The sequence below is a fragment of the Anastrepha ludens genome, chromosome 3, assembly GCF_028408465.1.
Source record: "Anastrepha ludens isolate Willacy chromosome 3, idAnaLude1.1, whole genome shotgun sequence".
NCBI lineage: Eukaryota > Metazoa > Arthropoda > Insecta > Diptera > Tephritidae > Anastrepha > Anastrepha ludens.
The window spans coordinates 117273197-117506896 of NC_071499.1; the positions used below are offsets into that span (position 1 = coordinate 117273197).

Genomic DNA, 233700 nt, shown 5'->3' on the forward strand with positions numbered 1-233700 from the left:
CCTTAAGAGGGAGCAATTGTAGGTCCTCCTCCTCTAGTAGGTACGAGCCCAACTGCTTCACAGTTGGAGATTAAGTGTTCCATAGACTCCTCTTCATCACAGCCGAACCTGCATGATCTTGTACTAGATAACCCTATTGTATTAAAGTGGCAAAGAGACCTGTAAGTGCTCCACAGAGTAATCTGAGGCCCTTTTTATATAGGGTTAGAGCAGATTTTGCTCTGTTGGCATTGAAGTTCTAAAACTTTTTGGAGCTCCAGTGTTCACTTATCTCACGGCTGTTATGCTCAGGCATGCCAGCCTTTGTAGTTTACACAGTTTTGATATAGCAGTAGTTTGATTTGTTTTGACGCACCATACCAAAGTATATGGGGTCTCTCAAGTACAATAGGTCTCACCATTTGGGTGTAGATCCAGAAGGTCATTTTAGAGTTCAGACCCCACGATTTACCCAAGAGTTGTTTTGTTGTCCAAAGGTTTATCGTAGCCTTTTTTATTACTGAATTGAGGTGGGACTCCCAAGTAAGTTTTTTATCCAAGATAATTCCTAGATATTTAACCTCTTCCTTTAGAGATACGTATATTTCATTTATTCCCAGGGTGGGTATATTTAGAACCATTTGCCTGGTAAATGAGATAATAGTGGTTTTCGAATGATTGATTGATAATCCCTCCCACTCTCAGATTATATTTAAGGCATCCTGTCCTTTATGGTGCTTTCGTGGTTGCCTTTAATTACAGAAATATCATCTGCATTCCCTATTGTTTTATAGCCTTTATTGTTAAGGGTTTGTACCAAATCTTCAGCCAGAATAGACCAGAGCAATGGCGATAGTACTCCCCCCTTGTGGCCATCCTTCCGCGGCTGTAACACTTAGGGTAACTTGCCGCAGAGAGGCTGTGATTATCCTTTAGTTTAACATGTTACTTGCCCAGTAGATTTTCGATGGTGCTCAACATGAAAGACGTAAGACTGATTGGCCTATAGGATTTGGGAGATTCAGGAAGCTTATTGCCTCAATTTGGTAGAAATAATACCTCGGCCTCCGGACAAATCTTAGGCACATAACCCAAACTAAAACTTGATCTCAATATTTGTACCACAATTTGTATTAATTTCATAGTGCCCTTGGAGAGCAGCGCTGGGGCAGGCCCGTACGCACGGGGGGTTTGCAGAGTTCAAAGAAGTTGGAACCCCCCCTAAATCTGAGGGTCTGAGCACGGGCCTGCGCTGGGGTGATTTGTAGGGTTTGATCTGATACCTAACGAAACCAAATGGGCCGCCAATTTTATGTTTCATATTTAGCTGATTTATAAGCCAAAAATATTTACTTAAAAGACGCGCTTATCTTCACTATAATTCCAGCCACAATAAACAATTTTGTTATGCTTATAATTATGATAATAAACTCACACAAATGTAATTGGATTAGTGAAATAAAAAGTTACCCTCCGCAAAGTCCATCCACCTAAATGTAATGAGAACGAAGAACAAAATATTGGACAAACGAGAAGTAAATTTTTCTATGAATGCTTCCAATCCACAAATGAGATTTACAAAGCCTGTGTATCAAACTCTGTGAAATCATGTATTGAAATATTTCTATCAGCGCAGTGTACTAAACGGCAATAACACCAAACCAAGAGATGCTCCTTCGTGCAACAACTAACGAATTGCCTAACGAGCACAAAATCATTAGCCTACAGTCCATCTCCAGCCACCAACAGAACTACAGGGAGTATGGCAATAATTTACTGCAAATCTATTAAAACAATTGCAACTTTGCATTGCCGTACGAAAAGGGAGCGCTGAAGTAAAGCACGACAAGCCCAGCGCCGAACTATTATTTTTGCCAGAGTGGAATGTCACAGATTAGTGCAGCAACACCTCCAACATAATCACTGATTTCCTATAAAAACACGCAATAGAGAAGGGATAGAGTAGAGCAAATGCAGTGCCATTCAAAATTAAAGGCAATGGGAGGAAGTGACGTTTGAATGAAATTTATTGACAATTCAAGAAATGGCTTGCTTATTTTTGTAGCGTACGCAATGGGAGCAACAACACTTTGTATTGCATTGCAGGCTTCCCTTCGCTGCTCTTGTGCTTTACACGCCAGTACGCATTAATGCTTTGTCAGGGGTGGGAAGCTGCATTGTGATGGCGCGGCAAGTTAAGAATGGTATCGCGTGTGCCGCCACTAAGCTGGCGCTGCAACTAGTAGATGGTGTAACATACGGACTGCCTCATGATGAATCGAATTTCACGCATTGCCTGGAATAAATTTCCCTTCGTATTTATGTATTTGATGTTGCATTTGCTTAAAAATACCACCAATTTTTTTTTTCTGGGCAATGAACTGATTTAGTTGCTATCCTATTTCGTGTCATTTCTGCTCTCAAAGTTATGCAATCTGCGCTCCCTTTGTGCTCCTTTATCCATTATTTTCACACGATTGCTTATTTAGGCAATACTCCTAAAATAGCCATTGTTGTTTTTATTGTTATAATAGCATAAAAAGAGGGGAAGATTTATTGAGAATGCTGCCAGAGTGACCGTCCTTGGCCGCATATAAATCCGGATGAGTTCTGTAATGTGAAACAAGAGCACCTCTTGGAACCAGAGGGGAGAGAGAGCATATATTGGTACAAGAGAGCACCCCGCACACACAAAATGCGCTATATGGATGCTTGATACTGGACGCCAGGTCGCACCGCAGTTTTTTATCAGTATAACTAAAATGAAAGTGAGCAGATTAAAACTTATATATGTAGATAGATACCGTCAACATAGACGGCATGCACGATTCATACTGATCGCTAAAGGTGCACCTCATTCGGGACCACGCACAGTCAGTATAACTACTAAACTGGACTTGCGAAACAGTACACCTACATACTAAACCCTAACTCCGACCTCTGTAGCTTTAGTTTGCGCTGCGGTACCGCCGTTTAAGCATTGCATCGCAGGGCCAAGCTGGCCAGTATGGCTCTTCATATATGTTTCTGTCTCCCACTACCCTTCATTACTTGTTTGTCTTCTTTGTTTACTGCGTTCCCATTCTTTTTCCGCAGTTCCTATAATGCATTTGCGGACCATTCCCTCATCTTTGCCCACACCAACGCCATGTGATTTGCAATGTTGCCTGGGCTTATTCTTTCTTTTGTCATTTCTTCAATCGACGTTCTTTCAGATGTGTATCTCGGGCAGTAGAAGAAGATATGTTTCTCGTTCTCGCAGTCTGCTGCATCCTCATGGCCGAGTCTTTGAAGTTACTCTCTGTAGCATCCATGGCCCGTCAGGAACTGTGTGAGGTGGTAATCCGTGTCACCATGTCTTCTCTCAACCCATGCCTGCACGCTTGTGTTGAGTTTATGTGTTCACCTCCCTTTTGGTGCAAGTTTCCAGCGATTTTGCCACTCATTTACGCTCTCCTGTCTTTCCTCCCTACGCTCTTCCGCCGTTAGTCGCCTGTTTAGGGCTTTGGCTTTGTCGTAGACTCTACCCAGGTTAGGAGTCATTATATCTGGTGGCATGATACCCGATATGACACATACTGTTTCATAGGACACTGTCCTGAAAGCACAGGCACTTAGTCGAAAAAATATTTCCGCCTTCTTCGTGTATGTTTTTTGTATTAGGGCTTTCCCCCTTAAGGGTGCTACATACATGAGTGTAGACTAGGTAACTTTAGCCAGCAGCGCTCTTCTGCTCTGAGTGAGACCACCGATGTTGGCCATAATCCTTGACAGTGCCGCCATCACCATGGCTGCCTTTCCGAATGATTTTTTAATGTACTCCTTGAAGCTTAGTCGAGCATCGATCATAACACCCAAATATCTTAGTGCCTCTGGTGTTGTGATATGTATATGTATGTATGCATGTGTGTGTATGTCTCCTCGAGGGTTGTCATCTTGTCGTCATGGGTCTCAATAAGTGCAATGATCCCGAGATTGATGCCTTCCAAGCTGATGAGGTTACGAGTGAGCATCGAAGCTAAGAACAATCCACATAACCCAATTCTACTGCAAGGCAGAATGTAGCGTCTATCCACAGGCTAGTGGGGGGCCACAGTGAGCGTGTCTGTCTTGTATCAAGCGACTCGCCTTACAAACGTGCATCAATGGTATGTCCATAAGACAAGTAGTAGATGTAGGCTATCAAAGGTAAAACAGCCCAACCATTAGACTAGAAAACTTGGGCTAACCTCCCATCTTTAAACTGATTACTGAAATCGGAAGAGCTGGCCCTCCCGCTGCTAATCAGTAGAAAATGATTCCCAAAAAGAGGCCTTTATAACCACTCTCATGAGAGTTTATGAGTTTGAATGAGCAAGACAGTTCAAGGGCGATCCAATAAAAATAGCCTCATGAGTTCTGTAGAATAGCGGCTGCCACTCGGAGGTGGCGTAAAAATTTAGGCCTCCATTTGTGGAACAACATCAACAACGCCATAAATAGGAGGAGGAGCTCGGCCAAACGCACCCAAAAAGGGTGTAGGCGCCAATTATTTCTCTGGCCTAGTGAACCGAGAATTCTAAGGGAGAACCAGAAACATGCAACTAAGTCGGATTTTTCGCAACGAAGCCTACGATCGGTAGGTACACTTGACATCTGTTATTGCGCGCACTTTATATTTATAGGTGAAAATTAAGATTATTATTTTTTATCTACTTATTTTATCTAAAGAAAAAAGATATTTAAAAAGATTTTTATTCTCAAACAAAACCCTTTGTGTGACACTGGGGTCAAATTACTATACTCTGAATATCCATGGTGAAAAGATTTTTAGAGGTGTACTACCTAGCAGACTGTTATTCTGCTCTGAGCGAATTTGACATGTTTGCCGACATCATTCGTTTTGTGTTTCACAAAATTTAGCTTTACTAAGCTTTACTAAGCTAAAGCCAAATTTTGTGAAACACAAAACGAATGATGTCGGCAAACACAAACGTGAAACACAAAACGAATGACGTAGAATCCAAAGTTCCCCTCAAAATTTTTTTTCACCATACTTAACGAGCAATACTAGGTTTGCTATATCTACATATATACCTGCTAAAAATCGTATGTATAGTCCCGCTTTCTGCACAGGCTAGAAACATAGTCAAGTGACTCCTGTCATTTCTGTAACCAATCCCCGGAAGTTCCAACACACCTACTTGTCGAATGTGTTGCTATAACGAGAAGAAGAATCAGATATCTCGCCCGGATTCAGCTGGAAGAAAGCCACATATGCTCAGCTCATTCCGGCCATTTGGCCAATAGCTGTAATGAACAAGAAAATCGTGAGGGGAACTTCGGCGGAACCACGTAATAAGGGGTATTCGGCAGCCGACTTCCGACGCTCATTTCACATGTATTCACACACTCGTCCAATCAGTCGATGTCCGATGTTGCTAGCAACAATGAACGAAGGCTATGTTGATTTTTTTTGCGTATATCACTAACTCAATCTCCCCTGCTACGTCAGCCAATCACTTTATTCCTTCAAAATCGCTGAGAGCCAGTTAACGGTCTGCCTCCTCTACAACGTGAGTACAACTGCTTTCACGCTTGCTCTTCAAGTTGTGATTATCGCTTCAGTGAAAAAAAACAAGTGTTCGTAGCAGTTAAACAATGGCAAAATATATACCTTTTCATTATGCAAAAATGTAATTTAATTACAGAGATAGAAAAAATAAATTGCTAATAAATATGGAGTATCATCGTCCAGTAACCTTCCAAGCATTATTAAAAATTGTTATCTATACTAATATTATAAAGAGGAAAACTTTGTTTGTTTGTTTGTTTGTAACGAATAGGCTCAAAAACTACTGGACCGATTTTAAAAATTCTTTCACCATTCGAAAACTACATTATCCAAGAGTAACATGGATTACATTTTATTTTGGAAAAAAATAGGGTTCCGTAAGATATTTGGATTTTTCGGACACAAACTGAAAAAAATCTTATATATAAAATAAAATCAACTTTTTGTGTGTGTTCGCTAACCGGCCGTGTCTGCACCGAATTAAACCAAACTTACACACATTGTTAAGAAGGTATTGAAGATGGTTTCCGTATAGTTTGGATACCTATTGGTGGATAGGGCTCGAGATATAGGTCAAAACGTGGACCCGGTTAACCTTCGGATGTGTATGTACGATATGGGTATCAAATGGAAGCTGTTGGTGAATGCTTTAGTTCAGAGTATTTTTCATGCCGCTCCGTGACTGGGGTCTCGAGATATAGGTCAAAACGTGGAGCCGGGTAACCTTCGGATGTGTATGTACAATATGGGTAGCAAATGGAAGCTGTTGGTGAATGCTTTAGTTCAGAGTATTTCCATCCGCTCCGTGACTAGGGTCTCGAGATACAGACCAAAACGTGGACCCTAGAATGTGTTTGTACAATATGGATATCAAATGAAAGCTGTTGATAAGTGCTTTAATACGGGGTAATTTTCATACCTATTGATGACTAGGGTCTCGAAATATATGCCAAAACGTGGACCCGCCGTGTCTTTGCACCGAATTAAACCAAACTTATGCACATTGTTAAGTAAATATTGAAAATGGGTTTCGTAAAGTTTGGTTGTAATTCGGAGCAGTGGCAACGGGTACAGCGTTCTTTTGAGCCAGCCATAATGTCGCTTACTTTTTTAACGCTTGGGGCGGAACTGAACTGTCAAATTGACAGTGTGAGTTACAATGTGTCAATATTTCTTTCTGATTTGGATGCCATAAGGAAAAAACGTAAGTGCAACATGTAAAAATTGTTTGTGAATTTTTTTGGAGTGGATTTTGGAACAGTGAATAATTTCTTACGAAATTTGAGAATTTAATGTGAAATCCGAATGAAATTATGTGTTCGTGGAAAAAACAATTTTTTTCGTTTTTTTTTTTTTTTGAAAAATATAAATGGATAATGGTTAAAAAAGCTCCAATGCTTAATAAAACATATAAATTGAAACGAAAAATTCATGGATGATCAGGAAAAAAGACGATTGTTTATTCATATGCGTTGATTTGAAATTTAAAAACAATCTTCTTTTTTCCTTATTTTCAATTTATATTTTATATTTACTCAAAAACAAATAGAAAAAAACAATTTTGTTTATGCCAAAGCGCTTGAATAAAGAATAAAGAAATAAATAATATGAAAACCATATATTTTCTGTTCTAAACCATATCTATTCTATTTTAGTGTGCCCAGCGAAGGGGGCCGGGTTTGCTAGTATACTATACAAGTAAAATGCAGCAAAGTCATACACCATCGAGATTTTCACAGAAATCGCCCCGCTAGATGCCACTGGGGTAGAGATGTTTAGGGCAGACGTATTTATGATGCAGTTCGACTCGTACTCAGCATATATTTTAACTATAAGCATTAGGAAAAATGTTTGCAACAAAAATAGGGTTTTTTATTTTTATGTTTACGTTCGCTATAAACTTCTAAGAAACTTCAAAACTTGCTGATTTCACGTAATGAAATATTAGGGGAACCAGAATGTAATGTCGTTTTTTACAGTAAATAAATTTCTTAAAAGTCTTTTTTTAGTCAAAGATGTAATCACCCTCGTTGGCAACAACCTTTTAATATTCATCTAATGTGCAAATTTGGCGGATCGATAAAATTCTATTGGGCTTTCAGTAAAATATCTGGAGATGATATTTTTCATATCAAACAAATATTGAATTTTTTTGTTTGTTAGGAAATGTTGCAAGGAACAAAATAAATGGAAACCCGTTGGCGCAATGTCGGGCACGCAGTATCTGAGTGAGGCAGTACCTTTCATCCCAATCCAATATTTTTTCCAGGGGTTTTCTTGCGCAGTGCGCTCTTGCTTTACAGGGTCCGGCACTCAAAGTGTAACCAATTAAAAAGGCCATAAATTTAGTTTGGAAAATTACTTTTTTTCAATTGAAAGTAAAAAATGTGTGAAAATAATACAAAATTAAGAATCAATTTACTTTTGCTCGATATGACCACCTTTTGCCTTGACTATGGCCTTGAGACGGTCCAGAAACGAATCGCAATCTGCCCCAATGTGACTTGCAGGTATTTTTTCCCACTCGCGGATAGTTGTTTTTTGCAACGCCTCGAGACCAAAATGACCCAAAGAGAATAATCCGTCGGATTCGCGTCTGATGAATTTGAAAGTCATTGTGTGGATGTTGTGAAGTTCGGAGCGTTGTTTTTTAGCCATTCTTGGTTCACTCGAGCTTTGTGAGACGGAGCCGAGTACTGTTGAAACCACCATGGTCTGTCACCGAAATGCTTGTCTGCCCACGGCTTCTAAGCAATCTCTAGAAAACTTTCCCGATAATATTTCACATTTACCTTGTCGCAAGGCTGGATGAAAGGATTGGGGAGCGCCCATCTGCGGTTACAGCGGCCCAAGCCATTAGCTGTGGCGGTTGCTGCCTCCTGGTGGCCAATCGATGACTCAAATTCTGGTATGAACGGTCGTTCAAATAAAATCCATCATTTTAGGAGTTCACAAACTGCTCAATTTGGAAAATGTTTTCGTCTGAAAACACAATGTTCGAAAATTGACCGTTTTCGGCCAAGCGAAGCGACTCCATCGCTCTCTAAAGTCTGACTTGTTGCTGCTTTGGTGTGAGATCGTGCGCCTTTTGGATCTTGTAAGGCTCGACTTTTTCAGTTCTTTCGCCATTTGATTGGCACTTCGTCGGAGATTTCGCTTTGTCACTTTTTGAACCATTTCACGTGACGTTGCAGTCTTTTGATGACCACCTCCATAACGTTTCGCGATGCTACCCGTATCATTGTAACGAGTAATGGTGGAGATTGATTCGGAGAGAGCCACTACATTTTGCGTTTTGGATTATTATACAGATCCCATTCCCAACGAATGAACGGTTCTGTATTCTAGCGCTAAAGCAATAAATTGCATGTTGTAGAGCGGTTAGCTCCGTTTTCTTCAGACAGATTATGTGGAACCCAAACAATTTGTTGTAAAAGAGTATTTGACATTTCCTTAAGTAGTTATATAGCGTTAGAAGCCGGAAAATAAACGAATTTTCCAGAATTTTCTCTGAGAAAATTTTTAAATTTATTGTTCTATTGTAAAAATTTGTACACTTATTATGTCACCTTTTAACTGTATTTTAAGGCTTAGTATTAGTAAAAATATTTATTTGGAAAGGAGCTACAGCTGATCTCCGGGAGCTCCTCTCAAAAAACACATTTTGCCGTGACCACTATGTCTCTGAACTGGATCTTCTTAAATTAAAAAACCAAATAGATTTCGTTGAAGTAATGTTAATTTTAGTAATTAATCGAAGCAATAAGCAAACTAAATTTTTTGAGAAAATCGCGGTTTCTCAAAAAAAAACAATCGATTTTTGATCAAAAAATCTGCGATCAATTACTAAAATACATATTTAAGAAGCTCGTTTTAAAATTTTGAGCCTAATCGGATTAGCCGTTTTCGAGTAATGTTGGTCACCGACTTTGAAAACACCGTTTTAAGAAAAACGGGTTCAAAGTTTGAAAACCACTTTCAAGCACTCTGAAATGCCTTTTCAGATTTGCGTGTAACTTCGAAAATATTTACCGGAACGTTGTTAAATTTTCTGTGTGTATTCATAAATATATGCACATTAGGTTAGGTTAGGTTAGGTTGAAGCGGTTGTCTTCTGGGACACACTCAGGCTCATAGCTCATTGTGATGCCGCGTGGGGGAGCTTTCCCTATTTCTCCTAAAACCATTGTGCGCTTTTCAAAAATTTTAGAAGATCTCCTATTTCTGTGGAACTGAGATCTTCCAGTTCGTTAAAAAATTGTTTGCCTAGAATAGCAAATCTCCGTCTGGATAGAGCAGGACAATGGCACAGAAGGTGCAAGATTGTCTCCTCCTCTTCCTCATCAAGACAACTTCTACAGAAGTCGTGTGCTTGCACACCCATCCTTTGGGCGTGCCTACCTATTAGGCAATGTCCCGTTATGACTGAGATCAGTATGCTAAGATTGCGTTTATTTTGGCTTAGCAAAGATTCTGTGCGTTTAGCACTAAGAGTCGGCCACAGTTGATGAGCGATTTTGCAGGTGGCTTCATTACGCCATCTTGCGTTTGCTTTCCTTACGATTTCTTCAAGGATAAGTAGCTTACATGTTTGTAAGGGAATGCCTATGTCATTGTCTATGTACTCATCGGTCAACTTGGTGCCGAGTCTCGCTAGTTCACCGGGTCTACAGTTACCCTCAATGTCGCGATGGCCAGGAACCCATATTATCCTTAGGCGAAAGGACTCAGCCATCTCGTTAAGAGATGTGCGGCATTTCATGGCTACCCTGGAGGTTGTCGACTGTTTTGTGAGGGATTTTATCGCCGCCTGGCTGTCAGTGAAAATGTAAGTGTCATTTCCGGATATCGCATCACACTGTACCAGTGTCGCTTCTTTCGTTATTGCCATCAGTTCGGCCTGAAAGACACTACAGTAGTCGGGGAGCCGAAAACTGAAGAAGATCCCCAGATGCTCGGAGTATACACCTCCACCCACCCTTCCCTCGAGCTTTGAGCCATCTGTGTATACATGGATAGACTCGACCTGTCTTACATCGTCCCGTTCCCACTCTTCCCTTGAGTGTAGGAGAGTCGTGAACGATGTAATGGCAAGTGTGGGCAGGAGTGCATAGTCCACCAATCCGGGAATCTCCGAAGTGCCAGCCAGGATTTTGCCGTGACCGTAGCTCTTATTTGACCACTTGCTTAGAGTGTTCAGCCTTATTGCCGTGCTGCGCGCGATATATTTTGCCTGCAGATCTACTGGCAGGAAGTTTCATGTCGCATATAATGCTTTCGATGGTGCGGTTGACATCGCGCCAGTTATGAGAACAGATGCTAGTCTCTGAACCTTGTCAAGTTGTTTGATGTTCACCCCCTTCTCAAGGGCATTCCACCATATTACAATGCCATAGTAGAGAATAGGCCTAACCACTGCTGTGTACAGCCAGTGTACCATTCTGGGTTCCAATCCCCATCTCTTTCCAATTAGCCTTCCACAGGAGTACAACGCCATCATAGATTTGCGTACTCTATCTGCGACTGTGGGCCCCCAATTCAGCTTCCTATCCAGTATAAGCCCTAGATATTTCGCCTTTTCTGTTACTCTAAGTGGTTTCCCTCCTAGGAATATGTGTTTAAGAGCAGGTGTTTTATGTTTTCTGCTAAATAGTATCAGATCCGTTTTTTCCGGATTTACTTCAAGTCCTCGACTTTTACACCAGAGTGATAGTCTATTGAGAGATCTTTGTTGAAGATCGCATAAAGTTGGAAGGTGCTTCCCCGAGATTGCTATAACAATATCATCGGCATATGAGATTATTTTCCCTCCCATTTTTTTCCAGTTCTTGAAGAAGATTATTGACAGTTAAGTTCCACAGAAGTGGGGAGATTACCCCACCTTGGGGTGTGCCCCTAATCGGGAATTTCTTGGTGGTTGTGTCACCCAAATTTGCGATTATTGTTCGCCCAGTTAGCATTCGTTCTATAAACGAGACTAGTGCCCTGTTTACACCCATTTCCGTTAGCGAAGTTGTAATAGCCTCCGGATAAATATTATTGAAGGCACCCTCGATGTCTAGAAAGGCAGCAAGGGTGTATTCCTTATAGTGAAGTGATTTCTCAACCGTGTCTACTAGCGCGTGGAGCGCTGTTTCCACTGATTTGCCTTTGCTGTATGCGTGTTGGGACAGTGATAGCTTATTGCCAATTTCTCCTTTGATATGCATATCTAGTAAACGCTCTAGGGCTTTTAACAGAAAGGATGATAGGCTAATCGGCCTGAAGTCCTTCGGTTTCGTGTGTGTGGTTTTCCCTCCCTTGGGAATGAATACCACTTTTACTTCCGCCCATTTTTTGGGGATATAATTGAGTTGTATCGCCGCCTTGAAGATTAAGGCGAGTATAGGTGCGATCATATCTCTTGTATGTTGCAGATCAGCGGGGATGATTCCGTCTGGACCTGGCGATTTGTAAGGTCTGAAGCTGCCAATGGCAAAGTTTATGTTATCCTCCGTTATGAAATCTGTTGGGGGATTCCCGTTGTGAACTATAGTTTGAGTTCTACTGTCTTTGTTGCAGAAACAACCTGGAAAGTGTGTCTGCATTAGTAATTCTAGTGTTTCTGCACTGCTAGTTGTCCAGTTGCCGTTCTCTTTTATGAGGTAGCTAGGATTGCTTGGGCTCGTTGATAGGACTTTCCGGAGCCTACTAGTCTCCGAAACACTTTCTACAATATCTTTTGACAGAAATCTCTCCAAGACGCTGTTTTTGCTGCCCTTATGGCATACTTAAATCTACGTTGACATTCTTTGTATCTATCCCACGAGTTAGTTCTCTTCGCTTCGTTATACATAGTTCTACACTCCTTTCTAAGGTCTGCTATGTCAGTGGACCACCAAGGGGGTTTCGGTTTGCCTCTTCTTGTTCTCTGAGGACATGCTGCTTTCGCAGCTTGTTGAAATGCTGAGGTTATCTCGTCAACCGCTGTGTCGAGCTGTAGCTCGGAGTCAATTTGGTATGTCGCGCCAGGGAGTTTGCTGGCCAGTGTGGTTTCAAACACGCCCCAGTTTGTGCGTCTGCGGTTTATGACCGGCTTGCACTTCTTAGTTGGTAATGAAATATTGTATTGTACATTAGGGCCTATGATCTGAGAAGGAGTTGTCTTTAGACGCTCTCCATTCTTGTAAGATTTGCGCCCCTTGTTCATTGACACAAGTGATGTCTAGAACTTCCCTTCTTGTAGTAGTTACAAAGGTAGGGGTGTTGCCTATATTGCTAATATAAATATTGTTGCACATAATGAATTCAAAAATGTACTCACCGCGAGGCCGCCTTACTGTGGTGAAGATTGATTTGTACAACCCTCACCATCGCTTGTATGCGTTATTGAAGGGCAGCCAACCACGGTTTGGTCGGCGTTCTCTTCATCGGATGTAGGGGGGAGAGACTCCTCATCCTCCATAGCGGAGAGATCAGAGTACTCCCCCATATCCTCTAAGGTAGCCCTTTCAAAGATTTCACCAACCATGCCGGAGTTGGATGCCACCTCATCGTTGTCTGTGACAACTTCGTTCGCCTCTGCAGATGTGGTTGTATTTTCTGTGGAGGTGTTCTTATTTGCTACATCCTGTCTGTAGACATGGAGAGTTAGTGATTGGAAACCATAGTTTATGTTCCATTTGCTTTTGGCGAGTGGGTCTAGTGATTCCTCGTTTAGGATTATCACTGCAAGTCTTCTCTTGCCGTCCACTTCGCCAATCTTTGCTACCTTCCAGTCGCTGGTAGGTAGCTCAGGGTTGCCTAGTTTAATCAATTCCAGTACTTCCTCTGTGTCAGTATGGAAGTCTGGTATCCAGGCTCTCGATCTTGGCCGGTTGGGAATGTCTTCTCGAGGGACGACATCAAGGCGTGCCCCCGGCCAAGGTTCCCCTATGCGATTAATCGCCAGGGTGTAAAGGTCCACGGATCGCTGATCAGCGCACCTTATTAGTTTGACGCGGGATTGAAACCATCCCGCATCCGAGCAGCTGGGTGGAGGTCCTGGATTCTCTTTCAGGATGTCCCTGTACACCTTCCAAAGACTCCTGTTTATCAGGTCCCAGTTTTCTTGAGAGATCGCACCATCATGGGAACTGCGATCGATCAACACCCGTATGTAGCTTTCTTTCGCTATATCTGCGAAGGACTTCTTTGCGGTAACATTTATGGTCTGAGTGGCGAGCATCTTTGTTCTTTTGGCTGCAGCCGATGCCCCTTCACTCGATCGTTTGCGTTTACCTTGCGCAGAGTCTATTTTGGCCTTCTCCCGGTGTTCGGTGATGAAAGCTTCAGCCCACGCCTTGGAGTCTGACTGTTCCTCAGTCAGGTCCCCTAGTCTGATGTCCTTCAGTCGCTCCAGGATTCTGAAGGCTGATCGCCTGGTACGATAGTACCTTTCTGAGGCACTTATTTGCTTCCGGGGGTGGGTACTACCCGGGGCAGTGATGGTGTCAGAAGGGCAGGCACCAGGAGCCATTGGCTGAGCCATGTGGTCCGGTGCTGCCGACGTTGCTGTGGGTGTTTCTCCTCCCGGAGCTCCCGTGTCACCTGGAGTGACAGGGACAGCAAGATCTGCTTGTCTTTTGACAGGGCAGATTTTGCTTCCCAAGAGTTGTGTTGCGAGGGGGGGTCTATTACTGGCACCAGACGTGGATGGAGTGTTGTCCCCAACTTGTCTTATGACAGGGTTGGGGTTGTTGGTATGGAGGCCAGCAAGAGACCTCGCTGCCGTGGAGGCAGTGCCTGAAGGGACGGAGCGGGAACTAGGCCCTGGCTTAGCCAAAGGCTTCACTCCGCTTGTGTGAGTGGTCTTTTTTGTGGAAAGACCTGACCTTCCCGAGGGATTAGGTTTTTGTTTTATTGTGCCTTGGTTTTCCGAGGCTAGGTGTTTTTTGTTCATTTTACATATTCATAATCGTCCGCGCTGCTCGACGTGGCAAGCGTGGCGGACTAAGTTTTTTAGGGGGGAAAGGGGAAACGTCGACCATGGCAGTCCCCTCTACCATGGCAAGGTCATTTTACCTCCTGAGGTGACCCAGTTTCAGACCAACATGATGAGGATATGCACATTAAGAAAAAAGAAATTAAAAAAAATCGTTTTTTTGAAAATTAAGAAAAAAATAGAGATAAAAACAGTCTACTTTTTGAAAATTCAAAATCAAGTTTTTGAAAATTAAGATAAAAAAAAAAAAATTAAAAATCGATTTTTTGAACATTAAAAAAACAAAATTAATTTTTTGAAAATTAAGAAAATAAAATTTAAAAAAATCGATTTTTTGAAAATTAAGTAAAAAATAAAGATAAAAACAGTCTACTTTTTGAAAATTAAGAAAAACAAAATCAATTTTTTGAAAATTAAGAAAATAAAATTAAAAAAAATCGATTTTTTGAAAATTCTAACTGCATATAACCCTTTGAAAGAGTATTTGACAGTTCTTCGATTATATGACACCGATTTCCTTCCACTTCCTCCCGTAATTCGGCATTGCTCTTCCTGATCGATGTGAGCCGCAGAGGTCGAAACGACCAGATTTAAACTTAGAAAACAAACCTTGGCATTTGCGAACAGCTAAGGCCCTTAGATAACTATCACAAATGTTTTTGGTAGCAACTCCTGCATTACTTCCCTGGTGAAACTCCAAAAGCATGTAGAGGCGCGTATGAAGCTCTTCTGATTTGGCTAGCCATTTCACTCAAAATGGCGAAAGAAAATTTAGGGTTAAGTGAAGTCACTTTAACTTAGAAATGTCTCTGGTCTGTCACGATTTTCAACTACGCAATGAACTCATAAACGGTGAAGATGCATTGCGACATTACTTTTCGGTCCCCATAAAATAATTCAGTTTAAATATTTTTTTAATTAATCTTCCATTGAGTTCGAAATAAATGTTTTCTTCGAGCAACCTTTTTTTATTTAATTTTAATAGCTAACTATTTTACAATTATTATTTTTTAATTGTTCTCACTCTTTAGTTTAGTTAGTTAATTTACATCAATAAAAACTTCTAGAGCGTGGAATGTTTGTTAAAAGAAATAAAGTAACGAAGCGAATTCAGATTTTTAAAATGCAATAATAACAATCGAGGCGCATTCATTAAAGGTGGTGTTGGTAAATCAGCTGAGTTGTTTTTTTCCTTTCGCCGTGTTCATGTGGCTGTCAGCTCAATACGAAACAAGGCAAATTCATGATTTGTTTTCTAGTTTCTCAATACTTTGCTTTGACAATCAAACGTACAGAACCTTGTTGTTGGTCTAGTGCCACCACCTTCAATGAAGAATGCGCCTTCATAACAATAATTATATATTTTTACCAATATTGCTGAGCCAAACTAACAAACGAAACTTCAAATTTTTTTTTTTCTTATTTTGTACAATTTTTGTATCACTAAATCTGAATAGGTTTATGTATGTGCACGCATGTATGTAAGCACTTAACATTATTTTTATTTCTTTTTCATATTTTAGTATTCGACTTAGCTTTATTTATTATGCACATTTAAAAAAAACATTTTTTTTAAGTTGAAAAACCTAACATGGCGTATGTACCATCAACATAAACTTAATTTTTTTTTTAGTTACAAATTTTGACGATAATACAATACAAAGTTAAGATTTGTTGCTTCACTAAATTTAATTACATTAAAGATTTGTATGATATGAGAAAATAGTGTTTGCCAAAGTTAAAGTTAGGAGCAAAAATAATTGTAGCCTCCAACTGTGTGATGACTTCTGTTGCACCGTGTATAAACCTAAGAGGTTAGGGGTAGTCAGAATTTTATAAAATTTTTTTTGCATTTTTTTTAAGTATAATATCTTAAAAATATTATGTGAAAATTTGAAGTGAGTCCGACAAATGCCTTTTTCTCAAAACTAATATATGTTTTTTTTTAAGTTGTGATCACTGTGACTTTTAAAGCAATTGACTAGCAAAAAAATTATTGAAAATCATCATTTTTTCGGGCATCTGACTACCCCTAACCACTTAACTCACAAAAAATTCAATACAAATTGCGGCAGGCGCAATAGTAATTTTATTGGATTTAAAGAAACATAGCGCATGAGGTTTTTTTTATGTAAAATTTGTGAGTTGATATTTTTTGTACCTTAAATATGGATTTTTCAATTTTTTTTTTTATTTTTATACATACATACACAATATTTTTAAATATTTTTTTTAAATATAATATTTTTTTAAATATTTTTTTATTATTTATTTTATTTTCGTTTTATATTTTTTCTTAAATATATATTTTTTAATATTTTTCTTTTTTTTTTAATAAAATATTTATATGTAACACGCATTAGTTCGTTGTGTCATCGCTGCATTTTATGTAAAAAATGTGAAGCTCATTGCATACTTTTTTATTTATTTTTTAATTTATTCATTTTTACATTTATTTTTCAATTCATTTATTTTTTAATTTTTTTATTTTTACATTTATTTTAATTTATTTATATTTTAGTTCATTCATTTTTTAATTTTTTTTATTTTTACATTTATTTTAATTTATTTATATTTTAGTTCATTTATTTTTATATATTTTTTAAATTTATTTATTTTTATAATTATTTCTAATTAATTTATTTTTATATTTAGTTTTTTAATTTGTTCATTTTCATATGTATTTTTTAATTCATTTATTTTTTAATTTTTTATTTTTATATTCATTTTCTAGTTCATTTATTTATTTTTTAATTTATTTATTGTTTAATTTATTTATTTTTCAATTTATTCATTTTTGTATTTATTTTTTAATATATTTATTTTTATATTTCTTTTTAAATTTATATTATTTTTATTTAATATTTTTAATTTATTTATTTTTATAATTCCACAAACGTCTTTTACTTTTTCGCTTTTTATTGCTTAAATTTAATTTTTTTATATTGAGCCCATTCACATTTTTTGCCAGCATGTTTTTTGCCAGCGTGTTAAGATTGAACCTCAAAAAACCTAAGAGACAAAAACAAAAAATACATTGATGCCTTTTAATAAATTTAATGCAAACTTAAAAAAAATTAAATGTAAAAGCTTGTCTGGCCATCAACTAGTGGCCATTTTGCACATAAAATCAGCTTACATGGAAACGCAACGACTGCAATACTTTTGAAATACCTCTAAATATTTTTCGCTTACATATTCTTTGGACAATCACACACTAATTCACACAATTAGTCAATAATTATTTGATATTATTCGTAAACGGTAGCTTTTGTTGCTAAAAATTATTATTCAATTTTTAAGAAGCCTTAATTTTACGAAAATACCAATTTTATTTATTTATTTATTTTTATGTACAAACTCTGATATGATTTAGAGTGTTGATTTTGATTTGTTAAAGATTTTTTTTTTTTTTTTTTAATTTAGTCACACTAGAAATAAATGCTTCATTTAGACTACAAACATAATAATACCAAATAAAACCCATAAATATAGAAATACTAATATCAATAAGGAGCAAAAATACTTAGTAGGAATTTAAAAATGAGACGAACGTAACCTTAAAAAAAAATCTTAACCAAACCTGCACAACTTAAACTTCTAAACTAAGCGTTGCTTGTTGCTTAGCGCAGCGATGCACATTAACGTTGATTTTATCAATAGATGAAAAAAACAAAATGTTTTTGCGTTTTTACAACAATTTCGCGGTGCATCTCTGGTGGACCTTTTAAATTCCATCGCTCATAATCAGCTTTTCTATTCATTTCCTACGCCCACGCAATCATAGATTATTGAACAAGAAATTTAAAATAAGTTTAGGTAATTTTTTGAGCCAAACTGCTCTACTGCTTAATTTTTTCGATTTCCACTTCAAACAGTTCATAAACTCGATTTTTTTTTTGTTTTGGTACTTTCACACAATAATTTAATTTTAGATTCGAATATATTTATAGCCGCCCAAATATCATCACTTTAGCAGCATCCTCTAAAGAATTTTAGGAAATATTCTATACTGTACAACAACAACAATATTTCTTTCGGAAATTCATTCCGAAAGTCCTTTGAAAAGTCCGTGCGTAATCAGTGAGTTGCCACTACTGACGCATATCGAGGTTGTTTTTAGTAAGTAGCATCTCTTGGCAGAACACACACCAAGTTTCAGCCAAATCGGTCTATTTCTTTGTGTTTGGCATTCGTTTGAATCGAGAAAGTCGAGTGATTTTCAAAAAAAAAAACCCAAAAATGAATGTGAATATGAAACCCAAGAATTTCGTGTGTGGAATTTCATGCCTAACCAGTTGTGGTGGTCGCATAATTAATGGAAATTAGGCTCCAACTCGTTTCACATCCCACCTATTCTCCAGACTCGGCTCGCTCGGACTACTATTTGTTCCCCAATTCGAAGCAATGGCAAGCGGGAAAAAGATTTTATTCAAACGAGGTGGCACAAACGAACGGCTGTTTTTCAGACTTGCACAAATTCTATAATTCGGTAGCGATCAACAAACTAGAAAAGCGTTGGATGGAGTGTAAAAGTCTAAAAGAAGACTAAGTCGAAAAAAAAGGATTACCCCAAAAAAATTAAGCAGTTCTTATGTTTTGCATGTACTTTTCAAACGACACTCGTATTGTCTGCTTTCTTACTCTTTCTTAGTCTGTATCGACTAAACTGCAAAGTAGTTTACCATTTATGTTGTTGTAATGTCCCCAAAACACATTTGATAAATGAGATTTTGATGCACACAAAACTAGGTTGTTGTTTTTGTTCTAACAGCGCAATCAATTCCCCCATAAATGTCTAGGGAGTGCTGCTGAAAAAACAATGCCTGGCCGGATATACATACAGACCTACTTAAATTAATTTGGATTGTTCCGGTAACGTAGACCCCGACTATCGAGGGAACGAAACACGGCATAACTAACAAATGCATTAAACTAAATGGAAATAACTTTTAGAATTACTAAATCTCACTCGCTCAGAAAACTCTCCCACACAAAACTCTCCCCTCAAAACTAACTATTCTCATTTACAAATTAATCTGTAAATCTAATTTCCGTATAATATCTTTAGCCTTATTGAGGCTAGCCGGTCCATGTGTGTTTGTCGTTGCCATCTTGTACAAATCAGCCATATATTTCTCGATATTGTCCATTGTTGCGCCATTCGGCTGCGTAGGTATGGACAAGCTGGACAACGCATGCGCCAACTTCGCCTTGAACTTATCCAAATACAATTCGAGCAAACGATTCTTCTCCGCTAGCTCGTCATTTTCGTTGGTCATTTTCTCCACACCAAATTTCATATTCTCCACATGTTTCTCCAGCACAGCATTCTGTTGCTCCACATCTGTTTTGGATTTGCGTAGCGTACGCAATTCCATATCGAAAACTTTATTGTGTTCCAGAAACTCATTAGTGAAAATTGGAATTTCGCCGGGTGTTGCGGCTGTTGCGGCTAAGAGTGATGCTGCAGAATTAGCGCTTGTTGTTGCAGTTGTTGTTGAGTGGCTATTGTGATTACTGCTGGAGGTGGAATTGTGGTTGTTACTGTTGTTGTTGTTTGTGTTAGCGTAAGCGGTGTTGTTGTTGTTATTGCTACTATGTTTGCCGCCTGTCTTGGGTGGTGTTGGTGTGCGCTTACGTCTCGGCTTATTGTCCACGGTTGTTGCAGCTGGAGTCGGCGAGTTATCCTTTTCCGAGCTGTGGCGTGTTTTATCTTTGCTGACGGCTGTGGTGGCATTTGGCTCCTTATTCGGTGATTTGATGTTTCCAATCGATTGTGATTTCTCCTTCAACACCGGTTTTCCAGCTTCGCCGGGACTTTTGCTTTTTTGTTTATCCTTGGCCAGCTCGCAGGCCAACACATCGGGCCGCTCTTTAAGGAATGTGTCCAATTCGGCGAGATAGCTGGAAGATAGAACAAAGATGATGGGTTAGATAACGATAAATAACTGTATTAGTTATTAAGAAAACAAAACTGTTTGAATTATTAAAAATTTAGTATAATTAAAATTTTATACTTATGAATAAAAAGTTTTATATTTATAAAAAAAAATTTGATTAATTATTACAAATTTATTATATAAAATTTTGTATACATTCCTGCCCATTCAATTATAAAAGTAATGCAAAAAGTGAAAAAAAAGAAAAAAATGAAACAGAAAAACGAATATTCACTTGTCTGTATGTATTTTGTTATTTACATTGCATATACAATTTTTTTTTTTTAATTTTAACAAACAGGCTTTGGTTATTTGATCGTGCTCGCTTCGCTTCAATTTGTGGCGCGCGTCTTGATGTGGTTGCACAATTTGGGATCTACAAATTTATGCCGCCTTCGAAGAGCAAATACCAGCAGTTGTGATGGGAAGTTTACGAAATCCTCTAGGAATTTTGCCTTTGCCTCCCAAGAGGCGTCTGCTATAGATAAAAACTTTTTCTCCTATTTTATGTGCATCTCGCACTACTGAATATTAGTCACGCAGAAACGCAGGCCGCCTTAAAGGGCATAAACATTCACCATGCGCGTAGGGGGAATGCTTCTTAAGGGGTTACATACGCCAGGAATCTTCAAGAAATCGATTTTTTTCGATATTTCGAAAGCATAGAATCTTGAGAATATACTGTGATATTTATTGCGGAAATTCCCAATATTATAGCTTCTACAGCCCATTAACTAGGTAGAGAGCGGTCCGAGTGCTCCAGTACTAACTTTAAACTCGGTTTTCTCGAAACTACTTTTTCCGGCACTATCGGCATGATAACTCGTACAGTTTTTAATATTTTTTGATGCGGTTTTTTTTTTAATATTCGAGAGTGTTTTCTCTATAGTCTGCCGAGCCGAATTTTTGAAATTTTTATTACAAATTTTTATAAACATAATTAAAGTGTGACATTTATGACGTAAAACGCATACTTTTTTTTTAAAATGCCGTAAATTGCAAAATTTTGCGAAATGCAAAAATCCGGCTCCACAGACTATAACTACAACTTTATTTTACAAGATTTTTTTTTTTACAGATCCATCAACATTTCAAGGAGAAAGTATGCAGACCGTGGAGCATTTTTTTTTCATTGTACTTTGGGTCACGTGATTTTTATATAATTATAATACTAAGTTTTGTAAAAAAAAATTTTAATAAATTTTTTTATAAAATTTAAATAAATTTTTTTATAAAATTTAAATACATTTTTTTATAAAATTTAAGTACTAATAAACAATGTATAATATTTTTATATTTATTTCTATTGTTATCCCTTCTAAAAACAGTTTTTCTTTTACCGCATTTTTGCCGCTCCTGGACGTATGTAACCCCTCAATACTACAAAAAATATAATCGCGTCACTGCATTTGTGACTAATTTTACTCAAGTATAGATAAGAAAGCTAACAAGTGGCGTACATGAATATCGAATTTCTCATTGCACCTATTGAATACATTCAATAGCTATGTTAAAGAGTATCATATTATTCTAACATTCAAATTTTCCCCTTCAATAATTACAAGAAACAATGTTGTGCTACTTTACATATGTATCTCCCTACAATGCTACAGCTACAACTACAACAGCGGCGAAACTTGCATAACCTGTTAAAATGTACGTTATTTAAGAATATCCGTGGTACATACTTTCAAATGTACTTACATATGTATGTATGTATGTACGAGCATATATGCAAAATGTAGCATGGACATCTTAGCAATATGTACCTGCATACATTTCAATATATACGTATATGGTTATTGATAGATACATAATTTATGGAAATTCTTTAACTTTGATTGTACACTCGTATATCCTCTCCACTACAGAGGTATGCTAAAAATTCACATGCGATGCTATTATTTGTATTTGTATGTGCGTACAAACTTCGCATAGGTACAACATTTTCACCTCCGCAATTTGTAAACGAAAAGTGTGCCTAGTTAATGCCTAAATAAAGTTGCCTAGCAACATTATTTTGCACAGACCAGAGCAATGTATATACATACATACATATGTAGGTACGCTTTAACTTCTTTAGATCCTCGATGCACATATCCATATACATATATAAGCGCACGGTTCAGATCCTTTTTCTTTTGTGTCTCTAATATTTATAATTGTTTAAATAGAATGCCTGTAGGTAGCAAATAAGTTGTATATTAAATGGTGAGGCATTTAACTACAAGTATTGTACTTCAGTTAGGAAAAATTCTTAGTTATTGAGCATTCTCGAAACTACCATGAACGAACATCTTTGCTTATTGCTTGAACTTGAAGCGATTAGCGTCAACGTACATTTACAAAAGTATTTATATGTGTATGTTTGTATAAAACATATATGTAGATGTCACCTAGGCAAGTTGTTATTCACTTACATACCCTTTTTCGATTATTTATTAATCACTCACCGTTGCTTATCCAGCTCAGCTGCTTTCTTATAGGGCGCTTTTTTGTCCTCTCCCAACTTCTGCCATTCTTCACCGATAATTTTTGTATGCTCAATCGCTGTTTTGGTGGGCAGTTCCTTACGTAGTATCTCACGTCGATCATTCATGTAACGAACATAACCTAGCGCACAAAAAAAAATTTTAAACCAGCATGCTAGTGGATTTACACATATGTAAAGTTATGTTAACGATATGAAATATGTAAATCGCATATTTTGTGCGAGTATGTACATATGTACATATGTATATTTGATATTGTAATGGAAGCAATATTTTCTTGGATGTGTATGTATTAAGTTTTATTACATTAGATATACCATAATCTGTTTCATTTCAGTATTAATAAACTTGTTTATGTACTTACCCGTGAGTGGCATCTTTGGCGCACCGGCCACTTTAATCTTGCGCCTTTTTAAACGAAATTTTTGTTCATCATCAATTGTGGCAGCACCTGCGCTATTTCGTTTGCGGCTAGGTTTTTGTATCGCTGACGGTGTATGCTGACCCACTGCATCTTCTCCATCCGATAGCGATATAATGGGGATATCATCATCGATCTGTATAACTGTTGTTGCAGCAGTATTAGCAGATGTTAATTTGGCAGACTGTTGTTGGCATTTCAGCTCATCAGCTTTGGCGAATTCCGTAGTGGCTGTGCTTTTCGTTGGCTTTTCTTGCATCTTGATATCCATATCCTCGATAGCAATTGAATCAGTTGAGTTAGTATTTGCGACTGTTACAGCTGTTGTTGTTGTATTATCCTTTGTTCTTGTTTCCGCTGTTGAAGCCACAGCAGCAGCAACACATTTAACAGAATTACTACTACTAGTCACGTTACTATTGCCGCTGTTCTCTACGGACAGCGTCGGCGCTGTTAACGATTCGTTCATCTGTTTTTTGTTGGACTCTACCTTTGACTCAACAATTTCCATTCTGGTTTATATACGAAATTAGTTATAAAAAAATACCACTTGATAACAGGCTTTTTAGTTTATCTATACTGTTATTCTTGCCGTTTTATTATTCATCTGCTATTCACAACACAAAATATTATTTGATTGCGGAACTCACAACTAACGTACATTATCACACGAATTTTGCTCAACATATGAAAAGGCCGCTGTGCTGGGTATGTTTAACAAGGCCTTCACAGAAAGTAGCATGCTACACACAGGGTTGCAATGACAGGCAGGTAGTGGGTCAAGCATGTAATGAAACAAAAACGTTGTGTATAAATTACAGCATAGAATATATTGTGTTAATTTATTACAACAACAAAACAACAAAATTGTAAAATGCAGTTCTTACCTGAGCTGGTTTGCTACAACGCACGTTTTATATGTAGCGCAAATCCCAAATAGGGATAACTACTGCTCAATACAACCCTGTAATTTTCTCGGTCCACCTGAAATTTCCGCTTTTATTTAATAATGACATCCTATTGCTTGGATTTTAAATTAACAACAATTTTGTTACAACAAAACCGAGCAAAATAGACACCAAGCAATTTTTCTACTTAAGGTCCTGTTCCTATAACTGAAAATTTCGACTCATTTTTTCAAGGGTTTGTTTGGTCATTTAAAATAAACTATTTAAAAAAGTTGCCGCTGCTGCACCAGCGTCTAATAATTTTATTTCCCTTACACCTCTAGAACTCAAACAAAATTTAAAAAAGAAAAACGTTTTAAAATATCTTCTCATACTTATACAGAGTTGCTTGAAACACATACATTTATGCATGCATATACGCCTATATACATATATTCATGAACGAATAATTACTTGTTAATGTTATATTACAATCAATTTCAACTATGATATATATTCCGGAAAATGTTTGGAAACGCTTTGTTCTCTTTTATGCCGCATATTCGCCCAGCTGTTGAGCGGGGAACGTTAATGATATAGAGAAATCTCACCAGATGTTGAGCGGTCATGTCCATCATCAGCTGTACGGTGTGTTCAATAGTTATGAAGCAGGATGTAGAGAACAAAGCAAGGCGAATTCATGGAAGGCAATGGCAGTAGAGCAACTGAGTTTTCAATTTTATGCCATGAGTGTTAAAGCGGCCGATTTTCTTGTTGTTGCTTTGTTGTAAATTGTAACAAAAAAATGCATGTACACAAGATTGCACCTTCCGAATTCGCTGCGACGTCAAGCCTTGGGAATTAACAAACAAAAGGAACGGAAATTACAAAAATAAGCCAACTTGCTGTCAAACATGAAAAATGACAGACCAGATATTGGCAAAACAGTCAAGGCGAATTTATTATTATTATAATAAATCCACCTTGCAATACAGTCTTCAAATATTGCATGACATGAATTGCCAACTTCATTTAATTTGGTGTCTCGATTGGCAATTTATCAAAAATTTAACGTTAAGATGTCTAGTTCTGGGATATGGATTATATAAGAGCACTCCACACACTGCAGAATTTGTCAGCCGGATATTTAGTCGGTCTCTCTTAAATCAGATTTAAAAGATATGAAGGTGCGCACAGTACGAAAACTTAATCGCCGCCGGGTGAATAATTGGATGTGAAGACCAATTTCAATCAAACTAAAAAGTCTGCCAACTATCGACCGACAGCCTGATTAACAAGGCATACATACCCATGCAAAAATTGAAATTTTCGAAAGAACAGGGTTGCCATAAGAAATGTAAAATAAGTTTTGAAAAAATTTATGTAAATTACTTTTGAAATGTTTGTAAATCTGCTGAGCGGTATTCTTCGTATGCTTTAAAATCAATGTTCATAAAAAATGTGTTTTTTTTCTATTGTAGTTTTGTAACAGTTTTGAAAACTACTTGTGGCATTACTGTAAAGGCGTACTAACAAATCTGAAAATGTAGCTCTTACTTGAAAGTTGAATTAAAAAAATTAATAGCACCAAAAGCATATGCTCATATAAACTTAAAGAGAAAGCTATGGACAGAGGCCTGTGTAGCAGTTGCTCTCAATTAGAATAATTATAATATAGGTATTTATGTATATGTTTATATACGTTTAAATGAATCCGCTCCATAACACAATGAAACTTTATCATATTGAAATTCATCGGGGCCTTGAGGAGAAATGAAATAGGATGACATACAGGGTGTGCCATGTTGTTGTTGTTGTTGTTGTAGCAGTATCTTCGCCCTGTCAGTGTAGTGTAATTACCGGTCGCCTTCGTCTAGCTCATCTAACGGTAGGCCCAGGAAACTAGCTGTTTTGACGGGTTGGGTCCAAAGGGAGAGAGGTGTTAGATGAGTGGGTTTGATGGGGCATGTGAAAAGGTGGTTAGTTTTTGTGCGGGGTGCCTTCACATGCTGGACATATGTTTAGTATGTCGGGGTCGATTCTGGATAGGTAGGAGTTTAACCATTCCCACGGCAGCCGGCTCTACGTTACCGGAATGAATCGGGTTTTTCCCGACCAAGGGCTGCCGCCCCAGTAATTTAGCCCTGTCTAGAGTACCGTATCCTACCGGCACATCACAGGGTGCTCCATCGTTTATGTCGGTATGTGAACGCTGAATAACTTTGTTATTTACCAACCGATCGACGTCAAAATACATGTTGTCGATACGTCAATTCAGTACAATTTCAACCAGGGATCGCTTTACACCGAAACAACCGAAATCGACGCTATAAAACCCGAAATGCCTGACAAGGTGACGACAAACGCAGAAAAAATATCGCAGTTAGTGATTGCTAATAAAGGTGGCCACTTGATTAATATTGTATTCAAAAAATAGTTTTAATAAATTGTAAATAATCAAACTAAATAAAAATACCTCACCTATACAAATCAGTTGTTTTTGTTTTCAAAGTTATTCAATGTTTTCATACCGACATAAAAGATGGCGCCCCCTGTATACTGTTAAACGTTTTTCCTACCGTTTTTGCAACAGCTATTAGCTGTAGATAAAGTATTCATAATCCTTTACCACCAGAAAATTCTAACACAATTCTATCTGCATTTAGTACTTTCTCAGATAAATCTCCCATTTATGATTTGGACTCAAATGACTTTCCAACATGCATAGAAATAATTTGATACTGTTCTAAGAACGAAATACATATAATAAAAAATCTAAAGTCCGATTTGACTTACCTTACTGTAACGCTTAAACTCTCCTCCAAAGATACAGAAACCCTTAATGCGTATTCACTTTCACTTCACCTGGTCCAACTAGCTGAACAAGTTCATTGAAGCCAGTTGCACTTATTTTGTAAAATTGGAAACAGTTTTCTGAAAAATCTATTATACCAATTTAGAATGACGCGTATGGAATTTTTCCGATTAATAACCGACGCGGTGGAAAGGGTAGACTTAATAATTTCTTCATTCCTTTTTAATTATTTTTCGTCTGTCAATAATTGCAATAATAACAGCATTTTATCGATCAAAATTTCCATTTCGGCACAAATCTAGGGACGCTAGATATGAATGAAACCCTTAGTTACATAGTTGGTAGGAATGCAACCCTACGAAGGTAGTTTCCCGACGATTTATTCTGCAGCGTGGGCACACACCACAGCAGCCCGGATATGTCGTGGGAATAGTCTGCGCACTTATAGCCCAACCCGAACAAATATGATAGTTAACTAAAAAGTCTGTAGAGTGTGCCGGTTGTAAATATCCGTCTACGTACAACTTTTGCGTAGGTGTCGCTTCAAAAGCTGAAGACGTTCATATAGCCAAAGGACAATGTCGCATTGCTAATCATCAGATATATAAATAATACTTAAATGTAATTATTTAAAATATGTTGAAATAAGGATAAATTTCGTAAAATCACCTATTAATGCAAATTATAAATTTTATTAGCTTTATTATGCATAATTTACCTATTTTTCGGCATAAAACTTTGTCTACCAAAACTTTGCCAAGCGTTCATCGTAACAAGCACTCGAATTTCTTAAAGCGAAGGCCAATAGGACGCGAAAGTTGTATGTAGAAAGGGCCTTATAGTGCCAGCACTCACCGATGCTATCGTAGTCCCTTTCCTTTTTCCGCAGGATACACAAAATTGAGCAAAACTTATCCTGTAGAAAACAACTGCGTTCTTTAAGTTACATATTTACACAATACATCGGTTGCCATTGATATTTTTCTATACATACTTTTACACACATACATATGTGCAAGGCAAATCTATTAAAGGTGGTGTCGGTAAGTCAGCTGATTTGTTTTTCTTTTTTTCTTTCGCCGTGTGCATGTGGCTGTCAGTTCAGAATGAAGCAAGGCGAATTTATTATTTGTTTTCTAGCTTCCCAATACTTTGTTTTGACAATCAAACGTACATAACATTGTTGTTGGTCTAGTGCCACCACCTTTAATGATTGCGTCTTGCATCCGCGTTATCAGTTACAATTTTTCATTGAATAATATGCCAAAGCCAAAAACCACCAAAGGCAAATAGTTCATTTATCTATAATTAACAATATTCAACATTGTTTTTAAGTTATTTCAATAGAAATTAAATTTTTTCTTAGTTTATTTTGTAAATGATTTCGAGATGTACTGTTTGGCAACACTGTGTGGTGAGAGAGTAGTCAGCTGTCGCGATTCTATGGAAACAATCCAAAATCCCACGTGTGTCATCTACGATACTACGGAACGGAACGGTGATGACAATTCATTTACATAGGGCTCTCATTAGTTTCATCGTGCCAGCTGACACGTGCGTACGATTAGGTTGGTGAGAGTGAGCACCATTATTTTTAAGTTTCGAAGCAGTGATGCATTTTTTCTATTTTGTGTTCTCTTAATAGTCAAAAATTTGCTTACTTTTTATTTCGTCGCTGTCTATAGCACTCAAGCACAACAAAGTACAGACCATTTTTATTTTTGCTGCACTTTTGCCAGCTTTAAATGAGCCTTAACTTATACTATACATTATGCTTAAATTGTATCACTATAAAATAACAAAAACAATTCGCTTTAAAGGGTTTTCTATTTATACTCCGAACCGCATAAATATGCAAATACCGGTTGCAGATATATATACCCAAGGCGAATTTATTACAGGTGACAGCAAACACATATAAGTAAAACCCTATATGTATTTGTTGTTGCGTTTGGTGCAAGCATCATGTCAAAATCAGCAAGCAAATGTAAACATACGAATGTAAACATACCAATACATACAAACAAAGCATATCATTTTGACGTAAGCCATACCTACGGCGATAAATTCAGCTGGGTGAATGCTGTCACCTTATTAAATCCACCTTGTATATACCTAACTTCTTTGCCGGCTGTCTGACATTTGTCTCGCGTATTTGACATTTTCTTTATTTCTTGACGATTTCCTTTTTGCAACAATCTTCACAACTGTTGGCAACGCGTTTGTATTCAATTCCATCGGCGAAGATTTTAGTTGGTTGGAAATGGTTGTGTTGTTAGTATAACGTGTCGGTGTATTTAGCGCATTTGATTTTGAAAATTTCCAAATAGTTATAAAAAGAATTAAATTTTTTGTGGTCACAAAGCAAATGTCGAAATCGTATAAATGAAAAGCAAAGTGGCTAAAAATAAAAGTGAAGTGTGGTGCTTAATCAAGCGAAACGAATTTAAAATGAAATAAATTACACGACGACGTGCAGTGCAAAGGAAGCTGTGAGATCAAAAGAAAAAAATACAAAAAAAATTTAATAAAAGGAATATTTTATAGTAATTGATTGAGACGGCGAAAGCATAAACTAAGTTTGACATATAAAGCTTCTACATTTTTCACGCTTTAACAATAATATCAAAGACTCAAGTGCTCAAGTACTTAAAAGCTGCCAACGCCAAACAGGAGTGAGGAGGCGTCGTTTTATCAAATACAAGAAAATAAATAAATAAAGAACGCTTGCGGCAGTTAAGTAAAGGAAAGAAGACCTACAGAAACGCTGCAAGTCGACACAGCGAAGACTATACATTTCCATCGCATCATCTTTACTTACCTTTCTCCAAAGCGACCTCAATCGGCGCTAACGACGCCCAAGCGGCATTCGCTATAAATAAGGAAAATTGCAGTACGTGCTTTTGTGTTTTTGTTAATAGAGAACAAGCAGTTTTTATATTAAATAATTTGCCTTTTGCGCTTTTGAGTGTGAGTGTTGTTGATTACACAATTGCTATATTTACAACAAAAAAAGTGCTTGTGCACATCATTGGAATATGGCGTTCAAAGCAATCTTCTGTTTCTACGGTCGGTCCGTGTTCTATTGAAGCTGCCTGTCTCTAGTGGCGAGCTTTTCTCAATTTTTCTATCTCTGGCGTTCTTTTAAGAGTGTGTTTTCATTGTTCTAAACAGGTATTTCATGTTCCCAACGCTGCTTACTTTGCTAAACGACCGTCCGACCATTTGGTTATATTTTCATGCAACTGGGTTAAGATTTGCGTCTGCAACAGAATGAATAGAGTGTCAAAGAAGCCATATACGAGTACATAATTTTGTTAAATAATCACGTACAGTGTGCCGCCTACACAAGTGCATACATAGGTATGAACATACATACATACATAAATCTGCTGTTTTGGCATCTTGGGTGTTAGGGCGCGAAATGAAGTTCAAGTTAATCGGTAGCTGTAGCTTTGTGAAGAACTAAGCAAATTTTAGTTGTAATTTAAAGAGACAGTTTTTTTCAGTGCAAACTTAACTATGCTGAATTCTTAAACTCAGTTTAAACCCCCGAAATTGAGAGTTTCAAAAAATAGTAAATAATTTTGCCCTGGTAAACTGGCCCTAAATAGGTTTTTGTGTATAAATTATTCTTATAAACTATTGAAATTTGAATTGGTCGCGCCAAAGAGCTCCAAGAGATTTGGTAGTTTCTAAAACACTCAGGCTAAAAGCCTATTGTATTTAGAGCTCTGGAAAGAGGGTAGATAGTCAAGGGGGAAAGGAGAAAAGTATCAGAGAAAGAAATAGGAATGAATAGAGACATCATAAACTATTCACTTCACCTATTATTTTATTAAAAATAAATGTTTGGGGAATGCTGCTGGAGTGACAGTCCTGATAAGGTTATAGTTATAATTTCGGTTAGTCCTTTCCTTCCGGTAAAGTAGAACCCACTGTTAAAGCGCTTGCTAGATACAAGTCGCAAGGGGCTAAGGCCGATGACTATAATGTGTAAGATAAGAGTATGGCTTTGCATGGCCAAAAAATAAAAATTCTTCGACAATTTTTTATGATAACAGGTAAAAACGCAAAATAGCTAATAATGTCAACATATGGTGGAGGTATGTTTTTGTATATTAAAATAACCAAAGAAAGAAATCGGGAATCAAAAACGAAATGCGCGTTGGCCGGGAAGGTAAACAATTTTATGAACAAACGTCGTATACATACATACATGCATACATATGTATGTATATATACGTACCTATTTACATACATATAAACTCATTAAATATTCTGCTCGTCCTTGTGACGAAGCGCGTTTGAATTTCATAAATTGTTGAAGGTAGCTTCGATTTGCAAAAGTTTTACCGATGTAGTTTTAGAAGTTCATATAAGATTACAAAATTAGAAAACTAACGCGATTCAAATATCTTTTTTTTTTTAAGAAACACAAAACTTGACCTAATTAACAAAGTAAAAAAATGCGGTTGTTAGTATTTAGGTAAGCCGGTTGTTAGTATGTAGAAGAACTTCAAATTCATGCAGCTGGATGCAGTACAAAAATTCATACGTTTGTATATATCCCGTAGTTGTATAGAGTAACTGCGGGTATTGTGGTATACCCATTTTATTTTCGTCTATAAAATCGTTAAATTTTATTTGATTTGAATGAAAATTTATCAACAATATGCTACCGTTATTAAGTTCAAATAAACTTAGCTTCAAAAGCCGTAGAGCCGCGAGTTTCAGAAATATTTAAGAAAGTACTGCAAAAGACGGAAACAAGCCCTTGAAGAAATTGGCGGGTAATGTGGTATACCTTATTCTGGTAATGTGGTATAGTATACCACATTACCCGCATATGATGCCTTTAATAATAAGTCAGTTACTTTTGACTTTACAAAAATATTTTAAACTTCCATTGACAAAAAGTGCAAAAATAAAATTCATAACATTTGTAAGAGTATTGCTTACAAGAATCGCAAAGAAAGATAGCACTTCGATTGGGAATAAACTTTTCGTGGGCCCAAATTTGTTCGCATTGCAGACAAGAGGTCCAAGGCTTCATTACTATAACCTCCCCATAAATTTTGCCACAGTAGTTGCAAGAGGATTCTTTTGTTGGTGGAACATCTGGAAACTCCTCTTCACTGTCACTTGAATGCGAGTCAACAAACGATTTGGTAGAAATATTTTTTTTTATTAGAGGGTTTTGGGGATGGATTAACCGGAGCACTGCGTTTTCTGTTAATGCTTTCAATGCTCTGTAACAAATTACACTTATAAGGCGAAGTTGTTAAAACAGTTGCCTTTGTTTTCCGGCCTTTCCGATTAGGTGGAGGAACTCTTAGCTTTGGTGGTGGAGATATTTCCCAAGGAGTAACGAGTCCTCGGCTTGTGATTGCTTCTATAAACAAATTAAATAGCGTTCCTAAAATTTCCATGGATTTTATTGCGAAACTTACGAATTTCAGGCTAAATTTCCATGGTTGATGCGCCTGGGGTTTCTTTTGTCGTTGAATTTATAGTTTCAACTGGATCCTCTGAGACGACAATATATCTAGCAAGATTTTTTATATTTAAAACTGAATTGTACCTGATGATGATGAGTTCCCAGCTATAAAATCTGCATCTGTGAAAATATGTTTGTCAAACGGATAAATCTCCGTGCAATTTGTCCAGTTTGAACCCTCAAATAAGCCTTAGTGTAAATAGTCCTGCGATATCAAAATGTGTAACTTTTCTGCCCTGTTCACGCATAAATCGTCTTATTTCGTCATTATAGTACTTCTTAAAAGGTCCCATAAAAGCCTTATCCAACGGTTGAAGTTTGTGTGTTGAATGGGGTGGCAAAGAAAGTATAGTCACATTGTGCTCGCGAGCTAGATCAATAACTTCTATATTGCGTGTGTGGCTATAATGCCCATCTAATATAAGAAGCAGAGGTTCAGACGGAGATGGTTTCGTTACTCTTAAAAAATCCCTGAATCATTTCGTGAAGATGGGAATCTGAACCCATCCAGCGTCTTTCGTTAGAAGAGGATTATGGTTTTTTCGTGGAAAGATTAAAAATGGTGGAACGAAACCATCTCCTGCGCTCATGCAAGTGATGACTGTAACAAGCGATCCTCGCTCAGCTGAAGTCATTGTTCCAATCTGTTTTTTTTTCCTTTCCGAGCGATTATTTGTGCCTGCTGGGAAGGAACTACTGATATTCCGGTTTTGTCAACGTTCCAGATACGAGTTCGCGGAAAATTATGTTTTGCGTTTTCTTGTTCCAGCAATTTGAAAAATATATCAACATTTTCTCGAGAGAAAACCACGTGCACGGTCGACGTTTGTTCCAGTTGGCTTTCGAAAACTCAGAACATTTCAGTGTCGGTTACAGAAGCCTTTTAGCCAATCCTTGCCAGCGCACTCTTTAATAACGGAGAACTTATTGGGAATGTTGTTTCTTGTGGCAATTTGATAACACAATTACCGCACGTCTGCGCGTGTTAGTCCCCAGTACCTTGACTCCATTTCTAGTAAATATTTAACTAAGTCATTTTCAATTTCCGTTGTTAAAATCGGAGCCCGGCCAAGTTTAGTTGTCAACAGCTCCTCAATGGATTTCTCGCTTCTTGACATGCTCTGCAGAGTGGTAGGGGGGTCACTAAATGTCTTGGAAGCCAAGAGAATACCCATTTCACTATTTCTAACCGCTTGGATAGCTTTTTTCATATCCTCTGCTTTCCATTTTCGTATTTCACCTTTCTTCGGCATTTTTTTGATCGTGAGGGTAATATGGTACACTATACCACTTTAGCCGCCTTTACCTATACCACAATAGCCGCATTAGAGTTTGAACAAATTAATTTTGAATAATTAAATATCGACCAAATATACAAAAATATTGCTTATATGCTTCACTAGTATTAAACTCACTTATTACTTCCCGATGAATAAATGCAGTTTAAAGCACAGGATTTTAATTTGCCAGAAATTTTCCACTGAGCACAAAAAATGCCAACCACACGACCACGCGATTTTTTTACAACTGACTCACTGTATGCCTTGCAAAACACAAATCAAATCACGCTTTCTTAAGATTCTGAGAATGCCGAAATACCTAACTTGGTCCCGTTATTTCCACGTCTTTAGTTTTCGAATAAAGCTGGTATACCACATTACCCGCCTATACCACAATACCTGCATTTACTCTAACCTATTTCACCAAAAACTTGACTACTGTTAGGAGCTCTGTGAAGTTTCCGAAATATCAAGCGTTTTCAACGCAGCGGATTTAACAGAAACAAGAAGAAAGATTTTTGTTTATATATAAGGTGTGCTTACAACAGATCTATGACCCAGCTAGGTAAAGAAAAGTTTACATTTTTTCGTTTGCTCGTAAGTTAATTTCAAATACTTTGTTTATTACAGAAAATATGAAGGGGAAATGCACTATTCCAGCACCTAACAACTTGGCTGCGCCTAAGAATAACATGAATTTAAGTTTCTTACATCAATCGCTGTTAACATAACATTTTGTGTTAGGCAGCACACACACACATAACTTGTTGTATAGCCCCTTAAACAGTTGCATACCGGAGCATGCGAATAATAAATACTTTTCACCTACCTATCAATAAGCCCCATCAAACCCCCTATCCAGACATTAGCATCACTGAACACTGCACGTAAACTCATTAGCGACAGATTGAATAAGCAAGAGATACAGGTGGTAATTTAAAACGAATCCCCTTATGGTGTAAAAATGTTATTGGTGCAAATTAGTGCACTAAAATACCTATGAACTATAGTAGTAATCTATACGTATACAATCATGTACATACGAGTATGGATTAGCTTCAACGACATATAATATGTGTATAAAGCGCCACTATTTCCCTCTCAATTTCTAATTTTCCCCACTTTCATTTTGTGTTTCGATTCTCCGCATATTTCTTTTGCCGCGATGTGCAACACAGCAAGCTTATCAAAAACAATTCAAAAGGTGTGTGTGTGTGTGAGTGTGTGAGAGTGTGTGACCACACCAATGTAAAGTTTATATACACAATTGACCTAAATCAAGTAGAAAATTATTGTATTGTTGCTCTTAATACTTGAACAGTTGGGTGTGATTTTTGTATACTCTTTTGAAGGAGATTCTTAAAATCAAAAGGTTTCTTTTCGAGGGCTTCGATTTATGTGGAGTTGTATTGGATGCATAATAAAGAGTAAATGTTTTTAATAAATGTACACTTTTGATTGACCTCATGAATGCTTATTAAAATTCCAAATGAAATAAAAGTAATATTACGATAGCTGAGGGGTCAAGCAACAGGCAGCTTAAAATATTGGTATTATCCTAACTTTTTTAAGGAACTATCGCTGGCTTTCACAATTTTAGATATTTAGTCAATAAAAACAGAGTTAATAGAATTGAAAATCATCTTAGTCAGAGTTAACAGAATTGAAGATCATCTTACTAATCCTATACTCGCCCCTTGTAAGGTGAAACGTAACAAAACGGGCGTTGATTTATTTATTTATTATTTTTTCTTTCCTTTTTTATTATGTGAATAAGTTGTTTTCCGATTGCGTAGATTGCCCGAATGTTGAATTTTTAATTTATTTATTTATTCTTCTTTCTTCATTTACCTTTTTTGCATTTCCAGTTTTCACTCCTCTTACTCTCTCGGCTTTTATTGACAAATAAAGAAAGTTTCTTATTGCGCACATACACTAGCGGTCACATACATTTAACTTAGTACTACAATTTAATAGATTTTTTAATTTTTATAAATTTTATTTTTAAGCTTTAAAATGTGTGAAAAAAGTCAAAATTAGAATTCTCGGAATTGAATAAAAAAATGAAGTTCTATTAAATTAACATCGCAGACTTTGTTTAACAATCTGATTTTTTCATAGCCGTCTTAGGAAAGTTTGCAATACGGCTTAGGAACGTTTGGGATATTACAAGAGGTGCGTTTCATAATCATAAGACACCTCTGGTATACAATTTTTGAACTACCATAAGCTCGCTTTTACTTCACGGAGAAGATTTATTTCGCGTCATTTTAACAGTTGTTTCTGGTGCGAAAGCTCACTCTATTTTGTAGACCTGTTATCTTTTTCCAAGAAGCTGCACTTTTGCTAGTTTTTTCGGCGTTTCATAATGATAAGACACTCGTCGAAAATGAGCTTCTGAAGAGATAGAAGGTGTTGACTTTTTGTTTTGGATGACTTTACTTATGATTTTATTCAATTTAACCTAAAATGCCGAGGGGTTCAACATCATCACAAGAGGAGCGTGGAAAATTAATTGCAAATTAATTGAGAATTACATCATTTTGAAGCCCGTTGGAAGAAAATTATCACTATCAAGTCGAGAACAGCGAGCAATCATAAGAAAAGCTTCTAATTCGACTAAGCATTGCGCCAACTAACTTGGCCGCTGTTGTTCAAAATAAGGTTTCAAAAAAAACAGTTTGGCGCACATTATAGAAGTGCAATCATTTAAAATTTTCAAAAATAAGAAAAGAACCCCATCTTTTGCCACGATACAAGCGAGTCTTCAGTTTGCAGAAAAACACCTAGACACCAACTGGGCCACAATAAGATATTTGCGATATTTTTATTGTTGCCCAATTTCATATTACTTTTTAAAAAGGTTATATTTTCGGATGAAAAAAAGTGGAACTTTGATGGGCCCGATGGTTTTTTAAACTATTGGAAAGATTTTCGCAAGAGCCCCCTCTTATTTACCAAGCGCAACTTCGGTGCAGGTTCTGTAATGGTTCGGGGTGGATTTACATCTAAAGCAACTCTTGATATACAGATTACATCATCGCGAATGAATAGTGGTTACTACAAAAACGTTTTGGAAAATAGACTCCTTCCTTTTATTCAAGATAATTGGGAAGTGCCCTTCGTTTTTCAGCAAGACAACGCCTGAATCAACGTAAGCAGGGAAACAAGGCAGCATTTGACCGATTGTTCCATAGAAACTATGGACTGCCCGGCGTGTCCTCCGGATCTAAACCCAATAGAAAACATTTGGGTAATATTAGTCAGAAGTACTTACGCCAACAATCGCTAATTTGACAACACCAACGAGCTTAAAGCGGCAATTAAGGCAGAAAAAATCGATTTTTTTGAATTTTCACAGTGGCGTTCCCCTTTAATTAAATAGTGTCTTATCATTTTGAAACGCCTGGAAATACGTTTTTGCTAAAAATTTTCTTAATGTATTAAGAAAGTTTTAAATTCTGTAATGAAGCAGATAACTTTTGTTACTTTAATCGATGTGTAAAATTTATATTTTCCTCTGAAATCTATAAATTAAAATACTTTGAAAAATTAGGGGTGTCTTATGATTGTGAAACACAGCTTACAATAGAGGAAACGGAGCACTTGAAGAGTTCTTGTCTGTCTATTAAAATCATGTAATCATCTCGATATTCTGCTTTTGAAATCACGAGACGCACAATTTCGATACAACTCGTCCTTGTTTGTGAGAAAGAAAGGTTTTTCGTGAGCGAAGAAAGGTATTTCATTGGATGTCTACTCTAGAGAAATACCATCTCAAAGCTTTCTCTGTATTGCTCAACGCAATAAGTAAGTGGATCACAGTGCATTAAGGCGTTCGTTCATTACTCAGTACTCTAATTTAGGTACTAACTTCAGTTGTTTAGATCTTTTTTTTTGCGAGGGGAGAAAGATTTTTCACTACACGTTCCATATACTTTTAAGAATGGCTTATCGAAAAAATTGCGATTTTTTTCCGAAAAGTACTCAAAATGGCGCAGACGCCTGAATATCTGGCAGCAACTGATGGGCAGTGCTAACAGTAACAAAAAAAAAAAACCGTTCATGAGCCAATTTTTTCAAGGCTCACCCTCTTGTATTGTTAAAAAAGGTTAAAAAATAAAGTATTGTACAAAAATCATGAGAAAATTAATTTGCTTTTAAAAAGTTTAATGGTAAATTACGCCTGCCCGCCTGTGTACATACATTTTAAGCATGTGCTTGCAAAATATGAATTCATGTCAGCATAGCAGCACCATAGACCATCACAGCTCTGGTGATGCGCGCGTCCACTAGAGGTCATTGCAGCAATTGACTCAAAATGCTAACTCTTCATAAAATGCGTGCGTTTCTACGAGTGCTACACCATGGCAATAGCAGCGGCGGCAACACAGCACAACTTTGAACAGCGTCAGTCAGGCATACAAACAGTCGACCAACCGACAATGCACGCAGTCGTCAAGTTAGCTGCCCCTGCCAACATTTGCACTTTGCTCTATTATTGATGCAAACAAACACAAAAACAAATACAAAGAAAAATGCCAACAAAGCAAAAAAAAAAAAACGTCAACCTCTCACGCCCAGCGAGTGACGCGTGCAGCACATCCCCATTAATGTGCCCGCCGCTACGAACTAGTTGCTGTCTGCTGCGTCTATGACTGCTGACTCTCGCTAACTCTGACACGTCCTCCGGCTCGTGTGCAATTTTGTATTCCATTTAGCTTTGTGTGCTGCTTTGGTAAACTTTGAACTTTTTTTTGTTCCGCGCCACTCAATCAGATGTAAATTTGTTTGTATGTTTGTAGCTTTAAACTCTCTTCGTAGTAGCAGACAGCAGTCAGCAGCTCAATCAGTCGTTGGCAGCAGCCACGCGACGTCCAGCACACCAGCACATTGCCCTTATCAACCCAGCCACTTATCCGAGCTTATTCGTCTTTCGACATGTCCCTTTCCCTAATTTCACTGCATTTCATTCCCTTTGTTCGTTTCTTATTTACTTATAAACTCGTCTCGCCATCACTCCACCCTCTCAGGCCGAACTTGTTTCGAGTTTTGTTTGTCTCTTTGTTGTGCCAGTGATTTGCCATAATTTCCGTTTGGTTTTTCCCATTGGCTCAGCGATTTTCTTGTTTGTCTTTGCTGCAGACAACAAAGTGTAGTTTTTGCACTGCTTGTTTGCGTTCGTTAAGCTGCGATTTGAGTTTCATAAGTGCGAAAAACTTTAGGTATTTTTTGTGGTGATTTTTGGAATAAGTTGAGTAGAAAGAACTGTGGAACAGTTTGAATTTTTATTTAGTAACTTGCAGTACGACGTTGAATGTTTGTTAACGGGCCCTTCGTTTATGAACTTCTGTAGAAAAGTGCAGAAAATTCTGGATATGATTAACACTTGGTGCTGTGCTAATGGGCTATCGGCAAACCCCAAACTGGTATTGTCCCCTTTACCAGAAGGAAGAAGCTTGATAGTCTAGTTCGGCCTAGGCGAATAGGAGGCACAATCCAGCTATCCACAGAAACAAAATATCTTGGAGTAATCCTCGATAGTAAATTTCTTTGGAAGTTACAAATTGAAACAAAGGCACCCAAAGCACTGACAGCTTTCTGGCAGTGCAAAGGTGTCTTTGGGAAAAGGTGGGGTCTTTCTCCTAGCAAGATTCTATGGATCTACACAGTTATAATAAGACTATAACCTATACATCAGTGGTCTGGATGAGCAGATTCTCTCACGTGGGGGTCAGGAGGACCTTATCAGGACTACAACACACTGACTCGTGGGTAACGAGACCTCTGACTCCTTAGCTAGGAGGGGCTCTGCCACTCCCTTCTGCAGCCATCAAAGCAGTTAGCAAATGGGTTACTACAACCCACAAGCGAGCTTGGCAGACTGAGATTGTCGCAAATCCTTCTGTCATTAAGCAGAACTAATGACGGACCACTATCTAACACTAGACGATGAAGCACCTGGAAAAGGTAGGCATCTCAGACAGTATACTTTGCCGAGTTTGCGAAGAGGAGGATGAGACGCCGGACCACTTCCTATGCGTCTGCCCCGCCTTCGCTCGAATCGGGCTTGAGGTCTTTGGCACTGATGTGTTAAGAAGCGACCACCTTGGCTCCTTGACACCACAAGATCAACTCAGATTTAAAGAAAATTAAAAGAGAATTCGAGTGCAGTACAATGGACTTAATTGTGTCTGAGTATTGTTTTTGCTAGTTGTCTCGACTACAAAAAAAACTACAGTCTAAAGTAAGTACAGAAATTTAACGAACAAGCCAAATTGTGCAGTTAAAATATTTTCATATTACGGAATTAAATTTAAACTTTTCTCAAAATTTCATCTAACTAAAATAAAGTCCAGCAGGGTCGAATTAGAAGCATAGGTAAAGGTGAGCTCCAAGAGTTAAGCCCATTCAGTTCGAATGATCAAAGCTTGCAGGTTATACAACTCTTAAAGCTTTAGTGGCATAGCTGAAAGAGATAAGATTACTACTAATTTGGTGAATGAAAAAAGAAACGAACAGCTAATTACTTTGACGAAATTCGTATCAAATCATTTTAAATAGGATTCACAAATCGATTGAACCAAATAAACTTATTAAGCTTGTCTTTCAAGGTTTTACATTTCAATTTATTTAAATTATTTCGCTTATTCACGTTGTTTTCAGTTGCAATTCGTTGAAGACTCTCATCATTCCGGATTGGATTTTGATGAACCATTTACTGTGACGTGATTTGCCCATGAAAAGTCTTCCTTCTCACATGCAACTTTCTCCCTAATCTTGGGAATCTGAGAGTGGAGCTGTAAGTGCAGATGTGAGCTTATTTACCCATGAAAATTCCTCCTTTTCTCATGCATTTTCCTCTCTGATGTTGGAAATCTGAGAGTGCAGATGTGGGGTGATTTACCCATGAAAATTCCTCCTCTCATGCATTTTCCTGCCTGATGTTAGGAATCTGCAAGTGCAGATGTGGGGTGATTTATCCATGAAAATTCCTCCTTCTCTCATGCATCTTCCTCTCTTATGTTGGACATCAAAATTATACCCAGATGATTCCACATATCATTTGTGTAACGGCACCTTTGTTTCTGATAGTTTTATTTAAACCTCCTCCTTCAAAACAAAAAAAAAGGCTACCACAATTGGCTTAAGGGGCGAACTGAGTTCAAAAATTATTTGTCTTATTCCATGGATTGTTAGTAAAACAGTCCGCAAAATATTTTTCCCAAAGCTTCAAATAAAAATTTAATTTCGTTATGATGTTATGAGCGGTTAAGATGTTCGACCACTGTAGAAATATCAAAAAATATATTTTCTTCTCCCTTATCCCATCTTTATGCGGTCTATAATTATATACTCTGACAACCAAGCTGCAATAAAATCTCCACGGCTCCTCGTAGCTTGCCATGACTGAACTCAAGAGAGAAGCTTTCAAAAGTTGTGTGTAATGCTTGCAAATTCCAAGTAGATAATTGGAAGGCGCCAAACACATTCAGATCTGAAGCATTCGGAGCTCATATGACCGCAGGGTTGCCAATATTCGACGGACCCATCTGGCAACCCTGTATCTTTTGACAGAGACGTCAGATCGCTTAATGACATACCGCGCTGGAAGCGTCAGCCCAAGCAAATTTTTACCATGAACCAGTACACGCCACGCGAGCGCTCCCAAATTGTTGAAATTTACATTCAAAAAAAGAAGTCAATTGTGAAAACTCAACGTGCGTATAAAAAATTAAATAATGTGAAAAGTGTGCTTTCTAAGAACACAATTAAACGTTTGTACGAAAGGTTTTCGACTGGTGATGCTCTTTCTAATCCAAAGAGGCCAAATCAAAACCGACCAAGGCGTCGCCAAGGACATCCCAAAATCACCGTTCTCAGCAGTTGGGCATTGCTCGGACCAGTTTACAACGATTTATCCGCATTGATTTGCATTTATTCCCGTATAAGATTCAATTGGCGCAAATATTGTTGCCTGCTGACAAGCCTCGTCGATTGGAATAGGCCCAAAGAGTCATCGAAATCCGTCGGGTCCGTCGAATATGGGCAACCCTGTATATACAAACCCAACTACTTCTTCTGCGTTCGTGGCAGTTACACAACATTAGAAACGCAAGCGGGAGATTTAATAATCTGCTTGAGTGGAACTTATATCACGACTAAAAGTGAGTGTGCTTCATTGGCGCCCACTTCTCTGTATTGTAGGTACATAGGTAGTTGAAATGGTTGAAGTACCAGTCTGGCACTACCCAAGTAGCACTAAAGCGCCATTATGAGACATTCAACAGGTAGATATCTGCAGCCAGTCGGAGCTGTTGATGTAATAGAGAAGATTGATGGAATTTAGGTTGGCGCACTGCCCCAAGCTGTCGGAAAAAAGGAGCAGCCAGTGATCTTAATCGTCTAGCTGCTAAACCCGGACATTTACAGAGAAAATGCTCAACAGTCTACTTATCTGAAAGGTCCCCACAATTTCTGCAATGGGTATTAAATGGTAAACCTAGCTTTCCCGAGTGTGTGCCGATCGGTGAGCACAGTTACGAATTTGGAAATTAAATGGCGTGGAGTCCCCAGAACTTTCAGAGTCCTACGTCTATCGTACTGGGGCGAAAGGGTTTTCGAAATGGAACACACAAATAAATGGAACTCCATCTCTTTTGTACTTTCCTGAGAAATAAGTCATGCAATTCACCTTTAGCAGCAGTCTGAAGGGTGCCGATGACCGGGTAGGAGATCTCCGAGAGCAATTCAATCGACGCCTTCCTGTATTCGCCTCGCGCCAAAGAGCTGTGACGATTACAAGTAGCTGCATATTTTCATTTAAAAAGAAAAGGTTCTTTGTTTGTTAAATAATACTAATTTTTATTATTTCTTCGTTGTTCACATTGAATTGGGGCTTTCTCTGCGCCGCTTCGACCTATTTCTAGGTACTTTCTCAAAAGCTCAGGCGTCGAGTGGCTTTGGTTTTTTCTTACGGCTGTAATTTTTTTACTGCTTTGCTTCTTCAATTAACATCGATCGGTACTCTCGCAAAAGGAAAAAGAAAAATTAAAAATCAAAAATCATCATTTTAGCACCCATATCCGTACAACCAACATATCCGCATGCACTTAAGTCTTTAAATATTCGACTTGATTGCCTCTCCTGTTTTCGATGAGATTCTATCGAAAACTTTCTGTAAACAAATATGAAGCAAAGCTGCCGCCAAACCAAAAAAAAGAGGTAAAAACCCGCACAACCGTAAAAATCAAATTACGTGTAAATTTAAGTTGATGAGTATCGACTAATAAAGCGTTCGCGCCACTCGCAGCCACTTGACGTTGAAATGCGGCGCGGCGTCAGCTGCGGAATTGCATAAGTGTAGGTACGCCCAGGTATGGCACACGAATACTTGTGCGAGTATAGATGCCGCGCGTGTTTTTAGCGCTGCGTTTTTTTCGGTGGTTTTCAAATGCTGGCATTTCGAGTGTCATTTTCTCTTCTTTTTCGCGCGGAAATGTGTGTGTGTATGTCTGTCAACAAACGTTTTGATAACGCTTTTTATTGTCATCTGATTTTATTTTGTATAATTTTGATGATTCACTGCATTATAATTATTTGAATTAAAATTTTTATGGCCTTTTGACATTGACATATGAGCCAGCCTAGCGACGTCAGGTATCAGCCGTCATTGTTGTTTTAGTACCAAGAGACAACCTGCTGACTCTTATTTTATATTCTATTTTTAATTTTTGTTATCTCAGCATTTTTTTATTTTTAATTATTTTGATTTATTTATTTTTTATTAAGATATGAAGTTTATTGTTTTAAAACAGTTTGTGTTTTTTTCTATTAATTTCTCGCTTAAAGACTGCTCCGCATTCAATATTTTTTTAATAAAGCAAACAAACATCATTTTTTGGGCACATTATAGCTGTTTGTATTGTAGTAGTTTGCATTGGTTGCTTTCGTAGATATAGAAAGAGCCTTCAACAACATAAATGCAAACGCTATAGTAGATTATTTAGAAGATTGTGGAGTTGATCTACACGATTTTGCCCTGATAGAAGCTATACTCGTCAAAAGAAGGATAACGGCTAAATTTGGCAGCACTACTCTAAGCAGACAGGTTTGCAGAGGCACTCCGCAAGGTGAAGACCTCTCTCCTCTTCTTTGGATTTTGGCGATAAACTCCCTATTGCTGACCCTGGAAAGAGGGGGTTGCCACGTCACTGCTTAAGCAGATGCCCTACCAATTGCCGTTAAAGGCAAATAACCTAACACCCTTATGGATATTCTGCACTCTAACATGGCCACACTTAAAAGCTGGACTGAGAGCAGGGGACTCAGTATAAACCCCGCAAAAACTGGAATAATTTTCTTGACAAAGAAACATAAGCTCCTTATAATCTCCCCGCTAATTTTTAATGGTGTAGAGATTCCTTTGAAAGAGAATGTCAAGTACCCAGGACTCATATTAGACAAGAAACTCACGTGGAAACCTAATATTGTAATAAACCTCGTATTACGCATGGGCTCTATACTTCTGTAGTTAGGCCAATCTTAATGAGTGGAATACTTGTATGGTGGCCCTCTGCTTAAAAAGCGAGTTACGCTAAAGTCATGAGTAAGGTCCAGAAAACAACTTTTTTATGCATCTCTGGCGCTTTAAGGATTACCCCGAACAAAGCGCTGGAAGTGCTAATCAATTTACCTGCACTAAATTTGATAGGGAAACACGTGGCCGCCGCCCCGGCGCTCTGACTCAAAAGTATGGCGCTATGGAAAGGCCGGTGGTTTGGCCACGCTTCTATTTTGCAGTCTCTAAATGGTCACAAAAAAGAAATAGATTACTCTATTCCTAGACTCACCTTCGACAGGCTCTTCAAGACGAGTATACCGTCAATAAGGGAGTGGCAGCCAGCAAGGCCATGGAGAAAGAGGGAATTAAATGTTTATACAGATAGTTCCAAGCTAGACGATAAGTACGACGAGTATTTTCGAAGGAATGAGAACTGGAACTATCCGTTCGACTACCAGACTACTGCAGTGTTTATCAGGCAGAGGTTCTAGCTATAAAAGAAGTGGCTACATATCTAAATACGCATGCCGTAACAAAAACAACTATAAATATATTCTTTGATAGCCAGGCGGCCATTAAATCAATGAATGCGGCTATACTAAGATCGAAGATTGCACAGCAATACCAGGCAGCCCTAAATGATATTAGCGTCGTATTCACGGTCAGCCTTATTTGGGTTCCGGCGCACAGAGATATTGAGGAAAATTGTAAAGCCGATGAGCTAGCCAGGAAAGGTACAGCTCCTCAACTGCTCAGTGACAAAAGTATCATTGGGATACCTATGGCGACGAGTAAACTAAATGAAAAACAAAATTATCCAAGAGGCCAATATGTCATTGAGAGATGAAGATACATGTGTAACAGCAATTCTACTATGACCGCAAATAAACAAGAAAAGGACAAGGGAAATGCTTAGTCTCTCAAGAGACAATATCTCGAAATTCGTGGTTTGTTTAACCGGTCATTGGCTATTTGGCAGGCATTCCTTGAGACTATGAGTTTGCTCTCATGAATATTGCAGAAGTTGCAGAGATGAGGAAGAAACAGTTGAGCACTTCCTTTGCAATTGTCCAGCCTTAGCTAAAATCAGAGCAGGTTGGCTAAGTAAACACTTTTTCAATTCTCTTACAGAACTGTTTGGCGTGGGGATTACACCAAATCTGCGCTTCATAAGAGCCTCAAAATGTTTTCATGAAGATAACTAAACAAGGTTCCCGTGTCGCATAGTGGTATCACAAAGGACCTGTAAGGTCTAAGTGAGTTGGTCATACGGACCGACTAGCACCATAACCTAACCTAACCTAAAACATTTATCTTTAGATATGCTTAATATAAATTTTATTAAATAGGCAACCAGTAGACACGTCGTTAACAATTTTCTAAGGTAAATATTAAGTCAAACCACTGAGCGCATTTTTGTCATGAAAGGCTCCACTAAAAAGTAATATGTCGTTTGAAGGCGCCATAGAACTGTTGGTATCTCATTTGTAGGCGAATATCAACAAGTAATGATTCGAAGGAGAAGCTCGACCTAAACCCCATAGTCAAGAATGTAACGCACAACACTATTATTAACTTGCTGTCCTATTCATCAAACATTTTTTAGTAACTTTATACTCAAGCTGTGCAAAAAGTGTTTAATTAACATATTTATCTTTTTCTTCTTGTACTTTTAGCATTAAAAATTCCATGTTTTAACGCGCCAGAGAACACAGACGAAGGCGAAGCACCGAACAAAATAAAAAAAAAACACAGTGGCAACGCGAAATCGGCATTAAAAGCGTATTGAATAAAAATAGTAAAAATAAAGAATTAAAAAAAAAAAACAAAGTGCAAAGAAATAAAATATTCCAGTCATATAGCCAGTCAAACGTTTTGTGGTGAAAGTCAATGGGTCTAGCAACGATTACGCTAAAACAACAAAAGCATTGAATCAACTAACTGCTAAAAAAAGTTACATCCACAAACAACTATTTGAGCAGGAGCGACAATACTTCTACGTCTTCTAAGCCAACGCACTAGCGCACCACCTGTTGCAACGTCTCTACAACAGCTGCAGTAATAGCAACAACAATATGAATAAAGCCAGCAAACATATACAGAGCGGCATGGCGGTGACCACATCACCCACTGCCATCAACTCGGTCGGCGGACTGTCCACACAGAAGAATGTCATCAATTCCATAATGAGTTTTTTGCCCGACAATCGTCCCATCACATCGCTGCAAATTGTGGAGGATTATGAGAAGTACGTAGCCACTTTTATATATAAAAAAGCAACAAAAAAATCAAAAACCTTCCCCACTCAATGTTTTATCTAGTAAAAACGCGTTGATCAGGGCATATACGCGTCCAAACACAGGGTGCTTGCCGCTGTATTCTTAAAGCGAAAAATGCACTTGCAGAAGTGCCGCCATTAGCCAATTGCATTGCCTAAGAAAGTGGCTGCTGCTGTTGCTGCTGCTACTTGAGGGCTCCTAGTTCTTAGCTAAATAGCGGTTAATGCTATTATTGTTGCTGCATTGGGTGCTCTTATTGGTTGTGGCGGTGTTGCTGGTACTCGTACTTGCGGTCGCATAATTAGCCCACAACGCTTCCGCATGCATGAATTTTTCTTGAAATTCCCTATCTAAGTATTATTTGTAGCAGTTGCCCCTCTTACTTTGGCGTAACACGCACACAATATATACATACATACACGCATAGGTTTCGTTGAGGAACGCAATGCACTTATACAGTGGGTCGATAGTGCAGTGCAAATGAAGAAAATAATTTATTTGACATAGCGCGAAATGTCCAGCAAATGCAAATAAAGATAAGTAAATGAATTAAAAAAAAAAAACCTTTTTAGCTTTAAAAACATTTATATGAGCTCCGTCTTTGAATCAATCACATTTTGCAGTGTTGGGTCTCCTCTTTATTACTTGCTGCGCTAAGGGTTCTTTATGGGGTTTAGCCATGTCCAGGGCACACCATTGTCGAGGTCAGTATTTTTGACAAGCAATTTTTTGCCTGTCCAACGAAGAATATCTTTTACCAACAATGCTAAACAAAACTAACACTCTATAAAGCTCTCATCATGCCCGTCTTAACGTATGGCGCAGACGCTTAGATGATGACGATATCCGATGGAGCGTCCCTTGGAGTGCTTAAGATAAGGATTCTGCGGAAGATTTTTGAACCTTTGCACGTTGGCGAAGGCGAGTATCGTAGGCGATGGAACAATGAGCGGTGTGAGCTTTACGACGCCATAGATATAGTGCAGCGAATAAAGATACAGAGGCTATGTTAGCTGGATCAGGCTTTTTTCTCGGCTGGTGAATATAAAAAACCCAAAAAAGCGTGAAATTTCTTTTGGCATGGGCCATTAGTTTTTCCCTCGTTACAGTTTCCTTTGGATTTTTTTACTTTCTTTCTTTGACAATTTTTAAGGATGTTCTCTGATCGAGTAAGAATTCACTTGGCTACAGTACGAAATTATCATAACTGACCTTAGAGATATAGCCGCGATCGAGGTGTCGAAAACGGAGGTTAGTTTAGAAGTAGGTAATTGCGTCGTGCTCACCAGCTTAGATGCCATGCCAAATGCATAGATCGCGGGCGAAAAACCACTACAGCGATCTGGAAGTCTCTAAGATTTCTTCAAGGAATAAAATGATTTTTTGGGAGATGTATAGTTATCTTTAGGAAATACTAAACTCTTCAGTTGTAGCAAGTTCCCTTAATAATCTTCTGAAATTAACCAGTTAGCACAGCAATTACAGCTTTCTTGTCATCCTGCACCAGCTCCATCGAAGTATGACTTCATCTTGTAGGATGGGTAAACTAAAGCAACAGCTGATATCAGTAGTATAGGGTGGGTGGGTGCGCAAATTTTGGAAAACTTTTTTTTTGTTAAGAACTTTTACACAACGAACAAGAAACGTTCCGGGGCATTGTCGGTAAGCACACGGAAAAGGCATGCCCGCAGCTGCTACAGTGCGCTAACATACTTGTAGAACTGTGCCGTCACTGTTTTTTGCAGGAACATATTTACGATGAATGATGCCGCAGATATATGGTAGACTAAAAACTATCAACAATCTTTCAGCCGCGACGTGCTCGTCACCCTTTGCCCCCACTGTTCACTTTACGGGTATGGGCTTAGTGTAATACTCAAATATTCTCTTAGAAGGTTTTTCTACCAATTCTAAGCGTTCTATCGCTTACAAACTTTGGCTAAAACTAAAAGAAGTTCTCCTCTTTCCAGAATAGTACCTATAGGTACGTATATATTTACTATCGACGCAGTGTTGCCAGTTCCGACTTGTAACTAAATTTCTGCATTGTACACCATTAATTGGTGTACCTACTCGACACTATCCTAGAACATCTTAAGCGTTTAAATTATCATTAGAGCTAGTTACTGATCTATGTTAGATCAATACTGATCGGCCAATCTAATGTAACCTAACCTCAACTCCCAGGGAATGTAGCTGGTGAAATACTTCTCGTTCTATTCCAAAATCAATTTTTGATCTATTCATGAACTCTTGACATAGCCTAGAGCTAATATTGCATAGTCTTTGCTGGTGGACAACTGAAGATTGAAGTGGTTGCTATAAGATTAGATTAGGTCATGTTGAACCGGTCGTCTGCTACGAACGCACTCAGGCTCGCACCTACTATGGTGCCGCATGGAGAATTTAGACTGGTTTCTTGTTAAATCAATGTTAACTAATCAAAAATTTCAGGTGCTGAGATTTTCCAACTCATTAAAAATTACATATCTAAATCGGGGAATTTTCGTCTGTGGATAGAGCAGAACAGTGGCACAGCAGGTGCAAAATCGTATCTGCTTCTGCTTGCTCAATTCATTTGCGCGTTAATTGATTAGGGCGATTTCCTTTCAAGACCACCGTTCCTGCGCCACCGACTTCACTCAACTTGCTTGCCTTGCATTTTTGTTCTTTCCAAGAACTAATTCCCAGCGCTTCAACTCAAGCAGCTCGTGTTTGCGTGCCGCGTGTTTGCTGATAGTTTTTTCCCCATGCTTCAATTACAACGCTGCTGAATTATTTTTTTATTTTATTTTTCTTTACAATAATTTATTAATATTTTTTTTCGTGCTATGCTTTTTTACCACACCCCATTTATGTGCAACTCATTTACAATTTTCTTTTTCTAGATGCCCAAAGAATTTCACACCCATCCATCGTACTTATGATCAAGATGCCGATGCGAATTTATTTCGTGAAAATAATATACTCTTCGGACGTCAGAGCACACGCTACTTGTGCCTATCGAAGACTGAGGGCTTGCCCGAGTATGTAGTGGAAACGCTCAAGTGAGTAATGGAGAAAAAATTTTATATTCTTGTGTTTTATATCTGCCTATCTATGAGTAGATAACTTGTGTATACAAATTCGTAGGCATTTGTTCATCGAAATTTAATTAAGCGATTGTTTGTTTTTCAACATGAAAATGACCGGATATGCTCTCTAAGTGAGGGTAGAGTTTATGAGGTGTGCGAATACGCAAAGTTTTTCAATTGAAGTGCTTTCTACAAAACTATTACATACAATTTTTTTCTAGTTTATATTCTTATTTTCACATTTTCGCTGCACTTACCGCGCTGTTGCTTCTTGTTTTGTTTGCTCCGTTCGCTTTACTTGCCCCGTTCGAATTCCTCGGAGTGCAAGTGCAGCCTTTTTGTTTTGCATATCTAAAATTAGACTCTTTTACCATGCAATATAGCTGTTTCATTCTACGACCTCGAGCAAAAAGTTCCCGGGAAGATTGGACAAGTCCAAGCACTCAGTCAAGAAGAACCTTGCACACCGGATAGTTTACAGCAGAAAAAATAGAAAGTCAGGTTAGATGCAGTATGAAAGGTAAGACGGAAAATTGGTTTCAGGTCGCTCGTTCGCTAAGTTTTGGATTCATTCATGAATCTTAAGAGATGCGGAAGAGGAAGCGTATGAACTTTATCCATAAGCAGTACATCGCAAATGAAAAAACAGATGAACTGGCAAGAAGGGGATCTGTCATGAATAACGATCTGGCAGAATTGGTATTCACACCATTAGGTGTAGTCAAGAATACAATTTCCCTAAAATACCTCCGAATCGCGGATTGTAGATCGAGGGACCAAACGAAATGCAATATTAGTAGAACGTTATGGTCCACCTACAACCTTAAGCAATCGTCAACACTGATAAACATGAAACGACGGGACTCCTGAGGAACGGCAGTCATAACTGGCTTTTACTCTGTGGGAGAACAAGCAGCCAAAATGGGCATCCCTCACAATACATACAGCCACAGTTGCAAACAACCAGAGAAAAAGGAATCAACCTTTCAGAATGTTAAACCTGGGCAAACTTGCGTTCGAGAGTCTGGCTTAGATGCCAACAACCTGATAAGGTTCCAGCACCGCCCAGACTGGATATAGTCATTCTGTAAATAATTGGTAAACAAGTTGGTAACGAGGATGTGGCAACAAAATGGTGCGGAAGCGCTAGTTGGATTCTGAACGAATCACTACTTAAACCAACAAACCAGCCAATATCGCAACCAACAGCTTAAGTCTGATTCTAGAAGACGACAGCCCAAGTCAGATTCTCTAGAAAGTTCCCGGAACAACCGTCAGTTGACGATCTAAGTAAACTGATTTGAGTCCCGGTTCTTTCTTTGTTAGGTTGCCACATCTGTGACCAACATTCCTACCAAAATTTTAACCCCATTGCTTGACATTGGAAAAGTTACGCCGTCTTGAGTAGATTTATGTACCTCTGCACGTGTTTTCGACTTCTTACAGTTTTAAAAATGGATTTGAATTTGAGTTTGTATTAAATTTTCCGTTATAAATGGTTTGAATGTTACGAAAGCCTTAGAAATGTAGGGAAAATGTCCATCGAGAATGACGAACGTAGAGGCAGGCCTTCGCCAGCGAAAACTGATGCGTCAAATAACATGGATCCGTTTAGGACATTGTAGTTAATGGGTTGGGTTTACGCTGTGTTGCTGCTAAGTTGGTACCCAAGCACCTAAATTTCATGCAAAAAAGGGACCGCGTTGATATCGCCAAACACATGATTTCCAAAGCTGAATCCGACCCAACATTCATTTATGAGTACGACTCGGAATCCAGACATCAGGCGGCTTAGTGGAGAGCTCCGAATGAACCAAGACCAAAAAAACCATCTCGTTTTCAGTCAAAAAAAGGAGGCGATGCTTTTTATGGATGACAACGTTATTCTACCCCAGAAATTTTTGCCAGAAGATAAGACAGTTAATAAGGAGTACTATTTGGGAGTTGTGCGACGTTTACATGAAGCAATTCGCTAAAAAAGAAAGAATTTGTAGGAAAACAATTCGTGGATTTTACATTCTGATAACGCACCGTCGCACAGTGCCATCATTATCCGTAAATTTTTGACCAAGAATGAAATGAATGTCATCCAACAGCCATTGAATTCACCTGATGTGGATCCCTGCGATTTTTACCTGTTCGATCGAGTCAAAAAACCACTGCAGGGAAAGCATTTTAACAGCCGAAAAGAAGTAATGGAAAAATAAAATACGGCTCCGATGGCTATACGGAAAATAGAGCTTCAGAAATTTTGCAAGAGCTGGATCAAACGCTGGCATAAGTGCATTGCGGTTGAAGGGGAGTACTTTGAAGGCGATAATCTAACTTTAAAGGCATAAACGTGTATTTTTAATACATACAGGGTGGGCCATATAGCGTTTGCTTTTTGAACCACCTATTTTTTTGAGAATGGTAACACAAATGACATGTCAAATGTGTCCATAATTTACTTAAAGGTTTGACATTTACGAAATGGGACGCTATACGCTTGAACAAAATTGGGGAATATTGAAAACCTATTTCCAATTTCTTCTTCTTCTTTTCGGATTTTCACATCGGTGGCTACGTCAATAAGCAAAATTGTGGGATTTGGGGCTCAGAAAATCCACACGTTACTGTAGAGAAGCAAATGCATCCACAACGAGTCACTGTTTGGTGCGGTTTTTGGTCTGGCGGCATCATCGGGCCATTTTTTTTTTCGAAAATGAGCGAGGAGCCGCGGTTACGAGCGGTTACGGTAAATGGCGAGCGTTACCGTGACATGCTCAACGAGTTTTTGTTTCCAAAAATTGAAGAGGATGACATGGACGACATTTGGTTTCAACAGGACGGTGCAACTCGTCACACTGCCAAAATTACACTCGAACTTTTGGCTACCGTTTTTGAAAACCGAATAATCAGCCGAAATTCCGATATCAATTGGCAGCCTCGGAGCAGTGATTTAAGCCCGTTGGACTATTTTTTGTGGGGAGCCGTTAAGGACAAATGCTATGCGAACCATCCAGACACGATTGATGCTTTAAAACGAAATCGAAGTTGCCATTCATGAAATTGGAGCCCAAACAATCGAAAATATGCTTAAAAATTGGGTTGATCGAGTGGCCTACTGTAAAGCCAGTCGTGGCAGTCATTTGAACAATATTATTTTTCATTCATAAATGACAATGTTCAATCTTCAAAATAAAAAAAAAAGTTTGAAAAAATATTGATTAGTTTTTTTTATAGCCGATTCAAAAGCAAATTTTACATGACCCACCCTATAAATATATATTCCGGGAACTTTTTGATCAAAGTTGGTTGGTGTTGGAAATGTGCTAGTAGCTCGCATAGCAGTGGAACTGTGTATTTAATTGATAATCGTTTGTCCAGTTCAATATGTAAATGACTCATTAAGACCTTGACTAATTGATTCGCTAAACAAGTACTCGTATATACAGACATACACATGGTAGAAAAAGTCTGCGTTCACCCACTGTTATAAAGTATTAAAATAATTTAACGTGTTTATCTTAAAACTCTCAGTTATTTCTTTTCACTTATTTCAAAGAAAACTATTCGTAGAGGGTATGAACAAAATTTTTTGGAGTTTGAGCTGCGTCGTGTTCAGATAACGGGATTGTAGTACAGTAACTTAAATAGGCTGAGCAGAAAAAGTGTGCGTTCATTTCGTATAGTGACTATTATTTGCATGGCAATTACGTTAAATTTAATTTTAAATCATTCATGTAGTTGACGCGGTTAAGAACAAATCTAAAGAGGGAAAAATTTATATTAGAAATACATTTTTTGTTACTATGGACCAAAGGCGAAAAGAAATAGATATTGGTGAAAGGGAAATCATTGTATGTTTGTGGCAAAATAGTAAGAGCTATCGGGAAATCGCGAAAATTGTTGGGAGGCAATACTCCTCGGTCCAAAGAGTGATAAACAACTTCAAGCAAACGAATTGTTTGGAGTCTAAGCCTCGTTTTGGGCGTCCAAAAAAACTGACGGAAAGAGAAGAACGCAACATAACTATTCTTGTGAAGTCTAATCCACGACTAACAGCAAGCGAAATTTCAAAAGACATAGAAGTAAAATACCAAAAGAAAGTACATCCAGATACAGTAAGAAAAATTCTAAAAAGAATCGGATTTCACGGCAGAGTGGCCCGAAAAAAAACCTTCATATCGCGAGTAAATCGACTTAAGCGGATGGTTTCGTCAAGGAATACGTAAACAAGCCACCTGAGTTTTGGAATAGTGTGATTTTTTCAGATGAGGGCAAGTTTTGCATTTTCGGGATAAAAGGTCGTAAAATTATTTGGAGGAAAAACGGAACGGCACTTGGAAAGCAAAATCTGGTACTTACGGTAATGCATGGGGGAGGAGGTGCCATGATATGGGGGTGTATGGCTAGTTCGGGCGTTGGAAATATGCAGTTTTTTGAGTCGATAATGAACAGACATGATTATCTCGATATTTTAAAAACGAATTTGTGAGAAAGTGCAATCAAACTGGGACTCGGTGAAAGATTTGTTTTCCAACAGGACAACGACCCGAAACACACAGCAGAGATTGTTAGGTTGTGGTTGTTGTATAATGTTCCAAAACAACTTCGCACACCCACACAATCACCTGACCTTAACCCCATTGAGCACTTATGGGACGTTCTAAAAAAAAAAAATACGAGAGCGTACAATAACTAGCAAGGAAATGCTTAAGAACGCGCTTAAAGAGGAATGGGTACCCATAAGTCCAGAAATAACAGCCAACCTAGTTGGATCAATGAAAGGCGCCTCCTAGAAGTCATAAAAAGCCGGGGATATCCAACTAGCTATTAATTTTAAAACATTTCTATGATCTTAAGCCTTTTATTTTATTATTATTGAAGTGAACGCAAACTTTTTCCGTTTAGTTTGAATGGCCTTTTTAATTTTATGTGATCTCATTTTAAATTTGATTTTGTTATTGGTAGCGAAATATGTGTGATAGTTACGTTTAAGTGAACTTAATAAAACTCATTAAAAAAAATTTCTGAAATATTTATTGTTTTGAACTTTTTCTAATGCAAAGAACATTTGCATAGGTGAACGCAGACTTTTTCTACTATGTGTACATATTTATAGGTGCCTATACTCGTGTAATAAAAACTCTGTGCACATGAGTCGCTAATTATGTATGTATGTTAAATTACAAGCGTTTCCCTTTCCAATTGTTTTGCTTTTTGATCAACATTTTAATTAAAATGACTATACAAATCGATAAATAATCAACGTCCACACACCACTTCAAAAGTAAGAAAAATAAAAAGTTATTAAAAAAACGCGGTCTAGTTTATTCAAAATGGGCAGTCATTTATCTTACAGTTATTTGCCAGGTTATGGTTGTTGTAACAGCATAAAACATCCCATTCGGATTATAGGGAATGCTGCTGAAATGATAGTCTTTCACTGTTCAGGGGTCCAGGTGGTTCCAGCAGCATAGAACAGACTTTTGTGCAAACTAATTTTCGAGGTTTTGGGCAAATGGTTGCAGAGCCTCACAAGATTTTCCACTTCTCGCGTGCATATGAAATAAGTGCTCAAAAAATCAACGGAAATGATCCTTTAAGAACGCAGTAAAAACGCTTTCAATGGCCACGACGTACGTCTATAGGTTAGGTTAGGTTTTACAAGTAGTAACTGCCACCTAAAACACTTGGAAAAGCGACACCTTCAGGATATATGAGCCCATTGTGACATCAGCGGGGAGATACTCGCCGACCCCATGGTCCGGTAACGAATGGATGCGTGGAACTCTAAGAATAAACACGTAATCTCGCGGAACGGAGATGCCAAACCACACTAAACCGAGTGACAGATGGACGGCGAAACTTATTCCATCAATTGAAAAATGGGTCTAAAGGAATTTCGCGGAAATTAACAACTTCTTAACTCAGTTCCTCTCGGGCCACGGATACTTCCGGATATACATATACCGCATGGGCAAGGTAAGCTATTCCAAGTGCATATACTGCGAACACACGTTTTTTAACTGTGACAGATGGCTCGCGGAAAGAAATGCTCTGACGGAGCAAAATAATCAGCAAAATGCTCGAACGCGGGGACAGCTGGAACATCGAGAACGTCCTACGAAAAAAAGATAGACCTCGACACAGTGCACCAAAGCGAAGCCACCCAGATAGAGACACAAGAAGACGAGCCTTTAGAAAGAAAGCTGGTGGACCCAGACATGGGTGAATAGAATTAATCCTTTATGGATGTACCAGAGGGAGAGGAGGGATTATTTTCGTGGCCACAACAGTCGACGTAGTAGACGACGGTCGCTGTAACTGCGGAGGTATTTTGAACTCTACCTCACCCACAAAAAAAAAATCCAAGAAGATATTTACTTATTATTATTTACTGTAGTTATTATTTACTTTTCCTACTTACCTCTGCCCCGCAAGGCAAATTTAGCCGGCCGTCTACTGCATTGGACGACAGTAGGCGCACACTTTCACTGCCAAGAGCTTGAATTTATCTTGCAGTAAATCGAGTAAAGACTTTTATAATATACAGGCAAAGTAGTTTGACGTGGGGCAGTGTATACAACTACTAGGAAATCAATCAATAAATATTTAACGCAATTAAAGGGTCGCATTACATTATTAATACTATTTTTATTTCTTTTGGAATGCCTTCTGCAGTAATAAAAAAAGAAAAAAAATCCCAGTAACACCTGTGTGTGCCTTTCCACATAATTACAATTTACAATTTACTTTCAAACATACCTATATTGGTTTCGTATAGCGTTGCTTACGTTGAAACAAAAAAAAAAAAAAATCAAAAACAAATCAATGTTGATTACTCAGATAAATATTAATAACGGATTTTCAATCGAATGAGTAATTGGTTTCTGCTCTATGAACAAAGGTTGAAGTTATACGAGGGTTAATCGATAAGTACCAGCGCCTGAAAACAAATGACGCTGCTGTGGAAAGTGGAAATTGCTCACGTTGACTACCATCCTAACCATCCCAGCACCACCTCTCCCCGCTCTCTCCCTCCATCCCATCGGTCTTTCCCTTTCACCTCACCTCCTTCATAATGGTATCACAAAGGACGCATCTTTCTTCGTGCAAGTGTGCTCATTCCCTGGGCAACCATAGCAACCTAACCTAACCTGACTATCATATCTTTCAAGTCCAAATTTACTTCGTAGTCCGCTTGACTTACAATCATTCCGTGGTGTTTGGCTCCCACGAGGTACACTTCCTTTTTCCGAGTTAGCAAAAGCACTTGAGCCCAAATTAATATATTTTTGAAACTCAGAGCTCTCAAAAAATGAAACCAAACCCTTGGGTTAGGATAAATGGCTGCTCAGACGAGGGCCCACTTGGACAAATAATCAAATTCATCCATTGTGATGTCATACAGAGAAAAAACAAAAACCAAACAAAAACTGAAAAGGGGGGAAGAAGGAGGACGATGCCCAAACAACAACTAATTACGTTAATCACTTCAAGATGCTGATGAAATTCACACGTGGTGAATTTACTGATATTTAAATTTGCTATATCCGCAGGTGTAGCAAAAAAGTGAGAGCCAAGATATCTGAATCTTAGCCCGACTAGAGCAGGGCAGCTGAGGAGAGGTGCGCTAAGATGATTCCACTTCATGCTCCAAATAACCTTCTGCAGAAAAGACTTAATGCTCTCCCAAGTCTCTCCGCATGGATACTTAACGGACAATGCCCGGTAAGCACACCCACCAAATTTCAGAGCTGCAGCTTTGTTAGCCTCAGAAGTTCCCTCGAATGCCTCCAATCTATCCCGATCTTTTACATGAGCAATGACTAAGTGGGCATATTCAGAGCCTAGTGATTACTGCTGCACAGTAGAGGACATCAGACCGACGAAGCTGTTTAAATATTCGTGGACATACCTTACGTAGACAGATTTTCCGCTTTATCGTCAAAACGATGGGACATCCAAACATATTTGGTGTAAGGGTACGGCTTTGGCCAGACAGAGATTAGGTTACATTAACCCGACTGGCATTAAGCCACCCATAGACCTTTTGGTCCCAGATGGCGATACCAGATGGAGGCTGACTTTTATTAAGATTTAAAGTAGACTTCACGTAGGATCTCAATGCTTTTGGTAAACTTAGCAGCGCAGGAGGATCTACTTTTGAGATATCCTCCAGATCCTCACACTGTGGAGCTCGCAGACATTTAGAGCGCGTTTTTGATAATGACGTACACAAACACAAAGATGCTCTAAAGTTTCCAGACAGAGATTGAAACTTCAATTCTTTTAAAGTCGAGCCCATAAACGGTGGGAATTCGTGTAACTCTTAGCATTCGTTAGACAGGTCGAAGGTCTCTTCGTTAACAAAGGTTAGAGACATATTACAGGTTAGAGACGTATCCTCCGTCTGAAGGCCACACATTTCTTCAATTTTCACTTCAGCTGCTCCCGCCAAAAATTTAGGGGGGACCCTTTATATTACATATTATGATAAAAATTACCTTTTTCGGTCATCGCGTATCTTATTTTTTGTTGCACTCAATTTTCCTATCTACCTACCCACAGATAAATAAGAAAAATACAAAGAAACTGCTTAGCCTTCCAAGAGAGGATATCTCGAAAGTTGGGACTTATATAACCGGTCATTGGCTATTTGGCAGACATTCCTTCAGACTAGGAGTTTTCTTCCATGAATATTGTAGAAGTTGTAGAGATGAGGTAGAGGTAGAAACAGTTGAGCACTTCCTTTGCAATTGTCCAGCTTTAAATCAGAGCAGGTTTTCTAGGAAACTATGTTTCCAATTCTATTACTGCTTTTCGTAGGAGCGACAAAATGGTTCCAGGAAGAATAATAAATTGCCACCTGTCGCACAGTAGTATCACAACGGACCCGTAAGGTGTAAGTGAGTTAGTTGTACAGACCGACAACCACCATTACCTAACCTAACTTATCTACCCACAACTGATTGACATCAGTCAAATTAAAAAACTGTACATGAAGCAGCAGCTTGATAAAAAGGCATTATTATGCTGTAGAGTTCACCAATAATCAAAACATGGTTTTTCTCAGATTGACTATGATTTAAAGACATCAAAACTGGTTCCTCCGGCCGGAAAGGCCATGATTAGGACTTCTTTTTCTGGCACGAAGAGAATAATCATAGACTTTTTAGAAAGGAAAATCCGTCACTAGCCAACACATTAGGGAATTGTTGGACCAATTTGACGAGAATTTGAAAGCTGCAAGGAGTGGCCCATTTGACTAAGTAAATAGTGACGTTTCAACTCGATTTCACAACAAAATATTCAACCGGAATTGTCGCAACCAAATAATTTAATTCGCTCGTCCGAAACCGAGCGAACCATAATCACTTTCTATCTCCAACATGGAAACATGAAGCAGCATAAATTCAGCTCAAATAAGAGCGAACGTTTAACGCCGAGACCGAAACGTAGCTTGAAGAGTTTCATAAACTGAATTTGTTTGAAAAATCGAGAAAAGTGTGTTGGACCTTAAAGCAGATCATGTGGGAAAAAGTAGTTGTAAAAACCCAGCATGGGCTACTTATGGATTGACCCTCGTGCTGCTGAAATTTCATTGTTTGACTTCTACTTTGTTATCTCTGCCACTTCTTTAATAAACAAACATTGAGTGGCGATAAAAAATATACACTTCCACTTCTACATTCTAGTAGTTCAAACAATCAATCATAAGTAAACAATGTAATATACCAAAGTAATGGAGTTCAAGCAGACGTTCACTGCAAACATAACGAGCAGAGCTTTTGAATCAGAGCAAATATCTGCTACTTTTGTCGCTTTTAAACAGATTTCGCTTTATTGCCCCGAACACCGGTTACACAATTTACATATTGCTGACCGACCTGTGCAAGAGAAATATGATCTTAAAAAGTTTTAGAAACAAGTCATACTCGCAGATTATATGGCAATATGTGGTAAGACACTTTTTCCCGTTTCCATGCAAGAGTATCCGAAATGCCTCACTTGAAAGCCGCCAAGTACCGTAGAAATTCGAAGGCATTCATGCTATGTGGAATTTGTTTTCAATCGGCAATAATGGGGACGTCTGGACTAGAGTCAATTTTAGAGGGAAGGCGGCCGCCGTAGCCGAAACTGTTGGTGCATGACTACAATTCGGAATTCGGAGTAATGGGGACGTCTGGACCAGAGCCAATTTTAGGGAAAGTATAGAGGGAAGGCGGCCGTCGTAGCCAAAAGGGTTGGTGCATGACTACAATTCGGAATTCGGAGTACGTTGAAACACCAAAATGCAGAAAAACATTTTTTTTAATAGTGGTCGCCCCATGGCAGTCAATAGCAAACCTCCGAGTGTATTTCCTTCATGAAAAAGCTCTTCATAATAAATATCTGCGGTTCGGAATCGGTTTCAAATTGTAAGGCCCTCCATTTGTGGGAGAACATCAACGCTCACTCAAAACAGTCAAGTGTTTCCTGGCACGGTTCCTTCTCAAACAGAAGAGGTGTGAGCTACGAGCCCTAGCAATACTAATTACGAGCATAAACAACCTAGTGTTTCCTTCTCAAACAGAGAAGGAGTGAATCAGTGAGCAACGAGCCCTGATAGAGCTACAGATGAATCTGGTGAGAAAATGAATTCTCGAAGTTAACTCAGTTAATTCTTAAAAACTACTTAACAAAAACTGACTCAAAATGGCATAAATAGGTATCTGAGCACAATATGAAACCTACTGAAGGTGTTTCAGATCTAATTTCTAGCTATAGCGATAAGAGCTTTCCTAACCGTGGACATGTTGATGCTGGCTAGAGTCAACTGGTGCTCATTTGCATGCCGAACTCCAATCAAACATATTTAACCCGATAAAGGCAATAACTAAGGGGGCGTCCATAAATTACGTGAGGTGTTTTTCTCAATTTTCTGTACCATTATTATTATCATTATTCAACCCCCTCCCCATCCCCCAATCTCAAGTGAGATTTTTCAAAATGTGGGTTTCTTATGTAAACGCGTTAGATTGTTATTGTAAAAAGAAAAAAAAATGCTTCGTGCTTTTTTTACGACTAGTTAAGACTAGTAATCAATATTGCTGAGAGTTATAAGTGTAATAAAAATTTAACAATACTCGTAGAGGACTTAAATCGTAACTACTGCGATTAAAAAAATAATATCTACTCTAATTCAGTCCATGGAGAATCATGCGCGGTTTCAAGGGAGACTATTGGGACCAACATGTCCATATGATTTTCAGTAAAATCATCTGCTCCTTCAACTTCGTTCTGATCTATCCACTCTAAGCCGTTGACGCTTGCGCACAGTAACTCATTAGCTCGTCTTGTGACAATCCGTGAGGGTCGCACTTTGCGGTACATACGCGCTTGCTTAGCTGGTGCAATGTGAGCTGCTCGCCTGTGCTCTGCAGCTCTTGTGATAGATGCGAAGTAAATACCGCATGTACTGCAGCATATTTTCTCTAAATCCTCACGTATACTTGGGCAATAGAGATCATAAGGCGTGCTGATAAAGGCATTCAGCGGTTGAATCGGTAGGCGTATTAGAAATGGAGCAAATGACTTTCCGTCATGTTCTTTAAAGTCCGGAATTATCAAACGTCAAACAACCTAAGTGATGGGGTATGGAGGTGGCAGAAAACGATCGTGAAGAATCATATGCAGATCATTCCAGCGTGGGCTGCAGCAGTTCTGATCATCGCATTTCACAACCTAAAAAAAAATTAAAAACAATTTCCCTTTGTAACTCTTAATAAAAATTTGTTGACATTCGCGCTCGTTAAAAAACTAAAAAAAAAAAAAAAAAAAAATAATAGGCACGCATAAAAATTTGATATGAATTAACTGCAATGTACCTGGAGTAAATATTGGCTCTCTCTAAACAAAGAAGGTTGGAACCTGTCCGTATGTCGCTGCCACTCAGCTCGTACGCTCTTGTTCATCGAGTCGCACGTTCGGCTGATAGTGGCGCGAAAACAAACGACGGGAATTCCGTAAATTCAGACTAAATTGAGCTATTTGGTATAAAACAAATATGGCGGTTTGACAGCAGTAATGTATAACGTCGAAGTGTGAATGAAATTATTTTCTTTCGAATGAATTAGTGAATGATCTTAATCATACTACGATTACGCTTAAGATTAAATCTTAAGCATGTACAATCTGGATAATGGACCAAAATAGTATAATTTTTTTTTGTTTCAATCAGAAAAAAAATTGCGTGATATTTGCCGAGACCGCCCCCTCTCTCCAACGTAAGATTAGATGAGATTTGACTCGACCCCCTCCCCCCTTAAATATCTCACGTAATTTATGGACGCTCCCTAACTGGCTTCAGCGATCAGTGAAAGATCGGCGAAAAATGTATGTTCGGATACGACCTACTAATGAAAGATTCGAATACTCTCTGGAGTTGCTCACCAACAATTATCAGGACAACTTCGTCATATAACAAATATAGTGCAATTGGCCCTTATTTGGGTTCCCGGTCACAGCGGCATAAAGCAAGACTAGTGGGCTGATGAGCTGGCTAGACAGGGGGCCCAGGAAACTGTTTCATCGAAAATTGCGAGGATTGGAGTTTCCTTGAGAACCTGTGGTCTGCTACTGGAAAGATGGGCCTCGCGGCAACTTAGCTAGCGCTGAGCTAGTGCGCAAACGTGCAAAGTCGCGAGTTCCTTCAGGCCACAGGCAAATCGGGTTCGCTCGAGGGAAGTTCTACAGCTAACAATGTTGCAGCTTTCCAATTTGGCAGGTGTCCTTACCGGACATTGTCCATTAGGTGTTCATACGCTGAGACTTGGGATTGCTTCAAGTCCTTTCTGCAGAAGCTATTTGGTTGACGAGGTGGAATCATTTCAGCACCTTCTCAGTTGCTCCGTTCTCGTCGGGCAAAGGTTTACACATCTGGGTTTTTACTTTTTCACTGCACCTGCGGATATTGCGGGTTTAAATTCACACATCCGCTTAAATTCATCAGTAGCTAGAAGCGGCTAATACGGACGTAAATAGCCAGTGTTGGTCGTCATTCTTAAATTCCAAAGAAGGGAGAAGATTCTTTTCACCTGTCTGGTTCCCTTCCTTCTCCTTTCCTCCTGCATGGTATCACAACGGACGAATTTTGATACCATGCAGGGCCCCTCCAAGCGGCCCCTCGGAAAGGCAGTCATTTATCCTAATTTAACCTAACCTACGGGTCGTTTTCTCAACTAAGCTCTAACATTGCAGCTCACTTTATCAAGCTATCACACCAATAAACACATTTTCAACAGGCTGTGAGCGCTGTAGCGTACAAATTTGAGACAAAATATTCGCTATGGATCGTCGCCGGTTGAAGTATCAAAAATATCGCAGCTCAAAGCGCTTCAGTTCAAATTACAGTCGATTACACCCCAATTAAAGGAATTTGGGGCCTCTCTGCTAATATTGTCGCGTCAAATCCTTAGATACTAGATTAAATTAACTCATCAAATGAAGTTTCCTATTGATTTGAAGCACCGAAGCGACTCTGATTGTGCGCTGCAAAAGTTATGTTATGTCCTTATTGAAACATCACAGTCAAGGATGATAGATTACCAGGTTTGCTATTGAGCTGTGGTGAAAAAGAAAATTGTGAAGGGAACTTCGGCTGCCATGTCACTTGGGGATTCAGCAGCCGAATTCTGCACAATCATTTCATACTTACATATTTTCGTATATCACTAACACAATCTCAGTTTTTTGTAAACACACCGCAAGTGACATCAGCCCATCAGCTGATTCTGTCAAATTTGCTCAGAGCCGAATAACGGTCGCTTAAAAAGCTCACCTTGTAAAACTTTTCGCCATGCATCCCAGTCATATTACGGAACGTGCATTGTAAAGCTATCAACATGACATTTTTTATGAAAAGGGCGTAATTGTTATAATATTTAAAACAAAATTTAAATATTTAATGCTTAACAACTTTTTTTTTTTTTTTTCAATTCAATTTTTAAGCTCCAAAAAATCGACACAAAAATCTTTCGGCTTAAAAATTCCCACACGACGCATGTGAATAGCGCTTATAATGAGTATGTCTACATATACATACATACATACTATACATTTTCTTCAATTACCAAACGCTTCATTTCTAACACGAATAATCATTAGGCATTTCACAAATTGACACCGGCAGCCATTCAGCGTATTGAGTCATTTAAGATTTCTGAGTAACTGCATTTAATTCGCAAGTGACTGAGGCTGGGAATTTACCTATGTTCCATACACTCACTCTCATATATTTAACGGGAAGGCCAAAATAACAAATCAAAGCACGCACCTTGAGCGAATGTAGTTGAGTTCGAAGAACCCACCACACAATTACAAATACAGTTACATAAATTATGCAATCAAAGCAAAATAATGAGAGATGACATAATAGAGAAATAGCAAGCTGAAAAGAGTACATCAGCACATTTTAATGGGTGCGTTCACTTGTAAAAACAGAGATTAAAATTAACAAAAACAAAACATCTTTGTGCCACTTAGCTTTTCATGTTTTTGTAAAAGAATATTTGAAATGTATGTATGCGTGTATGAACATACATAATTGCACTATGTATTTTAATACTTCAGCTAGAAATATTGATTTTAATTATAAAAGAGGGGTTTCTCTAAGCTTTGCACAGTTGCAGCGGTGGGGAGCAATGCAAAATCCTATGCAAGAGTACGAGAGCATCTCTGTTGCCGAATTGTAGCAATAATAAAAGAAACAACAATAAACAGCTAGCACAGAATGGCATTTGCTTGCCCGCATTTCCTTGCAAGGAAATATCGAAATTATAGACACGCGATATTTTGGACAGTTTTGACTATACTTTTCTTTTGTTTTTTGCTTTTTATTTGCATTTTTTATAAAAATATAGTTCATTCTACAACAAATATCACATAAATCTAAATATTAAACATTATTCAAGATTTATAAAAATTTTATAAATTTTCATAAAAATTAAAAGAATTTTTAATTCAAATTTAAAAAAATTAAGTACGCAGTTCTATAAAAAAAAAAAATTAATAATTGACGGGTATACTTCTGTGAGGTGTCTGGCGAGGAACTCCTATTTGTGGTGTGCGTTTGCTGTTTTCCACAAATGGAGGGCCTACAGTTTCAAGCCGAGTCCGGCAAATGATTTGTTTTTATTAGAAGCTTTTTTATGGCCGAAATACAGTCAAAGCTTTATAGCATATTAAAATTTAGTACAATATAAAAGCAAGTTTGAAGTAGCTACAAATTCTTGTTAGTTTTTGATAATTTTTCCCCTAACAGCAAATTTTCTTTACAAAAAAAAAAAACAAAAAAAAAATTTAGTACATTCGTTGTATGATTTATAAAACAACAAATAATATAGAAAAATTATGAAAATTAAAAAAGGGACTTTTCATTCCGTGCGTTTCTGTTCATTCATTTAAAAGAAAAGTCTGGTGCATTCGTTATTTGATTTATAAAAAACCAATAATATAGAAAAAATTATGAAAATTAAAAAGATACTTTTCATTCCGTGCGTTTCTGTTGATTCACTGCACACATTTGAGGCTTCTTGCGTAGCACTCTTGAATAGGATCGTTTTTGTGGAGTACTCTCCAATTGTTTTGGCACTCGCTGGCAAGGATAATAGATAACCACGCTTGGCGTTGGTTTGCAGCCATCCGGAGCATAGTTGAGCGAGCACCTTCGGCTGCCACGTGACTGGGACTCGGCAGCCGAATTTTGCCTGCTCATTTCAAACGTATTCACACTGTCGACAACGAAGTAACATAGGCCAAGACTGCATTATTTTTTTTTCACACATCACCAACACAATATCAGTTTTTTCGTAAGCAAATCGCTGTCAAAACTCCGTTAAGTCAACAAATCAGCTGATACCTTCAAAATCGCTGAGAGCCCGTTTACAGTCTGATGTTAGCCACACCTCTTTATTCTGTACATCATGGTTTTAGCTCTAAATTCTCGACAATATGATGCTTCACATTTATATCTATAATTGTTAAAGGTGAGGTGATTTCTACAAGATAACGTCCTTAACTTCAGGCAAAAAAAAATTGTTGTAATTTTTTTTTTGATATCTACAAGTAAAATAATTTTACGCATTTAATTTGTTCTCCGCTTTACCCAATATTTAAAATTTGCTATTTTTGCCCTTTCTTTTATAAGAATAATAAAAAATTGTGAAGTATAATTTTTACTACATTCATTTACTTTGCTAATAACCATTTTAAAATTTGTTTTTAGCCTTTTCCCCGAAATTCTTAAATAAGAATTGAGCCGTGCTGTTACAATTTCCTTTTTAGACGCTTTAAAAGCTCAGTATTTGAAGATAAAGTGATTTATTTTTAACTGTGTTTTGTGTTTATTTACTGCTTTTAGTGGTCTGCGATAAAAAAAATTAAATGTAAATGTTTCATAAATCCATTCAAAGCTTTAATACTGATAGAATATCTGTTTACTTTTTTTTGCCGCTTACTGTTCACATCTTGTGTAGTTTCTTTTTCTCACTGGTAATGACTCACTCTACACAACAACTCTCCCAGTCCTACTCCTAACGACAGCTAAAATATTTAAATTTCCCTATAGTCGCATCCACTTGAATTTCAAATTATTAACTAATCTAACTGTTATCAATAAAAAAAAGGAACAAAGCATTTAAAGCATACCAAAATAAATTTGCAATAGATAATTTAGTAGGAAATATTACGTGGGTTGCTATTCATATTACTGGATTTGGTCACTTTTGGTGTTGTTCCGCGCAATCTGACGTTTCCACTGTAAGGTTTGAAATATTTCACCATAAACGCACTCAGAACATACTGGTGTGTGAGCCATATTAGTGTTTTTTTTACTTTAATTACTTTTTTTCTCTTTCTTTCCTTTTTTTTCCTTTTTTCTATTTTTACTTTTTTATTTTTTTTTACCTTTTTCATTTTTTTCCTTTTCTTCTGTTTCTTTGTTTTTTCCTTTTTTTTCTTCGTTTCTTTTTTTTCTTTTTTTCTTTCTTTTTCGTTTCTTCTTTCTTTTTTTCTTTTTTTTTTTTTTAATTGACGCTAACACCCGTTTTGAGTGTTTGACCGAGCTCCTCCTCCTATTTGTGGCGTGCACCTTGATGTCGTTCCACAAATGGAGGCACCTACGGTCTTAAGTCGACTTGGAACGACAGATGGATTTTTTACGAGGAGCTTTTTCATATCAGAAATACACGCGGAAGCTTACCATTGTCTGCCGAGTGGCGTGCGCTATTAGAAAAAACTTTTTCTATCTTTTGGTGTTTCATGCACGGTGTTGTTGTTTTTACAATGGCTTTAAAAATTCAATTCGGCAAAAAAAAATAGTTTTTGAATGGTACAACTAGTACAATTAATTTTCGCGTGGTCGTTATTCGCTCACTGACGAATTCCGCAAAGGTCGCTCAAAATCAGTTGTTGCGCTAGAAAATGTCGTTGAAAGATAATTGATCAAGATCTTCGTGTCACAAACCGTGAGATTGAAGCATCCTTGGGCATTAGTAAGACGAGCTTTAATAATATTTTGCATCACCTTCTTGTAGAAAGGGATTGGTCGCCTTGGATTGAACACAATTTAAAAAATGTCCGGCAAGCGTTTTTAGAAAGCGCTTCGAAAGTTGGCTCAAACGAAAGCAAAAGTGTATTGATCATCATGGAGAATATTTGGAAAAACAATAAAACCAAGTCCTTCTCCAACTCGATCTTTCCAACGCAGTGGAGGCCTTCCTCTGCTACCACCAGCTGGTACCGCATCGAGCACTTTCAGAGCCGGCGCGTTTGTATGCCACTGAGTCTTTTTTCACTGCGCTATGTCTATGTCGTAGTAAACCTCACACAATTCATTGTTCCATCGCCTGCTATATACGTCGTCGCCAACGTGCAAAGGTCCAAAAATCTTCCGCAAAATCTTTCTCTCAAGCACTCCAAGTGACGTCTCATCGGATATTGTCATTATCCACGCTTCTACGCCATACGTTAGGACAGGCATGATGAGAGCCTTATAATGTGTTAGTTTTGTTCGTCGAGAGAGGACTTTACGAGCAACCCTCGTAATACATGACAACAATTCGACTTTGGACATTTCAACAACAAACTCACAGAAGCTTATTGCGAGCACGTAAATACGTACGTAGATCTGGTCGGTGATTCATAATCGTTTAGCGGTTTGTTCGCAGTGGGAAAAAACGAAAACTATATTTGTACGTACTCGCATGATAAGCATGAATATTTTATTTTGATCGAACAGTTGTTGACATATCCGATTGTTGTTTCTTTTGCTTTCGATTTTTTTTCCTTATGTAGGTTTGTTTGTATTTAATTGAGTGTTTTTAAATGGGTTTAGGATTCTAAATTGAAATAAAGAATTGACGGGTTGACTAGCATTTATCGGTGGATACTTTCATGATAATGAAAAATTATCTTGGCCATGCGGCCATCAGGGAAAGTCTGAAGAACGTCATTTTGAAGCACCAGCACATTTCCCGTACTCTTTCAACTATTTCAAAGCTCATATCATGAATAGTGGGCTCTATTACGCCGCTTCCAAGGTTTATATTTATGTACTTGTAAATCAGTGATCTCAAATAGCGCCACGAAAAGTGGGCCAGAAGCCTCAAATCATATGATCTTAAAGGATCCGCATATTTCTGAAGCTAATCTCAAGCCCTTCGCAGCTCATTCGTCAAATCGAAGGTAAGTGGCGCGGTCCTACTGTAGCCAAAAGTTGTCTAAATCATTTTAGGCGCATACTCGATTCTCCGAGATCTTCGCGCCAAAAACTCCAATGAATTGTGGTGCACCAATAGTGTTAAATGCGTCACATTTCTTGAGTGTGTTGATTTTTACGGACGGGTCAGTGGTCCCACGCAACTACTGTTCGACAGTAAGATATGTGTCGGAATTTAAGGTGCCCATACTCCTTGGCGGCCGCCATAGCCGAATGGGTTGGTGCGTGGTTACCATTCGGAATTCACAGAGAGGTCGTTGGTTCGAATCTCGGTGAAAGCAAAATTAATAAAAACATTTTTCTAATAGCGGTCGCCCCTCGGCAGGCAATGGCAAACCTCCGAGTGTATTTCTGCCATGAAAAAGCTCCTCATGAAAATATCTGCCGTTCGGAGTCGGCTTGAAACTGTAGGTCCCTCCATTTGTGGAACAACATCAAGACGCACACCACAAATAGGAGGAAGAGCTCGGCCAAACACCTAACAGAAGTGTACGCGCCAATTATTTATTTTATTATACTCCTCTGGCAACTACTGTACTAGCAGCGTAACTGATGTTTTTCACGGCAGGTTTCTTCTTCTTCTTAGCATCACAGTCCTTGGTGATGCATTGCTTCATCCTCAACCTTGCGCCATCTGTCCATATCTAAGGCTATCTCCTTCCACCGCCGCAAGTTTAGCTTCCCAAGGTTAACTTCCACGTCTTTGAGCCATTTCTTTTTGGGGCGTCCTCTGCTTCGGCCTCCAACAAGGCGTAATTCAACTGCGATTCGAGTTGTTCTCTCTTTGGGCATTCTAAACACGCATCCGAGCTATCTTATTCTCTTGGCAGGATTACTACTCAATATTCATGAGTAAAGCTCGAGTTAGATGCGTGAAGAAATCAACTGATTATGAATGGTTGTTGCAATCAAAGATGATAGACTACAGTCATGTCATCGGGGATTCAACGAGAGAACTCTTTTGGCACGTATTCAAAGGCTTTAAGATTCAAGTTGAAAGATGTTTAATGTATTTTTAGTAAAACAAAGTATTGGGTCTCGTTTTTACTGCTCGAAAGCTATCGATATCGATAACTATCGTTTGACAGCTGAGAATGGCGAACTGTTGTTACATAGCTATTCGGTAAGGTTTGGCACGCCATCATGAATCGTTTAACGCGAAAACGAGGTTTTCAAATTGTATAAATTTACATTGAAAAAAAGACCTGTTCGCGAAGCTCAGTTCATAGAGCACTCGCGGCATCATCGGTCCTTATTTCTATCGAAATGTGGAAGGAGCAGTCGTTACGGTGAATGGCCATGTTTCCAAAAATTAATCAGCTAAACATCGACGATATTGAGTTGCAACAAGACGGCGCGCAACTTTCCACACGGCGCGCTTGAGAATCGATTTATTGCAATATTTAAGCCACCATTCACCTCTTGCCTCATGAATTGAGCGACGTTTGTGTGTGCCACTTTCGATGAAAGCTTTTCTCGTGTCTAAAAACAATCTCGTATATGATACGAGGTTCACACTTTTGGCCAGAAAAAGTGCCTGATATGAGGTTCTCATTTTAGGCACGGAAATAGGATACCTTCCGCCACTCGTTGTTTTAAGTCAAAGGGTTAACTTCATACGGTCCGAACTATTGGAAAAAATAGTCAAAGATTGGACTCATCGAATGGCCCATGGAACTCGTAGCCGCGGCGGACATATGCCGGATATTATATTCCAAAAATACATGGCATGAAATTATCTACCAGATTATAATAAAAAAAAAATTCATTCCAACAATATTTCTGTTTCGTATTATGATTTTATGTTCTCAAGCTCTTGAAAAAACACCCGATACATAATTTTTCACATAAAGTTAGAAATACATAAGTCGCATTCATTAAAGATTGTGGCACTAGACCAGCAACAATGTTTTGTAGGTTTGATTGCCACGGCAAAGTATTGTCAAAGTAGAAAACAAAGAATGAATTCGCCTTGTTTCATTCTGTGCTGACAGCCACATGGACACGGCGAAAAAAAAAACAAATCAGCTGATTTACCGATACTACCCAAGGTGAATTGAGTATCTAAGGTGGCGCCATTAAAAAACAGTTACTTTATTTTTCACGATTTTGACAAGTCTGAGGCCAACTCCCTTCGCAATACAAAACAAACAAAATAGGTGAAATTATATTTTTGTGAAAATTCTGACTGGCTTGGTAGTTTTTATGTGATTTCTGAGATTTAAACTAATCAAACTAATGAAAATGAAGTGCCGTGTGTTAAATAGTAAAAGCACAAATTAATATAAGCCTCCAAATGCAGTTTTTTTTCGTTTTTATGCGGAAGACGCCGTGGCAAGGAAGTATGTGAGTGTGTGTATAATTTATGGTGTTTGGTTGTTTCCATTGTTTTCGGCTACTCTTCTTCTTCATAAACAAGTAATTTCCCTACCTTTCGCTTGTATGGGCTCTTATGACAGAGTGAATTCGGAAGGCGCAATGTTGTATTCCCTCATTCTTGAACATCAGCTTTAATAAATTCGCAAAAAAGTCAATACGCAAAACTAATATTTCAATTTGAAAACAAAAAAAAAACACCCAAACGCAAGATTGACAAATCTAAAGCGCATTCATTAAAGGTGGTGGCATTAAGCCAACAACACTGTTCTGTACGTTTGATTGTCAAAGTAAAGTATTGGGAAACTAGAAAACAAATAATGAATTCGCCTTGCTTCATTCTGAGTTGACAGCCACATGAACACGTCGAAAGAAAAAAACAAATCAGCTGATTTACCAACTCCACCCTTTAATAGATTCGCCTTGGACAAATCTAAATTCTCTTCCTTTTATTTCGAAACACATTTATTTGAGTGATTTGTAGTCATTTTACCTAAGAATATCTAAAAATAGATTGTCTATTCAGTTTTTTGTACAATATTTTTTTCTTGAACTCTTTACTTCCATTCTCTATTTAAGTTAAATCCAGTTATTATTATTTTGAGTTTAAAAAGTCAGTATTTTAATAAATTTTAATTAACCCTTGCAGAGTGATTCCCGAGAAAACACAACCTCCCAAAGAATTTTCACTGCTTTCGCGCACTGCCGACACAGAACAGAAGGCGTGGCGTAAACGACAAATCGCCTACAAACTTACCAAACGCGGCAATGTCACACAAGCCGTCACCGACATAATACTCTGTTCGAAATTGAAAGTGGCACCGGAGGGATTCAAATTAGCTGGGTAAACTACTTTTTTTTCAAAATCACATATTTTCCACTAAACGTTTTTGTTTTGCTCTCCTTCCTATAGCGACATAAATGGCGTATTGATTTGCTACAAAACTGGTGCCATACCCACACGTTCACCGCCACCCGTACCGGGTATAGCGCCACAGCTGCTGAATGGTGGCAGTGCGAGTAACATCAGCAATGGTAGCAGTGAGGTGGAAAAGGCGTTGAATCGTTTGAATTTGAGCGGCGGTGCCGCTAATTGGAATGGGCCACCCAAACATCCGGTGGGTATTGTATATAGTGTAGACTTGCATACATACAAACATATAAGAAATTGAAACTATTATCATATTATATTTTGACTTTTGTTGTTTATTCCATTCTAGCTACCGCCTGTGCCCAGTGACCATGACTACGAAGAAATACAGGCTTCATATCAAATCAAGTCACCACAACGGCCTGCACCGCGTCCTCCCTTCACAGCCCATATGGCCACAAATACTTCACTACATAGTGTAGGCACTTTGGGTGCCTACTCGGAGGTAGAGGGTGTGCCATTCATCATAAATCCAACACTAAAACGTGCTACGGAAAATGATGTGAGTGAAAGTATTGTTGGTGTTATTACAAAATTTGAATAACAATATTGAAAAATTCTTCGTGGACCTGTATGTACGTAGTCTCTGACTACTAACCGCAGGGACTCCAGAGCACTCTGACAAAAACTGAATCGTAAAAGGATAAAATGTCTGCTGGGATTCAACAGATCAACTACCAACGTCCTCACAGGTGTTATAACAGGTCACTGCACTATTGGCACCCTAGCCAGTAGAATGGGGGCATCGCACAATGACTTCTGCAGGAGCTGTGGAGATGAAGAAGAAATTGATTCGGTACACCACCTCCTCTGTGAATGTCCGTGCCAAATATCTTGGCGATTATTTCTTTGAGGACCTGGGAAATTTGCCAAATGTCTCACTGGAGGCACTATAGTTACCTTCTTAAAAATATCTAAGTGGTTAAAGCAACTTAGTTAGGGGAAGGAAAACAGATGCAGGTATCACAATGGGCCTTAGGGCCACCGAGTGTCTTGTGTTAAACAAGCAATCAACCTAAATTGTACACAGGGCTTCTTTATCCATAAAACAGTGTAGGCAACCGCGTACGGACGGCGCACGCAGAAATTGACAGAATGGACTTCTTTTCTTAGAATTTCTCGTAGAAGCCAAATCTGTTAGAAACGATGTCGAGAAAAATCTTTTCTTACAAAGTCACCAGCCCTAATGTACTTAAATTAATATAATATATGCATCAAAAACTAAAGCTCAATTAAAAAGGCAAAGGTCGCAAAAGACCATGAGATCGGTGTGCAAACCTCTTATATCATAGAATGGAATCTAAAACTCAACTCGCTCTGTTAAAAATCCGTTGAAGCAGCATATTTCCTAGGCCTAAATGTAGAAAATCTTGATGATAAAACAGTTTCATTGTGCTTAACGATCCGAAAGAAAGTAATAATAGAGACTTAACTCCTGAAACAGTTTATTTCTTTGGCCAAACATTTGATGACTTCGACGATGATAACTTTCGGGCTAGCCAACATTGGCAGGGCGTTGATAATCTGCTTACTTACATACTTACGGCTACAACCGTGTGTCGGTTTTGGCCAAATCCAGTTAGGAGTTTTGAGTGCTGACAGGTCCTGCAGCACTTGGTCTTTCGAACGAAGATGTGGCCTTCCTCTTCCTCGTCTTCATTTTTGTCGTGCCGTGTCGTAGATTCGCCTTGCTGGAGGGTCTACTTTCATACAGGTGACATGGCCAAGCCAGCGTATCCGCTGTATTTTTACATGCTTAACTATGTCCATGCCCAATTGGAGAAAGAAAATGGGACGCCCGAGGAAAAGGTGGCTAGGAGATGTGGAAGATTATCTTAGGAAAATGCGCATGCAATGTTGAAGGGAAATGGCTGTAAATCGAGAACGATGGCAAGAAGCTGTGAAGGAAGCAATGGTTCACCAAGGACTGTGACGCTAAGAAGAAGAAGAAGAATAACTATGTCCATGCCCGTATATAGCTAATACAGCTCACTGTTCCACCGTACGCAGTACTCCTCACTAACGCGGCCAAAGATCTTACGTAGAGTTTTTCTCTCGAAGACTCCCAAACTTTCTCGTCTGCTGTTAACATCGTCCATGCTTCTGCGCCATATAGCCGGACGGGAATGGTGAGTGGTTCGTAAAGTGTCAGTTTGGTCCGTCGAGAGAGAGCTCTACTTCTGAATTGTCTACGGAGCCCAAAATAACACCTGTTGGCAAGAGTTATTTTCCATTTGAGCCTCAAGCTGACGTCATTTCTGTTGGTAATGCTGGTCCCAGTGTAGACAAAGTCCATCCTGCTACATTAGCAATATCGAGTTGCGCCGGTAACGTAGACTAGCCAAGGACTGTCTGCCACTTCAGCTGCATTTCCAAAAAATGTATGACAAATGATTTATGATGTTACAACAACAACATGTCTGTCGATGTGCAAGTGGCCAAATACTCACTTGCCGTTTTGTCCCTTTCGAGTATCACTTTTTCCTATCGCCGCTTCCTGGTCAGGCTTAGGCAGCACTGCCATTTGAATAAAAATGACAAAAAATCACTTGTTCCGTACATATCCTCAAAATATGAGTCAGAATTTCTGAATGATATTCTTATACTACCAGAAAGATGGCTGAAATATGTAATATATTTTTTAAATATTTAAAATTTTAAAAATAGTTTTTATTTTTTTTATTATTATTTTCGTTTTTTTTTAATTTTTTATTTTTTTTTTTTATAAATATATATATCTTGTTAAAAAATATCTTAAATTTTATACACAATTCTATGCCAAAATTTTTAACAAAAGTCAATTTTTTTTTTTTTTGTTTATTGAGAAACCGCCATTTTATTAAAAAACCATATTTTCCTCTATGATTCTATTAAATACAGATAATAAATAAAGATTCTTCTTATTTTTTTGATTTTCAATGAAGCAACTCAGAGATTTTGTGCCCAACGTAAATCGACTTTAAGATTAATTTAACGTTCGCAAGTCAATCGGTTCTAAGCTACTGGCACAAGCCGGATTTATATACAGCAAAGGACTGATTCTTCAGCCGCATTCGTTAAAATTTATGGGAATTTTTTGTTAGCTGTTACAACAACAATAACAGAGAAGCGTTATTAAAAAAAGTTCGAGGGTACAACAATAAGTACATAAATGAGAAAATAATTTTAAATGTCTTTCCAGAAAAAAAAATCTTTAAAGATCGTTTTTTTCACGTCCTTACTGTGTTGAACCCTTTAGATGCAATTTTGTTTGACTATTTTTTTTTTTGTTTTTTAATTTTTTTACTATATCTGTTTCTGGTTTTTAATTTTTTTCTTATATATATTTTTATTATTTTTTATATATATTTTAATTGTTTTTATATATTTTTTTTAATAATTTTTAATAATTTAATAATAACCAAATATTAAGGTTTTTTTTAATATTTTTTATACAAATTTTTTAAAAAGTATTTGTCTTACGTCAAAAAATTTCAATAGCCTGTATAAGTTCCCATTTACTACAATCAACGTAGAAAGAAAGTATAATTTAGACGTAATTTTTTTTTACTATTTCTTTTTTTTAATTTTTTTATATTTTTTTTTTATATTCTTTTTTATATCAGTCAGTCACTAGTCAACGTCAAAAGAAAGTGTACACTATACATATATTGACAAGTTTTGCCTATACTTTTACATTTTTTAAGGCAATATTTTTTTTTTATAAAAATATAGTTCAGACTACAACCAAACCATATAAACTTTGTGAAATTTATTTTTAAATTCTGCAAATTGTCATCAAAATTTCAAACGATTTGCTCCGAATTTTTCGAAAAATGCAGCTCAATTAATTTTGGTATAATAAAGTGCAAGTCTAAAGTCGATAAAGAATCACATGGATTTTGAGAATTTTTTCCGTTGGCGGTCATGCAATTTTTTTCTACCCCACATCCGTCAGCGGACAAAATCAATGCGTTTTTTGAACCACTTTGGGTACGCAGTTTTATAGGCACTGAATTATATTAATTAAAAAAAAAAAAAAATCATGAAAAGTAAACAAAAATCAAGAAAAGTAAAAAAAAAAATAATAAAAAGTAAAAAAAAATTAATAAAAAGTAAAAAAAAATTCATGAAAATTAAAAAAAATCATGAAAAGTAAAAAAACCAAATTCATGAAAAGTAAAAAAAAACTTTCATGAAAAGTAAAACAAAGTTAATTAAAACTATCGCTAAGCTAATCAGTTGCACGCCACGTATTTATACAAAATGAAAAAAAAAAATGTTTCAAACCTTCTCTTCTCTTTCCAGTTACCCACACTGCCACAAATTGCGGACGTGCTTAAAGGACTCGATTATGATTTTCAATTAGAGCGACAAATACTCTGCACTATGAAATCATCAGCATCGAAGAATCCATTTTTCAAATAAGCAAAAAAACCCTACACCACTTGTGCGAATAAGCAGGAACTATTCAAATTTAATTGAAAAATACACAAAAATCAGCTGTTATGAAAAAACCCGTTAAGAATTAACTAAAGAATTTCGAAAACGTTTTGTCAGAAATTACAAAAATAAAAAACAAAAATCAATTGTTGAATGCTTTTCCAAAAAAGTATCTGAAATAAAACAAAAATAAAATTTAATAACAATAAACAATTAAGAATTCGTAAAAAAAATTGAGTGCACACACACGCGCGTTTACTTGACTGTAGTGAGTTTATCTAAAAAATAAAAAATACATAAAACCAAAATAAAAATAAAAAGCAACTGCATCTATCCAATGCATTCTACACATTTGTACTGTACGTACATACATACGCACTTTTTTTCTAACTAAAATTTACGCTAACCTCTGCCACTGTCTGCTCGACAATTTCGTTTTGATTCTAAAATACATAATTTCTTTTATTTTTATTTATAATAATACTTTAGTGAACTTTTAGAGATCGCAATCAAAGACTTTTTCATCATTCATCATTTCCGCATCCTTGTGCCTTTCACCCGCATCAAATAACACTATTTTCTGCGTTTAAATGCATAATTATTTCTCTTCATCTTTTTATATTATTTACTCTAATGATAGATTTATTTATATAACTCTCACCCCTCAGCCTTCTTCAGTCTCACACAACTTTAATGTACACCAATTATTGTGATCAATTTTTGTCATAACAGAATAAAAAGTATATAAAAATATTTATATTAAATTCGAAAGTAAATAAATATGTTAAAAATCGGTAACAGCAAATAAAAATTGGTTTTATATATTTATAAAAAAAACAACAAAAACTATTTACGACCACATTATATATACAAATATACATATGTTAATTTAATATAGTTTATTGTATAAAAAAGCAAAACTAAGTATCCTTAAAATCGGGCATACCAACAAATACGAGTATATACATACATACAAACATGCATACATGCGTACACTCAGTTTAGTTGTTAATTGATTGTAATAGTATTAAGTACTTGTGTATGCATTAGGAGTTAAAATTAATAAACCTGTACACAAATTAAAACATAAATAAAAAATAATAACAACAGTTAACAATGTAATATATAAAAATTATAGGAACGAAGCGTACTGCTCTTCACCACATTTCACATAAACTGTGCTGTAATTACACTGCTTTTCAAACTATGCTGCCTGAAAAATTATAATGTACAATTGGCGTTTAGTTTTGCACGTTTCTCGTGGGCGGAATAAAATATAGGCTGACTGCTTTGGCCAAATGAGTAGAAGAATGAAATTCTTAAGAACTGGAATGCATTTTTCGATGTACGCTGCATATAGACGTATAAAAACATATAGACATAGGAGCTGAAGAACAAGATCGTACGGTCACAGCAAGATCCGCCTACAGGGGCCCTCACTGCTCAAAAACAAATCAGACTACACAGTCCCCGACCTTAACTTCAAGAAAGACTTTACGGTACGTTTTCCACCGAGAGCCGAATGGAGGGAAGGAAAAGTGATTGGAACGTTCGACATTGAAATCTACACTGATGTTTTTTTAGATGAACTGTTGTATTGAAGCTGGCCTCTGTTTGGAGCCGCTCAACATATCCAAATCAATCCGACTTCCTGATTATGCCTCCTAATTGCAGACAGAATTATTAGCAATCAGTGAAGCTTGCGAATCACTGAAACACTACAAAGAAATTTGTGCAAGATCAGGTATCTTTTCAGACATTCAAACAGCTATTAAGGCCTTAGATTCCAATTCCATTTCATCCAAGTTAGTTTTACAGTGCAGAAAGGAACTAGAGCTGCTTAGTCATTGGCTTCAAATTATTCTGATTTGGGTTCCCGGTCAAAGGAACATAGAGAGAACATAATGAGTTGGCAGATGAGCTAGCAAGAAAAGGTTCGGCACTAGACATAACAGAGGCGGTTGCGGTTGCTACCACATTCACTACAATAAAAACATCCACTGCTTCGCACTACTACGCTTTAGCCGAAAGGAGGTGGGAACAAATAAATACGTGTAGTACTATTACGTGTTAGGATGTTCTCGGCCAAAGGCATTATCACACGAGAACAGTGGTAGTAAAACCTAATTACGAATATTCCAGCAGGAATACTCAACCACAACAACAACAACGGTGCAGCATAAAGATTTCGATTGTGTTTATTCAGCACTTGCGTACAACTAACTGTAATTAAGGGCTTAGGGATAGTTAAAATTTTCAAAAAATTGATTTTTTTTTGCATTTTCTTAAAGTAGAGTAGAATGGGGTAAGATAGGTCATTTTTTTTTTGGAGAGCTCTTGCTACGGTGTTTTTGCATTGATTTTGAAAAATAAGCAAGATTTTGAAAGGTTATTTATCTGCTAACATTTTGGTTATACTGACTTATGTTTGGCTAAATATTTTTTGGAAGCTGCATTCAATAAGACAAAGGTACTTTTTTTCGATATTTTCAAAATCGGGGGGCACGTAGGTCACTATGTGTGAGAGGAAAAGAACAATGTACATGGCTTGGAAATTAACGTTTTAACTTTTATTTATAGAGTATGAACACTGCACATGTTATAAAAGTTAGGAATTTTTCTTTAATTCATCACGCGAGCACGTAATGTTTCGAACGGAATTTTAAATTGTTTAGAGGCTGATCGAACACTAGCGCCATCTCGGACTGCCGCGATTGCGTTTTTTACATCCTCTTCATTTCGTTTCGGCGTTTTTCGCACATAATTACGCACCATTTTGCTGCAAAAACAATTAAAATTTATTTTATTCAATTAAAAGTAGTGACCTATAATGCCCCCAGACGGCTGACCTATAGTGCCCCCAAGCACATGTTTTATGTTAGTGTCGATATTTTAAACAAAAATATCAAAAAACTAACACATTATTCGTGTTCAGCATTATTTTCTACGTAAAATAAAACTCACCTGACAAATATTTACATACATTAAATGCACTGCACCGTAGAATAAAAAAAATGCTATGTCGGAGAAAAGCTCACAAAAAACTAAACGACGCCAGAACTAGGATAACTAATGAATGGTGACGGCCGAAATGACAGTCGCAAACGTTGTTCCCCACCACGTATTCAATTCACATAAGACGAGTGACCTCTGCAAAAACAGTGCGACGAAAACCGCACCTACCTATTGTGCCCCCGTACCTATCTTACCCCATTCTACTCTATATTATATTAAAAACATTGTGTGAAAATTTGAAGTGAATCTTTGTGAAGTGAATACTTTTCGAGTTATTTAACAATTACCAAAGGGCGCTCGTGCGCTACATAAATCGATAGCAAAACTTTAAATGCGTTCTTCTCAAAACTATGTTTTTTGCACTGGTGATCGCTGTAACTTAAAAACCGCTTGGTAGATTTCAATAAAATGTATACTGTTTTTGAAAAACATAAAAAGCTCATTCCTGATCGAAGAATTTTTTTTTTTCAAAACTTTCTATTTTTTAAACAATTATGTCGGTTTTTTTTTCTCGAAAATCTGAAAAATGTTTCCGGAGGCCGTCATATTGTTAATTTTGAAAACAAAAAAGTTTCGATCAGGCACAAGATTATCTATTAATAAAATTAATTTCTCTTGTCCGGTTGAAGGGTGAGATTTAAACTAATAAAACTAATGAAAACAAAGTGCCACTTGCGAAGCAAATCAATGTGGCGAGGTGAACGGTTTGGCGAGCCCACCTAAAATTCGCATTGTGAGTGGCGAATGAACTTATTTGCCGAGATTATGTCGTTGGAAATTTAAGGAAAATAAATTATTTCATCCTCTTTTGACGTTTGTGTGATTTATACTTTCAAATTTGTGTACTTATGCGAACTGAAATTTGACCAGTGTGTGCAAAAGTGTTTAATAGCGAGGATCTTTATTTCGAGGATAGTTACAATGTGACCGCCTTATTCGTCAGAGGCGTTTCATAAGAAATTGCTTTAATCCTATGGAGCTGCCGTCCGCAACATAAGTATTTAGTGCAGATAATCGATTCGAAGAAATGTGGATGTTTTTAAGCAAACATTTTTTTTTTAATATCTTGATCCATTTTTGCATTTGTAGATTCATAACGAAATTTCGGCCAAGTAAGGACGCATTTATATTTGTGCTGGACAAAATTAAGGATAAATTTCATTGACGCCAGTCATCATTCAAAATGCTAATGCTAAAATTGTGTTGTGTGCTAAGAATATTTGTGCTCATGGCAGTTACTAACAACTGTGGGGAATGAATTTGATTTCAATTCAGAGTTTCGCTTATTTTAAGGCCGAAATTTTGGTCAAAACTCGGTTTTTTTTTTGAGAAACCGCCATTTTGTCGAAAAATGCGTTTTACTTATTCCTTTGATTAGCTACTAGATTTAACATTACTTTAACGAAATCTGTTTGTTTTTTTTTTTAATTTCAGAGGATTCAGTTCAGAGATATAGTGGTCACCGCAAAACATCTCTTTTGAGAGGAGCTCCCGGATATCAGCTGTAGTTCCTTCCGAAATAAATATTTTTACTAATACTAAGTTTTAAAATACAGTTAAAAGGTAAAATAATATTTGTACAAACTTTCAGATCAATAAACTTAAAAGTTTTCTCAGAATAAATTCTGGAAAATTCGCTTTTTTCGGCCTTCTAACAGTGTATAGCCCCTTAAGGGGTAACACCACTGTAGGAATTTCAAAAAATTGATTTTTTTTTTATAAGCTTAAAAAATTCCTTGAACCTTTTAAAATACAGAACAAAAAGTTTTATACGTTACCGAAGTTCATTTCATAAATATTTTAAGCTTTTAACCAAGCGTTATTGACTGCTACCTAACGACTTCTCCAAATTTCCAAACTTTAAACGCGTTTTTCTCAAAACACGTTTTCTGAAATTGGCACGCAGCATAACTCAAACAATTTTAAATATTTTTAATCAGGTTTTTCACTACGTCTGTATAATAACCTTCTTAAGAGAAGAGCGTAGGGGATTTTCGATAGATTAACTTAAACGATTGTTATAATTATTTAAGTCCCGTTTTTTTAGTCCAAAATAGAGTTTTTTCCTTCAAATGCTAGCTAATTTCACAAAAATAAATATTTTTTAAATCCCCTACGTGTTTCTCTAGCTATTCTTATCTAGATTAAGAAAAAAAAATGCTTCTTTGTCCCTGATTAAAATTTGCACCCTCTGTGCTGCGTGCCGCGGAGCTCCTTCAAGAGAAACCACATTACAAAAATGTCTCCAAGGCGGCCATTTTGTAAAATTTTTCGATCAAACTTTGTAGTTTTGTATTTTAGTATATAAGTAATAACTTCCCAAATCAGAGTGATTGTTTTCCCTTTCCTTCTATACAAAAAAATTCTTTAAAAATCGTGTTTATTTTACGCGTGTACAGTGGTGTTACCCCTTAAAGGAGATACTACCCATTTTAGAAAGTGAATTTACAGTGCCCCGATAAGTACAGAAATGACCTAACACGAGAAGCAACAAGCAAGAAACAAATATTTCTGTAGATCAGGAATACCAAATCTGATTGGCTGCGTTGATGGAACGCATATTACGATTTATTTAAAAAGTATTGGGCAAACTAGAAAACAAATAGTGAATTCGCCTTGTTTCATTCTGAGCTGACAGCCACATGGACATGGCGAAAGAAAAAAAAAAACAACTCAGCTGATTTACCAACATCACCTTTAATAGAATCCTTGGGTAAAATAAAAAGTTTTCTAGGTTCATAAAAAATTAAAAAAACAAATTAAAAATTACTTCACATATTCAGCTACTTTTGATTTCAATTCCATTAGCTGTGGTTCTTAATTCTAAACCTTTGTTTTTTATTTGAATCTCAGCTTCTTTAGCTTCATTTACCTCTTTTCTTTGTGTCATCTTTTTTTCTAAATTTTCTTGCTTTTTCCTTTTCTCTTTTATTTCCAATAATTTTAGTTCGTACTTTTTTCTAGTATATCTAGCCATTTTTGCAATTTCTTTTTCTATAGCTTTTGAAATTATTTAATAGATTATATACATAATCCTTTCAATTTTTTTAATGCGAACAGAATAAGCAGTAGCCCAATTTTGACAATAATGGTGAAGCGAATGTAGTTTTTTCGCCAATGGCAATGTAGGAAATATATTTTCGACACTAGTTCGCCATTTTGTTGCGAATTTGCTGGCGATTCGCATCTCACAATTCGAGACTATTAATTACACCTATATTTTCATTCGCTTCGCAAGTGACAATACTACATAGGCTTATACCAGTCACCACTTCCTAACGCTTGGCGAAAATAAGAGGCCTATAGACGCGCTTCCGTTAATAGGTTCGCTTTGATCTTTACTGTAGGCACAATAATCAGTGCATGAAAGCAGCGCTTATTTCAAATATCCGGAAACTAAAATTTTCGAACTTTTCAAATTCAATTCAAAGCGAATACACACAAGGTGTCTTTGGTACAGGAGCTGATTTGTTTTTTTCTTTTTCTTGCGATTTGGTTGCTTGAATGTCAAAATGCATTGCTTCTTTGCTGTTGCTTTGTTTGTTGGTTTACATTCTCGTTGAATGTTTTAACCTTCAGGTCACTAAATTGCAAAAACAGAACACATGTAAAAGTGGATGTCGTTTTACCGAAATCACCTTGTGTGAATTCGCATTGATTAAATTCAATCAAATAGTTTACGTGTATATCGATCATGAATAATCGATTAATGCGTTTGTTGTAAAGGAATAAATTTTAGCTCGGTAGATAGCATGTTTTTGTTTTTTAATCAAACTTATATAGTTTTTAAATATAGCGAATATCACCAAAGCAGTATTCTTCTATTAACAGAATTGCCCTCAACATTCACTTTAATCCAAGTACGACGTTGCCTTCTATTACTATATGTAATTTGAATTTGAATTTTATCTGAGCTCACATATTTACCTTTTAAACTAATTTTATCGTTTCCATACCAGACAAAAGGTTCAATCTAATCACTGAACATACCAAACGCCGTTGAACTCATCGACATCGTATTTTAACATGAAAGAGTAGAGCAGAGTGCGAACAGACCACACGCCATTTTAAGTAATTGTGACAAACCGCAATAAAGTGTTCTATCTTGTTTGTGACGGTAGACGGTAAAACGCTGTTAAATAATTAAAAAGAAAACGCAAAAACGTGTACAAGTCACATTAACGTACAGGCTACGTCGGTAATTAGTTTTTGTGTACGTGCGAAGTGAGTGTAAGGCATAAAGAGTTGCTAGAAATTTTCTATCAAGTCGAAAAGAAAAAGATTTCTCAGATTCTGCTTCCTCTTCGGTCCAGTTTAGCCCCCTCGGCGTTTCATATTTGTAATAAGTTTTGAAAAGAAGAAAAAAGAGGAAGAATTGGAGCAGGCAGCTAAAAGAAAAAAGTAAAAATCGAAAGAGTAGGCGAGCTCACTGCTAAACGCAGCGAACAAAGCGTACACGGAATCGAAGTGTGCGTAAAGGAGACAACGACAACGCGAATTTTTCTGATACTTTGGAGAATTTTTGCACTGAAAAAGCATTTGTCAGCACGCACGCTTGCATAGACAACACACATCACACATCCTTAGGGTATACTTTTGAAAGTGCGTGCGTGTGTGTGTGTTTGTGTGAGTGCGAAAGGTGCATCAAGAGCGGGTGTGAATAGTGTATGAGAGCAACGAACTCGCGTGCAAACCACGAGAGAAAGGGTAAGCAATATGTGTTGGAATACAGGAGGAATTTTTTTGTTTTCATTTGAAATTGGTACATAATTTGTTTGTTTGTGTGAGAGCATTGCCGGTATTAGAATTACACACCATTGAAATAATTTGACAGAAGTGTATTTTGTTAAATAATTTTTTACGCAATATTTGCAATATAGGCACTGGTGTGCGAACCATTTCTAATTTAAACGTCTGTGTTTAGTCGTGCCGTGAGTTACATATTAATGGTAGATCATTAAACTTGTGGGCTTTGAGGGTGTTGCCAGCGTTGCCAGACGCAGGTGTCTTAAAAGTAACTCGGTACAAATGCACGTTGCAGTTCACGTACACTACCTGTCTTGCATATCAAGATTAAATTCCTGTTTTTTTGTTTGTTTTGGTAGTGCCAATTGTTAACTGCAATTCCGTTTGTGGCATTTCTGACTTATTTTGTTTTGTAAATATAAAAGGTTACGTAAATTTTCCATTTGGCAATGCTACGCTAAAAATTTCGCGTTGACACATCACGTATACTAAGGAACTTACCCTAGTTGATTCTTTCCCACGCATGTGTTATCTATTTGGCAAAAAGAGTCAACCGTCTTATCTTTAGGTTTGGTAATCATCTCGTTTCGTTACAAAAATGTTATCTGTCATGCAAAGCGAACGTTGAACAAAGGCGACTATAGAAAAATCTTGATCTATTCACGATTTATCCCGTCGTCGGGAACGCTAAATGCAGCGGCGGCAGTAAAATCATTCAACGAACAAGCGAATCTGAAAAGTAGCTGCAGAAAGACGACGAGTGTAAAACGGAAAAAATTTTCATGTCGGAATCATAAAATTTCTACTGCAAGCAAGAGAAAAATTCGATTTAATTACGTTGAAAATTGTGTGAAAAATTGCGTTAGAAAGCAATTAATTTGTTTTTGATTGAGTGTTTTTTGTGACGCGAAGATTTATGCGATAAAAGTTTATTCACTAAGAAAAAGTCACCGAAAAGAAGAAGCAGAAGAAGAAAATTTCAATTCTGGTATAGTGTGGTGGAGCTCCACCAACAAAAGAAAAAAAAAAAAGAAGAAGCAGAAAAGAAACCAACGACCAAACGGTTGCGGCGACTACATCGATAAAGTGGAAGTATTGAATAAGTGTCGATAGGAAACGCGAAGTCTGAAGGTGTCTCGGAAAAAGGTAGAATCATTTGAATGGAATGCTATAGATTCTCGATAAGTGATACCAAACCTCTTAACGAAGCAATTGGCCGTGAATAAGAATAAAAAAATAGTAACATGAGCGCTCTTTCATAGTAGAAGTACGTTCGGGAAGCAAATGATGTGAATGAGGTGTGTACAGCGGGGGTGCCATCATTCGACCTGCATTTGAATGGCAAAACTTCGTTGGGGACAAAATATAGAAAAAAGGCGAAGCAGATAAATTTGTTGTTTCAAATAAGTGGGGGCGAAACGGAAGAATCTGTAGTAACAAAACTCCGTAAAGTGAGAAATCTCCGTGTTAACTGCGACTTTCATAGAAAACGTGCGCTCAGAAATAATTTGCGCTTGCTTTAGAATCTTGATTACTATATTATTTTTATTAACAAATTGTATTTTGCTTACCTTTTAAATCAAAGTGAAAGCGTATAAAATTCGTTAATCGCTTTCGTTCTCTCATTTGGAGCACTTATTCATAAAATGTCTTTAGGTTAGTAAGTACTTAATATTATTTGTATCTGACATTTACATTTACATTCAATGCTGCTACGTCTTCCACCCCATTTAATTCCGGTGCGCCCAACATCGCACCTATTTCGTGTATCGATATAGCCGTCTTGTGCCATTAATGCAAGACGCCACCACATTCTTTCGTTAGGTTTTTTTCCACCTTAATACACCTTTTGGTTGTATGCGCTTCTAGCTCTTTGTTTGACTGCATTTTTATATAGTTGGATGCTTTTCATGTTTCCTTTTACACATTTACAACGTTTTGCATAGTCCCCTTTTTATGTCTTCATGGATATTCTTGGTCATTGCCTTATTGAAATTAGTGTTGCCAGAAATTCACTTACAAAATTGTATAATTTATTAAAAACAAATTAAATCGAACTTATTTTGTTTTCACGCCTATTTTACTGTGTTATATTTCATCAAGTACATTTTTTTATGAATTTTAAATAAAAATAATTTTATATGAAGATAACCTAGCTGTGTCAAGCGACTGCGTTATTCTCGGACATTCCTCTTTACACTATTCGCTCGTTAGTTTAGCTGTCAAAATAAATCAAACACTAGTTGTCTCGCTTACACCTGCAGGTAAAGGTGCGGTGTTGTTTTTTCGGTTTCGAGAGAGTGCCAATTATTGCCACTTTGTAGAATTTATGCTGTCAGCTTTTTATTAATTTTTTAGTACCTTTTAATTATTTAATCTTGTTATAAATATGCACTTCCATACTAATTAAAATATTTAATATTAAAAGCTGCAAAATTGCTTATGATAAAAAAATATGGGCTGAGCTTTCCTTTTCTACCACGATATATTTGCTTATAATGTCTAAATGCGTGGACCGAATTTAAAAATTATAACACGCAAATGTAGTCACTATATCAGCCTTTTGATTTATATTACTTTTTATAAATTAAAATTAAGAATTAATAGCAATATTTAACGTTAAAAATGCACCTTTTTTGCATAAGCTTGAAAAAATGCCCTATTACAGACGCTTATTTCACTTAAATACAAACACAGAAAAGTAACGAATTCACTTATAAACACTCTTTATTAATTGAAGATTTGATTTAAAGCTATTTTCACTAAATAATACTACAAATTCTATTAGAATTTTATTATTACAAATGTTCTTCTAAACGTTTGTAATGCCGTGCAGAATAAATGTGAGGAGCGAACTGTCAAACGAACGATGAGAGAGAGAAGAACAAAGCGAAATAAGAAAAACCCAGCCAACCAAAAGGGAACACTTCTTTTATTGTTATTTCTATTATTTATAGGAGCGCTTTTTTGCTTTCAAATATACATATATATTACAAAAACAAATATTTTTACAAATACTGAAAATTTGGAATAAAAATCGCGCGATAAATATACATATATATTACAAAAACAAATATTTTTACAAATACTGAAAATTTGGAATAAAAATCGCGCGATTTTTAGTCCAAATTTTCGCCTGCGGCGCTTTTTTGCTTTCAAATATACATACATATTACAAAAACAAATATTTTTACAAATACTGAAAATTTGGAATAAAAATCGCGCGATTTTTAGTCCAAATTTTCGCCTGCGGCGCTTTTTTGCTTTCAAATATACATACATATTACAAAAACAAATATTTTTACAAATACTGAAAATTTGGAATAAAAATCGCGCGATTTTTAGTCCAAATTTTCGCCTGCGGCGCTTTTTTGCTTTCAAATATACATATATATTACAAAAACAAATATTTTTACAAATACTGAAAATTTGAAATAAAAATCGCCTAAATTTTCGCCATCGGCACTCATAAGTTTTACGATAAAACAACATTTTCATAAGTGCTATGAATTATAAAACCTAAGTTAAATGCTTGCTGGCCTGTCGACTGCTGTATTCTCTTCTCTTCAACTGTATTTCAGTACAAACTGCAAATGTGGTCGGAAAAAACCTAATTTTTAAACTTCTCCTGGGGGTTCTATAGGGACCCTAGGAGGTTGGGACTTTCACAGTTATAATGGTGTGACCTTGCTCTTTCTAATGGGCGTGGTGGGTGGTGCCACGCCCCCTCCCCCTCCGCCCCCCATTCAAATATATCGTGGTAGTAAAGGAAAGTTTTTCCAAAATATGTATAGCGTTTTGCCAGTTGCCACATTTTCTACTTGGTTATCGAGTTTTTTTTTTTCATTTTTACAATTCATAACTTACATATGTACATAAATACAGGTTGCTCAATACAGCGGTTAATTAAAAATTCCAAAAGTATAAAAATTTGATATACATTTTTTTTCGGTATATAGGTATGTAACTACTAATTCTAGGAACGATTCTCACTGTTTTTGGCACATGATTTTATTATGTGGTCGTCTTGGTTGACTTCGCAGTAGCGTATCTTGTTAACCTAGATTTTCCAGGGCTTAACCCAATTGTGGATTTTTCTCAGAAATGGCGTGCCAGTTATTCGTTTAATGTGCCAACAGAGCAAAATCTGTTGTTAACCTAGATTTTCAAGTGCTTAACCCGTTTTTCGATTTTTCTCAGAAATGGCGTGCCAGTTATTCGTCTAATATGCCAACAGAGCAAAATATGCTCCAACCCTCGATAAAAAGGGCTTCAGATTACTCTGTGGAGCACTTACAGGTCACTTTGCCTGTAATAAACACTTTAACACAAAAGGGTTATCTAGTACAAGATCATGCTGGTTCTGCTTTAATGGAGAGGAGTTTATGGAACTCTTAATCTCCAACTGTGAGGCATTAAGCCACAGGAGACTCCTGAGCTCGTACTTACAATTAATTGCGCCCTCCTAAGGAGCTGGGTCGATTCCTCGGTATACTTAATAATTACAATCAAGTAATAAAGGCGCACAATAGATCAAGGCCATAGCCTAACCGAGTATACCTAATATGCGTGTATCGCTCACCTAACATTGGCTCTTAACGGCACCCCACAGAATGAAAGTCTAACGGTTTCAAATAGCAGTTCAACGGTTGCCAATTGAAATCGCCAACACGACGAGTACAGAACTTTGGTACGCAGAAAATGTATTGTGGTATGGCACGCATTCCTGCTGAAATCATAGCTGTTTCTGGCTCATGTCTTCAATTTCCGACCACAAAAATTTGTTTCTCACGCTGCTGCAGCGCTCACCGTAGGCTGAAATAGCGTTTCCTCTGGGCAAAGATGCCATTACTCCAAAATCCGCTCCATATCTCTGAGGATGCACGTGCTTTTCGACGTAAACGTGCCGGTTTTCCACTCCCCAAATGCTTTTTAACATAGCCACCAAGATGAAAATACGCTTTGCGAGAAAAATCCATTTTGTTTTTTTTTTTCAAATAAAATCCTTATTTGAGTTACTCAACAGTGAATCTGGAAATTAGTTTGCCATATTATATACTTGAAGTTTGTTCAGTATATACTTTATATCTTTTAGTAGTTTTAATGTAATTTTGCCAATATTATCTAGGTCTATAAGACCGTAATAAATAAATAAATAAATAAATAAATATTTCCCAACTCTCAAGCGTAATGTAAAGCGATTCATTTCATTCCGCGGAGATATGATACCGATTTTCTGTCAATATTTCCTGCGTGAAGGAGCTTTCAATGTCCAACAAAAAAAAAAAATTATAAAAAACCCATTATATGCGGACGACCCTGTGTATAATTTACGTTTTTGAGTTTTCATTTCGCTTTGCTCAAGTGTATTTTAGCTGTAAAAAGTGTTATTAACCTCATTTGTACACATTGTTATTACTTTTGCCCTCTCTTCTCGCCCTGATTAGATGTCATTTATTGTTATATTACAACAAATTTCCATTTTCGATCTTCTAACACTCGTCACATTACTTGCCACTCGCAACACGCATCTTTCCTTGTTGGTTCTAATGTATGTAACATGTATACGTATAATGTACATTTATCATATACCCCTCTTTAACAGCGAAATTGTATGCTTTTTGGGAACGCATTTGCGTTGGGGAATGTGTATTCACGGCCAATGCCATGTGAATCTGCATTTGTTGTATTAAAGCTGCCGCTGTCGGCTTTGCTTGTGCGATCAGTTGGTTAAGTTGACGTACTGTCTACCTCACTAGTTTTTCTGCTGAGTGGGTAGTGGTGGTGTTCATGTTGGGTATGTGTGAGCAGTGCATCCCATAGTTACACCGTTTTTTCCCTATCCTATCCTATACGTTCTTTATACATAGCAATACATTCACCGTGTTGTGCATATCTGCATTTTTTTCTCTATACTCACATTGTAGCAGTAAAATAATTTCAAATTAATTTCTTACCTTTTGAACTTTCGGATTTTAACTAATTTTGACAAAACCAAAAGCGTACGTATGAGGATAATCCATATGTGTGTGTGCTCTTAATTAATTAATGATAATTGTGTTCGCAACTCTAGAAAACATTGTAGGTGTTAGACATGTGTTGTATATCTTCGCTTTATTTGGGTCATTGACCGGCACCACTGTGAAGCTGTGAACATCTCAATGATGTAGTTGTGGTTTTTGCTGATGACAATCAAACTGCATCATCATACTTTTGCTTTCTTCATTTAAATTTTTAAATAAAATACTCGTATAAATATAATTACATTGACCTACAGTGGTGAACAGACGATTGTAAACACCAGCTATTTTTTGTTACGTTTCGCTTATTGTATGCGTTTTTTTTGGACAGGCGGTGCAACTTGTCGAAACCCTCCCTTACCACCACTGCATACAAACAACATTTAGCGTATGGTGTTTCCAGCAAGGCAGAGACTGGAAACACACGATTTTTGATGCGTTTGACCATTTGCAATTAGTTATTTGCAACACCTACTTGTCTAGGTGATATCAATAGAAGAATCAACTACATATAATATCTGCTGCGCGGTCGTCTGGCGTAAATAACCCAATATTCAGTAAGCTGCCAATATGCACTGGGTGAATCTAAAGTAGGGATTATTGGAGTAGGATTGCAATCTCACGCGCAACTGCGGAAGGTTTTTTAATAGGGGTACACCAAAAGCTTGGCAAATGTTTAAAGAAAAAACTCCAACGATTCAAATGCACTTTGCGAGGCCATACGTAATCGGTGTAAGAATGATAGATTACTAGGTTTGCCCTCTAGCTATGGGGAAAAACGAAATTGCGCGAGTAACTTCCTGTGTGAAAATAATTCAGAATGAGTGGCACATATTAGACCGTTATTTGGCTTTTAGCGAAATTGAAAGCATCAGCTGATTGGCTGACGTAGCCGGGGTCATGACAGCGGTTGCTTTATGGAAGTGTGTGTTGTTGAAACTGAGATTGCGTTGGTGATATACGAAAAGAGTTAACACAGCCAATATTCATCTTATTTCATTACCGTCTGAAAAAAGACTGATTGGACGAGTGAGTGAATACGTGTGAAATTAGGGGATAGATTTTTTACTCGTTTTCCTCCATAGCTGATTTGCCCATCAGTGCTCTATCATCCTTGAGTAACTTCAGCTGCCATGTGTGTTGATTTTTGAGTGTACTGATTTTTTTTTTGTATCTCGCCAATCAATCTGTTTATTTCATGAACAAACCGCTGTCAATTACGCCAGCCAATCAGCGTATGCTTTCAAATTCGCAGAGAGCCCGTTAACCGTCTTTTATTGGCCCACCCTACCCTCTGCATATTTTCACGATGTAATAAGTGCTTGCCTGATTATAAGATTTATGCTAAAAAATATTAATAAAAGATGTCAAATTGTTACTGATTATATGCCCACTTATGCATATATTTTTATGAGCGCAATAGTTTTGGGGTATGTACCCTATGATCAAAAAGTACCGGGAATGTTTAATTTAAACGAACCGCACACGTGGGAACCGATCCATAATTTTTTCTTATGTTGGGAGGACTAAGACACTCATCTGTCACTATTTATCCGTTTTGAAGCGTTTGAGAAATGCTGTACGTCGCAAACGGCCGGAAATGTGGGCAAACAATTCTTGGATTTTGCATGATGAAAACGCGCCATCGCACCGAGCCCAAATTGTGCTGGATTATTTGATCAAACACCAAGTAAATAGCTTCGTGCAAGCACCGTATTCACCTGATATGACCCCGTGCGACTTCTTTTTGTTTCTCAAGTAGAATTTACCACTTCGTGGAAGGAGATTTCAGTCGATAGAGGAGATCAAAGAGAATGCGACGAAGGAGCTGAAGGCCATCCCTTCGTTGGCCTACAAGGGGTGCATGGTGCACATGTGTGTTGCTTTAGACGGGTCATATTTAGAAGGAGATAAAATAAATTTGCCTGAAATTAAGCTCTATTTTGTTTTATTAAAATATTCTCGGTACTTTCTGATCATAGGGTATGTCGATTTGTGGTTTTAATTCGTTAAACGCAAAGAATAAGCTATTGAATTTATGTATTTACGCAACTCATTAACTTGTTAAATAATATTTCTTTCTTTTCGTTTTTACAGAATTCATAGAAGACTGAGGATTTAGATTTAAAGTAGTAAGAGGATTCCCTTTTTACGAGGAAAGATTTTCAATAAGTGTCTGAGGCTAGAAGTAGCCAGTTTCAATATAACGTCGATTTTCTCCAAAACATCAAAATAGTCCTTCATAGTGTGGTAAATCAAGGCGGAACGCAGCAGCAGCAGCTTTTCTGCCGGCAATTCTGCGCGCATTAGTGGATCAGCACTCGTCGTCGCTGTGCGGAGTTGTGGATTACACAAAAAGTAAATAAAAAACAAAAACTTGGAATTACAACTCATTCGATACAAACACAAAGTGTGCCGAGGAAACACACATTTCGATCAATCGTAATTTCGATATTTCCATTTCCGGTGCGTATCCAAGCGATGCACTTCTAATTCATTGCACTGAGGATTTGGCAATTTAAGTTAAAGTAGTTGCTACCTACCAAGTTTTATTATCAAACGGAGTAACAAGATAGCGCACTAAAAATAGTAGCCATAGAACGGCTATTGGAAAATAGAGACACGAGAGATTTCTAGCATTGTGAATACTGATCGATAAACCACACTTGAAAAAGGCGAAAATAGCTTAGAGAAAAAGAAACATCCTGTGTTTAACAAATATCATTGAAAATTAAAACTACTATTGTCTCATAGCAAAGCAGGCAAGCGAAAATAATTATAAGTGTAACAAAGCATAAAAAAGCTGGAAACGTAAAAGTTTTGTGAAACAGAAAGCGGCGTTTGCGCTACTAATAAGCGAAGCCGGCCTGTAAAACGAGCTATAAAATATATATAGATATATAGTATATAACAGCTGCCAAAACCAAATCCTTAGCTTCACGTTAAAAATCAACGCTTTTGACTACCGATAGAGTTCGGAATAAAGAACGAAATTCACATACACAAATTTACTAAAAAGAAAAACCAAAACCCAAACCAAAACTGCGCAGCGAGCTGCAGCACTTGCAGAGTAGTAGTGGTGAAGTGAGTGCGGCGCAAGGGGGAGGTAACGCTAATGAGGATCTACTGGCAGCATGAGTACACTGGGGGGAAGTAGGGGAGAGCGAAATGCCAAGCCCAAGTTCTCAGCACTCGATATAAATCGAATGTACAAAAATAGTCGCGTAAGTTATAGACATAAGAAATATTTCAAATAACCTTTATTATGGCTTAAGTTAGTTTGCTAAATCACAACTATTTCAAAAAAGTCGATTCCATATAGTATTTGCTATTTTTCCATAGTGTACAGTTTTATATTTTATGCTCATTGCGCTTTTTAATTGTCGTAGGGTGAACCAGCTGAACCATCTGCACAAAAGAATCAATTGCCACGTAAACATGGAATGCAAAGTTTGGGCAAAGTGCCGTCCGCAAGGCGACCACCAGCTAATTTACCATCCTTGAAAGCTGAAATAAATTCGCCTAATACGAATAACAATCTAACACCATCAACCGGGCAAGAAGGTACGTGTCTGTCTGTGCTTTAAGTTGAGAAAAAAAAATTAAAAAATTTTAAAAACAAAAATTGAAAAAAAAGTCATTAAAATTTTTAAGAACATAAAAATTGAAAAAAAAAATCATTAAAAAATTTTATAAACTAAAATTAAAAAAAAAAAAAATCACTAAAATTTTTAAGAGCATAAAAAGTTAATTAAAAAAAACATTAACATTTTTAAGAACATAAAAATTGAAAAAAAAGCATTAACATTTTTAGTAGTACAAAATTCTATGCTATTAGAAGAGGGTCCGAAATTTATGAAACAAAAGAAGATTACTTATTAATTATCACCTTTGAAAGTACATAAGTCAAAATCATGCTTGTTCATTCGCTGCCTTGAATATTGTAAACCGCTATGAGGATCATAGGTTAGGTTAGGTTAGGTTTGGTAGCCGCATCGCATATAGAGACAGCGATGCCACTTAGACCACGAAATGGGTCCGTTGTAAGCCGCAGGGGCTGGGCTACATTTCCCTTTCCATATGAACCATCCTGAGCTTTTGACAAAGCGTAAAAGGTTGTTGATACCTAAAGTGTATAGATTATCTATATTCATTAAGAAGTTGAATCTTAAATAACGGTTCCTGCTTCTGGCTAGAGCTGGGCATGTGCAAAAAATGTGTTGAATTGTTTCCAACTCCACCTCATTCCTGCAGCTACGACTGAAGTCATGCATGTAAACGCCTAATCTCCTTGCATAATGTCCTATGAGACAATGTCCTGTGAGGGATCATGCAAATTACTAGGTTATTCAATAAGTTTTGCGGTTTGATAAGAAAAACACAATTTTTTGGTTTGAAATACACTTAACTATTCAGTTTTAGTTTCCCTGAACATCAATACACTTGGACCAACGAGATTCTAATTTATGAATTCCATGCCTGAAGTGAGAATCTGGAAGGGTTGCAAAACACGCTTCCACAGGAGCTATGACTTTATGAATATTTGATGGAATACGCTTTTCACGTATGCATTTTTTGGGTCTGAAAACAGAGGAAAGTCGGTAGGGGCCAAATCTGATGAATTCGGTGGATGTTACAACATTTCGAATTTTAATTCATGGATTTTAGTCATTGTCAAAATGCTCTTGTGACACGGCGCATTGCCCTGAAAAATAATTGTTTTCTTTTGCAAACTGTGTATTTGTTCACGCCTTTTTTCTTTTGTGTTTTTTTTCACGCCTTTTTTCAACTTCAGCTGGTTTAAAAGGTTACAAAAATATTCTGAATTTATATTGTTTTACCAGATTGCAACTAGTCCACGAACAAAATTCCTTTCGCATCCCGAAAAACTGATGCAAACACCTTCTCTGCCGATTTCTGGGCACGAATTCATTTCGGAGCCAAAGAACCGGGCTCACTACACCACTCTTTAGCCTCTTGTTTTGATTTCGAATCATGGTGATAGACGCAAGTGCCGTCCATAGTGTTGAATTGATGCACAAAATCCAAAATCTTTTCGAAATCGCTCTAAATGTTGCTGAGAAAGTCGCATTCGAATGTGTTTTTGTTCCATTGTTAGCGAATGCGACACCCTTTGTTTATACAGCTTTCTGAAGGCCAATACTTTAGTCAAAAATTATTGCTTACACTGCCCAATGAGATACTCTCTTTCTTTTCTACGCTTTCTGGTGTTATTGCTGCTTTTGGATGTCCTTAATGGATGGATGGATCGCCTTAAAAGCTTCTACGATCACGCTTGAATTCAGCAACCCATCATTCTACTGTACTAATTGATGGGGAATTGTTCTTATTCACTTTCAACATTCGTTCATAAATTTCCTTTACTTTGAAACCTTCCAAAAATAAAAATTCATTCACTGCACGACATTTGATGTTTTCCATTGTAGAAAATACTGTGAGACGTCGATAATAAATGGCTTGACAGATTGAAATGGAACTTCACGTACTAGGTTGTTCAATAAGTTTTGCTGTTCGATAAGAGAGGACTCTTCATATGAAGAGTGTACCAATCTAACAAAAAAAAAATGCTAGTAGCAAAGCCTATTGAACAACCTAGTACATTGCCATAATGAATTGGGCTTTGTGAAGCATTTTTTGTGATAAATAGCACATAACCTTAAGTTTTCTATGAAGCCTCTATGTGTGGAACTCAACATACCATGGATTCGGTTGTTTACTCTTTTTATCAGGAGCAAAACTCGAGAAATGGGTTTCCTTGTTTTTGTTGCTTTGGTTTTTTTTGAGATCAGCTGATTTCGCGCCCTTAATTCCTCTGTAACCTTTTCTAAAATAATTCTCTATTTTTCTTTTATAATTCATTTACCTGGATTGACGTCCTGTAATCTATAACTCTTTTATTCTCTTCATTTGAATGACACGGTGAAAGTTCCGATGCTAGAAAGATATTTGGCTCACGTTCCATACTTTTAAGCAAGCACCATTTAATTTTTTATATCTCGATTTTGCCATTGGTTCAAATTTACCGTAAAGCATATTTTTTTAATTGTTCTACAAAAGTATAAAGGTTTTATTGGCATTTAGGATAATGTCAAGATACTTTAGGCAAAGAACATACAAAGACAAGAAGACGCAATTCTCGTCTCGTTTCGCTAATTCGAGAAATTTCGACCTGTGAAAACCAGTAGGATCTAATTAGTTCTAGTCTTTTCTTTGCTTTAGATGCCAAAATCTTTTCGTAGAACGAATTTGCATTACAAATGTGTGGAGCGCGTTTTGTTCGGTGTCCGTTACATTTTGTTTTTATTTTCTTTATTTTAATTTATATTTTTTTATTTTATTAAATTTTTTAATAAACATTTTTTTTTTTTAATTTTATTTATTTGTTTTAATTTTTTTTATTATTTTAATTTTTCTATTTTTATATTTTTGTGTTTTATTTTCTTTATTTCTTTTTATTTTCTTTATTTATTTTTATTTTCTTTATTTTATTAAATTTTTTTTTATTTTTTTATGTGTTTAATGTTTTTATTTAATTTAACTTTTTTTAATTTTATTTATTTTTTATTTCATTTATATTATTTTATATTTTTATTTTACTAATACATATATTTTTTTTTTATTTTTATATTTTTGTTTTTTATATTTACATTATTTTTATTTATTTATTCTTTTTATTTAATTGTTTTTATTTGGTTGGTTGGTTGGTTTAAGGGTGACCCCGCATCGGAGTGCTACATAGACCGCAAGTTGGGTCCGTTGTGTTGCCCTCTTTGTGTTTTTGTTTTTATTTAATTTAATTTAATTAATTTTTTTTTTTTTTAATTTTATTTTATTTTTTTTTTTTTAATTTTATTTTCTTATTTTTATATTTTGGTATTTTTTTTTATTTTTTTTTTTATATATATTTTTTTTTGTATAATATTTTCTATGGTTATTATAAAATATTTAATAAATCCAATTTGTCTCAAGACATTCATTTTATCACACTTCACACTAAATATGTCCATTAATTATGTAAATATTTATGCATCCATATATTTCGCACAACCACCTTAAAATTTTCCAGTCAACTCAACGAGCGGCGGTCAAGTAACAACACACACACCAACAGGAGGAGCACCAAGCAATCAACAACAGCAGCAATTGAAGAACATCAGCAACAACAAGTCCGCACTTGGTAACAATATAAGTAGTAATAACATCAACAACAATAGCAGCAACAACAGCGTCGGCGGTGTAAAGCTTGTTAACAATTCAACAACTGGAAGCGCTGGCGGCAGTGGTGGTCAACAGTTGCGCAATTCTTCAGTAGCGAATCACGCTAATCAACAGCAACAGCAACAACAACGACACTCGCCAATAACATGGTCATCTGTGACAACTGGCAACGACTTGACCGGGGGCGGAAAGGGCAGCACTGGTGGTGGGGGCAAATCGTCAATACCGCCACTCTATCAGAGTCCCCAATTTCAATACGAATTTCCAACATTAGATGGCACAGTTGGCGGCGGCGGCGGTGGTGGTGGTGGTGGCAGCGGCGGCAACGCATCGAACCGAAGCAAACAACACCAGCAACAGCAGGATCATTTTCATCACCATCAGCAACATCAGCACCAGCACCAACAGCAACAACAACACCACCACCATCACCATTCGAGCCAACAGCATCAGCATCAGCATTCGCAACAAAATCATCATCACCATCAACAACAGAATCACCATCCGCATCAACGAGACTACAACAGCCAACAACATGGCGGCGGCCGTCACGCGTACGATCAGCGTTACGATGCACACAACTACAAAGATGGCAGCGACGGCGACGGTGGCGGCGATTACGCGTACCAGCAGCATCATCATCATCACCAGCAACAACAACAACGCGAACTGAACGAAGTGAGTCTGCGTCCACAAACCGATGCTGCCGCCTGGTTGCAGCAGCAAGAGAAATCAGCCAAGGGCGCAGTAGAAGGCCAGTTGAACCAACAGGGCCAGGGCCACCAAGGGCAGAATGCCAATGCTGCGGGCGCAGCAGTCCCGTTGCCGATCCTGCAGCTAATGCCATCGTTCATGCAGCGAGGGGCACCATTGCCTCCAGCTGGCAGCAGTGGTGGTGGCGTTGGCGGTGTTGGCAGCAATGGACCGCGCTCTCAAACGCCACCAAACTATCAGAACGGCATTGGCGGCAAGGAATCGGGTGGTGGCGGTGGATCGGGTGTTGCACTGCGTCAACAACGCTCGGCTGGCGGAAATGGTGGTGGTGGAGCGCAGGACTATCGCTCAGGCTCACCGGCTGTTAGTAGTTTCCGGGCAGCGACCATAATACCCAAAAGACCACCACAAATGGTCACACCTCCATTAAGTGGCGGCGGTGGTAGTGGTGGTGGTGGCGGCACACAAACGCCTAACGGTGGAGGCGCAGGCGGACGTAAGGAGAAAGAATTCGTTATTGAACCAGAAGTGGTCCAAATGCAACGACCCATCATACGCGAAGAAGATTTGGAACGTTTAAATGCTATAGCCAACGATGACAGCTGGACAAAACAAGATGATATAGACTACACGAAAAAGTTGACATTCTCAGATGATGAATCGCCTGAAGAACATACTCCAACGCTGGAGCGCGATCGACCAGTATTTAACAAGTCGGGCGGCAGCGGTGGTGCTCTGGATCAGCGTAAGAGCTCCAATGCGAGCAGCGTAAACAACAGTTGGCAACGTGGCGGCAGTGTTAAGGAACAGCGCGAAAGTGTCGAGCGTGAAAAATCGACTGAGCGCGAAGATACACGTCAGCAGAATGGGCATCGCAACAGTGCCGCGGGCAGTATCGCTCTGGACGCGGCCGTTTATGAGCGTGTGAAACAACGTAAAGAAGAGGAGGAGCGTAGAGAGAAAGAGCGCCGTGAAGCAGCAGCTCGCAAATTACAGGAACTCGAAATGAAGATTTACAACAAGAAGGCAGCGAGCGCAGCAGCAGCTGGTAGCGGTGCAACAATAACTGCCGGTGGGGGCGACACAGTGGAACAGCCGACACCTCCGCCCTCTGTAGGAGGCGGCAGTGAGGAGGAATTCAATATGCGGCGCGGTGGTGGCGCTGGCAGAGACTACGAACGCGGCAACATGCGCGGTGGCTTTGATAATCGTGATGTGCGCGGCGGTGGCGATTATGTACGCAGCGAACGTGGTGGTCCTGGCAGCGGCGTTGGCGTACCGACTATAGGTGCTGGTGGCAAGCCAATATTTTCTGCGCAGTTTCAATCGAATTTGCCGCCTCGATTCCAGAAGCAGCAGCAGATGCAAGCGCAGCTAGGCGCACCATTAACAAGTGGCGGCAGCGCTTTAGGTAGTAACGGAAAAGCTCCCGGTTCATTGGGAGTTGGTTTAGAAAAATCAGCCTCTTCTAGTTCCGCCTATGAGTCTAGTGGGCGTTACATGCAAAAAGGGGGAGGCATTGGTGGTGCCGGTCAAATGCAACGCGGCGGTCGTGGTGATTATCGTGACAACTATACGCGCGGCGGATATGGCCGCATTCGCAATGACAGTGAACGCGACGATGAACCACGTTATCATGGTGGACGCAGTGGACGGGGTGGAGATGATTACATGCGCGGGAACGGTATGACCCAGAATCAATTATCGCGCAGCATTTCGGATACTTCGCAACGCAAAACTAGCGTTTCATCCAACGATGAATCCTGCAAATATGCTGGCGCCAACAACTTGAATGATTCTAAAGAGTTTGGTAGTGGTTTACTTGTGTCGTCTTGGGCCGAGGAGACGGATGCTGAGCTTAAGCGGCAGCGCGAAGAAAGCTTCTCTTCATCTCATAGCCACGAATCCCTACCCATTAAGATACTGCAACGTCCGCATACCCAGAAGAGTGTATCGGAGGAGGAATCCTCCTCACCGCAGCAGCAGCAGCCACAGCCGCAACAGCAACAAAACTTACATTCGCAACAGCAACAACAACTGCAATCTCAGCATCAACAGCAGCAACAGTCTCAACAACAACTGCCCCTTCGTCGCAGTGAAAGCGAACAAACATCGCATTTTGCACCAACCCAGATTCTACGCCGCTCTGAGTCTTCGAGTGATGAGAAGTCGAAGCCGCAGCAGCAGACAGGAAGTAGTGCGGAAACTGTCTCAGCTGGGAAGATAGTTGAAGAGAAGAGCGTATCGACTATAAAGCAAACAATAGACGCCGAATCTCTGCAGAAAAAGCGTAAGGAAAGCGAAAGCAGTAACGCCGCTGCTCCTGTCATTTCAGGGGCTCGTAAAGAATCTATTTCTACTGAGGATACCAAGCAACAGGTTGACGAAAATCGTACGGCTGCAACAACAACGGCAAGTCAACCACAGCGGGAGCCGAAAAGACCTAATCCGCGCGTCGGTAACGGTGGCGGACGTGACCGCGACCGCGACAGAGACCGTGATCGTGACCGAGGCTCCCATTCACGCCCTTTCGGTGGTGGTCGTGGCATGCGCGACTGGTATCCTCGTGTGATGCGTGGTGGACGTTATTATAGCTCGAATGAAGCACGTCTCCCCAGTGAGTCTGAGCATTCAGAGGACGTCGATGACGAATCGTATGGACGTCGTGGCGATCGTCAAAGCTCTAAAGTGCCGCGAAAGGAGCATGGCGGTGGTGGTCATCGTAGCAGCGGGGAAGAACGTAGCTCAAAGGAAGGTTTCGCACCGCGTGGTGAACCATCTCGTCGTGGTCGTGGCGGTGGCGCAAATATTGGCGATCGGAGCGAGCGTGGCGAACGTGGTAGTTCTTCATCATATCGACGTAACGATGGTGGACGCGGTCAGGGTCGCCATTACGGCAGGCAGCCCTATGATGAACACCATAAGGAACATAAGCGCAGCTCAGAGTCGGAACAGGCAAGCGGTAGCAATGATGTGGATAAAACGAAACAAAACCAATTGGCGCTAAGCGCTGGACTTTCTAAAGTTAAGGATGGTAACAATGCCACTGCAGCATCCTCTGCGGAGGACAAGACGCGCACACAATCGAGCGGTAAGCAGCAGGCTCCCCAGCAGAATTTGTCAAACGCGCAGCAAACAAAGAAGACAACAACTGGTGTTGCCGATACAGAAAAGAAGAACGCGTCAACAATACCGGCAAAACAGTTCGGCAGCAGCAATGTGGGCCCACAGGCGCGCAAGGAGAGCACATCGAGCACTAAAACTGACGATGTATTAGAGCGGGAACGTAAGTCTTCTTCTAAAGAAAAGGACACGCCTGGTGGCACAGTGCAACAACGCAGCAATAGCTCGGGGCAATTGGCGGCCGCGCAACGCAGCAACTCTACTGTCAGTGTTAAGAAACAAGATTTGCCGATGGCCTCGTTGCCCACCTCGCAATCGACATCCGCTATTGGCGCCAATAAACCCAACCAGCAGCAGCAACAACAGACGGTTACGAAACCACCACCAGGCCTGGGTGGCAATAATAACGGCGGCAACTTCAAGCCTGCCAACAGTACAGCCCTAACAAATCAGAGCGCTACTACGCAACAGCAACAAAAACAGAGTGTCGACTTGCAAAAGAGTAAATCGGATACAAATGCCGTTACATCGAATGTGGGGCGTCAACAGCCGACCTCACAGCACCGTGCTTCTATCAATGAAGTAGACAAATTAAAACTGGGAACCGGCAGTGAAAAACCAAATGCGGTTGTGAGTGGTAGTAACCCGTTATTGCTAGATGGCGCTCCAGTGAATACGATCATCTTTGAAAATACCAACTACAAACAGCAAGCACAGGCAGCGCAGATGAAACGCTCCTCTGAGTCACTGGCTTCAGCCGTAAGCAGCGGCGTAAGTGTTTCGGCAGTGGAAACACTCAGCACGGCGCTATCTCAGATGTCTTTCGCCAAGGCGAATGATTCGCCAGTGCCTGGTGGCAGCGTGGTTGTGTCCGCCGCGGGCGACTACGACAAGGATATTAAATTGGGCTTCACTTTTGGCGATGCCACGGAGACGTACGCTACTTCAGCGTCCAACAAGCAAACAAATGATAACGAACCGAAAGTTGTAAGTGTGGCTGCGCAACAAGTTGGTGTGGCCGCTGTTGCCCAACAACAACATCAGCATCAACAGCAACAACAGCAGCAGCAACAGGCGCAAAATATAATTTCGACCGCCGACTTGAATATGAAGATTGCCAGCGTAAAGAAGGTGTGGGAAAGTGTGGCGCCCATGACGTCTGAGGCGAATACATCTGTGCTACAACACCAGCAGGTGGCACACCAGCAGCAGCAGCAGGCGCAGCAGCAGGCACAGCAGCAGTTGCAACATCAACAGCAACAGCAGCAGCAACAACAGCAACAGCAGGCCCAGCAGCAAATGGAGGTAGTGGATCCCAGTGGACATATGTCCGCGGCCGCCTCTTTCGTAGCAGCTGCTGTAGCCGCATCACAACAACAACACCAACAGCAACATATGCCACACTATGCAGTCGCGGCAGTGCCACTACACCAGCATCAACACCACTCACTCTCTTCGCCCGGTCCCGTGCCAAGCGGCTACGGCGGCCATGGCTCACCGTTCGACGTCGCCACACCACTCGAGCAGCAATTCGCGCAAAGCGGCAGCATTGTGGTGGGTGGTGCCGATGATGCCGCCAGTGTAGGCGGCTATCCCAGTCCCCAGCAGACACAACAGCAGCAAGCGCAATCTGCTGCCGCTGCTCAGCAACAACAACAAGTGTTGAAACATCCAGATGTTGTGAAACAGCAGCAGCAGGCGTCTGCCGCGGCCAAACAGCTGCAACAACATCATGGTTCCTCAATGGGAATGTCACCACCGCCTATTCTACAACAGCAGCAGCAGCAACAGCAGGCGCAACATCAGCAATCAGCGGCACAACAGCAACAGCTGCATGCCGCACCACCCTCGTTTTACCAAGCATCACCGCAATTCACCGGCATCCCCAGTCCGCCTACGGTCGTGTTCAACTCATCGCAAATGGCACCGCCACCACCCTCGCAAGCAGGCCTCTATGCACCATTCCATTCACTTGATCATTCGAGCCGTTCGCAATTTTCAGCCGCAGCAGCGGCGCACAGTTTTCCTGGTCATTACAGCGCAGCAGCGGCAGCCACCGGTGGTCCCTTCAATGCGTACACCATGCAGACGCCACCCAATATGGCTGCTGCTCCTACACCTGAAATGTATTCCAGTTTAACGTCACAGTTCCGTATGGGCGGTGGGCCATCGCCTTTTGGCAATCCAAACTCGCAACAGTTAAATAATCCGAATGCACCAGCGGTGACGATAATCTCCTCTAATTCCAATTCGATGATGTCATCGGTAGGTTCCGTTAAGCCGCCGCCTTCATCACAACAACTAGGTACGATCGGTTCCAAAGGTGCCGGTGGTGGTGGACCATATGCAGCACAACAATATATGAATCTGTATCCCGGTCCACCGCCACAACATCCACAAGGTGGCCCACCCGGTCCACCGGGAGCGCATCAATTGCAATCTAACAGCTACTACTCAAATTCGGCTAGTGGACCCAACGGACCGGCATTCTATGGTGGTCCACCACCACAAGGCGCAGGCGCCGGTGCGCAAAATTTTGGTCTGGCAGCTGCAGCTGCTGCAGCGGCAGGCCTCTATGGGGGACATCAGGGCGGTCCGCCCGGATCCAATGGTCCTCCCGGACCGCAGGGACCCCCCGGCCCACAGTCGCAGCACACAATGGGTAACTTTAATACGCAGTTTATGAATTCGCAGCTGTTGACAGCAGCGAGCATCAATCAATTTCGGGCTGGACCAACGCCTCAACAGCAAGCAGCTGCCGCGGCAGCATACATGAAGTCTGGGCAAGGGCAAAGCCACTTGCAGGACTCGGTAAGTGAGAATCAAATAGTTGTAGAAGAAATGAGAGGGAATATGAATTTGTTATTGTAGAAAGCGGAGAGAATGACCGGGGGCTGCGAGGTTAGGATTATAGGGGAATTTGTACTCGCGTTACATCAAGAATCTTTTTCTAATAAAAAAAAAAGAATTTGAAAATGGGATATATTCGAAAAAGTGAAGTGAGGTTAGGATTATAGGAATTTGAAAATGGGATATACGCCAAAAATTGAAGTGAGGTTAGGATTAGAGGCTAAATTGTACTCGTCTACCGAAAACGAAATTATTTCTTGGACAAAAAAAAGCCCTACATCAAGAATCTCTTTCTAATAAGAGCGACTCTCGCTACAAAAATAAGTTTTAAAAGACGAGGAAACTACTCGTGAAAGGTAATTGAGAGTTAAGGTGCTCGCTTTTTTGGGTGCTTCCTTAAAAGCGTGTAAAACGGAAATGAAAAAAGATTTTTCATTTTTATTAGTTTATTTTTTAAACCATTGTTAAAAAATAAAATAAAATTTTTTGGCCATACGAGGTTCGTTCAAAAAGTTGTCAGCCTTCAAAAAATGGCTCTCCAAGAAAAGGTATGTCGCTGCCGTCATTTATTCCAGGACTCACATGTGTCTGAAATCAAAAAGACAAAAACGTTCTTGTACAGTATGAATGTGGCTATCGTGTGAACTACGATTTTAGAAAAAAAAGTCAAAATGGCGGACGTTCAAGATGAGCCTTTTTTTAACTAAAGGTCCGAACAAATTACTAAAATTTTTTTTTCCGAATGATCGTAGTTCACACGATAACGACCTCAATTCTACGTAATTTAAATTTTATTTCATAAAAATCGGTCCATTGCCTATGTGAAGACCAATTTTTGAAGACTGACAACCTTTTTAACGAACTTTGTATGGCCAAAAATTTTTTTTATTTTTTGACAATGGATCAAAAAATTAATTACTGAAATAAAAATAAAAAATCTTTTTTTTCGTTTTACACGCTTAAAAAAAAACACCCAAAAAAACACCATTTCAAGTGAGTCGAATGCCTTAATTAAGTTTTGTGAAGGTTGCAATAAGAGATATGAAAAATTTAGCAAAATTCACACACAAATATATTCTAAAATAAAGATTTTTTTTAGATGGGACGTCAACTAAAAAGTCCGCTCGGCGCTGACGTCAGCTTAAGTTTAGCTAAACAGGTGCAATCTCAACCCAGTCCACCACACCATAAAAACTATGGAAGCGTAAGTGTTATTACTTAGTTTTATGCACTTATTTCGCTATTTAAAGCCCTTGAAATAATGCTGACTTTCTTTACTTTACAGTGGGACTTACAGAATCAAGTCATGCAACAACAAGCACAACAACAATCACAATCGCAACAGCAACAAGCTGTACAACAGCGCTCTGGCGGAGTTGGTGGTGTAGGTGGTGGTAATGTGCAGAATATGCCGCCCGGCAGTCGAGGTGGCGGTGGTGGTGGTGGTCCGCCTGGTGTACAAGGAGGACCCTCGGGGGGCGGTGGTGGCGGCCAAGGCGGACAAGGACGCTATCCTACGCCCATTCAGCGTCCCACCAATTATCCACAACATCCACAAGGCGGTCCACAGTCACAACAGCAGCAACAACAACAATCGCAAGCTGGCCAACGGCCAAATAATATGCGACAAGGTCCTGGCGGTGGGCCACCCGGCTCCGGTGGCGGTAACGGGCCTCAGGGCGGAGTGGGTGGCCCTGGCGGCCACAATAATGGCAATGTTGGCGGTGGCGGTCCTAATGGGGGCGGCGGCGGCGGCCAAGGTGGAGGCCCTGGTGGTCCGAATAATGGTGGCGGCGGTAGCGTTGGCCCCAACGGCGGTGGACAAATGAACAAACCCTACTACAATGCAGGTGGCGGTGGAAGTCGAGGTAATTGAATGAGGCCAAGCAACAACACATACACATGCCAACAAATAACAAACACAACACATTGAGAACAAAAAAGCAAATAAAAAATGAAAGGAAAACCCACAATAATACGCACGTGAAATGATGGCTAACTCAAACGGAAGGGTATGAAAATACCGCGATCCAACTAAAGAAAGAAAATTTTAGAATTCTTATAAGTTAGCACAAACGCGTGAAACTTTGTGTAGCGAAATGAAGGAGAAATGCAAATAAATTCAAATACGACAATTACGTAAACAATGGCAAATTGCAATTGCAATTGCAGAATGCAATTAGTTGAGTGAAGAGAGGAGAAGAAAAATTACTTGTATTATGTTTGAGTAGCAGAAATTGCGCGCATGCGCAACAATAAGTAGTAAGAAATATGAAAAATATAAAACAAAAACATGCGCACACACATTGACGCATTTGGCATAAGCGAAAAATCTCGTTTTAGTGGCGGCGGATATTTGGATGAAACAAAGGGCAAAAAGTAAATGAAAGCCAGACTTGAACTCTTTTTTTTTTTTTGTATGTATTTGGTGGTAAATTTTTACATTTGCTGCAACCGAATTTTCACTTATGGCAAAGTATGAAATCTCAACTGGCGCAAGCAGAAGAAAACACAGCTATTTTTCGTTTATGGGAATGCGTGCAATTGATTTGTGTGCCGAGAAAAGTTGTAACATGTAACGATGTAACACAACAACAATTATGTATCCTTAATAATCCCCTAAAATGGTATACAAAAACACGGCTTCAATGTTTGGTGAAAGAGGAAAAAACAAAAACAAAAAACAAATTAAATACAAAAATAATATAAAAAATTTAATTATTAAATAAATATAAATGGAAATGAGCAAGTTTTTAAGAGGCGCAGACGGCGAAGGAAACAAGTCGAAACATGTGGGAAAAGAATTAAAAGAAAAAAATAAATAAATGAGAAAGCAAACTTGAAAGAAGATACTTGAAGAATAGTATGAAGAGTGAAAATTATGCAAAGAAGAAGAAAAGGAGAACATGAAACTCGTATGGGTGGTAGCAGTCAGACAGCAGCCTGCCTTACTATGGCTATTAGCCAATTTACTGTACTACTTAAGTGCGTTGAAATAAATATGCTGGGGCCAGTGTAGTTATGGAGTTGTGAAATATGACACTGAGGAAGCGCTGAGGCGCAGCAAAGCGGCGCTGCTGCTCTAAAAACGCCGAGCAGGTGTTACGTTACATATATTTGTTACAATTTTAACTGATATTGGTTTTCAAATGCCAAAAATAAAGAAAAAGAAGAATTTGTCACACAAACAAATTTAGTTAACTTTCGTTAAAGTCGAAACGACGAAAAGTGGAAAAGTTGTTTTTAGGAATTTTGGTGTGTACATTTATGAAAAACTCAATTTCTTTTTTTTTTTGTATAACTTCAATTCGATTTACAACTCAATACAGCTGCATAACAACGCTCCATGCTACAACGTACGCTATTATATGTAACAATTTATATATACATTCATATAGAAAATACTAAAAAGCAACTTTGGCAAAAATTAAAAGTAAAAAAAAAAAAAAAAAATTGCGACCTATGCAATTTTCGTAAATTGTAGGCGGCGTCCTTTGTGCGCATACAATTCGTTTGCACTGTAGCAAATAATAGTGCATTTATACCAGTTTTACGTCTACCGTCACAACAACTGTTTGGACACACATACACACACACACACTTACCTAAATGAACGCATAATTAAATAAATATTTATATTTATAAATAAATGAAAAGAGAAGAAAAAGAAGAAACAAAAAAAAAACACAAATGTACAACACTTGACTAACTAATACGCATTGGTGCGTAATGGAGGGGCATCAAAAACTGATATTCTAGAGGAAATGATCGACGGTAGTTGTACGCATAAGAACAAGGAATCAATTTTTAAAAAATTGTACAGCTAGTTGGCATTTTCTCTTAATTAACTTTCGGGAAATGTTGAGCAACAACTTTTTGCAGACCATAAATTTACCTTTATTTTTGTTGAGCATTAATAATTGTGTTAAGTAGATTTTTCGTTTGCCATTTTCGGTATTTCGAAACTATTTGCCTTCACAACAGCAGCAAATAGTTTTTGAATTGACTGATAAGCAAGCGGATGGGCAAAACCTAGAAAAAAAATTGTATTTTCTAACCTCAAATTGTTGGAAAATTACAAAAAAGTACTATAAAATTAAATTCAAAATCGTTTTTGTAGTAATTAAAGCTTTACGCTGAATTTAAATCCAAATCATTTTTGAAGTATTTGAAGCTTTCTGCTGAAGAGCTACTACAAGCACGTAAAAACTATGCGTAGCGCACTTTATTTTTCTAACTTCAAATTGTTGAAAAATTACAAAAAAGTACTATAAAATTTAATGCAAAATCAAATTTGAAGTATTTGCGTTGCTGTTTTGGGAAATAGCTATTTTTCTTACTTAATGATAGAAAATTTATAAATCTTTTTTCAAATCATTATAATTTTTTTTGCAAAATTTTTGAAGTTTTGAATCGTGTTTTGAGTTTTGCAAAATTGTGGAACTTTTGCGCTTAATTTCAATGTTAAGTCATTTGAATTTTTTATGATAAAATTTAGTTTTTCGTACTCTGAAAATTATGCAATTTAAAAATTTGAGACATTTCTGCTCGGCTCAGAAAAATCTTTGGCGAGCCTTCAAAAATATTCAATAAGTCCGTCAAAAATATTTGCAAACCTTTTCAAAAATATTTGAAAAGTCTTTCAAAAATATTTAAGAAGCCTTTCAAAATAATTTGAGAAGGCCTTCAAAAATGTTCGATAAGCCTGTCAAAAATATTTGACAAGCCTTTCAAAAATATTTTTCAAGCCTTTCAAAAAAATTTGAGAAGGCCTTCAAAATAATTTGAGAAGGCCTTCAAAATAATTTGCGAAGCTTTTCAAAAATATTCGATAAGCCTTGCAAAAATATTTTTCAAGCCTTTCAAAAATATTTGCCCAGCCTTTCAAAAATATTTGTCAGGCTTCACCAAGCCTACTCTTTGCGTGCGAATAACAAAAATAAAGTAAATTTTACACTGCGCCGCTGCATTTCAATACCCTCCACACTCTGCTCGGATGACCCGCAACTGCACGACATGTCTGCCTCCACGCTAACATCCTCAATTGTTAGATTGCCGTCTGCAGCCATTTGAAAATGTCGCGCTACATACATACATACATATATATTGCTATTATTTACACTTTATTATCTACTATTAAACACAAAAGTTTCATTTAAAAATATTTTTTTTTATATATACATATATTATTAAAATCATAATATATCGAAAATAATATATACACATATATTTCTCTTAAAAACAAAAAAACAATATAATGCATACATACATTTTTTTATTTATTTTATAAAACAAAAAAAAAAGAAACATTATTTAAATATTAATTTGTAGTTTAACGCGCCAAGCAAAATTTAGCGTTTAAAAGCGTAAGAAAGTTAACCTAAACACTGCTTAAAGAAATGGAAAAAAGTAAATAAAAAATATTAAAAGTAAATTAAAAAAAAATACACAAAAATTGCAAAATAAAGAAATACATTATCTTCTACTTTAGCTGAAAAGTCTTTAAATTAACAAACACACACACACACAGACGGGCAAACAGGTGTACCAGGCCAGGTCAGGCGTTTTCAGGAAAAAATTTAGAAGAAGTAAATTTGAAAAAGTATTTAGTGCGCTGGGAGTGAGCGAGAGAACCGACCCCACAACATATGGCAGCAGAAAAAAGCAGCAAATTGGTGTTGGCGTTTGTTCAAAGTAGAAATACTTAAAATTTTAGTTTTCTCAAAAAAAAAAAAAACAAGAAAAAAATCAACTAATCAAATCTAGAAATCTAAGTTAAGTTTTCTTCAATTCCAATGATATTATTTACACACCATTTAAATATTAGCAAAAATAACCCATTTGAACTAAGTGTAACAACAACTCAAGTCTAGACTCGCGCAATTATTGGTTTTTGTTTTTTTAATACTTAGTTTTAAACACAAACCGTTTATTGCCAGCCGTAGAAACTACGTTAAGCACCAGAAATTCCGTTTTAAATTACACTTTCTTTAATTCTCAAAATTATGTGTGACGAAACGTGACTCAACGTATGCGTATTGCCGCGCTGACGAAATATTCATGTAAATGGCAAATTGTAAATTTAGTCCCAAGTTCTTTGACGTTGCGTCGTAAGTATTGTACTCGTATGTGTGGCACCAAGCTTTTCTATTTTTTGTTTTTTTTTTTGTTAATTTATATTTGGGTATGTGTTTTAAATGGTAACTAGGAATGTAAAAAAAGTTTATGCGAATATTTTAAAAACTGTAATTTTATCAATGATTTTTTACACTCTGAAAAAAAAGAAACAGAAAAAAAGAAACAAACGAAAAAAAGTTAAATGTTTCCTAAGTTAATTGTAAAAAAAAAATGCAAATGACCGTAAATTTAAACGACTAACGAAAAACAAAGTAAATATAAATATTAAATATCTTAAAGTGTGATGATGTTTATAAGTAATACACAAAAATGAAAACAAAACTACATTCACAAAAAAACAAAAAATTATAATTTTCCACATTAAAAAGGAAGACCCAAAAACAACAACAATATTGGTTTTATTATTTCGTAAATAAGTAGCAAATTTTAAATTTATATTATTTATACATACAATCAGCGCCAAAAGTAAGTGTACGCCACATATTGATACGTTTTGAAATTGAAATTTGAAAGAGGCGAGCGCAGAAGCAACGCGAGAATGGTAACTCCTAAAACACTTGGGCTAAGAAGCCTATTGTTTTCGGAGCTAGGGAAAGTAAAAGGGTTCATAGTTAAGGAGAAGAGGAGAGAAGTGTCAGAAAGAAGAGATAGGATAGAATAGAGACAGAGACAGAGTTTGGGTTGATAGTCAAGGAGGAAAGGAAGGCAGTGACAGAGAAAAAGGGACAGGATAGAATAGAGACAGAGATAGCAAGTCCTGTGAGAAGTTTTGTTTGATACGTTTTGAAATTGAAATTTGAAAGAGGCGAGCGCAGAAGCAACGAGAGAATGGCAACTCCTAAAACACTTGGGCTAAGAAGCCTATTGTTTTCGGAGCTCGGGAAAGTAAAAGGGTTGATAGTCAAGGAGAAGAGAAGAGAAGTGTCGGAAAGAACAGATAGGATAGAATAGAGACAGAGACAGAGTTTTACTCTATCTCATGACAATGGGAACCCAAATTTGGTAAAAAGGGTTGATAGTCAAGGAGGAAAGGAAGGCAGTGACAGAGAAAAATGGACAGGATAGAATAGAGACAGAGATAGCAAGTTCTGTGAGAAGTTTTGTTTGATAAGTTTTGAAATTGAAATTTAAGACAAGCGAGCGAAGAAACAACGAGGGGATGGATGTTAACTCCTAAAACTCTTAGGCTAAAAAGCTCATTGTATACGAAGCTCTAGAAAGTAAAAGTGTTGACTGGAAAAAAGGAGAGAAGTGTCAGAAAGAAAGAGATAGGATAGAATAGAGACAAAGTTAGTTAGTTATTTTTAAATTTTCCAGATTATTTAGCAAATCTGAAAATATCCCCCTGTTCGAGAGAACGAATTTTACTCAGTCTCATGACAACAAGTACCCAAAAATTCGTAACCTTGCTCTAGCATAGGCAGGACGCTCACAGAGAAAATGCTCAGTGCTATCCGGCTCCTCTAAGCAAGATAGGCAACTCGCGTCCGCAATGATTCCAATGGCGGACATATGCTGATCTCGCGGCTTATGTCTTTTCTACCAAGTTTTACCAAGAAAGTTCGAGAGTTTTCTGTTCGGGGTTGTCACGAAACACTTTTTAGTTCTGCAGCGTTCCAGACTGGACCATATCGCTCTTTATGTAAATTGCATACATAATCGCTGATCCAATTCATGATTCCGGTAGAACTGATTCCGATTATTTGCTCTGGTGCCTTTGGGCTAACCGCTGGACCGCAGTTGGCCAATTCATCGGCAATAAGTTTTGACTATTTATTTTTTTTTTTTGTAATGTACAACAGAAACCATATAAAGAAAAGTTTCCTATATTAAAATTTGTAAACGTTCGGCGAAATTTTTTAAATGCAATTCGGCGAAATTTCATCAAAATTTCACACTCTTTACTTAGAATTTTGGAAAAAATTCCAAGTATGCACTTTTGTAGCTCATTAATTTTTGGTCTAGTAAAGTGCAGTTTCAAGTGGCTCAAAAATCGCATTGGTTTTTGAGAATTTTTTTTGCTGACGGTATTGGGTGTTTTCTTCTATATAAAAAGAAAAATGTGGAGTAGATGTTGAATACGGTATACGGGAAAATGTACAAAACCGTTACCGATACAAACTATCAAAAACTATTGTCAAAACTTGTCAATATGTGGTGTACACTTACTTTTGTCGCTGACGGTAGATATTTTTTCATTTAAAAATTTTATGGAGCATCGCTGAATTACTTGTGATAGCTGCAAAATAATTTAATTTTTTATCGCTAAATGGATAGACAAAGATTTGGTAGACAATGAAAATACCTATATGCACGTCTGTGGACATTCGAGCCCAAAACGAGAAAAAAAAAATACTTGGGTTCACTTAGAATCTTATCAGCTATACCAGTAAATTTCAGCAATATTTGAATTATGAAAACATTTACAGTCGTAATTTAAGAGTTTTGCTTATAGAAGCGCAATCAAAATTGGGAATTTTCCAATGAACTGTGTATCGGAACTTTTTGATCTTAAGCGAAATGGCTGAAATGAAATACGATTTTATTTCTCAAATTTCATAGAAATACGTTTATTTCACATTTAACTGAAAATGTTGAACTATTTTGGCAAAATTATAATTTTTTACAAAAATGTTTTTAATAAAATTATTTTTCCGAAATTATTAGTAACAAAATTATTTTGAACATAATATTATTTTTAAAAAAAATTATTATTGATAAAATTATTTCTAAATAAGTTATTATTTTTAATAAAATTATTATTTCAACAAAATTATTATTAGGAAAATTATTATTTTTAGCAAAATTAATATTCTTAATTTCCTTAATTTTTATTTTATAATTTTTAACAGAATTATTTTTAAGAAAATAATTATTTTTCCAAAAACATTATTATTTCTAATAAAATTATTATTTTGAACACCATTATTATTTTTAGCAAAATTTATATTTTTGAAAAAGTATTATTTTTCACAGAATTAATATTTTTAGCAAAATCAATATTTTTAACAAAATTATTATTTTTAACAAAATGATTTTTCAGATATTAGTTTTAAAGTTTAAAAGATTTTTATTATACCAAAGTTAATATTTTTAACAAAGTTATTGTTTTAGCAAAATTATTATTTGTAATATAACAAAAATATTAGTTTTAACAGAATTAATATTTTTAGCAAAATTATTATTTTTAACAAAATTATTGTTTTTAACAAAATTATTATATTTAACAAAATTATTATATTTAACAAAATTATTATTTCTAACAAAATTATTATTTTTAAAAAATTATTATTTCTAACAAAATTATTATTTTTAACAAAATTTTTATTTTAACAAAATTATTATTTTTCCAATTGGTTTTGTATATACATATATATATATATAAATATAAAAATGTTATGCAATGTTAATGTAATGTTGGGTTGTCCGGAAAGTAATTGCTGATTTTACATATAGACGGCGTTGATAATTGTTCTGAACTGCTAGTGACTATTTATTTTAATTTTTTCTTTTGACAGTTATTAGCTGTCACTTTTAGCTTGCTTCAAAAAAAAGTGGGCGTAATTTTGTTTATATTTGTTTGTTTGGCGTCAATTTTTACATGGAGCCCACAGAAGAGCATTTTCGTCATATTTTACTTTATTATTTCCATAAAGAAAAAAGCGCAGAGAATGTTGCTAAAAAGTTGGCTGATTTGTATGGTGATAAAGCCTTAAAAGAAAGACCGTGTCGTAATTGGTTTATCAAATTCCGTTCTGGAGATTTTTCACTTAAATAAGAGCCGCGTTCAGGTCGGTCAAGTGATGTCGATGAAGAAGTTATCAAGGCTTTAATCGAATTGGATCGTCCTGTAACTTTGCGTGAGACTGGAGAGAAGTTAAATATACCGAAATCAACTGTTAATGAGCATATAAAGAGTCTTGGAGTGGTAAAAAAGCTTCATGTTTGGGTACCACATGAATTGAAAGAAATTCATTTAACAAACCGAATCAACGCTTGCGATATGCATCTTAAACGCAATGGAGTCGACCCCTTTTTGAAGCGGATTATCACTGGTGCGGAAAAATGGGTTGTTTACAAGAACGTCAAACGAAAACGATCATGGTCCAAGCATGATGAAGCGGTTTGCTTCAAAGGCTGATATTCAGCAAGAGAAGATTATGTTGTCAGTTTGTTGGGACTGGAACTGGACTGGTGTAGTATATTTTGAGCTGCTTCAGAGGAACCAAACGATTAGTTCGGATGCCTACTGCCAACGATTGGACAAATTGAATACCGCCACCAACTAAAAGCGATCAATCGTAAAGGTGTCATATTTCATCAGGACAGCGCTAGACCGCATACATCTTTGGTCACTCCCCAAAAACTGAGATTGTCTGCGAACTTTTGATGCATCCACCATATAGCACTGACCTTGCACCGTCAGACTACCATTTGCTTGGGTCTTTGCAGAACTCCTTAAATGGTAAAACTTTCGGCAATGACGAGGCTATAAAATCTCACTTGGTTCAGCTTTTTGCAAATAAAGACCAGAAGTTCTATGAGCGCGGAATAATGAATTTGCCGGAAAGATGGCAAAAGGTTATCGAACAAAATGGAAAATATATAATTGATTAAAGTTCATTCAAAGTTTTAATAAAAATGTATTTACTTTCTTTTAAAAAATCGGCAATTTCTTTCCGGACAACATAATGCATATTTTACTACAATTCATGCTTTTTTCCAGAGGTTTCAACAATTGGTATAATCCAAATTTGTTTTTTTTTTTTTTTTTTTTTTTTTGTTTTTTAATTGTTATACTTTACTAGCTTTAACCCGCGGCCCCGCTCGCGTAGGAGTAGTTTTGAGGGATTTAGGATATGTATATAAAAGAATTACAAACAATAACTTCATAGAAAATATTTTTTTATTATCAACCATAATATTACAATACCCGGCATCCGTTGCCATGCCTCGTTGAATAAAATCAAAACAACCAATCAGAAAAATATCAAGCAAAATTATTTTTATTAATTTTGTATCTCAAACCGAATGAGAATGGTGGCGCGGCCTGGGGGCTGTGGGAAGGGAATTCCATCATAAAAACATGCCTATAACCTTCCTGGGTGAAAATATTTATGTATAAAAATTTTTACGTCATTTGGTGTTGTCGTTTCGTAGTGATGCGCGGACAACGTACAGACATTCACCTTTATTTATTTAAAACAAAAATTTTAATTCTTCTATTTTTATACATAGTTTTTTTTTTAATTTATAATTTTTTTTTTAATTTATAATTTTTTTTTTAATTTTTATATATTTATATTGTATATTTTTTTTCACATATGTTCTTTTATACATATGTACATAAATTAGTTTTTAATTCTTCTATTTTTTATACGTTTTTTTTCACCTAGTTTAAGGGGTTACATGGGTTTCGTCGGATAAAAAAAGGCCTATTTTCAATATTTTTTTTTCTATGTAAAAAATTATTTATTTAATTCAAACTCTTTTCTGCCTTATAAATACATATGTACATATTTAAAGAATAATTTCTGAAAAAAAAAAATTAAAACTCCTCCATTGTGACGTCGTTTTCGGTGACCCTTAGAAAAAAAGGTGCGTCCGCGTTGCCAGCATAACTCCTGACAGGCTCATCAAAAATGAAAAAACAAAAATAAGTGTTTTAGTTAAGACCATAAACTCGTGCTTGAACGAAGGAAAAAAAGTAAAAATTGGAGTTTTGGCAGACATTTTTGCAAAAAAATGAAAATTTCGGTCAAATTTGTTTGACATTTTTTTTTTTAACAGTTGTAATTGAAAAAAACAAAATCCTTCGTTCAAGTACGAGTAAATTGTATTTCGAACACCTGTGTAAAATGTCATCAAAATCGGTTGAGTAGTTTTCGAGAACATTTGACAACCGACTTTGAAAACACGGTTCCGAGAAAAACGCGTTTAAAGTTTTGAGTAACAATAAAACTGGCTTGGAAGCACACACTACAAAGGCTGTATCTCCGAATTTTTTATTCGGATCGACTTGAAAATGTTGGATAATATTCCAGAGAAGTTGTAGAAATTAATAAGAAAAAAAAAAAAAATCGATTTTTTTTAACGAACGAAACCCATGTAACCCCTTAAATAAAAGGATACTAAGAAGCAACTTTTATTTGATAATTAACTTGTTTTAGGAAGCATTTTACAATATAGTCGCTATTCACTCCAGAAGGTCTGATACCGTTGTGCGTTTTAAACGTCTTCGAGAGAACAGTTCTACCTTACTATTTATTTTATCATGAAATTTCCAGTCGTACGATAACAAAAATGCTGCCATTAATATTTTTAGTTCATATTTAAACCAAAATACAAGGGGATGCAAAATTAACCATCAAATTTGGTTTTTGAATAACTTTTACAAAAAAAAAAAAAATTTTTGAGTGATGAAAATCTTTATTTTGACCTTTACGCACTCCATTGCTTGTCTCTTTGTATACTGCAGCTGCCTAGTTCACAAGTGCCATATACATATGATTGACGTACGAGAAGTTATAAATCTTCCGATGGAGTGATTAATTTTGTGCCACCTTGTATATACCGCAGTTTTAACGCAAGTTTTTGTTTGCAATTTGGGTATAGTAGGATATAAGTGTTTGTTTTTTTCGGAGAGCGTGAAATGGATTTATGGCTCCACAAAACGTGGAATAACCCGACATTTTGTACGACAAAGTTTATCGGCGAATGATTTATGCTATTAGAAAAACCAACAAAATGATCAGGTTTCATTTGGTCTTACTTCCGGGAATAATTTGAAACGAATTTAGTTAATTCTGCAAAGAAAATCCGCTTATATACATTTGCAGCGTCGCAAAAACAAAATCAGCTTATCAAAAAATAAAAAATAAAAAAAATCGTGGAAAAATATATTAGTACTGAAATTTTCGATTTAACATATCGAGTTTAGAGGTGATTTTTATTTCAAATGTACGTTCATAACCTCTTAAAGGGCTAAGAACGTGTAATTATGTCGATTCAGTGCCTGTATAGGTTCAGAAATGGCTCAACTTAACTTGAGCTAAATAAAATTATTTATTTTTTGACCCAAACGAAATGTTTTTTGTATGCATCCTTTCGTTTAATTATTTTTTTTTTGTTTCGTTAAAAATCAGTTATGTCAATTACTTCCATGTAAACACCTTTAATGATATTTTACGTACGCGAGTATCTCAAATTTACACTAAACTTGCAGTTTTTCATTTTTGCTCGTCATTACTTCATAATAACTAACCTAAATCTGTTTTTTTTTGTTTTTGCCTATCTCTCTTTTGCCCTTAAACACGAACGCAGCCAACCATGCCCAGATGAATAATTAAAAAATCGGCTGCAAGTGTACGCAGGCGGTAGGACCAGCTATGAGAAAACATGCAGTGAAGATGCATCAGCCACTTAACAAAAATATTTCTCATTTTAGTTGAGTGAAAATTCAAAAAACAAAAACAAAAACCAAAAAACAATACTTACTGAAATATGAAAATAAAATGAAGTTTAACTAATTAGCAGATCTAAAATAACTTAAATAAATAGGAAAAATTCAACTAAACAATAGAGTGTTCATACATAAGCAATCAGTAAAGCGGGAGGCGGATGGCAGTCGGCATGCAGAATAGTAACGAATTTTTCAACATTTCATAATAACGATTTATAGAGAAAACTAAACACGCAGAACAGCAGAAGTGGTAGCAGTAGCAAGTAACCTAGCAACTACATAGTAATGTAAACACAAAAAGTATTTGCGAACGAGTAGCGCAGAAAAAGGATGCAAATACTTGGCAAGCGGAAAACCGAGATCTAACATGATTGGGAAATACAACGCGAATAACTAAGCGGAATCACAAACAAATCCACACACACATTTTATTATACGCAAATTTATGCATATAATTCTAATTATTTATAAAAAAAAAATATTACCATTATTATAATACATATGTGTGTACGTATGAAGATATATTTTTAATTAGCATACATAATAATGTTTTATAAATAATAACAAGAAAATGCATGTGTAATTTGTAATTGTAATTTAACAGAAGCTGAGAAAGGAAAAGTAGGAACAGAGAGAAGGTTTATGAAACATTTGCATTGCTATCATCTCAGAATGTTAATGGAATTTCAGAAGTAAAGTAAAGCAGAAGTAGCAACAGAGAATGTTAATGTAATCATTATTGGCAGAGAATGTTAATGGTGCCTAAATAATTAACATAATGCCGGCTGTAATCATCATTAACATTCTCTGTTGTAACATTTGTGCGAGTAAAGATGAAATAGCAAGAGATAATGTTAATGTTAGCATTATTGGTAGCAATGCATAAATAATTAACATACTGCCGGCTGTAACCAGGGAAGTAATTCACTAGAGAATGATCATTAGCATTTACATTCTCTGCTTAACATTTGTGCGAGTAAAGAAGTAGCATGAGGGAAATGCGCATTCAAACTACACTGCTAGCAAAACTGTGCAATTGAAAATTTGCAGGCTTTAATACGTTTTTTTTTAATAGTCTGGCAGTTCTCAATTTAAAGCGAGTAAGCGGAAGCAAGTCCCTGGCACGTAGTTGGTAGTTGAATTTTCAAGCGTCACTTCCCATCAAACCAATAGTAAATTTGTCGCGTAAATATAAAAATTACAAGAAGTTTGTGAATAGTTTGCTTGGCATAACGTAATGTATTTGTATTTTTACAATAGTGTGATAGTTTTCAAAGTATTAGTTCAATGTGGAGTTAAGTACAGGCAAAAGTGAAATAACGCAGTTAAACGAGTTAAACTAGTGTTGTGAGTTCAATTTAAAATGGCTGCTTTGTAGCTCCGTAGCTGGATGAGGGAAACGTGAAACTAGGTGCTTGAATATAACGGAAAAAATATGCAAAAGAAAGCAAGCCTACGTAAAATTTACGTTCAAAGTAACTGCTTAAGAAAAGCGAAACTAAAGTGAGATTTTAATTAATTTTTACTGAAATAAAGGTTTATCTGTTCAATTGAAATAAAAAATATATGTATGTATATGGGCACCTACAATCGAATGTATACACATAGAAATGTATCAGAAACAAGCTAACCAGAAAGCTACCATTAATATTTGTATTGAAAATTATATCTATCTACATTAATACCAGTCAAATAAAATTACACACATACTCGTATGTACATATATACGGATAAGGCGGCAAGTAATATTCATATGTCTTTCGCAAATTTTTTTATCATGGGCAAGCAAAACAAAAAAAAAAAAAACGGAAAAATAGAAAAAGCGAATGAAATATGTTTATAAGTTCTTACGTGGTGTTTACCTAACCTAATCTAACAAACTTTGCTGTACTCACAACTTTTGAACCTTCCTATTGCGAACTTGCTAAACTTTAAATTTAAGCGTCTGTGTCCACGCTATTTTTGCAAAATCATTACTACAAATGAAAACCTCTCGAACTTCGAACCAACCGCAAACATAGGCAAACTGCTTATGGAATTTATTGATAATTGAAGAAATACTCGTATAATTGCTGAAACCACAATACGGAAAGCTGACATCCCGAAGCGCTGCGAAATGCGGGCTTTTAAGATATTTGACATTTAAAGAAATAATAAATAAAATAATAGTGAATTCAACGCTTACAGTATGCAAATTTATAAGCAAACGGCTTGATGAGCACAGTTCACAGGCGAAGAAAGAAGAAGAGGAAAAGTAGAAAACAAAATATCGCACACTCATAGGCGCTCGAACGCGGAGCTAAGTGCAGATGTATAGCGAAACTGCTCAAAAAGTGTGAAAACTTAGAAAAGCGAGTACTAAAGAATTTTCGCATGTTAAAAACTTAGAAAGTATGAATACCATTATTTAAATTGGCATCATACTTTATTAACTTCAAGCAAAATACAAAAACAAAAATACTATTAAGCATAGTTCTTTTATAAAAATATTAAATTGAGTTAAATCAGTAAACTAAATATAAATGTACTTAATAGACGCTCAGCTTAAATTGATGCTGTTTCATATTTAGATACATACATATGTATATGAAAAAAAAAAACAAAAAAAATATATAATATATAATATTTTATGAAAACAATGATTGCTGACAGTGAATGATGGCAGTGACAGTGAACGTAAGATTAACACAAAAGTATGGACATTTGATCGAGATTGAAGTAAAAGGAATTAATGAAATACATACTTACAAATATGAACACATTCATTTATAAAATGCATACATAGATACATACATACATACATACTACGTATTATATGTGAAATCACAAAATGGATATAAAGAAAAAAAAAACAAAAAATCATAGAAACGAAGAAAAAGCACAAAAAATTCATCTTAAAAATGAAACAGAGGAAAAAACGAAATAATAAAGCAAAGGTCTTACATTCTATCCCAGAAAAAAGCGAAAATATGAATTTTATTGGAAAGTTCCATCAAGAAGAAGCTATAGACTTGTCAAAACACTGCCATTAGGACTGCGTTGGGATGTCTTTTGATGTCGCCACATTAACATCTACACGACGAGGTCCACATACTCCCTGCAAGGTTAGGTTAGGTGGAAGCGGTTGTCCACTGTAGGACACACTCAGGTTCATGGCCCACTGTGTTGCCGCCCTTATCCCTCCTAAAACCAATGTGTACTTTTCAAAAATTTTGTAAGATCCTTAGATTCGACAGAGCCGAGATCTTCTAATTCATTAAAGGATTCTCCATTCAAAATGGAGAGTCTACGTTCTCGATAGAGCTCCAACTTCGCCGAGAGTCTCGCGTAACCTTGGCATAATTACGTTCTGAATACTATAGCAGGTTAAACTCTTACCTATCCAGAATTGACACCCGGAACCCACTCATCTAACACCTCTCTCCCGCTGGATCCAACCTGTCGAAACAGCAAGCTTCTTGGGCCTACCGTCAGATGAGTTAGACGAAGAAGACTGGTGATTTACACTACACTGACAGGGCAAAGTTATGTAAGTGCTTTGACACCAATAACAGCAGCGTACATCTCGTATATAAAGGGTGGTCAGATTGGAGGTACTTTTTCCCAATAGGATTTTTGACAGATCACGCGTGACTACTGTCAAAGTAAATACATAATTTTTTTCAGTATTCACTGATATTTCGTCATTACGTCTCAGCAGCGTTTACAAATCGTACAACTATATTACGAAAATCGACGCCCTGTGAAGTGGTCAGCAGGTCAACTTATGGCGATCAACGATGACCCTCATTTTTGGCTTAATGGCTAAGTCAATAAGCAAAATTGCCGTATTTCAGCTAAAGAACAACCTGAAATCATTCAAGAACAGCCTTTACAACCATTGAAAACAACCGTTTGGGCTGGAGGATACATCGGCCCATATTTCTTCCAAGACGAGGCTGGCGCTAATGTAACAGTGAATGGCGAACGCTGTCGCGCCATGACAAACGACTTTTTGATACCGAATATTGAAGCTCATAATCTACACAACATTTCTGTCCAACAAGACGGCGCTACTTGCCATACAGTCCGCGAATCAATAGATTTACTGCGTCGTCGTTTCGTTGAGCAATTTATCTCTCGTCTCAGACTAATGGATTGGCCATTAAAATCACGTGATATAACATTTTTGGACATTTATTTCTGGGGGTGTGTAAAGTCTAAATGCTTTGTAGATAAACCAGCTTCGATTGCGCCATTGGAAGCTAATATTACTAAAGTTATTCATGAGGTAGTGACCGAAGTTCAAATTGGTGTTTGCGGATGGCCAAATTACGGCGCAATTGCGGCCAACATTTGGGGTTACTTTTAAAAATAAATGTCATGAATGGTTCTACACAAAAATAATGAATTTCAATTTAAAATCCGATGCCTCTAAAAATCAATTTTTTTATTTTATTTTCTTAATGTACATATATTTACGAATACACACAGAAAATTTAATATACATCCGGTGAATATTTTCGAAGTTACACGCAAGTCTCAAAAAGGCCTATCAGAGTGCTTGAAAGTACAAAGCAAACTTTAAACGCGTTTTTCTCAAAATGGTGTTCTCAAAGTCTTTGGCCAACGTTACTCGAAAACGGCTAAACCGATTAGTCTCAAATTTTAACACGAGCTTCTCCAATATACTTCTTAGTAATTAATCGAAGATGTTTTTTCACCCATAAATATATACCTATATATTTTTTTATAAACAATTTAAGTCCGAAGTTTTGGTCAAAAATCGATTTTTTGTTTTGAGAAACCGCCATTTTGATAAAAAATTTATTAATTCCTTCGATTAATTGCTAGATTTAACAATACTTTAACTGAATCTGTTTGGTTTTTTAATTTCAGAGAATCCAGTTCAGAGATATAGTGGTCACCGCAAAACGACTTTTTTTGAGAGGAGCTGCCGGAGATCAGTTGTAGCTCCTTTCCAAAAAAATATTTTTACTAATACTAAGTCATAAAATACAGTTCAATGATAACATAAGATGTGCAAAAATTTTTAGATCAATAAGTCTCTTGCCTATTTTGTCGAAGCTATTTGAACAACGGATTTATGACCGCCTTGATCCCCTAATACAATCTAACGACATCATTCCCTCTCATCAATTTGGCTTTTGGCGAAAACATTCAACGATACAACGTGGCTAAGGCCTTTGATAGTATATGGCATCCCGGACTATCGCACAAACTACAAAAAATACTTCCAACTGACTAGTATCTACTTTAGCGGAGTTCCCTTAACGAAAGATATTTTTATGTTAAATATCACTACGAATGATGTACTGATGTATAACGTATGGAAACAGGTGTTCCACAAGGAAGCGTTTTGGGACCGCTCTTATATATTATCTATACACATAATATACCCCGCCCAAGTGACGATAGCATGATTGCAACCTTTGCTGACGACACCGTTTTAATGAGCTCTAACAAAAACCTAAATGTTGCCACAAATAAACTACAACAACTACTTAACACAACGCTGGCCTGGTTCAATACATGGGGGATCGAAATTAACACAGATAAAATATCCAAGTAATATACACAAACAGAAAATGTGATCCACAAATATTGACTATAAATAATAAAGTCATAAAATTTGATACAAAAGCCAAATATTTAGTCTTAATAATTGATATAAAACTGGCCTTGAAGGAGCATACACTTCAGAAATGAAGTTAAAAACAGATTCGGACAACTATACTGGCCACTTCGAAGCGACTCGCGACTTTCAATTGGTAATAAATTGTTAATCTACAAAACTCTTATAACTTCAAACTGGAAATATGTCATCGAACTATGGGGAGTAACCTTAAAATATTGCGTCGTTACAATCAAAAATCCTAAGGACTATCACAAACGCATAGCCAATGACGATCTACACAGGGACCTTAAAATTAAATTTATGGAAGACGTCATTCGAGAATGCAGCACAAATCATATTCACAGACTACTAACACACACAAACGAAGATATGCTGAAAACTCCACATTCAGAACTGCAAAAACGAAGACTAAAACGAATAACTCCGACAGCCCTAGCAGATACTTCATCACTAAAATAAATATACATATACATATTAATCATATTATGTCATATAATTCTTATATGCATTATACCTCTTACGCTGTAAAAAGAAATGTTCTTAAAATAAAAATTTAATGTTACGCTTATATTTCCATAATTGTTATAAAAATTACTAAGTGTTGAAGGTTGACAGATGTAATAAATTGGAAAAAAGAAACAAGGAAAAAAATAAATTATGAAGTTTTCTCAGAAAAAATTCTGGAAAAATCGGTTTTTTCGGCCTTCCCACTTTATATAACCCCTTATGAGACGATTTTTCATGGCGGAAATACACTCAGAAGTTCGCCAATTTAATTTAAAGCCTCCCTTGTTATCAAGTGGGTAATAGATAAAGCGGGCACTTGATTGCGTCCTTAACGTGCCTGGACATATTTTGGTTCAACCTATTCTAGCCGCTCATTGTAAAAATTGTGTTTCACAACATAAAACATTTCCCATAAATTTCTGTTGAATGCTGCTGAATCCTTGAAAATTTAATCTTGACTGGAATTAAATCCGCATTGTTCCGGTAACCGGTAGAACCAACTGTATGCAGGAACGGTTGTGTGCTGCGTGCAATTTAATACTTTCCGTGTGCTTTTTCCAATGTTATTCAACCCCATTTGATTCCTAAACGTAGAAAAAGAGCAGCAATGGCATTTTAAAAGCGCTTCCTGAAATATTTAACATATACCAAATCTTAAATGTATCAACAAATGCCTCTGCATTATCTGCAGAATATTCTGGCCAAACACCATTAGTAACGACGCTCTGTGGAGATTAACGAACGCGGAACCCATCCTTAGGCTAATCAAACGCAGAAACTGGCGATGGATAAGTCACACATTGAGAAAACCACCACATAGCATCATGAGAATGGCTCTGCACTGGAACCCGCTGGGAGTAGAGGTCGTGGTCGACCAAAAAAACACTTGGAGAAGGTCGATACTGTGCGAACTAGCCGATGCCGACATTTCACGAGACGGTGCAAAAACAACAGCACAGAACCGTGCACGATAGAAGAGTCTTGTTAAGGCCCTATACTCCCGAGATGAGTGAACAAGGAAAAAAAACTCATTACAACTTTTACCTTTTACCAATCGACTCACAATTCATGGAGTAAAACACTTAAAATGAATGGTACAATTTAAAGCTTTACTCCCTAAGCAAAAACCAAGCATTCAATTCATTGCATTTTGCCAAAAGTTATGCTGCCTCCAAACTTTAAATTTTTAAACAAGGCCAATTACACTTTACTGGCGTCATTTCATTTTTATTTCACTCTCTTTTTAACAAAATGCACAATTCCACCCGCAAAATAAGCAAAATTTCCCCCACAACAAGCTAAAGCTAACCAAAGCCTCAACAGCACCACAAAAAGCGAATGCGTTCTGGCCACTTTTCAATACATTTTTTGTCTAGCTGTGTTTTCGAGTATTGGCATATTAAACTGCTTTACTTCTTCTTGGGCTTAAGAATGTTGTAGGCAATGATGAGACCGACCACAGCATATGTGGCTTTGGCCACCTGAAAGATTAGGAAAAGAGTAAAAAATGTTTACATAATTACTTTGCATGAGGGATTCTATGCAGGCACTTACGTTAGCACGGCCACGCATTGTGGAGCCATTGAAATGTTTCGAGAGTCCACTTAATTTAGCGTCCTCGGCATGTGAATCACCCGCCATTTTGCTGTGGATGGAAAGATTTTTTATAATTTATTATTTTAGTAAAATACTAGCACTTTTACTTCTCCACTCACTTGGTTTTTAGTTACGCCTGTTAAGCGGATAGGAAAAATATTCGCTAATGCTGTGGGCAACTGTCAAAATTTCGAGGTTAGGTTATGTAAGTGAGACTGAATTCGAAGTTGGTTTGTCAAAATTGTGACAGCTGTTGGTGCCCTGCATTGCCGACTTGGTAGTTGAAAAGGAAGTGTAGAGATTGTAATCGTGCGGCAGGCCAATTATTTTACGTCGCATGAGTTTCTGCAACTAAATTTACGCGCACTAATTTGCGTGTGAGCGGAAGGGTTGCTGGAAATACGTAAAAATATGTTAATATTTTAAGTTTTTTAGCTATTTAAAAATATTTTTTTTATATTAATATTTAATTTGGTAAGCACAGGCGAGATTAAGGAAATAAAAAATTAAAAAGAGAACATCCGGCTCATTTCTTAGACCTTTTTTTGCAATAACAACAAATGTAAAAAAATACGGTTCCGTGTGGTTGAATATAGTAAAAAACCATAACAATCATAAAACAGTCTATTGGATTAAGTTTTTGTATTCATCTTTATTGACATTTTAGAAAAAAAAAATTGTCTTCTAAAAAGTATCTTTTTTTCTTTGTTCATTCCTCTCTGGAGCATAGGGCCTAGACAAGACTCAGTCTTGCGTTGGATTCGTTTTAATCTATTTTGCTTTTTGACAGGGTACGTGATTAGCCTGTCGCTACCAGTCCTGGTCCTAGGAAAGCCCAGCTGTCGTTGCTTAGGAACAACGCCTTCTTACTGTTTGGAGCGCCATCTGTGTTTCACATTTTTCTGCCAGAAGAATCGCACAGATGGTTGAGGTCTTCGCTAAATTTGATGTGTCTGCGCTATTACCGCGGTTGCCCGCTTCCTCTTGCTGGCGCCCCTGCTGCAATGTGTAACTGTGTGCTGTTCTTTGTTTTTGCTTGTTTTAGCAGCCACAATGCAAATAATGCGCTGACTATTGTGCGGGAGTAAGGATGGAAAGGATAAGGTTTGGGGTTGAGGAATGAGAATTGTGTTTTAATTTTTTTTTAAATTTTTTTATTTATTTTAGCAACAGGGAAAGTAGGTGAATTTGGAAAAGTGCGAGGACCGTGCTTTACGTGGGATTCAAACCCACAACCTCTGGGATGGCAGGCTAGTGCACTTACGCTAGACTACCGAGGCCAGTTAAGTATACGCAATGTGAGTTGCTCATTTTCATGCTACCCAGAAATAATATGATTCCCTCTTCCTTAACTAAATTTTTCCATTTAATTTATCTCGGGAATGAAATTGATTCAAGAGAGGGTTAGGACACCTTTTTTAAAATCTTCAGTTGGGCACCTGGGTCTGGCCTTTTTTCTTTCTGTTCGAGGATGCTTTTTAAAAGGTTATATTCATAAATCGGGGAAAAAATAAATTTTGGGAAGCTACCTGTAAGCTCAAGTCGTTAGGTGTAATAGAAAAATGTTAAATTCACGACCAAAGTCGAAAAAGTCTGGTAAGTCCCGGATGTTGAACGGCGGGTTAAGCTATCCAAGAACGGTCTCATTCTGAAGACTGCTGGTACGAGGGTATTAAGGAATCTATAGTTTTATACTACCTCTCAACAGCAAAAGGTTTTTACGTGAAGTTTTTCATAGCAGAATTGCACTCTGAGGTTTGCCATGGCTATCCTCCGAGGGGCGAACGCTATTAGAAAAAAACTTGCATATCCACAGCGGACATCAAACCAACCAAATGCTCTGGAGTATCTAGTTAGGGATGTTTGAAGCAAAGGAAACTTTAAACGAGTTTTATGGACTTTATTTCAAAACATCGAATTTGGGTTTTTTATTTCCTTCTAAAACTTAACACTTCTTAAATGCCGTGCCAAATTTTCAAGGCAATCAGAGCAAAACTGACGGAGATATATGACTTTAACCGAAGTAGCCTTTAACCAAAGTTAGCGAAACTGTTGAATTGCCATCTGAACTCTCTCAAAGAGAGCACAATTTATAAAAGTAAACGAAAACCAGAAAACCCGTAAGAGTTTTTCATTGAAATTAAAAGTGAAATAAGAAAAATGGGAGATTCAAATTGAAAAAAGCTAAGAATAGTGCGTTCTCCACGTATGTAAGTTCCATAGGGTCAAATTTAGATTAACTTACCTCTTCTTTGCCTAAATTCTTTATATTTGCTTTTTCCGACGCTAAATTACAATTCTAGGATTTGCTTAAATTATAACCAGCTGTAACGCTCCTAGCCTTTGGATTCTCTTGCAACTTTTTTGCGTTCTTTAGCGTGAATAGTCGATTTGCAGTTTCCATTCCATATCCTACCTTGGACCGCAGTGGGCTAAAGTCTGTTTTGTGCATTGCAAGTTTTAGCGCCCCTTTTAGAAATTGAATGCCACTAAAGAAGAAGAAGAAGTCACTCTCTAAAGTTAAACATTTTACTGAACATATATTTTATTGCCGAAGGGATACCTCGTTTAAGCCTAGGCTTGAATGGCCGCCATCTCAGAACAATCTGCCTACGAGAGACGGCTCGAAGCCAACGATCCGATCCGATTTATATCAGACCAATAATTATCAGCTTAAAAAATGTATGGGAAATGTTTTATGCTATTACAAAAACAACAGCAACAACTACCTTCTTACAAAGATGATAGATTACTAGATTGGTCGAACATCTGCTATGGTGAGCAACAAAATTGTTGGAGCAACTTCGGCTGCCACGTCACCGAGTACTCGCCCGCTCATTTCACACGGCTTCACACACTCGTCCAATCAGCCGTTGTTTAGACGGCAACGGAGCACAATGAGCGCTGACTGCGTTGACTTTTTTGTATATCACCAACACAATCTCAGGTTTTTAGTAAAGCTGCTGTTACGACTTCGGCTATGTCCGCGTCGGAGAGGCTAATAAGGTGACACCGATCGTGGTACCGCTACTTTGCTCTCAGCGAATTTTACAGAATCGTTGTATGTGTGAATTCTCAGTCGTGCATTTTATTCATGTGTTGTTTGTTTCTATCATTCTTGGGTTATGCCAGCCAATCAGCTGATTCCTTCAAAATCGCTGACGGTCTGATCTTGGCCACGTCTCTAAAAATCTTTTCACCATGGGCTATTAAAAGAAATTACTATTAAATTTATTTGCATATATAGATCTTTTATTTCACATTTTGTTTATTCATTTTCTAGGTGTACTATGTTTTAGACATAATTAACTTCTGTATTTCAAAGATTCATTGTTTATTTGATTTCGTGCGCTTTTTTGTTATTCATTCATTTTAATAATATTTTTCCTTTGATTTTGCATTATTTAATATCTAATGTTTAAAGCTACAAGATTATGGAGCAGATTATGTGTAGAATAGCTGAGTGTGTTTATACTTAACTATATTTTATATATGTATATATATTTACAAAGCTTGAGTCGTAACTAAATTGGAAAATATGAAAAATAATTAGTTTTACAATGCCATACATTTTTTAACTTTTAATTTTATTGTATATTTCTACCAAGAACTTTACTGCGGTTGAGAGCTCGCCTAGGTTTAGAAATATCAAGCGTTTCTATCACATAGAGTTAACTCAAGTAGCTGATTTTTGAAGTTTACAGCTGATAGATAGCTAACAGAGTTTTCTGTATTTTTATGTAAAGAGTTTCATGTTTTTATGGATATGAATTTGGGTATTTGAATGAGATGTTTAACTGTAGATAAGTGTAAACTGCAGTTAAGGCTCGGTAGAAATACACTATTATCAAAATAACTATATTTTATTTAATTTTTTTATTAATTGCCTTTCAATTTCTCTTTTATTTAACACTTTTTTTTAATCTTAGTTCGTTTTACTTTATTGAGTTTTTTCATTTAACTTTAATTTATTTTATTTTAATTTATTTTATTTTAATTTATTTTATTTTGTTTTACTTTTTATGTTTTTTATTTTTTTTTTTTACTTTATTGCCTTTCAGTTTTTCTTTTATTTAATACATTTTTTTAGTTTATTTCGCTTTATTGAATTTAATTTTTTTAATTAACTTTAATTTATGCTATTTTATTTTTTTGTATTGTATTATTTTTTTAAATTTTTTACTTTATTGCATTTCACTTTTTCTTTTATTTAAGAAATTTTAATTTAGTTTACATTTTTTATTTAACTTGAATTTATTTTATTTTTGCTTATTATATTTTTTATTTTTTTACTATTGATTTAATTTTTTACTTTAATGCATTTCACTTTTTCTTTTACTTAAAATTTTTTAAAAATTTAATTCGCTTTATTTTATTTAACTTTTTATCAAACTTTACTTGTTTCATTTTATTTTTTATTTATTAATTTTTTACTTTATAGCCATCCACTTTTTCTTTTATTTAATAATATTTTTTTATGTCGCTTTATTTGTTTTAATTTTTTTACTTAATTTAATTTTGCTTTATTTTTTTATTATATATATTTTTTTTTAATTTTTTTTTTATTGTTTTGCTTTATTGCCTTTAACTTTTTCTTTTATTTAATATATTATTTTATTTTATTTCGTTTTACTTTATTTAATTTTTTTATTTAACTTTAATTTATTTTGTTTTTTGTTCGATCGATTTATTTAATTTTTTTAATTTTTATTTCTTGAATTTATTTAATTTTGGAACTTTAATTTATTTTATTAAATTTTTTATTATTTCTTTAATGTTTTACTTTATTACTTTTCACTTTTTCTTTTATTTAATAATTTTTTTATTTTTATTTCGTCTTATTTATTTTATTTTTAATTTATTTTATTCTTTAAGTTTTTAATTAATTATTTATTTAATTCAATTTTGTAACTTTAATTTATTTTATATTTTTATTATTAATTTTTAATTCTTTACTTTATTGCCTCTATTTTTTCTTTTATTTAATAAATTGTTTTTAATTTTCGATCGATTTATTTTATTTTTTAATTTGAATTAATTTTTGTTTATTTAATTTCGTTTGATTTAATTTAATTTATTATTTTTATTTTATTTTGTATCATTTTATTTCCTTTCCCTTTATTTTATATACTCTTTTCTTCCAACAAATTAATAAACAAAGAACACTTTTGGACTTATAAGTTTTTCTTAAAATTTTTAATTTAAAATCAGATATTTTACAATTTTTCAAACACTGCGTAAGCAAAAATAATTAAATAAAAATCTACTAAATTAAATCACAATGAACACTGCTTATGACTAAAAATCTATATAGTTTTTATACAGTTTTATTTTAGGTTACTTAAAATTATCGTCCAAATCTAGTGCGTCCAAGAAGAAATCGTGCGCTTTTGCGGTCTGATTGAAACAAATTTAAAAAAAATTCTATGCGGTTTTGAAACAAAATGTAGTTTAGCAGCTTTGCTTTCAAATCAAATAATTTTGATTTTAAGTCCAATTTATGTTTCAAATGCTTTTTATCGCTGCTTGCTTGATAATCTCTTGCCAATATTTACAGTTACAGCAATCGCTTAAGAGTACACTTGTATATTCGTATTTTTGTATTGATCATGTCGTTGCAATTAGTGTTGATTTTTTCTAATAAATTTAATTACTTAATTGTGAGATTTCTTTTATGTGAAAAAAGCTTCGTTGTGAGCGGTGTACAATTGTCTACACTTCCATGTATTACAAGAAAAAATAATTGTGATTTTTTTGTGAGAGAATGCAATTAAATTTTGTGTTTAAATTTTTAATTTCAAAACTTCTGTCTCGTAGAGCTCATAGAATGCATCTCAAAGTGATCTGCATCATTGGATATTTTTCTAAACGATATTCGTATAGTCGACTACTGTGAGATTACACGTTCAACTTTTGCTTTTTAATTTGCTCACACTCACTTAAACTGACGGGTGTGACTAGACTGCAAGATGCCTACGCATGCTCGAGATGCCGTCGTCAAGGAAATAATTGAAAATTCGCTCTTCCCTCAAAGTGTTGCTTGTCAGAGCATTTAAAGTTGAACGAAAATGATCCTATTTGCTTGAAAGGAAAAGTTGTACTTATCAAGGGTGATAGATCACCAGATTTGGCCTTCAGTCATGGTGAAAAGCTTAATCGAGTGAGTAACTTCGTCATAGGGGACTCAGCAGCGGAATTCTGCACGCTCATTTCACACGTATTCACACACTCGTCCAATCAGTCGTTGTTTAGACGGCAACGGAGCAACAGGAGAGTTGACTGTGTTAACTTTTTCGTATATCACCAACACAATCTCAGTTTTTTCGTGAACTAACCGCTGTTATGACTCCGGTTACGTCAGCCAATCAGGTGAATCTTTCAAATTTGCTGAGAGCCGGTTAACGGTCTGAATTTTTTTCACCATGTAACAGAGCTATTATCTCATCTATATATCGTTCATTTATTTCAATAGTGTCATAATCCAAAAAAAAACAAATTTTGGGTTGAGAGAAACAGTTTAAAAGTTCTCAATTTACTATGTCTCCCTAAGTAAAAGAAAACACATATTTTTATTTAACAAAATACTCGTAATAGATATTGCCACGAATTTTTTACGCAGGATACATTTTTGGGTTAAACCCCTATTGAAGTAAATGACCGATATGGGCGTTAATTTTTAAGTATTTGATCGTTATAAATTTCTTTAAATTGTTTTCTTTGTTTCTGAGCTCTTATTATTTGAAATTTTATATACAAATTTCCCTGAAGCTTAGTGATATCTTCGCTAGTTGAAGTAACTGGATTTGAATCAAGTATTTTTCTAATATGGTGAAAATATTTTAATCAATTTTTTTTACTAAATATTTGCTGCATTTTAGTTTAAAATTTTTTGAAAATTGTTAAAGTATTGTAAAAAATAATAAAAATATAAAGCCATAGTAATAATCCACATTTAGTCGACTTATTATCTTCGGCCAATTATTTGCATGGTGCGTATATAAAAAAAACCTTGGAAGTGCTTTTAAAGTCGGCTTTGTGTTTTTTGTTGTTGTATATTTATGGGCTATAAAGTGAGTGTGATTCTTTCATAAAGCCATTTCTATGTATAACGGTTTTGCAGAAGTTCTCAAAAAGCCATTGAAAAGCGAAAGTATTTCTTTCGTTTAATGGTCTTCAACATTTCATACATACATACACACATACATAAGTACATACGCAAGTATGCGTGAGTGTGCATTAGTGTGTTTCCCTTTAGCTTCTCTTCACTACTCCTATTCAACTACGAGTTAATTTCTTTACACCCCTCTCCTATTCCTCATTTACAACAACACATCTATACACAAATTTCATCTACTCTCCAACGCCATCGATGCACTATTCTCTTGCTTAATCCGTTTCGCCGCACTCTCAGCGCTCAGCAACATTTTCATATCTTTATCGTCATCTACATCGTCACAGATATCGATCTCTTCTCTATCACAATCATCTTCGTCATCATCGCACATCGGCTCTTCATCAGCTTCGACTTCACGTTCTCGCTCGCGCTGGTCGTGTGCTTCCTGCCGTCTGCGTTGCATTTCCGCCTCCGCCGCGAGCAATTGTTGTTGATGTTGATGCGCTTGTTGACGACGTTGCGCCTCCGCATGCTGTTCGGCTAATTGTTGCTGATGTAACTGTTGTAGATGTTGTACGTGTTGCAAATGTTGTTGCTGATTGTAGGGGTGATGTTGCATGACGTGCGCATGTGCTTGTGCATGCGCCTGTTCTGCCAAACCACTCATAGCGCCATTGGCTAGATCAATACCGCCACCGCCAACAACACTGCTCCCCACCACATCGTGATGCCGTTTGTGTTTGGAGGGGGCATCGAAGAGCAAACGCGATATGGAGAATGAAGAGATCGGTGAATTGTGTGTGCTGCCGGCCGAGTAGGAGGTGTTGGTGTCGTCTGAGGTGGGCGTTTCACGATCACTCTCATCCGATTTCAGTATATCGGCGGCTTCGAGTGATTTCTTATGCATGCCCAGCAGCCATGGCGCTACCGATTCGTCATCTTTGGCCGATTTGAGTATGGTTTCGGGTAGTGGCAGTGAGTGTCGTACCATGGCGCCGTAGAGGCCATATTCAGCCATTTTGGTGCTGTGGCCCCAACATTTTTCCGTTTTTCGCCATTTAGCGCGACGGTTCTGGAACCAAACCTGGAGGAATAGAAAAACAAAACACTTTTAGTTGTAGTCATTCCACTTCTCTAAACTTACACGTAGAATTTATATGGAAACAATAATATTTTATACAACTAATTGGAGATATAAGTTGAGGAGAAAAACGCCATTATTTTGAACGAATTTGGAGGAGCCGAAGCATGAAATGAAAAATAAATCGTCCCATAAAAAAATAATCGCCCAGGCCGAGTTTGTTATATGTAGTTAAACTTCGTAAAGTTTACATCATAAAGAGAACTGACATGCCCACACAAATTTTAATGAACGTAAATCTTCAGATTTCCTCAGACTTCGAGATTTATGTATATCGAAAAGAAGCCTTCGCAGCTCGAATCATAGCTCAATCTAGAGTCTTTTTGGCGACCTCAAACTATTTCTAAAAGGAAATACCTCTAATACGTACTTTAGAAAAATTCATAACGTTACCGAAAATTTGAATACCAAATATTATTTAAATTCGCGAAAGCGCACTTTTTTAACGATTTGGTGTGCTATGTCTGTTTTAGCTCCATTGTCAGTTATTATTTGGCTGCCTAGTGCGAAGTTTGCCGTGCTTAACGGGTTGATGTTCATCGCTTTTGCGTTGTTCACGTTAATACGCAGAGCCACACTTTCAGCGTGTAGGAAAATATCAACAAGCTTTGATTCTAGAATACTACAATTTCATTTCTCCTTTACCTCGGTGTTAAATTTCCCCACAGTATCACTAAACATTCAATAGCTACAGCGCGTGGTGCATACTTGAGAACTTCAAAGGTATTTTAAGCGTGCGCGTAAATTTAAGTTTGCAGTAAATAAAAGGCTTTTGTTGTAGATTAAAATAAAAGAAAAATAAAATCAATTCCTTTCACCTCACTTTTAACTCATTTCTTTCACTTTCAAGACTACCATTTTATTTTCCCCAACCTGTACTCCCCATTCCACATATTTTACTAAAATGCAAGCAAAGCGAAAAAAATATGATTGGCAGTTCGTGTACGCAAAGGGAAATTATATTACCAACTTTTCTACCTAACTTGGTACTCAGCATTTGCTGTCGTAATTATGTAATTAGTAATGAGTACGACCGCCTGCAGCCACTCAGCCACTAACAAAATCCATTTCAACGAAGCAGAAGTGAGCGCGTTGAAATTAATGCTTCTCAATGAGTACGTACGCGTATATGGATGTGTGTATGCGTGTAAATCTATAGCAACTCGTATTTTTTGGGGGTAAGTTTTGCGCACAAAATGGTGGCGCAGCAAAGGAAATTGAAATAAAATTATTTCCTTTATATATAACAAATCCCCCCACACACAAATACCACATCCAATACACTAACTGTGAGTAGTCACTGAGACGGCACAGCGCATAGAACGCATGCACTGACAGCGGGTGGTTTGGCGGGTGCAGTGGGTATGTATGGATGTATGCCTGAGCTTTAACGATGCAAAGCAAGTGTGTGTGTGTGTGTGTAGATGTTGTTGTTTGTTTGTTAGCGGAGAAAAATATCCGCATTGCAAATTTATGACAGTTTTCATGCATATATATACCTTCTCCTACAGAGTACTCGTATACTCTATGTTATTTTCCATATCACTTGCGCGCATGTTGTTGTTAGTTTTACACAGTTGTGCGAACACTCTACAGGGTAATAATTAGTTGCTCATTAATCAACACAGCAAAGCATCGGTATAATAATAATTATGCTGCTGCCTCTAAGCTGGCGAGCAGCACTGTCTCACGCCAATAATGAGTTGCGTGTGCGGGGACGTGTGCGCGGGTATTAAAATCGCATATCAGACAATGCAAACAACAAATACAACAACTGCAAAACAAAGAAATAGAAGTGTTAACGGTCAGCCGAATTTTCGCGCATCTCCAACAAAACCACAACCAATTCGCACCAAAACAAACCAAAGAACAATTCCATTTGTTTCTACCCCGCGCGCGCAAAGGCTGCTCTACTCATCGTTGACTACTGCCGTCGTCGTGCATTGTGAATTCTTTTTGCAGCAAAAGAAATTGAAATTTGATATTCAATTAAAAGAACTGAACAAATGAATGAGTAAAATTTTTATAATACCGCATTCGCATTACAAATACAAATGCGAGAGTGTGTGTGTGCGTGCGTGGCGTATTCTGTTTGGGATTTTGTTGGATTTTCAGCCTTTGGTATGTGTTTTAATTAAATAAAATTTTATTTATTTGCCTAAAAGCGTAAAGATGATTTTTGCAAGTTTGTGTGTGTTTAAAAATGTAAAAATATTTGGTCATTTGAAAGGTGGAATGAGTAAATATTTATATATTAAATTTGTGTGTTTTTCTTGTTGATGTGTGCAGAAAAGGTTGCGAGGGTTTCATAGGGACTATCACAGTTGTTGAGAAATGAATGAAAAATGTATGCACATATGTATGGACATACATACATACATACAAACGTGATTCGCGAGGAAATGAAATAAATATTTCATTAATAAATCAAAATTATGAGAATTTTACGGAAATTTAAGTATAAATCAAAATTATGAGAAATTGATGGGTATTTAAGTATGTTGTGTCTAATTGAAAATTCTTCAAAAATATTTCTTTCTAATATATTGACTCATATATTTGAAACAAATTGAATTTTTTTCTCAGTGCTAGGCGGCGAAAGAGCGTCCTCTACCCTCACTAGCAAGCATTAGTGCTGGGTTGGCGACTTTATGCCTCTACACACAACATAAGACATCTTAAGTTGGCGGAATGTATAGTGAAGGTTGTGAAATGAAGCGGGTTTCCATTTTATTTGTGTCATCACCGATCCAAATTTCACTTCTTCATTCGATCCTAATACATACATATCGCTTACCGCACAAGATCATGCAGGTTCTGCTGTTATGGAGAGGAGTCTATGGAACACTTAATCACCAACTGTGAGGCATTAGGTCACAGGAGATACAGAATCTTTGGCTCGTACCTATTAGAGGAAGAAGACCTACAATTCATTACTCCTTCCTAAGGAGCTCTTTCGATTGCTCGGTATACTAAATAATTATAATGAAGTAATTAGGGGCGCACAATATATCAATCTGGTCGCAGTGCATAAAGGCCCGTACCATAAACATTACTATTACCCGTCCATTACCATTACCATTATCATTACCATTACCATTACTATTACCATTACCCTTACCATTACCATTACCATGACCATTACCATTACCATTACCATCTCTTACCGCCGAACTTCATATTTCGGCTTTGATTCACTACTAGAAATGCTCTGTCTCGACTATCCATTAGTGGGTTGTAATTAATGGATGTTTCATCCATGGTAACGAAACGACGCAAAACTCATGCGGCGTGCGATTCAACATCGCCAAAAGCTCTTCTTTGGAGTTGTAAAGTGATATGATAAGTCTGTAGCCTATTCAAGTTCCTGAACGCTCGCTCACTCAATATTGAATCGCTGATTTTATTGATAAATTTTTATATGGTGACTTCAAGAAGGCAGCCAGAGCGTTCGGCGTCCCATTATGTTGGTACAATTGTACCATCGAAAGTGAGCAATGCGTGGTTCCAATCGACGATGGAAAGTCCTCATAATACATTTCAAGCTGTTTTTTGGATTGCGGGATGCCTTTTTCCTCCCATAAGTTGGGTTTAATGATCAAGCAAAAACTTGCATCCTTTGCTTAAAAAAAAATTATTTGTCTAATATTTCACTGATTAGGTTAGGTTGGAATGGTTACCCAAGGAATGGGCACACTTGGACGAAGATAAACGCATTCGTCCTTTGTGATACCATTGTGAAGGAGGTAAGGTGAAAGGGAAAGCCGATGGGATGAAACGAGAGGGCGGGGAGAGGTGGTGGTAGGATAGTTAGGAGGATGGGTTTAGAGTGCGTGGATTATGAACTATGACTGCGCTGGGTTTGCGTCAACCGCTTTGTGCTGCTGATGATCAGATTTTTAATGCCCACGCCAGCTACATATATCAGCAGGCGTAGCAAAGAAGTAAGAGCCAAGATGTCTAGATCTTAACTCCGCCAGAGCAGGGCAGCTAAGGAGAAGGTGCTGAGATGATTCCATCTCATCTTCCATACATCCGACGCAAAAAGGACTCGAGGTAATTCCAAGTCTCACAGCATGCATTCCTCGCGCATAGTGTCCTGTGAGAAAACCCACGAGATTCGAGAGCTGAGATTTTGTCAACCTAAGAAGCTCACCCGAGCGCCCCCCATCCACACATGGCCAGAAGGATTTCGTGACCTTACAAGTTTGTGTACTTGCCCAGCGCTCGCTGAGTTGGCGTGAGGCAACCTTCCCGAAAGCAGACCGCAGATAGTCAGGGGGATCCCAATTCACAGATTATTTTGTAAAAAAATTAGAAAGCATTCTGTTGTGTGTTTCTTCTAAATATAATGTTGAGTTTGAGAGAAGAACGTTCTTTTTTTTTAATTTTTTAGGTTTTATTGACCTACTCTTCTATTATTTCAAGTTCATCTGATTGCCATTCACTTAGGAGTCGCCAGGACGATTTTTCTGCATACGGTGCAAGCATTATGAGCTACCTCCGGGCCTCGCCAAGTATCCTTTGGGCAGCTTCCGAACATCCGTTTGCGGTGGAGCTTATGTCATGTAGCCGATATCTGGTTGTGCGTTGGCTTTGGGATTCGCCACGTGGAAATGGAATTGTTAAACACTAGAGCTTCTTTCAATTTGTTGGCAATTGTGGCAGTGACTATCTAATTTTTTTCCTAAAATGCTAATGAATTAATTAATTAAGAAGTAAGCCAAACATCTGTCCAAGAGTATTATATAATTAAGTAGACTTCAAATTAGGACCTTAATAGGGGCCCTCACAGGACATTGTCTCATAGGGCATTATGCAAGGAGATTAGGCGTTTACATGCATGATATCTGTAGTAGCTGCGGGAATGAGGAGGAGTTCGAAATTCAAATTCAACACCTTTTTGCACAAGCCCGGCTCTAGCCAGAAGCAGGAGCCGATATTTAAGATCCAACTTTTTAATGAATATAGGTAATCTATACACTTTAGGTATCAACAACCTTTTACGCTTTGTCAAAAGCTCAGAATGGTTCAATATGCAAAGGGAAATGTGGCTCAGCCCTCGCGGCTCACAACGGACCCATTTCGTGGTCTAAGTGGCATCGCTGTCTCGTGCGATGCGGCTGCTAAACCTAACCTAACTTCAGCCACACGAAAAAAAATGCATTTGTAGGCTTTATTATCATTCATGATTTCAGAATTTAAAATGCAGCACTTCATTTCCATTATTTTCTTAAGACATAAAAATTAACTGACAAAAAATGCCAATTTGACTCAGCATCAAAAAATCATATTTAACAATTAAAAGAGGAAAAGTAAGAAAGAATTTGTATGTTTATAGAAAAATCTCAGAATATGTACATTGCAATACAAATTCAAAATAAAAAATGTTTAATAAAAAAATATGTAAGAGAAAGTTTGTAAATTTATAGAAAAAAAATAGTAAAATACATTTCTTTTTTTTAACCTTATTTGGTATTCTGCCTATTCTCATAATTCATAGAAGACCTTTTACAAATATTTGAATTCATTTAAAAAGTTTCGTTGATTTAAGTATTAAAGGTATTCTTCCTGTGGAATATCCTTTCCAATAAACAAATTTAGCATTTCATAGGTAGCTCTTAGATGAGCTCGATCGGTGTTATCCATTTCCTTTTTCTTCTTTCTCATGCAGTGGTGGCGTGGGAGTAGAGACAACTTCATTTGGGTGTGAGTGAAAACGATCTCGGTATTTGCTTAAATTTTTATTGTAAAATAAAGGAAAAATATTCATTGTGCTTCAAATTTTTCATATAATATAAAGCAATGTTCTGGTCAAATCGTCACAACGAACTGATGAGTGATTATTTAAAAGTCAGAAATTTTAAAATCACAAATTTATTCATCAAGACATTAAGTGAATTTTCGCAAAAAAATATCTAGTAAACAAAAGTTTTTTTTTCTGGCCTGGCCTCACAGAAATATCAAATGCGGGACAGGTCTTCAGGTGGCGTCTTTGCATACTCTCCATTAATTATTTTTATTCAATTTACAATTTATTTGGTAATTATTTGGTACTTTTTGGTAATTATTTCAATTTAAATTAAAAAAAAAGTTTTAAAAATAAAAAAAATAAAATTTAAATTTTAAAATTCTGCTTCTTAGCTTTATTTTTAAAATGCTTACATTGAAATAATTAGCAAAAAAAGCCTTCCTAATATGGTTGCTTACGCATTACTTGTTGTACTCTTTTCCCACACTCATAAATTAACGACAAACCGGTATTTCTCTTGCTATCATCACTCATTTCGTTCCATCTCATATCAGTGCCAATCTAACCTAATTCGCCGCACAACTTGTAGTTGGTACTTAAGCGATAGTAAATCCCAAAACTAATTAAATAAATGTCGGTACAAAGTCAGTTGACTACATCATTGTTGTTGTGCAACGCATTGCTTGATATTCCATATTAACGGTAATTGTATAACAGTGCTAACAACAAACAAGTGCAAGCCGAAAATAATAACAATAATAATGCGCGCAACATTTATGTAAACGGCACGGTCAATTTGCAATTACCGAATGAAGTGGAAAAAAGAGTATGAATTTGTAAAGAACGTGAAATGTTTTAGGCGCTGGAGTGGCAAATTCCCGCGGGACAACTTGAAAGGCTGTGTGGAAAAGTTTAATTTTATTGCAGATAAAGTGTTTCTATGAGGGTGCATTAGTAAGTAGTAGTTGCGTGGCTTGGGTGCTTAGCTCATAACGAGCGAACTACGAGCGTCGTGCACACGACACGCGCTCATTTGCCACAATTTCAAGTGTATGCGTGAGAAAAACGACGACTGCAATAAACTGTTTCTTTTTTGCCAGCTGTGAGCGCCGAGATGCGCACACAGATAGTTTGAGTAGCGGTTAATGTGCAATGCAAACGAACAGGCGCGAACGTGTGCTGCAATTCTCCAAGGTATGTGCGACTAAGAGGGTGGAGAAAGGATATTCATACATACATACATACATATTTTATACATATATGAAAAAAATTTAAAAGCACCAGAGAATATTAAAATTAGACAAGTTCAAGCGGCAAATAGAAATTTTTATCACGTGACCGAATCACAGCAAACTATTCGCGTGAAATGTGTGCAAGCGTGTGCTTAAAAAAAAGAAACACAAAGAGGGGGAAGAGTATCAACTGCAACCCCTTGTTTATTTGTTCTATTTATGCATGTTTTTGCTGTTGTTGTTTGGTGTGTTGCCTGCTTTGTTGATTTTGCACTTGTTGTAACGCTTGTTTGTTTGCCAGTTAGTGTTTTGCTACAAGCATTCTAGATGAGTATTTGTTTAATACACTTGTTGTTATTGTTTGTGCTTTTTGTTTGTTTTTGTAACACTTGTCACAGAAATAGCAAATTAGATCTGCTCGAGTTAACAACAATAACATAAATGCGTACTTCGCGGGCGCACCCTAATGCCGAATAGTGGCATATACTTGACGATTGGGGATCTTGACAAGAAAAACAACACTACCAACAACAAAAATAATATAACAAAACAACAAACCATTAATAATGCATAACTGATGACAAAAGCTAGCTGCATTGTCGTCAAGGCAACACTACAGGCACATGTTGCTTTGCTCATATAAGCGACAATGTTGCTGCAACATTGTTGTATGCATTATAGTGCTCTATTTAGTGGGTAATTTGTGTTGCTTTAAATCAAAGTGTGGAAACCGACAGGTTTCAAAGTTGCTATTGTATTGTGTGTTATTATTGTTGTTATTCTAATCGTACATCGATTAGCAGCCTACAAAGAGTAAATGCGCGCTCATCAATGTTTCATGCCAATTCTTTTTTTTGTGTTTGTATGCAATTATTATTCATGTGTTTGTGAAGTATTTCTCATGCAATTTTTAGGTAATTTTTATACACTACCTTGCGTTTAAAAACATGTTCCGCGTAAAATAACATGATCCTGCACAATATCTTTGTAAAAGAAACAATCCGCGATTCCATCTGATGAATTGCAGTATTCGTGTACAATAAAGCATGAACTCAATAGAAAAACCATTTGCTTACTCTATTTGGTACGTACTTTAGTTTTGCCCGCCACTGTGTATTGGTTTCCACGACACACTTTTTATGCGCTACACCAACAGACAATGTTAACAAGTGCAATGATATCTTTATTTAAATTTTTTCGCAATTGTCATGTAGATTTCTATATGAAACACTGCTGGTTGTGCACAAGCACATATTCATGTTAATTCGTATTACGCGGCTATTAAAGTAATGTCGGAACAACTGAAAAAAATTTACAGCTCATTACACTTTCGCATTTTTTAACATATTTCATTTAAACGCTTCGCTATTTTAACCCCCAAACTGCACGCCATTTGGCCTTCCTCTGTTTGCCTTTTTTAAATTGTATTCCAACTGCTGGATGAATGCGTTTAAACTGCTTTGTGTAGGTGTTAATTACATAATTATGCAAAATATGTACTTAGCTCTGGTATGTGACAAAGAGGAGAGAAAATAAATATATTGAGTGAATGAAAAAAACCGAGAAAGCCGTTTCACTGTGGCCCCAGTAAACTGTAAGTAAAAAATTTTGTTGCTCTGAACAAAATAAAGGTTGGTCGGAACACAAGTTATTGAGCCATATTTTGTTTTCGAGATTTTTTTTGACACTAACAGCTCAAAATCTCGTTTGCTAGGCTTTATGAAGAATGCACAATACGTTTATTACAAAAAAAAAAAAATGCAGACTGGCTTCTTAGTCGATTACACTTATAATCCTCACAAAACATCTTAGAAAAATTAATAAAAATAAAAGGCTCCAACGAAATCAAAAACAAAACATATTAAATATTATTTGCAGAAAAACCTGTTCCAACTTTGCCAAGTACTTCTTGGGAAGGAGAAATTGAGGAGAACGAAAAAGCCCGTAACAACTACGATGTACAGAATACTGAGGTGTGCCGAACTTCAGACCGTTAACCGGCTCTCAGTGCTTACAGAAAACTGGGATTGTGTTGGTGATATACCGAAGTAATCAACACAGCTTACGTTCAGGTCTCTTCGCTGCGATCTGAACAACGACTGATTGGACGAGTGTGTAAATACGTGTGAAATAAGCATAGAATTCTGTTGCCGATTTCCCGATGATGCGGCAGCCGAAGTTACTCTCACAGTTTTGCTTCGGATGGCCAAACCTGTAATCTAACATCCTTGTGTAACCTCCGAAGGTATATAAATAAGATGTACATATACATATATTCAAAAGTTAATAACAGAGAGAGAAAGAGATCATCTGAGAGCTTTAAATCACCTCTTAGCTGGCAATGGGAAAGAAGTCGCGTACCTATAAAGCTTTCATAAAGTTAATTGTTTATTAATTAAACATTTAATTTATTTCATTATTTATTGATTAACATTTCATAAATAAATTTCTGGAAAATCGATAGCTCTGGAACACTTCGTCTGGTATCGCTTGGAATGAATGCAAACCAGGAAGGATAAATGGAGGAGGACGAAGAGGCCTGTAAACACCAAAGGTGATTTGGGGGAGCCATACTATAAATATTCAAAAGTTAAAGAGAGAGAGAGAGTAAGAGAGAGTTCATCTGAGATCTTCAGATATTTAAGATCTTAGTTGGCAATCGAAAAGAAGACGCATCCTGAAGATTTCATAAAGCTATTATTTTATTTTTTGATACAAATTAGAAAAAAATTAAATTTCAGAAAATAAATTTCTGGAAATTCATTAATTCTGGAACATTTGGCCTGGTATCGTTTGGGATGAGCGCAAACCACAATGAGGAAATTGAGGAGAACGAAGAAGCCTCTAACCACCAAAAGTATTTGGGTGAGAAATAAGTATTCAAAAGTTAATTTGGGTGAGAGAGTGAGAAAGAGAGAGACCATCTGAGATCTTCAGATTGCTTGGAATGAGCGCAAACCACAATGAAGAAATTGAGGAGATCGAAGTAGTCTGTCAGCAGCAAAGTTTTATTGGTGAGACATAAATATTCAAAAGTTAATTAGGGGGAAAGAGCGAGAGAGCGAGAGATACCATTTGAGATCTTCAGATCGTTTGGGATGAGCGCAAACCACAATGAGGAAATTGAGGATAACGAAGAAGCCTCTAACCACCAAAAGGGTTTGGGTGAGAAATAAGTTAATTTGGGTGAGAGAGTGAGAAAGAGAGAGATAGAGAGAGACCATCTGAGATCTTCAGACCGTATTGGATGAGCGCAAACCACAATGAAGAAATTGAGGAGAACGAAGTAGATTGTAAGCAGGAAAGGTATTTTGGTGAGACATAAATATTCAAAGGTTAATTAGGGTGAAAGAGAGAAAGAGAGAGAGAGAGAAAGAAAGAGAGAGAGATAGATAGAGAGAGAGAGAGAGAGAGAGAGAGATCTTCAGATCGTTTGGGATACGAAGGCGGTTCTTACACTAATATGTTTTTTTGTTATCCAGTTTAAAGGTTTTAAGCATTTTTTTTCCTAGAATAATTTATATATATCCTTCCATCGCATAAATTTTCATTTCTCCTTGCATTGCATAATGCATAATTACATGATTAACAATAGCATTTTTCACAATTACTGCAAATGACAAACGGAATCAAATAGCGGTACCCAGTACCTAGTACAGCAGCGGTGTAGAGGGTTGCCGTTTGTAGTGGGTAATTGTATAATTACTGCATAAAAAGGTAGTAGAAACCAGCTAAGCTTAAAACATAAACCGTTTGGCGGAAATGAAATTAAAAATGCAACAAACATAATTAAAAAATTATGTTATTATCCTGTTAGAAGGAAGCAGCGATGCAAATTTTTATTTGTGTACTCGTAGTAGCGGATTTTTTTTCTCTGCCTACAATTTTTTTCCATTTTTTTAAGCTGCATACAAATTAATGAATTTTAAATACCACATTTTCCGCTATTACAGCTGGAAAAAGTAATTTCGTGCGCGACATTTAGACTTGATGAGCTGAGGGAAGTTACAAAAATAAAAAAAAAAAAACAGAAGAACTTGGTAAAATTGTTAGTGACTCAAATAAAGTAATTTTTGCCGCTACTTTGCACAAGCATTTGCATGAAAATTATGCAAAGCGTATTGCACTCAAAAAAGCAAAGCGAAAAAAAGAAGCAAAAAAGCGGAAGGAAATGTGCAAGCTAAAATTGCTTAGTTATTTTGTAATTGCAAATGAAACGAAAAAGTATGTCTCAAAAAGTTAATTTCTTCGCATTTCCAAGCCTCGATCCCTTCATGCACTTTTGTAAGGAAAATAATCTTTTGTGCATTTTCCCGTTTAATACATTTTTTTTTTTGTTTTTGGTTTTTTGTGTGTACTTCAAAGTGAATTTCGCGCAGGAAATCTTGAAAATATGCATGTTATACTCTCAAGTATTGCAATAATTGCGCTTTTTGTGTTTTTTATTTTTATTTTTATTTTGTGTGACCATAAATGCATTAAATACTCGAAATTGCAAGGCGGCATTTTGGCAAAGGATAACAGTTGCTTATTGTCAATTGCTGCGGTTCACGGCATTGAGCGCTTCAAATTGCCTGCAGATTTCGCGTTTTTAAAAGTAAATGGAATCTGAAATTCGCACATGCGGTTGAGTGCATTGCGCGTTTTTTGCCTGTAATCTGTATGAAATACTTGAAAATCGCCAAAAAAAAAAAAACAAAACAAAAAAAACCAAAAAAAAAAAACACCCTACTCCACTGCGTGTGATGGATAGCAAGAAAAATACTGCAAGTAGCAAGTTGTGTTCAAGCAAATTGCTCTGTGCCGTTTTCATTGTTACTCACTAGTCTCATACTTCCTGCCTGGCTTATGCACTAGTTGCCAACTAAAATTCCATTCTTATTAAAAACTCTTTTTAAAAACGAAAATATTCTTATTACCGAGTAAAATCACTCTAGTAATCGCACCTAGAAAAAATCATCCAAACTAACAGAAGTCAAGTCAGGCTAGTAAACCAGCGTTGCATGGCTTGAAATTTGCATTCACCAGCATTTACCGTTAGTAAAGCAGCGTTGCTATGCTTGAAATTTGCATTCACCCTCTATAATTTATAAATTATCATCTTTTTATAAATTATTCAACCTAACCTAAAATATGAAAAAATTTAAAACCAAGTTGTGCGCCCTTTGTAGGCCTATTACGAACAGTCTGATATACATAAAGCTGCAATTAGTGGTGCCGCATTTGCATTTGTCATAGAAATAGGGATATTTTCTTTTAAATTAATTAATTTTTCACCGTTCATTTCTAATCATCAAATTTTTATTGCAAATATCAAAACAAATGTAAAGTATAATATTTCACAGCTGCTTACGATTACGGGGAAAAAACCAAAATTCAATACGTACATACAGCTACGGTTATGGTGTTACCGTGGTTACGGCGTTATTGCGCGGCATCTATACTCGTTAACAGTGATGCTCAGATGTTTGACAAGAACAGCTGATTGCCATGGTTATGTCGGTTTTGGCCGAATCTAAAATATTGCGCCATCTAGCGTGGTTCGCTGCTTGCTGGCGCTCGTTGGTGCCACCGAGTGCTGCTCGGTTATGCCTCACTTGTTCTCCGTAGAACGGAGATTGGGTCTGCCACTTCCTCTTCGTCCACCAGTGGGTACCCTCTCCAAGGACTGTCGTGCCGGAGCACTTTCGTTCATCCTCAAGACATGGCCAAGCCAGCATATCTGCTGTATTTTAATAGTTTTCACTATGTCCTCATCGCGGTACAGCTCATACAGCTCGCTGTTCCATCGGACACGGAACTTATTCTCGCCTACATGAGAAGATGATTTTTCGGAGAATTTTTCTCTCGAACGTTCCCAGTGCGCTCTCATCGATTGTCGTCATCGTCCAAGCTTTTGCGTCCATATAAAGGGACGGGTATAATTAGGTTTTTGTACAGAGAGCCCTCTGCTTCTCGATTGCCTACTGAGCCTAAAGTAGCGCCTGTTGGCAAGAGTTATGCTTCGTTTAATCTCTAGGCTGACGTCGTTCTGGCTGTTTAAACAGGTCCCTAAATAAACAAAGTCCTTCACCACTTCAAATTCGCGTTTGCCAACAGTGACGTGCTGTCCAAGATGTGAGGGCTCTTTGTATGTTGACAGCAGACACTTTGTTTTACTCTCGCTCACCGTAAGACCCACTTTTTCTGCTTCCATCTCCAGACTGACATATTATTTTTCATATTATTTCAAAATCTTATGCTAAATTAGCGTTTGTAAGGCGCAGTTGAATAGAATTTACGAGCCCTTATAATACTCTTAAATTCCTATCCCTATCATTTGTTCATTCTAGAATCGAAAAATCGTCTTTCATCTGGAGATCTTATCATGGCAGTCACATAACTCGAATTGGAATTGAATGTATCCAAACATTTGCATTGGCTAGAGCAAATAAGTTCCTTTCGTTTTCAAGACCCCATACCCTAATAATATTCAAGATGTCTGTTCATCCATTTGAAATCACTATCAATTTGCAGTCTCCGCGATCTATTTTCACTTTATCTTTCGTCTTTGATATTATTCAAGATGTTGTGGATTGCCCTCCATTTTGGAGCGAATCTATTTTTTAGATTCTTACCATATTGGCTTTATATAATCTTTGCATGCAAGAAATACGCCCTTCATGACACCTCTGATTCAAGAGCTTCTAATTTTTTTTTTTCAGATTAACTTTGCTTCCCCTAAACACTATTTCAATAAATTTCTCAATTGTGCTTATTAATAATTTATTTATAAATTTTCACTATATTTTCTTCTTACTCATTAAGATTATTATCAAAGCAGTAGCAGCTGCAAAGAGAAACTCACACTGCGTACGACAATTGCCGGAATGGGATGGATGAGTGAGAAACTGAGATACAAGCCACCAACTACTCGGTGCTAGGTCGGAAGGGAATTAAAGCAAACGAGAAAGTGGATATACCAGCCAAAGCAGGCGCAAATCTTCCTGTAGCTAGCACGGCCGGCATACAACCAACTTTCTGCAAACAGCGACTGGTTATAGATCCATCAAATGATTCTAGAAGCAAACTCGAGATGGGAAAGACCCAGCTCATGCAGGATCGCAAAAATCATGCTACAATGGCGCAATGTGAGGTCTACAAACTATATTTGATCTCTTCTCAGGAAAAAGTGTAAACTTGTGTGGGGATACTGATGGCACATTGTCTCATGCCCTCGTAAGTGACCAAACTAAAGCTAGTGTAGAACGATACATGCTCAATATGTGATGAAGTCAACGCCAGGGGCACTCTGGAACACCTACTCTGCCACTGTCCTGCATTTGGCACAACACGAATGAACTGCATAGGTTGGACGTCGCAGATCAAAAACTTGTTAGCCTATTTAAATTATCTAAACTAAAGATGAAATATAAAGTTCTTAAACTCTACACTTTGTAGCTCTATGGTACTCAATTTCTGGTCTATGTGCGATCTACAGGATCAGCCAAGTTCAACCTAGCCTAAGATTATTGTTAAATTTTTTGTTAAAACATCTGTATTAGTCTGTAACGTAATTTTTTTATTACCTAATTTTTATTTGAATAAATAAATATTTAAATTTTTTGATTTCCTAATGCAGGGTGGGCCATATAGCGTTTGCTTTTTGAACCACCTATTTTATTGAGAATGGTAACACAAATGACATGCCAATTGTGTTCATAATTTACTTAAAGGTTTGACATTTACGAAATGGGACGCTATACGCTTGAACAAAATTGGGAAATATTGAAAACCTATTTCCAAAGTGGTGAGTCTTTTTCTTCTTTTCTGATTTTGACATCGGTGGCTACGTCAATAAGCAAAATTGTCGGATTTGGGGCTCAGAAAATCCACACGTTACTGTAGAGAAGCAAATGCATCCACAACGAGTCACTGTTTGGTGCGGTTTTTGGTCTGGCGGCATCATCGGGCCATTTTTTTTCGAAAATGAGCGAGGAGCCGCGGTTACAGTAAATGGCGAGCGTTACTGTCACATACTCAACGAGTTGTTTCCAAAAATTGAAGAGGATGACATGGACGACATTTGGTTTCAACAGGACGGTGCAACTTGTCACACTGCCAAAGTTACACTCGAACTTTTGGCTACCGTTTTTGAAAACCGAATAATCAGCCGAAATTCCGATATCAATTGGCCGCCTCGGAGCTGTGATTTAAGCCCGTTGGACTATTTTTTGTGGGGAGCCGTTAAGGACAAATGCTATGCGAACCATCCAGAGACGATTGATGCTTTAAAACACGAAATCGAAGTTGCCATTCATGAAATTGGAGCTCAAACAATCGAAAATGTGCTTAAAAATTTGGTTGATCGAATGGCCTACTGTAAAGCCAGTCGTGGAAGTCATTTGAACGATATTATTTTTCATTCATTAATGACAATGTTCAATCTTCAAAATAAAAAAAAAGCTTGAAAAAATATTGATTAGTTTTTTTTTATATAGCCGATTCAAAAAAAATTTTACATGGCCCACCCTATAGTTCTTCACTACCATTTCAGACGAATCTGGAGAGTCGCGCTATTCGCTACACCAAGGAATTGGCCCTCACTCAAATGCAATTACACAAGAAAAACTTAAAAACAAGTTGAATAAAGCAATACTTACTTTTTACTAAATACTAATACAAGGCGGCGCAAAATTAATCAATCAATTTTGTCTTTGAATAACTTTTCATTCATGCAAAAAAGAAATATTTTTGAGTGATGGAAATTATTTAGGATTAATTTGATCTCCACGCGCTTCAATGCCCTAATATTTGTATACTGTAGTTGTCTAGTGCAAAAGTGTCAAATATAATCGACGTACGACGCTATTTGCAAAAATTATAAACCTTCTGAAAGGGTAATTAATTTTGCGCCACCTTGTGTAACATTTAAATTTCTTGAATACCTGTATTTTTTTTTGTATCGCTTAAATATAAAATCACCTTACTTTTCATAATTTGTATTCGTTCATCTTACATTTGCATTTTTTTACTTAAATCTTTCTTACTACTTTACTACTTTTTCGCTTTCAGTTCCACCGCAACGTAACGCAACTCTACACTACACCTCACTCTACTGCATCCACACGCACACGCACACTTTTACGCTGCCATTACTACTACGCTTGAGTTTCACTTCAACTTTCGTCAAATGCATTTGATCGTTCGAGTGTGAAGGCTAGACGCGCGGCAGACATCAGTGCAAGCAATTGACGCAAAGTCGCTTGCGGTTTAGTGAAGAAAGTTTCAAAAGAAAGGAATCAGCAAATTAAAAAAAAAAAAGCAGTTAAGGTACAAAACACTAAAATAAGATGTAATAAAAAGAAATAACAACTCACACACGCATGTCAGCAAAGCTGAAAAGCTCAAAATAAAGCGTACTATCGCACAAGAAAACGAAAAACTGCGAAGTCAATGTAATTTAGTAAGCTACTCCTCTGCACATACACACACACTTACTTACCCAACCGGCTTCTCGTCTGCATTTGTGTCTCATTCACGCAACAACTTTGTCTGCATTGCTTTTGAAAGTTGTGCGCTTCTACATGCATACATTCTCACACAACAAACCAAAACCGCAAAAACCCGCTTTAAGAGCAACAACACAATGCATGCACTTCTACTCATTTGAGAGTAGAAGAAAACGAAGTGTTGCTGCTCTGCTGCAGCCAGCCATATTTGTTGGCTGCTTATGAGTTTTCAAGTGTTGTTGCATGGCATTGCAATAACAAAAAGTATGTAAACTTGAAAAGCCATAAAAGATATGCAACGCGGAAAAGGGAAGAAAAAGCAGCAGAACAAAAAAAAATTAAAAATTAAAAAAAATAAAAATCAGCAAAAGTAAAACGTAAATGCTATGCGTGGTGCAAATGTGTCACGCAACAGTGTGAGTGCGCAAATTTAATGGCTGTGCTTCGATTCTGTGCTGATGAATAGGCTTTCAGAGCTACATAAGTTTGCCATGCTCGTTTTTTGTTTTCCATTTTTGTTTTTTTTTTTGCATATTGTCGGTTGCTTTTTTGCTTTATTTTTTAAGGGTAAGAGTTGTTGCAATTGCATTGTGTAAATATTAAAATATAACGGCGGCGGCGGCGGCAAACTGAAAGTGAAGTCGAAAAAACGAAATACATATGGCTGTGTGTAGTTTGGCATTTTGCATTTAATTGAAGTGCCTGCCACATTGCAATCGCGCCCGCCCGCTTGCTCATCAGACAGACATTATTGCCAATTGTACTTGTATGTTAATTTGCAATTCGTGCGCGTGTTGCGTATGGTGCTGCCTCCACAGTAGGGCACTTTCATATACATAAATACATATCTATGTGCATTTTTAAGGCGTTACTTTGGCACTCAACGCACTTGAAACTGCAGAGAACAGTTTTTGCTTTTCCTTTCATTTTGGCGAGAACTTTGTAAGCAAGGGCGCCGAAGTATCTGACGCCATGTCGCATATTTGTCATAATTGAATTTGAATACGAACACTTGTGGCACATTAATGGCTACAGCGCGGGAGGTAATTTACAGTGTGAGGCGCTCGCAAATGGAAGGTAAAGACAAATGCTTGTGAGTGGAAAAAGAAACATTAAAAAGTGCTATCGAAGGGGCAGGAAATGTAGGCTGTAAAAATTCTTATAAAAAAAGAAACAGGACGCTATTAGTTTGCCGCAGGTGGGTTTATAAAGTTATTGAATGCAGCTTCGGCGCTGTGAGCCAAAGTGTGAGGGTAAGCAAGCTTTAATTAGCAACCAGGATAGTTAAATTTACATGCATTTATGCTAATTTAAATTTTCTTTCTAGTAGACAGAAATTATTTATCACGTAAAGGTAAGGTAATTGCGATATTCTTGAAATTTTTTTTTTTTTAATTTGTGAATTTTCACACAAAAATTAAGAAATAATTATAAACAAAATTGCCAATAATTTCGTTGCTGCCGTTGGTGTTCTCGTCAAGTGATTTTCGGTAAGTAATTTTTTCTTGGACAACTACTAAATTTTCAGCTGCAAATACGTGGGTAAGTAAAAAAATTATGGTAAGCGAAAAATTAACATTTGTTTTCAGATATTCATACAAAAATTTTACCAACAAAATTTTATTGTAGATTGACTGCGACTGCGTCTTTATAAGAAATTGACGAAATAAAAAGAAAAAAATGCATTGCTTATTTCTTAATGGAGACAATGTCTATATGGACTATAAAGTTTCCTGGTAAACGAATCCTATATACCGCAGTCAGTAACTAGTTTTAATTAGACTGCTCATAAAAGACTTTATTTAAATTTAAATTATATATACAGGGTCCGGCACTCGAAGTGTAAATAACTTCAGACTGCTTCCACAGCTGACGCACGGACTAGTTAGTTGACTAAATGACAGTCCAGAGTATTGTATCGAAAAAAGAAAATTAGTAATGGATTTCAAACGTGTGATTGCATTATATTTGGCTGGAAAATCACAATCAGCGATTGTTCGTGAGCTCGAGCACCTTAAAGTAAACAAAGTTTTTATTTATCGCACCACTACTCGTTACGAAGGTACTTTTAGCATCGCGAAACGTAATGGAGGTGGTCATCAAAAGACTGCAACGTCACGTGAAATGGTTCAAAAAGTGGCGAGGCGACTTGAGCGAAATCGCCGACGAAGAGCCAATCAAATTGTGAAAAACTGAAAATATCTGACCGTCGCATCCACCGCATACTGAAAAATTATCTCAAAGTCAAGGCTTACAAGATTCAAAAGGCGCATGATCTCACACCAAAGCAGCAACAAATCAGACTTGAGAGAGCAAAGGAGTTGGTTTGCTTGGCCGAAAGTGGTCAATTTTCGCACCTTGTGTTTTCTGACGAAGAAATTTTCCAAATTGAGCAATTCGTTAACTCCAAAAACGATAGTGTTCATTTGACCGACCGTTCATACGAGAATTTGAGTAATCGATTGGCCACCCGGAGGCAGCACGCGCCACAGGTAATGGCTTGGGCCGCTGTAACCGCAGATGGGCTCACTCCCATCGTTTTTATTGAGCCTGGCGTCAAGGTAAATGCGAAATATTATCGGGAAAGTGTTCTGGAGGTTGCTTTGAAACCGTGGGCAGACCAACATTTTGGGGGCAGACCATGGTCGTTTCAAGAGGTCTCGGCACCGTCTCACAAAGCTCGAGTGAACCAAGAATGGCTAAAAAAACAACGAGCTTCATAACGACCACGCAATGGCTCTCAAATTCACCAGACGCGAATCTGATGGATTATTCTCTTTGGGCCATTTTGGAGAGCTAAAATATTCACCAGTCTCGAGGCGTTGAAAAACGCCATTGCCCGCGAGTGGGCCGAAATACCTGCAAGTCACGTTCGTGCAGCTTGCGATTCGTTTCAGGACCGTCTCAAGGCCATAGTCGAGGCAAAAGGTGGGCATATCGAGCAAAAGTAAATTGATTCTTAATTTTGAATTATTTTCACACATTTTTTACTTTGAATTGAATAAAAGTAATTTTCCAAACCAAACCTTTTTAATTGGTTACACTTCGAGTGCCGGAGCCTGTAGAGAATACCTTTTCTTGGAAACTTTAACCTCAAAAGAGGTTTAGGAAATTCATAACCCTCCTTGAGGGTAAATTAACAATCCTCACGGGCATTCTCACAGGCTTTTGCAGATTGCGCAGTCATCAGCACAGAATTGGGTTATAGTCCACTGACTCTTTTCGTTTCCAAATCGCAGTCTCCAATGCACCTTCTCCTTGAATGTAGCGCTGTAACGTGAAGAAGGTTGAGACATCTTGGCCAAATGCAGCCAGAAGAGAGGCATATAAGCTCAACCCAAGCCAGCGCAATCTTAAGTTTAATAAAGGAACTGGGTTTAGATGAGGTGTTGTGATGAATAGAAGACACAAAAGACCGTAAAGACGAAGTGCAAACCTCAAATTTTATTCTATTCTATTCTATCTTCCCTTATTGCTATCAAATGCATTTGTTCACTTGCCAATGCACTTAGACAGAAGAATTGTTTTGAACAAAACCCAATTCGAGAAAAATAAAGTAGGTTTCAAACATACTTTCAAATATACAAATGGCAAGTAATGCACAATTTTAATTATCCTTCAAGTGACACTCAAATCAGAACAATCGGGTGCGCAAAGGTATTGAAAACCTCGGTACCTGAAAAGTTTGCTAGAATGTGTCGAAACTCCTTTCGAGTTTTGCATTGCGTTTGACACATGCCAATTGTATTGGAGCGCTGTCATGTAATACTAATGACGCCGGCGCTGTGGATGCCCCAGCATTTTGATATAATTAAATTTATAAGAGGTAATTGTGCTGGCGTGCATTCTTTTGAATGGAAAAAAAGATTACATAAGTTGAAGTACATAACAAAGTGAAGAGGTAAATGGCTGCGTAAGAGCTCGCTGATGGCAGATTTTGAATTAAATACAAATTTAATTGCATGCGTATGCGTGCGCACAAGAAAATTGTTTTGAAGTTAGGTGAAGAGATGGTAGCATTTTCGGGCAGTTAACACCATATTTCTCCGAAATTCGAAGAGATCTCTCTATCCGCAAACTAGAGTTTGAGCGTCGTGCTTGGGCAATCTTTGCAAATAGGCAGAATTGGATTGAGTGGAAAATCTGCACCGAAGCCAGGACCTCCATCTTCACTGACGATTCCAAGATGATGGCATCGGGAGTCGGAGCAGGGGTTTTCTCTAAATCAGCCAATTTATCTATCTCCTTTAAACTGCCGAATACTGCTAGTGCTTTTCAAGCAGAAGTCTTTCCGATCCTGCAGTCATGCAAAATGCTTAGGGAACGCGGGAGTGAGGGAGATGCTAACATTTTCCCCTATAGTCAAGCCGCGATTAAGACTCTGACGATGCCATGGTGCAGAACGAAATTAGTAAACTCCTGTAAGGAGGGGATCAAATCTCTTGGGTGTGCAGGTAACATTTCTCTGATCTGGGTTCCAGGACTTAGGAACATAAAGGGAAATGAAATTGCTGATGAGCTTGCCACGAAGGGGTCTGAATTGGCCTCAGAGACCTCCTATCCGATCATCGGCATCCCCCTGACAGTTGGGGAACCGGGGAACTGCACAAATTATTTCTCAGGAAAGCGCAGAAAAGATGGAGCCCCTTCCTTTATGTGATATTTCGAAAACCCTTTGGCTCCAATACGATATACGAAGGACTCAGAAAGTTCTTTGGACTCCTCGCCATTCAATTTCCAAACTCGTAGCTGTGTTTACCGGTCACTGGACGATGGGCATAGACGCGGAAAAGCTAGGATTACCATTTAACCCCCATTGCAGAAGCTGTGGGGACCTTTTCTGAGGAGGAGACTGTTGCACACTTTCTCGGTAAATGTCCGGGTTTGGCAGCAAGACGTTTAAGCTCACTGGGTGTCCCTTTCTTCGACAGTCTGGGGCATTGCGCCAACCTAAATCCCATTAATCTTCTCCATTATATCAACAGCTCTGGCTGGCTGTAGATATGTGCCTGTTGGAGGTCTCATAATGGTATCAAAACGGCGCTTTAGTGCTACTTGAGGAGTACCAGACTGGCACTTCAACCATTCCACCTACCTACCTAGGTGAAGAGTCTAATTTTATTAAAAAAAAATATTTTTTTTAATATTTCTAAATCCTTTTTAGAACTTTTTTTATTTGCGTATGCTCACCTTTTCACTGCGGTGGCCATAAAATTCCTGCTAGTTTCTTTTTTATAGCCGCAGTAAACGTAATCCTCCGCACACAGCCAACGAATCACACTTTCCGAAATCTATGACTATCTAATGCAACACTGCAATCAGTTCGTACGAACGTGAGCTAACAAAAATCCCATAAAGCACTTTAGTATGTAATAAAATTTCCTCTACAATTCACTATTGATTGCTGCGCTGCTGGCTACACAAAACATCACACAACAGCTTAGCTGGCTGGCAGGTAAATTAAATATCTCCACTAACCCCGAAGAGGTGCAACCATATCAATCACAATAAATAAAATAGTAATAAAGTGAAATGAAAGGAGAATACAAAAAAAAAACAGGAAAACTAGTGCAACCACTGCTGGGAAGCTCACACACAACACACTCACCTGTATGCGATCCTCAGCCAAGCCGGTCTTCATCGAAAGCAATTCACGTGCGCTCACATCTGGATAGTGCGCCTCCTTGAAGGCCTTCTCCAACTCCTCCAATTGATTGCTCGTAAATATAGTGCGCCCGTGCCGCCGTTTATTCTTCTTTTTACTGCTCAAACCGCCAGCGCCACCAGCACCGCCCAGCAGCGCACTAGGATCGCCACCGTGTCCGAGCAGGCCATTAGGTGCGCCCACAACACTTCCGGCACCGGCCATGCCACTTCCGATGGCAGCAGCCGCCGCCGCCGCCGCAGCAGCACCGTTCAGGAATGCCTCATGGGTAGCGCCCGCATGCGGATGATGGGCGTGCGGGTGATGCGCATGTGGATGGTGGTGTGCATGATGCGGATGATGATGGCCATGATGGGCGTGTGCATGTGCATGCGGATGGTGGCCATGTTGGTGATGATGTGAGTGCGCATGGTGTGCTGCCGCAGCTGCAGCAGCATGATGAGCTAAAGCGGCGGCGGCATGTTCAGCGGGTGAAAGTGTAGGCCGTACCGAAGGTGAGGTGTTGTTATTGCTGGTGCTGCTGTTGCCATTACTCGTAACGCCACCATTTGAGGATGCGGTGCTGTTGTTGTTGTTGCTAGTTAGGCTGCCATTCGTTGTGGACATGTGTGAGGTGCTGCTGCTGCCGTTCGAGCCATTACTCGAATTCGCTTTGCTGGGCGAATGTATATCATCGTTGTTGTTGTTGTTTAGGCTATTACTGTAGTCTTGGGCGCCACGTGCGGCTTGTTCTATGCGGCGTGAATGGCGTTAGGAAAAGAGAAAGATATTTTAAATAAAATTTGTGATTGAAAATAAATGTTTGTTATTGCGAAGCAAAGGTGGAATGGAAATTTAAACAAAAGTGGGTGCGGGTGAGTAGTGGATAAAGGCATAAGGAAGGCGTAGAGATAATTGTATACACACAAGTTTCTGAGTACTTTTTCTGTAATCATTTAACCGTTAAGTGAACGCTATACCAACCCACACGCGCTGCTCATTAAAACTAAACCTTTAAACCAATTATTTTATTTACTTCCCATCAACGCTTTTAATGATACTGAAGTGTCAAATTTGACACATTTAATTCATGGTAACCCTTTCCCTACACTAAACGCCAAACAATTGTCAAATCACTTTCCCGATACTCGAAGGTTTCCACTTAATTTGACAAATAAATCCTAGTGGAACAGGCAAGAAATGCACACAAATCGCCCACTTCAAGCGAAATCGTACACGCATAATCCCTAAATAATCCCTAATACAATAACAACAAGCGTGCATAAAAAAGTACGTATGTAGATATATTATATACAAAAATACATCCCTGTTCGTATATCGAATTTCACATGCCATAATTGGCATTAAATACCACAGCAGACACACACGACACAGTCCCTTTGTGAGGCGAAAGGTAAAGTTATAATTTACTTAAACTATTTCCGATGCAGATTTCAAATAATCGCTGGCTGACTGGCTGGCTGGCATACCAACACGCTCGCCCATTTTCTCGCTTTCATGCACTCGAAACAAGAAAGGACTGAGCGTTTGGAAAGTTGAGCCTTATTTCCCGAAAAAAAAATACAAAAACGATTCTATTCAACTCAGAGTTTTTCTGCTGAGTGTCTGAAAAAAATGGCATAAACAACTTTATCTGCAAACGCCTTTATGCCGGCTGACTGTCACAATAGAATGCGCCCATATTTCTTAGGTTTCGGGTGGGGTACACACATGCATGCACACACACATATGTGTTGATCCTTGGAGTTTTTTTTTCTGAGCAGCACAAGGTGTTCTTGGCTAATGCGGTTTCTTACGGCAAATTGTATGTGGATTTTTGAATGTCTGTATTGCCATTGTAGTCTTAAGCTGCCAACAAAGTGGCCTTTTGGCGGAATTTCTTAGATTTTTGCATACAGCATAAAACTCTAAAGGTACCCTGTTGGAAAAAGCGACTACAGAGATTACTCTCGTTTAAATAAAATGAAAGGCGCGTGCAATTTCAGACATAATTAAGTACTCGTATATCACCTTGATCAAAAAGTTCCCGGAATATATTTAGGAATTTCAAAATACTCCTAAAATTTAAAATGAAACCGAAATGAATGCTCATATTTGTGTACATAAACAGTAGCTGAGTGGTGACAATGTTTCGACATATTTATTCGAAATTCATTGACTACAACTTTCCTACCGGGCTGTTCGAATTGTTGTATGTGTATGCATGTGTGTAAATGTCAAGCCTAGCTATACAAAGAGAAGATTTCGCAAATCGCATTTCCTCAAGAAGCCAACTCAAGCCAATGAACACTCACACACCAACGCCTTAACACTCTCATACAAACCACATATACAAGCGCCTTGATTTGAAGGAAGTTGTGTGATTTCTCGCATGCGATAAATACTCGTATGCATAACGGCAAGCCAATTGGTGAAAAAGCGCATGCGAGCGGTAGTGAGTAACTGAATATTGAGAGTGCGAGTGTGAACGAGTGTCAGCGAATTTTTGCACGTTTGACAAATGTTTTTCCAAACTCTATTCAACCAAAAGTAGATTGACAAGCAGCGATTGCGTGTGCCTGTATGAATGGGTAGGTGCGCGACAATTCGCAAATGTCAAATGTTTGTTGGATATGTTTATGTGGATGTACGTTGAAGGGTTAAGTTACCGTTTCGTTCGCATTTGTGTATGCCCCAAAAAGAAAAAGAACACAGAACAGAATTCCGCGAAGTAATTTACAACGGCTTTTATTGTATGCGGCTGGTAAATTGTTGTTGTGTGCGGTACAGCTATGCTTTAGGCTGTATTTTTATTGTATTCATTGTGTTGTGACAATTAGGGTGTTAAGTGGTTTAGCCACATTGCAAGCCACATACATACATATATACGTACGCACATATTTGTGGAAATACAAAATGATCGCATCAAATTATGTTGAAATGGATTGAGAGAGCAGAAGGCACCTTTTCTATGGTCCATTGTTTTGCTGATAAGACATCAAGGCGTATGGAGAGTTTGTGTATTTTGTGCTTACTGAGCCTAATTTGATTTTCTGTTACCCGCAATGTGTTTTTCCAATTTTTGTTAAATTTGAGTGGATAAGAAATACAAGACTTTTGTAATTCAATTTGAGCCAATCATTTGTATCAGATGGAAAATTATTCATGTATTTCAGATTGTGAATGATGATTTGTAAGGTTTAAAAATATGTTGGTAAGCAAGTGAGGATCAAATGGGGAAGGAAATAAACTAAAGAGAAAGTATTAATTAAAAAAATATGATAAAATAAAACAAAACCAAATAATTTAAAATAAAAGGAGTATAATTAGAAAGGGGTATATAAGAAATATATAAAAAAGATAAATAAAACTAAATAAAAATTAAAAAAATAAGGGATTTTAATTAAAATAAAATGAAAAAAAAAAATTTAAATAAAGTAATAAACAATTAAATTAAAGCAATTACAATCAAATCAAATAAAAAAATTAATTAAATTGATTTAAAATAAAGACAAAATATAAAAATATATGCAAAAGAATTACAAAAACATTGAATGAAACCTAATTAAATATTTTCAAATAAAATAAAATGAAAAAGAAAACCAAAATAAAATAAAGTAATACAAACTAAAATTTAAATAACTAAAATCAACTAAATTAAACTAAACTGATTTGAAATAAATAATAAAATTAAATAATGAGAAAAAGGAAATAAAAAATTAAATTAGTAAAATAAAAAATGAAATAAAAATTGCAATATATGTGTAAAAAAAAATGAAAAAAGTAAAATAAGTTAAATCAAAATAAAGTCAAATAGTCAAAAACAGTAAAACAATATAAAGTAACATGAATAGAAATACAAAAATAAAAATAAAAAGGAGTCTATTAAAACAAAATTAAATAATAGGTTAAATAAAATAAATGAAAAAACCTAAGAAAATAAATAAAATAAAAAAAATGAAATGAAATACAAATAAAGAAGGAAGAAAAATAAAATCAATTGAAATAAAATACAAGCAAATGAAATAAAAAATTGGATTCAATTAAATAATAAACAAAATAAAATTATAAACAAAGTGAAATGAAAAATTAAATAAAACAAAAAACTGAAAAATAAAATTATTTACGAAGAAAAAAAAATAGAATAGTATGTTATTAAATTTCAAGGGCCGATGTTGCATGTGAACCACACCTAAACGTCAAGTTTTTTTCTGCATTTCATTTGACATTTTTCAATTTCATCTTAACTCAATTAGAACCCATGGAAAGATACACAATTGAGTAACGCATTAAAGTTATTCAGGCTTATTATGAAAATGGGCGTTCAAATCAAAATGCATATCGCGCACTTCGTGATTTTTTCGGTCAATTTAATCGTCCAAATGTGCGTACAATCGGAAAAATTGTGCAAATGTTTGAGTAAACCGGGTCTGTAGGAGATGTGAAAACACCAGTGCATGCTCGTACAGCTCGTACTGCAGAAAATATTGCTGCTGTTCGCGATAGTGTGGTTGAAGAGCCGTCCACCTCAACTCGTCGTCGTGCCCAACAATTGCACCTCTCACGCTCGTCGTTGATGAACATTATGCATAAAGACTTGCATTTACACGCTTACAAGGTGCAATTGACTCAATAACTAAAGCTTCTTAACCATTTCAAGAGTCGTCAATGGTCAGAATGGTGGCAGGAAATGGCAACAGTTAATGACCAATTTTCGAAGAAAATCATCTTCAATAAGCCGAATTGCCACATTTGGGCGAATGATAATCCAAGAGTGATTGCCGAAAAACCAATGCATCCACAAGGAGTGACTGTTTGGTGCGGTTTATGGGCCGGCGGCATAATTGGGCCGTATTTTTTCCAAAATGAGGCCGGTCAGGCAGTTACTGTGAATAGTGTTCGCTATCGTGACATGATAACGAGCTTTTTATGACCCGAATTGGAAGATATGGATGTGCACTTGTCACACAGCTAACGAAACAATAGCTCTTTTGCGCGAAAAATTTGATGGCCGAATAATCTCAAAAAGTATAAAAATAAAATATAAAAAAAAAAAATCAAATGTAAAATAAAATAAAAAGTAAAATTACATACACCAAATGAAGTAAAATATAAGAATGTTAACTACAATAAAAATTAACTTAAAATAAAAACATAAAAAATAAAATAATTTACGTAGAATAAAATAAAAGAAATAAAATTAAAAAATTAAGAATGAAAAAATTAAAAATAAATAAATCAAAATACAATAAAAAAAAGTAAATATAGCATAAATTGAAATACAAATAAAAAATAAATAAAATCAGCCAAAATAAAAATAATACAAATTAGATAAAGTAAAAAAATAAAATGAAATATCTTAAAACGAAGAAAAATATTGTAGATTAATGTAAACTATCTTAGAAAAGAAAACTATCTAGAGGATATCCGCTTTTTCACTGACAGTCAAGCGGCCGTTCGAGCATTCAGCTCCTCTTATACCCACTCAGATGTGGTTCGATCCTGTCTCTTATCTCTTAACGAGATAAGTGTTCAGAATTCTGTCCAAGTTATCTGGATACCGGGTCACAGTGGATTCGAAGGTAACTGCTAAGCTGATGAGCTCGCAAGAGCTGGAGCTGCGCAATCAAATGTTAGTAACTTACCCACAATCCACATTCCGCTCTCAACGTGTAAAATGCTCATTGATCGAGAATTTCACAGCATTGCTGATCGGAGGTGGCGAGTGGAAACTACTTGCGTTACGACCAGACAAATCTGGCCATCCTACAATCTGAAACAGACAAAAACCCTTATAAGCCTTTCGAAACACGAACTAAGGCATATAATATCTCTTATCACCGGCCACTGCCTGTTGGGCACTCACGCACGCCGGCTCGGGGTTCCTCAAAACGACCTGTGCAGATACTGCGAGGACGAAGATGAGGAAGTATCGAGCAGGCATTTGCTGTGCACTTGTCCCGGCAGCCAGAAGTCGACTCGCTCTTCTAGGCTCTCCAACAATTGACAATCTTTCAGTACTCTCGGACCTGAAAATCGAATCTCTCATTAAATTCTCGAAACGAATTAATATCTTTGACCAAAATCTATAGTCAAAATCTCGGTTAGGTGGGGAAATCATATAATATAATGAGCTCTAGGGCAACACAATGGACCCAACTTGCGGTCTATGTGGCACTCCGATGCGGGGTCACCCTTAAACCAACCAACCAATGTAAACTACGATAAAATAAAACAACTTAAAATAAAATACAAAAAAAAGAAGTAATAAAAAAATAATGACATTTATTTAAGGGGTTATATACAGCTAGAATTTTCGAAAAATGGATTTTTTTTCTTAATGTAAAAATATTTAAGAATACACACCGAAAATTTAATATCGTTCCGGTGAATATTTTCGATGTTGCACGCAAATTTGAAAAGGCTTTTCAGAGTGCTTGAAAGTGCTTTTCAAAGTTTAAACGCGTTTTTCTCAAAATGGAGTTTTGAAAGTCGGTGACCAACGTTACTCGAAAACGGCTAAATCGATTAGTCTCAAATTTTAACACGAGCTTCATCAATATATTTTTTAGTAATTAATTGAAGATGTTTTTTCACCTATGAATATTTTTTTTTATATAAACAATTTAAAGCCGAAATTTTTGAGAAAAATCGATTTTTTGTTTTGAGAAACCGCCATTTTGTCAAAAAATTTATTTTGCTTATTCCTTCGATTAATTGCTAGATTTAACAATACTTTAACTGAATCTGTTTGGTTTTTTAATTTCAGAAAATCCAGTTCAGAGATATAGTGGTCACCGCAAAACGACTTTTTTTGAGAGGAGCTGCCGCAGATCAGCTGAAGCTCCTTTCCAAATAAATATTTTTACTAATACTACTTTTACTAAGTCGTAAAATACAGTTAAAAGGTAACATAATATGTGTACAAATTTTTAGATCAATAAGTCTCTTGCCTATTTTGTCGAAGCTATTTGAACAACTGATTTATGACCGCCTTTATCCCCTAATACAATCTAACGACATCATTCCCTCTCATCAATTTGGCTTTTGGGGAAAACATTCAACGATACAATAGGTACACAGAGTAACAAACAAAATACAAAAGGAAATTGACAACAAAAATTAATGCGTCGCAGTCTATCTTGACTTGGTTGAGGCTTTTGACAGTATATGGCATCCCGGACTATTGCACAAATTAAAAAAAAAAATACTTCCGTCATTATCTACTTTTGCGGAGTTACCTTAATGAAATATATTTTTATGTTAAGTATCAGGATGAATGCTCTGATGTACTACGATGGAAGCAGGTGTTACACTAGGAAGCGGTTTGGGACCGCTCTTATACATTACTGTATCTATACACATGATATACCCTGCCCAAGTGGCGATAGCATGATTGCAACCTTTGCTGATGACACCGTTTTAATGAGCTCTAACAAAAACATTAATGTTGCCACAAATAAACGACAACAACTACTTAAGACTACGCTGGCCTGGTTCAATACATGGGGGATCGAAATTAACACAGATAAAATATCCAAGTAATATACACAAACGGAAAGTGTGATCCACAAATATTGACTATAAATAATAAAGTCATAAAATTTGATACAAAAGCCAAATATTTAGGCTTAATAATTGATATAAAAGTGGCCTGGAAGGAGCAAACACTTCAAAAGAGAAATGAAGTTAAAACAGATTCGGACAACTCTACTGGCCACTTCGAAGCGACTCGCGACTTTCACTTGGTAATAAATTGTTAATCTACAAAACTCTTATAACTCCAATCTGGAAATATGTCATCGAACTATGGGGAGCAACCTTAAAATATTGTAACGACTACAATCAAAAATCCTAAGGACTATCTCAAACGCATAGCCAATGACGATATACATAGGGACCTTAAAATTAAATTTATGGAAGACGTCATTTGAGAATGCAGCACAAATCATATTCACAGACTACTAACACACACAAACGAAGATATGCTGAAAACTCCACATTCAGAACTGCAAAAATGAAGACTAAAACGAATAACTCCAACAGCTCTAGCAGATACTTCATCACTAAAATAAATATCAACCTGTTCTACATTTTATGTCATATTATATAGTTCTTATATGCATTATCCGTCTTATGATGTAAAAAGAAATATACTTTAAATAATAATTTAATGCTACGCTTATATTTCCATAATTGTTACAAAAATTACTAAGTGTCGAAGGTTGACATAATAAATTGGAAAAAAGAAAAACGCAAAAAAATAAATTTAAAAGTTTTCTCGGAAAAAATTCTGGAAAAATCGCTCTTTTGTATATAAACCATTAAAATAAAATACAAGAAACTTAAATTAAAATTTCATTAAAATAATTTAAATAATTAATATATAATATAATTGCAAATATGTAAATAGGAAGGGCAAATAAAACTAATTAAAACCAAAAGTAAAGATAAGTAAAATAACCTTTGGTTGTGTGTTTGATTAATGAATAAATAACTAAGACAAGCAAAGGCAACTTAAAGAAAGGTAGAGGAATGTGAGGAAATGAAATTATAAAAAGGAAATTCGCTCAGAGAAAGTTTTTCCAGTTAATGTTCAAATGGCATCAGTTTCCAGGAAATAAAAGTAAGAAATACCATATTTTCATTGTTATTATTCAAAGATTTAATGCAAGAAAACTGCAATTCAATATTTTTTGCATTTACTCAAACATAAACTTCGCTTTCTAAATTCCTGCTCGCCACCGTATCACATTTCCAAATATCTATACTTGAAAAATCTCAACCATTCCATGCTCAACACAATAACAAAGCAAATTGCTTAATTGAACAATTAATTGTATGAAAAGAACACGCTTATAGGCAGGATTAATAGCCAACAGCGAAAGTAAGTAATCAAATGAAATGAAAACAAAACTAGAACTATAGAAAATGTACAAAAAAAAAAAAAAGAAGAAAAACGGGAAGTTTCGATGATTGGTGTGATTTAATTGCTTGGGCGAGAACAAAAGAAAATTTTCTAGGTAAATACACGTAACTAGTTTCTTAAATGAACCCAAAAAAAAAAGTATCGCATGTCAACGGAGAGGCCAACCAAAATGGTGATGGCAGCAACTTCACAAATATTCAAGCGAACAAAAAGTAAAATATTGCAAGTTATGTGATACGACAATATTCACTACTGCTAATTGAATTATTATTTCTCTATATAAAATACTCCTGCATCGAATGTGCGCTCACAAAGCATGTATGTATGTATGTATGAGAGGAAAGCAATCGATAAGGCAACAACGCAGAGACGAAGTGTGGTGGTCAGTTTTTGCTGTTAATTGATGCGTCTCTAATGACATTTGCGTGTGGATTGCATTGTGGTCAAATAGGACACACTCTTTTTCATACACTCGTATTACAGACTCGAGCACATACTTGCGCACTCGCTTGCTCACCGACCGATACGCATTAGCCCCTTCCATTGCACAGTGTGACGGCTACGTGTGCTAGAATATTCAATCAGTAGGGGAAAGTGGCGTGCGATTGTGGAGCTTTTTGTGTTGTAGTCACCTACTAATTGGTTTCGTTAAGAAGTGCTTTTGATTGTGAACACAAATTGATTGATTAGCAATGAAGGAGTGAAAGTGGGTGATTTAGGTATAAATAAACTGTTGCAACACAGAAATTGGCATTATTGGTGACGGTGCTATGAATAGCGAAAATTTTAAAAAGGCAAAGTTGCTGGCATTAATGTTGCTTATTGGATGCTGGTTGGTAAGAAACTAGTTTTATAGAGAAAAATGTAGCAAAGTTAGGTTAGGTTGTGGTGGCTGGCTCACAGCTTACTTCATGCAGTTTCAGTTTATGAATTTAAATTATTGCAGAATGAAAAATTGTCGCAATTAAAAAAAAATGCAAGCGTTTGTTTATGTTGTGGCGGCGAATCATCGCTTGGTTAACGGTATTTTGGATTTCTAGTTTATGTAACTAGCGCACAGTTATTGTTTTATGCAATTTTTAGTATGTTTGTGATCGCCATGTGGACAATATAAAAATACATAAAAAATGGGCCGACGTACTACGATTGAACGGCGAGAACTGGTCATCAAGCATTTTCAAAGCAGAAAGTCGCAGCGAAAAATTGCGGAAATAGTTTGTTTGAGTAGTGCTATAGTACAAAGTATCATTGAACGCTTCGTTCATGAGAATAAATAAAGGCCGATGTGCCCCAAATAAAATTTTTGACGAACGTGATGAGCGTTTAATTGTTCGAAAAATAAAAGAAAACCCAATGCTATCGGCTCCAAAACTGCTAAACGAAATTCAGCAGGAAGTTGGCAAATTATGCTGCGTCGAAACAGTGCGACGGGTACTACGTGAAAAGGACTTTAGTGCTCGAGTAGCACGAAAGAAGCCATTCATAAATAAAAAATACTGAATTGAGCCCAGTTGACTTCGCCAGAGAGCTTGAAATTAAAAATTTTGACTTCTGGAAAACGGTAATATTTTCAGACGAGTCCAAATTCAACCTATTCGGCTTAGATGGAACGTCTTACGTTTGGCGGAAACCTAATATAGAGCTCCACAAAAGCAACATAAAACCGACTGTGAAACATAGTGGTGGCAGTGTAATGGTATGGGCATGTACGTATGTCAGCACCCGGAGTAGGAAATTTAGTGTTTGTCGAGGGTATTATGGACAAAACAATGTACCTCAATATTCTAAAAGATAATCTACTCCAAAGTGCTGCGAACCTCGGTATACCACAAGATTTCCGTTTCTACCAGGACAATGACCCTAAACATAAGGCGGCAAACGTGCAGATATGGCTCATATGGAACCGTCCACATTTAATGCAACCACCGGCTCAATCACCTGAAATGAACGTCATCGAGAATTTATGGTCATTACTGGAAACAAAAATCCGCACACATCACTTAAGCAATAGAGGCAAGATAAAAGCCGTAATTTTGGAGGAGTGGAACAAAATCGGACCGGAAGTAACAAAAAAGCTGGCGGATTCAATGCCAGAAAGGTTAAAAGCTGTTAATAAAGCCAAAGGATACCACACAAAGTACTGAAACATTTTTAAATCATTAGTTTAACCTAAATTTAAGAAAAAATTAATACTGCATGCTGTTCTGCGTTTTTGTTTTTTTATATTTTTTATTTAAAGCTTAAAAAAATATGTGAATAACCTTTTTTATACTGCAATTGCGTATATATTATTTGATATTTAAATTTTTTCAAAAAAAGTTTTAGCTTTCAAAATACAGTATTCGAAGTTTTAGTACCTCGCCTGCATGAAATAAGCTGTGTGCCACTGTACATATGTACATACTTCGACCGATCAACGCAATAAATTTTCGACCGAAAAAGTGGACTCTCTTCTCTTATGGTGCCAATTTAGCTTAAAAGATGCCACTGTGAATAGGTGGGTTGAGTTAATCCCAATTCCTGCTTTATCGCTTAACTCTTACCTCACAATTAAATTATAAAATGAAATTATAAATAAAAAATTATACATTTCTTTATCCTATTTTATTTTCTTTAATTCGCATCAGGCTTATGAAACAAATAGCAGACTTGCAAGCACTCATGCGTATCAGAAGAATTCATCTCTGGGCTCTGCTGGGTGGTGAATGAGTTTTACTGCTACGTGGAGGGGTAATTCTCTCTCTAAAAAGGCTCTTGCTCCTCCTAATCAAAACAGAGGAGATGTAAATACCTAAGCGGAATAATACTTCAATAAATTTATGGGTGCAGAATAGTGGATAAAGAATAGATAAGAGAATAAATGAAAAAAAAAACGAATAGTTTTCAGGTGATGGAACGATGTATGAGCTCTTGGACGCAACATCGTTGGCAGGTTTATTTGGACAGGCCACCCTATTGAAACTGGATTGCCTTAAACAGTAGGATGTTTAACACGGAATTTTGCTTTATAAGGAAAAGAGGCGATCTATTCCGCAAGTGACAAGAAATTTGGTTTCATTTGAGGTTTGCGAAGGATCTCAGTTAGTTGGCAACTACCGTTTGCCATCCAGTGCATACTTGGTTGGGCTCTCAAAACCATAAGACAGTATAAACTACACTCCGGAGCAATAAATTTTGAATAAATTTACAATTTATTCGTGAAAGTAATAGTTTGGCCGCCATAGCCGAATGGATTGGTGCGTGACGACTATTCGAGTCTCCGTGCATGAAACCTCAAAATGAAATGAAAAAGTTTTGTCTAATGGCGCCCGCCCCACGGCCGTGAAAAAACTTCTCATAAAAAACAATTTGCCGTTCGCAGTCGCCTTAAAACTGTAGGTCTGGTCCCTCCATTTGTGGAATAACATCAAGTTGCATACCACAAAGAGGAGAAAGAGCTCTGCCAAGCACACAGAAAGAGAGTAAGCGCCAATTGTATATCTAATTTTAGAAAATATAAATTTTTTTAATATTGAAAAAGAAGAGAGTACCTACTGCTAAACGCTACAACTCTATCTTTGACCCTTTCAAGTAGTGAACTTCGGTTAGCCATTCCACATTGTAGAAAAATGAATGCAAGTGCAAATGGTTCCACAAAATTTCTCCACTCTCCACACCTCCACTCTCCACTTTTTGAGAGTGAGTAATTAAATAACCAATTTGCAAATTAGACAACATCTCTCACTACAAATGCATGCGTGCCACCCCCCTTTTGGCCTTTAGGAAATCACTGAAAAGCAATGCACAAAATTATATGAAAAAGTAACCCTCGCAACTAAACGCAAAATAAGCGAAAATTTAATAAGGATAATTGAGTATTAGCACAAGTGAGGCAAAAGTGAACGAAATTCATTGGACCAAGTACATATTTTATAGGCATTTTCGTTTTAATTTTTTTCTTTGCTATTGAAAAATTGAAATATTATCAATAACAGAATTTAAATTGCCAGACATACTAATAAGCGAATGTGGGCCGCAAAATGTGGGTGCGGGCGGTCTTAGAATATTCCACAAGTACTCTATACGAATAGACATGTATGTATGTGTGTGAGTGTGTTGATGAGCAACGCACCAATTACCTCGTCAAGAAGTCATTACCATGCGCAGAAAATGCTAAAAGCAGCATGAAGTAACGCAGCATAATTTTCTTAAAGCTTAAGTGGAGCGCGGCCCCTCTACACGCTCCTATTTCTCTTACTCCTCCTTACTCTACCCAATTTCCCCTCCATCTTCATTTGCGATTTACTTAGGTATTTCAAATACATACATACATTTATTCAGAAATGCTGCTGGCAGCGGAAAAGTAATGCCGTAGCGGAAAAGGGAAATACGCTGTTGACAGGAAATACACTCGAAATTGGCAATTTTGCATTTACGTTAATAATACTCCAGCGTATTTACTACTACTTTACGCGTCTAGGAAAAAGGGAGCAAAGCTGCAAATAGACGAGCAAGAAATGTGAAATAAAAAATGTAGAGTAAAATAGCGTACGAATGGAAATAGCACATCAAGCAAGCCAAGTTGGAAAGGTACGCAATTTTGAAAGCCACCCAGCGGTGGTGCGAAGCTGCAGTCGATTGAGTAGACGAAGCACGGTTTATTTGTAGAGCAGTGGCGCATTGAAGTGGGGTGAGAGAAAAATGTGAGCTGAGATAAAAAACCGAATAAAAAAGCTGAAGATAGAATGCAGACGTGGCAGCTCTGCAACAACACTGCCATGCCGCATAGACATTAACAATATCATCATGGCTGTCTTCCGCGCGCCACCACACCGTTGCTGCTGCTGTTGTTGCCGTGGACGTTGTCACTGTCGTCGTAAGCCAATATGACGCGCAATTATTTGTAATGGAGACGTCATAAAAAACGCCGTATGAAGCAAAATAAAAGTGAAGTACTACAAAATAAAAAAATACAAATGAAAGCTACGAAACGGGGCGTCTGCTAGCTAACTGCCGGCTACAAAAGTTTTCTTCACAATTTTGTGCATCTTTTTTTTGCGTTTTTTTGTGTGTCTTATTGGCAGTCAGCTTGTGCAAGTGAAATCGTATTTCAAAGATGGCGCCAAGTATGGCGGCGTTATTGGCACATAAATAGTAGTAAACACACACACACACACACACATTTACGGCAGCGCCAGCAGACAGTTCGCTAGTGGTGCGAGCTGGCTCAAAAGTTTAAAGTTTTTTTGTGGATTTTATTTTTTTTTTGCAAGCAGATAAAAATGGCACGCATAGTTTACTTTTCTACTTCACGCTGATTGCCATAGTTCGTGTAGTTAGACGTCGGTCTTACATTATTTGTTTGTTGTAGTTGGTTTTTGTTGTCTAGTAGCTGCAAATTGGCATTGCATTGCATGCACAAAGTTGAACAGTGCAAAGCGCTTGGAGGCTTGGTTGGCGAAAAGCAAAGCAACACTTAGGCTAAGTGGCAAAGAGCAAAGGAACTGTGTGAGCAAATCGTGAGAGAGTGAGGGATTTTATAGTTCGTTCGCTGTTTGTTAGTTTTAAAGTGTAAAGTGTGGATATTTTTCGTGAAGGAAATTAAGAAATAATTTTAAAAGCGAAGTGACGATGAAGTATATTGGCGAAATGTGCTAGTGTTAATTCTCCAATTCTCAAGAAAAACAGAGTGCAAAAAAAAATGTTTTTGTTTTCTGAGTAAAATTCCTTGCCAATGTGCATTTGGTTACAAAAAGTCGACAAATAAGAACTTTTTAAAATTTTGTTAAACTTAAGTGTCTTTTTAATTTTTGTTATACGAGGTGTGTTCAAAAAGTATCGCGAATTTTGAATATCCGCATGTTACGTATAGTCGAATTTTGATTTTTTTGTTGCGTTATGCTGGTTCTCATGTCTCTCACTCATGCCGACAAGTCCGGCCATTTTGAATGTTCAGTTAATTGTTGACAGCTGCTTTGCGTGCACGTGTTTCGGCTCGTCTTCGATTTTTACCTATTCAAAAAGATGGATCAAAGAACCTTGTGTGAAAAGCGAAATTAAGTGCGCGGATGCATTTGTGTCATACGGAGAAGCTACTTTGGACCAAAGCAACGTTTATCGGTGGTACAAAATGTTCTCAGAAGGCCGAGAAGATGTGAACGACGAAAAGCGTTCCGGACGCCCGAGCACTTCAACTACAGACGAAAAAATTGATGCAGTCGAATCACCGTTAGAGAAGTTGCTGAGGTCCTAGACATATCGATTGGCTCGTGCCATTCGATTTTTTTCAATGATTTGGGCATGAGACTGATCGCCGCAAAATTCGTACCAAAACTGCTCAGTTTCGACCAAACGCAGCATCGCATGAACGAACATTGCTAATGAGATGTTGGACTCTGTCCGCGATGTTCTAAATTTGCTCCAGAGGGTCATAACTGGTGGCGAATCGTGGGTTTATGGTTATGACGTGGAAACCAAAGCTCAATCATCTCAATGGAAGCTGCCGCACGAATGAAGACCGAAAAAAGCGCCCCAAGTTCGGTCGAATGTAAAAGTTTGGCTTACCGTTTTCTTCGCTTGCAAGGGCGTTGTGCATCATGAGTTTTTTCCACAGGGTAAAACGGTCAATAAGGAATATTACCTGCAAGTTATGCGCAATTTGTGTGAAGCAATCCGCCACTAACGCCCGGGTTTGTAGAAGAACAAAAATTGGCTCTTGCATCACGCCAACGCCCCTGCTCACACACCGTTGCTTGTGCGCGACTTTTTGGCCAAAAACAACACACTAATGATGCCACAGCCACCGTATTCCCCAGATCTGGCCCGCTGTGACTTTTTCTTGTTGCCGAAACTGAAAAGGAGACGCTACGCTACGATTGACGAAATAAAGACGGCATCGAAGGAGGAGCTGAACAAGATAAAAAAAATGATTTTTTGAAGTGCTTCGAAGATTGGAAAGAACGTTGGCACAAGTGCATAATAAATCATGGGGATTACTTTGAAGGGGGCAAAATAGCTATTAATGAATAAATAAATAATTTTGAAAAAACACAAAATTCGCGATACTTTTTGAACACACCTCGTATTGTGTTTGCATTATATTTAGCTGGAGAATCACAACCAGCGATTGTTCGGCACTCGAGCAGCTTAAAGTAAGTAAAGCTCTTTTTATCTCACCATTACTCGCTACCAGAATAGCATCGCGAAACGTCATGGAGGTGGTCACCAAAAGACTGCAACGTCACGTGAAAGGGTGCAAAAAGTGAATAAGCGACTTGAGTAAAATCCCCGACGAAGTGCCAATCAAATGGTGAAAGAACTGAAATATCTGACCGTAGCATCCACCGCATACTGAAAAATTATCTCAAAGTCAAGGCTTACAAGATCCAAAAGGCGCATGATCACACACCAAAGCAGCAACAAGTCAGACTTGAGAGAGCGAAGCAGTTGGCTGAAAGTGGTCAATTTCCGAACCTTGTGTTTTCTGACGAAGAAATTTTCCAAATTGAGCAATTCGTTAACTCCAAAAACGATAGGGTTTATCATAGGTTGGTCAACCGTTCATACGAGAATTTGAGTCATCGATTGGCCACCAGGAGGCAGCACCCGCCACAGGTAATGGCTTGGGGCGCTGTAACTGCAGATGGGCTCACTCCCATCGTTTTTATTGAGCCTGGCGTCAAGGTAAATGCGAAATATTATCGGGAAAGTATTCTGGAGGTTACTTTGAAGCCGTGGGCAGACAAACATTTCGGTGGCAGACCATTTACGTTTCAACAGGGCTCGGCACCGTCTCACGAAGCGTGTACCAAGAATGGCTAAAAAACAACGTTCCGAACTTCATAACGTCCACACAATGGCTCTCAAATTTAACAGACGTGAATCCGATGGATTATTCTCTGTGGAACATTTTGGAGAGCAAGGTCCGAACTAAAATATTCACCAGTCTCGAGACGCGGAAACAAGCCATTGTCCGCGAGTGGGACAAAATTCCTGCAAGACACATTCGGGTAGCTTGCAATTCGCTTGTCGACCGTCTCAAGGCCACAGCCAAGGCAAAAGGTGGTCATATCGAGCAAAATTAAATTGATTCTTAATTTTGTATTATTTTCACACAGTTTTTACTTTGAATTGAATAAAAGTAATTTTCCAAACTAAATTTATGGCCTTTTTAATTGGTTACACTTCGAGTGCATACATATTTTTTTCAGTATTCATTGACATTTCCTTATAGAAAGACTTACGCCTCAACAACGTTTACAAATCCTGCAAGTGTATTACGAAAATCCAGCGTTGATCTCGCGCTCTGGCCATTAATTTTGCTCAGCGATGAGGCTCATTTGTGGTTTAATAGCTCCTTCAAAAAGCAAAGTTGCCGTATTTGGTCTGAAGAGCAACCCGAAGCCATTCAAGAACAGCCATTACAACCATTGAAAACAACCGTTTGGTGCAGCCTATGAGCTGGAGGAAACATCGGGCCAAATTTCTTCAAAGACGAGGCTGGCGCCAATGTCACAGTGAATGGCGAACGCTATCGCGCTATGATAATCGACTTTTTGATACCAGAAATTAAAGCCCGTGATCTCCACAACACGGCACTACTTTCCATACAGCCCTTGAAACTATGGATTTACTGCGTCGTCGATTCGGTGAACAAAAATATCTCTTGTCTCCGACCAGTGGATTGACCACCAAGATTGTTTGATATGACACCTTTGAACTTCTATTTGTGGGGGTATGTAAAGTCTGAATGCTTTGTGGATAAACCAGCTTCGATTACGGTATTGGAAGCCAACATTACTAAAGTTATTCACGAGATACCGGCGGAAGTCCTCCAGCGAGTCATTCAAAATTGGTGTTTACAGATGGCCGAATTACGGCCCAATTGCGGCCAACATTTGAAAGGGATTATTTAAAAAAAATAAATGGTATGAATGGTTCTACACAAAAATAATAAAGGTTACCAATTTAATTTGAATTTTCTTTGTTTTATTTCAATTTAAAATCCGATACCCCTAAATTGATCACCCTTTGTATCTATATTAATAATTAACTTGTTTTGGTTTTTAAGCAAAATTATAAACCGCATTAAGTGCGATAAAATATAATAATTTTAGCTCCAGGCATTGCATTAATGCCATTAATTTACAATTTATTTTATTTCCCATTGCCAATGTGAAAAAATTTCTTCGCTTCCACAACAAGCCGGAGTCTGCATTCACACGAACATTTGCCATGCGCGCTCTCTGACAGGAAATGAAAGTATTGTAGAGTCAGCAACAAAAGCGGCAGTCGGCAGTCGTTTTTAACAAGGTAATCTAAGATTTTTCTTTAGCATTGCGTGGTTTTTCCATGGCGGCACATTTCCGGTGCTTATGCGGCAGCTGCTGGCTGCTTGTCTGACTTTTCGCCAACTAACTTTGCCGCATGCTACATATTTTACTTCCTATTATTTATTTTCTTATTTGTTTTTTTGTTTTTTCTCTGTGTTACTACTAACGGTTATGCGTCACTCAAAAAAACTCCAGCCGCGCAAAACTGTTCGTTTGCATTTGTGCCACTTGTCGTTCAGATTTTCATTTCACATTTGCATTCATTTTCGATTCATGGCTCGATTCTTATTTGGCTGGCAATTTGGTTGACTAAATTGCCAACTAACGGCTCAAGCACACGAATGAGCGCATGAATGGCGGCTGAATGAAGGCAACCGCGTTGTCGGATTGAGCGCTGTGCGCACGTCACCAACATTGCCACCGCTGCTGGTCCCTAAGTGGCATTGGATTGCCAAAGAATTTTTTGTTGCTACGCCTAGATTTTCGCCACCTGATTACTGCTCTTATTTTCCATTATACTCGTATAAATGACAAATATAGCAGCAATTTTGTGTGTGTGTGTGTGTGTTGCCAATTTCTGTAGATCTGCTTTATTTTACTTTCATTCATTTGTATTCGACTTGCTTTATTTTGCATTTTAATGATTGCCGTATTGTATTTCGAGCACAAGCCTGGAGGGCAGAGAACGAGAATGTGGCTGGTTGGCTGGATGGCTGGCTGAATGCTTGCCTAGCCGACTTGTTGGCTGATTGGATAACTGGCAGCCAGCGATCTGCTGCTGGTATTGGGTGGCTGCCTACCAGTCTGCGCTTTCTTGCCTGGCTGCCTGGCGGCCGCCTGCCTTGTCAGTTCCCTGCTAACTGGCGGCTTGTGTAGGAATTGAAGCTTAAATTAAATAATTGGGTGATTTTTTTCTCTTATTCTCTCTATATTTATTTGTTTGTGGGTCGTGAGTTCGTTGGCAGGTGGCGGCAACTGGCGGTTGTTGTCTGTATTGTTAGCTTGATTCCTATTGCTTTGTTTGATTGTATGCCAGTATTTTTGTAAGTAATAAGAATAATTGGAAAATTTCAATTAGGAAATAAGCCATAGAATGCGCGAATATTGTGGCTGTGTTTTTGAGTTTTTTATTTGATTTTATTAGTGATTCGCGATTTTTTCCTATTTAATTTGCATTATTAATTATTTGCTCTACGCTTAAGTGCATTCAGCGCAGATAAAAATAGGAAAGGTATACTAAAAAAATGTGTTTGTATGTGAGAGTAATTGCCGGACGGTGTAAGGTGATTTTTCTAATCATTAGTGCAAATAAAAGTATTTGTTATACAAGGTGGCGCAAAATTAACCACTCTATATGAAGATTTATAATCATGACAAATGGATTTGTAGGTCAATCATATTTGACACTCATGAATTAGATAGAAAAGTAATGGAGCGCGGAAAGGTCAATAATTTATGTTTAGTTAGTAAAAAAGTTATTAAAAAAAGATGATTAATTTTCGCCACCTTGTATGTATAACTACGCGCAGTTATGATTAATTACTTGATTCATAGGAGTTTATTTAAAAAAAAAATGCATGAGCTCTTGGAATTTTAACAATAATAAAATTTACAGCAAATCTTCTAACGAGTCATCAGATCAGCATTCATTGCTATCAAAACTAAAATTTTGTTAGTTCCGGGTTTGAAAGACACTGGAGGCATTCAACATCTATTGATAGACATTTTTTTGGATGGCCTAGAGTTAATGCTGCTATTTTCTTATTTTTCATGTATTTTTTTTTCTCGAATGTATTTCTGGCTCGCAAAAACTTTTTATATAAAACCGTCAGGCCAAGGCGAAGTCATAGTCTCTGATATTAATGAAGAAAATTAAAAATGATCTGAGAGGGTTTTTTCTAGAGCTGACAAAAACAAATTATTTTCAAAAACTTCTGAACAAAAAAAAAATTTTCAAATTCAAAAATAAACTTCGCAAAAATTTTGAAGAAAAATTAATTTTTGAAAAAATTTTTCTTAAACATTTTGAACGAAATCCGAATAATTGTTTTTTTTTTACGAAAAATTTTGAACAAAACAGAATTTTTTTTACAAAAGTTTTGAAAAAAAAAAATTATTTTGCCCAAGAATTTTGAATGCAAACTGTAAAACTATTTTTTTTAAAGAAATATTTTCAACAAAACAAAAAAATTTTTTCGCCAAAATTTTCTTAAAAATTTTCAAATTCAAAAATAAACTTCGCAAAAATTTTGGAAACAAATTAATTTTTGAATAATTTTTTTTTATTTTAAGAAATATTTTCAACAAAAAAAAGTTTTTTTTCTCAAAAATTTTGAAAAGAAAATTAATTTTACCCAATAATTTTACCTTCTGAACAAACAAAAAAATGTTCTTAAAAATTTTCAAATTCAAAAATGAACTTCGCAAAAATTAAAAAACAAAAAAATTTGTTGAAAAATTTTTTCCTAACAATTTTGAACGAAAACCTTAACATTGTTTTATTTTAAGAAAAATTTTCAACAAAACTGAATGCTTTTTCGCAAATATTGTGAAAAAACCTTACAAAAATTAAAAAAAAAAATTAATTAATTTTTCTCAAAAATTTTGAACGAAAACCATAAAAATGTTTTTTTTTTTAATATTTAATAAGGACTATGAATAAGTTCGTGCGGTTTTTTTTCGAAATTTGAAACTTTATTGACGTAAAATGGTTACAAATTTAATATTCAAAATATTGTCCATCGCTTACTACTATATTACTTTTTCCCATCTTTCTGGCAATTCACGGATTCCCTTTGTGAAAAATTCGGTCGGTTTTGCCGCAATCCACGAATCGATCCATTTTTTGACTTCATCGTAATTACGGAAGTGCTGGTCAGCCAGGCCATGTTGCATCGATCGGAAGAGATAGTAATCGGATGGCGCAAGGTCTGGACTATACGGCGGGTGGGGTAGGACATCCCATTTGAGCGTTTCTAAGTATGTTTTGACCACTTGTGCAACATGTGGCCGAGCATTGTCATGTTGCAAAATAACTTTGTCGTGTCTATCGGCGTATTGCGGCCGTTTTTCTCGCAGTGCTCGGCTCAAACGCATCAATTGTCGTCGGTAGACATCCCCCGTAATCGTTTCATTCGGTTTCAGTAGCTCATAATACACAACACCCAGCTGGTCCCACCAGATACACAGCATAACCTTCAGGCCATGAATATTCTGCGCCGACGTCGATGTTGAAGCATGGCCAGGGTATCCATACGTTGCCCGACGTTTTGGATTGTCGTAATGGACCCACTTTTCATCGCCAGTCACAATTCGATGCAAAAAACCCTTTCTTTTGTGCCGTTGAAGCAGTTGTTCGCATGCCATAAAACGGCGTTCAACGTCTCTTGGCTTCAATTCATACGGCACCCAATGGCCTACCTTTCGGATCATTCCCATGGCTTTTAAACGTTTGGAAATGGTTGATTGATCAACTCCCAAAGTTTTTGCAACCTCTTCTTGCGTTTGAGCCGGATCTTGATCGAGCAATTCCTCCAATTCGGTATCCATGAACTTTGGCGGCGCACCCTCGCGTTCTTCGTCTTCCAAGCCAAAATCACCACTTTTAAAGCGTGCAAACCACTTCTGGCACGTTCGCTCAGATAGAGCATGCTCACCATAAACTTCCACCAAGATACGATGACTTTCGGCTGCTTTTTTCTTCATATTAAAATAATGAAGAAGAATTCCCCGCAAAAACACATTATTTGGCACGAAATTCGACATTTTCAAGTGTGGTAAAAATATTGTTGTTTACGCTTCAAATAAAAAACGTATACTGACGTTTGTGCCTTACGACAGTAGCTCTCCAATGAATGTTTGGAAATGTGGATCGATGGAATAATAATCAAGTTACGCCATCTGTTGTAAAACCGCACGAACTTATAAATAGACCTATTATAATAATAATAATTTTAATATTTAAAAAAAAAAAAGTTTTTTCGCAAAAATTTTGAATTAAAAATTAATTTCACCCAACAATTTTGAACGAAAACCGTAAAATTGAACTTAATATTTTTCGCAAAAATTTGAAAAAAAAATTCTTCCCAAGAATTTTGAACGAAACATTTTCAACAAAACTTAATTTTTTTCGGAAATATTTGAGAAAAAACATTAATTTTTTCCAAAAATTTTGAACGAAAACCTTAAAATTGTTTTTTTGTCAAGGAAAATTTTCAGCAAAACTTAATTTTTTTTTCGAAAAAATTAAAAAAAAAAAAATTAGTTTTTTCCAAAAATTCTAAACAAAAACCGTAAAATTTTTTTCTAAAAAAGATTTTCTAAAAAATTTATTTTGCCCTATTTGACATTATTAAAAACTCCATATTAAATATTTTCGATATGGAATAAATCTGAAAATTACATTTTTTCGAGGGGTTGCTTTTTTGCTTGGGGGTAGGGGGGTTATGTTTTCCAGAGTTGACAAAAAAGTTTCCCAAAAAATTTTAAACAAAAACAATTATTTTACAAAACTTGGATTTTTGGATGACGACCCAACGATGACTAAACAACGGTTGTGTTAACCGTTTCATGTTGCTGATGAAGTCCATCAGTTGGTTAATATCAAGGCCTTACCAGAATAATTTCGCGACCTTAGAAGTTTGTGTACTTGCACAACACTCGCTGAGTTGACACGAAGCCCACTCTTCCAGCTGAAGACCGCAGTTAGTCAAGGAGATCCCAGTCCTCTCATTTCACGGGGAAACTACCTTACAGGTTCGCTGTCTAGCCAGCTAATCCCCCTCGCAGTTTCCTGCAATGTCGCTATGACCAGGTACCCAGTTGAATCTTATAGCAAAAAATTCGGATGCGATCGAAAGTGAAATCAGGCATTCCTCGACCAGTTTAAAGCGCATCAGCATCAAAAAAGATCTATTCTGTGGTAAGAAAGGTTGTACATTGATCAGTCCCTAGGAGATGAAATCAAAGTTTCTGTGGATACTTGAGTATACGTAGTTGAGGTCAAGCCCGGTGCAGCCCGAGCCTCTCTTCGTGATCTATCCGCACCGGCCCAAGGATGTGGCGCAGAATTTTTCGCTCAAATATAATAAGTTGGGCTTCCATTCCATAATTCCATAATTTTTAGCCTTCTAAGCTACTTAATTGCCTAATCACCATGCCAGCTGGTCGGGTAAAAGAATACATCCGCGGTAAGGCATGCCTGTCGTAAGAAGCGAAAAAAAAACCGGCAGAAGAGGAAGGAACGCGGCTCGAAAGGCCTCACACCCCACCAGGATCGAGACTAGTAAGATCCTAAATACGGTATACTGGAAAATGTTTCAGATCAGACTATCTATGGGCGGGAGAAATTAGTATTCTATCCCCTCAGTATAGGAGGCTGACACTTCGCCGAAATGGCTAATGGCGAAACGGTAAAGAGATACATCGATGTCGTACTACGGAAAAAAAGATAGACTTCTACATAAAGCGAAGCCCCACAGACAGAGACACAAGCAGACGAGCCTGTAGCATGAAAGGTGACTAAAAACACGCTGGACCCAGACATGGGTGAATAGAATTGGTCCTTCATGAATGCCATTCTAGGCCCTCCCGAAGTAATGCAGAAAGTACTCCCGCAAATAGTGTCTCCTAGGAAGTAGAGGGGAGATTGTTTTAGTGGCCACACACCACTCAATGCAGTAGACGACGGTTGCTGTAAGTGCGAAGGCATTGAAACCATTTGCGTGCACTGAGCCCAACCTCACCCACCAAAAAAAAAAAAAAAAATTGGCTAATCTCCATCATTCTCTTGAGGGATTAGTGTTATTATCTACTTTGTGAGGTAAGGTAAGGTCAAAGTAGTCTAGCGTCAGCCCATAAGATTTTCCTGCTGTGATACTCGAAAGTCGAAAGATTAGTGCCAGTTCATCAGATGTGCAAAAATTTTTTAATGAAAAAGTCGCCTTTCTGTTACACTGAAGAGCCTAGAACTCTGGTATTTGCATATGCAATACCCCTTTCTATTGTACGTGAAAAAATAGATGAAATTTTTGTTCAAATGAAATGCTATTGGGAGGTTGAATTAGTTTTAAAGGTTTTTTTCGAAGATTTGGGGCTTTATTGTGAAAAAACGGTACAAAATATTTTATTCGAAGTATTGGCCATCGCTAGCTACAACTTTCGCCCATCTTTCGGGCAATTTCCGGTTGCCGTTTCTCCAAAATTCTGGCCGCTGCTTGGCTATCCATGACTCAACCCATATTTTGGTAGCCTCGTACGAGGAGAACCGCTGGTCCGCCAAATCGAGACTCATATGCCGGAACAAATGATAATCGGAGGGAGCTATGTCTGGACTATACGGCGGGTGGGGTAACACTTCCCAGCCAAGCGTTCCAAGGTATTTTTTGACAGGTTGAGCAACATGCGGCCGAGCGTTGTCATGTTGCAAAATAACCTTGTCGTGCCTTTTTACCGTTTCCGGCCGTTTTTCTTTCAATGCCCGGCTTAAACGCATCAATTGCAGTCGGTAACGATCCCCCGTGATTGTTTCGCCCGGTTGGAGCAGCTCAAAATATACGACGCCGACCTGATCCCACCAAATGCAGAGCATGATTTTCTTGCCGTGAATATTCTGCTTGGCCGTCGACGTTGATGCGTGGCCGGGCAAACCCCATGATTTTTTGCGTTTTGGGTTATCGTAGTGGATCCATTTTTAGTTAGTTTTTTTTTCTTAATTCTTGCCTACCACACCAAATAAGTACTCGCAATCGTAGCTTGTAAACATAAAAGCGTGAAAAAGGCAATAATTTTTAACACGCGTAAATTGAATATTAACCGTGTAAACACAAGTATAAAAATACATACACACATGCAAATAGAGTGGCGCATGCATTGATATTTCACACCTACGTGCAAACAGGGTTGCAATGTTTGGGAGTACCAGTTTGTCCGAGGCCTATATATAAGCCAGCAAACGACATCGGGAGTGGCTCGGCGCGCAATAATAATTTCCCTGTTGACAGAAATTTGCTATGCTGGCGATGTAATTTCGCCAAATGTCTGTACGTGTATATAAGCACATTTTCATGGCCTTCTCGCAAAGGCAAAAAAAAAGGCGGTGTAAACTAAGTATTAAATATATCTGCAATAATGCTTTGCGCGTAGTAAAAGTTTACGAAAGTAACAAATTTTATGCGTATGTGTTGAGTTAATAAATATTTAAACAAACACCCGCATTTGAGTGGAGCATTCAAGCGAGCGAAAGCAAGAAAGTAGGCAAGTGGGCAACGCCAAACACCCAGCCAAGTGTGTGGATATGGATTATCGCTGTGTGTTTGTGTGAAAGTGTAAAGCGGAAGTGGAAATGGCAATGGTGGAAGTACATACGTACTCGTATGTGCAAATGTTTTTGTGTATTTGTGAGTTTGTGCTCACTTCAGTGCTGCCTTTGAACTGTTTATGGGGCGCAGAAGCTGTTCGACTTCGTTTGGTTTTTTATTGTAAAGCATGGCAAGGGTAAAGCAATATAAATGAATACAAAAACAATGTTTGCTATATACCTTGACGTAAAATGTACTGTCTCCAGACTAACCGTGACTAGACCATTTTGAGGTGTTGCTTATTCGCGAGGTAAAATGAACTGTCTCCAGACTAACCGTGACTAGACCATTTTGAGTTGGTGCACAGATACGAGGTGTGCTAAAAAAATAAGATGAATTTTCAAACTTCGCGGGCTATGTACATTCGATTATAATTTTTTTTATTGGTACACTCGTCTCGAAGATATGTTCACGGTTTTAGTGATTTAGCCTGTTTAGTTTGTTTGCGAAAGCATAAAAAAGACCAAGTGTTTTGCGTGTTCGGCGATTTTCTGCTATCGAAAAAAATGAATCGAAGAAGTTGCGTCAAATTTTGTGTAAAAAATGGAATTAATTGTTCAAAAGCACTTCAAATGTTGACAGTGGCGTACGGTGAAAGTACTCTGAGTCACGAAAATGTTTACAAGTGGTTCAAGCTTTTCACAGAAGGTCGAAAAGATATGAATGACGACGCTCGCTCTGTCGGCAAATCAGTTGGTTCATGCCACGCAATTTTTTCAGAAATCTTGGGCATGAAGCGTGTGGCAGCGAAGATCGCTTCAAATTGCTGAATTTTGACCAAAAACAACGCCGCTGGAGCATCGATCAGGAATTGTTGAATGGCATCAAAGATGATCCAGATTTGCTTAAAAGGGTAACTGCTGGCAAATCATGGGTATATGGTTATGACACGGAAACCAAAGCACAATCGTACCAATAGAAGAATACAGGAGAGCACGGAGACCAAAAAAAAGCATGCAAAGTTCGTTCAAATGTCAAGGTTTTGCTCACTGTTTTCTTCGATTACCATGACGTATTGCATTAGGTGTTCTTACCACAGCGGCGTACGGTAAATGAGGTGCATTACCTTGAAATTATGCGCCATTTCCGTGAAGCAACACAAAAAAAAAAGAAAACGCCAGGAACTGTAGAAAAAAATGCATGGCTTTTGCATCTGCTCACTGATCTCAGCTTGTGAGAGATTATTTGGCCAAAAATAACACCGCTATCATGCTTCAGTCACCGTATTCACCAGATTTGTCCACCTGCGACTTTTTCCTGTTTCCAAGATTGAAGAGACCCATGAAAGGACGGCGTGTTGCGACTATTGAGGAGATAAAAACCATATTGCTGAGAGAGCTCAAGCACATACTAAAAAGTGCTAGAACTGCTTCGAGGATTGGAATAAACGCTGACGCAAGCGTATTATACCTGAGGGGGACTACTTGAAAGGAGATAAAGTAGAAATTGATGAATAAATAACAAATTTTTTGAAAAAAAAAAATGGAAATTCACCTTATTTTTTGAACAGACCTCATATATCTCATGATGTTATATAACCTCAAATATAGCCAAAAATCGTGTTTTTGCAGTTTTAAGCCGCAATATCTCATTGAGGTTATTCGGAGTTCAGATTCGGACTCAACACGTCAAGAAGCTTCAAGCAATTTTAGTTTAGTTCTTGGTTCTGAATGATAGTCAAATATTGCCGGCCTGTGCAATCTTTAGATTTGATAAACTTCCTGCCATAAATTGAGCCGATGACAGCGATATGCCAACTTCGCTTGCCGTTGAAAATGGCGCTGCGGCTGCCAGGTACCAGCTTTTTCTGCTGCTGGGTAGGTGTGGGAAAAGTTAACTAATGGATTTTAAAACAATTTCCCAACGTAATAACATTCTACATATGTAATTTGGTATGTATGTATGTATAGGTATTACTGCTGGATATGCTTAAGGGTTGAAATGCGCCATGCTCTAACTCCCATATGAGGAAAGGTAATAAAAGAATTTTCATTTCAATTCCAAAGCCTATCAAGAAAGCTATTTATGTAAATACTCGTAGTTTGTAGTGGAAAGGGCAAAGGGTAACATAGCAAATATTTAGAAAGTGAAAAAGTAAATTTGCTCTCATACCTACACATACATATACTCGTATGTATGTACATGGATGCAAAGTAAACCGTTATGTTCTAACAAATTTTCACTAATTTGACAATGAGCTTTCAGGGCGTCAACTTTGCATGTCTATGCTCGCACATATGATTCAATATACTACGCACAGGTATATTATGTATGTATGTACATATATATGAAACGTTTATAAGTAAATCCCTTTTTTACCGTTATGTGCTATCCCAAAATACGCTGAATACATGACTTTTTTGTACGTGTTCGTTGTGTTAAATTTTGATGCACCGTTGCTTTTGTTTTTACATTTGTATACACCTACACACCTACTTATACACACTGAACTTATCCATTTTGTATACCAACAATGTTATTACCCCTTGGTGAGGCAATGAATGCTAAAGTAGTAGTAGTTTAAGTTAAGGGGTAGCATACGGCGAGGTGCAAATGAAATTACCCAATTTATTACTGTTTTTCTAATTGAAAGAGTGAATTTTGTGTGGTGGTGGGTGAATAAAGTTCGACTCAAAAAATGTTGGCTCTTGAAATAGGTATATTTTCTGTTTATGTGGGTTGTGGTGCATGGATTCAGCAGTCCATCTATTGATTGAGCGTTCGAGAGAAAGAGAGAGCTTATGCTAATTAAACTGTCGCCATCAAGTCAACTGGAACACAAATTACGGGATTTTATCTAAGTCTCTATACCTGTACCACGCTTGCAGGTAGCTTCTTTAAACTTTTATTATATATAATTTGCGCTTGTACCCCTGATTGCGTGTTTGGCTGAGCTCCTCCTCCTATTTGTTGCGCGCGCCTTGATGTTGTTCCACCAATGGAGAGACCTACAGTTTTAAGCAGATGGCTCTTTATGAGTAACATTTTCATGTCAGAAACACATTCACAGGTTTGCCATTACCTGCTAATTTTGAACACGTTTCTTGACCACGGTTCAGCTCTACTTTCTCTCTTTTTTGCACATTTCTTTAAGCGAGCACCCACGAATAAATAATTTCATATGATAGTTTCAGTACTCCAAGTGTTGACTAAGTAGCCCGAAATATTCCATAATAAATATGCTGACTCGTTGGGAATGTTGGGCGTACAGGTAACATTTCTCTCATCTGGATTCCAGGGTATAGGTGCAAAGAGGGAAATGGAACTGCCGATGCGTGGTGTAAAGATTTTCAGAGGTGGGCTACGTAGCAGACCGTTATTCGGTTCTGAGCGAATTTTAACAGAATCAGCTGATGGGCTGACGTCACTTGGGTCACGAAGCGGTTTGTTTGCAAAAAAACTGAGCTAGGAATATAACTGAAAAAATGGTTTTTTTATTAGTAATATACGAAAAAAAACAACAAATGACCAGACTTCTTTGCCATCTGAAGAACGACTGATTGGACGAATGTCTGAATATGTGTGAAATTATTTAATCCTCATTGCAGAAGCTGTGGGGACTTTTCAGAGAAGTAGACTGTAGAGCACTTTCGCTGTAAATGTCCGGGTTTGGCAGCCAGACGATCAAGGTTACTCAGTCCTCGTTTCTCCGGCAGCCTAAGGCAGTGGTCCAACCTAAATCCCATCAATCTTCTCCATTATATCAACAACTCTGGCTGGCTGTAGATATCTGCCCGTTGGAGGTCTCATAATGGTATTAAAACGGCGCTTTAGTGCTACTTGAGGAGTGTCAGACTGGTACTTCAGCTATTTCACCTACCTAACTGCCTTTGTTGACCCGAATTTATTCAAAATAGCAAACACAGTCTTTTTAGAAGAATTTCGGTAATATTTTCAAATTTAAAAATTCAAACATATTTTCAAAATTTTTCAATTGAAAAACAAAATTGTTCTTTTACTCTAAGTATGTATTTAAGAATACGATGCAAACCCCTTTTAATCACTTTTAACATTCATGATATTTAATAGCTTATTTACGGTAATTTTTCCAGCTTAAATCTCCCTCTCTCTCTCTCTCTCTCTCTCTCTCTTAGCTTCACAGTTTGTGGTGGGCCATAGCTTCATCAACAATCGTCCTCCAATTCAGTCTCTCTCTTGCCTCATTTCTCCAATTACGAACTTTCATCTCTTTTAAGTCTGAGTCCATGTAAGCTTCCAACTTAATAATCCACCGAATTGAGCTACATATACGCCTTTCCACGTTTTGCTGCTCATTTATTTTTGAGAAATTGGATACTTTTCGCATATTTCAAATTACTCTCAGAACTGTCACAATTAGCACATGGGTAACATTTTAGGGGACAATTATTGGACATTGAGCTGCTGTAATTGCTATGGGCAGAGCAAATAAAATTTTGATAGCGACTTAAATGTGCTACCATAATTTTTACGCTATTAACTTAATTGTAGTATATTTTTCCACTATTTTCTTCAATTCTAAAAGTATAGTAAGTGTTTGAGTGAAGCAAAAAAACAAAAAAAAAAAAAAACAGCAATTCCTTCAGCAAAGAATGTAAGCAGCTAAATGACTAATGGAAAACTTGTAAAAGAAATTCGATGTAAGAGGTAAAAAAAAATAAAAATTTGTGGTGAAAACTTTGTGAAAGGTTGGACGTTACACACATATGTATGTGTGTATATATGTATGTTTGTATCTCGAATTGTCGACATTTAAGTAGGCAGTTGATAGCTGTTACTTGTACACCGTCGAGTGTGAGTGGCGGTGCACTTGGCCACATTTCTGTTGCTTGACTACTTTTTAATTAGAAAATTAGAAGTTCAACAATAAAGTGTTTAAATAAATAGTTTTGTATTTTAGTAGCAGAAAATTATTTGTTGGAAAAGAAATATGCCTTTCTTTTCTATGTATTTATTTATTTATTTTTATTATTAGTGCAGTCAAAAGATAGAAAAAATGCTTGAGTGGTTAAGTAGAAAATTATAAGTGTGTATGTACATAAGTAGAAGTGCAGTGCAGTTGGCTGTAAAACCACTAGTGAGAGCGGCAATTGGTCTAGTCCATTCTGCATGTGAACGCATGCATGTATGTGTGTGTCCATTTCCGCATGTACAGTGAGTTCTATGTTGACAAGTGGTCATTTTCGTACCTACGAACAACACTTGCTGGTATTACCAGCCACTAGACAACAAAGGTATCAGCAAAACCATCAACACCAACAGCAACAGCGCTGTGTACTGTTACTTTTTTTGAGTTTGTTTCTCATTTCGACGATTTCGACTTTTTCAGCACTATCAGCCAGCCGAGGAAAGTACGAGTACGAGCGAATAGCGGTGCCTGATCATGATTAGGACAGCTCTCATTGGCTGATCGAAACGAAACAAAACGGAAATGCAATAAAGCACTGTGCGCATGCAAGCTGCAGAGAAAGCGTACAAGCACGAGAAGGCTACATTCTTAATGAGTAGGTACATATGAATGTATGTGTGTATGTATGCATACTTAAATTTTTTCTTTCTCCAACTTAAAGCAGTGCACTCCCCAATTCTTTTCTAGGAAGTGCGCACGCTCTCAAGTGCATAGCAAATAAAGAAGCGCCAAGCAGAAGTTGAAATAAAAAAAATAATAATAATAAAAATGTATGTATGAACGAAGTGGTGATGAGCTGCTGACAGCTAACTATTTACAGGCGCTGTCGAAGTGGCTTATAACCTCAAAGCAAAAAAATAAAAACAAAGAAAGGAGAAAACGACAATGTTGCATTTCCAACTTCTTGGCTGCCAAAGGTGCCATATGTTAATTTTCATAATTCCTCATAATTCGACTATCAACTTACAGGCCTGTTCACAGTACTTCTCATGACTGCATATGCATGTAGATACTACACACAAGCACACATATGTACATATGTGCATATATACTTACATATATTATCCATCAAATGTCTGTGAATAGTTTGTACACATCAGCCAACTAGGCACATTTTTATTGTTGCTCTCCCTAGCATTGCTCCTGCACCATACGCCATTCGTCGCGCTTGTAACTCCCGCCTGCCTATGCACTTCAACACTTCAAAAACTCATCATCACTCGTTTGTTTTTATATTGCTTTTATATTTATTTAGTGAGTATTAAATTTTCACTTAGTTTAGAATTTTTCAATTTTACAAAGATGCTATTTCCAGGAAGTGTGCCTCTTGGATTGACATCCTATAATATCGGCACAATGTACTTGTAATTGTATTGTAGTTTGAGTTTCAATTAACTGACCCAAGCAAGAAAAAAATTAAAAACATGAAAAAAAAAAAATGAAAAGTGAAGTGTTATCAAAACAGGAGCTACAAATTATGGGAATGTTGGGATTCTGGTGTTTGATGCTTCGTAGTTCCAAGAAGCAGCTGTTATCGTTGCAGCGACATTGAGTTTGTTTTTAATGAGCCGTTGGCTGAAGATTAGCTCCAAAGTGCTAAGTTTATACAACGCTTGGACGTCTAAACGATTTTAAACTTTTTAACAACAAGCTAATCTAAAAGATTATTTGGGGGAATGGTTCCCCATATAGAAGTCTACAAAGTAGGGAAAGTTTTTGTTCACGATTCACTGGGAGTGCCCAAGAAGGTTCTGCTGCTTACGGTTGAAGCAGCTCACAACGTCCGGGTTTCACCCAAGTATTCTCTAGGTAGCTTCCGAACACCTGTTTGGGAACGAGTTGATGTGAGATAACGAAATTGCCTAGGAGCAATGTGAGATTGATGAGTTGATGTGAGATGACGAAATTGCCTAGGAGCACTGGTTGTACGCTGAGTTGAGGATCCGTTTAATGAGCAGAAAAACAGTGCCGCAGGTAAAGCTATTCAAGAGGAAGAAACTAAAAAATTGACTGATCGAAATTAGTTTAAGACTCGCCATAAATCAGTAATTATTATAACGCTCCCCAAGTGCCTTACACTCTCATCGGAAGTGAAGTATCTTGGTGTAATACTTGACCCCAAGCTCCACTGGAAGCTGCAAATAGCAAATCGAGTTAAGAAGGCCAGCATAGCCTTCTACGCCTGTAAATCTATGTTCGGCAAAAAATGGGGTCTCAAGCCACGTGTCGTACTTTGGATGTACAACTTAGTGGCTCTGCCAATTTTGACATATGGTTGCCTAGTTTGGTGGGTAGCTCTTCAGAAGGGCTACAACCCCACTAAACTAAAGAGTGTGCAGAGAACTGCATGTGTGGGCATCACTGGTGCTTGTAGAACATGTCCCACTGCTGTGCTCAACGTTATTCTGCACCTACTTCCTGTGGACTTGCAGGTTAAATCCATTGCTGGTCAGAGCGCTATTAGGTTGAAGGAGATTGGCCTCTGGAGACAACTTCCTGTAAAACATTGTAGCATCTTGAAGCAGATCTCCCCTTCCTTCTCTGATATTCGCACCGACCGATCCATCCGCAAACTGTGCTTTGAGGGTTGTGCTAGGGCTATCTTTCCGAGCAGCCGAGATTGGAAAGAGGGGAGAGTCGGTGCGGATATAGATGCCATGTTTTCACTGACGGATCCAAAATGGAGTCTGGAGTGGGAGCGGGGGTCTACTCTAAAACAGCCAGCATTTCGGTCTCCTTTAAACTGCCGGACACAAGCAGCGTCTTTCAAGCAGAGGTCTTCGCGATCCTGCAAGCATGCAAAATGCTTCGGGATCGCTGTTGGGAGAGAGACATTAATATTGTTTCCGATAATCTATCTGCGATCAAGGCTTTGTCGTCGTCGTATTGCAGCTCTCTTCTGGTAAACTCCTGTAAGGAAGAACTCAAACGTCTCGAACGTGCAGGAAACATTTCCCTTATCTGGATTTCTAGGCACAGGAATATAGAGGGAAATGAAATTGCTGATGAGCTCGCCAGGAAGGGGTCGACATAACTGGTTTCAGTTGTCTCTTTTTCAGACATCGGTGTCCCCTTGACCGTTGTTAAAGGGAAACTACACAGTTTTTTTCTAAACAAACTGCAAGACAGATCTCCATCTTTCTCATCACTATGGCCTCAATTCGATATAAACACAACGCGTAAGGTGATGGGAATCCACCGCAATTCAATTTCCAAGCTCATTGCGGTGTTCACTGGTTACTGGGTGATCGGTACTCATGCGGAGAAGCTTGGAATTCCGCACTTTCTCTGCAAATGCCTGGCTCTGGCGGCTATGTGCTTGAGATTCTATGTAGTGTCCTTTGGGGTTGGCTTGATCCCTTTTCTATTCTCTACTACACCAACATTGGGTGGCTGTAGACGGTTTTCTCCTCCTTAATTTTTTTCGCAGGTAGTGGTCCACATTATGGTATCAAAACGGCACGTAAGTGCTACTTGTAGTGTACCTGAGGTACTCTAACGTACCTACCTACCTATAACGCTCCACAAACGAAATATCTGACAGAAGAACCAAATGCAAAAAACTGTACTCAGTTATAATGAAAATGGAGAGCAAAAAAGGAAAGATTACATAGACTATCTCCAACGGTTCACCAGTCCAGAGCCGTATGGAAGCTCAACTGTTAGTAACATCAGATGAGAAGTCTGACCGGAGACCTAAATCTGGAGTCACGGGAAGAGGAGCTCTCGCATGCGGTATGACAACAATCTACATACAGTTCAATTAGCTTAAAGAATTTTTAATTCATATCAAAATAATCAATCACTGGTTGACGGCGTCGTGGCATTGATCCAACTAGTTGGGTAAGCTCTTCTCACGTCTTTGGTTCCATGCCTCCATCAACTCTTTCTCTATCGATTTTGCGTCAGTTACTGCGCTTCGTCGAATTTTTCTCTCTGAAAGCATCCAAACACGATCTACCGGTCTTAAATCCAGATTCTGCAGCGATGTAATAAGGTGACTGGGTGCGTACTACAAGAGCCATTCTTTGACACTAAGTGCAGTATGCCCAGGGTCATTGTCTTGTTGGACTTGTTGGAAAATACGGCAGGAGGGGAAGGGGCTCGTCTCGAAACGCCTCATATGCCCCGAGTACCTCCGGCGGCAGGGCTGTAAAGCTCATCAGGATCGAGACTAGTAAGATCCTGATTACGGTATACTGGAAAATATTCTTAGATTAGGAAGTCTACGGGCTGGTGAAAGTAGTATTCTATCACCTCAGTACAGGAGGGTGACACTTCACCGAAATGGCAGAAGGCTAATGCTGCAATCACCTCCGTGCCGTTAAGTTGGTGGTGCAGGCCCAGTTGAGCAATACTGCCTAATTCCTGTCCTGACTCTGAACTCTATTGCCCATGAAGCGTAGAGTTAACCCTCACATGGCCTCCCTGCTCGCATAGATAACCATGGGGACACTTAGGGAGACTGCACTTTCGTGTAAGGATAGCGGTCTGAAGTCGGGACTCACAACAATTGAAATAAACACTCAAAACAGAAAACAAACCACCGAGCAAATAACAGTTGAAGGAATCAGAGATGGTCGCAATGACAATGTGGATCCAGAAGCAGCCTTCAGAAAAATTAGTAGCAGTACTAAGATCCCCACCGGCAAAGAACGCACCAATCCTCAATGCAGCGTTCAAAAATGTAAAAGCTGATAGCCCCGCAAACGGCAACGGGCACAGTAACATCAGTCTTCAGATGAAGGATGCCTCTGCCTTCTAAATATATTGAACTTTGATTCGTCATTAAATAAAACTTTAGCCCAGAAATTCATTCCCTTGCCAATATGTGCCCATGCAAACTTAAGCCGGAGTTGACGGTTTTTTTTTAATCAACGGCTTTTTACATGGTGTCCTGCTGGAATATACGCATTTATTAAGATATCTCTTAATAGTTCTTGGATAAACACTTTTTCTGGATGTAAAGACGATATGTTTGACCAATTTGGGAGCACTTAAAAATGGGGCTTACATCTATTTGGATTGAGCTTTATCTTCTTATTTTTCTTTTCTGGTGTGCATTTTGCTAGTTTTCTTAATTTTTATGTTGGCCCGAGGCAGTTGTTTTCTTTTTATGAGAATCATTTTAATGGACTTTGAAAATTGATAATATTTACAAGGTGCCTACCCCTGACAGTTGTTAAAGGGGAATTGCATGAATTATTTCTCAGGAAAGCGCAGAAAAGATGGAGCTCCATTTCTTCATGTTCTGTTTCGAAAACCCTTTGGCTCCAGTGCAATATATAATACGAAGGACTCACCATTCAATATCCAAACTCGTAGCTGTGTTTGCCGGTCACTGGACGATCGGCACACACGCGGAAAAGCTAGGATTACCATTTAACCCCCAATGCAGAAGCTGTGGGGACATTTCAGAGAAGGAGACTATAGATCACTTTCTCTGTAATTGTCCGGGTTTGGCAGCAAGACGTTTAAGGTCACTGGGTGTTCCTTTCTTCGACAGTCTGGGGCATTGCGCCAACTTAAATCCCATCAATCTTCTCCATTATATCAACAGCTCTGGCTGGCTGTAGATATCTGCCTATTGGAGGATCTCATAATGGTATCAAAACGGCGCTTTAGTGATACTTGAGGAAATCCTGACTGGCCCTTCAACCATTGCACCTACCTACCTACCTACAACGTACCTCTTCATATCATTTTCACATTACATTTCTTGCTAATTCTCTCATGCAAATATATACAAAGTAACTCTTTAAAAAAGTGGTCTCCCATTTCGCAATGAAGTGCTTTAAATCATTTAATTATTTCAAACTGAATAAGGCATTCACTTTTAATTCCCTTTTTCTTCACACAATCTCCTTCACCTTTTGCCTTCGCATTCTCACTTTCACTGTAACTTCATTTTCGTCCTGACTCTGCAACACTGTCTCTAGGGACAATGTATGACACAAAACAATTTCAACTTCTTAAATTGCAGCAGTTTTATCAGCCGTCACAGCGCAAACTCCTCCAACAAAAGGATATAATCAAATTAAGTAAGGCGAACAATGTAGCAAGGAAGGCATTGGAAGAAGGATATCCGGACTCTAGAGCAAGTATGCATACACTCTGACGAATATGAGTGTACATACAAACTGAATTGCGGTCTATGATTGCGGAGCACTCCTACGAGCACGGTGCGGAGGCGCAAGAAATCCGCAAGCAAATGCTGCAAAACGAAAAGGAAAACTGTGCAGAACTGCTTGCGCTCAAAAATGAAGGCGAACCACAAGAAGAAGGTAAACAATATAAGGTGGTGTATATGTATACACATACCAACACACATACACATAGCAAATTTATATACTTACAAACTTATAATGCACGTGAATTTTCAGGTGCCTTTTCTACGTACCATGCAATTGTTATTGTTTTCATTATTAGGAAAAGAAAATTGCACTTGAAAAGGGCGTTTTCCTACTTGAGTGTCGCCCATGTGTTCGTGCACACACATACATACATACATACAATATAGAGGATGGCCCATGGTTCAATGAGGTGTGAAAAAAGGTGGCAAACAGTAGGCGTTTTCTGTCGATGATTGTAATGTAAATATACGCCACTTAATTTTTGTAATTTTACACATTTATTTCTCTAATTGCAGCAATAATCGCATAAACATTTGCTCGGGTCGTAGGAGGTACCCAAATGGATGAAGACTTTCTAAATGTGTGGATTGAAGGTAAAAATCAGCTGCTGGGCGTGCAAACAAATGGGAATCGGAGAAGAATAATGGGAAGAGTGAAGAGGAAGCCGAAGAATGTACGCATGTAAATGAAGAAAAATGAAATAAAGAGAAAAAAACTTGGGAGAGGGAAAAACAGTAGGAAGAACAATCAATCTATGGGCGAAGTAACTGCGGTGAGTGGGCAAAAGAAGCATTGTTTAGAACGAGCGAATATTCAAATAGAGGTTGTTGTTGTTGTGGCAGTATAATAGAGCCTGAAAGTGCGGTGTAGTCACCGATCGTCTTCGCCTAACTCATCTAACGGTAGACCGAAAAAACGTGCTGTTTCGAAAAGTTGGAGAGTTGGGTCTAGTGGGAAAGGGGCGTTAGGTGAGTTGGTTTGCTGAAGCAGGCTTCTTAAGGCTTCTAAGACATTAGTTATACGAAAAAATAGCCGGTCCAGATATAGTCTTATTGGATGGGTTGATTCAAGAATAATAAAAAACATCTGTATATCGTCTGCTCATTGGTTGGGTTTGCCGATAGATCAAAATTGCTTACAGATTTGAATTTTTGGAGCGCTAGTTGGAGAATATTCTTCTTTCTGCTCAAGCCAATGAATCTTTAAGGCCTGCGTACAGTCTCTTTTATAAGCAAAAAAATTCGACAAAGTATAGGCACCGACGCAAAATCGATAAAAAAGAAAGAGTTGATGGAGGTGCGCCTTTCCATGCTGGACATGCTGGATATGTCGGGGTTGATTCTAGATAAGTAGGAGTTTAATCTACAAACAATATTGGGCCAAAGTTACGCGGGTCTCGCGAGGCCACTGAATATCTGCGTTTGCAATAGGTGGGGGTTGAACTCCGATAACGGCGTTTGGGGGTCGGGAGTTTAGGAAGGTGGTAAGGGTCTTCCGATGAATGTCGTTCAATGTATGTCTATATACCGTCCAGTCCAGTAATTGTAGATATGTTTTGTTCTGTATCTCGTCAGTGTAGTTAAAAAGACGGCTGGGAGGTGACTCAGGCTCTAGCAAATGTCTTTGTTAAATGGATTTGTCTTTACCCCAAGTGCTAGGTTGTGGATTTAGTGAGGGAAAGTTGGAGATTCATTACAGTGAAAAAAACAAGAAAGACTGGCGAGAAAACGTTCTTCTCGGAACACAAGCCATCTACACCATTGCCCGGCACCATTATCGAACAATCGTCAGCATAGGAGATCAGTCAGACTCCCTCTGGTGATGGGCGGAGCTTCGAGACGTAGTAGTACAAAAGCAAGGTTGCGGTACACCCTGCTTTATCCTCCTCTGTTTTGAGTTTTGATCTCGAAAGTTTGAAGCTTTAACGTCAATCCCTTGGCAGCCGATTCTGCGTACCAGTATGGCTCCGTTTTTTCCCGACCAAGAGCTATCGACCCATAAATTAGTCCTGCCTAGTGCACCGTACAGACGCTTGGTATCTGGGTATGTTTTTATAGCCTATCTGGATATGATGGTATAGCCATATCCAAGTGTATGACAGGAGTTCCGCTTTCCACGCTCACAAAGGCTGCTGCACTTCTAATAAACCTTCTTTCAATAGAGGGAACCTGAACCACCTTAGACTTGTTACAGTGAAACTAGAAAAAAATACAATTTACCGCTCTAGGAACCTTCGATTTGGTTACATGAAAAATTCCAGACAATAATTCTGAAAATTGCCTGAGTTAGTGCTTTAAAGTAGTGTAGATACAGGAGAGTAGCTACTTGGGTGCTATAAGGAGTTTTAGTCAGACAATACCATAGATTATCACTTTAGTAAAAAACATATTAAATTGTAAGGCAGTGCTGACTTGCTCACCAGTAGCTGAAACTTCTACAACCGACTGCGCCTTTACTGATAAAAATCACCCGAGCAGACTTACTCACTGGCTACTTAAAGGGCTACAATCGACTACGTTTTTACGGAAAGAAGCTTTTGAGCCAGAGATGTACTGTCATACGAAGGTAGTATGGATTTCTGGTAACAGGGAAACTTCTGAAAATAGTAGGTGAGCTTACCCCAAGTATTGGCAGACATGCCAGCAGATTGGGAACGCCCTATAACGACTATTGCAGAAGCTGTAACGACATCGAAGAAGAAGAGACTGTAGCACGCTTGCTATGCGGGTGCTTGGCTCTGGATAGAAGAAGGTTCAATATATATTTTAGGAAAAAGTTCCCTGAATAACTTGTCAGAAATAGCCAATATAAAAATAACAAGTCTTGTTAGATATATTAAAGCCACAGGTTGGTTCAATGAGGACAATGTAGAGTGAGGAGAGCGGACAGCCCCGGTGGTATCACAGGGCAGGCCTAGGTTTGTCAACCGACAACCACGATATCTACCTACCTACCCCAAGTATTACTACAGATCTGCTTGTATTGTATAAGGGACAGTAGGGTAATTAATTTGTGGGTAACTATCTGGCCAGCAAAACTGTAAAATCTCCTCGGTAAAAGTGCTGTAACTTAGTTTTGCTCTGATTGGCCTGGAATTTTGACACGTAATTGCATAAGCATCAGCCTTTCTAAGTAAGCAAATCATGAAAATCGGGCACTGAAAAAAGGGTATAAGTAACCAATCGTTGAAATCGTGCCCCTCACACTCAGTGGCCGCCATTAGTTCTACATAGTCTGTTCGAAACCTTGTATTTCTAGATTTACTATATGAATAAAGAAATGAAAGGGCTACAGAGACCAGAGACGAGGAAGCAGTGGACCATGTTGTACTCTACTTCAACTATACCGCTTAGGCTTAGCGAACCTCGATTCGGTATACCGTCACTACATATAAGAAGAAGAGTTGCTAGAGTTATATTCTGTTATATGGTCCGCTCTAATAAGAGTTCACTCGGTAGCCGCAGGAGATAGTTGCGGTGTTCGGAAAATATTCCCTTGCCTTACTTTTAGTTGTGCTTAAAATACTTCTTTGAAAACCTGGCGTAACTAGACTTTCTAGGGTTAGGTTAGACGACAATAGATTGTTCTTAAAATAAGATCACAAAGATCAATTTGGGATGACTAACAAAGATTTCTCTCGCGCTTCGTTAGAATACCTCCTTGAAGATCTGGGATAAACAAAAACTCGGTAAAGTTAGATAAGACTAAAGTAGGCGCTCAGCTTTTAAAACAAGTTCACAGAGAACCCTTTGCGATAGCCAAGAAAGGTTTCTCGCACGATTTGTTAAAATAATTTTCTTGAATATTTGAAATAAATAAACTTGGCAAATGTATACTCGGGTAAGTTAGGCGAGCTGCACTGAGAAAGAGCACTTAAAGCCCCATTACGGTGCACAGTAAATGTTTCACCAGTCCTTTCTCTGCATATCTTTAGAGCAGCTCGAAATTGTGGGGAATCCAACCAGTTCTGCGGAATCGTGCCTAAACTGTAAGGGCTCCCGAATTACCCTTCATGACATTTAAGAAGAAACATAGCAGGGGCTCATTTCAGTGGCATCACAATGAGTTAAAAGCGCTTGTTAGAGTCCCATATACTGCGTTCAAGCGGCAACTACCATAACCAGCGAACAGTGGATTCGGGGATACCCACGACAGTCGGTTCTACGTTACCGAAGCGACGTGGATTTATATACGGCCAAGGACTGTCACTCCAGCAGCATTCCACGTGCTAGTATGGGGAATGTTTATGATGCTACAACAACAACAGTGGACTCGAGCTTTATATCAATATAAAAAATCTTATAAAAGTCTTCGATGCCGGCAGCAACACATCTCAGAGAGCATTTCTGTAAAAGCTTCTTGTAAACTTTATCTGTGTTCCTGAAGCATCATAAGGCAACTCCACTTCTAGCATAACTTTAAAACACACAATAAAAATTGAAGCAGAAACTCGGTCAAAGCATTTGCCGGGAAGCTACTAAATATTTTAATATTAGAATTTATGCAGCCACAGTTGGAATCGAACGAATACTTTAGTGCTGCCAGAAAAGTCAGCTAGCGAATTATCAAACTTTAAGAACAGCAGTGGCACTATACCTATAATGAAGAAGTTCCGTTACACAACTAACGGACTGCACTCGATGCGGCTAACTCAATAAAATCAAGACAACTGATATATTTTGCAAATCAAATACTTTTGGAGCTTCAAAAAAACAAAAAAAATGAAAATGAAAAGAAAAAAATTAAATATAAATAAAAGTGAAAAACTAAATGAAATAAAAAGAAAACCGAAGTTCCTCTTCGCAGCAATGAGAAATACTTTCATTTGAGTGGTCATTGAAGTTAGCACCAACACAGACAGACAGCAGCCACAGGAGCAATGTTGGCAAACAACAAATAAATGCCACAAGCTATGTACAAAACACCAGTAGCAACAACAACCACTGTAGTACAACATTGTGTTTCTGTGTCAGCATTAACCACTACTTCTACTATTATTATCCTTTATTTCGCCAGCACAGGCGAAGTCGCTTCTTAAGTGCGAGTGAGTTCCACTTTTCACACCTTTTTTGCGTTTTGTGCAGGGAAAAGGTACCTAAACCAAGCGCCCAAGCGTTTACTTTTTCTTAAGAATTGTACGGCGATATTGTTGTTGGCATGCGGTTGCATTATCCTTGCTGTCTGTTGTTGTCTGTTTATTCTACAATTTCCTTGTACGTCGTCAAGTGTATCTGCCGCTGCCACAGCCGCTACCGGATGAAGGGCCCACCAGCAAACTCTTGCAATGGTCACGCTTAAGTGTTGGGAAAGTTGTGCTCGCATTTATTGTATATTTTTTACCTTTTTATAGAGAATTGCTATCTACTTTTCCCTTGCTTTCTTTTATGATGTGGAAAAGTCAATATTATTATAGCACAATTTTGTGGCTAACATATGTTGCAAATACTTAAGCCCAACTAACCCCTATTAGTGGCACATTATACTGCCTGGTTCACACTTAAGTGTGGCCAGCGTAAATAGAAAGGTGTGCATGAATGTATGTGTGGGTGCAGGAAGATAGATAGGTAGGCAGTAGCTGTCTTTTTCACAGCTCACCTTTTTCGTGGCTATTGCTTTGGCTTGATTGTGAAGTGTTTTATTTTCACACAGCCGTTTTTTCCGACTGCTGCTGAATTTTGTAAATTGACCAATTGACTCTTTGAATGCTGGTGTCAAATCGTAAATGTTGGCTATGCAGAGCGTCATCGTCAACGTCATCGCTGTCATCACTGCCTTCATCGTATGAGCGGCATTAGCGCGGGTGGTTGACACATCATTAGTTGAAGTTTATGGTCTGTCGACAATCATGCCCAAAATGGTTTACCATTTTATGTGTATCGCTTACTTTTGAGAGATAAAGTGTGATCAGATTAAAGGTATTTTTTCCAATAGGGTTTTTTAACAAATCACGCGTGACTACTGTCAAACTAATATAAATACATACATATTTTTTTCAGAATTCATTGACATTTCATCATGGAAAGACTTACGCCTTAAAAACCTGTATAAATCGCACAATTGTATTACGAGAATCGACGACGCTCTGTGAAAATTGTTCATCGCGTGTACAGGCCAACAATTTTGCTCAGCGATGAGACTCATTTTCGGCTTAATGGCTGCGTCAATAAGCAAAATTGCCGTATTTGAGCTAAAGAACAACCCGAAGCCCTTCGAGAACAGCCATTAAAACCATTGAAAACACCCGTTTGGTGCGGCCTATGGGCTGGAGCAATCATCGGGCCATATTTCTTCCAAGACGAGGTTGGCGCCAATGTAACAGTGAATGGCGAACGCTATCGCGCTTTGATAAGCGACTTTTTGATACCAGAAATTGAAGCCCGTGATCTCCACAACACGGCACTACTTTCCATACAGCCCATGAAACAATGGATTTACTGCAGTTCGTTTCGATGAGCAAAAAGGGACTTCTATTTGTGGGGTATGTAAAGTCTGAACGCTTTGTGGATAAACCAGCTGCGATTGAGGCATTGGAAGCCAAAATTACTAAAGTTAATCACGAGATACCGACCGAAGTCCTACAGTGAATCATTCAAAATTGGTGTCCCGGCCAACATTTAAAACGGATTGTCTTTAAAAAAATGTCATGAATGCTTCTGCGCAAGAATAATAAATTTCAATACAAAATCCGATGCATCTAAATTGATCACCCTTGGACACATGCACGTGGACACTTGTGCTCACATAATTAAGCCACTTTAGCTTTTTGCCATAAAAAATAAAAAACTATATGACAAATTTTTCAAGCCCAAGTTTCAGTGAAACTTCTATAACTTCCTCAATTTTGCTCTGATTTGCTTGAAATTTTTACACAAAATTACGGAAGCCTTAAGTTTTTGAAATATGTAAAAATCCAAAAAGCGGTTAAAGCGGTACCAAGCGATTGTTGCTCAATTTCCTCTCATTTGCTTGAAATTTTGTCGAAAGATTTTGAAAGCATTAGACTTTTAAAATATTAAAATAAATAAATAATATTAAAAACATTTTTTCGTTAATTTTTCATAAAAATATAGTCAACTTAAATCTAACAAACCTCAGTTCCAAACTTTGCACAAAATCCACAAAAATTCAGTGAAATTCATTGAAATTTTCTGACAATCAAATTGAATTTTACTGGGCAGCTTACTATAGAACCCGCCCCTATACCTCATGCATTAAGAAGGTCGACCGAAGAAGGCCAAAGGCAGACCGAGGAACCGTTGGATAGACGCAGTGGGACACGATCTTAAGAAGTTGGGAATACATAACTAAGAAGCAACAGCTCAAGATAGACCGCTTTGGAGTAGCATTTTGAAGGAAGCTTTGACGAACCCCGCGTTGTAACGATATGAAAGAAGAAGAACTGCAATGAGAGGCTGGACAATGCACGTCGGGGATCAACCGCTGTTAGAAGCAACATTTTCTATAATTTTGATCATTTTTATTCGCCGTGAGGATCGAATTTGGGTCTGTCTGGGAACAACATGGACATCCTTCACAGCACACACTGCCACAAATGTAAACAACCGGAGAAAAAGAAAACGATTTTCCCTTTCCTCTGAGAATGCCCTACCTTATGGAGTGAGAGAATATCAACCCTGGACAAACCACTGTTCGAGAGTCTGGAACAAGACGTCTACAACCTTAGACGTCAATAATCGTTAAACAAGTTGGTAGCGAGGATGTGGCAACAAAATAGTGCGGAAGCCATAGTTGGATTCTGGATGAATCACTACTTTAACCAATCAACCATCGATTTATGGACCTTAGCAGTTAAACAGGATTTAGTGGGCAACTAATGTTTAAGTATTCGAGTAGATGTCTCAGATTCCTGCGATGAAAGAAGTTGTAAGTCATGTGGGATCTATTGGAGCCATTAAAACAGATATTTCTTTGCCTTTGAGGTTTCAGCCCTTTTTCTTGATTGGCGCGTAACCGTTTGCGCGACTTTGGCCGAGGTTAACAAAGCGCGCCTGTTGTTTCTAACCGGCTCCAGTTGGCCACACCAAGTGAAGCCAAATCCTTTTCCACCTAACCTTCCAACGTAAAGGAGGCCTTCCTCTTCCTCTGCTACCACCAGCTGCTACCGCATCGAATACTTTCAAAGCCCGACGTTTGTACCAATTCGAACGTCATGACCCAGCCAACGAAGGCACTGGATCTTTATTCGCTGCGCTTTGTCTATGTCGCCGTAAAGCTCATACAGCTCATTATTCCATCGCCTACGATACTCGTCGTCGCGAACGTGCAAAGCTCTAAAAATCTTCTGCAGAACCTTTCTCTCAAATACCCCAAGGGACACCTCATCGGATATTATCGTCGTCCAAGCTTCTGCGCCATTGTCTCAGCTTCTGAGGTTTCAGCTAAGTTACTTGTAAATGAGGGTCTAGAACAGTGGTATGTACCACAGAGAGGTGTTGTCTTGAAAATGGTTATCTAAAAGCATTTGCCACCTTGCGAGAGTTTCTAAAGTCACTGGTGAGCTGTGCTTCTACCGAGTGCACAGCTTTATCAATTTTATTAGCTCAAAGGTATTTCAGAAAACTTTAAAATGTTAAGCTATGGCTGAAATTTACCGCATGTGCCATTCCCCAAGCTACTTCACTTAAAACATTTGCCACTTAATTTCGTATTTTACCCAACCAAATTCCCTACAGAGGTCGTTGTACCCACTGCATTTGCTCATTAGCTGGAAGCACTACACATGAACCGCCATATTTTCTTCCAACTGGTTTGATATTTTGAGACTATTTTTTTCACGCTTCTTATTCACGCTAAGTTTAGGCGCCTCCCTTCTGCCAACTCAGCGCCTCCACTTTAGCGGCAGCCGTAACCTAACAAATTACCTAGCATGCATGCGTGTGTGTGTGTGTGAACTCGTATGCTTATTTCACATATGAGTTCACACATTACCATTTCACACTTTTCTGAGCAGCTGAGCAGCTGAGCGCTGAAGGGTGAAGACATTGTATTGTTGTACTACTTACATACATAGTGGCTGCTTCGAGAAGCTTTGGCTCATAGCTAAAGCTAGTGAAAAAAGGCAGGCAATTTGGGAAACAGTGAGAAATTGGAATATTAGTTGACGCAGCGAGGTAGTTAATTTTAGCGCGATTGGTAGCGCAACAGAGATAATAATTTTCATAAATCCCAGGTGTTAGGCAGCTGAAAAAAATCTCGCATGTATTTTTAATAAACTCTGCAGAAATAGCTGATTAACTACACCATAGGGGCTGGCGGAGGAGACAAGTTAGCTGCGACTTGCCACCTGTCCCACAGTCCCAATAGCCTGCCGTCTACCTATCAAACTACCTGGTGGAAATTTAGGTGCTTTGGCTTCCGTGCGTGTGTGTACTCGTATGTGTGTGTGTATGTGCACCGTATGTCTCCGCGTTATAGGTCGACATATTAATTTGCTTAATTAGCGGCAAGCTGACGCATGTCAGCGAAATGGAATGGATTAATAAGCAGTGTAGCAGTGAAAATGACAGTCAGTCAACAGGCAGCAGATGCAGTAGGCGGATGATGTTAGTTGCTGCTGTGGTAGGAAGTGAATGAGAGTCGTCACTACACGCATTAGTCACACTTTGGTGGCAAAATTTTTTGTTTATCCACACGAAGCTTATTTTTAAAATACTTGGCTGTATTTTTAATTAGCAAAATATTGGGTTACGGTAAAAAATGAAACATTTTATTTAGATGAATACTCAGTGTGTTCGTACATAATTAGAACTGGTAATAATAGGTTCTCAAAGCACTCTGCGCGCGAAAGGTGTATGACAGTAGTAGCAGTGATAGCGGGGGAGCTTTATTAACTGACCTCCCAAAGTAACTACATGTGAATAAAAGCTGCTGAGATCCATCAGATCCAGTGAGCCATAATGGTGAATAAGGCGTAGATAAAGTTGATCAGTACCAGTCGATGCGGTACCAACTGGTGGGAGCAGAGGAAGAGGAAGGCCTCCTCTGCCGTGGACAGATCACGTGGAGAAGGACTTGGCTTCACTTGGAGTGTCCAACTGGCGCCGGTTAGCGCGAGAAAGAAACGGCTGGCGCGCTTTCTTGAACTCAGACAAAATCGCGTAACCGGTTATCGTGCCAATCATGAAGAAGAAGAAAATTGATCAGTTCAGTGTATTCGGAATATTAGAGAGAATTGAATGGAAAAAAAATCACGAAGAAATTTTTAAAAAGTGAACAGAATTTTTAGCAATTTTGACTTTACATATAACGTGTGGCGCAAAATTAATCACCCGATCGGAAGATTTATAATTTTTGCAAATGGTACGACGCCTTTTGTGTGTCACTCATATTTGACACTTGTAAACTAGACAGCTGCAGTATACAAACATACAAGCAATGGATCAAAATAAAGATTTTCATCACTCAAAATAATTTTTATACTAAATAAAAATATTTTTACTTATGTTAGTAAAAAAATTATTAAAAAAAAGTAAAAAAAAATAGATGATTAATTTTGAGCCACCTTGTATATATAATTGGTGCTAACACCCTTTTTTGGGTATACGCACAATAACAACTATTTTTTGTATTAAAGCAGAAACTTTCACAAATCTTAAATTTCATTCGCCTCAAAAAAATTTTTTTAGCGAAAATTATTTTGTTGAAAAACATAGTTAATATATTATAGCTCATTAGTAGTTATTAATATGCTTATTTTAACGAATTTATTTTTTAACAGGTGGCAACATTATTCATAAATATGTATGTTCAAAATAAATATTTTCCATACTTCTTTCGTTTGTCACGCACAGTAGTTATTTACAGCAGTTCATTTAAGTTGTTCACTAAATTTAATTAACTACCCCAACAAACAGGCGGCAATCTTTGCCGAAAATAGTTCGAAAATAAACTCTTCCTATTCCTTTTTTCGATTTTTTATTTCATTTGACACTCACAGGGAATACTTTTTATGACGTATTATTAATTATTTAATTTATTGTATTTAATTTTTAAACAGGTGGCAACCATATTAAAAAAAAATATATATGAAATTTCTGTTCTTTGACACCCATATGGTTATATTTAATTTATTTTAATATTTTATCCTAAACAAAATTCTTCAAATAGGTGGCAACCCCGTTCAAAAATATTTTCGAAATTAATATATTTTAAACCTGGCTTTATTTGGCAACCTTATTCAAAACTATATTCGAAATAAGATTTTTCAAATTTCTACCGCTTGACACCCTCTGACAACCCCCTTCAAAAATATTTTCAAAACTAAGCTCTCATAAACCTGTTCTCTTTAGATACCTGCATTGGCATGTTTAATGTAATTCATTTAATATAACTTAACTTTTTAACAGGTGGCAACTCTCTTCAAACGCATTGTCGAAATAAAGCTCTCTTAAACCGTTATTAATTTGACACCTGTATTGTAATATTTAATTAAATTTAATAATTTAATTCTAGTTTTTTAACGGGTGGCAACTCTTTTCAACCATATTTTTGAAATTAAGCTCTCTTAAACATTTTTTCATTCGTCTTCTGTATTGTAAAATTTAGTTTAACTTATTCATTTAATTTAACTTTTTAACAGGTGGCAACTCTGTTCAAACATGGTTTCGAAATTAAGTCGTCTTAAACCTTTTTTTATTTGCCACCTTTATTTTAAAATTAAAAGTAATTAATTTAACTTAACTTTATAATGGGTGCCAACTCTCATAAACAATATTTTCGAAATTAAGCGCTCATAAGCCATTTTTATTTTGATACCTTTATTGCAATGTTCAAGTGAACTTATTAATTTAACTTTTTAACAGGTGGCAACTTTCTTCAAAAATAGTTTCCAATTTAAGCTCTCTTAAACCTCTTTTTAACGGGTGGCACCTCTCTTCAAAACTATCTAAGTGCAGAAGGTTCATGTAAACCCATTCTGTCGTTGTCGCGTGATTGAGCCACAATCATACAAACTTTCACATTTATAAATTTAGCAGGATTGCACTGCAAGTGTTCAAAATTTTGGGAACAACACTCTTTTGCGGCCTACCATAGTTCTGGCGCTGTTGCACTGAAATACTTGTTTTAATCTGAAAAAAATCCGCTTGTGAAAACGTGCATTTATCCTATTTTCTGGGCATTTGATTATTGATACAAAGGCTTTTAGATTCTCGAATCTTCAAGTCGAAGCGCGATTATCTCATTTCAATGCCCATAAAGCCTTCGAACCATATCTTTCTACAACATTTCGCTTAACCTAACCCATTTGCGTCGCTTCTATATTAGTTTGTTTTATTTTTATTTACGCTCTATTTTCTTGGCTTCTGAATAAAAAATATATTACATTTATTCATAAATTTTGTACAAGCACTCTTCCAACCAATTTCACGCCTACCAAATGCGGCATATGAGGCTTATTAGAAGCACCACTACTCAAGCCATGCCAGCGCCATTACCACTTGGCTGCGTTCGTCACAGCGCCCACATGTAGGCGGTATAGAAAAAAACAAACGAAAAAGTATGCATATTTTTTCCAGCCACCTACTATGCGCCTTTTCTGCCTCAGCTCATATTCATAAGCTTTCATAAGAGTATTCATAAGCTGCTTTTGTGCTTTGTATCTCAAATTCTATGCCAACTTCTGACGCCGTTGCCGCTGCGGCTGCTGCTGTTGCTTCTTCTTTTGCAGCTGCAACCGTCTTTTTAGTTGTTTTTGTTGTACGCCATCTGCCTACACACATGGCTTTTGCTCTGTGTTTTCTGCGTTGCACTTTCGCTATTGTTTTTATTGTTGTGGTTTTCTCTAAGTTAGCCCACTTCAGTGTCTTCAAAAAACAACAACAATGCCAACAACCTCAAAGGCGAACTTACCATGCACATACATACGAGCACACACATACATACACACATATATGCGTTATCTAGGCATGCATGGGCTTTCAAGACATAGACATTGAGGTTCCGTTCAAGTGCACCCAATGGATCTTATGTGGCTGTTATAAAAACAATAACAATGTTATGAAAAATGAGAGGGTAAAACAAAAAAAAGATAGCAGAAATATGCTAAAACAACAAAAGTATCGCAATGCTCATATATTGTGCCAAAGATTTTGCTGCATGCCTGCTGGGTGTGAGTAGTAATCTCAGTGTCTTCTTCTCTACCTCCTCCCTCAATTTCTCTTAAGATTTCTAATTAGCTGCGTTTGCACTTATGGTCATGCTGCCCCTACCCGGCGCCACACTGCCTGCCGTGCAATTTTCCAAACTTGGCATTGTTGCGACTTTCACAAGATAGGCATTCGCGCGAGTATGTAAGAGGCAAAGAGGTCGAGAGTGAGAGAGAGAGAGTAGTGGGGTTGGCTCGGGGAAATTAGGATGCTTGAGCAATGTCAGTGTAGAGCTAATATAGAGCACAGTGTGTAAGCTGAGAACATTTTTCATCAGAAAACTTAAATTAACTCTTAAGCTCAAGTGGTAAGTAAGTAGACATGGAAAGAGTGGCTGCCAATCAAAACCAGTTAGTCAACAACCTTCTTGCCCATTAATTCTAGCGTGGTGATCGCTTGGGACCATGATCTTTTTCTGTTGTTTTTCTCGTAAACAATTCATTTGCTTTGCCATTTATGGTGGAAGGAATACGGAGGTGATGACTTCTAGGAAATTCTATCCCCGTCTTAGGGAATTTGGAAAAATCAACTGATTTGCTGACGTAATAATATCATCTTTGTATTCAATTTATCGTTTATAGTTTTTCATATTTTTTGCTGTTCACAAGTTAGTTTCCCCTCAACGCCATTCCCTTACTTGTTTATTTATTGTTGCGTCACATCAAAAACTACTCCCATCGTTGTCGTAATTTTGTGATCTATCATTCATGATCGCCAGTTACCATCCCCTTCAAAATACTGATAACTTCGTTATGTATTCGGTTCACACGGTTCTTCTGTGTAAATTCATGCGACATCCACACACCGAGCTTCTTCTTGAGATCTGTCTGAAGCTAATACTTTTAATCGATGAATACTCTTCTGTTTCTGGTGGAAAAATAAGTACATATCCACATGCCGGCCCCGATTTTATCGATGATTGGCCTACAGAGCAAACCTCATTTTCCACGATCAGAGCTAGGAAACTTCACTTTGCTATTATTCGATGCTGCATTGGATCTTTAAACAGCACAAATTTTATTTAAGCCGTAGTCTTGTTGAATAATCTAGTGAATCTTCCAATTTTTTCTTATTTTCTGGAACGTGGGAACACAAAGTGCACTATACCCAAAAGCGTTTGAGATTTGCTTTTAAATGAATGCCGGCTTAGGTTGACCGGATGCAATTTATATATCACGAGAGAACCTTCTCTGGAGAGATTTAGCGGGAAATGGCTAGAACTTTTTACTTCACCAATATTCTGTTTGCTCTGTCATTATTAATACTTAATTTAATACTCATTTAACTTTATATATTTTTTTTCATTAAAAAGAGAAAATTCAGATTTAGTGAAGTTTACTTCCCAACCTCGATTGCTGAACAACGCCAAAACCGTTGAGTAGTCTCTGTAAGAATTTAGTTGGAGTCGGAAGATGTTTGAATGCCAATACCATCGGTGTAGCTTTTGTTAGCTACCACGCTTATTTTCAATTTCCTTGAGCAAACAATCAATCCTGTGATTTCGTAGTAGAACTCGCGGTGAAAAGAGTACAGAAGGTGACGACATCCACGAGCTCTCAATAAATTTGACAGAAACAGCTACTCTCAGAATCAATACTTTCACGGATGTAATTTTCTAATCCATCATTTTTGAGTAGAACCGACCCAACGCTGCGAAATTCTTTTGCAGAAGAGCTGACTATCTTTACTTGTATTGGCGGTACTGCGAGCTTATTCCTTATGAATTAAGTCAGGATATGCAAATACTCCGTTCATCGAGTAATATGATTAACTCTCCAGGAGTAACTTTAACCTGAAGATACATATGTTGAAAAGTATCGCGGTACTCTTGACGAACTCGAGCAGTTTGTTTAGTACTTTATGAATGACCAACTACAAACTCGTAGCTGTTCTTCGGAGTGCAACCTAAGAGTTGCCATTTCAGTAGTAACTTCGCATGGAAATTAAAACACACTTTTTCCTGATTGCGAATTGCCTTCATTTATAGACGTTAAATTGTAATTTAAGCTGGTGAAAAACATTTTTTTTTATAACACTGCTCAGAGGCTCCAGAAAAGGGAATGGTAAACTTAGTGTTAGATTTAAGGTCTAGTGCCTATTGGGAACGCATGGGAGGCGAATGGGGGTTACCACTAATAATGTCTGCCGCATCTAAGGGAATGAGGAGGTGATGGCAAGGCTTGAATACTTCCTCTGCCACTGTTCCGCTCTTGTCAGAACACGACATCGCTAAATTTATACTTCTTTGGATGGTTGGTAGACTTGGAAACCGCAACCGCCCTTAATATTTTGTCGCTTATTAGAGAGACGAAGTGGTTTCAGCAAATTGGAACATAGAGTAGCAACTTGAACAGAAGGGTGGATCCCTCTACACCCTTATGGAGGTAGCAAACACGGTAACCTAACCCAACCTAATCGAGTATTATACGGTTTTGTATGAAAGCACATCATACGAATTTAGAATTCTTAGACACCGCGGTGTTCAAGGAACTGAAATTGCCGATGAATTGGCCAACTGCGGATCAGCGGTTTTCCCATAAGGGCCAGAGGCAATAACCGGAATCAGTTACGCAGGAATCATGAATGGGATCAGCGATTATGTATGCAAGTTACATAAAGAGCGATGGTCCGGTCAGAAACGCTACAGTACTGCAAAGTGTTTTGTGGCAAGCCCGAACAGAAAACTGTCGAACTTTCTTCTAAAACTTGGTAGAAAAGGCGTTCGATCGGTATTATTGTAGGACACAACCCATGGGGTCAGCATATGACCTTCATTGGAATCATTGAGGACGCGATTTGTCGGTCTTGCTTAGAGAAGCCGGATAGCACTGAGCATTTTCTCTGTAAGTGTCCTTCCTTTGTTAGAGCAAGGCTACGAGTTTTGGATTCCGATTTCATGAGAAGGAGTAAAATTCGTTCTCTCAAACAGGAGAATATTTTCAGATTTGCCAAAAAATCTCACAGGACTAGCTATCTCTGTCTCTCTATACTATCTCTTTCTTTCTGTCACTTCTCTCCTTTCCGCCTTGACTATCAACTCTTTTACTTTTTAGAACTTCGAATAGCCTGAGAGTTTTAGGAGTTACAATTCTCTGGGTGCTTCTTTGCTCGCCTTTTTCAAATTTCAATTTCAGACATCTTATCGTTGGAGCAGACCTTTTACTATAGCCTAACTTAACCTCACCCAACCAAGGAGCAAACTTGTTAAGGGCAACAAAATCCGAAATGTGAGAAAAAACACTTTTACGTAAATACTTTGGAACTTTTAATTCGCCAAAAAATTGATTGTTGACTATCATCATCTCAGCAAAGCCATGCCAGATATAAGACAACTGCCTCCAGAAAAATGAAGAGGCATTAAAAGTCGATCAATCACGTAAGGGAGAGACTCAGTTTTCGAGCTGAAACATTTGAAAGTGAATACTATTCTTGAAAACCCTGACTATGAATTGTGAAAAAGCTACTTAGTGTATGAAAAACTCAATTAAATATTTTTAATTATACTGAATTCGGCAATTTCCATCTCAGAGAAATCGAAATCGAGAAGGATCGAAAGATTTATAATCATACAAAAAAATGTACATCTTATTTTGATCCCTAGAAAACGATTTTCACAGAGAAATCAGCGATTTTTAAATCGACCCACCCTAATGTACATATAATGGGCGAGTACTTCCTTTATTAGATTTTCTCGAACTCCACCTTCAATTTGTTGTGTGCGCCTCGATTTTGTTTCTCAATTTTAGGGTTCTAGAGTTTTACACACCTTTCAGGTAGCAGATAGATTTTATGAGGAGCTTTTTTAAGGGATAAGACAAACTTATTTCCCAAGGTCTCATAACTTCCTTGTGCTTATTGCACCGAACAAATGGTGGAACGGAAAAGGTGTAATGAAATTGAGTACCAACGATCTTTTTACTATGAATAGGGCATTTTTTTAATTTCAATTTTAGATATTGACTACTTTGAAGCACATTATGTAGTCTTTGGTAGTAGCAGGCTTTTGACGCTCCAATAGGATTTAAAGCAAAAAAAAAAAAAATAATAATAATAGCACAGGCTTTGGGTAATGAGGCGGCATTAAAATTGTTTACAAAGCCTTTCCTAGGACAACATGAGGTTTGTAGTTGCTTTTGCTTTGACTTTGAGTTTGGAGTAATACACAACGTAAAACTATCCAGAGCGAGCACTAAATCAAACATACTAGGCTTTGATCAAAAGAGAAATCATGGAAACGAAGAAAGTAGCCAAGGGTGCTAAAAATTATCAGGCAAATTTGTTTTCAGCACGGCAAAGTTGATGATTAAGCTTCTGAAAATACCACAATACCACTAAATATCTACTTAATGTAAGATGCACCGAAGAAAATCAACACAACAGTCCCCATAACTGCACCGATTTGTACAGAAGCCACATATAAATACCATTTAACCATTTCCTATTTCAAACCTTCAAATTTATTCAAATTTTTTTAGCTTTCAATAAAAAAAAACACACACACACATATAGACACCATATACACAAATACACACCTTAAAAAAATTTCCACTCACCCGCAAATTGGCTGCCAAAATGCTGTTGAAAGTGTCCGCGAAATTCGTGTGGCGTGCTGAAGCCCGGCGGCAAAAAGCCACGCAAGTACGCCGCCGCTGCCAGCGTCGTCATATGATGATGATGTGCCGCATTCAATTGCCCCGCATGATCCGCATAGCCGGCTGCAGCGTAAAAGTTTGCCGGATTGAAGATAGGCAACTGGCAATGTGCTGTGGCGGCCGCAGCTGCCGCTGCCGCCGAGAGACGCGTCACATCGGGCGAAATGGAACGCGAATCGCGTGTTGGACGTCCGTGCGAGGAGGCGGGTGAGAGCGGTGCGTTATTGCAATCGGTTGCGGTTGGTGTAGCGGCGGGGGGAGGCGTTGAACAAGTTGAGGTGGTGCTGTTATGGCGCTGCTGCTGCTGCGATTGTGAAGTAGGCGATTGTTGTTGCAATTGAAGCGGTTGCTGTTGCTGTTGGTTTTGTTGTAAAGGCAGCGGCGTTAGCTGTTGCTGTTGTAGTTGTTGTTGTTGCTGCTGCTGACTGAGTTGTTGCGCCTGCTGGTAATTGGCTGCAGCGGCCGCAGCTGCCGAGCCGACACCCAAGCCGAGTATCTCCTGAATGGCGAAGGGGGTGCGCATTTTCGTTGCTTGCATTTTGCCGACGGCAAATTTGTTGCGCGCGTGATTTTTGTTTCTTTTTTTTTTGCACTGGTTGTTGTTTTTTGTTTTTGCTTTATTTGTATTTATTTGTTAGTTTGAGTGTTCTTAGGTGAGTTTTGGAATCAAAGTTTTTATGCAAAATGGTTTGACATAGTTTTTAGGAGTACTTTTAAATTATGCTGCGAAAATTGAAAAGTTGTATGTATAGATTTTGAGAAGAAATTTGTTTGCTTTATTAAAAAACTTGCAAATTTTTGGTTGCTTTCCAATACAGTTTTAAAGCAATTGAGTTGTTAAAAATATTTTATTAAAAATATATAATTTTTTTTTATATAACGTTTTTATTTTAGTGTTCAAAGCAGTTGCACTTTTTTTAGTTCATTCGGCTGCGCAGTGGCCGAAATTTGTAGAGGTTTCTTCTGTTCTTACTTCTGCACTAAACCATCTCTAGTTTAAAAATTTTAGTTGTAACTATATGCAGGAATTTTTCGAGAATGTTGAAAATATCTTAATTTAGCATTTTCGAAAAATTTTCATAAATATTTATTAAAAATATTTTTTTACAAATTTCAATTACAGGTTGCTCATAAATTTTTTAAAAGAGAACGGCAATAAACTGGAAGCCCCACATCCTTTTCTGGAGCTTCTTTGCATAAATTATAATTTATACCTGTAATTTAAATTTACTTGTACTCAACCAGCTGCCATTCTTAAATAGGAATTTAGCTTCAAAATTCATTCAATTCAATTTCTTGCTTCAGTTATTCAAATTCTTGAATGAAGTTTGGTTCAAATGAAAATTAAATTGTAGGTATTTGTGTGTTGAGTTTTAATAAGTAAAATTTGTTTTTTTTATTTGCTCATTAATTTTTTATTTTCTTCACCAAGGGAGTTTGAAAATTTTTGTAAAAAAATTTCCCCAACCGAATATTTTTCATTAAAATTTTGTAATAAAAATTTTCACATTATCTTAAATTTTTTGAATTTTTTTTTGTTATCTTAGGTGACCCTAAATTTTTTTAAATATTATTTCTGGAAAAAGGCAAACTTTTTTAAGGAAGGACAGAATGTAAACCCTTGGCAAATCGCTGTTCAAGAGTCTCGAAGGTTCTTAAACCGCGCAGACTGGATATATTAGTGGTGAAGTTAAATAAGTTGATAACGAGAATGTGGCACCAGAATTGTGTGGAAGCGCTAGCTGGATTCTGAATGAATCACCACTTCAACCAACCAACCAACCAAGTTTTAAGAAATAGTATTTTTTCAAATCGTTATTTATTTTAAACGCACACCACAAACAGGATGGTGAGCTCGGCCATACACCCAGAAAAGGGTATCAGCGCCAATTTTATATGTGGATAATTTAATTTTTTTATGTTGTGAAACAAAGATTTTACAAAGTTTGGAAAATTAATTTCCAGTAGATATTTGAAAATTTAATGTTTTAATAGAAGTTTTGAGAAAAAATTAATTTGGTTTTAAATGTAGTGATAGTTTTATTAACAAAGTGTTTTCCAACACTTATGGGAAATTTTATTCCAATGAAATGTGTTTTAATAGTATTTTTTTATAAAATTAAAAAAAAAATTAATTAAATTGAATTAAGTAAAGTATGTACATATGTATGTATGCACAAGGTGACGCAAAATTAATTATCTAATTAGTCTTTGAATAACTTTTTTACTAAATGAAAAAATATATATTTTGAGTGATACGACTCAAGGTGGGGCAAAATTAATCATCCAATTTCTTCTTGAATAACTTTCATTATTAATGAAAACGAAAAAAAAGAATTCTTATTTTAAGTGATGCACATCAAGGTGGCGCAAAGTCAGTAATCCAATTTGTTTTTGATTAACTTTTTTACTAAATGAAAAAAAAAAAATTTGCGGGATACGTAAAGGGGGCACAAAATTAATCATCCAACAAGTTTTTGATTAACGCCTGATAATGCGCCTGAAGTTGGCGCAAAATTAATCATCCAATTTGCTTTTCGAAAACTTTCTATTGAATAAAAAACAAAAATATTTGACTGATGCACCTCAGGTGGCGCAAAATTAATCATCTACTTAGTCTTTGATTAAGTTTCTAACTAAATGAAAAAAAAAAAATATTTTAAGTGATGCGTATCGAGGTGGTGCAAAATCAGTCATCCAATTTGTGTTTGGATAACTTTTTTATTAAATGAAAAAAAAATAGTTTGCAGGATGCGCCTCAAGGTGGCGCAAAATTAATCTCCAATTAGTTTCTAATTAAGTTTCGTATTAAATAAAAAAAAATATTTTGACCTTTGCGCGCTCCCTTTCGTGTCTCTTTGTATACTGCAGCTGTATAAATATATATATAATTGGCGCTTACACCCTTTTTGGGTGTTTGGCCGAGCTCCTCCTCCTATTCGTGGTGTGCTTCTTGGTGTTGTTCCACAAATTGAGGGACCTACAGTTTCAAGCCGACTCCGAACGGCAGATATTTTTATGAGGACCTTTTTCATGGCAGAAATACACTCGGAGGTTTGCCATTGCCTGCCGAGGGGCGACCGCTATTAGAAAAATGTTTTTCATAATTGTGCTATTTCACCGAGATTCGAACCAACGTTCTCTCTGTGAAATCCGAATGGTAGTGCCGTACCAACCCACTCGGCTACGGCGGCCGCCGATAGGGTGATTAAATTTGCGCCACCTTGTATATGTATGTATGGAGTCAATTTTTTTTTTTCCAACGCTGGTAAATATTTAAGACGTTTCTTGTTATGTTATACTGCTCTAGATTTTTTTCAAATAAAACCTATGAGAAAAGAAAAATAAAAATAAAGCTTCCTTTGATGAAATTTTTGTTGCCCAATTCCTGAAGTTTTTTTTTTAATTTTTGTTTTTTTACGTATTTTAGTCTTTGGATCGGATGTTCTTGTATTTTTTTATTTTATTTTTAAAAGTTCAAACTGTTTATTAAAACTCGCCAAGAGAAGTATCACGAACTGCAATGTATTTAACACGACCTCAACAACATTGGCAACACTGACCTATGTGAGCTCTATTCCGATCAGCCATATAAACCTAACCTAATCTATTTTATTTTTTTATTTTTTTATGGAGCTTTATTTTTCGCATTTTTTTAGGTATTTTTTTGCGTATTTTTTACCAATTACAGTAAATTTTGTGAAGAACGATGGGACTGTGAAATTTTATAGAAATTAAATATTTTCAATTATATTTTGGCTGAATGAATATTTGAATGTAGGATTTCTCTTAAAAAACTTCTTACGTTTTATATTATTTGCTAAGCAAATTTTTTCGAACCAATGTCTCAAAATGCTCCTTGAAAGATGCGTAATTTGGAAATGGAATTATGGAAATGTAATTTTTTTAATCTTCTAATTTCTTCTTCTAGTTTTTTTATGAATTAGGCAGCATTTTTTGGACGTTTCTTGTTATTTTACGCTGCTGTGGATATTTTTCTAATAAAACTTATGAGAAAAGAAAAATAATGGTTTCTTTGAAAAAATGTTTGTGTCCAATTTAAGACTTTTTGAAAGAAATTTCGTGAAGGACGTAAAAAAATAAATATTGTAAATAAGTTAAATTGTTTTTAATATTATTTATTTAAATTATTTATTGTTAAAAAACAATTATAGTTAACATCATTTTCTTTAATGAATTTTCCCACTAGATTTTTTATTTTTAAATAACGAAAATTTTCAGTTATTTGTTATTATTATTATGAAAGTCGTTGAATTATAGCTAAAAGTTCTTATTAGCCAAATAAATAACATGCTTTTTTTTAATAATAAATAATTTATATAAATACTAACAAATAATGCAACGGCTTTCATAATAATAATAACAAATACTTAAATTTTTTTATTTTGAAAAAAAAAATTCTAGTGTGAATATTCACTTAAGAAAATGAAGTTGGGCTTATTTCTTCTTTTTATATGAAAAATATTTATTAGCTTTTCTTAATATCTGCTGCACGTTTATTGATGCATAAAAGGCTGATAAATAAAAAAATTATAAAATAAATTAAAAATTAGCAAAAACAAAAAAAAAAAATATGGCATAGCTCAAAGCAATTCAAATTTTTTCTTGCGTGTATTTCATATTTTTACCCCATTTCTGCTTTCTAATGCATGAAAGTTTCCATGCTAATATTTTTAAAATTTTTTCAAGGGTTACCAACCAGCTTCGTAAACTGTAAAAAGTATGCTCGAAATTCCTGTAACATTCATTGACGTTAAGAAAAAAATGCAGTTGGAAAAAAATGTTGTACAAATACTTTTGAATGCTGTTTTACTCTAACATTTCTTGATGCGGAAAAATTTCATTTTTTTATAATTATTTTTTAATAATATACAATTTTTCAGAGATAATTTCTAATTAGTTTTAATTCTTTCAAATTTTGGAAATTTTTTTAAGAAGAATTTCTAATTCGTTTTACATCCTTCAAATTGTATGGGTTTTTTTAGAAAGAATTTTTAATTAGCTTTAATTTCTTCAAAATTTATAAATTTTATTTAAGAAAGAATTTCTAATTAGTTTTAATTCCCTCAAATGTTATACATTTTTTTAGAAATTTTATAATTTTTTTTCAAAAATAATTCCTAATTAGTTTTAATTTCTTAAAATTTTTTAAATCTTTTTAGAAAGAATTTCCAATTCGTTTTAATTCCCTCAAATTTACAATTTTTTTAGAAAGAATTTCTAATTAGTTTTAATTTTGTAAAATTTATAATTTTTTTTTAGAAAGAATTACTATTTAGTTTTAATTCTGTAAAATTTATAATTTTTTTTCAGAAAGAATTTCTAATTCGTTTTAATTCTCTCAAATTTTATACATTTCTTTTAGAAAAAACTTCTAATTAGTTTTAATTCCTTCAAATTTTATGAGTTTTTTAGAAAGAATTTTTAATTAGCTTTGATTTCTTCAAAATATATACATTTTTTTTCAGAAAGAATTTCTAATTAGTTTTAATGACTTCAAAATTTATAAATTTTTTTCAGAAAGAGTTTCTAATTAGTTATAATTCCCTCAAATTTTATAAATTTTTTTTTTAAATTTTTTAAATTTTTTCAAAAATAAATTTTAATTAGTTTTAATTTCTTAAAATTTTTTTTCAAAAAGAATTTCTAATTAATTTCAATTCCTTCAACTTTCATAAATTGTGTCAGAAAAAATTTCTCCTTCGTTTTAATTCCCCGAAATTTTATCAATTTTTTCAGAAATAATTTCTACTTCGTTTTAATTCGTATTAAATTTTGTAGTTTTGTAATTTTTTTATTTTCAGTTTTCGGCCTAGAAGTTTCCAAGCTCTTTTCCTCTGCTTGCACAAATTTTTACTTAAATTTGTTGTTGTTGATCACATTTTTGTGTTAAATTTGTTTTAAGGCGTTTCTCTCCTAACTATTTTCGCTCATTTTGTCTTTTTGGTTTATTTGCTTTAATTAGCACCTGTTCGGCCACTCAAGTCATTAACGGGTTAATGACCTTTACACTGACACTTGTGCAATTGTCTGTTATTTTGTGGTTTTCGAAGTGAAAGTCGTTGAATTATAGCTAAAAGTCTTTGAGTGCCCGTTGGTGCGTAGGCGTAGGCGGAGCAAAACAGTTATTTATTTTGTGTATTTTGAATTTTATGTGCATGCGAATTTTTATACATTTTTTCTTTTAGTTCAAGAAAGTTTTTTCTTTACGTATTCATGTTTGATAACAATTTAAACTATTACACCATGCAACCTATTTTTTTTTATTTTTTTTGGTATCAAGTGATTAGCCGCGTTTGACTGCTTGCGGGGCGCTGAAACCGAATTTGGCAACAAAAACTTTGCACCACCTCAGAATTTGCTTATGGGAAGAATGACTTCTAGTTTAGAAATGAGATTAAATAGGTCCATGAAAAAAGAAGAACTGCAATCAACACACAGCTGCTGGTATTTCTCCAAAGGAAATCCAAAGGAGTTGCAGGAAATCTATAAACGCTTTCGCGTACGCTGCATGAAGTTTTAGCCACCGTGACAGGCTCATTTTATCCTCAAATAAAAATAAATAATTGGCGCGCGCACTTCTGTTAGGCGTTTGGCCGAGCTCCTCCTCCTCCTCCTGCACCTCATTTCATTTTATCGTAATAAAATTAAGCAGCTTTATAACGGAGCTATTACTCAGGGTTAACATTTTTGTAGCTTGCAATGCTTCCAGTCTCGCTTGCTTTACTTGCCTTTTTTTCACTAATAATTCTGAAAAATGCTGATAGTGCGTTTTTAGTCTGACAATTTTCAATGAATTGTGTGGCGATATAACATTTTTAAAATCAGATGCAAATGCAGCCTGCCACAATCCATCACTAGTCGCTTTCTGGTATAAAAAATTATGTTGCATAGTGTAATTCATATTTTTTAATTTTTAATTTTTTATATTTTTTACAGTTCCACTTAAATGCGTCCAGGCTTTTCAATTTATTAATTGTAATTAAGTTTTAATACTTTTTGTTGGCTTTTTGTTTTTCTTACAATCCAATTTTTAGTTTCTCTTAATTTTCACCACTGAATTTTGTGTGTTTTTTCTTAGATCATTTAATCTGCTATGCATTTTTTCACTTCACTTTTAATTCTAAACATATTTTACCTCGCCGTGGTATTTTCATCAACAGTCACTTATTCCAAAAAACTCTCTACTACTTGCAACACGTCTTTTACTACATCTTCTTCTTCTTCTTCTACAATTACTAATCCACTTGTGTTTAGAGGTAGCAGCCACACAAAACAACAAAAAATTGAATTGGCACTGTTTTTGTTGCTGCCTTTGATAATTTGTACGGTATCGTCTCACTTGGTGCGCGTCACACGTGCGTTGTGGTTGGTGTCTTTTTCCAACTGCGACAGCGACGGCTGTTGGTTGCCTCAACGCCACACAGCATAACACGATTTCGATTCAACGTACACAGCCAAGTACCAAACGGAACTGAGCGGAGGCTGACACAGTGCCGTGGCCCATGGAGCAGCAGCAGCAGCTGCTGCAGCCACACCACGAAACACAACAGCAATATGTGCTCAAAGTAACAACAACAACAAGCACACATTGTATGTCAGAGCGAATACGTCGCTTCAGCGCTAAATTGCCGGATGCGCCATCTTTGCTAGGCCAAAGCGCTAAGGTGTGAGTGAAACAGCTTATTCACCTTGCGCTATTTCACTTTTACCAGTGTGCAAAGACATTTTTCCAATTTGAGGGGCAACAATTCCAATAAGTATTTTTCCCAACTGTTTAATTGGAATTTTCCATTTATATCCGTTGTTTCGGTTGCACGCACACACAACCTATGCGGCGTATGCGCTCACTCTCTGGAAGGTCACACGGATGTGGCTACACTATGCGTGTGAGTACGCCTTGTGCGGAGGCGTGTGTATGTGTGTGTGCGTTTGTGCGCTTTCAGGCTGATTTGGTTTTGCCTTTTGTTTGCGTTTAATTACTGACCGAAAAGTTGCTGCCAGGACATGGCAGGCCAACGCCACAGCCGCCGTCGCCGCCACAGTCTCGCCTGTGACGTGCAGCAATTTCTTATAAACAGCAACAACTACAATTAGAAGAAATGATTTTTCGTAGAGTGGAAAATTAACTCATCGTAAGCAGTCGCAGGTTTTAGTGGCATTGCAGTTGTGGTTCGTCGCATTAACTTGAATGTTTAGCAAAGTTGGGTGTTGTGCGCATTTGTTGTTGCAGCCGAATTTCTCGTGTTCCCTATGAAATCAATAAAATGGCTTGGGATGTGTTAAAGTGTATTTCGTTTGAATTCGCTCACAGAAATTTCATTTAGAATTAGCTGGCAATTATTTTCCTTTTAAATAGAAATTTTTAATAGCAAATGGCAAAATAACAAATACATACAAAGCGTACAATTTTGCACATGGAACTCGAGAGGGACGGGATTTTGAAACATAAGCATTGTTGCGCATATTTTTCTATAGCCATTTTCAGTTTCTTGAAATTTTTTCATCAACTTTTGAATTGGCGACTCATTCGGTCGATTATTTCCACCAAAAAAATATAACGAATTTTGCTTTATGTTGTTCTTAAAGATCGACAATTTTCGTAATAAGTCATAAAATTGTACATCTCCTCATCTGGAAAATGTCAAAGATGACATAAAAATGGTGCCATTTAGGAGTTTTTCACAACTTACATCTGGGCAACACTTTTGAAAGGCCCTTTACAATTAAAGTTCTACGCTTACTCCTTTTTATTTCAGCTCCACTCTTAAAGAAATTTAAAGAAATAGGTTTCCCCAGTTCTGGCCAGCTCTATCATCTCTAAAGTGGTTCTCCTACCATTATCTTCTATATTTTTCATGCCTTATTCCACATTTGAGCGAGATCCGCTTTCCCCTTCGTAGTTGCATAGGATTTGTGGATTAAACCGTATGAAAATTCGGAAATGTTTCCCCTTAGATGTGATTAAGCGTTGATTTCTACATGTCGCAATTACTAGCAGCTTTGCGATTATTGGAAGAGTTGTTTCGAACATCGAATATTGGCAATTTTGCACAACTGTTTAAGTAAGAAAAAAGACTTGAAATTTAGACTTAAAAAGATCCTCCTGACCACGGACAGATGGAGAGCGCTCGAGGGAACTTCCAAGGCTAACAAAACCGCAGCTTTCCAATTTGGTGGCTATCCTTACCGGGTATTGTCCGTTAGTTATCCATGCGTTGAGACTGGGAAGGTAATACTGCAGAAGCTGTCTGGAGCATGAGGTGGAATCATCTAAGCACCTTTTTCTCAGCTGCCCTGCTCTCGTCGAGCTAAGATACAAACATCTCGGTTCTCACTTCATTGCTACACCTGCGGATATATGTATCTGGTTTAAACGTCACGAACCTAATGAATTTCATGAGTAGCTTGAAGCATTTAATATAAACGTACAATCAGCCACCGTTAGTCGTCATCTTGCAATCCAATGCCCCTTCTTAATTTTTAACCCCAGCTTAGATCTTTCCTATTTGCTTCCCCCCTTCTTTGATGGGTTTCCTCCAAGGATGACAGATACCAGATTTACTCGTTAGACATGGTGAAAAAAAAAATTTTTTTGAGGGGAACTTTGGATTCTACGTCATTCGTTTTGTGTTTCACAAAATTTTGTTGTAGCTTAGTGAAACACAAAACGAATGACGTAGAATCCAAAGTTCTCCTCAAAGTTTGTTTTCACCATACGTCGGCATATCTATCATATTCGCTCAGAGCCGAATAACGGTCTGCTCTAGAAATCTTTTCACCATGGTTTTCCCCTGTATGGCTTCACATTGACCGATTGATTCTTTGCCCAAGGGGGCCCCTCGCGTAAGCAGCCATTTATTCTAATCTACACTTAAACCAGAAAATTGTTGCTACAATAATAAAATTGCCGCACGGTGGGCAAAAAGTTGAAAAAATTACAAAAAATTAATATAGTAATTGGGAGATTTTCTCGTTGTTTCTATTTTAGCATTTATTTCTATACTCATCATCAGCATCATTTAGCATTGCAACCCGGCCTTCTCTACGATATTCAACGAGGCCCCTCTGTCTCTTGCTAGATATTTGAAGTTGGTTTGTATATTAGTTAGGATTATATATATATAATTAGCGCGCACACCCTTTTTTGGGTGTTTGGTCGAGCTGCTCCTCCTATTTGTGGTGTGCGTCTTGATGTTGTTCCACAAATGGAGGGACCTACAGTTTCAAGCCGACTCCGAATAGCAGATATTTTTATGAGAAGCTTTTTCGTGGCAGAAATACACTCGGAGGTTTGCCATTGCCTGCCGAGGGGCGACCGCTATTAGAAAAATGTTTTTTCTTAATTTTGGTGCTTTCACCGAGATTCCAACCGACGTTCTCTCTGAGAATTCCGAATGGTAGTCACGCACCAACCCATTCGGCTACGGCGGCCGGATTAGCTAAGCTAATAAAACTGCAATTATCTGCATGCATTTTTGTAAAGATTCATTTTTAGATTTTTAAATTTTACTAACAAACTTATTTTTCTTCGGAAATAGTGGAAGCATTAGAAATCATAAATAATTAGGGTAATTAACTTCCAAATGACTTGGCAAAGTATAGAAAGGTAAATTATTAAATTGTACTTCATATTTTATCAACTGTTTCAGAAGGTGTTCTAATTCAGATAAGCTTAAATTCCTGCGGAATGGGTTTTCGGGAAAATTTATATTGGAGTGAGTAAATTTTTGTTTCCTACTTTTACTAGGCATGCTGCTTCGAGAATAAAAGAAACATCCTTACCACGAACATGAACATCAAAAGAATCTCGAAGAAAAAATTAAAGAAACTAAGCGACTAACGATCCTACACTTTATAGCGAATGAAAGTAATTTTTTTACTGATATTTTGTTTCAAACTTAAAAAATCCAGTTTCACAATTTCTTCAGATTTGCCCTAGTTTACAGAGAAGTAAATGTGTGAAATTTAAAGTTTTCCTGGAATATTTAAAATTTTTTTTTGCGATGTCTTTTTAAGCAAAGAATTATGGTCTCCGTCTAGCTCATCGTATTCACATTAGATTTGAGAGGTCCCATGGAAATTAATTACAAGTGAAGTATATTTTAAAATTTTAGCACAAATTTAATTAATATCTATGATAATATCATAAATCTTAAGAAAACTAAGTTATTTTTTTCCTTAAAAAAATCCTTAAAAGTGCTATTTTTAGGCCTCTTAAGGCAGGCTCCCCCTCAAGTGTAAAAACAAAGAGATCCGATACCTTCTCATATCAAACAAATACCAAGTGTCTCAATATCGAATTGTTCCCCTCAAAACGTGACCAATTTTTTTTTTTTGGCGGTGAGTTTGGGTTAAAATGCCTTCGCACCATATAGTAATCACCGCTACTGCGTGTGTTGTGATTCCACTGAAAATATCCCTCCTCCTCTTGACCGATGGAGGCCAATTACCCCGCGAAGTCATCACAGGGTACCAAAACTTGCTTGCTGAAAATGAAATCTTAAATATTGAAATTCTGTATTAACGGGCGGTGTATACTACGCGATGTGCAATTAAATATGTTTTACGATTTTTTTGATTTTGCAAAGAGTGCGCTTTTAGTAAGTACGAGTAGTAGTGTTTTTATAATTCATACATTATTGCACTCACACACATCCGAGTTTTGTTTTAAAACTTAAGTGTATGTATGCGCACTTCAGCTTACTCTAAATAATCCATTTTAACATTTTTTCCGTTTCTTTGATAAATGAATTATAAAAACAAAGCAGCACAACAACAACACCAAACAAGCACTGCCTAAGTGGTAAACATTATCATGAGTTATTAAAATAAATGCATACATACACGCATATACATAGGTTGGCATGTGTGGCGATGTTTGCATGCAAAGGTAAGCGCTATAAAATGAAGTGCAGTTGAGTTGTAGGAGTGCGAGAGCGAAAAAGAGGGGATTGCTTTTTGTTATCTACCTAAATGTGAATGTGAAGATGAGAACTTAAGTAAGTGCCTTTGGATGCTGATGCGAGTATAAAAGCAATTCGACACGCATTTGTGTGTGATTATAGCGCATATACGAGTATATGGAATGTATGTATATGAATTTCTGCACTAATTCATATACATATGAATACAATAATAAAATCATAAGAACTTGTTTTAATACTAAGAAAATATTTTACGTCAAAGTGATCACTTACTTTGAAGTTCAGATGGATGAGATAATGGATATCAAAAAGCCTATGGATAGGAAACAAAATCACTCAAAGGATATCGCAATGAAATAAAAAAAAAAAAAAAATTGCGGAGCAAAAATGAAATAACATAAAAATAAAAAATAAAAACAATTAAATAAAAATAATTAAAAAAATAATAAAAAAAACTAATATTAAGTAAAATAAAAAAGCAAAAATAAGAAAAAAACGAATACCGTAAAATATTTTTTTATTTTGGAATGAAATTTCAAAAATTAACAAATTAAAAATGAAATAAGATAAACTAAAATAAAAAATAAAAACAAAATAAAAATGAATAGAGCAAACTATTTTTTCGTTTTCTTGAATGAAATAAAATAAGTTAATACGGTAAAATAAATTAAAAAATAAATAAAAATTAATATAAACTCAAATAAACTACAATAAAACAAGACAAAAGAAAATAAAATAAGACATAAAATAAAGTAAAATATATGAGAACTTTAATAAACTAAAATAAAATCAGTTCAAATAAAAAAAGTTAAGCAAACTATTTTTGGAATTAAATAAAAACAATTGACAAATGAAATTAGATAAAATAAAGTAAAAAATACATAAAAATTTAAGTAAGCTAAAATAAAATAAAACAAAATAAAATAAGCTATAAAATAAGAAAAAATGAAAAAATAGAATAAAATATTTTTTTGGGATAAAATCAAAAAACTTAACAAACTGAAGCTTAAATAAGGTGGAATAAATTAAAAAATAAATAAACATTTAAATAAACTACAATAAAATAAGACAAAAGAAAATGAAATACAAAATAAAATAAGGTAAAAATTTAAAAATTAATGAAAATTTAAATAAACTAAAACAAATCAGTTAAAATGAAAAAATAGAGTGGAAATGAAATGAAAAAAAAGTTGGAATGAAATAAAAAAAAATCATAATTGAAATAAGATAAAGTAAAAAATAATTAAAAATCCTAATAGACTACAATAAAATAAGACAAAAGAAAATAAAATAAAAAATAGAATAAGGTAAAATAAATTAAAAATAAATGAAATTTTAAATAAACTAAAAGAAAATAAGACAAAGTAAAATAAGCTAAAATAAGAAAAAAATAAAGAATAAATGGTTTTTTATGGAATTAAATAAAAAAAAATTAACTAATTAATTAAAAGTGGAACATGGTAAAATAAATTAAAAAATAAATTAATTAAAATAAAATGAGCTAATATAACATAAGAAAAAAAGGTTTAATAAATATAATAGTAATATAAAAATATAGAGTAATTTAAAAAATGGAAAAATATTTTTTTTGGAATGAAAATGAAATAAAAATAAAATAAAGTAAGCTAAAATAAAAAATAGTAAAAAAAATATTTTTGAAACGAAACCGTTTGAAGAATGTGAAGGAACCCATTGTTCCAAAAGTCAAGATATCCATCAAGAAAGTGAAGAAGATCAATGTCCGCAAGAACGGCGGTGAACGTACTGTGTTTTTGAAGAAACCCAAAGCCAACTAGCCAACCAAACGTTTTGTCAAGAAGCGTCCTGCTAAATCTTATTTCAGCAACCACAAGCCCAACATTCGTCGCAATCTCGTCGTGTGATAATTTTGTTGGCTGGTCGTCACCAAGGCAAACGCGTTGTACTACTGGAGGTATTGAACTCTGGCCTGTTGCTTGTTACCGGTCCATTTGCATTGCGTCGCATTTCGCAACGTTTCGCCATTGGTACATCCTCAAAGGTGGATTTGGGCGATCTTAAAGTGCCCGAGCATTGACGATGCCTACTTCCGTCGTTTTAAAATCAAGAAGGATAAGAAATCCGGTGAGGGTGATATTTTCGCTGCCAAGAAGAAACTTTTCGTCCCCAATGAACAGCGCAGGAACGACTAGAAGGAAATTGATGCTGCAGTGCTTAAGGCCATCAAAGTGCACCCAGAAGGAAAAATCTTTAAGAAATATCTGCGAAATATGTTTGCTTTGCATTCATCGCAGACCCCCCATCGTTTGCGACTCTAAACTTTGCATTGGCGTCAAAAATGTGAATGTAAACGTACATTCAGGTTGTCTATGATTTTTTATTTTTAATTTTTATGTCAACACAAAGTAAAACAAAAAAATATACAATTAAAAAAAATTGGAAATTAAAAAAATAAAGTAAAACATAATAAGAGAAAATATAATGAAATAAGTCAAAATAAGAAAAATAATATAAAAATACAATATTTTTTTTACTTTTGATTTTAAAATATCTCATGTCCATTATGATGCTGCCATTGCAGTAGTGGTGTGTGTGCATGGATTAAAAAAAAAAATAAATAAATGAAAGTGAAATAAAATGAAATATTATAAAATAGCCGAAAGCCTCAGCCACTGGTGCTTATCTTCAAATAATGTAAAATAATAACTGTGCCGTTATTTTTTTCTTAATGATGATACTAGGTAGGTAGATATAGTGGTTGTCGATTGACACACCTAGGCCTGCTGCATTGTGATACCACCGGGGCTATCCCCTCTCCTCACTCTACATTGTCGTCATTGAACCAACCTGTGGCTTTAATATATCTAACAAGACTTGTTATTTTTATATTGGCTATTTCTGCCAAGTTATTCAGGGAACTTTTTGCTAAAATATTGAACCTTCTTCTATCGAGAGCCAAGCACACGGATAGCAAGTGTTCTATAGTCTCTTCTTCTTCGATGTCGTTACAGCTTCTGCAATAGTCGTTATAGGGCTCTCCCAGTCGGCTGGCATGTCAATGCCCTGTTAGGACCCCGATAAGATTTCTCATGTTTTTCCTGTTTAGTTTCAATAGTCGGTTTGTACGGTCGATGTTCCATTCCGGATACGTCATTCTACTAGTTGCACAGGTCAGGGACTGAGACCATAAACCTGTTGGCAGCACTGATAGTTTGTTTATCTATAAGCATCTTGCAAGTTGCTAAAGCTATAGGTATGTTCGCTTTGTCTGGTTGGGTCGGTAATGTGGTACCCAATCTTGCTAGTTCATCTGCTCTGCAGTTACCTTCTATGTCTCTATGACCCGGCACCCAGCAGGTTTATTACAAAGTACTGTGATAGTTCTGTCAAAACGTCGATACATTCTTTTACTGTCTTCGAGTTAATATTAGGCGATTTTAAAGCTTTCAGGGCCGATTGGCTATCTGAATATATGTTTATATCTCTTGTTGCGAGGGCACTTTTATTTAGGGCTAGCAGGCCTTACCTGTCCAGCTGAAGTGTAGCTTCTGAAGATACCCTATGGTTTGAGCAGACTTGGTTAGGATTTTTCTCAGTCGAGATGCCTCTACCGTAGTCTCGATCTCCCCACAAAAAGTTCCCCATGATGACCTTTTTGCTTTCCTTATTTCTTTCTTATATTTTTTTGGTTTGTCATAATAAAGGTCCCATTCGTTTTCGCTTTGGGAGATTTTGGCTCTGTTGAATTGTTTCCTGCGATTCTTTTGTAGCTTTTTCAGTGCGGTAGACCACCAGGGTGGCTAATTCTTCCCTCTATGCTTAGCTGCTGGACAAGCCTTATGCAGGGCTTGGTTGCATCAATTAGTCAGCCTATTGACCATGTTATCTAATGTCTCTAGGCTAGAAGGGTTGAAAGGGAGATCCGTGGGCAAACGTTTTGCTAGTTCTTGAGAATATCTTACCCAGTTTGTTTGCCTAGGGTTCGTGAATTTTAGTACCTTGGGATGAATGACCTCTTCCTGGAGCGTGCGTTCTATATATCTGTGATCAGAGAATGAATAAATCATTTATAATAAAAAATATAAAAATATAGAGTAATTTAAAAAATCGAGCAAATAATTTTTTTTTAATAAAAATGAAAAGAAATAAATAAATTAAGCTAAAATAAGAAAAATAAAATAAAATTGAGTAAAACGTTTGTTTCTAGAATGAAATTAAAAGAATTAAAAACGTATAAGGTAAAATAAAATAAGAAAAATAAAATAAAATAAATAGAGCAAAATATTTTGTTTTTTGTTTTACAAGTAAAGGAGCTTAAATACTCACCTGAAGATAACAAAATTGTATGCAAATCGTTATAAAGCCGCCACTAATATCACCAACGGCGACTTCGATTTCGTGTTTCGCCTCTGAATGATCGTCCCAGCATTTTTTCCTAATGCCGCTTCCCTAGAAATAATCTAATGTACACAAATCGCAGCTTTTAGACGTTCAGCTGGTATCCCTATTTTGGCTGCTTACTACTTCCCTACTTTGTTCAAGCGGAAAGCGAACCATTTTGTACATATCAGCCATAAACTCAGTTCGGAAATTAATGCAACTGCCAGAGTCCAAAAATCTATGGTCAAATACTAAATGCTACCCTGGACAAAGAGTTTCATGAACCCAAAAATAATCCAAAAATGTGTTCATGTTAGAATTAGAGAAATTGAAACAAACATTTTTTTTATTTAATTATTTTTAATATTTTTTTATTATCCATTAAAATTGTAGAACATTTTCGTAGATTCAAAAAAAATATTTTTTGACAAATTAAATTTTAGTAACTGCTAAATGTTGGTTACCACACAGACGAGTTTTATACAAAATGGTATTACAAATTGAAAGCTTGTACTTTGAAATAATTTATTTTTTATTTTTAATTTTTATTTTATTAATTTTTATTTTATTATTATTTCTCTAAATGAAATGCTAAGGAAAAATTTAAATGAGTCAAATAAATTAAAATCGAATGTTAATTCACAGAATTACTGTAAAGTGATAAGGTCCGAAGCTTAACTTGTCCATTATTACTTTATCGGCAAAATTACATTAAATTAAACTTAATACAAGAAAATTCAACAAAAGCTTTGAAAAATCTTAAATTATCCACCAATTTTGTTTATTATCTACCGATAAATATTACAAGCACTCAATTTTGCACCATCTTTAAAAATAGCCCAGCTTCCAAAAATATCTGTTCCCCTAAATTTACATACTGTATGTGTACACTGACATTTTTAACACTCACACAGCGCAGCCAAGCCTCCTTGTACGAGCATACTAAGTACTTGCTTTTATTTTCACCCGTCTTGCTCATCGTTTCACTCACACACTTCATTTGCCTATCTCTACCCCACTCTACTTCACGTAGCACTCATGGCGCCATTGGGGAGCTTGGGAAGAGCTAATCGATAAAACTTGACTAATTGGCAGGGCCAAAAGTGAAAATTTCTTAATTAACATGTTTCCTAGACAACAACAACACAACACAAGCAACGAAACCTACAACTGTAGAAACAACAATGAATGCGGCTGCCGAGCTAGAATAACAACAAAAAATCTTGAAAACTTGCAGCAAAAACAAAACTTGTACGAAGTATTTGAACGATGAACGAATTGAGTTTGTATGAGTGTGGAAAATCGGAAGCAATCATATAGCCTTGGAAATTTGTAAATGCAGTAACAATAACAACGTGTACAGTATTCGGCTTAATTAGATGAGCGGAAGTGCAGAGACAAAAGCAAAGCTTAAAGCAGCAAAAACAATTGACTGGAAGTGATTTTGTGTTGATGTGGAATACATACGAGTACATAGAGCGGGGGGACAATGGATGTAGCAGGGTTTAGAGTACTTAGAGAGAAAGGCAATGATTGTAGTACGACGTGGGAGGGGGAAACTACACAAACAAAATCGGCAAATGGAATAATTATTGGAATTGTATAATATTTTGTGTGGGACAATAGAAAATGTTTGCTTTTGTGAGAGCATAACGCAGCGTATTTGAGAAGAGAAAGTCGAGTTAGGAAATTGATTGCGAGCGTAGAATTCGAAAATAAGAAAGACGGTGGGGTGGTAATGGTATGGAGGAAATGAGGCGCCACAGTGGTTCAAATGTTATGTTCAATTGAACGGAATGTTTGGAGTAAATATTATATTATATTTTAAATAGTAAATTCGTCAATTCGGACAAGCTATTTTTTGTTAAGAAATAAAAATTTGTATGAGTCGAACTTTCTTAACAAAAATGTTCATACATTTTTTCTTCAATTTTAGCTATGTTGAAGATAATTGACAGGGGATTCAAGAAGCAGAATTCGGATATAAATATTTTAGCACACTATTTATTGTATAAAAAACAATAAGCTTTCAGTAATTTCTAAATTCATAAAAGGAGACACAGGAACTTTTTTTAATCATAATTGGTTATAAAATTTGTTTAAGGGATGTAGGATATTATTATTGCTAAGCAAACTAAGGAAATGTGTAAGAAATGTTTGAATATATAATACATGGTGGGCGATAGAGCGTTTGCTTTTTGAACCACCTATTTTTTTGAGAATGGTAACACAAATGACATGTCAAATGTGTTCATAATTTACTTAAAGGTTTGACATTTACGAAATGGGACGCTATACGCTTGAACAAAATTGGCAAATATTGAAAACCTATTTCCAAAGTGGTGAGTCTTCTTCTTTTTCCGCGGTTTCAGTAAATGACGAGCGTTACCGTGACATGCTCAACGAGTTTTTGTTTCCAAAAATTGAAGAGGATGACATGGACGACATTTGGTTTCAACAGGACGGTGCAACTTGTCACACTGCCAAAGTTACACTCGAACTTTTGGCTACCGGTTTTGAAAACCGAATAATCAGCCGAAATTCGGATATTAATTGGCCGCCTCGGAGCTGTGATTTAAGCCCGTTGGACTATTTTTTGTGAGGAGCCGTTAAGGACAAGTGCTATGCGAACCATCCAGAGACGATTGATGCTTTAAAACACGAAATCGAAGTTGCCATTCATGAAATTGGAGCCCAAACAATCGAAAATGTGCTTAAAAATTGGGTTGATCGAATGGCCTACTGTAAAGCCAGTCGTGGGAGTCATTTGAACGATATTATCTTTCATTCATAAATGACAATGTTCAATCTTCAAAATAAAAAAAAAAGTTTGAAAAAATATTGATTAGCTTTTTTTTATAGCCGATTCAAAAAGCAAATTTTACATGGCCCACCCTATACAATAATTATTTCTTAGCCCGATATATGGTAATATAGGCGAAATATATATTTATATACATACTTGTATATGTATGTATGTGTGCGCATTTATTTATTTTTGAATTTTATATCTAGTTGGCATTAAATTCACAGTTCAAAAAAAAAGTGTTAAAACAAAATCAAACGCCAGCGAACTTGCGCCAAAAAACGCCCCCTAAATCAGAAAAACAAAGAGGTTTTGCCAAATTTTGGTTACAATGAAACGTTTTAGCGAAGATTAAAGTACATTTTGGCTATTTATCTTTTTTTATTTTAATTTTTGCTTTTTAGTTGTCGAACTTCTTTTACTACTAAACGGATAACAGTTATATTTCCTAAGTGTGAGTAACACATCCCCAGTGCGGTCAACCAGTGAAAGTCAAGCAATTGGCAAGCAATAAAATGGCGCTCGCCAAAAAAACAACAAAAAAATAGAGTTGTCTTAAAAAATACGAATGCATTCCTACAAAATGGCAATGTTGAAAAAATAACGGTAGTTGGCAACTATTAAGAAGGGTGTGAAAATATGTGATTGCTTGGCGTTGGCGCCGAAAAAATTAGAAACAAATTTAAACCAAATTTTCTGGGCGGAAATGAGGTGCAATCATAAATAAAGAAATTGCTCGCGATATTTCAAAATATCGAAAATTATTAAAAAGCCTGATTCAGTTTCTTGTAATCGCAGCTTGCGCCAAAAGGAACTTTGGGAAGGTTGCATTTATGTTTACCTACTCAGATAACCCAACGGACAAAGAGAATACTCGGTAAGGTTATGTAATTGGGGCTGCCTTCCTCTTTATCAAAAAAGGAGGCCATCTCAGGCCTAATGAGCCTATTGTAATACTCGCAGCGTCGCTGTAGAGGTCCGCTCAACATACGAAGTGCATTTTCACTGAACTCAGGTTCACTGGACAACCAGAGAAGTAGTGATGGAATTTTTGCCGTAGCCAGAGCAGAGCAGTGGCATAGATGGCAAAAGCCATATGCCGGCAAATCCATTTGTATTTCGAGCAGGCAGTGATCAATGATAATTCCCTTCACTAGAGGAAGAATTTTAAGAGAAAATCTGATTCTAAACGATGACGAGATTTCAAATTTCACAAGACGTTTCAAAATGGACGTGGATACAGCATCAGGACTCCTCCTGCAGCAATTCTCATAAAGAGAGGTTTACAAACTTCCAAACTACTTAAATGTTTTTTAGCTTCAGTTCTCGTAGCGATTTACATGGTGACGAAATTGGTAAGTTTCATTATGCCACATTTTCTCAAACCTCGCCTTCTTAGGCAGCAACTCGACTCGAAGAATATCGAAGATTTCTAAAACACTTAGCTTGGACAGTGCACCTTCATTCAATACTTGGCTTCGGGATGCAATGGTGTTCGAAGAAATGCAGAAGCAGATGAGTTCGAAAACTAGACTTTCAATACCGAGGCGAAGCATGAAAGCCCGTCTAAGATGTCTGTTCTCACAAATTGAGCAGATGGTTAGATCTAAGTGGGCCACTCCACACCCTCATGACGAGTGGTAACCATAGTAACCTAGAACAGGTACAAAAACAAGAATTTTATGTACGTATCTGCAGCGTATCGCGATGACTTTGTACATCGATCAATGAACGAAACATATTAGTTACGCGGCCGGCAGATTTGGGGTTCTACACAGCGACTTCTGTGGAAGCAGTGAAGATGGGAAAGCGCTAAAATTTATTTAGTACTTCTTACGCCAATGTCCTGCATTTCGAAGAATAAGAATAAGCTTCAGATTTCTGGCATGCTATTTTATCGATGCAAAGGGCTACACTGGCTGGGTCATGTCGTCGGAATGGATACAAACGCTCCGGCTCTGAAAGTATTTGATGCGACACCAGCTGGTGGTAGCAGAGGAAGAGAAAGGCCTCCTTTGTGTTGGAAAGACCAGGTGGAGAACGACTTGGCTTCACTTGGTGTGTCCAACTGGCGCCAGTTAGCACGAGAAAGAAAAAATTGGCGCGCTTTGTTAAACTCGGCCAAAATCGCGTAAGCAATTATTGCCCTAAATAAGAAGAAGAAGAAGATATGTCTGAGGAAATCTTCTCTTAGGCATCTGCTGACAGGTCGCGAACTGACAAGTGGATGTTAATAAAGGGTGGTATCGGACAACACTTTTCCAATAAAATATTGAATAAACTCATAACAGAATAGATGTTTAGCTAGGCTTACCTGACCTAGGTTAGCGAATAGTTGCGAATACTCCGTAAATAACTTCGAGCAGCGATGAAGGACTAGCTCGGCTATTTAATTAACAAACTTTAGCTTCCGGCCGCCGTGGCTGCATGTGTTGGCGCGTGACTACCATTCGGAATTGAGAGAGAGAACGTCGGTTCGAATCTCGGTGAAAGATCAAAATTAAGAAAACGTTTTTTCTAATAGCGGTCGCCCCTCGGCAGGCAATGGCAAACCTCCGAGTGTATTTCTGCCATGAAAAAGCTCCTCATAAAAAATATCTGCCGTTCGGAGGCAGCTTGAAACTGTAGGTCCCTCCATTTGTGGAACAACATCAAGACGCACACCACAAATAGGAGAAGGAGCTCGGCCAAACACACAAAAAAGGGTGTACGCGCCAATTATATATATATATACATACAGCTTCCGTTTTCCCTTGGCCTTAACCAAACCAAGTTGAAATCTGGTTGCCGATTCCTCTTTTAGCCGCCATAGAGTCCACGAAGTGGAGCAGAAGTCACATATTCGCACGAAGATGGGTTTGTAACTCAAATATGGAATACTCTATGCCTTTAGTTCCTTAATTTCCATTATAGCCCATTAATTTCAAGCAATGTTAAAGATATTTTGTGCGCTCTACTCTTCAAAATACCTCATCAAAATATCTCATCCAAGCCCAGTTCCCTCAATAAGCCCAGGATGGAGTTGGGTTAGGCTGAGCGTATGCGCCTTTCTTCTGGCTGCATCATGTCGGGATGTCTACTTCTTCTTCTCCCTCGCTAAGGCATAATATTCGAGAAGAAGGTGTTAGGAGTCAGTGGGCCATATCCCGCATCTGCTGTGGCCTCGGAGAACTCCAGTGATCTGTGACAATCGCAGTTTGTCTTTAGGGAGGCTTATGAGGTGCTTAAACCTTTAAGTCATAAGTGGTGTGGTTCTCTTCTAATTGTGCGCAACAAACGAGAAGCAGATATAGCCAGCGATCACCACCTTCTTATTGCTACAATTAGACTCAGAGCGGCTGCGGTCAGGAAAACGACAAACCAAAAAACATCAAAGGAATTCGAGGTGGAGAAACTAAATGACGCAAATACGCGCACCAGATTCACTGAATCCCTGGTATCAGCTATTCCAGAGCACGCATATGTAGATGAGTGGCAGCAGATAAAACAAGCCTTAGTAAAGTCTGCGGAGGACCATATCGGTTACAAGGCGCATAAGCGGAAGTGCTGGTTCTCCGATCGAACGTGGGATGCGATAAATGACCGCAGAATAATAAAAAAACAGCTAAATTGCGCGAAAACCAGATCATGTAAGGCAGAGCTGCAGCATCGATACAACCTTACTGACAGACGAATAAACGAAAGTGCCAGATCTGATAAAAGACTGTGGAGCAACAACCTAGCCACTACAGCGCAGGCTGCTGCGGAAACGAATCGTGCACGGGATCTTTATTGGATGATACGACAATTAACAAACACCAATCTTAAAACGACCAAGCCGCACAAAGACAAGGACGGCGAGCCATCAACATCTAAGGACAAGCAAGTCAACATCTGGGAGCGCTATTATAAGAAGCTACCGTCAGCGCCGCCCTTGCAGCCAACTCGTCACATTGCAAGACGCAACATCCCCACGATATGCCCAGATGAGCGCAAGATAATAAATACGATAAAGTCTCTAAAAAATTGCAAAGCTCCCGGTTCCGGTAACATCAACCGGAACTACTAAAAGCTGACCACAAGATAAGCGCCCTTCTGCCCTTATTGAAAAACATCTGGAACTCTGAAAGAATACCATCTGAGTTAAAAGGGAGGGTTATCACCCTTCTCCGGAAGAAGGGTTACCTATCTGAGTGCAAAAAATGGCGAGGAATCACGTTGCGAAGCATGGTGAACAAAGTAATAGGACACGTAATTCACAAAAGGCTGTCCAACTCATTGAATCAGGGACTACGCAAAGAACAAGCAGGCTTTCGTCCCCACTGCTATTGCGTCGATCATCTAAACTCCGTGAGAGTGACCGTGGAGCAGTCGGTAGAGTGGCGCTCGCCTCTTTACTTCAGCTTCATCGACTTCGAGAAGGCGTTCGACAATCTCAATCATGAAGCAATCTGGAAAGCTCTTGAAAGGAATGCCTGAGAAAATTGTCACCATCATAAAATAATTGTACTCGGGTGCTGCA

At 37.2% G+C, this 233700-nt stretch overlaps 5 protein-coding genes and 1 pseudogene across 13 annotated transcripts; 3 read left to right on the forward strand and 3 right to left on the reverse strand.

Annotated features, from left to right (window-relative positions):
- Positions 1–17550: 17550 nt before the first annotated feature.
- Positions 17551–24337, reverse strand: LOC128858874 (J domain-containing protein DDB_G0295729). Its single transcript, XM_054095419.1, has 4 exons — positions 24238–24337; positions 23294–24093; positions 22891–23050; positions 17551–20402 (listed from the first exon to the last, which is right to left on the reverse strand). The coding sequence occupies exons 2-4, from the start codon at positions 23859–23861 to the stop codon at positions 19523–19525; spliced, it is 1608 nt and encodes a 535-aa protein (XP_053951394.1). The 5' UTR covers positions 23862–24093; positions 24238–24337; the 3' UTR covers positions 17551–19522.
- Positions 24338–29279: 4942 nt separating this feature from the next.
- Positions 29280–77352, forward strand: LOC128858875 (multivesicular body subunit 12A). Of its 2 annotated transcripts, none has more exons than XM_054095420.1 (7): positions 29280–29945; positions 46073–46644; positions 49564–49722; positions 71523–71717; positions 71787–71991; positions 72094–72306; positions 76092–77352. In XM_054095420.1, exons 2-7 carry the CDS (start codon positions 46472–46474, stop codon positions 76209–76211), a joined length of 1065 nt encoding a protein of 354 aa, XP_053951395.1. In that variant the 5' UTR covers positions 29280–29945; positions 46073–46471; the 3' UTR covers positions 76212–77352. The 2 variants fall into 2 exon arrangements, with proteins under 2 accessions (XP_053951395.1, XP_053951396.1); XM_054095421.1 differs by having other exon boundaries at positions 29935–30022.
- Positions 77353–82997: 5645 nt separating this feature from the next.
- Positions 82998–120701, forward strand: LOC128858876 (filaggrin). 8 transcript variants are annotated; one of them, XM_054095422.1, is made up of 8 exons: positions 82998–83101; positions 83201–83948; positions 92105–93231; positions 93397–93571; positions 97095–103894; positions 105033–105137; positions 105219–105801; positions 117395–120701. In XM_054095422.1, exons 3-8 carry the CDS (start codon positions 93142–93144, stop codon positions 117418–117420), a joined length of 7779 nt encoding a protein of 2592 aa, XP_053951397.1. In that variant the 5' UTR covers positions 82998–83101; positions 83201–83948; positions 92105–93141; the 3' UTR covers positions 117421–120701. The 8 variants fall into 8 exon arrangements, with proteins under 8 accessions (XP_053951397.1, XP_053951398.1, XP_053951400.1 ...); XM_054095423.1 differs by lacking the exon at positions 82998–83101 and having other exon boundaries at positions 83214–83465; positions 83555–83948; XM_054095425.1 differs by lacking the exon at positions 82998–83101 and having other exon boundaries at positions 83214–83465.
- Positions 120702–124878: 4177 nt separating this feature from the next.
- Positions 124879–125501, reverse strand: LOC128856728 (uncharacterized). The gene is made up of 3 exons (XM_054092042.1): positions 125394–125501; positions 125233–125323; positions 124879–125159 (listed from the first exon to the last, which is right to left on the reverse strand). The coding sequence occupies exons 2-3, from the start codon at positions 125317–125319 to the stop codon at positions 125088–125090; spliced, it is 159 nt and encodes a 52-aa protein (XP_053948017.1). The 5' UTR covers positions 125320–125323; positions 125394–125501; the 3' UTR covers positions 124879–125087.
- A 4889-nt stretch (positions 125502–130390) lies between these two features.
- LOC128858877 (muscle segmentation homeobox) lies at positions 130391–217550 on the reverse strand. The gene is made up of 4 exons (XM_054095430.1): positions 217246–217550; positions 209988–210809; positions 155613–156400; positions 130391–133472 (listed from the first exon to the last, which is right to left on the reverse strand). The coding sequence occupies exons 2-4, from the start codon at positions 210622–210624 to the stop codon at positions 132621–132623; spliced, it is 2277 nt and encodes a 758-aa protein (XP_053951405.1). The 5' UTR covers positions 210625–210809; positions 217246–217550; the 3' UTR covers positions 130391–132620.
- A 62-nt stretch (positions 217551–217612) lies between these two features.
- On the forward strand, positions 217613–224205 carry LOC128857696 (60S ribosomal protein L6-like; annotated as a pseudogene).
- The last annotated feature ends 9495 nt before the right edge of the window (positions 224206–233700 follow it).

What these genes read in the sequence shown, in the direction of transcription:
- LOC128858875 (XM_054095420.1), top strand. Translation starts at nt 46,472, where the DNA reads ATGAATAAAGCCAGCAAACATATACAGAGCGGCATGGCGGTGACCACA. An exon ending in GAGGGATTCAAATTAGCTGG is followed by an intron (nt 71,718 to 71,786) that starts GTAAACTACTTT and finishes TCCTTCCTATAG; the next exon opens with CGACATAAATGGCGTATTGA. An exon ending in AACGTGCTACGGAAAATGAT is followed by an intron (nt 72,307 to 76,091) that starts GTGAGTGAAAGT and finishes TTCTCTTTCCAG; the next exon opens with TTACCCACACTGCCACAAAT.
- LOC128858877 (XM_054095430.1), bottom strand. Translation starts at nt 210,624, where the DNA reads ATGCAAGCAACGAAAATGCGCACCCCCTTCGCCATTCAGGAGATACTC. An exon ending in TTTTGGCAGCCAATTTGCGG is followed by an intron (nt 156,401 to 209,987) that starts GTGAGTGGAAAT and finishes CACGCCGCATAG; the next exon opens with AACAAGCCGCACGTGGCGCC. An exon ending in TGGCTGAGGATCGCATACAG is followed by an intron (nt 133,473 to 155,612) that starts GTGAGTGTGTTG and finishes CTATTCCTCCAG; the next exon opens with GTTTGGTTCCAGAACCGTCG.
- LOC128858874 (XM_054095419.1), bottom strand. Translation starts at nt 23,861, where the DNA reads ATGGAAATTGTTGAGTCAAAGGTAGAGTCCAACAAAAAACAGATGAAC. An exon ending in GCCAAAGATGCCACTCACGG is followed by an intron (nt 23,051 to 23,293) that starts GTAAGTACATAA and finishes TTTGTGCGCTAG; the next exon opens with GTTATGTTCGTTACATGAAT. An exon ending in GCTGAGCTGGATAAGCAACG is followed by an intron (nt 20,403 to 22,890) that starts GTGAGTGATTAA and finishes TCTATCTTCCAG; the next exon opens with CTATCTCGCCGAATTGGACA.
- LOC128858876 (XM_054095422.1), top strand. Translation starts at nt 93,142, where the DNA reads ATGAGTACACTGGGGGGAAGTAGGGGAGAGCGAAATGCCAAGCCCAAG. An exon ending in ACCATCAACCGGGCAAGAAG is followed by an intron (nt 93,572 to 97,094) that starts GTACGTGTCTGT and finishes AAAATTTTCCAG; the next exon opens with TCAACTCAACGAGCGGCGGT. An exon ending in AAAGCCACTTGCAGGACTCG is followed by an intron (nt 103,895 to 105,032) that starts GTAAGTGAGAAT and finishes GATTTTTTTTAG; the next exon opens with ATGGGACGTCAACTAAAAAG.
- LOC128856728 (XM_054092042.1), bottom strand. Translation starts at nt 125,319, where the DNA reads ATGGCGGGTGATTCACATGCCGAGGACGCTAAATTAAGTGGACTCTCG. An exon ending in CAATGCGTGGCCGTGCTAAC is followed by an intron (nt 125,160 to 125,232) that starts GTAAGTGCCTGC and finishes CTAATCTTTCAG; the next exon opens with GTGGCCAAAGCCACATATGC.